Source organism: Anser cygnoides, chromosome 1 (genome assembly GCF_040182565.1).
Source record: "Anser cygnoides isolate HZ-2024a breed goose chromosome 1, Taihu_goose_T2T_genome, whole genome shotgun sequence".
NCBI classification, from domain to species: domain Eukaryota; kingdom Metazoa; phylum Chordata; class Aves; order Anseriformes; family Anatidae; genus Anser; species Anser cygnoides.
Genome location: NC_089873.1, coordinates 204,241,849 through 204,512,596, shown reverse-complemented (window position 1 = coordinate 204,512,596; position 270,748 = coordinate 204,241,849). Strand labels below are relative to the sequence as shown.

The window sequence follows — 270,748 nt, the reverse complement described above, 5'->3', positions numbered from 1 at the left end:
GGCAGAAGGTCCAGGGGAAGGGAGGCACAGCACGCCTCTCGGTACTGCAACAGTACCGTCGGAGAGCAGGCCAGCAAGTCCTCCATCAGCCCCTGCTTTTGAAGATGAGGGGAACAGAGCGCCTCCCCCCATTCCAGTGTCTCGAGACTCAAAGCCATCAGCCTGTCCCATCCCCAGTGAGCACAGCACTATGGCCAGCAACATCCCAGACACAAGCTCCGTCCCAGGGTCTGTTTGCCGGGCCTGTTCATCGCAGCGAGCAGCACCAAGAACTACGTTGGCAGCACCACGCGCCGGGGGGCTGGCTGGTCCTGGGCCACCCCTCCCTGGGAAAGGCCTTGGAGGGGGGAAAAGGCTTGCCCAGCACGCGCTCAGGCCCTAACCTACACCTCTCTGTCCCCCACAGGCATCCTTGACCTCGCACAAGCCCCAGCGCGCCAGCCACGGCCCTCCCGCCTCAGGAGGGCACTTCGGGCTCTGCGCAGGGCTTTCTGCTGCAGCTGCATCGCAGGACAGCGAGAGTAGCGGCGCCCGGCTGCCAGCACCAGGACGGCGCTCGGAGGTGGCAGCTGGCCCTCAGGAAGCTTTGCAGTGCCCACAGAAGCATCACTGGGAGGCACAGGACAGCGCCCCAGGAATTCAGATGCCCCACCACATCCTGCCCCCAGCCTCAGCTCAGCTGCGGCTGCTTTCTGCTGTGAATAAAAGCTCAGGCAGACTTTTGCCCCCAATGCTCCTCTCTGTGTCGTTGATCTCAGGAGAAAGAGTGATGCAGGCCATGCCAACCTGGCACCCTGGGCCTGTCACAGTCATGGAATTATAGGATCATGGAATCGCTTAGGCTGGAAAACACCTCGAAGACCATCATGTCCAACCGTTATCCTAGCACCGCCGAGTCTACCACTGAACCATGTCCCGAGGCACCAGATTCACATGGCTTTCGAATACCTCCAGGGATGGTGACTCATTTACTTCCCTGGGCAGCCTGTTCCAATTCTTCACAACCCTTCAATTCAAGACATTTTGCCTAGTATCCACCTAAACCTCCCCCGGTGCCACTTTTTCCTCTTCTCCTATTGCCTGTTGCTTGGGAGAAGAGACTGACCCGCATGGCACTACAACCTTCTCTGAGGTCCTTGTACAGAGCGATAAGGTCCCCCCCGAGCCTCCTTTTCTCTAGGCTACGTAACCCCAGCTCCCTCAACACTCCTCACACGACTTGCTCCCTAAACCCTTCACCGGCTTCCTTGCCCTTGTTTGGACACTCTCCAGCACCTCCCCGTCCTTCTTGCAGCTAGGGGCCCAAAACTGAACACGGTATTCATGGTGCGGCCTCACCAGAGCTGAGTACAGGGGGAGAATCACTTCCCTTGTCCTACTGTGGCCTCCCTGGCCACACTATTTCTGGTACAAGACAGGATGTACCAGATCCTGGTACGGCCTTCTTTGCCACCTCAGCACACCGCTGCCTCATACTCATCTGGCTATCGACCAGTACCCCCACAGTCCTTTCCGACAGGCAGCTTTGCAGCCACTCTTCCCTCAGCCTGTGGCGCTGCATGGGCTTGTTGTGCCCTGTGAGAAAAATCTTAATATTTTTTTCAGACAGTGTCTTCTGTGAAGCTATACAATACACAATTGCAACAGCAGGACTATGGTGAGCAGGAGCGCCCAGCAAAAGTATATCATAACCTTATATTCCCTAGTACCTGATGCTTGATTCCTCCCGTTTCCTCATTGACTGAGCACTACAGCTTCACAAACTACGTGATGCTTACTACTATACCATATATGTACAATTTTATTTGACCAACCTTTAATTTCTCCTGTTCCTTTTTTTTTTTTTTTCTTCATCTCTCATGACTAGAGGGCCTGTGATTTTTGCTTTTACTCATTTTCAACTGCTTGTCTTGTTTATCTTAGCTATCCTTATTTTGGGACAGCGGGACCTTCCCCTTATCTGCTTAACGTACAACCCACTGCTACGCTGTGCTGTAGCCATAAGCCTGGGAGCCAAGAGCAAAGCACAAACTGCTCCCTCGGCCACAGTGTTAGCGTTCATGAAGACACATAATCCACAAAGTGATTATATGAAGGTGCTTTATTAGGCGCCGGAAGTTAGGGGCATGCCTGCCCAAATCTAACTTCGTCTGATTTGTTTTCTTAGTTCTCTTTTATCTCCTAAGATACTACATATGCATTAGGTTTCACAACTCATCTATGCATGTTCATTTCCTAGCTCCACCTAGCCTCGCTTCGTATGCTAATTATCTTATCAGTCCTTCTGCGCTTGCGTATTACTCTCTGGTGGTCGTCCGGGTGGTCGTCGGGATGAAGTAAGATGTCTTCATCAGAGTTGAACTTTTTAACCTTTCCTTTTCACGCATGCTCTCTAAGCCCTTGGTCTCAGTCCAAACCGCAAGGTTGGTTTGACCCAGTTCCCAGAGTCCAAGAAGCCCCAGTTATCTAGATGTCTTGCAAATTGAGCATTCTTTTAATCCTCCTTACTCCTCATCATGAATTGGTGCATTCTCATGTTACCCTTGCACATATATTTTGTATCTTCCAAGCGCAGCCTCGTAACAGTACATCGCAAATGTAACATACTAAACAATATTGTATTATTTCTTCTTCTATTACTAACATTTCCCCCCTTTGAAAGCATTTCACTCCTTTCGAGGAGGGCAAATGCTCTCACTAACTAACTAAAATATTTTACACTCAGTGCTCACCAATAATATAATCACGGAAAATTACATCATTAAGAATCAAGGAAATTACAAAGATTAGGATTGTCACAACATTTCATAAGTCCACCACTTCTGCTTTATGTTAGGTTCACCCTTCTGGTTGGGTTCACTTGATCTGAAACTGATCTTGTCTATTCGGTTTTCATTCCATTTCACCTCCTGGGTTCCTCAGATTCTTTCTCTGAAGTCCAAAGTTGTTAGATGCCGGTGGAGGATATTGAGGATGTGGTTCCATTTGCCGAGCAATAGTTTGCATCACTGTCCGGTTCCAGGTTGTCTTCCTTAGGATCAGACTTTTCAGCATTATAAATGTTAACCAAATTAGTACCCCTACAATCACCAATATAATTATTGTCTCCAGTAAGGACTTAACCCAATTACTAATATTCCATCCACTAAAAATTTTATCCAACCAGCTTGTTGTCATATCTTTCTCTTCCTGTTCTGCATCTTGTTCCACTCGAGCCAGTTGTTCTATGTCATGTTCTACATCAATAGTCACATTTGGAATGTGGATGCAGCAATGATCAATACGATCTTTTAGAAATCCACATACTCCATGTTCCTTTAATAACAGTGTATCTAATGCTAATCGATTCTGTAGCACCATTTTAGTTGTAGCTTGTAGTTGGATATTAAGGTCTCTAAAGCCTTCTTTTGTGGCTCTCGCAAGCCTACTCACTTGTCCTGTAAGTTTATAAATCATTTCCCTATTTCGATAAGTAGCTACCTGTGCAAATAGAGATTCTAACGCCCAACTGAATTTTACTCCATCTGAGGGTTCATGCCATGTATCTTCATCTGCCCCTTCTTCTAAACTTCTTTTTGCCCTATTAATTTGTAGGGTTTCCAACTTTCCCTTGAAAGGAGACTTTTTCCATATTGGACACAATGTGGGGAGTCCTAGAGTTATTTCTTTTACTTCCCCATCTATCGGCAGGTGTGTAGTCCAAGTTCCATCACTGGCTGCCCATACAAATTGTCCTGGACTTTGTATGGTACTATAGCTACAATCCACTGCGACTTGACTAGCCTGGCTATTTCTTTCCGAATTGTACTTAATTCCTCGGCAAGCACATCCTGCCCTAAGAGCTATCAATACCGGAAGTAAGTGCTCAACATCTTCATTATTACTGTCACAAGTATATTTCTTCTCACAAGTCCACCAAGCTACCTTTGTTGACTCTTGTCTACCACTACTGTCAACCCGGCTTACTGTATAAAACTGATCAGTTCCATTCTGCTTTCCCTGCCATTTAATACACCATGATGTATTCCCTCCATACTGGAATTTCTGCAATAAACTTACTGTCCAATCACTATCCCACCCTTTCATTCCTTTTGGCTTATTTTTCTCTTGACATTCCCAAACAATCTTTTCTCTAACTCCTTCTACTACACGTAGTTCGTCGTAATAACACTGTCCCACATTCTTAAATCTGCCTATTGTTATGAAATGGTAGTTCTTCTTCTTTTCACATTCAGACCTTGATGTTGGGGGGCTCAGTTTCCTATAGTATTGTGTAACATTTATCCTCTCTAGAACTTTCACTTCTTTACATTGAATTGTTTCATTTCCTTTTACTTGGGGCAGTGGGGAGGTTATTATACCCCACTCAAGCGGGTCCCCCGTTGCTTTTGGGATGGGCAAACAAGCAGTAATTCTATCAGTTCCTTTCATTATGGCAAAATCTTTAATCAATCCTACCAGTAAATTCTCTGATGGTTGCCTAGGTGGGATCTGTACCACTTGTGTCCATGGTGCCTGGCCCTCTCTTCTTCTTCTAGATCCTTTTTGGTGGGCTACCAATATTCCTTTATCCAATTTTGGATATACCAATATCTCTCTCATCCCGTAATCTGTGCCATTTTCATGTGTTACCACGCACCGGTAATTTCCTTTGTTGACTTTAGTAACACTAAACAGGGTTAAGGTGGTAGCTCCTCTCAGTTGTTGGCCCAATTCTATGGTTATACTTACGTACGCCTTCCCCTTCCATCCAGCCTTCAATCCTGTATTGTCCCTGGTTGTGTCTACGTATATTTCCTGGCTCTGTCCAGAGTCACTTATTTTTTCCCAGACCACCTGTAGAGAGCTAATTGTTATTGGTTTATCGTTGTGCATTCCACATTCCAAAGTAACATTTTCTCCTCTGAATATTTCCTCTTTCTTATATTTTTCTGGTATTTCTAGGAACCCAATTACAAGGTATTTACACAAAACAATTACTGTTATCGTTACTGTTGTTAAGAACCCCAACATTGTATGGTTATACGCGCTTCATCTGTAGTTTTGTATCTCCGATTGCTCGCACTGACCAAAATTCGGGAACCTTTTTCACCCGAGTATAATGAATCCAAGCATCCACCCCTTCTACCTTTACAGCTGTAAAAGTAGTCAATAATACTTGATAAGGTCCGGCCGGCCCACCGTTCTCTCAGGGGTTCTTCATTCCAGTTTTTAATGTACACTTGGTCACCTGGCTGAATGTCGTGGACAGGATTTTCCAGTGCCAACGGTCGGTTCCACACCAGAACACTTCGAAGTTGAGCTAAAGTTTTACCAAGAGACAATACATAATTATAAACATCCTGGCTCCCTGTTATATGCATGTTAGGATTTGGTTCTGGGGATTCATAAGGCTTTCCATACGTAATCTCATACGGGCTTACTGACATTCCACTCCTTGGCTTTATCCTTATTCTCAGTAAAGCTATAGGCAAAGCTTGTGGCCATTGTATTTTGGCTTCCTGGCAGATTTTACTGATCTGTCCCTTTAGTGTTTGGTTCATCCTTTCTACCTGTCCACTAGATTGGGGTCTCCATGCAGTATGTAAATTCCAAGAAATTCCTAATAGCCGACTTACGTCTTTAACCACAGATGAAACAAAGTGCGGCCCCCTATCCGAGGATATTCCTAATGGTACCCCAAACCTCGGAATGATTTCCCGCAGTAACCATTTTACTGTCTCTTTAGCTTGATTGGTGCGACAGGGAAGGGCTTCTGGCCATCTGAAAAAGGTGTCAACCCCTACTAACAAATACCTACATCCCCTAGTCCTAGGTAACTCTACAAAATCAACTTGCCAGTAATCTCCTGGTTCTATTCCTACTCTAACTCTTCCCATTTCAGCATGTTTTCTTGCTACTGGATTATTTTTCAGACAAATCTCACACTTTGGCATTACTGATTTTGCCATTGTTAACATATGTGTAGAGATGATGCTACGTTTTAAAATGTTACCATTGCCTCTGCACCCCAGTGACACTCATTATGTCTTGTCTGAAGTATTTCTCGCATCACCAAGGGGGGTATTACTACCTGGCCCGTAGCAGTTACATACCATCCATCAGAGTTCTTTCGGGCCTTTAGGAGATGTGCTAATTTCTCATCCTCTGGTGAATATCTTGGTTCCTTGGGAAGATTAAGACAAGTGGGGCCTACCTTAAGTGGTACCAAAGCCATTACATTCCACACCTCCCGAGCAATTTGTCGAGCTGCTCGATCTGCCAGCCGATTCCCTTCTGATATTTTCAAGGTTCCTCCTTGATGAGCTTTACAGTGCATAATAGCCACTTGTTTTGGTTTTTGCACCGCATTTATCAAATTTAACACCTCCTCTTGATATCTTATATTGGCTCCTTGTGAGGACAACAGCCCTCTTTCTTTCCATAATGCTCCATGAACATGGACTACTCCAAAAGCATACTTTGAATCTGTCCAAATATTTACCATCTTTCCTTTACTCAGTTCCAGTGCTCGAGTTAGGGCTATCAGTTCCGCTCGCTGTGCTGATGTTCCAGGTGGTAAAGGTTTGGCTTCAATTACTGTCTTCAGGGTTGTTACTGCATACCCTGCATATCGTGTTCCATTCTCCACAAAACTACTACCATCAGTAAAAAGTTCCCAGTCATACCTTTCAAGGGGTACATCCTTCAAATCCTCACGGCTCGCATGGGTATGTTCAATTATTTCCACACAATTGTGTTCCAACGGTCCTTCTTCTGGAACAGTTCCTAGAAAGACTGCTGAATTTAACAGGTTAGTTGTTTTCAAGGTTACGTCATCTTGTTCAGTTAGTATTGCCTGATATTTCATCATTCGGCTGGGTGATAACCAGTGGCCCCCCTTTTGTTCTAAAACAGTTGTTACCATATGTGGTACAAAAACTTCAATACGTTTTCCCACGGTAAGTTTCCTTGCTTCCTGGATTAAGAGAACTGTTGCCGCTACTGCCCGCAAACATGAGGGCCATCCTGCACTTACAGCATCCAACTGCTTAGAAAAGTATCCCACAGGTCTTTTCCAGCTTCCCAGTCGCTGGGTTAGTACCCCTAGTGCTAGTCGTTGTCTTTCATATACAAATAACTGGAAATCTTTTGATAAATCCGGTAGGCCCAAAGCTGGTGACTTCATTAAGGCATCTGTAAGTTTCTTGAAAGCTTCTTTCTGTACTTTTCCCCAAATAAAATCCTGTGCCTTCTGAGCTTCATAAAGGGGCTTAGCTATTAGTCCATAATCCATTATCCATAATCTGCACCAGCCAGCCATTCCTAAGAAGGCCCTTAGCTCATGGAGATTTTGAGGTTCCGGGATGGTGCATATAGCTTTTATCCTATTGACACCCAGACTTCTTTGTCCCTGGGAAATCTCACACCCCAAATATGTTACAGTTGAGCAAACTATTTGTGCTTTTTCCTTTGAAACTTTATAACCACCCATTCCCAACTGATTTAAAATTTCGATGGTTATTTGGGTGCAGAGCGACTCATTCTCTGTAGCAATCAAAATATCATCTACATATTGTAACAGCAAATACTGACTTCTGGGTACCTGTATTTGTCCTTGCGTTGTCCAGATTTCCAGTTCCTTGGCCAGCTGGCTTCCAAAGAGGGTCGGGCTATTCTTGAAGCCTTGTGGGAGTCTTGTCCAAGTTAATTGTGTCTTTCGTCCACTCTGAGGATTTTCCCATTCGAAGGCAAATAATTTTCTACTATCTTTATCAAGAGGTATGCAAAAGAAGGCATCCTTTAAATCTATCACAGTAAACCATTTATATTTCTCTCTCACAGATGTTAACAATGTGTAAGGATTAGCCACTACCGGGTGAATGTCCTTTGTTATTTCATTTATTGCTCTAAGATCTTGTACCAATCTATACTCACCATTCGGCTTCCTTACTGGAAAAATTGGAGTATTGTATTCCGATTTACATTCTTCCGGAATCTGATGTTTGAGAAATTTGTCAATAATTTTCACTGTCCCCTGCCTAGCTTCTATCTTAAGTGGATATTGTTTGATTCGAACAGGTTTGGCTCCTTCCTTTAATTCCACCTTTACCGGTTGTGCCAGTTTCGACTTCCCTGGTACATCTGTTTCCCGTACTGTTGCTATAACTGCATTTTCTACTTCTCTTGGAATATTAACAAAGGGTTTATCTTTGATCATTAGGATTTGTCCTACTTTGGACTCAGGTACCTTCATTATTAATTCTCCATCCTCAAAGGTTATTGTTGCATCTAATTTAGCTAATAGATCCCGTCCCAAGAGTGGAATCGGGCATTCTGGTACATACAAAAATTCATGGGTTAGTTCCTTACCCCCAAAACGCAAATCAAGGGGTTGTAAGAATGGCCGTTCCTCCTCCTTCCCTGTGGCTCCAATTATTGTAGTTGTCTTAGTTCCCAATCGTCCTTTTAAACTATTTAACACTGAATATGTTGCTCCTGTATCTATCAAGAACTTTACTTCCTTATCCCCTAATTGAATCTTTACTAAAGGTTCTTTGACTGTTTTATGTTCTGTATCTAGTCAGCTACTAAAATCTCCCAGCACCATTGCCTTAATGGCCTCCTGATTCTGAAATGAACTTCCCGAGAATTGGTCTCTTCTAAACGGACACTCATTTTTCCAATGCCCTTCCTTTTTACACTAAGCACACTGATTCAATCCTAATCTTTCTCCCGGATTTCCACCAAAGTCTCCGCGACCCCTTCCGATACTAACTCCCCGTCCTCTAGCAAATCCTCTTCCTCTCCCTCTGAATCCTTGGTTTCCTCTGCCTTGAATTACTGCTAACAAATTCTGTTGCTGCCTCCTGGTGGATTCTTTTTCTCTATTGTTGTATACTTTCCAGGCTATTTCTAACAGTCTATCCATATTTCTCAGGTCTCCTCCCTCCAGTTTCTGTAATTTCTTCCGGATATCCTCCTGTGATTGCCCTAAAAAGATAAGAGCTAATTGTGCTTTAGCTTGTTCTGTTTCTATATCTAGGTCAGTATATTTCTTTGCAGTTTCCTTAAGCCTTTCCAAAAATGCAGAGGGAGATTCGGTTTTCTCCTGCCTAACATTATACAATTTAGACCAATTTATAGTTTTAGGCATGGCACTCTGCACCCCTATTTGGATCCAATCCTGGTATCTCTTCAATCTCCTCAGACCATCCCCTGTATTATAGTCCCATTGCGGGTCTTCCGTCGGGAAGTTCTGATCTACGCTTCCCGAGACTAATCCATTCCGAACATCCTCTTTTGCTCTTTCTCTAGCTGCCCTTAACACCGTATCTTTTTCTGTCGAGTCCATTAATGTATCTAATATTACTTGAAGATCATCCCAGTCCGGATTCTGGGTTTTAATTATCATTTTCATTACCCTGGCTACTTTATCCGGGTTTTCCCGATATGTCCCTGCTGCTTGTTTCCAAATTACTAGGTCTCCCGGAGTAAACGGTACTTTAACATATACTGGCCCTTCCGTCCCTACTCCTTGTCTGAGTGGAGCAATTATGTTTCCCTTTTGTCTTATTCCGCCTTTCTTTCTTATCATCCATTCACCCACAACTTTCTGCTCTCGTTGTCGGGTTCTATACGATACCGGGGTAGCCGAAGCTACCGCTCCGTTTTCTTCCTCCTCCCCCTCACTATCCCCGCTTCCTTCCCTGACAGTCTGCCCTTGTTCTAACGGGGCTGATGGTACTACTTCCAAATCTATATTTCCATCATCTCGTCTATAATACCTATCATTCTCTAACGCTTGATGTCCTATACAGCGTCTTTCTCCTCTGCATCCTTTACAATGCTCATCAACAGTTATTTTAGCCACCATTATCCCGCAAGCGCGTTGCCACTCAGGCTTATCTCGCAAATAGAAAAATAGTTCTACATAAGGAATCTCGTCCCACTTGCCTTTTCGCTTACAAAATAACATTAATTGTAAGATAGTATTGTACTGTAAGGTTCCGTTTTCTGGCCAACTTTCTTGATCTTCTAGTTCATACTGTGGCCACCAAACATTACAGTAATCAACCAGTTTACCCTTTCGTAACTCCTGCCCGAAACACCCCTCCTTCCAGTGTGCTAATAAACAGCCCAAAGGGGAGGATCGCGGTACCGAAGCATTACCGCCCAGAATACTTTTAAGTTTTTCCATTATCAGCTATAGCTTTTACCGAACCGAACCAGATGCTGAGCCTGCAGCAAAACCAGACCACTGATGCCGAACCTGCAGCGCTTTCGCGACTGTCTGACGGACGGCGCCTAGGCTTACCACGGGAATTCCTTAGCCCAACCGTGCGTGGCTTTCGCCGCGTCTGACCGGCAGGCTCCCAGACCAGTTCGGTACCGATTACCAGAAAGCACCTTTTTCTTACCCTTTCAGAGGTACGTTGAGAGCAGCGGGGGTCGGTCGCGGCCGATGGCTCCCCGAGAAACTCCAAGGTGCCGGCTGGAGCGTGATCAGTTCGCGAGACGCCTCAGCAGTGCCCGCAAGGTCCCATCTGGGTCGCCAAAATGTTAGCGTTCATGAAGACACATAATCCACAAAGTGATTATATGAAGGTGCTTTATTAGGCGCCGGAAGTTAGGGGCATGCCTGCCCAAATCTAACTTCGTCTGATTTGTTTTCTTAGTTCTCTTTTATCTCCTAAGATACTACATATGCATTAGGTTTCACAACTCATCTATGCATATTCGTTTCCTAGCTCCACCTAGCCTCGCTTCGTATGCTAATTATCTTATCAGTCCTTCTGCGCTTGCGTATTACTCTCTGGTGGTCGTCCGGGTGGTCGTCGGGATGAAGTAAGATGTCTTCATCAGAGTTGAACTTTTTAACCTTTCCTTTTCACGCATGCTCTCTAAGCCCTTGGTCTCAGTCCAAACCACAAGGTTGGTTTGACCCAGTTCCCAGAGTCCAAGAAGCCCCAGTTATCTAGATGTCTTGCAAATTGAGCATTCTTTTAATCCTCCTTACTCCTCATCATGAATTGGTGCATTCTCATGTTACCCTTGCACATATATTTTGTATCTTCCAAGCGCAGCCTCGGAACAGTACATCGCAAATGTAACATACTAAACAATATTGTATTATTTCTTCTTCTATTACTAACACCAATGCCGTGCTGCAGGCTGGCACGGCCCGCAGATCCCAGGCTGCCAAGCCCAACGTGCAGCCGCCAAGCAGGCGCCAGCTGCCAGAGGCTGCAGGAAGGTTCCAGAAGCAGCGGCAGCGCCCCGGGCAGGGGCAGCCACGAGTGCAGGAGCTGCTCGTGGGATGTGGGCTCAGGGGCAGACGCCTGCCCCTGCAGGGGACAAGGCCCACCCAGAGCCTGCCCACCGGCATGGGCCTGCCCAGACATCCTGGGGGGAAGCCCTGGCCACAGCCAGTGATCCGGGGGGATGCAGAAGCCCCTCACAAATGATGCGAAAAACGGGGCCCACAAGTGAGAGGCCATGTCACTTACAATGGAACCCTGCAGTACTTGGAGAAAAGAGGCACTGTCTCTCCAGACAGCAGGTTTCCTTCAGCACAAAGAAAAAGAAAGGCCTCTTGGGTCTAGATGCCGCCCGCCATCACTGACAGCCAGGCTGGGGACAGCCCAAGGCCTCAGCCAGCTTGTGGCACAGGGGAAACCAGAAGTGCAAAATGGCCGCCAGGGCTGTCAGAGGATGGGTCGGGAGCTGCCCAAGGTTAGTGGAATTAGTTGGGATCTTATCAATGTTTATAAATACCTGAAGCGTGGCAGACAGAGGGATTTGGCCAACCTCTTTTCAGTGGTTTGTGGGGACAGGACAAGGCGTAATGGCCACAAGATGGAGCCCAGGAAGTTCCACACCAACATGCAAAAGGACTTCTTCACGGTGAGGGTGACGGAGCACTGAAACAGGCTGCCCAGGGAGGTTGTGGAGTGTCCTTCTCTGGAGATATTCAAGGCCCGTCTGGACACCTACCTGGGCAGCCTGCTCTAAGGAACCTGCTTTGGCAGGGCGGTTGGACGCGATGATCTCTCGAGGTCCCTCCCAACCCCAACAATTCTGTGATTCTGTGAAATTTCCACTGCAAAAACACCTGCCACTGCAAAAACACAACTTTGGTTCTCACAATTCCCCCCTCTTCTTTTCTCACTCCTATTGTTGTTTCTGCACTTCTACACATCCTCCATCCTTGAGTTTTTCCAACATTAGGGCACAATATTTTTCTTCCCAAGTCAGGGGGATGACAGATATGCAATGCCTTTATCATTGTAATACCAACAATACCGCCCTGTGGGGGAGGCCAGCAAAGCCCCTCTCACTGCAGCAGCAGCACCAAAGGAAGAACGAAAAGAAGTGGCTTCTCCTTTGGCTGGAGGCCCTGCGTGCGAAGTCAGCAAAGACCCTCTCACTCCAGGAGCAACGGCACAAGAAGGAGAAGCGGCTTCTCCCTGGGCTGGACAACCTGTGGAGGAAGCCAGTGAAGCCCCTCTTGGTCCAGCAGCAACACCAGACGAAGAAGAAGTGGCTTCTCCTTTGAGTGCAGAGCCTCTCAGGGAGGACAGCACCGATCTTCTCAGCCCCGCAGCAGCTGAGGAAACAGGAGCAGTGGCTTCTCCCTTGGTTCCTGGGCGCCACGTAAGCACAGCGTGCGTGGTGGGCACGAGGCCCTCAGGGAGCTTTGCAGCACCCACAGAAGCATCACAGGGAGGCACAGGACAGCGTCCCTGTGTGAGAAAAATCTCAGTATTTTTTTCAGTCAGGGTCTTCCGTGAAGCGATTTTATTCACAATTGCAATGGCGGGCCTCCTGCGAGCAGGAGCGCGCACTAAAAGTATACCATAACCTTATATTCCCTATTACCCGACACCTGACTTCTCCCGCTTCCTCATGGGCTGAGTACTACAGGTTTACAAACTACTTACGCCTTTCTATACCATATATGTACAATTTTATTTGACCAACCTTTCATTTCTCCTTTTCCTTTCCTTTTCTTCATCTCTCGTGACTAGAGGACTCCTGATTTATTTTTTTTCTACTAATTTTGCGCAGCTCATCCTGTTTGTCTTAGCTATCCTCCTTATTTTGGGACAGCGGGACCTTCCCTTTATCTGCCTAATGTACTTCCCACTGCTTTGCTACTGCCATGCCTGCACAATCTCTTGTGAATATGCAAGGTTAGTAGAATTTTCCCATGCAAAAACACCTGCCGCTGCAAAAACACAACTTTGTTTCTCACAATGCCCCCCTCTTCTTTTCTTACTCCTCTTGCTGTTTCTGCACTTCTTCACATCCCCCACTCTTCTCTTTTTCGAACATTAGGGCCCAATATTTTTCTTCCGATGTCACGGGGGATGACAGATTCGCAGTGCCATTATCTTTAGAATTCCAACAAATAGCTGTTTGAGCCAATTCCATTCAGGTAACCGCAAAAGTCACTTCCTCCCAAATGTTTCTAAATCCCCAGGAAGTGTCATCTTGAGCCGCTCTGTGTAGGATTTGTTTCTTTCCCAAATATTTTTGAGATCAGTCCAATTTGCCCCTTTTGATCTACAGACATACAGCAACTAGCATTAATTACAGTACACGCTCTCCTGTGAGGCTAATAATAAATCAAATACCATTTAGTTCTGGAGTACTATTTTTGGCAAGCTTGTTACCTCCTCTTGTAGTGCCTGCACTGCATGCAGAGTGTTAGTTTCTAGCTCTACAATGAGTGAAATTCCCTGTTTCAGTTTACTAGAGGATTATCTGGAGTCCTCTTAATTCTGCGTGCGGTCTCAAGGGGGCTTTGGCATTGTGGGTCTTCAATAATAGGTACATTTGGAATTATTGCCCCCAGGGTGCAAGCTCCCTTCCAGCCAAGGGGCAACACCTTCCTGGATGTATTGCCGCATAGCCAGTACCACCCCTTGCCATTCGGGACAGGCCATCCGGTTACAGGATTCTCATGTTGTATCTGCTGTACAAAAACTTCTAAACTGTTACTTAGATAACGCTCCTGCCTTCCTCTTTGTCACACTCAAAATGGTTAAGAACAAAATAGGATTACAAGATACGCCACCGGGCCCACGTAGCGGGCACCACCAATCGACACTTGGATAAAACAGCACTTCCTTTTCGATCTGTCATGCGCTTCGTTCATCTCCGGCCGTTCCCCTCACGGAGAATACAGAACCACGGATCGGAACTCCGCGCTCGCTTCGCAGCGATGCTGCGTCTCACTCCCACAGCACAATCATGCGATCATGCAGAGAGGCCCCTTAAACTTCTCATTCATGCTACAAGGATATATCAGAAAAATAACCAGACTATTTTGTATCGTCTCTGGCCGAGTTCCTCGAGGAGTCACTCACTTCACAACAATACTTTGGCTCAAACACATACACATATACTTCCTTGCTGGTGCAGCTACTGCTGCCTCCGGTGCAATATTAGGATTAGAGGGAGCATAACTTGATTCCTCCTCCGAAAAAGGAGTCTTATTGTTTACATATAAACTTAAAGCCGGAATTTCCATCAGACCCGCATTGTGGCCAAAATAGTGAAGTTCCTTTTAATGGCTTTTCAGGCCAGACAATTAGACAATATCTAACCATTGCTTTTTTTTTTTTTTTCTTTTTCCCTAGTTTTTGGGTTGTTTTTCCAATTCCTTTTCTTTCTCCCCAAAGGACTGCCTTTACGCACAATTCCGAGGATTCTGCTTCTGAAGATCTCCAAGGATGGAGACTCCACAACCCCTCTGGGCAACCAGTTCCAGCAAATACAACCTGTTCCAGCAGCAGAGCGTACAGGAGCAGCGCCAGGTGAGGCTCAGGGAGCGAGACAGGGACAGCAGCGTAACGGGACGGCATGGAGAGCACCAGGATGAGGAGAACAGTTCTGGAGCAAGCCGGCCAGCTGGCCCTGAGCACCTCCGGCCTGGACGCAGTTATTCCCAAACCTGGGGTTTCTCCATGAAGAGCCGACCCCCAGGACAGCCAAAGCCCATGTGGCCCTGGCATTTCTGTGCCCAGAGGCACAAAGAGCAGCGTGGCCTAATTCAACCTGGCTGTCCGCAACCAGGAGCTGCCTCCATCGTCCCTCCATGCGGACAGGCTGCCAGTGCGGTCGTGCCCAGAGAGCGTGCGTCACACTGGCAGCTGCCACACGGAGTCGGGAGCCCCAGGAGGGTTCGGAAGAACATCTTTGGCAGCCCTGGCAGCCTCCGACGAGCAGGCAGCAATTCAGGCGGAGACAGGCAGGGCATTACCCTGGCAAGCCGAGCCCCACTGTGCGTGGTCCCCTGCCAGGGCATGAATGGGGCCACTGCAGGGCAGCTCACAGGAGCACCATTAGGGGGCCGTGGAGGGGAATGGCAGAAATGACCAAAGTAACCCGGCCTTTCTCCTCAGTTTCTCTTGCAGATGGAGAAGCTGCAAGTCACGAAGACACTGCCACACAGTGGGGTGCGGCAGGAAGAGAGAATCCGTCTGCCAGCCGTGCCGCCTTTCCCAAGGCAGGCAGCGACTCAGGCAGCAGCAGCCAAGCAAGTGCCTGCAGCACAGACATCGTCATCTGAAAGGGTCACTTGCAAGCTGCCCCCTCTACAAGCAACAGCCTCTTCATCTTCAGTTGGAGGAAGGGCAAAGGCGTTGGGCACAGAGGCCCACAGCCACCAAGAGCTTCTGCCACCTCTTCCGTGCATCTCTGGTGACAGGGACAAGGCAGTGAGGGCAGAGAGCCGGGAACGTGGCCCACACAGCCCTGTGGCCCCTGACGAGGACATGGAGTACACAGTACGGTCCTTCGTCTCCACAGTCATAAGAAACGCTCTAGCCTGCAACGAGGGAGCCAACAGCAAAGCAAGGCTTTCTCCCTCAGGCAGACGTCCCGGGACCAAAGGCTACAGAACACCATCTCTCACCACAGCAGTGCCCCAAAATGGGAAGAAGAAGAGTCAGCACTCGCCCAAAAGCAGCCCTGCAGCCCCTGCCGAAGAAATGGAAGACCCAGTAAAGGTCTTTGTCTCCACTGCCATTAGCAACGCCGTAGCCCGGAACCAGGGAGCCATGAGCGAGGCAAGGCTTTCTCCTTTGGACAGACGTCCCAGGAGCGAAGGCCGCATAACACCACCACTCCTCACAGCAGTGCCGCAGAATTGGAAGAAGAGTCAGCACCGTGCCAAAAACAGCCCTGCAGCCTCTGCCGAGGACATGGAACACCCAGTAAAGGCCTTCGTCTCCAGTGTCATTAGCAAGGCTATAGCCTGCAACGAGGGAGCCATGAGGGAGGCAGAGCTTCCTCCCTTGTGCAGAGGTCCCAGGAGCAAAGGCCACAGAACACCACCTCTCCTAACAGCAGTGCCCCAGGATTTGAAGGAGAGTCGGCAGGCTGCCCCACACTGCCCCACAGACTCTTTCACGGCACTGTGGGACACAGCACAGTCCCTTGTGTCTGAAGTCCTGGCAAAGACAATGGCTGAAAGCTGGGAACACGGCCAATGGCCTGCAGAACTGGAGGACCTGGCACACACGGGGTGCACAACGACATCAACAAGAGCAGTCCAGGTCCAGACAGACATGGACAGCAGGTGGACCACTGCTCTGCCAGGGCGCCATCACCAGGCACGTTCAGGAAAAGCGGCTGCTGGCAGAGCCCCTGCACCAGCAAGCCCAGACAGGGCTGAGAAGCAAGGGCAGCAGGGACAGATACACATCAAACCCAGGCAGTGGAGCGGCAAGGATGAGACAAGCCAGGGCCAGGGCAGGAAGGAAAGTGGTCCTGTGGGTTCGGATGAAGAGGAAGAGATTGTCATCTTCAAGTCCTGGATCAACCCCAGGTTCCCCAGCCTCTTCCAGGACCCACAGGCCTTTCCCCAGGAAGAGGGCAGCTCAGCCAGGAGCGCGGACAGGGAGGCTGCAGCACAAGAAGCAGAACCCCCAACAAGTGTCTCTCTTGGCTCATTGGACACTGAAACATCGCTTGCTTGCCTGGCAGAGAGGCACGGCACGCCTCTCACCGCAACACAACCGTCAGAGAGCAGGCCAGCAAGTTGTCCATCAGCCCCTGCTTTTGAAGACAAAGGCTACAGAGCGCCTCCCCAGACACGTGGGGCTCAAGAGTCAAAGCCATCAGCCTGTCCCACTCCCATCGAGCACAGCACTGCAGTGATGGTTGAGAGCCAGGGACGTGCCCAACATGCCTCCAGTGCCTGTGATGAAGATCTGCATGAAACAGCCCGGACCCTGGTTTCCGCAGTCCTAAGACAAGCTGTAGCCATGAGCCGGGGAGCCACGAGCAAGGCACCAACTGCTCCCTTGGCCACAGGACCCAGGGTGCCTCCTCCCACTGCAGAGCCTGCAGACTCTGCATCCTCAGCATCTGCCTTGGCTGGAGCACTGGGGGACCTGGCACACACGGGGTGCACAGTGACAGCAACAAGATCAGCCGGGGTCCAGACAGACGCGGAGAGCAGGTGGACCACTGCTCTGCCAGGGCCTGATCCCCGGCTATGTGCAGGAAGAATGGCTGCAAGCAGAGACCCTGCACCAGCTAGCCCAGACAGGAGTGAGAAGCAAGGGCAGCAGAGACAGATACACATCAAACCCAGGCAGGGGAGCGGCAAGGATGAGAAAAGCCAGGGCCGGGGCAGGAAGGAAAGTGGTCCTGTGGGTTCGGATGAAGAGGAAGAAATGGTCATCTTCACCTCCTGGATCAACCCCAGGCTCCCCAGCCTCTTCCAGGAACCACAGCCCTTTCCCCAGGAAGAGGGCAGCTCATCCAGCAGTGTGGACAGGGAGGCTGCAGCAGAAGTAGCAGAACAACCAACAAGCGCCTCTCTTGGCTCATTGGAGCCCACGGACACTGCACCACCAGCTGCTCCCCTGGCAGAAGGTCCAGGGGAAGGGAGGCACAGCACGCCTCTCGGTACTGCAACAGTACCGTCGGAGAGCAGGCCAGCAAGTCCTCCATCAGCCCCTGCTTTTGAAGATGAGGGGAACAGAGCGCCTCCCCCCATTCCAGTGTCTCGAGACTCAAAGCCATCAGCCTGTCCCATCCCCAGTGAGCACAGCACTATGGCGATGGTTGAGAGCCAGGGACATGGCCAAAATGCCTCCAGTGTCTCTGATGAATATCTGTATGAAACAGCCCAGATCATTGTCTCTGCAGTCCTACTCCATTCTGTAGCCATCATCCAGGGAGCCACGATCAAGGCACCAACTGCTCCCACGGCCACAGGGCACAGGGTGCTTCCTCCCACAGCGGAGCCTGTACACTCTTCATCCTTAGCCTCTGCTTTGGCTGGATGCCCTGTGGGGGAGGCCATCAGAGACCCTGTCACTCCAGCAGCAGCACCAGAGGAAGAACGAAAAGAAGTGGCTTCTGCCTGGGCTGGACAACCTGTGGAGGAAGCCAGTGAAGCCCCTCTTGGTCCAGCAGCAGCACCAGACGAAGAAGAAGTGGCTTCTCCTTTGAATGCAGAGCCTCTCTTTCAGGAGGCCATTCATCTTTTCCCCATTTTGGGGCACTACCCCCAGCTGAGGAAGTATCAATAGACCGTTTCATTCTGTTCAGGTCATCATATAATCTTATTCCTAAATGATTTCCTTGTGTTTGTGACAATAAAAAGAACAAGGGTCTTATGTACCCCACATAGCATATTCCCGACCAGTTTCCGGGTAGCCTCTTGTAAGCATGTTCGCCACACACTCAGTAATATCCCTTTAAGGCCCACATCCCGTTTGGAAAAGGACCATCCCATCCCTTTTCACCCCTTGGGGCGTGATAATACAGAGTGTCATTGTTACCGAGTGGTCCTGTTATAATGTCTGCCCCGTTTGTACTCATATGTGCGCACTTCCAAGCTCCCGCATTGGGTTTTCACTTACAGTCACAATTCAGTTCTCCTTGGTGGCCTGTCATATTACAAGCTGACCAGAAATGTTTAAAGAACACTCGCCTCCCATTCTCATTCTGCCATCTCCAGCGATAGACCTGCACCACATACTGTTCCTTAGTTGTGTTATCATGTTGACAGTCTAAGATTTGACTATCGAATTGTCCCCCCGCTTGGGCTCTTGCCACAGCTTTACATCTGGATCCAAAAAATGCCCTATATGAGCATTTCAGCCAAGTCCCATTTCTCAGCTGAACATGTGTGGCGTTCCATTTCCCACTACTTGTTGTACAGTTTATAGGCCTACATCCAGGATTGATACAATCATATCCAGGGGAGAGAGTCCAATTGCAAATACTTTTTCCTACCGCCAACTGTTCCTGTTCTGTTCAAGCAGTATACACCCCGAGCTGACAAGTGCAACTGCCATGGGCCTCCTTCTTCTTCCCAAAATTGCGTCCCATTATGAACATTGCTCAAATTACTGACCCACCACTTGGGTTCGACCGGGCCTGCTACCCAGGGCCAACTTTCAGTTCCCCCCGGTCCTCCACAAATCCAGCAGTTACTAAGGTTAAAGGCCTTGGCCGCTTCCTCCCCCCAAGTGAAAAAGTTATTCCTCCATTCTTGCCCATGGCCCGATTGCCCCTGTAAAAACAATACCAGGAAGTATAGCATTTCTTATCCTTTTTCGCCATCCAATCTTGAGAGTGTGGGAAATGCCTTCAATCATGGGGTTGGGCCCACTTTCAGAGCTTGTGTTACCATTCAGCCCTTCTGGGTGATCCAGCTCCTGGAAAAACTAATCACAATTTTATTATGGGTTTAAAAAGGTTCTCATGTTATCTTTCTCAGGACAACCTGATCTTAGCACGGGAGGAGTCCGGTCGAGGCACTCTCACTCGGCGGTCAATACCCATAGGGGTTGCCTCCCTTGGTAGACCATACACACCGCAGTGGAGGGTCCTACCCCGGTCTTGCCTTCTCCCTTTCCTCCCTTCAGCCTTGTCCTCTTTATCCAATGCCCTTAATTCATGCAGAACCTCATTGCTAGTGTTCCTCTTTAGTCTCAGTTTCAGTTCCCCAGGAGTGGACTCAACCCTCCAGGCTTCGTTAGTTATTGGTCCGTTTATTCTGGATGCGTGGGTCCAACCCCTTTCTGCTGTTCTCACAGCTGTTTCAGGAGTAAGTAAAACAAGGTACGGTCCTTCCCATCGGGGGTTCAATGATTCTTCTCTCCAGGTTTTTATTAGGACCTTGTCTCCTGGTTGTATTTTATGAATAGCAAATCCTAGAGGTGGTGTTTGAGTCATCATCCCAATTTCTCTTAGCTCCTGTAATCTCCTTCCAATGGTAATTGGAAGGAGAAATTAATATTTATTTTTTTTTAATTAATAATTTCTGGATACTACGATCCTCAACTACATTGTTCCCTAGGGGCATCCCTTGGGAATAAGGCATACCATATAACATTTCATATGATGATAATCCAGTCTCACTGTGTGGTTTAGTTCTTATGTTTAAAAGTGTCAATGGTAAACATTTCGTCCAGGGCAGCTGTGTCTCGATCATTAACTTAGCCAGTTGCTGTTTTATTGTTTGATTCACCCTTTCTACTTTCCCTGAGCTCTGTGGGTGCCATGGAGTGTGGTATTTCCACTGAATACCTAATGATTGACACAACAATTTTATTATTTTAGAAGTAAAGTGTGTGCCCTGATCAGAATCAATGTACTGGATTATCCCATACCTTGGTATTAAATGTTCCAATAAAATTTTTACCACCGTCTGTGCTGTAGCTTGTGCTACAGGATAAGCTTCTACCCATTGTGTTAAATGATCTAAAATTACCAACAGATATTTTATTCTCCCTACCTTGGGCAATCCAGTGAAATCGACTTGTACTTTCTCGAAAGGCCTATAAGCTGTTTTTCTCCCTCCTGTAGCTGCTTGTCAAAACACTTTCTTATTTATTTTCTGACAAGTTAAACAACCTTGTGTAATTTGTTTCGCTATTTCAAAAAGCCCAATGCAACCAAATTGTTTAAGGAAATGATCACTTAACGCCTTCATACCCCAAGGTGTTTGTGCATGCAAACGTTCCAGTATTTGCCTCGCATAGGCTTTTGGCAATATCTCTCGCCTGTCAGGCAGTGTCCATTCTCCTTGTTCTAACTTAGCCCCTATTTTCTCCAGTTTTGCTTGTTCCTCAGGGGTAAACTTCTTTTCTCCTCCTTCTTGCCTTTCTTCCTCTCGTATCATATTAATTTTAACAACCTGAGTCCTCAAGGCTGCTTCCTGGGCCTCCTTATCTGCTAGATTATTTCCTCTGATTGGATAATCTAATCCCTTTTGGTGTCCTCTTACATGCACCACTGCTATCTCCTTTGGTTCTCTTAATGCCCTTAAAATTTTTATTATTAACTCTTGATGTATAAGATTCCTCCCTTGAGTATTAATTAGACCTCTTTCTTCCCAAATTTTTCCAAAAGTATGGACCACCCCATATGCATATTTAGAATCTGTATATATCGTCCCACTTTTCCCTTTTAATAGTTCCAGGGCCCTACATAGGGCATACAGCTCACAAGCCTGAGCTGACCATGATGGGCTCAAAGGTCCGGATTCCACAGGTTCTAAGCTCTTATTAATTATTGCATATCCTGATTTCCTTTTCCCTTCCACTACTTGGGAGGAGCCATCTACAAACAGTGCCTCTCCTTTCTCCAACTCAGTATCCCTTAAATCTGGTCTTACTGTTGTCTGGGTCTCAATTACCTCTAAACAGTTATGTTGTACTTCCTCCTGTGGTTCTCCGAACAAAAATTGTGCTGGACTCTGAGCAGAGGTTACCCTCAGTTCTAGGTCAGGTGAGTCAATTAGTATTGCTTCATACTTTAGGATCCGACTATCCGTTAACCATTTTTCTGCTTTCTGCTGTAAGACACTTCTAACATTGTGTGAAGTATACACCTTTAAAGGAGCACTAAAGGTAATCTTCCTAACTTCTTCTATTAATAATGCTGTAGCAACCAAAGCTTGAAGACAAGCAGGCCACCCTCTACTTACTGGATCAAGAAACCTAGAGCAATACCCTACGGGTTTCTTAATCCCTGCCCAATCTTGAGTGAGAACTCCATATGCTGTTTGGTTCAATGTATTTACAAAGAGATAGAAAGGTTTTTCCAGATCTGGGAGGCTCAATACAGGTGCTTGTATTAAAGCCCTTTTTATTTCCTCAAATTTCTGATCATCTTCTGTGAACCACTTAAGTTGGTTATTAGTTAATTTCTCATATAAGAATTTGACCTTTTCACTGTAGCTCTCAAGCCACGGTCTACAATATCCTAATAATCCCAATACTTGCCAAATCTCCTTTTTATAAAGATAGAATCCCAGATACCCTGTCAGGATCTAACTTCTTTCTCCCCTTACTCAGCCAGTGCCCCAAGTATTTTACTTCCTGTTCCACAAACTGTAATTTCGATCAAGACACCTTTAATCTCCTTTCCCCTAAAAAGTTTAGCAATTTAATAGTAGCTTCTCGGGTTCCCTCTTCAGTTTCTCCCGCTACTAACAGATTGTCCACATATTGCAATAATTTGTCCTCCCTGGGTAACGTGAAATCTTGTAAAATTTTCTCTAAAGTTTGTCCAAATAGATTTGGTGACTCTGTAAACCCCTGTGGTAGCACAGTCCATCTTAATTGTTGATTTCGTCCTGTTTCGGGGTCCTCCCACTCAAAGGCAAAATAATCTCTGGATCTCTCATCCAGAGGGCAGGCCCAAAATGCATCTTTCAGATCTATTACACTATACCACGTATGTTTGGGAGATATACGACTCAATAAAGTATAAGGATTTGCCACCACAGGGAATTTAGTGAGTGTTCGCTGATTTACAGCTCTCAGGTCTTGCACCATCCTGTATGACCCATCCGATTTCTTTTCGGGAAGGATGGGTGTATTATGAGGCGACATGCACGGTTCTAAAGTTCCTTTTTCCAGAAGTCTGTCAACTACAGGTTTTAATCCTTTTCGACCCTCTATTGGTATAGGGTATTGTTTGATTCTAATTGGATGATGTGGATCCATTATTTGAATATTTATGGGGTACATTTCTATCTTTCCAGTCTCCCCCTCCTTATACCATACTAAAGGGTTAATGACTTCTTCATCTTTTTGTGTCAAAGTGTATAATTTAATCTGCAATTCGTCCCCTTGACTCTGAATGCTGAAGTTCAATCTTAAAATCAAATCCCTCCCTAGTAAATTGTACTCCGCTTCAGGGAGCAAAAGAAAATCATTAACATAAGTTTTCTTCTCAGTTTCTACTTCTACATTTTTCAAGACAGGCACTCTAAAAGGCTCTCCTTTTGCCCCTGTCACTGACATATAATTGCTCCCTTCCTCTACTCCTTTCGGAATTTTCTGAATAGTAGATTTTTCAGCCCGTGTCCACTAAAAATAAAACTTCCTCTTTATGGGGACCAATTAGTAGTTTTATCAAACGCTCCGTTGATGTTGAAGTCCCCAGAAGATATAGCCCCTGACACCCCTATTCTTCTCTGAGTATTTTCTCATCTTGTTCCCGCTTACGACAGTTCCTCTGAACACGTCCCTTCCTGTTGCAATAGTAACAAGCGGGAATAGTGGATTTCTCTCGACAAGACTGCCCCCTAGGGGCTTTCTCTCTTCCCTTCTCCCTCCTTTCTCCGGACAGGGTCTTATTTCTCTGACTTTCTCTTACTGCTGCTACAAAAATCTTGGCTTTTGCTTTTTGTTTTTCCTCATCTCTCCTAACATATACTTTCTGTGCTTCCCTAAGTAACTCTTCTAATCCCCTCTCTTGCCAGTCTTCCAGCTTCTCTAATTTCCTTCTTATGTTCCCCCAGGATTTAGCTACAAATTGTGGTCTAAGAAGTGCAGTTCCAGCCACTGTATTCGGGTCAATTCCAGAATACATTTGTAAACTTTTCCTTAATCTCTCCAACCATTCTGTTGGAGATTCATCTTTCCCTTATTGCTCATTAAATGCTTTATTAATGTTTTGCCCTCGGGGAACCACTTCCCTTATTCCCTGTATGATTAATGTTCTCAAATCCCTCATATTCTGTCTTCCTTGGGGTTGTTGATGATTCCAGTGGGGTTCCACGTTTGGCCATTTTTGATCTCCCGGGGGTCCTGCCTGATTCTGTCTCTCCCACATTCTCATTCCAGCTTGCCTAATCATTCCTTTTTCCTCGGCAGTAAATAAGATCCCTAAAATGGACTGTATTTCTTCCCAGGTATAAGTATTGGGACCTAGGAATTGGTTCAGTTTTTCAGCTACTCCGAGGGGGGTCATCCAATAAGGCCCCCATTTCTTTCTTGAAATTCCTTACATCTGTGGTATTTAAGAGGACTGCCACAAACCCAATGCCTCCCTGATTACCTCCAAGGGGTACCTCTCTTCAGGGATAAGCTCCCTCAGGTGTGGCAGTCCTACTTCTTGTACATGCAGCTGGAGGTCGGTCTAATTCCGGTGCTATCAGTGGTGGAGACAGGGGCAATGGTAATATTGCTGGAGATACCACAGCTGCTGGAGGTGGGGCCACCGCCGGAGGTGGGGCCACTGCTGGGGGTGGATTGTTAGAATATAAAGGTGGTAAATTAGCAAATGGCTCCCATTTATCATCTTCTTCTTTTTCCTGTTTTTCTTCTGCTTCTTCAAACTCCTCCTCTGTTTTTAGTGTAAATACTGAGGCTGGAAAAGGACGTGAAGTCCTGATCCATAATTCTGCATAATCACTTTCCTCCTGGCTAAAAGGTTCCTTTGAATTAACATGTAGATTTAAAGCCTGGCAAACCCAGTCTTCAAAGGATCCGAAAATGGGCCAAAAGACATGTGGTCTTAAAGGCTCCTTTGGCCATTCTATCGTGCAATGCTGAATCATTTTTAATTTACTTTATCCTTTTCTGGGGCCCCTATTGTTCCAATTTCTGATCATTATCCCTAATGGACTTTCTGGCGGTATGTCTGGTAATTTGCTGCCTTTTCTCGGGTCCTGGGTCTTCGATTTTTTCTGACCCATCTAGGAATTTTACTGTGGCAATTCCTACAGCCCTTGGTTGCCTTAGTGAGAGTGTCTTGCGGGGGGGTTAGGACCTATCACCCACCCACGAATCCGATAGGAATCGCTTCGGACCTTCACCAGCCAAGTCCTTCGCGGGAGATTGGAACCGCGGTTAGAAGACCTCTACAATCACATCGGAACTACGTTCCGTCTCAGTCACACTCTCTCACACACACAGGCAACGGAATCCCACCCAACCGAACGGTATACGTCTTAAATACTTATGACTCCATCGTCTTCGTTCAGATCTTCGCGCACAGACTTAAGGGCAAAATATAGTGCTGCAGCCGGCAAAGGGAGCTCATAAAAAATCTAAATCTTTGCTTGCCCTTATTCAGGTTCAAGACGGCATTAGCCCCGACCCGACTCGAACAGGAGCCACCAGACGGTGGGGGCGCCCCTCCTAGATCAAGTCAGAATTCAGAAACCAAGACCATCCCGGACAAACCCCCAGTTGTTATAAATGACTGAGTCCCAAATAGGATTGCAATCGAAGTTTACAATTTATTAAATGAATAGAGGCAAGCAAACAGCGCTGGGTGCGCCAGGAGTCTCTGCTCCACCAGGACGCACACCCATTACGTAAGACGGCTGATTTTTTATACTCCTAGGCTAATACTTATTTATTACTACTTCTAGAAGAGGCAGGGTTATTATAATTGGTTTCCAGAATCCGAAGTCATCCCAGGGGCGCCTGCGTATCACTTTCTGGTGGTCTCTCAGGGGCCGCTTGGGCGGAAGGCTCATATTCTTCCTCCTTATCTGCTAGTCTCTTGGCCGGATGACAGAAGCTACTGAACGTCCGTACAGAGTCAGCAGTTTTTCTCTAAAAATCCCTTTGTTCTCTTATCACCTAAACCCAGTCCTCAATGTTAACCCTTCAGATCCCTTAGTGGCACGAATTCCTGGACCATTCCTTACATTCTTGAACATTTTGAGTGTGACAAAGAGGAAGGCAGGAGCGTTATCTAAGTAACAGTTTAGAAGTTTTTGTACAGCAGATACAACATGAGAATCCTGTAACCGGATGGCCTGTCCCGAATGGCAAGGGGTGGTACTGGCTATGCGGCAATACATCCAGGAAGGTGTTGCCCCTTGGCTGGAAGGGAGCTTGCACCCTGGGGGCAATAATTCCAAATGTACCTATTATTGAAGACCCACAATGCCAAAGCCCCCTTGAGACCGCACGCAGAATTAAGAGGACTCCAGATAATCCTCTAGTAAACCGAAACAGGGAATTTCACTCATTGTAGAGCTAGAAACTAACACTCTGCATGCAGTGCAGGCACTACAAGAGGAGGTAACAAGCTTGCCAAAAATAGTACTCCAGAATCAAATGGTATTTGATTTATTATTAGCCTCACAGGAGAGCGTGTACTGTAATTAATGCTAGTTGCTGTATGTCTGTAGATCAAAAGGGGCAAATTGGACTGATCTCAAAAATATTTGGGAAAGAAACAAATCCTACACAGAGCGGCTCAAGATGACACTTCCTGGGGATTTAGAAACATTTGGGAGGAAATGACTTTTGCGGTTACCTGAATGGAATTGGCTCAAACAGCTATTTGTTGGAATTATAAAGATAATGGCACTGCGAATGTCATCCCCTGTGATATCGGAAGAAAAATATTGGGCCCTAATGTTGGAAAAAGAGAAGAGTGGGGGATGTGAAGAAGTGCAGAAACAGCAAGAGGAGTAAGAAAAGAAGAGGGGGGCATTGTGAGAAACAAAGTTGTGTTTTTGCAGTGGCAGGTGTTTTTGCAGTGGAAATTTCACAGAATCACAGAATTGTTGGGGTTGGAAGGGACCTCGAGAGATCATCGCGTCCAACCGCCCTGCCAAAGCAGGTTCCTTAGAGCAGGCTGCCCAGGTAGGTGTCCAGACGGGCCTTGAATATCTCCAGAGAAGGACACTCCACAACCTCCCTGGGCAGCCTGTTTCAGTGCTCCGTCACCCTCACCGTGAAGAAGTCCTTTTGCATGTTGGTGCGGAACTTCCTGGGCTCCATCTTGTGGCCATTACGCCTTGTCCTGTCCCCACAAACCACTGAAAAGAGGTTGGCCAAATCCCTCTGTCTGCCACGCTTCAGGTATTTATAAACATTGATAAGATCCCAACTAATTCCACTAACCTTGGGCAGCTCCCGACCCATCCTCTGACAGCCCTGGCGGCCATTTTGAAGTTCTGTTTTCCCCCCGAGCCACAAGCTGGCTGAGGCCTTGGGCTGTCCCCAGCCTGGCTGTCAGTGATGGCGGGCGGCATCTAGACCCAAGAGGCCTTTCTTTTTCTTTGTGCTGAAGGGAACCTGCTGTCTGGAGAGACAGTGCCTCTTTTCTCCAAGTACTGCAGGGTTCCATGGTAAGTGACATGGCCTCTCACTTTGTGGGCCCCGTTTTTCACATCATTTGTGAGGGGCTTCTGCACTCCCCCAATCACTGGCTGTGGCCAGGGCTTCCCCCCAGGATGTCTGGGCAGGCCCATGCCGGTGGGCAGGCTCTGGGTGGGCCTTGTCCCCTGCAGGGGCAGGCGTCTGCCCCTGAGCCCACATCCCACGAGCAGCTCCTGCACTCGTGGCTGCCCCTGCCCGGGGCGCTGCCGCTGCTTCTGGAACCTTCCTGCAGCCTCTGGCAGCTGGCGCCTGCTTAGCAGCCACGTGCTGGGCTTGGCAGCCTGGGATCTGCAGGCCGTGCCAGCCTGCAGCACGGCATTGGCGGCCTTGTTGCCGACCCCAGGGCACAGCTGAAGGGGGATTTGGGGGATTTGCTTTCCAGGGATTGGGAAAGTTGGGGATGCAGTATCCCACCACATGCACAGGCAGTTCGCACTGAACAAGGTGGGCTTTGCAGCCTCGTCCTTCCCTCATACCCTGCTCCTTCCAGGAGCTGCCACCCCACAGAACGCCTCCTCAAGCAGAACACCCCAGCGGTAGCCTGCAAACTGCAGATGTGCCAGGGGCCCGTTGCTGCTCTGGCATTATGCACAAAAAAGCCCAGCTCCAGCAGAAGGACGGGATCCGTACCTCCTGGCGCTTGTGCGTTGCCTATGGCCTGATTGGGCAGGCCAGCATGTAGTTGGAGCCGGTTCTCAAGGCTTTCCCTATTAGTTGGGAACCCCGTGGAGGGATTTTCCTGGGCTGAGGGTGTTGGCTCTGCTCTTACTAGCCCAGATCTTCTTTAGATGGCAACAAGAAGGGAGCTGGGAAACTCCCAGACATTGAGGCCATCTCCAGGGCTCTCCAGAGTGACGCCACCTGGCACCTTCCCATGAGCAGTGGCCAAAGCACAAGGGCCCATCTTCTTTATTGGAGAAGTCCCACACGGGATTTCCAGTCCCAGAAATGCTTAAATACTGTTCCTCCTTTCTTGCTTTTCAGCGTGTCTTAGTACCTGGGCTGGGTGCCTCCTTCCTTATTAAACTGGGGCTGCCCATGGGGGGCTTTGAGCTCCTCCATGGAAAAAAGCCCACCTTTCAGCTCTTGGAGAACTTTGCCTGTCTTCGCAGAATCCCACATAAGAAAGAAACTTTTCCTGTTTCTTTCTTATGTGAATTCTTGCCCTTAGATTCAAAGGCAAGGGCTGGAGCCTTTCATGCTGCCTTTCTAAGAGAAAGAAGGCTGCAGGGAAACTGCCCTGAGTGTCGGAAAACCCTGCTGGGAGGCCTGCCATGATGCCAAGTGACTGCTCCAGCTTTTGCTCTTCTATCTAAATACGATCCTTGTTTGTGCTTCCCCCCAGAGCAGAAGACGGAGATGGAAAAGCAGAGGCCACAGACAGACAGTCCTTCCTCTCTCTTGTGGATCTAAAAAGTACAGGTCTGCAGGAAGCACCAGTGGAGGTGAAGCAGCAGCATGTCCTCATTCCTTAGGCCGCAGAGAAGAAGGCTGAGGCCGCTTCTCTGGACAAGACATGCCCCCTGCTGACACGTGCCAGCTGTTCACACACCAGAATCTCTCTCCAGCCACACTCCAGGCCGATGGTTGAGGCAGAGCTGTTCCAGACTGCCAGGGGAAAGGAGCCTTCTCCCAAGTGAGGCTGCGGTGGAGCTGGAGGAGGCAACCCGGGCTCTTGTCCTCATCCCTCGCCCTTCAGTGAAGCGGCTGAGGCAGCTCCTCCGGATGAGTCAAGCTGAAGGCACAGGTGGAAAAGCAGAGACTGCACACAGACAGTGCTTCTTCCTCCATGGCACTTGTGAAACTGAATATGAAGTCTCTGCAGATGGTGCCAGTGAATACGAAGCATGTCCTCATCCCTCACCTCCCAAAGAAGGCTGAGGCAGCTTCTCTGAGCAAATCAAGTGCCAAGTAAGTGTGGGCCCGCTCCCACAAAGTCCTGGAAAAGATGAGCTGCAGCAGGCCAGCCGAGGGATCCAGCATGCGGGTTGCTCAGCCGTGGGCTTTGGCTCTCCATCCCCTGGCTGCTTTGGAGAGGGAATGACCGTGGAGAGGCCCTGCCACCAGCCGTCTCCCTGCAGACCCAAAGTCCTAAAGCTCCCCTGCAGCTGACAGTCACGTACCCACAGTGGAAGGGGGCTGTGCTCCCTGCTCCTGGGGCTGGGGGCAGGCAGAAGTGGGGACGTTCAGACCCTACATGAGAGTCTTGCTCCTTGATGCTGCAGCTGCCCTTCAGTGTGGAGTATGTGGGTGAGGAAAGTGCTGGAGAAGATAAAGGAGGCCCTGCAGGAAGACAGGAGAAAGAACAGAGGTGTGGACATCCCTGGTAAGATTGCATGGATACCCACTGTTGCCTGCATACCCGGATATTTACAGGTATAGTGATTCTTGAAAGGTACCTTCTTATCTATTTCACCATTAAATTATTTCATGTGCACCTACATTAGGAGACTCCACTGGTTGACATATTTTATAGTACACTGTTCACATGTACTTTTTCATGTTTAACAAGGGAGCCCTGTACCTGAGAATTGTCAGAACTACAAATATGACCATTGAGGCTTTTATGTACTAGAAAAAAGTCAATTGTGTTCTCAGCATACTACGATGGTCAGGTTGTTAGTGGAAATGATTTTCACTAGCACGTACCTAAAGCAAGTCACTTAATTCATCTGAATCACCCTGTTTTCCCAACAGAAACCAGAGCCCCAGTGAAGTTTTGACCGTTTGCAGTAAATCATTGGGGGTGCAGGATTCAAAGTAAGCCACTTGAGGGCAGTAGAGGACGTTTATCAATAACGTTTGACTTGCTGTCAGTGGTAGATCACATTTTGCCAGTTTTAAGCAGTGGCATTGAATATTTTTTTGACTAATCTAGTAAAAGAAAAACCTTCGGTTTAGTGACACTTCACTGAAACCTGAAATTGCTGTGTAACTGCCCTACAGGACACCTTAACTAGTAGAACAGATTAGATCAGTCTGGGAAAAACACAAGTAGAATATTGTAGGAATTTGAGCTTCTGGCTGTGTGTTCTGTGTTCTAATTTAAAATAAGGATATTAATAGTAGATCATCTTGGATTTCTTTGTTTACTCCCACTGTTTCTAACAGAAACAGATTAAGTCCTCTATTCCTAAGTTCTTCCTTTTTCCTTCCTTTGAAAAATTAATGAAGTGTCTTGAAACCAATAGTAAAACCAGCATAAATAAAAGATACCAATACATATAATCATAGAATAGACCCATAAGGATCATCAAGTCCAAGTCCTGGCACTGCACAGGTCCACCCAAAACTTTAGACCATGTGACTAAGTGCACAGTCCAATCGCTTCTTAAATTCAGACAGGCTTGGTGCAGTGACTACTTCACTGGGGAGCCTGTTCCTGTGTGCGACCACCCTCTTGGTGAAGAACCTCTTCCTGATGTCCAGCCTAAACTTCCCCTAATAATATGGCAGTGTTGATACCTATTTCAAGCCCAGAAATGATTGTTATGGCATCCTGACACAATGCTAAACCTAGCAATTGATTGATGTCTGAACTACCTCTGCCAGGAAAAGCCCTTCACTTCCCTTTGTTCCTTCACTCATGTCTCTCCTCCTGTTTAACAAAATTGCATCTTATTTGTAAATCTTACTGGTCTGGATTAGTCAATTAGAGTAATCCAGCTTGTCCCATAAATTAACATGCTCTTCTTTCCATGGCAGGGCCCATCTATCGGCAAAGCCAGTGCATTGCTCGAAGCAGGCTGCAGCTGGTCCTTAGCGTCCAAGAGCCAGCCTGTGACTTAGACAGCCAAAAGGTCTCCGTACAATACAGTAAAAATAAATTCTATGAGGGTCAGAACCATGTTTCTTTGGTGTTCCTTTTAATTCAGCCATTGTGCCTAGTGTTTCTGTCAGAATGAAATTCAGGCTATCTTGTCATCACATTAGTGCTTAGCGTAACAGGCATGTTCTTAAGCAGACATCCCAAATTAAACCTCTACCCTTCAAGTTGTTTTCTGAGGCTTCTTCGTCACAAGCCTTGGCTTCATGTGCAAATCAGATAGATTTGTTTTGCTAGAATTTCAAGGGTGTGCTGACCTTTCAGTCCTGAAAGGAAAATCTTGATAAAATCACTAATTAATGACTGACTTTGAATAACTCATCCCAGATATGTGGACAAACAAAGAAGCTGAAGGTCTGGCTATTAAACAGGAAATAAAGGTTATTCTTTGTAGAGCAAGCTTGGCTGTTAAAATACCTAAAATTGTGGTAATTTATTTATATTCAATTATTTGAGTGCACAGAAGCAATTATAGCTAATCCGTAAAGCCTAGTTCTACTGTGAAGCTTAACTACACTAGAAAAGATTCTGTATTTGTTACCCGCTGATGAAAAATGATTGTAGGAGGATGGAATTTCACTTTTATTTATAATTCACACTCAATTTTGTCTATCTGATCTTTGCTTTTTATATATTGAGAACAATCACAGAATCACAGAATCATCTAGGTTGAAAGAGACCTCCAAGATCACCCAGTCCAACCTCTGACCTAACACTAACAAGTCATTCACTAAACCATATCACTGAGCTCTACATCTAAACGTCTTTTAAAGACCTCCAGGGATGGTGACTCAACCACTTCCCTGAGCAGCCCATTCCAATGCCTAACAACCCTTTCAGTAAAGAAGGTCTTCCTAATATCCAACCTAAACCTCCCCTGGCGCAACTTTAGCCCATTCCCCCTCGTCCTGTCACCAGGCACGTGGGAGAACAGACCAACCCACACCTCGCTACAGCCTCCTTTAAGGTACCTATAGAGAGCGATAAGGTCGCCCCTGAGCCTCCTCTTCTCCAGGCTGAACAAGCCCAGCTCCCTCAGCCGCTCCTCGTAAGACTTGTTCTCCAGACCCCTCACCAGCTTCGTTGCCCTTCTCTGGACTCTCTCGAGCACCTCCATGTCCTTCCTGTAGCGAGGGGCCCAAAACTGAACACAGTACTCGAGGTGCAGCCTCACCAGAGCCGAGTACAGGGGGACAATCACTTCCCTAGACCTGCTGGCCACACTGTTTGTTATACAAGCCAGGATGCTGTTGGCCTTCTTGGCCACCTGGGCACACTGCTGGCTCATATTCAGCCGGCCATCAACCAAAACTCCCAGGTCCTTCTCTGCCAGGCAGCTTTCCAACCACTCATCTCCCAGCCTGTAGTGCTGCTTGGGGTTGTTTACTCCAGACCTAATGAATTTAGCTGACAAACCAATGACAGGGAAGAGTGCTAGAACTGGAAGAAGGAGGGGATTTGTTCACAGAATTGTAATATAGACTGGCAATAATCAAATAAAATTTGTCTGAGTCCAGCTTTACTCACAGTCACCCAGGCTGAATTCGTATAGCCGCAGTCATGACAATAAACTGTATTTTCATATGTAATTCCTTCGGATTGTTTTGAAAAAGCTGAGATTTCCAGAGATCACACTAACTCATCATTAATCACATTTTTAATTTTTTGAAGAAAAGAGCATCTATCAAGCACCAAAGAAGCATTCCAGATAGCTGAATACATTCCAGATAGTTGAACACATCAGAGACCTGGGAGAAGAAGGAAATATTATTATGGATGTCATACCAAGGGAGGTTCCAGAGCAACTCTCAAGGCCATCTTGAAGCGTTGTTTTGGCCACGCCGGAGACCTGAACACACTGAGCATAGGCTCAAGCTCTTCACCATCAAGTCTGGATGACTGCTTGCAGAAAGGGCCATTTCTGCTAAATGACAGTAATGCAGGGATCATGGAGATCAGTTCATACAAACTCATTCTTTACGTTTTAGTAACAACCCATATCACTGGTTGCAATTTAGAAAATTAGGAAGACAACAATATCTGGGTCACTGCCTCTTCTGTGCTGCCATCCCCGGTCCAGACAACTTCGGACAGGATTCTTTACCTTTGAACAACAAATTAAAAATTAGTCGTGGAGTTTTCACTACTGTGCAGGCACACAGAGGTTTAAGAAATGGGCCTGTACCTTTTATAAAGCTAAGCAAAATTATGCTCATCTGCTACTCAAGAAACAGCAGTATTCCCTATCTACAGCTTCTGGTAAAGTATTCTTATTGTTGTCCCATATCTTAGGTTTAACTCAATACCAGCCCACAAGCTGATTTGCTTAGCTGAGCTTTGGCCAAAACAGCTGAGCTGAACAACCCCCCAGTTCACTTCACACCCTCCATAAAGATGCACTCAGGCAAAGATCACAGGCTGGAATAACAGAGGCAGAGGTGCAGTTCCCTTCAGTGCAAACTGCCAAGGGATGGCACCTATAGTCGAGGTTGGCTGCCTCGGAGCTGGTGCAGCCGCAGCACCCGACCACAAGTTCAGGGGGATCTCGGGCCCTTGCTTCTCCAGGGTTGGCCTGGGGACAGCAGCACGACCAGGCAGCACCCACCGGCTCTCGCGAGAGAGGCTGAGAGGGAGTGGGCATTGCCAGGGCAGCAGTGACTGCACCCACGACCTCTGCCTAGAAAAAGCCTCCGGGAGGGCGGTGATGCATCGCTGCCCACCAGGCACCGGGAAGGGTGACCAGCAGACCAGCACATGAAAACCACCCTCAGTGTGCTGCAGTGGTGGGTGTGGGAGCTCATGCGGCAGGGCACAGGGAGTCTGTTCCTCCTCCCTTTTGAGTCCGTCCTATCTACTGGCAGTCTCTGTGACCACAGTTTTTGCAATGGTCTCCACCTGGCAGAGAGCTTGCCCCAAAAAGACTTTGGCGACACAAACAGAGGGCCTGTCCAGAACCATGGCTGTACAGGTCTCTGGTTGCAGGGAGTGCCAGAGCCTGCTGCTGCCAGGGGAAGGCAGAAGATATTCCACCAGTGTGAGGTGCGAACAGGTGGAAGATCTGGTCAGCGTGATGGCAGAGCTGAAAGAGCAGGTTGAGAGACTGAGGGCCATCAGAGACTGTGAGCAGGAGATCGACTGGTGGAGTAGCTCCCTGGCATGCCAGAGGGAAAGGCGCCAGAAAGATACCCCACAACTGGTGGTGGACCCCCTGCCCTGTCCATGTCAGGCAGAGGAGGGGGACCTGAGGGATGGGGAGGGTTGGGAGAGGGTCCCTGCTCGGCATTGTGGGCAATCCCCACTCTGCTACCCTTGCGTCCCCAGGTCCCTCTAAGCAATAGGTTTGTAGCATTGGACATTGAAGGGGCGGTAAGAGGGGAGGTGCGGAAAAGTTCCCCAAAGAGGTTACCAAGGACGAGGCAGTCAACTCCATGCATTCAGACTGCCTCTGCCAGGAAAGAAAGAAGGATGGTTGTGTTAGGTGACTCCCTTCTCAGAGGAACAGAGGACTCCATTTGCAGACCAGACCGGAGCCGTAGGGAAGTGTGCTGCCTACCTGGGGCCCGGATCAGGGACATAACTAGAAAACTCCTGGAGCTGGTTCACCCCACTGATTACTACCCATTACTCATAGTTCAGGTGGGCAGTGATGAAATCGCTCAGAGAAGCCTGCGAACTATGAAAAGGAATTTCAGGGGTTTAGGGCGAATAGTTGAAGGAGCGGGAGCACAAGTGGTGTTTTGTTCTATACCTTCTGGGGAGGTGAAGGACACAGAGCGGGCTAGGAAAACACAGGTAATGAATAATTGGGTGAGAGGCTGGTGTCAAGACAGGAACTTTGGGTTCTTTGACCATGGGGCAGTTTACTTGACCACTGGCCTACTGACAATGGATGAAACTCACTTGTCTCAAAGGGGAAATGGATCCTAGCTCAGAAGCTAGCAGGACTCATCGAGAGAGCTTTTAACTAGCTATGACAGGGGAGGGGCATAAAACAGGGCTCACCAGAGAAGTGCCTAGGGGAACTATGCTGAAGCTGGGGGTGAGACAGATGTCTCATCTGAAGTGCATCTACACCAATCCATGCAGCATGGGCAACAAACAGGAGGAGCTGGAAGCGATTATGTGACAGGCTAACTACGACCTAGTTGCTATAACTGAAACATGGTAGGATCACTCCCATGACTGGAGTACTGTGATGGATGGATACAAGCTCTTCAGAAGGTATAGACAAGGAAGGAAGGGTGGTAGTGTGGCTCTATATATTAAAGAGTGTTTTGATGTTGAAGAGCTTGAGGTTGGGAATGATAAATTTGAGTGTCTATGGATAAGGATCAGGGGGAAGGCCTGCAGGGGTGACATCTTGGTGGGGGTCTGTTATAAACTGCCTAGTCAGGATGACGAGATGGATGAGGTATTCTATGAGCAGCTCACAAAAGTTACACGATCACCAACACTCATTCTCATGGGAGACTTCAACTTCCCTGATATATGCTGGAAATATAATACTGTGCAGAAGAACCAGTCCAGGAGGTTTCTAGTGTGTGGAAGACAGCTTTCTGACACAGCTGGTTCAAGAGCCTACCAGGGGAGGTGCCCCACTAGACCTGCTCTTCACTAACAGAGAAGGACCGGTGGGAGATGTGGAAGTTGGGGACTATCTTGGGCAGAGTGATCGTGAAATCGTAGAGTTTTCTATTCTTGGTGACGTCAGAAGGGTAACTAGCAAAACTGCTATCTTGAACTTCCACAGGGCGGACTTTGATCTGTTCAGGACACTTGTTGCAGGGGTCCCTTGGGAGTCACTCCTGAAGGACAAAGGGGTCCAGGAAGCCTGGACACTCCTCAAGACAGAAATCTTAAAGGCAGAGGAGCAGGCTGTTCCTGTGTCCCGTAAGGCAAGCTGGAGGGGCAGAAGACTGGCATGGATGAACCAGGAAATTTTGTTGAGACTCTGGGAGAAAAAGAGAGTCTATGTCCTCTGGAAGAAAGGACAGACTACTTGGGGTGACTACAAAGAAGTTGCTAAGATATGCAGGGAGGAAGTTAGAAAGACAAAACCCCATCTCGAACTCAGATCGGCCACTGCAGTAAAAGAGAACAAGAAATCCTTTTACAAATATATTAACAGCAAGAGAAGAACCAATGAAAACTTTCATCCTTTACTTGATGCAGCAGGGAATGAGATCACCGAGGATAAGGAAAAGGCTGAGGTTCTCAATGCCTTCTTTACATCTGTCTTTAATAGTTGGATCAGTTATCCTCAGGGTACTTTACGCCCTGACCTGGAAGTCCCCTGTGATTCAAGTAGAGAATCACCCCCTGTGATCCAGGAAAAGACAGTTAGAGTCCTGCTCCCCCATCTGGAATGTCAAAAGTCCATGGGACCAGACGGGCTCCACCCTAGGGTGCTGAGGGAGCTGGCAGAGGTGATTGCCAAGATGCTTTCCATCATCTACCAGCGTTCCTGGTTATCTGGAGAGGTCCCAGAGAATTGGAGGCTTGCCGATGTGACTCCCATCTACAAGAAGGGCCTTAAGGAGGACCAAGGTAACTACAGGCCTGTCAGCCTGACCTTAGTTCCAGGGAAAATTAAGGAGCAAATCATCTTGGGTGCGTTGCATCCAGGGGATTAGGCCCAGCCAGCATGGGTTCACAAAAGGCAGGTTGTGCTTGTCCAACCTCATCTCCTTCTATGACCAAGTGACCAGACTGGTAGATGAGGGAAAGGCTGTTGATGTAGTCTACTTAGACTTCAGCAAAGCCTTTGACACAGTCTCCCACAGTGTTCTCCTGGGGAAACTGTCTGCCCATGTCTTTGACAGGTATACTCTTCTCTGGTAAAGAACTGGCTGTAGGGTCGTGCCCAGCATGTAGTGGTTAATGGAGTTAATTCCAGCTGGCATCCCGTTACAAGTGGTGTCCCCCCGGGGGTCAGTACTGGAACCTATCTTGTTTAATATCTTTTTTGATGACCTAGATGAGGGGATTGAGTGTACCCTCAGTAAGTTTGCAGATGACATGAAGTTGGGAGGTAGTGTCGATCTGCCTGAGGTTAGGGTTGGCCCTTCAGAGGAATCTGGATAGGCTGGACTGCTGGGCTGAGGTGAATGGGATGACGTTCAACAAGGCCAAGTGCCGGGTCCTGCACTTTGGCCACAATAACCCCATGCTACGCTATGGGCTTGGGGCAGATTGTCTAGAAGACTATGAAGAGGAAAAGGACCTGAGAGTGTTGATCGATGCTCGGCTGAACATGAGCCAGCAATGTGCCCAGGTGGCCAAGAAGGCCAATGGCATCCTAGCCTGTATTAGAAATAGCGTAGCCAGCAGGACCAGGGAGGTGATCATTCCCCGGTATTCAGCTTTGATGAGGCCACACCTTGAGTACTGTGTTCATTTTTGGGCCCCTCACTTCAAGAGAGACATCGAGGCCCTGGAGCGTGTCCAGAGAAGGGCAACAAAACTGGTGAGGGGTCTGGAGCACAAGTCTTATGAAGAGCAGCTGAGGGAGCTGGGATTGTTTAGTCTGGAGAAGAGGAGGTTCAGGGGAGACATCATTGTCCTGAAGGGAGGTTGTGATGGGGAGGGGGTTGGCCTCTTCTCCCAGATAACTAAAGATAGGACTCAAGGAAATGGCCATAAGTTGCACCTGGGGCGATTTAGATTAGATATCAGGAAAAACATTTTCTCTCAAAGATTGGTCAGGCACTGGAACGGCCTGCCCAGGGAGGTGGTGGAATCACTGTCCCTCGTGATGTTCAAGAATGCCTGGATGAGGTGCTATGAGACATGATTTAGTAACTTGGTGGGTATTATTGGTGATAGGAGGATGGTTGGAGTAGATGATCTTGTAGGTCCTTTCCAACCTTGTGTTTCTATGATTCTATGGCAAAGAGGTGGTGTAGCAAATGCTCTCAGTCATCTGCCACAGCAGCATTTGTAAGAATTTGTTCAGAGCCCACAGACTGATCAACAATTAGCTGCAAAGGCTAAAATGGCCTGAAATGGCCAACAGGAGACATCCTGACACACAAAACATGCACTAACAGGAACATCAGAGCACTTCAGAACAAAGATGGAATCCTGTCCTTCCCTCTCTTATTACAGTTCAATCCACATTTTCTTATGTCCCAGGGATAGCAGGACAGGAGGAGTGCACAGGGTAAAGTATTTAGTTGTAGCTGCCTTTGAAGAGAGCACAGGGTAAATTGTGTAGTTGTAGCTACCTTTGGGGGGATCACAGAGATTTCATAATCAGACATGATTTCCCCCATCTCAGAGAAGGACAAGCAAAAGGTCATTTAGGAGAAATGCTGCATATTCCTTAAGTCCTGCATTTGCCAATTCAAGCAATTAAAAATGCAATTTAAAAAGCAATTAAAAATGTTCTTAGTGATGAGTCCATGATATACAGACAGCCATGAGTCTGTGGGCTACAGCCAAAACAACCAAGAAAGATAAGGCTTTTACAATACATTTCCTTTTATATGGCGGAATCTAAAAAGCATAAAAGGCTAAAAGCCTACAGTCTAGTGGAATACTTCTCTGACAATGAAGGAGGGGAGTCACCAAGGATAATCAAAGCTACAGTGAGGTATTAAAAAACATAATAAAATTGGAAATAAAAGTTCTCTCCTGACCTTTTAGTAATCATCTGCCAGTGTTTACCCACACAGATTTTGGAAGGGATCACTGCTTATAACACACATCTTTTCTTTTTTTTTCTTTTTTTTTTTCTCTTACATAAATGCATTACAAATAACATTGGATTTTAAATAACCATTTACCAATCTTTAAAAAAAAATAGAGATGAGTTATTTGTAGAGAAGGTAGGTCGCAGTCTCTTGAGTAACCCTAAAGACATTCCAAACTCCTGTTTCAGATAGTCAGGCTTGTAGGCTTGAACAACTCATGTTGCCACCTTTGTTGCTTGCATGTCTGCAGAATTACCTTCAGTTTTTGCACTGTTGACAAAAGCAGTTTATTCACAAAGTCATAATGCAAACAAACTTTACAATAAACTTCTGTATCTTTTTTTACTAACATTGTTTGAACAACTGCATAAGCTCATCGAAGATGACTTCTTATCATCGGGGTCAGACTGTATTAGAGCAATCCCAAGCTCAGGTCCTTAGCAAGTTAGTAAGCCAGTTTTAAAAGTCCATCCAAGAAAATGAGAGAATCTTTCAGTTTTCTTGAAGGGGTCCAAACTGTTTAAGTCACAAAATAGTGAGATGCAGCAATAGCTATTCATTGTGAACCCTTTGCTATTTGTCAGTAAAACACCATTAAAGAAAGGTGAGATTCCCTCATTTTAAAAGAGAGCAAAGCGCTCTTTTTATTCCACTTTTATCATCTTGACTGCATAGGAAGTTATTAAGATGCATACATTTTCCCACCAAAAAAAAAAAAAAGTCCAGTAAAAGCAGGTAATATGTGTGAAATTCACCAGCAACAAAATTGTACTTAGAATATCTGAGAAAGTCAGTGAAAACTTTGTAGAATTAAATATTTTAATAGTCTGAACTTGATCTGACAAACCAGAACCCATTTCCATTCAAAGAACACGCTTCTTTTAAGACAAAAATAAATATGACAAGATTTAGTTCTTAGGGACAGACTCCTTGGAAAAGTGCACCAGATAAACCAAATTATCCTGCTCAATTACAAAAGGTTTTATTCTTACAGGTGCTTAAAAGAGACAGAAAGCTATTTCCCAAGGGCATTTACAAGTGAGACTCCCATGTGACATTTTCTGTGCCCGCACTATTCAAACTGGGGAAAAACACAACAAAAAAAAAGCTCCCACATGCACAAAAAGCTGCAGTTCCGCTAGATGGCAACCCTGGGTCTGGTAAGGGTTCCCCTGCCTCCTCAGCGGCACGGAGAGGAGCTCCAGCACTTCTCAGGAGTTGCACAGAAGTCCTTTGTTTGGCCTGTGCTGTGGGAAAAGCTGTGGGAGCAACCCAGCCATTGTGAGTTCCTTCCCAGAGCTTCCCACACCAGGTACTCCTCAAATACATCCTCTATCAGAAATGCAGCAGTACTGCAAGGTATACCGATGCTATTTTTTTATTATTATTATTTATTTATTTTATATTTTTCCAGTGTAAGCACCTATAAACTGAAAACCCCGTTTAATGAACTATTACGGGATACAGGCTAAGCTGAAGCAATATCTGCAGCTACTGCTCAGTCAGGTTGGCTCCTGGAGCTGCCCCAACTTCTGGCAAGTCCATCAGGAAGAACCGCTCTGATCTGGGCAGCGGATGGAGCAGGCTGCCATACAGGTTTTACACCAGCTCAGCTCCACTGACACCCACAGAGCTGCTTCTCCCTCTCGTCTGAGACAAAATCGAACCGGAGAAGACTGATGCTATGCTTCTGAGCATCCCAGGACACCATCTACAAGGGAGCAGAGCACCCAACAAGTGAGAAACACTGGCAGGTCAGATTTGTGGCACTTTACAGCTACCTAAAATAAAAGGGTGGGACTTGTGGGGAAACACACTATTCAGGTTTGCAATGTCTACATAGCACATCCCTGAGTCTATTCCTGAAGATCTATTTGAGACTTTTTTTCAAGCAAAGTCCCACTGAAGTCTGTGAAACAGCTGACAGACTTGGATGACTGTAAGGTCTTCAGGATTAGGTCCCTGATTGATACCTATTTGCACGCTGAGCTTGTGAAATGAATACATTGCTTGGTGAAACCCTAAATGAAAAAAGGCATTCTTTTTCCCTTGACAGAACATTGCATTATAAACCTCCCCTTCCTCTGCTTGGCCTGCTGCAAGCACAGATCTGAGGTGCACAGCTCAGGTGAGAAAGCTGGGCAGTAAGGTCTGTTAGCAAACACCATCAAGCTGCAATACTCCCAACAGCTGCTGCTAATATGTGCTACAAATTCTCACTCACAGCAGTGAGAAAAAAAAAAAAAAAAAAGAAAAAAAAAAACTCTCCAACCAAAGTACCCCCCCAGTAAGTCTTTCTAGACAATCGAAGATGTAGTTATACATAAGCTATGTTTGGACCTGGCAGCATGCTGATCACAGATGCAAACTCGCACTCTCTTCCCTGGGAGATCTGCCAAGGATGGAAGACAGCGGGATGGAATCCATGGGGTAGGACATTGTCCAGTCAACCAAACCAGCAGCGGGGCAGGATTAACCTAATTTGTAGCTACCTTGGCTGGACTGGCTGCCCATTGTTCCTCATACATGCTCTCATGAAGCTTAGTTAAATAAACTAATGCAGAATTATACTTGAAAAGTGTGTTTCCTTAAAAGCACACAGCTGGGCTCAGTCCAGCTAATGGATGCTGGAGTATTGTGGCTGTTCATCCATCATGGTTCCTTTCCATAAAGCTTGTATAGATCTTGGGCAACTTTTGGGGAGGAAAGAAATGGTGTAAGTTATACGTACATTACAGTTCTTGCTATTTAAAAGTAAAATTAAGGCAATTTCAGATACAAATTATCTCACGGTTTATTTCCAGATCTTGTTTCACTTCTCTGTATATCTCAACTTCTTGACACTAAGTCCCTTAAAAGTTAAATCTGGCTTGATGAATGAATAAAAAATAAATAATAATAATAATTAAAAAAAAAAAAAAAGCTTTACCTTTCACATCTTGTAAAGATAGGAGGCACACGGATTTATCACCACCAAGGGTAAAACTCAGGCTTATCCGTATGTGAATCCCGTTTCAAAAACAAACAATCAGCTTGGGACTGGCAGGGAGCCAAGCTGCAGGATTGCCTTTTAAGACTCGCATCTCAATAGGAAACCTCCAAGTATTTTGATCTGTTTTTATAACTGTAACAATTTTCATCCCCTGACTTTAGTAAGGTATTATCAGTCCCTTCTTTCTAGTAAACTAAAGAAACAGTCACTACAAATGAAGGCTAAGCAAGCACGGGTCGCTGTGGATAAAACACAGCATTTCAAAAGATTTAGGAAAGACAATAACCACTGCCTGTCTTAACTGCTGCCAAGAAACACTTAGAGAGGATGGAGACGCGGTGAAAAACACTGGAACACTGCATTTCAACAGCAGTAAGAACCACAGGTCTTAGATCTACTGCGTAGCTTTATTTTTATAGGACCTATCATAGACTCTTTTACATAACTTAAATGATTATCAAATAATCTCCTGTACACAATGAGACTGAGCCACATTGCTTTCTGAGCTTTGACACATTCCTGAAAGAAATCCAATGGTCTGTAGGAATCACATAGCTGGAGCAGCTACAGTACATTTTTGCCCAGAACTTATGCTGTCAGTTAACTTAAATTGCTGTTTGCAAGATCCTGCAAGACATTGTTAAATTTCAGGACACCTAGGATTTGGTAGCAGCATTTGTTTTCAAATTTTGCTTCACTGAATTGTTTTTACTCGCCTTTTGTGTCCTCAGCTGAAAATTCTCCAGCACTTGGGATGCACGCACGGCTGTGAAAGACATTAAACACACCGCAAGAGTTGACTGAGTTTTACTTCCAAACTGAAATCATTTACAAGTGGTCAGGGCTGCCTTCAAGGAGAGCAGCCCCCGTTGCAATGTCACACCGGACACATAAATCAAGTCGCGTCTGCCTACAGTAACACAAAACCTGACCCCTAATGAACGCTAATGCACCGTAGTCACTGTGCACTATAAAAACACCTGAAGGAATCGAGTATTTCACGTTTTTATTGGCACACCGCAGCATCTCCCAGGCTGCAAGAGGAGGAGGCGACTTGCCAGGCACTGAGACATCCCAGATCCCAGTGCTCTTCCAACGGGAGCTGTGGCTGGCTTTCGGGGGGCTGGCAGGGCGAGCGCAGCCCTCAGCCCCTCCAAGGTGGCCGAACCCAGCTCTTCCCTCACCACCGTGAGCATCCACTGGGTCCCATCCTGAGCCCTCATCCAGGACTTGGCCACCCCACAGGAGGTGGGCTCGCCCGCTCCCTCCTTCCCCCCGCGTTACGGTCCGTGTTCGAGGCCCAGGGGGCCGAGCCCACCAGCCTTGCCCTACAGGCCGGAGTAGGTGGCCCGGTGGTAGCCGGTGCTGTAGTCGTAGGGCACCTGTGGCGGGGCCAACGGGCACTCAGGGAAGAAGGAGCCAAAGGCCTCGCTGCCGGACTCCGCTCCGCCGGAGTAGAGCGTGCGTAGCGCCTCGGGAGGTGACTTTTTTGGGGGGCTGCAGGGCCCGGCCGGGCTCCAGGGCGGCTCGGGGTACAGCAGCCCACCCAACAGCGGGTGGTGGGCGGTGGGCAGCGGAGGCAGCGGAGCCTCGTAGAGGCCGTGCTCCAGCCCCAGCTCGGCGGGCAGGCGGGCGGCGGGGAAGGCGTCCTGCGGGGCGGCGTGCTCAGGCAGCAGCGCTCCGTAGTCGGGGCCCAGCAGCTCGAAAAACTCGGCTGCCTCCGCCCCACCGCCTTTCTCCGTCTCCTTGGAGGCCGGCGGAGGCCCGCGGGGCGGCAGAGCCGGCTCGGTGAAGAAGGAGGGCGGCAGGTTGCGGGCCCGCAGAGGCACCTTCCGAGGGCCACCCGCAGCCGCTGACCCTCCGCCGCTTCCTCCACCTCCTCCTCCCGCCGCCCCGCAGCCGCTCGCCGAGCCCCTTCCCGGCTGCAGGGAGCCGAAGAGGGCCGCCAGGCTCTTGCTCTGCAGGCTGCTGGCCGCCGTCGAGGTTTCCCGGCGAGGTGGCGGGGGCTGCTTGGCCGGGCAGGCGGCGGCGGCCGGGGAGGAGGAGGAGGGCGGCGGCGCGGCGGCGGCGATGATGCCGGTGCAACGCTTGATCTGCTTCTGCAGGTATTTCCTGTGGTTCACCTTCCTCTTCGACTTCACCGGCTTGTCCAGCGCCAGCTTGATGTTGCTGGAGGCCGAGTCGATGAAGCTCAGCAGGTCCCTGGTGGCTTCCTTAAAGTCCCCCGCCTCGCCTCCGCCGCCTCCTCCTCCTCCTCCTCCTCCTCCGCCCTCGTAGCCCTTCTCCAGGTCGGCATAGCCCAGCAGGCCGCCGGCGGGGAAGCAGAAGGAGAGGAGGTGGTGGTGGGGGCTGAGCAGGGCGGCTGGCACGGCCATGGCCGGCGGCGGGGCGCCGCCGCGCCGAGCTCCGCAGGGCAGCGCCGGGCTGCAGGCGGCGGCGGCGGGGAAAAGGCGGTGGCCGGGGGAGGAGGAGGAGGAGGAGGAGGAGGTGGAGGAGGTGGAGGAGGAGGGCTCAGGCGCGGGGCTGGCCCCGGACCCTCCCCGCCTCCCCACCGTGAGCACGGGGGCCGGGCCGGGCTGCGCGCCCCCGGCCGGGGACAGCGGCGGCGGGGTCGGGGGCACGGGCGTCAGCTCTTGGACAGGTGCATCGCTGCCACCCCCCGGGTACACAGATCACAAACACACCCCCAAGGTGGGTACACAGCACCCCCAGATCACAGACACCCCCCAAGGCAAGTACACAGCACCCCCAGGTCACACAGCACCCCCCAGGCCACCCCCTCCGGGCCAGCTCTGTGGAATGCCCATCACTAGCATGTCACCACCCCAAGCACCGTCCCCACTCCTGCCGCCACGGCCCCGCTGGCACAAAATGTGGGATCGAGCCTGGCATTGCCCGTCAGGGACTGGAGATGCACTCCTGCTGTGGCACCAGGCGGGACGAGGGCATGGCACCAGCCTAAATTAGTTTGCAGTGAGTTTTCTTCCAAGCGTAGTTATGTACATGGCTTGGGAAAGTCCGGCGCTGTGATTCAGAAGAGATTTTAACAGCTACTTACTTATGTATGCTTCAAGAAGCGTTTGGGCAATGCTCTCGGACGTATGCTTTGATTCTTAGGTAGTCCTGTGTGGAGCCAGGAGGTGGAGTCAATGACCCTTGTGGGTCCCTGACAACTCAGGAAATTCTGTCATTCTATGTGCTCAGTGAGGCAGCCCTATAAATCTTTCATATTCCAGGTATGTGGAAAAAAAAAAAAAAAAAAAACAGCTCCTGAGCTCCTGAAGGAACTATACCGCCTTTTCAGGGGGTACGAAGACACTTTTACCTTTAGAAAATTGTACGTGTATTTTTAATGATGCAGAATAGCACTTTTCTCAACCCTGTGAGGGTTGATTTATCTTTAGTGATTTTGTATGTCCAAATATGAACAAAGACACATATCTGATTTTGACTGAAATGAAGTGAGTTTTCTTGGGATGCACCAATTCATTAGAAACACAGCAGGAAGGACAAACCAGAAAGCAAAACTCTGTGGAAGGAAAGGGAAGCAGGCTGCTTCCTCAGAATGTACTTAGTGGTGAAAAGGAAAAATCAGCCAAATTCACCCCACTGTGATTTCAAACGCTGATTGAACGCAAAACAAACAAGCATTGGAATGAGAAAAGAGGGGGAAGCACATATTTCATGTGAGAAAAAAGGCTCAATATCCTCTACAAAACAAAAATGCTGATTTTCTCAGTCTCTCACACAGCGCCTCGCAGCAGCAGACCTTGCTCACAGCGAGTTTCAGAGCTGACTGAAAACACTCAGATTATTTCCAAGGGTCCGTTCCTAGCTTGGTGGTAATGTTTGGCTGGAACCGAAATCTTCTCATGGGAAGGATCCATCTCTGCTGCAGGGGAGGAGCAGCCCAGCATCAGCAGCAGCTCTTTCCCAAAGCATGGGCTCATACTGAGTTTCTGTCCATGCAAACACATCTGGGAGCTCTGTGTTGGGCATTGGCCACGTCTCAGCAGGTCTCAGCAGCAGCACATCTGGGCCAGGTCTCACAAAGCCGGCTCCATGTTCTGTGGGAGCCTCCCTGAGCCTCTTTTTGAGGGGAGTTGCCCTGAGTGCAACTGTGTAATTGAAGCAAAAAAAATATCAGATAGAGAGCTATGGGAAACCTATATATCTCTCCATATAAGAATGTCTATATAAGGGGTGGATTTAAACTGCTTAGCTGGAGTACAACCGACACGGATTAGCTGCCCTCGGGTCCTGTCAAGCCCTGTCAAGCTTTGCAGCCTGCTCTGAGCTCCCTTATTGATGGGGAAATGTAAAGAACAACATATACATCCCCTGCGTTCTCCACTGCATAGTTTTACATCCAGTTTGAGGCTGCTTCAAATTGCACAAGGGCATCACTATCTGCCCAGTTTGGGGCCATTTCTGGCCAACGTGAGCCAACACAGTAACAGTGGCAGTGGGGTTGTCCTCAAGTTTTTAGCTGCTTCGGCATTACAGCAGCGATATTTCATAGCAGCTCTAAAGGGGTTTGCTAATGAGGCTGGGTGGTATTATATGCAGAGTGGCTAAATATCCGGTGGCTTAGAGAAAGACGCTGAAAGCCCTGGCTTGTCTTCTGTAAGGCTGAATTCATTCAATTAAACAGCTTTGAGAGCTCAGATACGGTTTAGTGGGAGACTTTATTACCTCCTAAAAATTGGAGAGTATTAAAACAATTGTCAGGCATGCAAAGCAAACTTTGCTTTCATTCGTGCTAAGCAGACAAATTTACATATTCTAGACCAGATCTGGAGATTTAGAAAGCTTTCATAATTGCATTAAACATGCTTATTCTCTGTGTTCTCTCAAGCAGAGCTGATTACCCCAAGTTGGGCAATGCCTGAAGGGAAATTTGCTAAGCCACATGATGTCAACAACTTGCAAAGAAGCCTTGTTTTTTCCAAGGAAATAGCAGTTTGGTTATTCCTGCAAAACGTCTCTCTTGCCCTTCAGCCGTATGAGCCAATGCTTGTCTTCTGCCTGCGCTTGCTCAGGATTGCGCTGCTCAGCCTGAGCATGGTGGCAAGCACTGAAACTTCCTCTGTGGGCTGGGATCAGACATGGAAATGCTTGGACCAGATGTCCAGGTCCCTCCACTCACTCCTGGGGGAGTGAACTGGCAGCAGTCCCCCAGCCCACACCTCCATCCTACTGGGAAGCATTCAGTGCTCAGTAAGGGGCTCCAGGGGCTCCACTGCTATTTTCTTGCCCCTTTCACATAGGAGATGTATCTGTCTTGCTCTGATTTCTTTCTCTTCCTCACATAGGTAGCAGCAGCATCTCGAGAGGCTCTGAGAATTAAACCAAGGCTTTGCAGGCAGCAGACCTGGCTCCCATAGTGGCACATTCGCAGCCTGAACTGAAGGGAGTAGGGTCACACAATGCTCGCTGGCTCAGGCTTTGCACAGCCCACAAATCCAACTCTTAGCCACAAAATCAAGCCCTTAGTGAGGAGAACAAATTGTTATCCCTATGGGCTGAGTGGGCCAGAAAAGAGAGGTTGTCTTAGGCAGCAGAGGCGTTAGCAAGCAAGCAAGCCTTGCCCAGCGTTACAGTGTCAGCTCCACACTGGAGGCACTTGCAGAAGCAGAATCTGCCCTCCCGATGCTCATGACATCACCTCAGGGTCCAAACCCAGAGTAAATCCATCACAACACAGGGATGGGTGTGAGATCCAGCCTGAAGGAAACATCTCATGCCAAGAACATGGGCAAGGAACATCCCCTGCTTCACCCTGTCACCAGCCAAACCCTCCCTGGGGGAAGGCAAACCAAGCCCCTGATCGCCAGTGCTCCTTTTCCCTTCACTGCAACATTGGTAAGGCAGCATGAAAGCAGGAGCACCTCTGCAGCAGGGGAAGGAGGACTTTTTTTTCCTGCTTGGTTGTACAGGCCCGTATGGTTATGAAGTTATGGGAAAGTCTCACTTCCCAAACAGGTGTCACTGTCCGAAACCTACAGTCTCATTTCCTGATCGTGTCTTAATCTGCGAGTTGGTTGTGCAAGTTGATTTCTTGCACATTCTTATATCAGTGGGAATTTCTGCCCTTCCCTGACAAGTATTATAGGCAGCCTTTGACATACAGCCCTACAGGACCTAAATAGGCTGCTATTCTTTCCCTACACTGAAAGGGAGCTTTGTGCCAGGGATTCATTAAACTGCACTGCACAGCCCTTCATAAATGGGCTCAATAATGAACAGTCGATTTAACTGGAAAAGCTGCTGGAGCTGTTAAATTAAAGGGAAATAAAGTGCACTTCAGGCTCAGTCTGCCAGAAGAAAATGTTGACCTAAAAAAATCTTCATTTTACTGAATCTCTGCAAACAGGCTAAAATCCTCAAGAAGTTAATACTGACAACAGTTAGAGAAATTTTAAAACATACCGGTTTGCTTCCCTACTAATAAATAAAGAAAAACTAACAATAAAATATTCAGTAAAATCAGAAGTGGGAATGAAGGGGCATATTCCACATACACCAGGAAGAATGAATATATGTTCCTAAATTTATTATATGTGCATAGATATTAAGTGGAGTGGCTCACCCAGTCCTTACATGCCTTAAATAACTACAGACTGTAGAAAGTCTCAGCTTCATAAGATGCTATTTTATTCAAATTAGTTTATTAGCAGACACAGGAACACAGACTTGGCACCCTGCAAATGAAGCCCTTTTACCTCTTGAGGCCTCTGGACACCCCCTCTCAGTTTCACCTTCTCTCTCTTCACTTCATTGTGCATTTCATGCTCTCCTGGAATACATTCCTCCACAAAGAAAGGACAGGGAAGTTTCTGGTGGCTCTTCTGGCACTGGTGAGCAGGTACCATGAGTTTCTGTCACACTGGGAAGAGCTGTGCAAGGACAAAGGCCAAAACAGTGCTGTCCTTGTTGAGGGGATTGGCCCTGCATGGGCCGTCACCCATGGAGGCCCTCCATGGGCTCTCACCCAGGCCATGCTAACTTCTGAGATGCCACTGGAGACTTCAGGATCTCAGCAAAGTGCTTGCTGAGATAGATAAGGGTGTCTGAGTTGGGATGAGAGTATTTATATGCTTATCTTAAGCAAATAGAGGGGAAAAAAAAAGAAAAAGAAAAAAAAGAACATCCACATGTAAGGATGAGAGCTGGTAAAGAAATAGTTGATCACTTGGGCCATCACCCAATTGACTTTGTATATCCAAGGTTTCCACTGGAACCAAGTGTATAAATTCATCAGTGAGAGATTTATTTCCTGTTTGCCAATATTTTCTGAAATCTTTGGGATTTCTGAAATGTTTGGGTCCAGTCCCGCAGCAACCTGTTCTGGGATCAAGTTGTGTGCCAAACAGATTGGTAGTTTGCCCACGTGAGGAGTGAAGGACTCAGCTGAAACATGGGCCATGCACTGGGGGACAGCATTTAATCTCCTAGATGATTAGAAAAGCCCATCACTCAGCTCAACCTGAGTCACCTCCTGGTTTTATGAATGGAAATCTTTATTTCAGTGAGGTAACTCTCGCATAAAACTGGGGTGCCTTAGTGGTGCATTAGCTCTTCCATGGGAGCCATCTTGTCCTTCTTCACCTGAACAGTCCTAAATATGTTTCTGCAGCTGTGTTACACACTTTATATACAATTTCACTTGAAGGAAATGTGTCTATGAGAACATAGTCTGGAAGCTTAAGGACAAGAAGATGAGACGAAGCACACGATGGGGAAGAGAGCATGTCCAAATCCACTTTTTGGGGCACCTCTTCTGGAAAAAAAAAAAAAAAAAAAAAAAAAACCTCAGCACCAGATTCAAAAGTTTTGTCAGTTTTTTCTTGCTTTGACTGGTTCAGGTTATAGCTGTTTTTCCATTCTTTAAGGTTTCCATTTAGAGAAAAGTTATGGTTATATTCTTCATAGTGTGGTGACTTTTCTCCAAATCTGCATAATTTTAGAGGTGATGGCAGCAGGCTTTCAGTTCACCTCTGCAGTTGCCTTTAGTGGGTTGAATATTTTTTTTCATATTTTCTGAAAACATGAGGAAGAGTATGTGCTGTCATGTCTTCCACCTACATTTTGCATAATTATTCATGGGTTGATTACAAATGCCCCGGTATAGGTTAAAATCCCATAAAAGTTGTAAAGCCATTAACTTTATTATCTGCTGCAAAATATTACATTTGATAACTTTTGTGGGCTTATTTCTTGAATGCAGAACTTGAATGCATTGCCAGCAGCTTTATGCCACCTCTACAAGAGCCACACAAAAAAACTTTGCCTTTTTAGAAAAACATTCTAAGGGTTAAAATTGTAATTTCATTTCATTATCTCCTACTCACAGTTCTGCTTTTAGCTACAGGTAGAAATATGCATTAAGAAAACACAGGTATTAAAAAAAATAAGGAAGGAAATAACTTTCATATTATTGAGAAATATTTTTTTTCATATTATTTTTCTTCCCTGGCTCCTATGTTGCAGTGTTTTATCTCCACTCAGAAAAATTTCTGCAAGTAAATGCGTGGATTTTGTGATCAAATTAATTCCTTCATTTTTTATTGTTCATGCATGGTGCTGCTTGGAAATCCTTTGTTGTGTGGAAATAAGGTGTCAAATGCAAACAAACAACAACTAAGGTCCAGCACCATCTTATTTGCTGCACACTGTCCTTCCACTAAGCTCTGTTTGCTTGAGAGTAACCAGCTGAGGTGACTTCATGGCTCCCTGACAGTTTTATCTAGGAGATGCTACATGGTTTTGGGGAGGAGAGGAGCTCCTTGAATCTTACTAATGCAAACGGTGTGTATTTAGGAAATATTGCAAAAATAGTCTTTGTTTGGGTGCTGCTTGGTTGCCTGTACACAGCCTAGCGCCAGTGTCTTCTCATTCATTATTTACACCCTGAAATAAGGGCCTGGTCCAACTCCCAGTGAAGCCATTCCCATTGAATTTTGCTGAGTGAGTCACTGAGAGTCCCAATCTCTCTGCCTGCCATTTGGGAATAACCACTTTTCTTGAGCCTGGAAACCCCATGCCAAAATCTTCGTATGATGTATGGCATCTTCCCCCTGTGTAGCTACGAGCTAAGCACAGCTTCTTCTCCCAGCTCTCCCATGGCCTGGGCCCAGCCCTTTCTGCAGGTCCAGCTGTCTCTCAGATGATGCTTCAACCATGCCGGAGAGCCCCTGACTTGGAGGTGACTTCAGGTACCTGAGGCCACGGTAATGCTACTGTAAACCTTCTTTGTGTCTCTGACGCACACCTGGTGCAGTATCAGCTCATCCAATGCACCTGCCAAAATATGACCTCTGCCTCTGGAGCTGCTCTGTCACTGCCATGTATCCTGGGGCTCAGGGCTCAGGTACTGAAATGGTGGGAGCCATATGACCCAATGGCATAAAAAAACAGAGCCCAATTATTCACTATATATTAGTATTCACTAAAGAAAACCTTTATTTTCTGGTGTGTTATAATTGTTATATTTGCATTGCAGGATCATCTTTAGATGTTGGTCAGCACTGTGTCCCAGTGTTTAAATGGTTAAATTCTGTTTCTTTCAAAGATTTTTTTTTATTTTTTAAGAAAAAGACATTGTGGAATTTTTGATTGCCTTATTTTTAATAGAACACACTATCAAAACTGTTTCCAGTTATACCTATTGAAAACTGCCCCTTTGAAAGGTCATTTCCCTTAGCAAATGCCTTCATTTAAGACTTTTTTTACTTGCTTAACTAAATAGACTAATATGATTTTCTATTCACAGTCTCACCCGCCATCCACTGCAGGACTGGTCTACTCCAAAGAGGCCTGGAGCTGGCCCAGGATGATATGAAGATCTGTCAGCAGATGCGTCCCTTGGGAACAGGACAGACAACACAAGACTGCTGCGGGTAAATCCAGGTCTCATTAATCCCCTCCTGCACCCTCTCCCCCAGTATCTTCTCTAAGAGACAAACCCAGGTCTTATCTCAAATGAATTGCCTGATTTCCTGATAAGAACACCAATTTTGTTAACTCCCTTTATTTTTTTCACCATTTATTTTCTACCCCGCTGAGGTATGTCTGCAGTTAGTTTAATCATTTCAGGAGCAGGAACTGGGCCCAAGATTCCCTTTTTTTTTTCAGCAAAAATAACCTTCCCATTGACGCAGTGCAGTCTGCAGACATGGGGCACATTGCATCTCCAGCAAGTACGAGCTGAGATGGGTACCAGTCTGCAGCACTTACGGACAACAGCAGTCCCTGCTCCCAAACAGTGTTTATTTGAGTGACCCTGCACCCAAATATGATCTTGCCCAGAAAGTCCTACACCCTAAATCAGCAGAATGCAAGCCAGCACATAACGTCATCCACCCAGCTTAACCTCAATGGGATTACTCACAGGGCGAGATTTGGGCACATCTTTCTTGCTGGACGGAAGTCTTCGTACACAGCAGGAAGGGTTCAAAGTCATTTGGTGGTACAGAGAAGCCTTTTAAATGTTCATTAGGAGTTTAAGACAGAAATTCTAATAACTCACCTTTAATTTATCTAGATAAATACATAATAAATCATTATATACACAATAAATCATTATATACACATATATACCCAGAGTGGGAGCATTCTGCTATGTTTGCATACAGCAAATACACACAGGCTGAAAATACTGTAAAAAAAAGAATTCATTTGGAAAGCCGTAGCTGGTAATGTTCCATTTTGGTTACCAGAAATACTTTCTTAACCAGATGTTTTCAGTCTTTTCTTAGCAGAGCCACTCACAGATTGCCCCCTGAATTATTTCATGTTTAGAAATGGTGCCTTGTTAAAAGGGAGAGGGGGACGGAGAGAGAGTAGCACAAACTGCCATTATCATGCAAATAGCCCCAAAGGAAAAAGGACAGTGAAAATGATAGCACTGATCTAATTATCTGCAGGCCAATATAGCTAAGTCACTGAAAGAGGCCCACAGAAAAGGCTGCCACAGAAACACAAAAAACAGCCAGAAAACAATAAGGAACTTAGCAACAGTATAAAAACGGACTTCTTTCTGTGCACAAAGAGTAGTTTTATGAGCATTTTTCTTGCTTTCAGTTTGCAGAAAAGGTTAGAGCACATTTTAAATTCTGCGCCGGGTTTTTTTCCCCCTCAGCCCCTGCAGACCCTCTGGCATGCTGTCACATCCCCGAGCACCCAGCAGTGGGAACACGGCCGCTCCTGCTTAGCATGTCCAAACCACCACGCGTGTCGGGGCTGCCGGCACTGCCAGACTCATGGGGTCTCCACAAGGCACCGAGTAGATTTTGGCAGTGCCCTTCCTGGGGCTTGGGTTTCCATAAAGATTTACGAAGCTTTTCCCTTTTTGCTCTTCTTCTTAGTGCTCCCGAGGCGGTCCCAGCTGGAGGACGGGCTCCTCATCTTGTTGCTGGAGAGGAACTGGCAGTTCCAGTCCGTCTTTTCTGTCCCAATTTAGTGATCTGCTTTAGAGCTGAATCCTGCCTTGTGATTACTTGTTTTCCCACTGATCAGAAGGAGAATCGCCATGATCATCCTAATTAACTAAACCCACCCAGATACATAAGGTCAGGGCATCTGCCAACCCTGCTCACCTTCCTTTGGAGTTACAGACATCAAAATAGTGCAAGACAGTTGCCCAAAATGTCCTGAAAATGCTTCTTTGCTACTTGAAGATCACCACTCTCCTTTCTGACGGGGCAAACTCCCAGCTGGTAACTGTCTCTGTTCATTGCAAGTTTAGGCTGGGCTGGGACCAAAACTTGAAAGAGAAAATGCAAGGCATCACACTATGGATTCTCCATCTTGTCTAATCTCTCCCACTCCCATTTTTAAGCTTAACAAGCTTAAATAAGCTTAATAGGATCTCAAAATACCCATGATTAGCCTCATGCCAAGAACATGCAGGCACTAGAGCAACTATTTGCCTTGGAAAGCTGCAGATCTGGTAAGCCCCCTGTGTATGGCTGGGTGCTCTAGAAAAATTAAGGGCAATATATTATTCTCTTGGGAAGAAATTTAGTTATTTCCTCTGGGCCCATGAAAGGGAATTTATGTAGGGATTTGAATGGGAACACGGAGAACTCATGCAGCTTGGGTGAGAAGGTTCATCGATATGGGCAAAATTCGGTCTTGAGGTGGCAGCACATGGGGGAAAAAGAGAAACAACTGAGAAATCCCGAGGGATGAAGGGACACGGGATACAAAAGTGCCCTCAGGTAGGAGCAGGACTGGCACTTTTGCCAATGACTTGAACCAGTTCCGAGCCTGGCACCCTTTACAAAGAAAGTATGGAAATACCAGCGTTGTGCACTCAGGTTTGCCCTGAGGCGGTTTATTTAGTCCTGCTTGGAGGGCGGTGGTTATTCCCACAAGGGACCATCTTTAAGCCAACACTCCACAGTTCTGGGCCTTCAGCTCTGCTCTTCACATGAGAACCACTAGATCTGGACCACTGCAGAGTGAACACAGAGCTCAGACTCACTATTTTCCTTCGAAGAGGATTTCCTTAGTGGATTTTCCTTAGAAGCGTGGTGTGAGATCATGGGATGGTATGGGCTTCATGTAGGAAACATCAGAAGGAGAATGAAGGCAGAAGGATCCAAAGAAAAACAAAAAAACAGGCTTTTGGAAGGAATGGACATATCCACCAGATTAATTCAGTTCTTGAGAAAGACATGCTAACTGTTGAGTGCTTAAATAAATCACTGGATTAAAGGTTCCTGTATCAAGCCAGTGAGTGCTCCTTGCCCTCCTGCCCAGTCTATCCCACAAGAGCATGACTTGAATGGACTTCTGTGGAAGCACAGGTCAGTAAATGGTATTGATCTGGGCAGCATAGTCCTTTTAGCTTAGATATTTGGTAATGAATGGTCTAGGAGCCCAAGGCAAACCCATGTGCAACTGTCACAGTCTTTCTTCCTTCCCTGGTCTCAGTCCCAGATCTCATCACCTTGCCTGGGGCCAGGATCATGTGTGGCCCCATGGCAAACAGCCCCAGGAGGTGCTCAAAGATAAAACTCTCCTTTTTTGATCTTGCCAGGTTCATTTGAATGCAGATCAGTTCCCTGGTACCTTCACCGTATTGCCAGACAAACTCTTGCACCATCTTTTCCTAGGTTACAGACTTCTCAAATCATGTTAGAAAACAGCAGAGAAAGAAAGAGCAGGAGTCAAATCAGCATGAAGAGCATGGCAGGACACTCTGTCTCCAGCTTGGCCATCCAACTGCACAAACTCTTCTGTATGTGAAGACATAACATGCAATGGCAAAAAGAGACAAATCAGATAAAGGAAACCACCGCAAATAATACGATGGAGAAATAAAAGGTACTCAGCCCCTCCATCCAGCTCTCTGGAGCATTCTCTGCATCTTAGTTTGAATTTATAAAGTGTCCCCCAAACCCATCTATTTCCTAGAAAGGTTTGAGGACTTTGTTAGCATTATATCGTGTGTTGGGAGGGGCACTGTCATTTCTGTGAATAGTCAGTTAAGGTCAGAAAACAGATTTTTGGTAGCAAAATTGGCTGTGTCAGATAACTGTTAGTCATGGTGATTATCTGCCAGGGAATGCAAACAGGCTACAAAGCGATAAGAGGAGCTGCTGGCACCAAGGGATCCCGTTTAAATTTTTTTTTTGGTGTACACGGAATTTAATTTATGCAGGCTTTGCAAACAACATCTGATCACTGCGTCAGATGGTCCAGCACCAGATCAGTTGCTGCCAAACTTGAACCCAGACAGACTCACCTCCTCCTTTGCTGCACTGGGGAGAGACAGAAGGGATCTGAGCCTTCTTCCTCACAACTGTGCATTTTTTAGGTCTTCCATGTAGCAAGTTTCTTCCCATCTGATCTCTTTTGTGACATTATCTACCCTATGCACAACATTCTTCCCTTCCTGTCTTTTATATTTGCTGCTTCCCAGGCTACTCTGTTGGGGTAAATGATGTCATCAGAGAAATATCTGGCATTTTAACTGATCTAAATACAAAATACACTGAGTATTGAATAACGTGGCACAGAGCACAAAGACAACTGACAGGCACAGGCCATAGTGGATACCTTGGGGAGGAACTAGACTGGGCACTACTTTGGTTAGCAATGACCATGAAAATAAAATTTAACTGTAGATATCTAAAACACACCCTTATTTCAATATGTAATATATGTTTAATTCCCTTCTGCACTTCCCAACTGTAGAAGATGTGCTAACGAACTGCTGTGATGGAGGCATGGATACGAGCCTTGCATTCTGATGTCCACAGTCCATGATTTGCACCATGACACGAAGGGCCATGTCCAAAGGGTCAGCAATAACCCTGAGGGTAACGCTTCCTGAGGCCACTACATGATGGGGAGGAGGGAGCTGAGACAAGAGGTGAATTTGTGAGGACACCCTGGGCCAGGCACCATCAGCATGTCAGGGCTGTCTGTTGAAGCACCTCAGTTCTTTCCATCACCAAATTAAAATATGACTTTTTTAAAGTGGATGGGCTGCACAGATACTGAGGATGTGGAGGCTGCTATGCAAATCAGGATACCACCAAAAAATAATATAACAAAAGAATCTGTGGTCACTGTCAAAATTGTTTTGACAAATGTTGTCTTAGATCATTCTTGTGTTACAGTCCTACCGTTCATACAGGACCAGTAGACACTATCAGGGACATGGAGCCCAGACAGCTTCACAGTCAGAGGTCCCCAAGGCATGGATTGGAGGAGGATGTGGACATTTTGGGGGCGAATGTTGCCCTATGCTTGTCCCATTCTTCTAGTGTGTCCTCTGGCCTCTGCCAAGGAGAGAACATGAAGCTGCTATAGCAGAGATGTAGTTCAGAAGGGTCTCTAGAGCACCAGTTTCAACATGCCATTATGCACCATAGGCAATAAACACCAGCAAAAGACTGAATCAACAACAGCCACATGCCTCAGAAAGAGAGGAGGGGAGACCTGCAGTGCCAGTGTCTGGGCTTCTGCAATCGCAGGGAATTCATGAAGTAAAATCTCAGCTGATGCTATGAAGTGCCCCACCTCCACTGTCCAGCAGAAGGTAAATAAAATGTTAATTTAAGAATGTGGTGCAGAAGAAGTTGACTTGCATCCCCACACTGATGTCTGATAATTCAGGATCCACTGGGACAGACAGCGGTGTTCCTGCAGCCTCATGCCAAAGGCACCCATGTGGGAATGGTTCAGGTATCTGCTCCTGCACTGGCCTGGTATTTTACACAAAGGGCCACACTGCTGCCACCTCTCCCTTCTGTCCTCCCCTTGTCCTCCTCCATCAGCAATGACTGATGGATGTCCCTGATGTCCTCTTCAGCTCTGGCTGACACAGTGACGGCAGCATTCTACCTTGAGGATGAGCCCCAAAGAGAAGGGTATTTTATCCATTTGTTGTTTCATGCTGGGACAAACCTTGAGGATCGCCCCCATGAAGGTGCTGATTAGCATACCAGTTTCTGGTGTAACTAAGGGATTATTGCCTAAATTCAGGTGCGAGCCATGATGGTAATGGTATTCAGGGCTGTGATACTCAAAGGAGAACATGGCACACTTATTCGGGTACAATCCCTTCCAACTAAAGCAAATCAAAATGAGAAAATATAAATATATATATATATGCATTTAATGACACATCAAAATCCCCAAATACTTAAGGAACTTTTTACAATTTTATCCACATTTTCTAGTTTTCCATCCACCACACACATTAATATACTTTTGCTTTTAAAAAAGACAGAGAGAGTAAGTGAGAGTAAGAAAAACGAACAAGTGGGAAACGGTGAAACAAATAATTTCCTATCTTGTCAAGAAAATATCCCCCAGTTCCATTCTGAAATCTCCTTCACCCCCACCACACAGCTCCACAAAACGTCTCTGCGAGCTTAACAGGGGCAGCTCACTTGTCCCACTGCCACCTCCCTGCCCTGGCTTCCCCTGTGGCCTTCCAGTGTCACCCCTGGCCGTGCACGAATCCACGTGCCGACAGGGCAGCTGCATCGTGGCTTTCTCATCAGCGTGGTGGACCTCGACACCTGCAGCCGTCACCGTCCTCCATTCTTCGATGCAATAACTTGCCCAACAGCCGTGGTGTAAAGGTGTAATTAGTTTTAAAAAGGTAATTACTTGTCACTGGAATAACCTGTGAGGAGAAAGGCTAGAGGGTTGGGTGAGGTGGCATCCGTATTCCCCTTGAGGACATTACAATTCTGCCTATTTCATTGGCCCAAAGCTGCTGGCACATTTTTGGGAGGTCATCGCTACATGCTACATGCACCATGCTACATGCACCATGCACCATGCACAATGCATGTAGCAGCACCCCCCCAGGACACTGCCAATGTTCCCCCGCCAAGCTCGCGGGGCTGCTCCTCCAGCCACCATTTATTGTTATCTTTATTATCGCCTCGACCAAAACAACATCAGGCAGCATCCCTCTTCCCAGCTCGGTCCCCCCAGAGCAGGGAAAAGCACCGAATAATCCCCCTGCATTTGGTGTGTGGTCTGGTTTTCCGTGTCCTCCTGCAGACAGTACAGAGACGGGGGTCGCGCAGGTCATCAGAATGCTAATAAGAAATCTGATTGATGAGCCGGTGCCTCGGGGATGAATGGGATACTTAATTAATGACTTCTGCTCTGCTTAAGGAAAAAAAAGTTTCCCTCAACTCCCATCCCTCTTTTTCTTAAAAAAAAAAAAAAAAAGAAACTTCTATAATCCTAAGTTTTCCAAACAGCATAAAGAGAACTTCAAAGACAGACATGGCCAGTTTTTATGTGTCGGGTTGGTTCACTGATTCTTTCCTTTCTTTGTTTACAAGGGCAGCCAGGCTTGATTCCAAGGCTGAAAAATAAAAGGCCACATTGTTCAACCAGATTCTGGATTTTTACAAGAAATTTCCTCTTCCCCAGTAGGGCAATTAACTGCTTCATCTCTGGGTCCATGAACACCAAACCTCGCCACTGGCCCTGTGAAAAGCTGCAGCGGTCGGTTCCTGCCAAAACGCAGCTCTGCTTCGGAAACGAGACGTACTGTGGAGATGCTATTGTCTCACTAAAAGCTAACCGGGAGCCAGGATTGTGTTTTGCAGGGAAATAAAAGCCTGCGAGGGAAAATACCTGGTAGGCACTTAGCTTAGGAACATCAGGCTGTGCATTCAGAGCGATTCCAATGGGATTTCAGACCAGCAATTAGCAATGGGAAAACAGCAACAGTTTCAAACGATCTCTTCCGGATTGATTTGGAGGGTTATTTCATGCTAACTGAATAGCAGCAGGAAAGAAGATGAAAAGAAAAGGGAAAAAAAAAAAAGAAAAAAAAAAAAGGAAACCCACACAAATGAATTTTTTAACTCTGAGGTCTTTTTTTAGGACGCGGCTCAGCTGTGGCATTCAGCACAGAGCAGGCTGCTTGGCATCAGCACCGGGCTGCTGGAGAAGGGGATGAAGGTTGACACATCAGGTCCGGGTGGTTCCTAAGGTCCATCCTTCACCACGACCAGCTCGGGCCATCCCCAAGCCCCAAGCACAGAATGTCCCCAACACGCTTGGCGGAGCCGAGCAGGGAAGGAAGCAGCTTCCCCGTGCAGTGGGATGCGGCAGGCACTTCCCAGCCCTTCGCCAGGGTTTCACCCCACAATTGGCCCGACGCCATTTGGGGAACATTTTGGTAAACAGGAGTTGGCCACGTGCTTGCAGTTATGTGCCTTTATAAGAGCTCTGTTGGTGTGAAAGCTGTGGGAGGACGCGATGACACCGAGCTGGTGGCCGCGCATGATGGTGATACTCAGCACAGGCAGGAAGGATCTGCTGGGCTGCTGGAGTGGAGTTTGGATGCTGCAGCATCCAGTCTTGCGGTTGGTATCACCTGTAGGTCCCCTCAGCTATAGCTTTAAATACAATTCAAAATCATCTATCTAAAAAAAAAAAATGCTAAGCAGCATTAAGAATCTGTCTGAAATTTGGGCAGGTTAAGAAAATGTGCCAACTCCAGAAGAAACGGCAGGCAGGGTTTTAACCCGGCAGCCTAATTTACACACTGCTTGCACTTTTCAAGGAATAGTGCACAAATTTTCAAGGTGACCAGACATCAGATTTGGCTGCAGGGCTTGGAGCACCCGCTACTCTCTCTGGTCAGTGTTTAAAACCCCACTCAGGGGGCATTTAGGAGTCCCTCCTTTAGCTATTTTATTACCTGAGTAGCACTGCCCTACTTAAAGCCACAGACAAATTCAGAGCCACCTTCCTCCATCCAGACTTGGCTTGCAGCCCGCTGTCATCACCTCCTATTTGATTTGTCCAGGAGACGAACGCTGCAGAGCAGAGAGGCAGCAAAGCAACAACATAAATACCCAAATATTCTCAGCTGGGATTGGTGTGGCCCACTTGACCATTATTTTAGGAAATTCGAGTGATTGCTCATTTACTTTTAGCCCGTCAGCACTTTCTGCTGAAGGAGAAAACCTTGTAAAGGGTTAATAAGCAAAGGGGCTTTAACCAAGCTGCAGCAGCGGGAGGAGGAGGAGGCAGAGGTGTGGGAATGGAGCAGGTCTCTGACCCTCCTGCAGACACGAGGGTGAAGGGACCGGGAGGAAAACAAGTGAGCAAAGCCCCGCCAGCCGATGGGCAGCCAGGAAAAAAACAAACCAACATTTACACCCGGAGCTGATTTGCATTTGTATCGGGCACTTGGGGAATAAGGATAAAACATGCTTTATTTTTCAGTGGGATCCAGGGAATATCAGCAGCAACATCTGTGCATAAGCACAGAAGGCAAAATCAAGGTATTATGGTGATCTTGTTCTTAGGCTGTGATGGTGCAATCAGCAGGAAAACACGTGGCTTGCCCCTTCTTCCTGGGTGCCACCAGCAAGAAAAGCAGCCCGGGCACAGAACCACAGCAACTTCTGGAGGTGGCGCGTGCGTGGGATGTGAGGATACACGGGGGATGGATGTCACCAGCAATGTGTTGCTAAACTGTGAATAAGACAAAGAGCCTGGAGTGTGAGAGGAACATCAGAGTCCTCTGAACTGCCTCACTGCCTACTGGGCACTGGCAGGGTAAAAGCAAAGCCAAAAAACATCCTTGAAATAGAGCCCTGGCCAAATGTTGAAAAAGGCCACGAAAAGATGAGCCATTTGTGTCCACTGAAACATTTTGTATGGCCGAGCCTCTTCTCAGGCTGTGGCTGCTCTCCATGGGTGTAAGACACTGTCTGACCCTTGATAACCCCAGCTCCCAGACAGAGATCCCATCCACATGTGTTTTGGGACAGCCTATCCCTGTATGCCCTAAATACGTCCAGTGCCTTCCTTCTGGACTTCTGGGGCTCTCTGGTCTAGTGCCTTTGTGGCTTCTCCCCCTGGAGGATGAGCGGGCCCACCGGTGTGCCAGTCTGGGGCACTGCCTACTGGGCAGCTCCACATGGCCGGCTTCTTTCTGTTATGCTGCTATGTTGAGATTTCACAGAATCACAGAAAGAATGAGGTGGGAAGGCACCTCTGGGTCCATTGGCTCCAGCCCCTGCTCGAGCAGGGCCACCCAGAGCAGGCTGCCCAGGACCATGCAGCTGGCTCTATCGCTGTGCCATGGAACAGTGTTGAGGCAAAATCTACAATTTTAGATGGCCCATCTAATTATCCCATCTACAAGAAGGGCCGGAGGGTAGACCCGGAGAACTATAGGCCTGTTAGTTTGACCTCAGTGCCAGGGAAGCTCATGGAGCAGATTATCCTGATCGTCATCACGCGGCACTTGCAGGGCAAGCAGGCGATCAGGCCCAGTCAGCATGGGTTTATGAAAGGCAGGTCCTGCTTGACGAACCTGATCTCCTTCTATGACAAAGTGACATGCTCGCTTGGTGGATGAGGGAAAGGCTGTGGATGTGGTCTACCTTGATTTCAGTAAGGCTTTTGACGCTGTTTCCCACAACATTCTCCTCAAGAAACTGGCTTGGACTGGTCAAGGACATGGCTTGGACTGGTGTACACTTCGTTGGGTTAAAAACTGGCTGGATAGCCGGGCCCAAAGAGTCGTGGTGAATGGAGTCAAATCCAGTTGGAGGCCGGTCACTAGTGGAGTCTCCCAGGGCTCAGTACTGGGGCCAGTCCCCTTTAATATCTTTATCGATGATCTGGATGAGGGGATCGAGTGCACCCTCAGTAAGTTTGCAGATGACGCCAAGTTAGGTGCATGTGTCGATCTGCTCGAGGGTAGGAAGGCTCTGCAGGAGGATCTGGATAGGCTGGACCGATGGGCTGAGGCCAACTCTATGAAGTTCAACGAAGCCAAGTGCCGGGTCCTGCACCTGGGGCACAACAACCCCAAGCAGTGCTACAGGCGGGGAGATGAGTGGTTGGAAAGCTGCCTGGCCGAGAGGGACCTGGGAGTACTGGTTGATAGTCGGCTGAATATGAGCCAGCAGTGTGTTCAGGTGGCCAAGAAGGCCAACAGCATCCTGGCTTGTGTAAGAAGCAGTGTGGCCAGCAGGGCTAGGGAAGTGATTGTGCCCCTGTACTCGGCTCTGGTGGGGCCGCACCTCGAGTACTGTGTTCAGTTTTGGGCCCCTCGCTACAAGAAGGACATGGAGGTGCTTGAGAGAGTCCAGAGGAGGGCAACAAAGCTGGTGAGGGGTCTGGAGAACAAGTCTTACGAGGAGCGGCTGAGGGAGCTGGGCTTGTTCAGCCTGGAGAAGAGGAGGCTCAGGGGCGACCTTATCGCTCTCTATAGGTACCTTAAAGGAGGCTGTAGCGAGGTGGGGGTTGGTCTGTTCTCCTACGTGCCTGGTGACAGGACGAGGGGGAATGGGCTGAAGTTGCGCCAGGGGAGGTTTAGGTTGGATATTACAGATTCACAGATTTCTCTAGGTTGGAAGAGACCTCAAGATCATCGAGTCCAACCTCCGACCTAACACTAAGTACTCCACTAAACCATATCCCTAAGCTCTACATCTAAACGTCTTTTAAAGACCTCCAGGGATGGTGACTCAACCACTTCCTGGGCAGCCCGTTCCAATGCTTAATAACCCTTTCGGTAAAGAAGTACTTCCTAACATCCAACCTAAAACTCCCCTGTCGCAACTTTAGCCCATTCCCCCTCGTCCTGTCACCAGGCACGTGGGAGAATAGACCAACCCCCACCTCTCTACAGCCTCCTTTAAGGTAACTGTAGAGAGCGATGAGGTCGCCCCTGAGCCTCCTCTTCTCCAGGCTGAACAAGCCCAGCTCCCTCAGCCGCTCCTCGTAAGACTTGTTCTCCAGACCCCTCACAAGCTTGGTCGCCCTTCTCTGGACTCGCTCGAGCACGTCCATGTCCTTCCTGTAGCGAGGGGCCCAAAACTGAACACAGTACTCGAGGTGCAGCCTCACCAGAGCCGAGTACAGGGGCACAATCACTTCCCTCGACCTGCTGGCCACACTGCTTCTTATACAGGCCAGGATGCCGTTGGCCTTCTTGGCCACCTGAGCACACTGCTGGCTCATATTCAGCCGACTATCCACCAATACTCCCAGGTCCTTCTCGGCCAGGCAGCTTTCCAGCCACTCATCTCCCAGCCTGTAGCTCTGCTTGGGGTTGTTGCAGCCCAGGTGCAGGACCCGGCACTTGGCCTTGTTGAACTTCATGCAGTTGACCTCAGCCCATCGCTCCAGCCTATCCAGATCAAGATTAGGAAGAATTTATTTACTTAAAGGGTTGTTAGGCATTGGAATGGGCTGCCCAGGGAAGTGGTTGAGTCACCATCCCTGGAGGTCTTTAAAAGACGTTTAGATGTAGAGCTTAGTGATATGGTTTAGTGAAGGACTTGTTAGTGTTAGGTCAGAGGTTGGACTAGGTGATCTTGGAGGTCTCTTCCAACCTAGACGATCCTGTGATTCTGTGAAAATCTCCTCTGTCCCTGAGATAACAGCCAGGAGACTTTCGCTGATCTCTGATCCTTCAGATGCCCTCAGAAAACCTCATTATTTGCCCCCATGTTTAAACAAACTATGTGCTCCTCCGCATGAAGAAGAGTCGCCCAGGACTCTTTGCTTCCGTTCACAAAGACAAGTTCCCAAAGGGAATTTCTTGCTGTTTTGAGATGTTTTGAAGAACAGGGTAGGACAAGAAGGGAGGGATGGAGAAACAGCGGTTGAGCCCCTGACTTTCTGCGCCAATCAGGTCCCAGGTTGGGGCAGTACCTTCCTTTTCGGCTGACCCAGTTCAAGCGTTGTGATCACTTATTCCCACGCCACGTCAAAGAGAAGGTTGACATTGTTCACTAGATATTAATTTAAATTATTCTGGGGCGCTTGGAAACCACCTCCCCCCCGTCAGTCTCCATGGGGACTATCGCAGAGGCTGGGAGGTAGAAATGGAGGCGACCGACACACTGATCTTCCTCCCTTCTGCTGCAAACTGCCGGGAGCAATTTTCACTGTCAGAAGGGGAAACGCTTGGATTTAGTTGAACGACTTGCTAGGACAAGACAGATAGATAGAGGGATAGATTTTTCACTCGTTAGGGAGCGGTACAATATCCTATTGATACCAGTTTCCATTTGTTCCTTCGGTTCACGCGCTTGTGTTGTGTTTCTTTTCTTCGCACCAACATCCTGCTGCTTGTTGATGGTATTAATAATACAGCCAGCGGGAGGCTGTGCCCCCTGGGCTCCGGGCTGCCTGAATAATTAGTGAATGACACTTGGGTTGTTCTGTAAATTACTTTGTGACCTAGGAATTCAGCAGGTTACTGCTATAACTCAGGCTCTTGCACTTGATTGCACTCACCTCCCGCTGCCCCGACATTTATTAGTCTAGTTTGCGTAGCAAGTACTGACTTCGTCTGCTGGGAGGAAAGGTGGGAACCTCTGCTATCCTCCCGCCTGACCCAGGAGGGCCTGGCTTCTGTTAGTGGCCCTGTTCACGGTAAATGAGAACAGGGCACTGGTCTTTGCAAGGAAATAGCATCCTTCGCTTCCTTCCCCCACCTCCCCCCCTACTGCAAGTCCGCCCCAGGGCACACGGTGAAACGCTGAGGGGCAGCCAAAGAGCCCAGTCTGCAAGGCTGGACACATCAGCAGGCTGCTAGGAAAAAGGAGATACCTCCTCTCTTTTTGTAGGAGGTATCCTATTTTTTCGCATGCATGCTTGCACATACATACACCTTCCATGGAGCTGGGGACCACCCTTCTCCAGCTCTTCTTCCCCATCCCATTTTTTTCTGGGATGGTGCTTCACTGTCAAAGGGTCCACAGACCCTTGCAGAAATGACTGAGTTTGTTTTCATCACAGAACTGAGACTGTGCTGACTGAATGACGCTTCTAAAATCCATCACCATGACCTCTGAAAGCCCTGCTGCACTCAGGGCTCCGCGAGCAGAGTGGTGTGGGGCTTCCCCTTGTCCTGCCAGCTGGTCAGAGCTCTGCTGCGGAGCCTACAGCAGGACTGATGTAGGGATGCAGGCAGCAAGAAGCTGGTCAGAAAAGATGTCACTCTGCGTCCTTTCAATGTTGCAAATACTGCAGAGAACAAGAGCTTTTAGGAATTGTCCAAGCATACCCTCTATAACAGAGAGAGGAGGAAGAAAAAAAGAGAAAAAAAAAAAAAGAAAAAAAGAAAAAAAAATTGTTTTCAGGTTTAAAGTTCTTCAGCATTTCTTAGTCTTGCAGATGACACCAAGTTGGAGGGAACAGTCAAAATGCTCAAAGAAGGGCTGCCACTCAAACAGTCTGAAGGAAGGAGACAAGAAGAAGCTCATGATGTTCAAGCAGAATAAGCACAAAGTCCTGCCCCTGGGAAGGAAGAGCTCCTTGCAGAGGTGCAGGTGGGCTAAGGAGCAGCTCTGCAGAAGAGGCCTTAGGCCTTCTGGTGGAGAACCAGCTGTGCATGGGCCAGCTGTGTGTCCTGGCAGGAAATACACCTCCTGTGCTGAACAAACAGGAGCAGAGCCAGGAGATCCAGGGAGGTATCACCCCCCTCTAGTAGGCTCTTGGTGACCACAAATCAAGTACTGCATCTGCTTTGGGATCTCCCACTAGAAGAAAGGTGTTGATGAATTGGAGTGAGTTCAGGTGAGGCCACCAGGATGGTCAGGGCTGGAGCACTTGTCCTGTGAGAGGATGGGGGAGCTGGGCTTGCTCAGCCTGCAGAAGAGACAGCTCTGGGGGCACAAAACAGCAGCCCCCAGTGCCTACAGGGGTCATCAAGGAGACAGAGCCAGGCTCTGGTGCATGGCGGGGGGATAGAACACAAGACACATAAACTGAAACAAGAAATTCAGACTAGATGAAAAACTTTTCCAGCACGTGGGCAGTGCAGGAGGTTGCCCGTAGAGGCTGCAGAAGCTCCTTCCTTGGAGGCTTCCAGGAGCCAGCTGGAGACATCCCTGAGCAGCCTGGTCTGACCCCACAGCTGACCCTGCTACGAGCAGGACATTGGGCCAGAGACCTCCCAAGGTCCCAACAACCTGAACCTTCCTGCGACTGCTGACCGCGCAGCAGCCTGCTGGGGAGATGCCAAGGCCTCTGCTCTTCCCTCCTTGAGAAAATTCCCACTGTGATACAAGCTGGGACTGGTTTGTAGATTCTGCACTGAGCTCTTGCATGCCGTCTCTCTCCACAGCAGAGAACCCAGCACCACTCCACAGCCCAGAGTAGCCAGACAAGCATGTAGGGTTAGCTTGGTGCCCATCTCCACAAAGAGGCTACGCTAATTTTGAGGTGCCTCTTTTCTCTGTATTTCACTTAATCATAGAATCACAAAGTGGTTTGGGTTGGAAGGGACCTGAAAGCCAACCCAGTCCCAACCCCCTGCCATGGGCAGGGACACCTCCCACCAGCCCAGGTTGCCCAAAGCCCCATCCAGCCTGGACCTCCAGGGATGGGGCATCTACAGCTTCTCTGGGCAGCCTGTACCAGTGCTTCACCACTCTCTGCATGAAGAATTTCTTCCAAATATCTGACCTAAACCTACCCTCTTGTAGTTTAAAGAACTGTTTCTGCAGTGGGTGGCCAAAGGAGGCAGCTTGTTTCACTCCAGCAGAAAAGGGCAGCAGCTCAACATGCTTTTCCTCCTTATGTGCTGTTTTGAGGGTGTTTGGGTAACTAGTTACAAAACACAACCTGTTTGCCCCTGCTGTATGGCCAAATCCATGTACTGTAGAGCCCGAGAACCACCACTTGCTTTGGTAAATACTTCAGCAAGGTGAGGGGGGTTCTGTGTATCTTGCTAACCATTGCAGACAATTGGATTTCCTAACGTTTCACAGATCTGTGCACACAGATGGATGCAGGGAGATCACAGATCCACACGCACAGCCCTACGAACAGCAGAGCAGCTGAGTGATGCCAGGCTGGTGCCAGCTGAGAGCCTCCTGCATCCCGCAGCATCTCTCCTTGTGCGGGTACTAACTTTCCAAAGGGTTGATGTAGAGAACGTGCCCCTTGGAGAATTCCCCAAAAGCCAATGGGTCTGCATGGGAAGTGCTGCGTCGCTGGCACACAGACCCAGGCAGATTGCTGCAGTCTTAGCAGCCGCCCTCAGCTTCCCCAAGTGCTCTGTACAGAAAGGAGACGGTGCTTCTGCGTGTCGCATTGCAGGGACGTGGTTTTGCAGGACAGAAAAAGGAGACACCCCCCCCCCCCCCACTCACATCACAGTCAAAGGGAGTGGAGGGTGCTCAGCAGCCTGCAGGATGGGACCAGGGCCGGTTACACCCCCAGCTATTTGAGGAAAATCTTGGCCTCTCAAAGCTCCCTGCCTCTCTCCTGTGCCTTTGTGTTCTCTAGAAGGTGAAGCGTAAGGGTATAAAAAGCTGCAAACAGTTCCTACCTCTGGAGACCAGGCATTTACTCAAGAAAGAAAGACCAATTGCTTCCCAGAGCATTGTCCACCCACATTAGAGAAAGGATTAAGCAGATACATTCAGCTATTCTAACAGATTTTCTTTAAACCTTGAATACGCCTCTCACACTCGGTAAGATAATCACATTAGTTTTGTCATTAAAAGATCCCTTTTATAGAAAGTACCTAAACCGCTTAAACCACCCAGAGAGGTCGCATACATTAGAAAACAACAAGACAAACGGAAGGGATTTGCTATCCCCCCCTCTTAGTGTTTTGCTGCCCCTGCTTTCTAAACCGGGGGATTGAGCTAAAAGATTGTGCAGAACGTCAGCGGAGGGCCGGCCCCGTGCTCCCCACCGAGGGAACACCCCGGTACCGCACGGAGAGCCACGGCGAGCACGTTTCCCACTGCGGGGATACCCGCGCCTCACGACCGGAGCACCCCAACAGCCTGCTGATTTTCCTGGGCGCCCAAAAAAAAGATGTGACTGCCTTGGGGAGCACAAATAAGGACCAGGTTCCTGCTGTTCACTTCTGCGGGCATTTGTAGTCCCTGCATCATGCCCTGGGACAAGTGGGGGTACCCAGCACAAGGCTGCAGAGGCGACAGAGCAGGTCCCCACGTGGCCAGGCAAATTTGGGGAATTTGGGCTCCCTCAGACGAGCCCTACAGTCAGCTGATAGCAACAGAACTCATGTTACAACCGGCATATTCTTCACTAAGCTCATCCTACTGAAAGGAACGGCTCTAAAGCACAAGGAGCAAACAATTTCAGATTTGATGTTGAAAATGAGTTGGGCTGGGGAAAAAGGAAAGGCTGACTCGGGGCGTCTAGGCTCCTGTCTCAGCACCCAGAGGCAGTGAAATCAAGGAACCAGAATGACGCAGGAGCACAGGTCACTCGTTTCGGTGGAAGCTGCAAGCAGATCCTCAGCATCTTTAAAATGACAAAATAGTTGTCATTTTTTAAACAATAGAATGGAAATTTTGAAAAACACTTAAGTACTATAAATTTATCCCAGATATCATCCTGAGTTCTGACCTTTTGCTGTTGTGTCACCGCTCAGGTAACACAAGGTAACACAATTTCTGTGAACCTGCATTGCCAAAACAGGTTATTTTATTTCTTTAACATTGACAATCTCAAAGAAGCTGGATTTGTGAGCAGTTATTTTTGTAAAACCAAGGTTGTGATTTAAAAACACACAAGGAAAGAGGCTAGATTTTAAGAAATGTTAAAACAAACAGTAACACACTAAACAGATGACAGTTGCAGCAAATGAGAGATGGAAGTGCAATGGGATTCAAACAAATTCCTCCAATGACCATTTCTAAATAGTTCGTAGGCAGTAAAAATCACATACACAGTTTCAGCTCCAGAAAGATTTGTATTTTAAGGAGCAGCCGTTCGGCAGTGCATTTTAAGGAATATGACAAATGCATTGCTCGCTCAGCTCTGCAAGCACCTATTTTATTGTTCCAGCAGCAAAGATCTGCGCCCACTGCAGTCTTTTAGTACGGTTAATTCCTTCGGCTGGTCAAGACCGAGTGCAAATACCATCAGTCTGAGCAGTTTCGGACAGTATTTTTTTTAATATTTTTTATGTATTTTTTATGTTAGTTGGAGTTTTCTCCTACATGCATGGTGTCACAAACATGTGCCACCTGTTACAGTGGCTGAGGACAGCACTGCAGTGATGCTCTCCTGGCTTAACAGGGAAGAGAAAAAACTGGCACCCATTGCCTATCAAGAACAGCTACGGCACCTTAGTGGGTCCTTCCTTGAGGTAGGCTCGGAGTACGTGGTTCCTCATGCTCCCTCCCAACCCCGTGTTCATGGGATTGATGCCACCCTCCTCACTGTCAGACAGACAAGGATCCCACCACTAGTCCTGGAAGGTGCTAACGTATCTGTCAGCATGCAAGTCTGTGATGTACAGAAAGCTCTCTAGGTCATCGACGATTCCGTTTGATTCATTTAGAGGTTAGGTTCAAACCACAGAACACTCTTTTTAAAAGCAGAAGTAGAAAAAAATCCATTTAAGTAAAGCACATGGACATTTGTCTGTAACGTAGCTGATGCACAGCTAGCCTGGGAAGCAAAACTTGCCCTGCATTCCCACTTTGCGTACACTTCTCCTCCGATATAGAAATCGCGATCCAGATTCCCGAAGGGGCTTCCCTTTCTATAGCTTCCTTTGACGACACAATATTTGTCTTCAAAGCTGAAATTACCTACAAACACAACATGTAGTGGCCAAAAGGCACTTAGCTCCTCCCAAGACACTGCAGCCTCAGCCTCCCCGATGAACTCCGTGGACTGTGCAGCCCCGTCCAGCCCGGCAAGTGCTTCAGCCCCGCTGCCGGTCTGCACGACACTCATCATTGCTGGCACGTGGGAAGCACTTGCTTGGTTGGGACTGAAATAAGCTTCCAAAACCGAAACGGTTTCTTCTCTTTCACAACCAACGTCATGACTGCTGTGTGTGTAGCTTGGTGATTTCCTTAACTACTGCTTTCCTCCCGCCCCATCCCAGTCGAGCACAAACTCGAACGTGTAATTGCAGGGCTCCAAATCTGCCACAGGACAAAAGTGTATGTCCTTGCAAAATAAAAGCCAGTTCCAGAAACTCACATTTATTTTAATGTATTTTTATTTATACAAACTACAGCTTTACCAGCAAGATTCACACTTGGGATAACTCATTCATTCTTTTGCCTTTTTTATTTTCCTTAATCAGTAGGAAACATAAATTTTAAATTCAAAATGCTCAAAGCCAAGGGCCTGAAATGAAGTATACCAATAAGCCTGAGATGAAGTATGGCCCATCACCACATGCCTGGAAAAAGAAATCAGCAATTTCCCAAGGCCCATTTTGTTCTCACCTTCATTTCACAAGCAGGAAAGCTAACATTTAGATGAGGTAGTTAAACGTATACAGTCCCTCGCTAGCATACATAGAGGCATGCGTCGTTCTTCAGATGAGGTCTGAATGCTTGCGATAAATAACACCTTTAAGGTTTCAACTACTCAAGGAAAAAAAAAATGTAAAAATGAAGAATGATTAATAAAAGCAGAAAGCCAGTCACCTAATTCATAAGCTGGTCCAAGTAGTAAAAACCTAATCCAAAGTACGCTGGAATCAGACAGTCTCAGACCACAGCTGAGTGGATAGTAAGATTTAGGGGAAAAAAAATGGACAAAACTAAACAATTTTTGGTTTCAAATGTAACTTCCCACAATTCAAAATGGCAGGGCTTTTTTTGATATTTTTTTAAGAGAAGTTTCCCTGAAGGCACGTTTTTTCTGCTTATGAAAGGAGGAATGAAAGCTTAAATTACTTATTCTGATTGAAACTATGAAGTGTTTCCCAAACAACAAACAATAAATTGTTTCCTGAGACAATAAGTTGCTAGCAGGGGAAAGAGAGGAAGAGACACAAGCTGATTAAGACAGACAGTGGCTGTTAATTTGGCTGTTCACAGCCCACTGCATGAATATCCCCACATCCTTCTCCACTCAACATGGAAGAGTTTATCCCAGAACTGGCACTCGGAGCAGTCAGTGGGAGCAGTTGGACCAGGCTCTTGCTTGCCCAGTTTCAAACCATTTGTAATTCCCAAATTTACGTCTCCTCTTGTAAATTCCATTCCTTGCCTTTCAGTTAACTATTACTATGCATTAATTAACACATACAGGTACAATTGTGTTTCTAAAAACTCAACTGTAACTCAGTTTATGAAAAAACATTTGTCAAAATTAAATTGACAAAAAATTCAAGGCCACCATGTCATTACAAAGTACACAAGAGACTGGCATACATTTACATCACAGTACCAAAAAAATGGACTTATTAGAACAGAGATTACCAAATGCTTTCAAGCCAACAGGTTGCAAGCAAGTTCTTACATAGCTCTTCCTCTTCCCCCTGTTGTCCTTCTCTCATCTTGCTCTCCATATTCTCTAAAGTAATTACCTTGCTCAAGACAGAGTGTGAAAAGTTCAGATTCAGCAAATCTGAACGTAAACACTGCTTTTAACACATTAGAGCAAGATGAGGGAATGCCAGGAACTCTGTTGGGAAGAGAAGATGCACAGGAGTGTATGCAAACATAAAATTTTGGTGTTGGGTTTGGTTTGTTCCCAGAGGGTGGGAGGAGACTGGAAACAGAAAAGGCCACCTGGTGTCTTAGGAAAATACTCAACCATCAGGCATATCATCAAAGCTGAGAAAACTTTTCAACAGAGTTGGAATTTTAAGAGCCTGGGGACAACAAGACTTGCCTGAGTCTTTCTGAAATGGAGTTGTCCTTTAAACTGCAAAGAAGCCTTTCTGAAGAAGGGCTCCAGTGTGAATGAAGCCAAAGCTGGAAAACGAGGGGACTGCCCCAGCCATTTATTAATGTCAAATATGCTGTCTCATGAATCAGGGCAGTTTGTCTGTTTTGGAAGCCTTACAGAAAGCCCAGTGCACCTGGCTCGTTGAGCTCAGCATCATGCTTTAGGCTGCTCCAAGAGGACAGCCGAATTCTGTGTTTTGAATAGTTTGTCCCGCAAACTTTTTTTTTTTTTAAAAAAAAAAAGGCTTTTATTGAAGAGCCATCAGCAAACAGATCATGCAGAATTTGAACAATACATAGAATGGGGGGGGAGGGGGGAACCCACACAAGGCACAGCCCCAATTATTTGTCACTTCATAAGATCTGGCCAGCACAAGTGTCACATTTGCTCTTCAAGAGAATAGCTTCAAAAGCTTCCTGATTTGAAAGAAGCTAAATGTTTGTGGGGGACACACACATACACACACACACAAAATACACAGAGTTTATTCTTTGGCAACTGTCGTCGCAGTGGCAGATATTCCAGGATTCGGACGAACAGCAAAGGAAGAAATAAAACCCTGATACAGACTGTGCAAGCTCAGCCAGTTATCAGCAGAGGGAGTCCGGGCCCAGCCCTGACCATTCAGCACAGCACAGAATGGAAAAACCGCCAAAGGCAGCTTTGATTAGTAAGCTGCCAGAAAATTAAAATATTTCTTTTCCAACACTGATTCCAAAGGGCAGGGGCTGTTCAGTTTCCTTACAAACTGCACAGCCAGTTTTCGCCCATGCCTTCCCTACCTCTCCAGCAAACATCACAGCAAGATGTGACTTCTGTTCCCCCGTTTTCTCTGTGCCCCTGCCATGACAATTCACACCAGCAGAGGATGTCCAAAATTCAATACCACTGAATGCAGCGGGAGTTTGATCACCAACGTAAACAGCACTGCCATTTAATCCATTGTATATACCGGCAGTCAGGACAGTAACCTAGCGAGCAAGGAAGGCATCAAGCCTAAAAGAGGCACTCTACCCTAAGGTAGAGCATTTGGGAAGAGCAGAAGAGGAAAGCAAGGCACAGCAGGCAGCTCAATCCATGCGCTTTATCCACTAAAGGTTGTTCTCTGATAACACCCTCCCATCCGTCTACTGCCTGCTTCTCCCATGGGCACAAGCAATGGCCAGCGCTGCAGCACGGATGAGGAAGCGGGAGTGAAATGTTCAGAGCGTCTGCGATAAGGCCTGGCCCTGCTCCCAGCAAAGCCAGCAGAGGTATAAAGGCCACAGTTGTCACAGTACCACTTCAGTGCTCGCGCCTGGCCTTTTCAATCCACTGCTTCATGTAGTGGACTTCCAAGAGCCGAGCTTGCTGCACAGATTTGGGGTCACGAGGGTTGCGGCTGCGCAGGTCCAGGTGATGAGCTCCATCTGGGATCATGATGGCCACGAGGGAATCGCTGATGTTCTGGGTCACCCCACCTGCAGACCACGGATCCAGGCCACCGTTGCTGTAAGGAAACAATGCTTCGTTAGTATGTACGGTTGAAAGTCAGCCTAACAGAAACAGACCGCAGCCTTGCCTCCAAGCCCCGTGCCCACCTCTCTTCAGAGGGGCCCTCTTGCCAGTTACGCAGCTATGAGTAGCTTGAACAAGGCTATGCTGCCATCACCAGTCAGCTGCTGATTCCAGTAATAACCTATAATAGCGTCACAGCCTCTGGAGATAGATCTACAGCCACCCATCTTTGTCATAAAAAGGTCCAGGTCCCCTGTAGCAAGACATGCTCAGTTCCCAAATCAAAGCTTTTTGCTTTCCTTCTTCACAATCTGCTGTAAGCTGATAACCAACGCTTCAGAGCAGAATTTTCAGGAAGTTCTACCTTTTGTTCTCAGCTAGGTACCAAACTCTTTTCGTAGAGAAATGCTTGGACCTTTCGTTACTCACTTTATTGCAAATAACCAAATTACTATAAAACATTTATCCCACAAAATTCTGTCTCCAACAACTTTCTCTGTGACAGGAAGAACCTGATGCAATTTACTCCTCATCCCCAGGTCCATGAAAGCATTTCTTGCAGTGAAGATCTGGTTCCAGATAGTGCCTGGTCCATGGAGCAAGCCAATGGCTGAACTGGGAATAGATTTGCATCTTTTTTTTCCTACCTTTGGACTTATGAGGTGGTAGGGATTACTGGGTTATTTTCCTTTATTTCAATTTTCTTCCTCATGTGCAGTCCATCTTTCTGCACAAAGAAAGCAACTTCTGTATACTTACTACAGAAAAACTATACAAACCTAGATCAGTTCCTCGCATAACACACTGACCTGCTCACAAAAGGAAACATTACGTATAGGCTACTGTATGCCAGTTTCTAGAAGGATCTAAGAAATCAAAACACCCTGGGACACAGAGATACACAGCTAGAAAAACACTACAATGGTAGCACTGCAAATCACAGACAAAACAAGTGAAAAAGTGCTTGTAGAAATACTAAGTAAAAATCTGATTGAGTCTAATAGTTCATTTGTTTCTCCACTGAAGAAAACAAGGAGCTTGAATCTTCATAGTTCTTATTTTTCAATTGTTTTAAATATGGCTGCAAGTAAGAGAAACATTTTGTAACCGCAAAACAAAAAGCATACACAGCTGCCCAATAACTATAAAGCACTTGATTTAAAAGGTCGTCTGAATCAGCAGAGCACCTTGGCAACAGGGGGATGAGTTGCTGAGAGACCCAAGATGTGCATGGACTTGGATCTTTTGGTCCCAGTCATGTGGAAACTAAGCATGCTGCAAGAAAACAACAATCTCTGGCTTTTTTAGGAGCTGCTGGCTGCATCCTCTGTGGCTCCTGCCAAATGATGGCAACAGAGGCACTGACGCACTTTGAGAAGTAATACTCGCTACTTGCTGAGGGGAAGGGGAACACAGGGCTCACCCCAAAATCATCCTGAGGCTTAAAGTCTTACAGGACAAGGTAATTCAGTACCAACTGAAATTTATACGTTAAAGCTAAGCATGCAAACGAGTAATCAGTTGCCCATCTCGCAGGACAGAAGTTTCCTGATGTATTCAAAAATAGAAAAAGAACGCAGCATTTCCTTTCTAGCAGCGGTCAGGCAAGAATGGCTTCAGAACGATACATTTCAATGCAAAATATCAGCACACTGGTCCTGTTTTCAATTCATCATACTTCCCAGAGAGCATAAACAGGGTCCCACCTATGCCCCAGCAAGAAGTTTCCTTTCTGATCATCTCAGCCCTCCAGCCCTACCCACCACAAGAGAGGTTTTGCACAATCTTACCAGCACTGTTTGTGCTTTTTTTTTAATATGTACATCCTCCACGATTCTGTTTTCTGAACTTTTCTCACCTTTGTCTTCAGCCAGACATTGTTTTACCTTCTCTTCTTCTTCTGATTCTTTTCCCCTCAGAAAAGTGCTTCTTCTGCAAATAGCTCTAGCATCTCTCAAAACAGAGACCCCACTTTCTGCCTCTCCCTCTCCAGTACAGAACTGGATAGGTGGGTACCTCAATTTCAAAGCCTACAAGCCCAAGTACGATCCCCACAGATTGAAAAAATGAATTTTTAGACTGTACACAACACAGTTTGTACTGTCTGATAAAAGCTGTGGCGTTTCTGAATGCAAGGTACAAGAAACGCAAGCCCAGTTCATCTAAATACACTCAACCTGTCACCCTCCAAGGCTACAGCAAGGAAAACTTTCCTAAACCTCCCTAAATGAAAGTCTGTTTCTACTGGAGTTTGTAATCTCCAGTCAAATTCCCGTTCACACCTGGGCCAATTTTGACTACCACTGGATACTGACAAGACGCTACCAACTGCTCCAAGCTCTCTGCCACTACAAGCATAGAGGGCATTAAAGCGTCACTTCCCCAGCTCTGCAGCATTTCCACACCAAGCACGAAGCATGTGCCCGTAAGAGCATCAGGAGCGGAAGCTGCTGGAGGAGAAACGGCAGTTCTGAAAATCCCCATCCCCTCAAAACAGTGTTTTAATAAAAAATGCTCTGCCCATGATAGGCAAGCAGTATCTGTCTACAGCTTAAGTAAGCACTCCCATGCTAAGAAAAGCTCAATCAGGTGTCTCCAAGAAGGTACTGAAGAGGTGCAATACATACACCTCAGCGTGGGTCTGCAGAGAGATGCACTGCTCCTGGAGGGAGGAACAGCAACAAGGGCTGGAGTATCCTAGGCAAATCCCACTGCAGATAAATCCGCCCTAGAGTGGTTCTGTTGAGATGCAGTATTCTTCCCTTCCCGTGTGAAGTTGTTAAGCTGTGCAAGTTCCTCAACATTAATGCAGTGCTTTTTACCCCACAGGGAGGCACATCCTCTGGTAGACATAGGGGTAGTTTTTGTAAAGCACTCTCTGGTGTTTGGGGATAAAAGACTCTTATGTAAAATGTACAGTGTTGACAATGTGTTTGTTTGAAGAGAAACAACCCAGCTTGAGAGCCAAAGCTTTGTGTGTACAGCACTACTTTTTCATTCAGTTGGTTGCTTTCAAGCTTCTCTCATTTCAACCGCCTTTGGCTAGCATAAATTCTTAACCACTAGATTTGTTTGCTTGTCTATCACTTACAAAGCCAATTTCTGCTGTACAGATTTGTGAAGCCTTGGAAATAAACACTGCAATATAGTTTTGTTTGTTTGTTTTTTTTTTATTTTTAACTAAAGAGAAATTCTACCCTTTTTGGATCTTTTTTCCCCTCACTCTAGAGCATATATCCTGCTGGTACAGAAACAGCAAGAGACAAATGAGAGGAAAGCAACAGGCTTTTGAGCCAAACAGACCAATGTTAACAGATCCAGAGAATAACGCCTAATTCCACTGAGGACTTTTACTTTAAAATACACAGCTGTTTACCAAGCCCAACAGACTAATTCTGATTTTTGTTTTATGTGTTTTTCTCTGAAAAGGCCTTGCACAATGTGAGGCAGAGCACAGATGAATATATCCAGGAGCTGCCTGCCATGGACAATCAGTACAGAGTCAGAACTCCTGAGGGCACAGGCTTTCACCGCATTTATTAAAAGTCTCTCTACCACATAACAGTGTCACAAACAGCCAGTGTTAAGCTGTTCAAAATAAGCATCACCTCACAGCAGAAGTATATCTGTATAAACCTTCCTTTATAGAAAGCTGAGCAGAGTTTAACCTTAAAAATAAGAAAAGTAATGGTTTTGAGTAGACAGCAAACAGCATCCACTAGTTTTTGTATTAGACAAACCTTTATTTTACATTTTGTCCATATAAAAACATTTTCAGACTTTCCGACAAACTTGAAATCAAAGGGAAAGGGGAACATCACGCCAGCCTTCCACAAGGCTATCACCCACAGCAACAATTTCACTGACCAATATCCTGTGTTATAGCTAGAGCTTGTTTAGACTTTGCTTTTATGTGGAAGAGACAGTGCTTGGCTTCTTAAAAGCTAGACAGATTTACCAGCATGGGAAACCTGGACTTTGGCCACAAGATAAGAAGAAATCCACAGGGGAAGAAAATTGCATTTGGCAGAATCCCAGCCCAGACTCTTCTTTTAGAGTTCCCCAGGCAGTGGCAGAACAGTTGGCTTCTTTGGCCACTGTAGATTGACCATTTTACTTTCAAGAGCAACACAAAGCACTCCCATCATTTATTGAGCTGGGAGGCTGGAGACAGATCCTTTTGCTACTCAGTAAGTGGGGGGAGGAATGGGTTAAAAGTACCCAAACTTGGCAAATGCCAGAATAGCAGAAATGAAGCTTTGGCAGGTCCCCCAGAATTGCCACCACTGTACCCTCCTAAGGTGAGGGGGACTGACACCCCTACATTCCTTTAACTATAAAGCAGCAGTCTGGAGGGATTTTGTGTGCATTAGCTCTGGTGGATAGAGGAGCTGAAGTTCCTGTAGTACACAGTAATATGAGTTGTAAAGAAACCACGTCACAGATCTGTGGATTGGAAGAAATCCCACCCCCATCATCACAGCTAAGGTTAGTTTAACAATAGGAAATACCACCCTATTTGCCACAACAGTGTTAACAGATTTTGGTGTGGTACAACAGATTTGGGGTGTTAATGTGTTGGCAGGACAAACAGTTGAAACACTAAATGGTCATTTCTGCTTTGGGACGTTGCAAGTGGGATTTATTATTTCATCTATAATGGCTTTGCATGGATTCCCAAAATGGGATCTTCTTGTGCTGCCCGTGCCTGCCAAGGTGGTGACTGTAAAACAATATCACATTGGGGGTGGGGGGGGAAGGAAATTACTCAAACTATTCAGGCACAACAAGTGGGAATTGTTAAAGAAACCATGATTGCTTCTAATAATCCTATTTGGCCTGTTCAAAGATCAGCACTTGGGGGATGACTGTAGACTACAGAGAACTGAATAAAGTCACCCCCACCACTTGTAGTTACAGTCCCTAGACATGGTTACTCTCATAGACAAAATTAGTGAAAATTTACAGCCCTGGAAGGTGGTGATAGACCTTGCTAATGCTTACTTTTCAATAGCCATTGCTTCACAAAGTCAAGACCAGTTTACCCTTACCTGGTAACAAAAGCAATATACTTGTCAAATATTGCCTCAGGGATATAAACACTGTCCCTCTATTTGCCACCAAATGATAGCAGCTGAGGTAGAGCTACGGTAAGGTACCATTGTTACTTACCATTTTGTTAACGATCTATTGACTATTGCAGTGTAACTACAAGGAACTGAAGTCCTGCTGGCCACACTTTCGGGTGCAAACCAGGATGCTGTTGCACCTCAGCACGCTGCTGGCTCCAATTCAGCCAGCCACCAGGCACTACCCCCAGGGCCTTTCCTGCCAGGCAGCTTTCCAGCCACTCTTCCCCCAGCCTGTGGTGCTGCATGGGGTTGTTGTGCCCCAGGTGCAGGACCCGGCACTTGGCCTTCCTGAACCTCATACAGTTGGCCTCAGCCCATCGATCCAGCCTATCCAGATCCCTCTGCAGAGCCCTCCTACCCTCAAGTAGATCCACACTTGCACCTCTTCTGCTCCCTGTCAGTATCTATCAGCTCAGGAGGCTGAGTACCCAGAGAACAACTGGTCTTGCTGCTAAAGACTGAGGCAAAGAAGGCATTAAGTACCTCAGCTTTTTCCTCATCCCCTGTCACTATATTTTCCCCTCACATCCAATAAAGAATGCAGATTCTCCGTAGTCAGACATCTGGTAAGTTGAAGTCCTCCATGAGACCAAGGGCTAGCTATTGTGAGACTTCTCCCAGCTGCTTGTAGAATGTTTTGTCTGCCTCTTCGGCCTGGTTAGGTGGTCTGTAACAGACACCCACCAGGGTATCTGCCTGCCTCACTGGCCTTCCCCCTGATTCTTACCCATGAACATTCAACATTCATATTACTCTCAAGACAATCCAAACACTCCCTAACATCCAGTGCTACTGCACCAGGTAGCACAACGGCGTACAGTTCCTTCTGTTTGTTGCCCATGCTGCATGCATTGGTGTAGATGCACTCCAGCTGGTCTTACAATCCCCATCACCTCTTGGAGGGGGTGTGTGTGGAAGCCCGAATTCCTACAGAATCGTTCTCAGGCACTTCAGTGATTTCTAACCCATCAATATTCCTTGTCTTTGCTGTGACATGGCTCTCCATCTCCTACCTCCACTGGGAAAGGGGACCAAAGGACTTTGTTAGCACACTGTCCCACAAACTGTGTCACCCGCAGGTTTGTTTCTAGCAAGTCTGGTTTTATCCCATTTTCCCCCTTCAAATCTTGTTTAAAACTCTTCCAATGAGCTCTGCTAACTTTTGTGCAAAAGTCCTTTTTCCCTTTTTGAGATAGGTCTATCCCATCTGCTGTCAGCAGGCCTGGTGTCATGTAGAATGAGCCATGATCAAAAAACCCAAGTCCTGACCAGGTCTGGAACAAGGTATTGGTCTGCTGGCTCTTCCTGTTTCTCCTCATCACTCCCTACAACTGGAGGAATGGAGAAGAACACTACTTGTGCTCCTGATCCCTTAAACCAGTTGTCTGAGGGCCAGAGGGCCTTGGGACTTCCTGTTGGAACTTCATTGCTGCCTACCTGAACAATCAATAACAGGTGGGGCTGCATGAGGGTAGGAAGCTCTCTCTTCACACCTCTAACCCCAAGGAGGCAGCATAATTCCCTACGAAGTGGGTTCAACCTGCATATTGGGCCTTCTGTTCCCTTCAGAAGGGACTCTCCTATGACAATGACCTGTCTTTTTTAATTTTCTGAAGCTGTTTAACCTCAATGAGGCCTCCAAGCCCAGATGAACCGTCATCATCAATATTGTTTAGTCCCACTTGCAGAGTCTCATACCTATTGCACAAGGGCACCTGGGAAGGCAGGATAGTCACTGAGGAGACGTGCACGCTGCCCTGGGCAGGAACTTGTCACCATTGTCCCTTACCCTTTAGGTCCCTGTGGTCAGCCATCTATTTTCTTCAAGGTTTCCTTTTTTTTTTTCCCAGCTTTGGGACTACACTGTGTCTTTTGGGCCTGCCTCAGGGAGTGAAGGAAGTAATTCTAGTAGTCTCTCCCTCTCATGCTCCCTGATACTCCTCATCTTACCTCCTCCCAGAGCTGTCACTAAGCAGAGGAGTTTCTCAGTGCACCTTCCACTTTTGGAAAGGTAATAAAAATAAATTTACGCTTCACATTTTAGCCATAGGTCTGTGGTTGTTCCTGCTGCCTGCCTGTGCCAACCCACACAGTAGTACTGACAGCCCAAACTGGTGGAAGACAACTCTGAAACAAGGCTCACCTGAAAATGATGTTGCTGTGTGAGCTGATGTTCTTCCCTCCGTACATAGAAAGAACCCAAGAGGGGCGAGGTCTCACTCCCCATAACCTGAAGCATTCTTCTGAAAGTGCGTCAAAGTCCCATTTCTGAGGTTCAAACATGTCATTGACACCATCTGTACACATGGGCATCACCATCTCGGTGCAAACCTGGAAGAGAGCAGGGCAACAAGATGCATTCATGAGACTGTCCCATAACTGTGTGTGTAGCACTTAAAAAGCACAAACAAAACATGACTGGTAATTACCATCAAACTATCACAACACGGGTATCAAGCAAAAGCTTCATCTTCCATGCAAGAACCATTTCCTGACCTTAGTGATACTAGAGAGGAAGAACAAAAAGTTATAGCCTGGAAGCCACATAGATTAATCGCCATGGTGGGGGCTAACTCAGTCTATTCCTACTTGTGTCCTTCCCCCCAAGCCTTTAGAAGCAGGCAATCTGCAACAAGCTGCAGATTGGATGCATTTTTATGAGTCCAGCTGCCATATTCTTGTTACCCACATGGTGTCCCCCCCCTGCCTGTCTCAGAGAGTAACTTAAAAGCCTGCACCTCTCCTGGTGCTGTCAGGAGCACAGGAGAAATAGGAGAGAGTGGCCAAGAGCAGATGGTGACAGTCTGAACACTGATTTTTATACCTTGCTTCTGGCATCACTGGCTCTTCTCTTCAGCGGAGAGGCTGAACACTAAGTGCTACGTGTGCTCGCTTAGTAAATGAGACAGAAAGAGCAGAATGCCCTGGACACCTTTACAAAATTACAGATCCCTGTGGTATGTGAAGGGGAAGGTCGCGTCTCAGTGAGCTACACGATGAATAGCCTTAGTTGAAAGAAATCAGTATCAGCATATCCTGACATATTTGTACAGACAGTGGACTTGAGGGGTGCAGTTCGAGGGGAATCAAAGACTAAGATGCTGCTTCTGTACATCCCTTTATAGTCAACATGAAGAGCTGAAACTCAGCAATCAAAGACAACCTAAACCTCCTGGGAAAGTAGCTTCTCTTTCATGCCTTGCCCTCCTCACTACAATCATACTTGCCTCAAACTCTCTGTCATCAGGAAATAAGTTGCTTTACTATAGGAGTACTTATTTCCCTCCTCCCGCCCCCATGTTTTCTACAGAGCAAACATTAGTAGCTATATTTCAACCGGTTATCCTATTTTCCACAGTGATTGCTTGTTTATAAGACTAATGATAAAAGTCATGCATAAGAAAGAGTTAAAGTTCTAAGCCAGACAGAAAAAGAAATACAGCTTGTGATTTTGTTTAGAGAACATCTGAAAACATGACTTGTCCTTGATACTGTCTATGAAGTGTTATTGCAATCCCATTAATTTTCAGTTCTAAATCCAACTTTTTTTTTTTATTTTCGAAGACCTGAGTTCTGTTTAAAGCAGTATATAAACAGGCAGAGTCCTTACTGATGCTTGTGCAGCCCCATCAATTTATATCTGGTCCAACGTATTGACATGGCAATTCCCATCACCTGTAGTCCAAAAAACCTCACTGAGTTACAAATGAAAGGATAGAGTGCATACCTGATAGTACCAACCCAACTGACCAAGATTCTTTGTTGCAGTCTCAGACATGTCAAAGCATGAGGCTTCTCCTGAATAATTGTAGTAGACGTTCACTGCCTGGTAAACATTCTGCAGCAACAGTTTGTCAGAAAGACTGGGATCCTTCAAGAACTTGCAAACTTCCTACAATGAAGAGGAGAGATGGGGTCTCAGTCTGCAAGAAATACGGATAAATACACAACACCTGACAGGACATCCATTTCATCTTCAAAGTACATCCAAACCACCACCAGAAAGCATCTACGTGATGACATACCCTGAGCATTATCATTAAGCCATATTCCATTTGTGCAGTACATGTAATGCAAGCAACCAGAAATTTTACATTTCCTGATTAAAATTCTTGGCTCTTGATACAACCTGTGTCAGTCAACAAACCAGCTGATGCACAAGGAGGGACTTGACCCTGTTCCCCTTTTTTCAGTCACGTTGGCTATACAGATCCAAAAATACAGGAAAAGATACAGGCAAGGAGAGAATTAAACTAAGCGGAAGAGACTTCAATAGCCCAAGCTTTAATCAATCCTCCAAGACAGTCCTCAATTACCTGTACAGGCCAAGCTGGCAGAGGCTGTAAAAAGTCAGCTTTATAGGGATAGTCCACCATAGCCAAGTCTACCCATGTTTCACTCAGCCAACTTTTCAACATAGCAGCATCCTGAAGATTTTTTAATGGGCTGCACAAATGAAATGTGCTGGAAAGCCATTGTAAACCTGCATCTTTAATATAAAAATATAAAAAAAATTTACAGTTAATGTATTAACATAGGTCAGTTGTGCTACTATTAAGTATTTTCACTCAGCATAACTGATCTGGTGAAGTTACCCCACATGCATACAAGCAGAGCAGATCAAAATTTAATCAGCGTCTTTAAGCAAAGGGAAACACCTGAATGGATATGTTAGGATAACATTATCTAAAAGAAGGGATGTACAAGTCATTTGGCATCTTTTTGACAGGAAACGTCAAGGCTTACTTCTTCCAAGAAAAGAAAAGCTTCAAACAAGCTAGCTCAAAAAAATGCAATCTCAGATCTCTCAGGACTCTCCTTGCCTTTGCTTTCATTATATTATCTGGTCTAGAACTCCTCCAATGCAGCTTCTCTGACTTGAATTGGTTAACTCATCATACCAGAATCTCTTTAGGATGCTTAAGTGGCAAGATTTTTATTTAGATTTTTTTTTTTTTTTTTTTACTTTTTAATTCACAAGCCATGCAGAGACCTCATCTGATATATTCACCTTAGCACTAAAGCTAGTGCTATAAAGACTGTAGCAATTTCCTATACTTGATTGCCTCAGCTGGTAGTTAAGGTGTTTTTTGGTTTGTTTGTTCTTGTTTTTTTGTTTTTTTTTTGTTTTTTTTTTTTTTTTTAAGTAACAAAACATCTGTCCTACTTTGTCAGAAGGGAATACAAACATTGAGGTTCTAGTCTGGGAGTCAGCTCGTCTGACCTCAGGAATGTTTGGCCCTAGATTCCAAATCCTGCCACGTGTGAATACATGATCCAGCAAAACAGACATTCATTAAATAATACTGAACATAATTGACAGGTTTTACTACTGAGAATATGGTTTAAAAAACTCATCACCACCACAAATACATCTACACACTGAAGTTATGATGCAAGTTTACTGATTTTATGAAGTCGTAACATAATCCTGAACATTTTGACCCTTTAAATGCATATTGGTGAGGTCTTACCTGTTGAGGAAAGGTGGTTAACGGCACTCCAGGAATTCCGGATACTTTCTGAGCAGCCAGTCCCACTCTTTTTGAAATCGTTAGTTACTATAGTGAAGTAAGCACCACAGGGAACCAAATCACCAAACTGCCAGATTGGGGCAGAGGCTGCCAGAGCTCTACAAATGGATATAAAACATTTTTTTTAATTTTTTTTTTTTTTTTTTAGAAACACATGCATCCTGAACCCCTGCAAAGTGAATTTCTATCCTCTGGGCAACACTTGCCACTATTTAAGTAGCATTTATAATTCCATAAAGCACTCATCCCCTTCCTGAACTAATCACAATGTTGCAAAATTCTTCTGTAGGCCTGTATGCAAAGCCTGCTGAAGGTTACAAGTTTTGGACAGTAGCACAAAGAGGTCAGTAAATACATGAAGTATAAGTTCAGACAGACATAATTGCTACATGAAAAGGACAAATAATAAAGTAAGCTTTCTCACTAGGCACTGTACTAACTCAACTGAAGACAGAGCCCTTGCCCACAAAAAACTGCTCTCTAGCAGGCAAAGGTGAGAAAATTACTATTTGTGTTTGCTAGAGAATAACTAAGGCACTCAAGAGATTATACACCTGCCTCAAGTCACCACGAACTCTGGTGACCCTAGAGAAATTAGGGGAAGAGTTAGTGTTCAGAATTATTACTCTAAAATCTTAATACACATCTCTGAAAGTACACACCATCCAGTACCTGCTGGCCTACAGCTGTCTTTTTTTTGGTAGACAATATCTCTTCCCAAATTCAGAATGACTTACCTTGTCCTCCCAATAGTGAAAAATTCAAGCTGGCTTGAATTACAGTACTTATCCCACTACCGTAACATTTATAGCACTGAAGTAACAAATGCCTGCTCTGTGTTTGAACAGAACAAGTACACTCACCCAACCACCACGTGGGGGTACTTCATCCGAAACCAGGCTGCGAGCATCCCTCCATAAGATCCTCCAATAGCTATGACAGGACTGTAACGGGCTCCTGCAATGGTCTCCTTTAAGTATTCAATTAGTACTGCAAAGTCTGCCAGAGCTTGTTCCGATGTCAGGTAGTTCAGATGCTTGGAATCCTGAGACAAAGAACACAGGTTATATACAGCATTGGAGTGATATCCAGCAGCAGTCTTTCTCCCCCTGAGTAGATGTTGAGTTGTAAAGCTGCCTGAAACTAAACATTTGTTACAGGTGTCCTTTGAAGTGCTATAAAATTCTAGCTTGTTGTTTGTTAATTTAGAATTAGTAGTTATAAAAATAGGATAGTTGTGTGCTTCTAGCACATCTTACTCAGGCACACAGTATTTGCATTGACAAGTATAACAGTTATTTTTGTATAGAACACATGTAAAGAAGACACTTACACTGAAAGATTCATTTCCAAATGGCAATGATTCTCCATAATATCTATGTTCAGCAAATACTAACATGGCATTAAGTTCTTCAGCCACATCCCACATAAAACCCTGGTTGGGGAAAAACACACATTTAAACACATTGAGTTAATCACTTGCAAAGTCTTTACTTTCAATCTATTGTACCTCAAATCTTGTTCTTTGATTAGCAAAATATCACTACCAAAATACAACCAGAAAGGCAGATTGCAATTTGGTTTTAAAGCATCTTTGCAGAAAGAAAATATAGAAGGCAGACCCAGAGATAAGGCAAGTGTACCAAAAAACGCTGCAAAGTATTAAGCAACACTGTTTTGTGAGTATACTTGGGCAATCCTGCCAGAACTCCTACTGCAGGATTAACAAGCTTAATCCACAGGACATCAAAAAACACAACAGGAAAAAAGCATGCATTTGAGTTAGGACTGTATTACAGAAAGAAGTGTTTGGCAATAAACAATCTAGAGCACTGAAATGCTTATTTTCAACTAATAAATAATTAGGACAACTTGTTGACAGCAGCATGTTACCACCCACCAGCTATCACCTGCTGACAGAGCAGTGTGTAAGCAGCCCTCACTTTCTTCAGGCCCAGGACACCACCTTTGTTGTGGCAGTGGACTTTGCATTGAAGTGGCTAAAAAATGCCCACACACTGCATCCTGCATTTGTCAGGGAAGCAAAAAATTTCTATGGGTTTTGTGAGGGAACAGGCATCATCTATTCTTGATGTCTGGCCAGCTGAATCTCACTTCACATTTTTCTCAGATAAAAACAAAACAATAATCAAAACCTCTCATTTCACTCAGAAGCATTCTGAAGTAATGGGTTTGATGCAATGGGTCCAAACTTTTATATCCTTAGCCTGAGGCACCACAGAGCATTTCCCCTAGAAGTTTTCTTCACAGCTCAAGGAAGCGCTCCCCTTTGATTTCTGCGGACTTCAGATAGGACCCCCACATCCCCTAAAACTTCTCCTATACTTTTTTCAGCTTACTCTCTCCTGTAGCTGTCATAAAGCCATTGCAAACTTCTCTTCAAATAATGTTCTGATATTGTCTTCCTCCTTCTTCCTTATTTTTCCACTAGGCAACTGCTGGAAAGGACTATAATTCAAAAATCAAGGATCTGTTTCATACGTACTGTGTTGTTGCAGAACCATGTGATGTCTCCTTCATTGCCTGTATAGAACAGTATCGGTCCATTGTCTTTCTTCCAGTGCTGATCTGCTATCAGATACCGCTGCTGGAATGTAAGGTTTTCATCAAAGCCAAAGTGATCAATCTGTCAAAAACAAGGAATAACATCACACTCAGAGAGCTAAAAGAGATAAGAACATTTTTATAGTATCATTCTTAACACGATACCTAAATACATTCAGGAGAACAAACAAATCATAACAGATCAAAGTCTGATTTAATAAAAGTTAACAAGCAAAAACAGTCATTGTCATGCAGTGTTGAATGTCTTAGGAAAATTCGTTACTAACCTTACCATTTAAAAAAAACTCCCCCTTTCAGCCTAAGATTGAATTTTAAAAATATTCCTGTTAGAATATCCTTTTTATTCTTAGAATAACTAATCCTCTGCAGATCTTGTGTAATTGACAGATTTTTCAGATAGTTTTATCAAGTTCTTCTCCTCCTCTCCTTGCAATTTTCAGCAAATCACAGCTTCCACAACTCTCCTTCTTTCTACTGCCCTAGAAATATTGTAAGAATACATATATATATACACAACTTGAGACAATAAAACTAACACTGTGTTTTGACTGAGAAATTTATTCTCAACTCATAAAGTCAGTTTTTCAGTTTTATTCATATTGCTTCGTATGCACTGTCCCCCTTGACCCATCCCCAGACGTTCATCTGTACTGGAAAGTTTATTGAAATTGCTTTTACAAGTTAGCTCCCTGCACTAGCAGGATCTTACTCTGCAACCAAAATATCCACATAAGCTTTTAATATACAGACTAGCCCCCAAGAGCTATGCTGCCTAATTTCCATGTATTCACAAGTCATCGCTATTTTTACCCCATCAGCTAAAGATGACCTGTACTTCCCCAACTTTGACTTCCATCAGCACAAAGCAGCATCTTTTCCTTTCGTGCTGCTTCCTGCAGATGGCAACAGCCTGACATCTGCTGGCTTGAGCATCTCTGCTCACCCAACTGCTTTTACACCGACAACTCTGCCAAACCTTTCAGATGATCGATGAACCAGCCTGCCACATTCCGTTTTGAAAATACCTTCAAGTTAACATTAGGAAGCAGACCAGGAGCAAATCCAAGCACTTGCTGCTAACACAGTGAACTAACTGCTGGGCAGATTTCTCCTGGCAACTCAGGAAAGGCAGCCCAACTCCTGACCTGCAGGATCCAGATAATCCATACCACGTATGTATGCGTTCTTTGCAACAGAGAGAGCAGAAACTTAGGATACACACTGCTGCAAAGTCTTACCAAACTCTCTCAAAGCTCACTCATTCTTGGACCTAAGGATCAGACTTGACGCTGAAGCGAGAGGGCAGCTGTGCTGTAGCTCACTGAACAGCTGAAGGTCTGTGCATTGTAATCCTGACATGAGACAGGGTCTTCATGCTGAATAAGCTCACTCCAGTGTCTGGTGCCAGACCTAAATAAACCTAACCTATGTTCTACAGTTTTGCTTTGTGGGACAACTCACTACTTAAGCACGTGGTGGTGGCACCATCCACGTATTTAGTGGTTATTTCACTGAATTCAAGTAATGACAACACACGCCAGGCTTATTTCACACAAATAACTCACCTGCTGCTTCTACGTTTGCACGACTGTTTATTTTAAGTTCACTTTCTATATCAAGAGTGATTTGTAGCAAGGCAGAACAAATGAAAGTCCTTGGTCATAAGACCTTGGTACAATTAAAGACAGATTAGATAAGGCTGAGCTAAAAAATTACTGCAGTTATTAAACTCCAATACTATTAGAAAGTAAAATTCAAGCATCTTTTGTTCCAGGTCTGTCTGCAAGAGGGGAAAGCATCTTTTCTTATTTAAAATTTCTGGTTAGTCTGCTGGTCAGAAATATTTAAGAAAAACAACAAAAGACAGGCTTACGTGCCCCATCTGTCTCTTATGGAAAAAAAATAAACATCTAACCTTAAAATTTGATTCTTTTCCTGCAGAAAGCCAGAGTGCCAACTACAAGACTGCACAAAGCATTCAGTTTTCCCGACCTACGAAGTTACGTACCAAAATCTTCTCAGTGCAGACAGCTTAGTGCACCACAGACAGAAAACCAGTGGGGGGAAAAAAAAAATCACAATAGGTGAATGCATCAGCAACCTACGGTGAGGCAGGTTGAGGCTATCCAGTGGGATATTGTGCAGAACTAATTCAAAAGCCCTTCTCATCATTCCCATTCCACAGAAACTGGAAGATCTGGATAGTAATATTCAAATATGAATGTTTTCCTGAATGATGGATAATATTCTCTGTACATGCAGGATTTACAACAGTTTACTTCTGATGCGATCCGTTGGTCTGCTCCCACAAAACTGAAAAAAAAAATCCCAGTGCTCTAGTAAGTCTGCCTCTCAGTAATGAGAGAAGTACAGGAACTAAAGCTTCCCTTTGCCAGTTTTAGTGACCCCGGTGACAGCAGCAGTACGATTCTCCACCATGATTCTGAATTATGCTGCAGACTAACTCATTGCCAGTCACTTTTTCTCCTTCTTCCCTCCACCTGTCAAATTCGGATAGCCTCAGCAGCTAAACTGTCTTATGTTCATGAGAAATCAAACCACAGAAATATGCCAAATCCCAGACAGCGCAGACAAGTCCGGACTTCTTCGCAAAAATCACAAGTACCTATTACTCAACTGAACAGCAAACTCCTACTGCTAGATGATGGGGCTTCTTACCTTGTAAGAACTTGTCTTTGCAAGAGTAAGACACATAACATGAATAGCAAAGAAAACCTCATGTTTGTGAAGCAAACAGCTGTCACAGCTACCAGTTATTGCCAAGAAATTTAAAGAACTCAGAAGAATCCAGGACTGCAAAATGCAACTCCGGAACATCCCAAGCAGCGCCTCCTCCCAAGAGTAAGGGCTGTCTGAAGATGTATGAAGTTGGAGAGAAGAAGCACAAGAACCACTATGAAATTGTGAAATGGGAGGTTCAGGCACAAAGGGAAAGTTGTAGCCCAGAAACAGCAGATGGAGCTGTTGTGTAGCCAAAGCGTGCTGCAGGATCGCACATGGGAGCTGCCTGGTCTCATTCAGCAGGTGGCTTCTTCCCCCTGCCTTATTTAAAGGCAAGCATGTAAATAAAAAAAACTCCATGTAAAGTGCACCTCAACACATAGTAACTCTGATCGCCCATTCAGATTTTATTAACATGTTGAACCAGAAAAATTCTTTTCTACTCCTGAGCCCAAAAGGAACGGGTACGACAAAACCAATTTGGCTTTCACAATCACACTCAATTCGATACAACAGACCATACCAACAAAAGAAGAGTTTAATACATGAGTACAGTACCTTAATTGCTGGTTACCAGTAACATTAGTTAGGGTACATTATCATATGAGTTTTTTTATAATTAGTTTTCATCATTACGATTACTGCCAGCAGGTCAGCAGTAACTACAAGGCCCAGAGCAGCCAATTTGGCCCTGATTTGAGCAGGAGGCAGGGCCAGGCCAGGCTGCATTCAGAGCTCCCTTCCAAACTACTCCAGGATTTATCCAAAGCAGTTACACAGCCTAAAATTTTAAGCTTCTGTAACCGCTACCTGGCAGATTTGGTTAGAATTAAGAAAACGGCCTTCAGCAACAACACAACAGCAGCCTCTTACAAATGAGGCTACGATGTACATGCAACACCATCTCTGGCACAGAATCAGATGTTCTGATAAAAGGAAAGACTAAAATAGAAAAAGGAGGAGGAGTGGAAGCAAGAAGTTACAAGTTTAAGGCAAGGTTTTGCCACCTGAGGTAGGCAGAATGCGAAAACTTTGGAGAGCTACATCTCAGAGGCAAAGAAAGCAACAGCAATGTTTCAGTTCCACATACAAAAACCCTTGTCAGCCTTGCTTCAGTAAGAAGTGGAATCTCCCTGTATTTCCCCCCCAGCTTTGTCCTAGAGGCTGGTGAGAGCTTTAGACCGAAGCCTTGAGCCAGCAGCTTTCAACCTTCGGCACACAGACTTTCTACAGCGCAGCTCAGGATGAAGAGCTCTCTTCGCACTGGCGTCTGCCTCTCTGCCTTCCGCTCCAAATATGTGGCACAGTTTTGACCTTACCTTGTACATGCACGTGTCACGTGCTTATGTTGACCTCTCAAAGATGACTTATCTCCTTTATGCGATTTTTTTTTTGTCGTTGTTTTATTTTAAATGTACTTCCCAAAACAAGCTGCCCTGCTATACACATCTCCCTCAGGGAGGAGACAAAAAAGGCACAGCAGATGTTTGTTAGTTATTGTACAGCTGTTTGTCTGCTTAATGCTCTCCTGGAAATATTCTGAACCCATGGTACCAAGTGAAGTACAAAGACAAAACAGGACACGTGGAATAAAACCCACTTCCTTCTCAGCAGCACCTTAAGGTCATTAAGGACTACAGGGACAGGACAGCAACACAAAGCCTTTTCCAAAAGGGGCTAATTCATAGGGTAGCATCTAACAAAACGCATTTAATGTCATCCAGGGTGGTAAATCTAACCGATGGCTTTATGCTTTTGAGATTCTGCAAAGACAGAAAGCATCAAAGCCTCCATAGAGTCACAGAATGTTTTGGGGTGGAAGGGACCTTAAAGCCCATCTAGCTCGAACCCCCTGCCATGGGCAGGGACACCTCCCACCAGCCCAGGCTGCCCAAAGCCCCATCCAGCCTGGCCTTGAACACCTCCAGGGATGGGGCATCCACAGCTTCTCTGGGCAACCTGTGCTAGTCCCTCACCACCCTCTGAGTAAAGAATTTCTTTCTTGCATCTAAACTAAATCTCCCCTCTTTTAGTTTAAAGCCGTGACCCCTTGTCCTGTCATTATCTGCCTCAGCAAAGAGTCACTCTCCATCTTTTTTATAAGACCCCTTTAAGTACTGAAAGGTTGCAATGAGGTCTCCCCAGAGCCTTCTCTTCTCCAGGCTGAACATCCTCAACTCTCTCAGCCTTTCTTCATAGGAGAGGTGCTCCAGCCCTCTGATCATCTTTGTGGCCCTCCTCTGGACCCACTCTAATAGCCCCACATCCTTCTTGTGCTGGGGGCCCCAGACCTGGATGCAGCACTCCAAGTGGGGCCTCACAAGGGCAGAGCAGAGGGGGACAGTCACCTCCCTCCACCTGCTGGCCACTCCTCTGTTGATGCAGCCCAGGACGCAGTTGGCCTTCTGGGCTGCAAGCACGCACTGCTGGCTCGTGTCAAGCTTTTTGTCCACCAGAACCCCCAAGTCCTTCTCTGCAGGGCTGCTCTCAATGAGTCCTTCTCCCAGTCTGTGCTTGTGTCTGGGACTGCCGAACCCAGGTGCAGCACCCTGCACTTGTTGAACCTCATTAGATTCACATAGGCCCTGTCCAGGTCTCTCTGGATGGCATCCCTTCCTTCCGGGGAAACAACCGCACCACTCAGCTTGGTGTCACACCTCATTTTAACATTGTGTCATAGATTTCTTTTCCCAAACTTGGTTATCCCATTTGAGATTGAGTCAGTTGTTTTACTGGTGAAAAGCCAGAGGATTAAGGAGGCATGCTCCACCCTCCAAGAGTTCATGGAGTTGTTTTGAGTGCTCATCCTGTCTGAATTGTTTCCTGAGGACAGGAAGATGCAGGATGGTCTGAGGATATCCTCCTGCGTGAACGGCAGTATGGGCACCAGGCTCCCTGGGATTTCACTGGTGCATTTCTATTCACGGCTTTACTCCTGGCAGGCTGTGGGGCTCCTCTCCAGTTCACTGGCCCTATTAGCTTTGTTTCCTCTTCTAATCCTTGCTTCCTCCATCTAAGTTGGATGTTCACAAGGGCAGACTGCCTTGCCATCTTTGTAGAGCATCAGATGGAAAGAGGCCCCAAATTTTCTTACAAGTGCTGTTACATATACATAGTCAAGCTCAAAAACCATGGCAGCACGTGAGTACCACCAGAACTACGTACTCACACACTACTTACCTCTCCGTAGCAGTGGAGACATGGGAGCAGAACTAGAATCTAAATAAAACATGAGTTAAGAAGTACGTCTCCCCAACATTATTCCTATTGCTTTGCTTCCTCCTGTTGCGTATTTTCTGTATTACAGCCTTTGAGGCTTCATCTCATTCACTGCTGGGGAGATTCTCTTCTTAACTCCCAACAGGCTTATTGACTTAAGAAACACTACTAGCTTTATTTTCTTATCTTTTTCACCTTAAATACATGGAATGAGGTGTTCTGCAAAGTATTCAACAACTGAGTTTTGTATTCCTTGCTCAGCAGACTGATACTTGTGCAATGGACAGCTGAGACCAAAGACTAACAGTCCATCAAAATACTTAGTTTGATGCTTGGTGGAAGAGCATGCAGATGTGAACTGTGTCTTCTTGCATCAGGCTACACTGACCCTCTAACTTGAAAGTCCTAGAAATAAACTAACAAAATTGGAATTCAGAGACAGAATCTTGATGCCATTGTAATCTTTCATATTCCCCATAATTCAGAAGTTTCATAGCAATTCAGAGGTTTTGGTCAATGGCTTTAATTTTATTTCAATCATTTGTCACATTTAACATGACTGACATAACAATATGCAAGCTTTCTGCCTACTAGTTCCAACTTCCATTTTACTAGTGAAGGTCTAGAAAACCACTTTGTAATTTCTCCGTTGCTAGAGTTAGCTCTCAGTCCAAGAAACTCCTCAAAAGCAAATCCAGATTTAAGATCCTTGTAATGGAAGGATCTCCATTGTGATTATGTCCTTGTGAACAAATTACCCTTTGACTGTAATCATGATTTGTGTATTTTGCTGAAGCTTCTTTTACACTGCAGGAACTGTGTCATCTGCTCTAGGGAGGCTGCAACTGTTTAAGGAAGTCTGCTTTTGGCACTCATTTATCACTTCGGTGATTAAAAAGAAGTGACAAGCAGAGTCTCAGACAGGAACTGTACCCCCTGCCCTGTGTCACACAGCTTGGACGAAGCGCTTAGATGAAACAGACCAAAGAACATTTAAACAGCTACAGGATATGCTGTAGGGAAGCACCAGGCTACTCAGGTCAGCCCTCGTTAGAAATAAACAGTTCCCAAACGCTACATGATGAAGGGTTATTTTTATGTTAGAAACCAGAGCAACCGAAGAGAACACAAACAAATTGGTTTTGACTTCCACAAACCATTAGTAGCATCATACCACAACCCAAACTCCAGATCCCCCTAACCACGTAAAGAAGAACTCCACAGTCATGCTTAGGCTTAGACTGCTCGGGTGAGAAATCCTCCAGCAGTGAGTCAGGACATACTTTGTTCCCTTTTTCTGAGAGGTCCCAGGCCCCCCACAATTTTCTGCCCCAGACTCCAGGGTGGCAAAGCTCCAGCAGAAGGGAGAGGATGTGATAAGAACAGCTTGGATCAGCTTTCCTGCTGAAGTCTTAACCGTGCTCTCAATTGCACCCACACCTCATTCTTCCCAAAGCAGTGGGGGCTTGTGCTGCTGAAAATCAGTCAGCTACGTGAATTTAAACAAACTGGCAGTGACACACTGATGCTTCCAGTTAAGGCACAAATATCCTGGAGAAATTCTTCCACGGGACAAGGGATGGGGCAAGGAGTAGGGAGCAAACAGGTCAGGGCTGTATTACCCAAAGCACGTGATTTCATAAAGCACTAAGATGCACAACACCAGCACAAATGAAGTTACTCTGGTGAACGGTCTCTCAGACCCATAACAGGCAAAGGTCTGTCTTTTTTCCATCTGCCTGCCAGACGATTACAAATCCATCACAGCTGGAGGACTGACTTCAGAGGGAAATAAAAAGTTGCACGCAACCTCTCAATATGGCCCTGATTAAGCAGTACAAGACACTGGATATCCAGTTTTGCTGGGAGCACCTGACAGCTTTGAATACTGCTAATCATTTAAACAAAACCTTCCAAAAATAAATTCAAGACTATTTTGATGTGGTCAAACTAAAACACCTCTACACCTCCCCCAAGAGGGCTAGAACTTTCTAAATTGCCAAGTATTTTTTTTTAAAGTTCAACTCAAGTTGCAACTGTTTTACCTCCCAGACTTCCAGGGCAGCAAAGTGCCGCTCAGTCACCACTGTCTGTATCTTGAACAGGGGAGGAAGAAGCGTTTTGGAAAACAAAGCACGAAAGCCACAGTTAGTCATACAGCCCTTGTGCAATAGCAAAAAGGCCACAAGCAATTGCTCCTCTGGCAAGCTTGCAACACATCTGGACAGAAGAACTGCCTACCTGCTGGGCTCCAACACACGGGTAGAGGCCCAATGGGGAGATCAGTTGCAGTCAGGGAATTCACACCCTTGGCTCTCTGCAGGTCAACAGGTTTCCTACAAATTGCTCTACTTCCAAGCAGAAACACATGGGTCTCTTGTTCCAGCTGTTACAGAAGTGCTCCAGTGGCTGAGCAGCTCTACCAAACAGATGGACACTCACCAAGTCTCCACACCACAATTAACTCCCACAACTGACCTGGACTGATAATGCTTTTCTCGTGGCAAGCCCATGTTTTTCCCTTCTAAACAGAGGCCCTCAGATTTTAGCTGAAAAATATTTTTCTATTTCAATTTTTATTTCTCAAAAAGAGGCAAGAACATCTTTTTACAAACTACCCCATTCAGAACAGGCCCTGAAACAGAGACACTTGCAAAAAGCAATTTGCCATCAGCTTGTAGGACAGGAGCCTCTGCCTATGAGTTGAATTTTGAGTTGAATCTCTGCATTTTACCCCAGTAACTGTGACTTGAGGGATTCAAAAGTGTACATTTGTAGGGGAATGGGCTAAAGTTGCGCCAGGGGAGGTTTAGGTTGGATATTAGGAAGAACTTCTTTACTGAAAGGGTTGTTAGGCATTGGAATAGGCTGCCCAGGGACGTGGTTGAGTCACCATCCCTGGAGGTCTTTAAGAGACGTTTAGATGTAGAGCTTAGTGATATGGTTTAGTGGAGGACTAGTTAGTGTTAGGTCAGAGGTTGGACTAGATGATCTTGGAGGTCTCTTCCAACCTAGATGATTCAGTGATTCTAGGTGGTCAGCCACTTATCACCGTGCAGGGAAGAGTGTAGAAAAGCCAGCATCTCCAGAGCAGCACGTGGTTTTGAACAGCTTTTGTGGAAGACTCCACTTTCAGGGAGTCAGGCAGTAACAAAAAGCAAGCTGCTGGTTCGAGGCATAAATCAAACGTTTTGTTAATGCTAGTTTTGCTTTCACCCACTTCCTTTAATTCAGCCTGGCCTCAATCCAAGTCCAGCTGAAGTCAAAGAGTTCAATACCCACCACTTTCTGTTCCTGTTGTCTTGACGGGAAGTTCCTGCATGGAAACTACCATCTCAGCCTACCTCCTACATTCTCAGTTCCTTTGTCCACGCTTTTAGAAAGTTTTTGTTGGTTTTTTTTTTTTTGCTTCAAAATGCAAGACAAATTTACTCCCTTTAGAAGGGGAATAAATTAACCAGAAATGAAAGGAGATGCACCAAGTGAGTCCATATCAGCAGCCAGAGGTAGAAGCCATGGCAGGGTATCACAGCTCCCTGCGAACTTGCATCCCACGCAGGCTGGCCCTTCGCTGGCCACCCTCCTCTCCTCTGAAGAGATCTCTTGGATCTTGCTCCACCATCATCTTCTCCAGATGAGGTGATCTTCACCTAACCATTGTCAGCAAGGCTGACGCAAGGGAGAGCTTGTATATAAGGTTTATACTGTGACCGAGTAACTGAATAAAGGAAACATCTGTTAAGTCATTCTGACAATAGAAACAACAGCCCAAAAGCGTGCAAGGCTTTTTGCTCACTGTATGCATTTAGAGAGCTACCACCACAGTGCAGCACCACTTACAGTACCAATGCCACGTGGCAGTAGCACTGTAACAGCACTGAGTACCAGCTTTGCCACGTATTTTAGGGCTGAACCAAGCCCAGGGGTCAGTGCTGAAAAATTTAAATCAGCAAAAGAAAATTAACTCCTTACTCCACAGGCAAGGAAGATTGTCTACAAGCTGTTCTGAAAAGAAATACCATTCCCATTCTTCCATCCATGCTTAATTCTGACTTCAAGGGCCTACAAAACAAAAAAATAATAATCATTTTGCAAGTGTATGGAAGATCACTGACTGCAGCCTGGTTTTCCCATTAATTTCTCACCAACTTTCACTGCCTTAGCAGTACACCTAGCAATACACTACCTATGTATTCCGGAACATATGAAGTAAAGAAAATTAAGGTATTTCTTCAGTTTTTGAAGACTTAAAGAAATAATCTATTCTAGCGCAACCTCCAGTCTCTCAACAGTTTGGCATGTTACAAATTATCTATACTGTCTCTGACTATGCCTTTGGCTGTTTGATGGTCCTGATCTCTTCAAAGCACCCACGCAGAACACATGAGCAGTAAATTTTCCTTTGAACTTCATTTCCATCTCCCTCTCCCCCAAAAGCAAGAAACACAGCTGGCAGCTCAGGCAATGAGTGCAAGTTAAATAACTTCAACAGGATTTCTCTCAGCTGCTTACTACTTCAGCCACGTGCAGTTTTGTTTAGTCTTTAGTTCTTCAGATTTTCTTTAATAAAAAGCTTTACAGAAGCATTTCAGCCTCTTATTGTAGCTTTTTAATGGTTAAAGCTAGAGATAAAAGTGCTTATTTTCAGAGAGAGCAGTGGTTATGGATGCTTTTTGTAGCCTTCAGTATTAACTGCTCACTCAAAGGAAGAGACTGCAATTTGTGAGGAAATTAAGTGTTTCCTGCTTAATTTGAGAAGCTGATGCCTGCATTGTGACCCACAGATAAGTACTGCATAAAAATAAAAATGCACTGACGAGCTTTAACAAGTACTTCCCTGCTTTCCTGTCCACTGAATAAGAGCTATTGTTTTGCTTATAGAGCTGGTTTATAGCTTACAGCTCCTGTTTTAAATCACACTGTGATATCACAGAGTAAGAGCTGCCAAGTGCCCTTGTACTCCTTGATGAGTAAAACATATACGCCAAGCAATTCACCTCAAAGACAAACATCAGCATCACTTCTCTGACCACTGACATAGCTTCTAATGGGTACCAAGGGGCTATGTAAAAAGCACTTTGTTTTTTCCTTCACCAGAAGTTGAAGGTGCTCTTGCATTGTGTTGCCAGACTGGAAAAACAAACCCTTCTTAGCCATTCCTGCCATGCGTTACTATTCTGAGACACCACCCTGAGTCATCATAAGCTGCCGAAAAATTTACTAACCACAATTAAAGCTGCTGATTTCAATCCGCTTTAATAGCTTTATAAGGAAATTTGAGGCCTAGAGTTAAGAATTACTCCATCAGCATTACAACAACTTGTACAGCACCGGTGTATGTACATATGCATGTACTTTGTGCCACTCATTTGCACACAATAGTGGAAAAAACTTTAAAGACTGCATTAAACTGTGTTAAAAGATACCTTGTTCCTTAACTGTAAGTTTCCTTCCTGCGGGTACAGCAGATGCAACATTCAATGCAAAACTGCACCTCTTGTTTGGATTAAATCAAGGTAGCACTGTCAGAGAGGTGATCCAATCTCTTGACCTCACTTCCCTTACACTGCTCATTCATACAGTTACCTGAAGTTTTTTTTTTTTTTGCTGTAGCACTGATATTCAGTTAGAGCAGGAAAATTCTAGGATTCACAGGTTTCCTCTAAATTGGCCCTTCCCATATAACAGAACGAACCGCGTCTGGTCTTCTTCCTTCTCTGACAGGTGTTCTTTAGTCTGTTGCAGTCCTTCTCAGCTTTTATTTTCTTGCTTGAAATTTGCATTCAAGTTTTCACACACTTTCTAAATTTGCTTTCTGATTTTTGCACCTTCAACCAGAGCTTTCATTTTCTATGCCTCAAAACTTCAGTCTGTAACACAAAATAGGGCATTAAAGAAACATGATAGAGACGGAAGAGCTCAAATTGCATTACTTCGGAAGCTTCAGGAGCTTCCTTTTACATACACACAATGTGAAGCATAGATAAGTTTTAGAGCACAGACTTGCATACGAGTTTGCTAAGCTATGAAATAGTGACATGCGTATGACATCTAGAAAGTGATTAAAAGCAACCAAAACCCACCTGGAAATGGCCACATCACTGACATGTGTTAGTCCCAAAGATGGCTGAAGGACCAGTCTCAGGAACTCGCTCAACAGAAGTTTATTTGGACGTGGTACGCTGGTTCTTAGACCAATTCACAACTACTTACAGAGTGAGTGATGTGCGCACAAAGCGGGATTGTGCAGAAGAGCCCCCCACCACGTTAAGTCTTGCACAACCACCAATTACCACATGGAGTGAAGAGACATCACTCTGTTTTCTGAGAAGGCAGGCTATCACCAAGAAGCCTTTAAATATCAGGACATTTAGAGCACCATCCTCTGCAGTTCTGCATTTAGAGCAACACAAACTCTCAGTTTTGTTGTTGCTGTTTTGTTTTTTCCCCCCAACACTAGTGATTGAAGACAGGAATGATGCAGATGCAAGACAAGGCTCCCTGAAGGTCAGAAAAAGCTGCCTGACTCCAGACACTCCCCCCTGTGGGATTATTTCTACTTGGGTAAAGAGGAGACAGCCCTCAGGTGCCTCAAAGCCCTTTCTGTCAATTTTCATTGTGGTCACTGACACAGCTGCTTACAAAGAGGCCATTCAGAGCAGTCTTGTGCTTGCAGCTCCGTACATCCTACACATCTCCCTGTAAAGGTCAGTTTTACATGGATTGACTTGACACACAAGCCCCAAGTCTGAGCCAGACACGAAAGCAGAAGCAAGCACAGTCTTGCCTACAGAAGTCACACCAGTCTATCACGAGAGCTAAAAAGGAGACTAACTCCCCCGCGGCAGGTATGGTTTGCTGGTGTAAAGATGTGGGTGATGGCTGTTTCTCCTACAAGGGCTGTGTACCATCCCATGGCAGCATCAGGTACCTTTAGATCAGGGTAATGTCAGTCGTGCATTGGAGAAGTAGAGAGCTTAAAGGCAATATTTACTTACTGAGGCAAAAAAAGTCACACCCCCAAGCCAAAACAATACAGAACACTAAGGACAAACAGTTCAGAACATCTGACATGCAAGCTGAGGTCCCAGTCGCACTGACACAGGCATCGTGTGACTTATTTCTCCAGTTCTAGACTTTAGATCTGCTGTCAGGGGTGTCAGACACTTAAAACGGTAAACAGGAGGAAGTTCAACGTAAACTACTCTTAACCCTGTTACTCTCGACCCTGTTTCTCCCCTGTTTTTCTGGAAGCAGACACGTACCTGGCTCACCACAGACTCAGATGTCAGTAAATGCTGACGCTGAACCCTCGAGCAACGTACTAGGTCTCCAGGCCTCCATGCCAAGCAGCTCTGCTTAGAGACTGTAACTCCACAAGGGAATTTCCAGCTTCTGCAATTCTGTTCTTTAGTGTCCAACGTTAATGAACTGCTCACAGTGCTCAGGAGGTAACTTCCTAGGCAACGGGATTCATGCAAGCTATTTAGACTTCTCAAAATTGTCTTTCATGGAAGTACTGAATATTTAAAGACTATTCAAATAGTTTTGCTTTTTTAACAGAAGTGTAAATGTTTCCTTTGTGACAGCATAATAGTTTGCCATATTGTAAAAACATTTTTATATTGTGATTTTATATAAACCGATAACGGAAAAACTACAGTCAAAACAGCAATTTTAGCTATGGAAGAAGAGCAGCTGATGATTCAAGCCCTAAGCAACTTTTATGTAAACAAACATCATCAACCCTCAGAGGTGGCAAAGTATCACCACCCCTATTTAATATGGTAATCACAGTATTTAAGTTCCACTACAGAATCATAATGTAATTACAAATTCCCAGACAGCTGCACTCAGCGCACATTTCACAAAGGCTGGAGAGCTGCCTGTTAGTTCTGCATGCCATGCTACTGATAAAAAAAAGTTTTACGCCTCCATGTGATTAGACCTTTTATGCTAGCCCTACATCTTTCAGGTGACAGGCAACAACATCCTAATCTGATGATAGGAATACACCCAAAAACCCAAAACATGAATAGGCACACATCTCCCACCCTGTGCTGTGATATTTGTAAGCCTTTGGGCAGCAAAGGTGAGGATTTCTGAGCCTGTCAGCAGGATCCAATTGCTACAGCAGGTACTCACAGCCAACATGAATTTACTTGAGGTAAGGGAGGAAGAAAAGAAGGGTGAGGTTGAAGGGAGCGAGATCTGGCATCACCTTCACAACAGTGTCACTAGGATTTTTCCTTCCCTCCTCTCAAGATCTACCTACCTCCCAAAATCCACAGATCTCAGGCACATGGCAGCTCCAAAAGGAGACAACTCCAAAAGGGGATGAGGACAGAGGTGTGAGCGTGGTTCAGAGGGTGGTTCAGACCAGGTTCAGGCCATGGGATGACTACCACTGATACGATGGCAGCAATGTGTAACAGCCCGCGTGCTACAACTGGGTGTCACAGAGCAAGATACGCCACAGGGCTGATATCCTGGCCAACACCGACCACACACTGCAGAAGGCATCTGCAGTATGAGCTTAAGGACTAACGAAGAGCTAATGGAGGGACCCAAGCCTCCAATCACTTCCTGAGTGACTTGAAAGCATTCATAGGGTGGAGATGCTCTCAACCCTCAGGAATTCCACAGGTTTTGCAGGCAGACCCCTAGAAGAAGACCACTCACAAGCAGAAACAGACCACTGCAGTATAATCTCGGTGCATGGATTTCCCTTAACGGCTCCACACCCGCCTCTCAACTCTAACAAAGAGGACTTCGACTCTAAAATTATCTTGTAGCTAATTTAGGATAATCTTACACAGCTTGCCTGTTTTTTTCCATCTCTGTTCTCTCTGAAAGCATACCCCTCCCTTTTTTTTTTTTATCTTCCCATCCTGAGTTTACCTTCTTCAACACTGAGGTGTTCAATCCACACGCCACCGCCCAAAATGCCTGTACATTAAACATCTCCCTCCCACAGCTCTCCCACTTAGACCAGGGCATGAGGTTCAGAGCCAGGCTACACGCTGCCTCCAACCAGAGCCAGACAGTGCCAGAAGCATCCTCTCCTCTCGCTACACCTCCGAGCAAGAGGAACCGTTACCTCCCCTCCAAAGTCAGGGATATCAAAGGTCGAGATGCAAACCTTCCCTGACACATCAGGAGAAACTGGTGACTGCATTGGGAAAACTTAGAAGAAAAAAAAAAGGCAGGATTTTGAGCTTTCTGCAAGGGGACTGCACCAGCGCTTGTAGTCAAAATCATGGTCTGCGCACATGCTATGGATTTCACCAACACATTGAGAACTGTTAGAACCACCAGCAAAATAAAGCTGGGGTTAGTAACAAGAATCTGATTCCCATTTAAGAGAAGTTGGAATCATCCAGGGGGTGCACGCAGATATCGTTGGGGGTGCAGCTGACCAAGCCATAGCAGAGCAGGCGCCTTGTGGCTGCAGCCAGCTGCTTCACCTACAGCAGGAACACACAACAAGAACTTTACCTGAGGAATTCAGCACCGCAGCACCCAGGAAGCTACAAAAACACGCTAATTAGCTAAGTTAGGCACTGAAGAGCAGCAAACACCCCTCAATCCCCACAGAAACGACCCGCCTGAGGACCCAGCTCTCCGCTGAGCCCCGCCAGGCTTCCCCTCAGCCAGCCCCGCAGCCAGGCACGGAGGGAAGGGACGTTTTATTGCAAAACCCACAGCTCCTACCTGCTGCGAGAGGTAACGCGTCAGGTAAGGGCCGGGAGGCGGCGGCGGGGCTCCCCGGCGGCGGCGAGGAGCCAGTAAGGCACCGAGCTCGCCGAGAAGGAGAAGCAGCAGGAGGGGGAGGAGGAGCCGCGGCATGGCAAGGCCTTAGGGCGCTGCCCGCCGCCCCGCCGCTTTATGGCGGCCCCACCGCCCCCTCCCCGGCCGGTGCCGGCAGGAGCCGGCGAAGGGGCGTGACCACACCTGCGCCCCGCGCGGGACGCTCTGAGGGACGGTACCGGAAGGGGAGGGGTTTTCGCGTCGGTGGGCGGGCGCTGAGGGTTTAGAGGGTTGCGATTGGTTGCGCCGAGAGGGGACGACGCGCGCGCCCTCTCGCGGTTGGCCGGCCGAGGTGGCGGGCGCGAAGTGGGAGGGGCTCGGGGGCGAGGCAGGCAGGCACCCTCGCATCTCATTGGGTGGAGCTGGGGGAGGCCCTACCGCCGCGCTGCGTCGCCATTGGCTGAGCGCCTCCTCGTCCCCGCCCTTAGCAACGGCCCTTGGCAACCACCCGCACTTCCGCCTTCTCCTCAGGGGCCGCGCTGTCATGGCGCCGCGCCAGGCCCTAAGGCGGCCGGGACGGGGACGGGGCCCCCGCGGCGGGGCGTAGGGGGCCCGGCGGGGTGTGGGGAGCCCCGCGGCTCCCTCTGGCCCTCGGCGTCCTCGGGGAGCGGGAGGCGGCGGCTGCGCTGGGGTAAAAGCCGTGGTGCGAGCCCTGGGAGCCGCCAGAGGGCGGCGGGCGCCCGTGGAAAGCGTCGGTGAGGAGCGGCAGGGGAAGGGGCTGGGGGTCCGGGCGGTGCCTCGGGGCTCAGCGCCTTCGTCGGGGTCGCTGGGTTTAGTTTTGTGAGAAACTAAGTTGTGGTTTTGCGGTAGAGAACTCACCTTCCGTATTCCAAGGTAGCTGTGTAGTCGTAATAAGGAGAAATGCTAAGTAGATAAGTGGGCAGTAGAAGGCCTCGCTGTTCCAAAATAAGGTAGAAGCTTGAGAAAAACAGGATGAGCAGTGTGAGAATGGTAAAACAAAGATCACAGGTTCTCAAAACATAAGAAAGGAAAAAGGAGAAATTAAAGGGTTGATCAAAAAAATTGTGCATATATGGTATAGCGGAGCGTCGAGTAGCTTGTGAACCTGTAGTACTCAGCCAGTGAGGAAACAGGGGAGGTGATCAGGCGTTGGGTAATAGGGAATAAAAGGTTATGATTTTTTTACTAAAATGCGCTCCTAATTGGCAGGATGCCCGCCATTGCAATCATGAATAAAATAGCTTCACAGAAGGTCCTGTCTGGAGAAAATTATTGAGATTTTTCTCACAGTTTGAAAGCCAGCAGATCTTCTGTGTTTGGGCTGTGTTCGCTTCTGACCAGCTGGCAGATGTTATTTCTGCCATAGAAAGCATTACTGGGATTGAGCCCCTTGCTCTAAAAGGGTCTCTTAATTTAACCTGTGGAAAAATGCAAATTCTTCTATGCTTTAACTCCCAGTTTTCAATAGAATACTGAAAATATTTGCCATGTTTTCAGGAATCTCTTCATTAAAAAGTTCAGATAGGTGACGGTATGCTTTGTTTAGATAGTTCTGAGTTGAAAAGCAATTGGAACGTGGAGCACCTGCTGATTGCTCTAAGCCCATCTTTGGGGGTACTTTTATGACCTTTTTTTATACATTGCTGTGTTTTATTCATACTGCGTGGTGGTGTCTTGTACTACAAGTAAAACAAAAGAGTTCTAGTTTAGCACAAATTGAAGGTGGGCACCACTTAATGTCAAACGAATCCCTGCTCATGTATGTTCTGAAGAGAAATTTTTCATTTTGGTTGGCCGTCCAGTAAAGCTTTTGCCTTTTATTGTCTCTTTTTTTTTTTTCCCAGGCCTTTTTGCCATAGGGAATATTTGTTTATCTGATTTTGTTTTTCCTCTGAACTACTCAGAGTTATGACTTCAGTCACTCACATTTTTCTAGTACGCGTGTTACAGTTCTTGTTTTTACCAGAATGCTGAGAACAGTGCCCCTGAGGGCCAAGGGATTGGCCGAGACTCGAACGGTTTTGTAGCAAAGTATGAACAAAATGTCAGCGTTGATTATAAAACAGCTTTGAACATATAAAAGCCATATTCAAGTCTCCTTTATCTCCTTAGCCCTCTACTTCCCTGAGGGAGTTATGGGGTGAAGAAGTGGAATTCACTTCCTATTCTGGGTTTGTTCTGCAGTATACATTGAAAGGAGATTTATAATTAACTATTACTGTAATAAATGTGCTTTTTCAAAGAAGGATTTATAAAGCCTTGTTTACATCAGCTGTAGAGAACGTTTTGGTAGCGAAAGTTGGAACTCTCTGATTAACATTTCATAAAACCCGAACTCCTTAAACATTTTGACTTGCCTGTTTCAGGTGGTTCTGTGAGTACATGAACAAAGCGAGAGGACTCTTGGCTGCCTCTGTAGTTTCTGTCCAGAACTCCTGCTTCATTTATCCTGCTTGTCAGAGCTGCTTTTCTAGGCTGGTGCTGAACCCCAAGAGGTACGTGCTGTAAGCTGTTCCATCCCGCTGGCTGTTTGCTGTCAGAGGCCTTGCAGGTCTCTGAGAGCTGAGCACGAAGTTACCACTAACTAATCAGAGAAATAAATGATAACTTCCATAAATATCTGAAATTAGCACCATTTGGATTTCTTTAAAGTTCTGTAGCAGTTTGAAGATCACTAAGAATCAAGAGTTATATTGTGCCACGTGAAGTCAAAGGATAGTTCAGGAGAATGCAGATGTGTGTTAATATCTTCCAACTGCATCCCTTGCACTTCAATTCTTTGGTGCTGTTCTGAAGTTAGAAAGCATTAGTTAAAAGCCCCTGCAAATCAAACCATATATTTTCTTTATTTCTTCTTATTCTGTGTGTTCAGTGCATGATGTAATCCATTATGATTCTTCCACTTGCTGTGTGTCCAGGTAGAGATGAGCTTTCCTTTTTTTCCTCCCACTGTTAACGTCCAACTTATGACACATAAAAGAACAACAAATCGATGAGTATCAGCACAAAATGGAAGGAGCTGGCTTTGCAAAGGAAGGATATCTGTTGTTTCGCATGCTGAAGTCAAAGATGTAACAGTGCTATTTCCTGGTGTTTTTTTTAAATCTAGGTTTTATACTAAAGTTCCAGAAAGAAAAATCCCAGTAGACAGCAAAACACAAACAGACAGAGGTGCCAAGGAATTCAGAATCCCCCAAAGGTCATTCAAAGCCCACTGTATCTCTGCAGCTTGACAACAGACTAGCATTTAATCAATCTACCAAAGAAGCCAGAGGGATTCAGTAGTGATACAGGCCCCTTGCTGAGCTTACGTTAATATTAATGCCTCAAGGGATAAAGACTAAGAAGCAATCTTATAATTTGCAATGGAATATTTGATGCATTATTCTAGTGGCATTTAAACTGCGGATCAGATCTTAGCTCAGCAGTGAAGTTCATGTGTTCAATTTGTTTTTTATTCTTTTATTGTCCCTTATCAGATTTAACTGTCTAAAGTGTGGCTGCACAGGTGAAGCTAAAGATGTAGGGTACAGATACAGATTGTCCCTGAAGATTGCTGACACAAATGATTTGTTTGACATTAGTGTGTTTGGAAGTTGCTTAGATCCATTCTTCGGTGTCACTGCAGGAAATCTGCAAAGGTAAGGAATGGATTGCGTCTGCCTGTATAACTGCTGCTTTTCCTTCAACCTCAAAAGAAAGAAAAAATGAGATGGGCTTGGACGGTGGGGAGACAAATGGGAAAAAAGCTGTTAAAATGTTCCCTTCCAGCATTTCCCTAGTACCCGTCACCTTGAGAAAATGGTTAAGTTTGTTTTCTTCCTGAAATCTTGAAATTTTGATATGTATTACTCTTATGTAAGAGATCCTCTGCTTTTCTGTTGAAGATGCATTAGAGCGAGTCCAGAGGAAGCCACAAGGATGATCAGAGGGCTGGAGCACCGCTCCTGTGAAGACGGGCTGAGGGAGTTGGGGTTGTTCAGCCTGGGAAGAGTAGGCTCCAGGGAGGCCTCACAGCGGCCTGCCAGTACCTAAAGGGGGCTACAGGAAAGTTGGGGAGGGACTCTTTGTCAGGGGGTGCAGTGACAGGACAAGGGGGAATGGCTTTAAACTAAAAGAGGGTATGTTTAGATTAGATACAAGGAGGAAATTCTTCACTCAGAGGGTGGTGAGGCCCTGGCACAGGCTGCCCAGAGAAGCTGTGGATGCCCCATCCCTGGAGGTGTTCAAGGCCAGGCTGGATGGGGCTTTGAGCAACCTGGGGTGGTGGGAGGTGTCCCTGCCCATGGCAGGGGGGTGGAGCTGGGTGGGCTTTCAGGTCCCTTCCAGACCAAACCATTCTGTGATTTCTATGATTTCCATTCTAAGACGAGTACCAGCTGCTAAGTGAGTTTCACTGTTTAGTTGGGCCCTTGGGTGGATCCTTCCACCTAAATTTGAGATGATGTGATTTTCTTCATCTAATGGCAAATTATGAAGTAAGTTGACTTTTCCAGAGATGTAAACATAATTTTCCCTCAAGATTTGAAAATAAGTCTTAAGGTAAAAAGAGCCTGTCAGGTTTATGGTGTTTTTTTTGGTTGGTTGGTTGGTTTTGGTGTTTGGGTTGGGTTTTTTTGGTTGTTTTTTTTTGCTTGGTTGTTTTGGTTTTTTTTTTGTCATTTTTTTAATTTGGCTGGGTTGTTTGGTTTGGGGGGGATGGATTTTTAGTTGTTTTTCTGTTGTTGTTTAGTTGTTCTAATAGTTAGGATTAAGAAAAAAGTGTGCGTCTTACAGCTTTTTTTTAATGGGAGCAGGTTTTCCTTTAGCATTGAGGGATTTCTAAGAAAGGCTGTTAGTCCTCAGAGCCTGACCACCCACATAAAAAGCTTCAGACTTTCTGATATGTCAAACTGCTATAATAAGATATTCAGATACGTTCCCTTTTTTTTTCTCTCTGTTTTTATTTTCCACTGATTCGTGTTATCATCGGGTCAAAGATAACTCTTTTTAAATCCCATATTAACAGCATTAAAAATACTCTTATGGGGGTCATTCTACACTAGACCGCTGTACTACTGTGAACTGTGAAAAGCAAAACTATTTGCATGGCTTAATATGGGTGCTGCCATTGCTGTAAAGATGCAGGCAGAAAGGATGTGTAACTAACAGCAGCATATATGGCAGCATTATAACATGTAAATCATTGTGCTGATCCAAAAACTGGAGCCATGCAAGGGACACCCAAATGTTGTATGTATATTAAACCTATACAAAGTATTGTTTGCTCTTATTTCACTGTAACAAATTAAGTGAACGAAACAATTCAGTTTATAGGTTCACAATTTCCTGTGTTCATTGTTTAGTTTAAGCTACCACAGTGTCTTCTCTTAATTCTTCATTCTGTTTAATTTAAGCTACCGCAGTATCATCTACCTACACTACAGCTGAACTGCTATGTAAATCTTCCTGCGTCGATGCATTATTTCTGTATGTTTTTACTCAAGGTGTATTGAAGACTTTAATCAGCTGTCAGGAGAAACAAACAGAGATGCATCTCCGGGAGTGTTAGTTGAAGCAGTTGAAACCTGTTTCATTGGAAAAAGATTTATATTTGGAGTGAAGGTAATTTTTAATCCATATTACACTCTTATAATGAGTTTTTTCATTAGCTTGTAGCCAGCTGGGGGCATAGACTTATCAAGACATTTTTTCAGAATGTCAGTATCCTGAGGATAAAATTTAGGGCTAGAATATGGGAATGATTCTGCTCCTCTTCCTCAGACTTCTGTGTTATTTTAAATGAGTCACATTCAAAAGCCATCTTGAATGGCAGTAGTCAGCTTGACAGCTTGTCAGGGCTGCTTTTCAGAGAGGCTGAGCAATGCCAGCTCCTGTGGATGTCAGTAACAGCTTGGAATCTGTATTTAAAAAAAATAAAAGCATATACAGTTCGAGCATGAAACAGACTGCCTTTGCAAGCCTTGCCTTACCTTTCCCGTGCTGCATAGTCTTCTGGTTTCTGAAATGTAGGGAGATGCACACATCCCCTTGCAGCATTTTGACATTTCTGGATTTAAGAGTGTTTAAAAATGGTTATAAAGTACAGCTGTTCAACATATGCATCTGTGGTTTGCCTGTGTGCTTAACAGACTCTGAAATATTAGCTGTTTGTAATATTTCCACGGGAACTGTCTTTTAAGTTCACTTAAAATGGTGCTTTTGAGGGTCTTTCATATTTTAAAGTCTGTGGACTAAATCTTACCTGGCTCAGGTGTTTCTCCTCACCCACAGGTACCACAAAACTTGTGTCTGAGCTGACATTTTCCTTGTGTTGTGTCTTAAGCAATGGAAATTGGAGAACCTTGTGGATTAACTTTATTTAGCTAGAACCATTCACCAGCTCTCTAGGTTTAATACCTTTACAAATATGAGTAATCCTTCTGTATGTCAACAGCCTTGTTGCTGCTTATGCACACACAATGCCTGAACATGTATGCAAAGACCATTTGCTCAGCCTGTGGCTACGGACGTTTCTATATCACTTTGTTCAGCTATGCATACAGTTGCACTCTCCCAGATAAAATTTAGAATCAACACAATATACTTTCTAAAAAAATAGAGAGAGATGTATAAACATACATATATATTTTAAGACTTACCTAGAAAGGCATTGTCCTTGGCTAACAGTCTTCAGTTTCAATCTTTGCACCCAGCAGGGACTCAGGGAATAGAAGGGTGGATGAATTTGAAGACAGCTATATATGCTTTTGTCTTCTCTGGCATTGTCAGACCTTCACGGGGAGATAAAAGAAGGTTTATCCACTTCTCAAAACATTAGATCCTCCCTCTGCTTTTAATATCACTTCATACCTGCTGTTTCTTTGGAGAGTGGAGCAGGTGTTACAAGGAATTGCAGCTGAAACTCCTTTGAAATACTACTCTCTAAATATATCTGAGAAGATAAAGTTTGTAAATTATTTCCATTTCATGGAGGTATCGCATAGAAAATAACATGCTGGCTTTGGTAGCTCAGCTGCCAACTCAGGTATCTGGTACCAGAGTGCTTCGCTTCAAGTACTGCCCAGTGCCTCCTAGACAAAAGAAAAGCACTGGCATTAGGCAGCTCGCCAGTTGCACAGAACTGTACTGGAGGAAGCTGTGGAGCACCCAGTGCCCTAATGGGAGGAAGAAAATTTCTGTGAAGTTCTTTCTTAGAATTCTTGGTTGTTTTTCCAGCTCCAAAACTCTGCATAATTGCAGCAAGCAAAGTGCCTCTCGCTGTGATGCCCTTTATAGCCCTTGCCAGTTCTTATTTCCCAGGGAGTGCTGCTTTGTGTGACAGACTGTTTTGTCTTCTCTTTGCTGCAGATTCTGACCTAAAAGAGATACCTAAATTTAAGCCTGACTTAAAAGGCATGCCTTAATTATTTTTTTTCTGTCTTAAACCAAAGCATTATACTAATTTTTCCTTTCCCCCCTCAGGGTTGTGCAAGTGAGGATGGAGGGTGTTCTTTTGCCAGCAGCATCTTGCAAAACTGTTCCAGAATTAACAGAGGTACAAAAACCCTTACAGCTTGCCAGATCTTCCTGCCAAATGCTGCTGTTACTGGCTTTACTGTTATCAGCTACTTTCATCGGCTCCTGCAGTCCAGGAAATTCGGGAACCATAATAACAGCTCACACTTACCTGATTCATTGTCACCTCCAATAGATGATCCTGTCAGCGAGCTCAGCAGCTTGTCTAGCTGGAACAGAAACTCCTGTTTTGTTCAGTCTAGTGGCGGAGAAAGTTTTTTAGGGTGCTGGCAGCAGTCCTTCAGCCTGACTTCATCTGTTGCTTGGGTAACAGCGGAAGACTTTCCCACTCTGGAAGTGGGAAAGCTGGTGAGTGAACAGCATGAAGAAGAGGGGAGGCCTGTCTCTGCAGAATCGTGCAGTGTAAGCCTTAACAATCAAACTCTTTGGGAGTCACAGTTTTGCAGCTCTTCAGTGAGGGAAGAGAATAAAGAGGAGGAGGATGAATTAAATTCACAGCCTAGTCAAACTGACAGAATCTCTGAGACTGATAAATTAGAGAGAATTTCCTCTTCAGAGACAAAGTGTTCACTTCCAAACAGTTCCAGGTTGTTAAAAAATCCCTCAGAGTCTGGAGTAAAAAGCATTTACCCAAAGACTAATATTGGAAACGATTCTTACAAAGAAAAATCCCCAAGCTCCCTTTTTTACGACCGATGTACCTCAACTTCTAATCATGTAAGTGTAACTGGAGTGTCTCAGACAGACTCCGTGTTTTGGGAGGAGCTCCCGTTCTCAGAAAGCCTAAATGAATTTTTAGCCAGAATAGAAAGTGAGAGTTTTGTAACGTCACCCCGTCTTGCTGCAGGCCAACATACCGCCCTTGAAAGCAGCAAATTGAGTGTAGGTCTTAACAAATCGTATCCCAGGCAAGCCCCAGGAGGTGGTGGTTTACCTGAAGAGAGCATATCGGGGAGGTTCTTGCAACCAGCAGGGAAAGATAGTTGGGAGAGCATATCATTTGCTTGGCATCAATCAAATTCAAATCCTGTGAGTGATGAGGTGTCACAACATGAGTCTTTCTGTAGCATTTTATCTTCAGCTGACAAGGAATGTGGAGCATCTTGCATTATACCGAACCCCCATCTACTTACTCCATCACAGTCCTTACCAGTTACATCAGAGTATTCTGCTTCCAAAAGAAACAGACAGCCCAAGGAAGCAAATACTGAAGTTTCAAAGTCAGCTTGTCCTTTTATCAATCTGCAGTGTGCTGCTGAACGTGAAACCTTCTGTTTACAAAGGAGCAAGAGAGCTACCTGCGTGCAGTCTGTGCGTGATAGCTGTTTAGCTGGTAGTGGAAATAAAGAAAATTCTTCTTATGTAGCAAACCAAAGAAAAGATCTTGTATTCACAGGGACGTGGGACTCTGATCCAGCAACTCCAAACAACACAAGGAGGATGTATGAAAGAGAATTAAAAACATTGACAGAACTGCAAGAAAATACTTTCAAAAGCATAAATAAGAGAGAGATGATATGGAACAGTAGCTGCCCTGAAGGCAGCTACAATGCTTCTGCTGATCTCTTTGATACAAGTGAGGTAGCAAAAACTGTAGAGTTCTTAAATAAGTCATGTAACTCTCTGATACAGGAAGAGACTTTGACAGGAAAGGTCACAACTCCTGAACTGGGGCTTTTTCCTGTGGATGTTCCCTGTAACAGTTTAAAACAGACCCCTTCCCTACATAGGTCCCCTCTTGCTTTTCGTAAACACAGTACACCAGTAGCTTACCCCTGTTATGATTCAGAATGCAATTCAGTTAGTGCTCAAGACTTTGTTCCTTATTCAGAGTCAACTCCTGTGGCAAAACCTATCCAAAAACTGTGGTCTTTGGGGGAACAAAGCTCTTTTGTCACTATATTCACCCCTAAAAATCCTGCTAAAATCCATTCCAAATGCAAGCGATCTAGGGCTTCCTTTCAAAACACTCAGTTACAGCAGCTTACTGGCAGGTTAGTGAAACGTGAAAAGCTGAGTAACAGGGAAGAGAAAGAAAGTAATAGCTCTGTTTCACAGCTGTTCCAAAACAGCCAGTTGTCTGCTGACTTTGAGGAGTGGATCCCTCCATCTGCAAACAAAAGACAGAAACTTACCGCATCCTTAGGCTTAAAAACAGCTAGCTGGGCTACTGGCTCGCAAGTGACCTGTGAGCACGGGGACAGGAACCCGATTTCTGGAAGCAAAGAGAAGAGTGAAAAAGATGCATGCTTCAGAAGTGAGGGGTTAAACTCTGGGAATACAGCTGGGATTCTAGCAACTCCTGTGTCTGCAGGTACCACCAAGGCCTTGTTTTTAAATGATTCAGTCCTGGAAACTTGTTCCTCTTCAGGAGGAAAGAATCGCCTCTCACGTGCAAATTATTCAGGGGTTATATTGGAAGGGGCAACAGGCTGGTCTCCTGAGTTGTTCTTCCAAACACAGAGCCCCTTTTTCCATAAGCCAAAACAGTAAAAAATGATTATTTTATGCTGTGTTATTTTAAATTATTTTTAAGACTTTTTTTTAGAATGACTCATATGAAGAAAAGAGCTGTTTAAAAACAATTTTTATATACTTTTTGGCGTATGTCTTCCTAAGATTATCTGCTTGTTTGCAGGGCTTTGTACAATAGAGATGGGGAAGAAAGAATTCTGCTGTTACTTTATCTTACTGTAAATTAAAACATGCAATAAACACTTATGTAAATGTGTGAGCGTTTAATAATCTCACTTTTTCAAGTACAAATAGGTGAAGTATTTTATGGTTCACTATTGTCTCTTCCTCACAAGAATTGCCCCTGGAGTCCGTGTCCCTTCCAGGTTCTTACTGGATGACTCTGGGGATCGATCTGAGATCGAACACGCTGCTTCTGCAGTCGAGCAGGATATTGGTGAGCTATGCCCCAAGAGCACAGGTGTGCTGAGACTGCAGCACTTCTGCAGGCTGTGAGAAGAGAACAGTTTCTCATGACTACAGCGAGTCTGCATAGGTAAATAGACTACAAAAAAGTTCTTCCATAGCTGGTGGTGGTGGTTTTGTTGTTGTTGTCGTCCCTGTATATCCTTTCCCTCCTCCTTACAGTTCAGGAAATTGAGGTGCAGGTTCAGATTTGTCCAATAGTAAGAGAGCCTGAAGCCTAGTTCTGGATATAACTGAAAGACCCTAGGCAGCAAACCATTTTTTCTCCTTGCTGTTCAAGATACTTGAGCGCAGCCCAGAATTTCTTCCTGCTGTTTGAGGCTGCTGCAACAGTAGGTGGCAGTGCAAGAGGCTGGGCTGGGTAGGGTCTTAAATGCCAAAGCCCAGATCTCTGTAGTGCCTTGGTCCTAAACATAAATGGAAGAAAATAAACATCCAGTTACTGATGGGAAAAAAAAAAAAAAAAGAAAAAAAAAAGGGGGGGGCAGAATTAAAGGTAATTAGATGAGAGGACTAAAGTCATGACGAACATCATACCTGTGAGTGGGGTCACTTGCTAAGTGCTGTGCCAGTGATGCCAGCCTAAACCACGAGGGCAGAGCGCAGCAGTGATGTGCTCTGACACACAGACCCCTGCGCAGGACTGCCTGACACAGCTGAAGGGGCACGCCAGTACCAGAAGAGGCTGTATAGTTGTTATGTGCTGTTGGTGAGTTGCCCAGCTGAGCTGCAGGCCTGCAGCAAGTCAGAGCCCCAGAACTGCACTGTGGTTGCTCCGGTCAGGACAGTGCAGGGCTGTAGGGTGAGCCTGTGTGAGCCAGTCTGGATTTGTGTGTGTGCCTGCATTTACTGATGTTACACCTGTTCAAATAAAATCCTACTCGATGAGTCTGTTAAGGGGAAGTGGAAAGGGAGTAAGAAATGTAGCCTATCTGGAAATGGTGAATCTGAATAGGGGGGAATGGGCTAAAGTTGCGCCAGGGGAGGTTTAGGTTGGATATTAGGAAGAACTTCTTTACTGAAAGGGTTGTTAGGCATTGGAATGAGCTGCCCAGGGACGTGGTTGAGTCACCATCCCTGGAGGTCTTTAAGAGACGTTTAGATGTAGAGCTTAGTGATATGGTTTAGTGTAGGACTTGTTAGTGTTAGGTCAGAGGTTGGACTAGGTGATCTTGGAGGTCTCTTCCAACCTAGACGATTCTGTGATTCTGTGAATTTATATCTTATGTAGAAGAAATAAAGGGAAAGACAGCATTACCCACATCGACACCACTGAGCACAGGGAAGGATCTGTTGAAGGGTTGTTAAGAGATTGGTGCCCTAGCCAATAAAGCACATGCTCAAAACCAGTCTCCCACATAAGATGAGACTGGTGCCACTGGCTCTTAAAGCACTCCCTTGTGAAGAGCTGGAGAAACACCCAGCTGGACAAAAACCCTATCATGGGGGGTTTGATCCGATCTGAGTGATATGCCAGACCTGATGCATCTAGCACTAAAACACTGCCAGAACTTCTACATTGTATACCTGACCATGCCTTGACATGAAACGTTTCATCCAAAGTGCTTTTATTCAGTGGCAAATTTATCCCTGTACTACACTTAGAAGTAGTTTCGTACAAGCTGATATGATGCAATTATATGGGGGGGGGGGGATAATAAATTAAAAAAAAAAATAAAACACAGCATGTTTAACACTGAAAGTAATTAATAGAACACCTGAAAAAACACAAAGTTTGTGGTTGATTCCTTAACCTTAGAAAGACAAAAATTGAGATTAGATTTTAAATTAGATGGGACTGTCTGTACGATAGCATTGACATTCATGCAGGGCAGTCAGAGCCCTCTGTTTTATGCAAGAGGATTGCACCAGTAACACCAAAAAGTACTGTCGTGTGACAGATGCCGGTCAGTGAACTGGCATCTGGGCAGAGTGCCCCAGGTGCTCTAGAGGAAGGATTTGTACACGAGAGGATGGAGGCAGGCAGCTGTGGTGTTCTCACTCTTGCAGCCTGTGGGGCTTGCATTTCTCCCCCTGTGCAGGTTGTTCCCTTTTTGTCGGAAGCCTTTGTGCTCCTACGGTGTTTCCAGCCCCATCTACACGCAGCAAAGCCTGGCACAAGCTTCCTTCTGTAGAATGACCTTGCTTCTACACCTTTCAATCTAATCTTTTCTATTCTTTTCTGTTCTGTTCTACTGAACAAGAAGAAGGTTGCACAGCCCAGAGGTTACGTGGTTCTTGCAAGGAAGAGCAGCCCCTCCAGCCCAGGGAGCAGCGCGTATGGCCCTGCAGTGCCGGGCTGGGCCAGCTGCGCATCCTGCACAGGCAGCCTCGCTCCACACCCCAGCTCGTCTCTTACCCTCCCCAGGCAGAAGCTGGCTGGGCTTCTCCAGCCATCACCCCCACAGGGAGCACACTCCAGCCCTCACCTCGTTCAGCAAACGCTCAGTTCCCAAACTGCCTGAGCTTCAAGGATGTTTTCTTCCCCTCCCTTTGCCCAGTTCCTGCTTAGAAGCACGCACGGACCTTTCCCTCTGCAAATACCTTTTCCTGTTTTAGTGCTGACTCAGATTGCCAGCTTCCTGGGGAAACGCAGAACAGATGGTCCAGCCCTCATGGCAGACATTTACCGAGGAAAGACTTTCAAGGTCGGTGGAAGAGGCAATAAAAGACAAATGGTGTCTTCAAGCTTCACAGCTCATTTCTCACTGTAAGTGTTAGCAGAAGGGAGGAAATCTGATCTCCAGGATGTCAGAGCGCAAACTTTATGTATGGACCAAAAGGCTTAAAACAGGAGAAAGTCTCCTTTTTGGATCTCAACCCCACAGAAAGGCAGATCATTGGGGAAGTCCAGCAGAAGAAGCTGTCTTCTGTGGGCATGAAGAGCATGTTGAAGGCTGAAGAGAACTAGAATTAGAAAAAAAAAAAAAGGCAGTGGGACAAAGAATATGAACCAACTCAAGCATTCAAACATCACCTTCATCCACACAACCCCAGCATCCTGCTAGGACAAGAGTTTAACCAGCTACAGGTTTCAATACCCTGGAGTGAGGATGCTCCCTCTGTCAAATACCACCCTCTGGTGACTGCAATTCGCATTTCTTTGGCATTTCCAACATGGCTATGAAGTCTCTGGTTGCCAATATTATTTTTTTTTCTTTTGCTCTAGTGCAAAGGGACAGTGCTCCCATGGACAACAGCTCTGCCTCTGCTCTTGCTACGCTGAACCCAAGCAGAAAGTCCTCAGCAGCCATTCGGCTGTAGGTCCGAATTAAATCACGTCCTCCTAAAGGAATCAGCTTGTCTCATGTTAAAGGCAACTTTGCTTTGCAGATCAAATTGAAACAAAACCCGAACATCACCATCAAGCAAATCAGACACTTTAAACGCCAGCTGGAAAGGATTAAACATTTATTTACATACAGATACATATGTAAGCAATTTCTAAGTATAAAAAGGACATTACAAATAAACATGAAGCATCATACATTCATCATCCTGGTCATCCAAAATACATTCCTTCCTCAACCCCACTGTACCACACTTGACAACAGGAACTTAGAAAAAAAAAAAAAAAACAAACAGACAGGTCCAATGGTTCTGACCGTCTGTGGTTCACAGTTTGGCGACTTGCTAACACCTAAACCCTTTCCAAAGACAGCGCTCTCCCAGCAACTCGAGATAAATGGTCTGACCAAATGTAGGGCATTTTTTCCACTGAAGCGGTTGTGCTTGATCATCACGAGACGTGTCCGCTCCTCATCCTTTTGGCCACATGTTTAGGACGTTTAAGCAACCAGGGTTCTCGCTAGAATTCTGTACATTGTGCTAAATTCACAGTTGTTGGGGAAAATACAGCAGGTCTTTGCAAAACAGCTGAATGTGTGGGAAAAACTCCAGTCCCAGGAAATTCCTTTAATGCTGTGACTTCACTGGCATGGAAGTTGCAAACAAAATGCTGCTTTTAGTGCCTAAGCAGGCTTCTAAACTACAATTAAAGCTACAGATCATGGTATAAAATGTACTTTGTTCCTGGTGTAAAAAGAATTACGTGCTTCAGTATTGATTTGTTAGTAATCAAAGCTGAGAGTAATTCAGATTCTCTTCTGTGGAGATGAAAACACCTTTATAACTTCTCTAAAAATTGTCATAGCTTTTCAGGAAAGAGGAAACATTTTAGACTTGAAAAAAACCTAAATGTAAGGCAGAGTACGGAGAACTTGTCAGTTAGATAACATTACAAAGGGAAACAAGCCAGTAAACATAAAATTAAAATGCCTACTCGATGTATTAATGAATTCAAATGGGATCTGGGTGAGTCTTTCTGTATAGATCAAAGGCAGTTGGGCAAAAAAAACTCATAATCTGAAAATCCACAGAAGAGCCAAATATGTGCAGCAGAACAGAGTGAAGTGGAAATAAAAGAGGAACAGAAAGAGGCTTGTCCCATATTGACAGCTGAGTGACTGCAGCTGCTCCAGTCCCAGGGGGGTTATTTATTTATTTTTCTTTTGTAAACAGCTGTGGGGAGTGAAATGGCTGTGACATATCTGCAGTGCATCTTGTCGTGCTAAAAAACATGGCACGTTTTAAACTATTCCTCTAAAATCCAGCGAGAGACTTGTCGCTCAAAGCCAGCATAGCACCAAGCAGTGGGTTTCCCCGCTCCCCTCATTAGATGGCCTTTTCTCCCCCAAAACATTGGCTTAAGAAGTTTTTTTCTTTTTTTCTCCTTCAGCGCTATGTGGAGGCCCATGCTAAGGCTTTCTTCCAAACAGCTTGCAAGAGCAGAGGCAACAGCAGTGCCTGAAATCACCGCCGCCCTCCCCGTCATAAACCAAACATTTCATCCTCACTCCATTAAAACATCAAAACAATGGTCCCTGCTCCTTCACTCCCCTCTCCATAAAGGCTCGGCTGCTGGGGATGCTGTGGCCGCTGCATTTACTACAGCTCGCGCCCGCAGTGTAACCCAGCGCCTGGGTGATAGCAGAGTGCTCCCCAAGCGGAGCATCCCAATCCCAGAGCACCTCCCCAGGCAGAGAGCAGCGTCCGCCTGCGTGTTCGCGATGTACTCGCCTGCACCATCCGCCACTGATTCTTCTCTCCCGTTGGTCCCACAAAAAGGGAAACTCCTAACAGGCTGCCCTGGCTGAGAATAGGCTTGTTGAACTTGTTAGGTTTATGCTTTCCCAGTTAGAAAGTCAGGGTGGCCCAGAAGACAAGCCATGGATGCTGACGTGAACTGCATCTTCTTAGAATCATGGGATCACAGAATATCCCAAGCTGGAAGGGACCCTCAAGGGTCATCGAGTCCGACCCCTGGCTCCACACAGCACCACCGAAAAATCAGACCCTATGTCTGAGAGCATCGTCCAAATGCTTTTTGAACTCGGGCAGGCTTGGTGCCATAACTGGGGAGCCTGTCCCAGTGCCCAACCACCCTCACCCTACTTCTAACAACCCATCTTCCCTGGAGAACCATTTAGCACAGCTAAAAGTGTGACTCACACAGACCATGTCATGTCCCTAGGCACCAAGGCTGGACTCCAGAAGATGCTCAGCAGGGACAACTCCGTGGTGCGCTCACAAGCACGCGTGTCCTTGGGAGCGGTGTCCCAAGATAAGCAGTGGAAAAAGCATTGGCAAAGGTGGCATCTGCTGCTTCAGCTTGAGACTCGGTTATTTAATTATAGCACTAACCAGAGCTAAAATTATCTTCTGAACTTGCTGGAAAAGGAGAACGGCTTCAAAGAATGTGATCACATCCAGGAAGTGCTAATAGCTAGATATTAATGTGAAAACAGCATCAGAGAACAGCACGGCCAGCTCCTGTTTATCCACAGCCAGGAGAACTGAGCTCTTAACCCTGGCTATACTCTTAGAACCAGAACAACCTTTCCCTGACAGCATTTACTCATTGTTGTCTCGGTTTCAGCTATATCTGTGTTTTCTTTCCCCAGTTACCCGGTTGACTGTGCTCAGAGGAGCATGTAGAGGAGATGGCATTCCCTCTGGATCTGTGGCTCCCAACTCGTAGGGGGAAAAAAGAAAAAAAAAAAAACAAAAAAACCACAACTGCACCCTTAACTCCCATAGCATAGTTTTCACTTCTGCCTTAAGATACAGCTCATTCACATGAGGGGAAAGGGTGCGATTGCATCCACAGGTGATGACAGCCGGCCACCTATCTGGGCTAGATATAGCGCAAAGGCGGCTTTGGGTCAGTTGAGCTCGGCGGTGAGCGAGGCGAGTCAGAGCAAGGCAGCAGGCTGTTGTGGGAGTCTGGCATCTCAGCCAGCGCGATTACCCTGTCATCTGTTTTTCTAGCCAAGATAAATCCTAAACAGAGGCAGATGGGAGATCTGTAACCTTTATGGGACATTTAGGTACAATTCAAGGGGGTGATCGCATTTCAAAGACACAATGGGTTCCAGTTTGGGCTGCTTTCCTTATGATGCACTTGCCACTTGTGGGAAATCAAGTAAGTGGCTCCCCACCACTCATTGTCACCAGAAAACAGGACTGTCCTTCAAAATGATGATCCTTTGTGAACGGTAACTAGAGCAATTACTACCCACAGCAACAAGAGGACAGACTCAGTTGATACGAGCAAAGAGAAGGTGGCTTCAAGAGCCACGTTCATTCAAACAAATAAAGCTGATAAAAGATCTGAGGAAGAAAATATTTTGATATAACAGCTTTCACTGGCCTGTCACTACTAGAAGTAACGAGAGCATTTCCTTTAGCTCCAATGGGTTTTCTTGTGAGCCCTAACGTACATCAGTATTAGGGAGAGTTCCCATGCTTGCTCACCGGGAATACAAAGTGTCCTCTAGAAACACATTTTCTAACTGAATAAACTCAAAAAGGTCTTCTTGGTAGATGTTGGTAGGAGCAGCACGTGTAAGGGAATGGGGTACTTTGATACTGCCAGTGACACAATAGGAGAGTCTCGGGTAAGACCCAAATTCACAATTATTAAAATCCAGAGCAATCAAAAGCTAAGTCATAGATGCATTTTGTGAGAGGATAGGATTGAGGAAATCCCGAGAGAACATAACCATCTCTTTATGTTGCATCTTCAGCTCCACACAGCCATCTTCCCCCGGCACAAAGGGCTGTACACGGTACACACTGCTGGGAGAGGCTTTCTGGGACTGCGTCTCCAGTCCCATCTGACCACGATGGCACCACGGCCCCCCAAACGGCAGCACATCCCATAGGTTTGCTTGGCATATTTTAATTGGTGGAGAATTTCACCTGTTTTCCAAGTGAATTCAGTCTCTGTTTACAGAAATTATGTAAGCTCAACATCTCAGCATGATTTACGGACAGTTCTTCATGCTGGAAAGGGAGGACAAGCAGAAAAGCAGCTGATACAAAACCCCGTGGGTTTGACCATAAGTAATTGCATCCCTTGTCAGCAAAAGCTCGGCCAAGCCTGTTGTCCCACGTGTGTGCACCCACAATGCTTCTGCATCACGAATTCCGACTTTCCCTCTTTTCAAATCACTGTCTGCTGCGTCAATCTCAGTCTGCTGCTATTATTACTGATGCTGAAGGAATTCAATAGCCATTAACCGCTAAATGTAGACTAGCAGGAGCCCACTGTTACCGATACAGCTATTTCCAAAAAGACGAACAGCACCAGCAGGCTCACAGATTGTAACGGCTGTTTCACACGTTCTACAGCAAAGAACAAAGTGTCTTGTCTGACAATTCATGACATGTGGTTTTCATTAAATAATGATCACAAAGCCACTTAGCATTCAGCTCAAACACGTATCCAACTGCATACTCCAACGACTTACCTGTAGACCGAATTGAGATTTCAGTATTAGAGGTAGGAAGAGGCATCCAGTGTCCCCTTCTTCTATAGAGTTCATAATTTCACATTTTCCATCATAACTCTCTCTCTTGAAGGAAAGTTTGGACTTCTTTTTTTTTTTTTTCTTCTCAGTGCTTGCTCTCTGATGGGGAACTCAAGTAAGAACAGAAGGGAGTCACAGCTTGTGCCAGCAGACTTGCGTTGCAAACATCTAACACAAAATACTCATGAAAGTACCTCACAAATAGTGAGCAGAAGCAGAGAACATTTAGTGTTTTACCCAAGATCATCTCAATCTGGAGAGTAGGAGCTTTGACAAATTAAATATGAGTAATATTGATTTTTAACTCCAGTGTTACCCTATGTGCAACGCCCCGAGTCTTGCCCTAAACAACCTCAAAGCTGTGCAGAACCAGCTGTGTCAGGGTCTCGTGGTCTTCACAAGCTCACATCAGGCTTCATTTGGCAATTTGGGGAATGCTCAAGGAAGACAACGCTCTCCAGCACAGGCTGTACCACACAACCCAGAACAGCAGAAGCCACCAAATCCCACACCTTTCTAAATCCTCTAGGTTACATCATGAGCAGAGACCAAAAAGGACCAGGGCAGGCCAGTGCATCAGATGACATTTCCCCAACATCTAACGCTTACAGCAGCACTTTGCAAAGTGTTACCTAAATGACGAGCAAGATTTGTACCACAATTTCTACATCTTCATTTTTAGCACTAGTCACAAAAGAAGTGATCTAAAAATAGCAAGAAAATATTAAAAAATGACATATGATACACCAGTCCTTCCTCTCTCAAAGACATGTAGAGTCAGCTCACCATTACAGATCAAAGGCACACCATGATACAGCCCAAGGAAGTCTTTTCAGGAAAATGTGAAAAAGCATTTTAAAATGCTACTTTTTTATTATTATTGTTTTCAGGATGAACTTATTGGCAACTTTTATGTCAATACAAAAGTTCTGTTATAATCTTCAGTAAATACCAAATGATATTAAGGTGATTAACTTTAAATTACATCATATCACAGCCACGTAACTGCCAGGAGAGATTTATCCAGATCAGCTAAACTGAACTCAAACTTCTAAAAATCATTTTCCATGAATGCATTCACTATCTTTCAATTTTGCTTTAATGTCAGTGTGTAAATTTACAATGCATTGTTCGCATATGGCACTAGAGGTGTAATAATAAATTCCATAATGCTTCCACTTCAGGGGTTTTGTAGAAACACATTGCCTATCAGTTACACATACACTGGAGTCTGAGATGAAGAGTACAAAGCATCAGGTAAATTAAATGACTCTACAGCCCTGAATGTGAAAGCTACTCGAGCAGAGAGGAGAGAGGCCAAGACGATACCTTCAAGAGCTCCTCAGAGAACAGTTCCATAAGGTGATCGCTGGATGGGTCAGACACAAAATGATGCCAGCTGCAACCTGCTGCTATTTCCACTTCACATTAGAAAAAAGAAAAACAAAAGAAAAAAAAAAGAAAAAAAAAAGAAAAAAAAAAGAAAAACCTCTACAAAATTGTATGCCTGCCTTTCAACAGGAACTGTATCTACAAGCTTTATTTTTATCCCAGACATATTGCAGGCTCCCACTTAAAACTGTGCTCTCTTTGAACCCTTATGAACAACCAGTGCACACAAAAGATTTTGGTCGTGCCTGGTGCATTTTTTCAATTCCACCAATAACATTTCCCAAGGCTAATTTTTCACTTTAGGACAATACTAATTAGAGGAGGGACAGTTCATTTTCTTATTTATTTATTTATTTTATTTCTGGGAAGTCCTTTCATCCTGTGTTGGATATCAAAGAAGCACAGTCCTTTCTCACTATGTTCAAGCCTAGAAAAAGAGGTAATGGGATTTTAATGAACAGTGCTTATTAGCGTTCTTTTCCTAATCAGTCTAAGTTACACATTCAGAGGACAGCAATGTAGTAAGACTACGCTTGGTCTATGGAATATTTGCTGAACTGCTAGCACCAAAGGAAGCAATGGAGCTGTAGCCATGTCTTCTCGAATCCTTGTCTGAAAATGTTGAGATATAACTTCTCTTTTTTTTTTTTTTAATTTCATGTTCATGAAAGTGCCTATAGATGAGAGACGTAACATTATTTTAAACACCAGTCCTCCATGAAGACACGTGGGCAGACACTATGTACACATCCTAAGAATTCACTTGGCTGGCAGTCTAGATGATTGCCAATGTAGTCCAAGTTCAGTACTTTTGTGTTGTGTTGTTTTTTCTCTTTTACAAAGGACCAAACACATTGTTCTGTAAGAGAGATCTTGAACTCTTCAGTGTCTTCTCCAAGAGAGGTTGATCTCATCACCTGCAGAAGGAAACGCTCATGTTCTGCATTACACGAACCACTTGTCCAACTCTCCTTTCTCCTTTCCCACTCCAGAAACTGCAAGAAAAAATTAAATTTAAACCATGTTATATTCTGCTACGTTGCCATGCAGCTGGAGCTGTCAGCCTGCCATGCTTCTTCTAGGTCTGCAACCTGACTCAGGGGAAGTCAGGTGGGTCAAAGTGGCAGGAATTCCCTCCGAGGAGATAAATCCCGGCAAAAAATCCTGTGGGCCCATGGCGGATGGAGAATCACATGCCAGCTCTTTAATTAAAATTACAGCAAGTCAAATAGCTGATACTTTTCCCCTCTCCTGGTAAGGGGGATGAGACATTGTTCACAAGGGTGTTCTGCCGTGCTTCACTGATCAGCCGGCAGGCTAAGTCCAGGAAGAGTTTTTCCACATTATCCGATTCTTTCGCTGAGGTTTCCAGATAGTACATGTCCTGTGCTTCGGAGAACTCTGCGGCTCTTTGCTGGGAGACTTCCCTCTTATCGGCTAAATCAATCTTATTACCTGCATTGAGGGAAGATTGTAGAGAGGGAATTAATTTGACTTCCAAAACAAAAGAAACAGAAGTTGATATGGGATGAAGAAGAGTTCGGTGCTGTACGTATGCAATAGATAGGGCTTTCGACATGAAACGCTTAGTGCTTGCTCTCCCCTCCAAATAATGGATTCCCTGATACACAGGCCAGGTTCATTTAATATCAGCTCACTTAATGGAACACGCCCTGTGAACATCCAAGTCCGTCAGCTTTAATTTAGTACTAGTGCATCTGTTTGCTGCTATCAACTGACATTAAAGAATTTCCATTTTAATATCTATTGAAAATTCTCCTGCTCTGGCTCTGAGGAGCACTTAAAACGTCAATTATAGCACGTGAGACACTAAGTGTGATATTTCTCATGTCGTTACAAGCTTTAAAGGCAGTCTGGTGCAGAAGGCTGCTTTCCTATCTTAATTAAATATCCCTGCGACTGATTTGGCTGCTGAGGCTGGAGCACAGACAGGCTCGGGGGCGCTCACAGAGCGAGGTGGGGCAAGGAACCAGCCCCCTGCTTCGGAGAGCTCATTTTAGCAGGGAGTTGATTAATGCCTCCAGCAACCATCTGATATGATTACAGCCTATTACAGACCACTTCACTTCAAACATGATGTCTTTGCCATAAATTAATCTTACAAAGAAGGTAACAGAGCGGGGCCTGTGATAACAGGGGGCTGTGTCCAGGTTCTCGTCAGGTTCGGGAGGAAACCTCTCCTGGCCTTGTGTCTGGAGCTGGTGTGAGAACCAGCAGAAGACTGCGCTAGCAAGCCATCTCCCATTGCCCTTCTTTCATCCAATACTCCCCTTCTTTTCTGATGAAGCAATTTCTTGGACAGACTGTATACACTGCAGTTACTCTTTCTAAACAAATTCTCACGCAACGTAAGCACTTTATGGGTGTTACCATGTTTAAAGCGTGTGCTGTTGAAGTTATTTATATTTTATGCTGTAGATGCCGATAATTAACTCAATGTTCCCTAAAAAATCATATGTGCATTTGTTAGTCATTTATTATTTCTGAGCCATTTGTACATGTGCCATACTCTTCTTCTGGAGTGTAGTGAGTTTCTTGTATGGCAGCTCCTTAAATCCCAAGACTCACTTGCAATACCATTGGGGCATGTAAAGCTCAATAGACCTTTAAAGACACCTTAAACATATTTTATCATCCTCTAGATTCTTCTTTTAAACAGCAAACTATTAAAGGAAATGATGACACTGCAATATGAAACTTTCCAGCTTTCCCCAAGTTATTTTTCTGTTATTCTTTGTATATTCTTGGGCCTTTAAAAGCCAAGTTCTGACTATCAGATACTGAAAGCAGAGCACGCAGAAGCATGGGTAAGCGAAATAACCTTCACCTTGCAAATAGCAGACAGATGGCCTGGGGTCTGTTTTAGCTTGAGTTGAAGCTGCTAGATTAACATGGCATTCAGTATTTATTTTTAGGTTTCCTAAAATCCAGGCAAAAATAACCAGTTTTCCAGCTCTGTCTTACCCATGAATGCTAAGATCCACAGAGCCATTGCATCCTGGTCTGGTTCCCACATCTTGTCCCACTTAAGCCAAGACTCCATCTGTCCTCAGCTATGGGGTGCATCAACACACAAGCATCACCAGCTTGAGCAGATCCTCATATATTTGTGGAGATCTGAGCTGGGAGTCACAAGGGATAAGCCTGCATTCTTAGCTCTGCCATAATCAGTGCTTCAGACCCCCATGGGACCGACCCGAGGGAAGTATCCACCTCTGCACGCAAAAGCCTTAAGGCTTGAGACGAGACCAGACTTTGAGAAGCAGCTAAGGTGTCCTGAACATCTCCACCATCATGTTGGGGAAGTCTGCAGGAGGAATGGTCCAAGTAGGTGGGTTTAAGGCACCAGCTGCGACCTGCACCCCACACACGGTTACAGCTGTTTTATTTGCACCGATTTGAGCCTCCTGCACCTCCACGTCACGCAGATAGTGCTTCTTCCTCCCCCCAACACCTCCATCTGCCACCAAGTGCCCTCCATTGCAGCACCACCCCGCTAGGGAGGCCCCTGACTTACCCACTAACACGGTGATGACCTTATTGCTGGCGTACTGCTCGATTTCTCGCAGCCACTCGGGGAGGCATCGGAAGGACTCTTCACAGGTGATGTCGTAGGTGAGTATCAAGGCGTTGGCACTGCGGTAGTAACTCTGCGTTATGGACCGGAACCGCTCCTGTCCTGCCGTGTCCCAGATCTGCAGCTTTTGGCACAACAAGGGAAGCAGGGAGAGGAGAAAAAAATAATCACTTTTAGTTTTTTTTACTTGGTAGAAGTACTGTTTTGACCTAAATGCCTCCAGGGTACAACCACTGCTGTGAAAGCACTTAGCTCTTCTCCCCTTTGGCTTTCCATCCCCCAAGCTTTTTTGCTTGTTTGTTTCCATTTCTGCCTTTGCAGATTGAAATGCACGGCACAAAGTCAGCTGGCATTGCTGCTGACTTCCCTGGCAAGCTGCAGGTCCGTCAGTGTTCATGGGCCTTGCAGCATCTCCCTCGGCCGGAGCTGCTGGCCCGGAATTACAGCGCAGGCACCGGAGGCAGGTCTCCTCTCTCCTCCTTGCGCTGCAGTCCAACCCACAGCAAGTTCTGTCCCAGAAGGAATAAGGAAGCCACTCCTTTAGCTCCCGAAGTTAGTTATTTATCCCGAGATGGTGCACTGAAGGGTGGAAACCACGGGAGTGGACACAGCTTGGGTTTGCAGCTGAAGGCTCATCCAAGGACTCCGACATGTTTCCTCTACAAAACTTCAGACATCCCACCCAGCTGCTCGCCGCCTTCCTTCCTGATGTGTAGAAGTGACCGGCATGTCCCTAACTATAGCTAAGAGGTCATGAGCTTAACCGCTGTTTGGCAAACTCCCTGGGTCCAGAAAAAACAACATTCATTTCCCAATATGAAACAAACCCGCACCGTTTTTGTAACAACCATCTGACAGCTTTTGGTGGCTCATCAAAACCACAACTTTTCAAAAAGCAGGCAAAGAAAAGCATCCAAAATGAAAACATTTCAGCAAAAAAGAGCATTTCTCTGCTTCAGATTTTATTTTTTAAGCACCCCTCCCTGGAACTTAGTATGCGAAAGGCTGATTTCTAGCCAGAATCCTGTGTACTTTGGGAAGAAAAAGTTAAAAGTATTTGAGATTTTTTCCATACATACAGCAGCCCATAATAGAGCAAGCCTTGTACTTGCCCAGTTCCAATGTCAAACTATGTCAGCTACTCATCATAAATATGTGAGCTTGGAACAAGAGCCCCCATTAGCAGCCTTCGGATGTGGGGTATGATTCTGAAAAGGTACATTTTTGCAGAGAAAGGAATTTGCTGCTGGCTCACAGCCCCTGGCACCTTTGAGTTTAATCTCTCAGCATAGCTGTGTTTAAATAGCTGAATATGGCACCTGCAGTTAGGGGCCACACAAAACCAGGGGTGACATTACTTGCACTCAAAATTCAGATAACAAACGAGTTCTGTTTAAAACAAACCAGCCTACAAACTCCAGCAGATGGAAAAAACACAGATAATTTTGTTGCTGTTGTTGTGCAGCTATTTCCCAGGAAAAATATCTACCGGTTGGTCTAGCGGTTAACTCTAGTTAATAAACGCATTGCATTTATTGAAAAGATCTCTGACAGATTAAGACTTGATGTGACCATGCTTTTCACTGCTTGAATGTAACGGACTTTAAAATCAAAAGGGGGAGAGGGTTTGTAGCTGGCCAGGCCTGTGACTCTCCCTGCAAAAAACAAGTCACCTGGATGCTAATTTTCTGGGAGCCATGCTTTCCTCTCCCCCGCCACCTGCATGCACGTTTAGCTCTGAGCATATGGACACTTCCACCGAGTGCAGTAAGATCACAGGTGCGTGCAGCGGAGCCTTGTGTTTGTAGCAGTGAAGATGCTTATCTGTGACTGGCACTGTAATTACTATCAAATTTGTGTAGCCTCTCAGTACACACATTGCACAGATTTTTGGTTTTGCTAGAAATGATCAGACATATTTAAAAAAATGCAAAAGGCTGTCTCAGTTTATCTGTCAGCGAGCCTTAGTAGCCACTCACATCTGAAATAGCTTGCACACAACTCTCATGCTAGCAAGGCTCTCTCCTCTGACTTTCAAATGCAATTCTAAAGCTGGAAAGTATTTTTCCCAGAAATTCACACACACACACACACACGCACATATATATATATATATTTTTTTTTAAGTCTTAAAACCTTCTTGGTGAATGGCTCTGCTCTGACCCTGGATCCCAATGCCATGCAGGACATGCTGCCCGGCACTGAAGCAGTCACAGCTTGGCTCTGCTCCATGAGCTGGTGCCTCGTTTGACTGAGATGTCATTTTTTCCCCTCTCAGCTCTGAGTCATCCCTGCTTTTCCCGCTTATTAAATGTTTACTCTCACTGGCGCTGCTTGCTCAGAAAGTTTCAGCTACAAGCTCAGTCCCTGCCTGCACTGATGCGAGAGGCAGAAAGGAATCATTTTGCCTTTCAGACTCTGTACGATGTGTTCAAACACCAAAATGTGTCCTACTAAGCTTCTTCCCACACTGCTGTCATTGTGGCTGAGCTCTGGTGACTCCAACTTACTCCTCTGGTGGGTGGTGGGAGTGGGCTTTGAACACCCCAAATGGTGCTCACAACCTTCTCTTAAGGAGTCTGCATCCTCAGTCCAAGCTGGTGATAAACAGGATCGAGTCATGGGAGCAAGGAAAGGACAGGTGTCTGAAGAGGATGGGAAAACCTTCCTCCAAGATTGCCTTTTTCCCTCTAAGAGAGTCTCAGTACAGTGGGATTACACCAGGTATGTAACAGAAAAATGATCTCCACCTTCAGTGGAGTTCCACCAAACTATGCACTGACAGCACGGGAGCCATGTGTGATGCTCAGCACTTTCCTGCCTGCTGCTCTGTCCCACAGCAGCATGTCAAAGGTTAACTCAGCCTGTATCTGATGAAGGTATCTACATCTCCTGTCCTCCACCTGCTCAGGCTGCAAGGCCTTTTGGTCAAGGACCATCACTTGCCATAGCAAATGTACAGCTCCTCGTGCAGCAGAGTGGCAGCCTCTTGATATGCTTTTAAAGTCTGATTTCCATCCAATTTTCTACTCCAAAAGCCTCTGCACTGAAACATGGGTGGAAAAAAATACAGAGCTGAAAATCTGCACAAGTCCACTGTTTCCATCCCATCACTTGCACGTGCTTAAAAATGAGTCTCAATCCACCCAGCCACTGTCACACTGCTGCCACTCTCCCACCTGCTCGTCACTAGATAAGATAAAGGCATCAAGGAAAAAAATGTTGTTTTTCACTTCAATACCCACGGGCTTAATGCAGGAAAAGTAATTCCAGGTGTCAGGGACCCTGAACACCTTGACATCGGAGGTTCATTCTCTTCTCCCAACTTCCAAATGCCACAATAGCTCTGGTGAAAGCTCTGCTAATGACTTAAGCGGTGCCAGCCAACGTCTCTGAGCACTGGAACTGAACCATGGATCCCATTAAAACATTAACCTGGGCCCTGGTGTGTTTTGGCCCAGACAAACTAGCTCCCTGCCAAGCAATACCCAAGCCAGGTTCAGGAGGTAGCATGGGACAAGGAGTTTCCCGGTGATGATTTGGTTGCAACCACCCTATCTTGGAAGCTGAAAGAGTCGATAGTGAGACACTGCCCTTCTTAGTTCAACCTTTTGACCAAAGCACCAATATCGTAAACATCTCCACTTCTCTCAGGTCTGTAACTCAACAGAAGTGGGAAACAAGCCTTCGTTCTTCAGAACCGCACCAGCCCAGGAGCCAGACATCTCAGGAGCTCACAAGAGAAAACCTTTATCAGGCACATCCCAGTGGGAACTCAACAGATTTCATCCTACCAGCAGTGCAGTAAATGGAGGCTGCATTGAAATGCTTCTTTGTGCTTCCTCAGCCCCAGCCAGGCACCATCTCAGTGCCTTCTGAGCAAGAACAGAGCTTTGCAAGATCTCAGAATCATAGAATGGTTTGGGTTGGAAGGGACTTTAAAGATCATCTAATTCCAACCCCCTGGCATGGGCAGGGACACCTCCCACCACACCAGGTTGCTCAAAGCCACATCCAACCTGGCCTTGAACACCTCCAGGCATGGGGCATCTCCCCTTTCCATGCTCCTGATGGTGCATTTTCGAAGACATGACAGGCAGCCCTGGACCTTCCAGCAGCAGGCACGCTGCAGCAAGAAACCCAAAATACGGTGCCACCCTATGAGTTTATATTGAAAACCATCAGGTTCCTACCTTTACTTTTTCACCGTTTATCTCCACGGTTTTAATCATAAAGTCAACTCCAATCGTGGCACCTTGGCCTGGTGGGAAAAGCCCCTGAAAGAAAACACAGTTTTGTTGAACAAGTTGTGTAGCAAGGAAAACTTCCTTCTGAGTGCCCATCCTTACTCTTTCCCATCCCTACTCCGCCCTTGCTCAATTAATCTGGACACTTAGAAGAATACTGAAAGGAATTACACTGAAAGATGTGCCTGCTTCCTCCACCGCTCAAAGCAGGGGGGACAGACCCCAGGGCAGGCTCTGCACACTGATCCATCTCCACAGCATCCATCAGAAGAAGGCACAAAATCCACTGCCACCTCCTTGTTATGGGGAGCTAAACAAAAGACCACATTTCTCCAGTGCAAAGGTAACTGTAATTCAACCCCTAATGCTGTTGCAAGCAGCTGACTTGAAAGGTGGGAAAACAAACAGGAGGAGAAAAGGAGGATGTATAAAGGGAAAAAGGAGAGGGGAGAAACTCTCCTGCTTCTGTGCACTCAGAAAAGGCAGGGGAAGGGCAGGCTGGGTTCCTCTGACCCAATTCTCCATCGCCTTGAAAGAGATGAGGAAAGGTCCTGCCACAGTGAGGAAAGGGATCCCCAGGGCACCCCCAGCAGCTCCTGAGTGGCCAGATCCTGCTCCCAGAGCACAGCCCGTGACTAGCAGTGCTCGATTTCGAGAAAGGAGCAACAGCCAACTGAACGAAAACAAGCAGAGCTTTCTGATTTCTGGTGTCCCAGCCTGCAAAGCCGTGTTGTTTTTGGGGCACATCAATCCCCTATAGCAGCAGCAGCGCTGCCAAAGTGCAGGCAGCAGTGGCGGCTGCAGACGTCGTGGTTAACCCTTTGGGACTAACCAGCTTCATTGCCAGCAGCTGGTACAGGCAGAGAGCATGTTTAACATCACTACAGTTTTAAAACTTAAACTGACGATTCCCAGTAGGGACTGCAACAACAGCAACAAAAGAAACATAACTTGCATTTTAGAGTACACCATGCAAACTCTTCTCTGAGCCCAAATCACAGACGCCTAGTCCTCTTCCTGCTGTTCTGTTACACAGAAGAAGGGAAAACAGTCCTCAAACCTTTGCATTTGATTCATTTTCCCTAATCAGGCAGACAGGGGCTCAGCTGGCCCCCACTGTTACCGCAAGCTTTTCAGGAGCCGGTGTACGTAAAGCCACAAATGCAGGGAGCACAGATTTTTCCCAGGCAATGCAACATCTCCTTTTGCTGCCAGAATCACACTCCACTGCTTCAAACCATTATTAAATGCCCCTGGTAACTCTTCAGGTGCAATCCCTGGTCTGATGTTTAACAGAAGACCCTGGGCTGACAGCCCAGGACCCAGATTATTTAATCATCTACTAATGGACAACATGAGAGGGAGCTTAGTACAGCAGCAGGCTGGTCCACCCTGGAGGGATGGGATGAGAAGGTCCATAGGAAATGCAACAGGAGGTCCTTATAAACCAGAACCCCAGCAAAGGCACACACTGCACTAGTTACTGATGCAGTGCTCATGCTGGTACATCACCACAGGTGATATGGACGCTGCAAGCATGGATAATAAAAGCCTGTGGAGTGGGGGTGCTGGTGGAGAGCTCCATGCTCCCACGCGATGCCCCACATCTGGCAGGTGCCCGACCTTACCTGCGTGAAGCGTCGGACCAAGCAGGTCTTCCCCACACCGGCGTTGCCGATTAAAACAATTTTGAAGAGGAAATCATAATCTTCCATACTCATTTACGCAGCTGCAAGAGAGAGAGGACGTGAGACAGTGTGAACCAAGGCGGTGGCCAAAGCTGCGTCCCCCACGCTGAACGTCCAACTCTGCCGCAGGTTGGCTCTGATTTTTGACTCCCTCCCGCTGGGGAAATGCCCTTTCATTCCCATTGAACTTTATTCCTCCAACTATCAGCACAAAGGTCTCCCTAGCATGCGTGTGGCTCCCCAGATAAGGGACAAGAGCCCTTCCCACCCCGCCCCAGTGGCAACACGCAGGCAGAGTCCACCTGGGCCAGCAACGTCAGCCGCTGCACGGCCGCGGCCAGTTTTTGGCTTTCGTGCCGTCCCGCGAGTCATCGATGCTGCTTTTCAGCAGAGCAGGGACTGGGGAGGGCACAGGGGCAGAACAAACAGGGCAACTGGTTAAAAATAAAAGCAGCGGTGTCGGCTGTAAAGAAAAGTTCATTTGCTACAATATTAGTAGGGAGTGGGGGGTAACAGTTTGGCTGAAGTATATTAACAGAGGACTTAAAAAAGAAGAAGAAATAATACATACTACTAATAATATTGCAATTATGATGATGATTTTTTTTTATATAGCTTGGTATAAAAGTATCAAACAGGAAGAGAAAACAGAGGAGGCTCAGGGGAACCCAGCTCACACACATCCCTGTGCAACCCCCTTGCCAGGATGCACAGACTGGCTTTTTGGCAATGTGTCAGGACACAGGCAGCATTGCCTATACGGAGGAAGACCCACCAGGCTTCCTTCAGTCCCATAAAGCACGGGAAGGACCAAGCAGACCCATGCAGCTTGCTGCAGCTGGGCAAGGAGCGAGGGATGCACCTCCGCCTCCAGAGCACCCAAGGGTGCTGCAGGCACTGTGGCCAGAGGAGGGGGTTGTAACCATTGAGACAGGCAGAAGAGATTCGGTTGGAGATTTGGGGCAGCCAGAAAAGCCCATGGTACTAAGGGATGTATGTGGTTTTGTGATGGGACTCGGTAGGTCAGGTGGACGGTTGGACTTGATGATCTTGAAGGTCGTTTGCAACTGAGATGATTCCACAATTCTGATTATATGACAGGGGAGCAGAAGGGCAGTGTCCCAGCTGCGTCAAAGAAAATACAGATATTATAGCTGGTGTCAAAGACCTGTCCTCAGGACTGGTCTGGAGTAATGGCATAGGAGAGTAAAGAGACAGATCCACAAGCCATCAGTTGGGATATCTGAGTACGGTACCTAACCTACCTGCACATACAGATTATGGATGAGGAGACAGAGCCAAAGCTGGGAAGCACAGAAGATGGAGGGTGGTAAGGAAAAGGCAAAAACAGGGGGAAAAAAAGTATTAGGGAATTGCCATCCTCAGTCAAGTCCCAGATTGCTCACAGAGTTGGGTCAACCCAACAGAGCACACCAAAACAGCTCTCCAAGCACCGCCTGATGGACCTGAAGGCAACAGAGGCGTAACACTGATGCAGCTGCTTGGCGTCTATGTGACCCCTGACCTCTCCAGGAGCCTTAAAAAAGGCTAACCTCACCAATCAGTGACTAATGACCTGCACCACGTTAGCAGGAGGTCAGGAGGGACGCAGCTGAGTCACTACAGGGACGCCTCACCGCTGAGCTGGAGCTACGGTCACCTGCACGCTGCCACCACACAGCAGCAGCTGGAGCAGCCCTGAGGATGCTCCAACCTCGCAGGACCTTAAAAGAGCAGGCTTTAAAAATGCTTAAAAATGTTTTCTGGGACTGTTATGCTGTGTAATAGCTTTGTACTTCCATGCCTGGCTTTCCCTGGACGATAAAGACAGTCTTAAGAACATGCTGATGGTACTCATAATCAAGGCTAAATGTCAATGCACGGCTTCAAGCTTTCAGACAAGCCAACATGAAGAAAAATGTGATCATCTACTAAAAGCTATTTCAAGACTAACGAGACTTGCTCAGCACTAGATAATTATCCCTGGGATTCTTCAAATCCCGGAGGGCATTGCTTCCCTGGAGCAATTTCATTTATATTACTTGTACCCTAAACAATCCAACATTCAAATTTATCTTCTCGGGAAGCTTAAAAATAAACTTCCTCTGAAGATCTCTGAGCTCAGAAACACTAAATGGCTCAGACATACCCTAGAGTTATGTCTGATCCCCTTCATTAGGCTCCAAGACTAATCATATGTGATAATGACCCCAAACTGGCACTGAAAGAGAAGCCAGGGACATAAAGCACACGGTGCAACGATGAGATTAAATGCCAGAGCTAAAGCGACATAAAAAGGGTACGGTGGAAGTGGGGACACGGGAGGGGATGGGGGAAAGTAAAGGAGGGGTAATTTTGGGGGGGAGCGGGCAGCTGAAGCTGACCATCGCTGCCCTATCACCCCCATCCACAAAAACTGCTGTTCCTCCCTCGTGTGTGCCCACACCCGCAGGCACCAGGCAGGCAGCGCCGAACAGAAAGGCATTGCATCAGTTACCGTTACGAAATCGCCTCCTTCGCAACTCAGCCTTTTGGCCAAGTGACCTTTCCTGCTGACTCAGCCTCCCGCAGCCCTCCCGCTCCCCGGGGAAGATGTGTCTCAACCTCTGCCCGCTCTCCGCTCTCCTGCCGGGAACGCGGGTCTCGGCAATACATCATACATCACTTCTTTTTTTTTTAAAAAAGGATATTCTTTTCTTCCTTTTATTTTTTCTCCCTTTTTTCTTCTCTGTTTTTTTGTGCTTCTAGGCACAGGGCTCTGCCTTGCATCAGGACATTGCTTTAGGGCGCTGGGGCCGCAGCTGCCTGTCCCACCCTTTGGCACAGACAAAACCCTGCAGCAAGGGCAAGGAACAGGATGCCCACCCATGCCTCAGCAACCCTTCACCACCAAAACATTTGTTTAAACCACCACTCTCATCAGAAACTGGGCCAGCTATGGCACAGAGACATGCCCTAGCTTGCGGCAGGACAGAAAACCAAGTTTCACGGCTGTTTTTCCCGGGGGCAGTTTGTACATTTCGCACCCCAGCCAAGCCCCAGCTGCTTGTGCCTGCCATGTGCTGCTCCCACCACTCGCAGGTCAGGCACGGATCTCAAAATGAAGGAGTTTGGCAGGGTTTTATTTAACCGGGGTCACTGCTCTGCTCTGTTTCAGGTCTCAGCCCCTCACGTGGATTTTGTGGGGCAGGAACAAGTGGCCAAGATGGGTGACTCGAAGCTGGGGGACCACCAGGCGAGGTGGTCCGCCCACGGCTCTGCAGCCTGGGAATGGCAGGACACATTCCAGCCTCAGCTGATTGTACTGGGCAAGACGATGCTCCTGGTAAATATTTTTCAATATTTAATCCTAATTCAACCAGAAGGCTGTTGAGATCTATCCGTAACGAAAGCACACAGAAGGGATGGGTGCTTTCACCCCTTCTTCCCCCTCTGCAAGCTCCCACAAGCAAGCTCACAGGGAGACACACAGAAAAGGACGTGCAGAAGCCATGGGCTGCCTACCCTGTGCAGTGAGCACTGGCGGGATCCAGCAGTCCTTCCCCCTTCACCCAGAGCCTCAGTTATAGAAACTCTCCTGTAAGTGTGGTCAGCAGGACCTGGCCCTCTGCTTTACCTTGCTATGGGCTCTTCACTGCCTCTAAATGTGAAAGCACAGCTGATGGAGGAGGGAGATACACCCCCGTCTGCTTCTGATCACCATGTGCCACAAGGCAAGGAGCTTATCTGCAGTGAAGACATGCTTTACAGAATACGATTTTCACGCATAGTTTAGCTTATTCCCCAACATGATGTCCTCTCCCTGCATTTGTTCCATTCACCTATTAGTTCTCCCTGATCCACTTCAGTTTACTTCACAGTGTTCACCATTGCCCTCTCTACCATCTGAACCATTTATCTTCTTTTTGCAGTGATTTTTCACCCATTACCTTGGACGGGCACAGGGGGTTCCTCATCTCTGACTGGCTTTGACCATGCCATGCTCAATCTCTTTGAGGAACAAATAAGCAGCAAAAACATGAGGCAGAGGTTTAAAAACCATCTGGGAGATGCTAATGGCTTTAGAGTGATCGGGTTCTCCTTCAAATGGATGAAACTCCTACCCTGCCTGTCCCTCACCAGCTTTTTACTGGCGAGTCTTTGTAGTCCCTGCACAAAACACAAGTACGAATGAGGTTTTCAGTTAGTGAAGAAATCCCTGGCAATTTTCTCTCAACTCCTTTGCTTAAGGAAGAATTTCCACCTCTAGGCTTGACAAGAGCAGACTCTAGGACGATGGTTTTGCCTCAGCTGTTTTGGCTCGTGGAGCCAAAGGTGAAGTGGGAGACTTCAAAAGAGCAAGCCTGTCTTGGTCAGCCACAAGGTGTGCCAACCCCTGCCTGCAACCTCTCCCTGAAGATCACCAGATAATGCGTGCTCAGGAAACACGAACAGCCTTCATCTGAAGTCAAAAATCTTTCATGTCTTAGAGAATGCTTCAACACCTTTGTTTTAGAAAAGCAAAACAGAAATAACTTCTTGTTTCTTTATCCCCACAACATTTTAGTCCCTTCTGAGGTGCAGAGGCTGGTGAGTCCGCGGAGCCGCGGTTCCAGCTCTGTGGGGCCAGGTGACAACCAGAGCAGGGAGCACATTGCAGAGCATGGCATCGTCATCTCTCCCTACCAGTTCCACTCATGGGTTTTCAGTTCCTGTAGCCTCAAGGAGTGTCAGAGACATGGGTATGTTCAGCAGTGGTCAGGGGACCACTGTCTCCAAATCCGAGCCGGCTTAGCGCAGCCAGCTGATGCAGATCCACGCACGGTGTTTGGTCATGCACGGCTATCCACAGCCTAGGGCTCAATCCACACTGCAAGGGCTTCTCCCCGTTTAGGGATAAAGAGTGAAACTGAGGCACTAAATTAAGCCAGGCACCGCACTAATATGCACCCCAGCCTTATCCCACCTCACATCCTCACAACACACATTTACCAGCTACTTCGATTAGACACAGAGGAGGATCTGCAGCCTCTTCCACCTGCTGTATCTATCTGGTAGGTCAGGGTGGGTTTTGATGTATTTACACAACTCAAAGAAGAAAGATTTTCTGCTCTTCATCATCCAACAGCTATAAACAAAAATAAATTTACCTAAACAACTGAAGTTCAAACGGTAGCTGTTTTGTATACAGATATTACGTTGAAGGCACATGCCGTATGACCCAGAAAATTCATCGCTAAGGCTAAGATTTCAAGCAGAAAATTATTGCTTGCAGGCCAGAAAATTGCAGGGGACTCAGCTCTGGACATGCTACTGCATTACGTAAGGCAGGATAAAGTATTTTCTTTTCCAGAGCACCTGCCAACCCAAGCCGCATGTGCCTGCCAAGCATGAGCCCAGCTCATGCCCCTCTGAGAAGCAGCAGCCTGGATTTCCTCCCGCCCCCCTGCCCAACTTCCTCACTCCTCCTTTCCACAAGGTTTAATTTTTTTCCACCCAAACAGGAAGAATTAAGAGGGACTTCATCCCCATTAAAACCTGGATCAGCACAGCCCTACTCCGTGCTCTCTCTGCAGAGGCAAAGCCACTTGCAGGTGGGATCCATGCTCTCATTTAGGTAGGATATTAAAACTCCAGGGCTGTTTTTCCAAATTCTACAGAAAAAGATTTATCGCTTACACATAGGGCTGCACGGTCTGGCATTTCTCATCTCCTCCCATCACACTTTCTGTTCCAGGGGAGCAGCATGCAGCTGCCTGCACACTGGCAACCCTAAAGGTGTCTCCTCATCGAGGCCAGTCCCTCGCAGGAAGGGAGGAGGTTTCAAATGCAGAAATGCCGTACTTTTAAGTGCGATTTCCCATGCAGAAACACAGATGAATTTAGTCCATGAGCCACCTACTACACCCAACACCTCCAGGGTGCGTGGGGCTTACAGTGCACTCACACCACCACTGACAAATTCAGGGTCAATAAGTCCATCTCACCCTTACAGGAGGCGCTGAGCTACCATAAAAGCAGTGCAGGGACATGGGGGGGCTGCCCCACATGCTGCACCCTCATCAGCATTGGCTGACATCTGCTAGTCATCCAGAAGTCTAGACAAATATTGGGGGAAAAAAAAAAAAATCGGCAAATTGCATCCAAGGTTTCCAGCTGGAAAAAGCAGTGTATTGTGAAAACCTCAGCCCTACCCATAAAAAATTATTTGGAGAGATTCCTGCCCTTAAGCCTTTGCTCAGGATATTTCTTTTGCAGCAAAAAAAGTGAGCTAAGTGGCCAGTTCTTGCATCTCACAGAGACGTTTCTATACATAATAGAAAAGCTAAAGCTGAGGGGCTTGCATCAATGACTGCACAGAGCACACAGGCTTTCCCCTTACCTCTTTTGCCACTGGGTAAAACTTGCAGCTCAGTGAACTACTTCAATCAGGTCATGGCTTATATGTTCCTTCTCCATAAGCTTCTCCATAAGCCAGCAGGTAAATCCAGCACCAATATCATTCATTCCCACAAACCCATTTCTAATGCTCTTCGGCACTGGGAATGGCCACGGAGGTGCAAGATACCACACACTGACAATAAGCTACATGCCATCAAATATATTTGAGGACTGAACTGTTAATCAATGATGATGTTACTCACATAGATAGATGAACTATCTAATTTCTGCATTACACAGGAAAAATCTCACACGCACATTACCTGAAAATTAACAAATATAAAATCCATTTCTTTAGGACTGAAAAAAAACGCTGACGTGCACATCCACCATTCCAAATACCAAGCTGTATACTGCACAGCAACACATTTTTGCATGGAAGAGGTTAAAGAATCAACCAGCACAGCAGACAGGCTGACTTCCAAGTGTGGAAAACTGCACTGCCAGAAATACAGCCAAAAATGCTGCTTTATCCACTCAAAAACAACAGCCTTTTCCCAAAGGAAAAAAAAATACAAAATGATTTTTTTTTTTTAAACTACAGCCAAGCATTAACTGGAATGTGCCTTGCATGGAAAAGCCAGAAAAGTTTTGTATGTCCAGCTCGCTGCAACTGGGAGCTGTATTTTAAGCAGATGCCCCCCACCACAGGTGAACCAAAGGGAGAAGCAGCAACACCAGCTACATGTGGCAACGCCAAAGGAGGAATGATTCATCTTTGATGCAGAAGAAAAGTTTGTGTGTGTCAACTGGGTAAAATGCAAAGAAGTCTCATGATGTCTTAGTTCGTGGGGTTGGCATGGTTTCAGTGGTGTCGCGGTTGTATGTGGAGATATCTTGGCGCTGGGTGACAGGGTTCTGATAAACATTTGCTAGATTAGACTGTTTGACACCACCATTTTTGATAAGATAAGGGAAAAGCTATCATAAATATAGGATTTGGATATTTACCAGAACATCATGACTCAACCGAGGTTACAAATGCGGAAGTAGCATAACTGTATGTCATGAACCAATGACATAAGTCCCATAAATGTACCGTGAAATATGAATGTGTACAATAGATGTTTTGTGTTATAAAGGCTTGTCCAAGAAAACTTTCTTGAGTTTTAGCTATAATGATGTATCTTACTGCTGTTGATCACTGGGTTTTGTTTGTGTCAGAGACCATGGTATGATTTTTATTTTTCAAAAAAAATGCTAATAAGGTTTTGTTTTGTAAGAATGTTTTTTAGTTAAAAAAGGGGAGTTATTTCCACCTCTTGCTTTCTGCTCAAGTCAACTTGCGATTTACTGGCATTTACATCACTTCATCAAACCTAGCACAAGTAACAAGGAATTAAGCCTCATCTAATCTTGCTTTCACGTGGCTGAGATCAGTGTCCGCAGCGCTGTGCACCCTGTGGCACCCAGGCACCCTGTGGCCTGGGCTGTGGGGTCCACGCGGCACTGAGCTCCTGTGCAGTGCTGTTCCATGCTGTGCTATGTCATGCCATGTTACTGGTGAGGACATGCTGGACCAGCACAATGGCAACCCACAGTTTCAGGTCTTCCATAGACCTACTGGCAATGCTTTGCCTAATGTAGCCCATTTCCCCAGCCTGTCAAGGTCCCTCTGGGAGGCAGCACGACCCTCTGTAAGCCACTCATCCCAGTTTTGTGTCATTTGCAAACTTTTTGAGGGCACACTTTTCCCCATCACCCAAATCATTAATGAGGATGTTGAACAGAACTAGATCCAGTACGGACCCCTTAGATACTCCACTTGTCACAGGCCTCAAACTAGACTTTGCTCCACTGATGCTACCCTCTAGGCTTGGCCATCCAGCCAGTTTTCAATCCCCCAAGCTGTCTGCCCATCCAGCCCATACATCAACAGCTTGTCTATGAGGATCTTATGGGGCATAATTTCAAAGACCCTACTGAAGTCTATGCAGACAATATCCACTGCTCCCCCATCACCAGGCCAGTTATTTCATCACAGAAACTTATCAAGTTGATCAAGCATGACTTCCACCTGGTGAATCCATGCTGACTACTACTGATGATTTTCTTGTCCTACATGTGCTACATGTGCTTGGAAATGGTTTCTAGTATTAGTGCTCCATCACCTTCCCAAGGATCAAGGTGAGGCTGACCAGCCTGTAGTTTCTTGGCTCCTCATTCTTGCCTTTCCTGAAGGTAGAAATGATGTTTGTATTTCTCCTGTCCTCAGGCACTTCTCCAAGTCACCACAATCAACCAAAGACTATTGAGTAGCCTTGCAATGACATCTGCCAGCTCCTTGAGCACTCTTGGGTGCATCCCATCAGGATCCATGGACTTCTGTATGTCCACTTTGCTTATTATATTCCCTGCCCTGATCCTCGTCCACTAAGGGTACATAGTCCTTACTCCAGACTTTCTCCTGGTCTTCCTGAAGGTGGTCCTGCTAGTAAAGACTGAGGCAAAAACGGAAAAAAGGCATTCAGAAGCTCGACTCACATTTGGTTTTGTCATTAGTAGAAAAAAGAAAAAAAAAAAAAGGCTTTGTATACAGAGGAGGTGAAACTACTTTGGAAATAAGTACTGAACATACAATCACAGAATCATAGAATATCCTGAGTTGGAAGGGACCCACAAGGATCGTCGAGTCCAACCCCTGGCTCCACACTGGATCACTCAAAAATAAAGCCATATGTCCCAGAGCATTGTCCAAACACTTCTTGAACTCCATCAGGCTTGGTGCCACGACCACTGCCCTGGGGAGCCTGTCCCAGTGCCCGACCACCCTCTCAGTGCAGAACCTTTCCCTAACACCCAGCCTGACCCTCCCCTGTCCCAGCTCCATGCCGTCCCCTTGGGTCCTGTCGCTGTCCCCAGAGAGCAGAGCTCAGCGCCTGCCCCTCCGCTCCCCTCGTGAGGGAGCTGCAGGCCGCCATGAGGCCTCCCCTCGGCCTGCTCTGCTCTGGGCTGAACAAACCAAGGGACCTCAGCCGCTCCTCATAAGTCTTCCCCATCTTTGTAGCCCTCCTTTGGACACTCTCTAACAGTTTTATGTCCTTTTTATACTGTGGCACTGAAAACTGCACACAGTACTTGAGGTGAAGACACAACAGCACAGCCTCAAGGAGGACAATCCCTCCCTTGACCACCTAGCAATGCTGTGCCTGATGCACCCCACGGTACAGCTGGCCCTTTTGGCTGTCAGGGCACACTGCTGGCTCACGTTCAACTTGCTGGCAACCAGAACCCCCAGCTCCCTTTCTGTGGGGCTGCTCTCCAGCCTCTCATACCCTACTCCGTACGTACAGCCAGCGTTGCCCCTTCCCAGGTGCAGAATCCAGCACTTGCTCTTGTTAAACTTCATGCAGCTAGTGATTGCCCAGCCCTCTAGACTGTCAAGATCTCTCTGCAAGGACTCTCCACCCATGTTTGAGGGCTTCACAACTTGAGCTCAAGTTAACGGCACAGACAGCAAATCACGTATTTATGGCAAACAAGGGTCTTCCAACAGTACAAGCACCTATGGTGAGAAACGGAGATGACAGGGTGGTCAGACATAGGGGCTGCAGGCCCAGGATGATGTTGTGAGAACACTCCTCACCTGCTTCAGCACCAAGTCACTGCTCACACAAAATAATTGCTGAGCAATGAGGAACACAAGGTGCTGCAAAACTTTCAGGCATGTCACCACAACCAAAAATGGGTAGAAATAAAGTATTTACACTGCTTACACAGTGACTAGGCCCCAAGGCGATGTGTCTGTGGACCAGACTGACAACTACGTGCCACAGAGATGTCCACCTCAGGGTGGCAACAGGACCTTGATCTCTACTGAGAGTGAGCTCCACCAAACCTCTGCTAATGGGAATGAAGCAACAGTTCAGCAACACTCACAGCAAGATCATAAAATCACAGAATGGTTTGGGTTGGAAGGGACCTTAAAGCCCACCCAGTTCCAGCCCCTGCCATGGGCAGGGACACCTCCCACTAGACCAGGCTGCTCAAAGCCCCATCCAGCCTGGCCTTGAACACCTCCAGGGATGGAGCATCCACAGCTTCTCTGGGTGCCTCACCACCCATTTTGGTGATGTGGCATCACTAAAAGGCTTTGGTAACAAAAAGAGAAATTCAGACTTATGATGAGGCAATAATTAATGTGGGTGAATGGTAAAGGATCTTTGCCTATTTGAAGCAACCAAAAAGCTAACTGATATATTAAGATGAAAGTTTGCTGCTTGTTCAAAATGGACAACAGTATCCACAAATATATATATATACAGGCTTCTGGATTGGTGGCTTGGGGCAGATATATCAGACTTACAAGCAACATTTCCAAAATATAACAATAAATCAGCAATACCAGCAGTAAAGGGAAGAATTGATAAGCAAGATGAAAATCATTCTTGACATCATACTTCATCCATTAAGTTGATCTTATTAATATTCAGTCAGATACACCTCCTGAGGAACAGACACAGTACCTGTTAATCATCCCTGCCAGGTTCAGTCTGCCTCCTGTTTCACCAAATTTCGAAAGAGAAGATGCATGCCCTTCCACTACAGTTACATGCACTTGTGCTAGTTCTCTTAAAACAGTAAGAATCAAAGCCAAGACTGCAAAAAACAAGACGCTGCAGCTGTAAGGTGCATGCACTGTAGAAACTGATGGAAGGAAGGAAGGAAAGGAAGGAAGGAAGGAAGGAAGGAAGGAAGGAAGGAAGGAAGGAAGGAAGGAAGGAAGGAAGGAAGGAAGGAAGGAAGGAAGGAAGGAAGGAAGGAAGGAAGGAAGGAAGGAAGGAAGGAAGGAAGGAAGGAAGGAAGGAAGGAAGGAAGGAAGGAAGGAAGGAAGGAAGGAAGGAAGGAAGGAAGGAAGGAAGGAAGGAAGGAAGGAAGGAAGGAAGGAAGGAAGGAAGGAAGGAAGGAAGGAAGGAAGGAAGGAAGGAAGGAAGGAAGGAAGGAAGGAAGGAAGGAAGGAAGGAAGGAAGGAAGGAAGGAAGGAAGGAAGGAAGGAAGGAAGGAAGGAAGGAAGGAAGGAATCACATCCTTCTTATTTGAACAGATAACGTTTCAATGAGGATCTCAACCCCTAAATAGCACCTCTCATATGTTTTAAATCACAGTCTGAAACACAGTAACGAAGTCTTCCCAAGACAATTGAAGAAGTTTTTTCCAGAAAGAAGCACAAAATTATTAGGGCAATTATTAGCAGCGTGCAGGTAAGTTGCTTTAAGTGGGTCATCTGCATATGGATTTTATGAGGCAGCATCTCCTTGAGAACAAAGGGAGAGGCTAGCATCCCCAGAGCTATGTGCTGCTCTGCTGCTGCTTTGGCACATGGCCTCAGGCAGGCCATTTAGCTGCCCAGCACTTCCATGTACCCAGAGGTAGGAGAGAACAAGGCAATTACAAAAGGGATTTCAGAAAGCAGTAGCATTTGCCACTTTGCAGTGCTTTACCTTGAAGATGCAAGAGTCTCAGATGAGGTGTAAGAGCAGACAAGTCAAAAGGCACTTAAAAATAAACCCGGCTGTGCTCGTTTCTGTCTCGTTTGTCCCAGCCCTCAGCATCTGTACAGTGCTAAGAGAAACCTCCTGAGTGCCATTGCCCGGCAAAGAGCAATTCGAGAGTACAGCCTATTACTGCAGAGCAGGGTTGTTAAAGAAGTTTTATTTTGTTTTGTGTTTAACAAACACCTGCATGAGGATACGAAGCAGTGATGTTGTTTCAAGCAGAGGCTTCTTTCTCAGCCACACGCTCATCACAAGCTAGCCACTCTGTGCGTTACGCATCTGTGCAACCATAATGGGAAAGGTGGCAACTTGCAGCAGTGAGTTTGTCTTTAAGGAATTCTGCCTTTGTTATGCATTTTAAAGGAAGAATTCTCTTCCAAAAATTAATACTTTTTGAAAATGAAGTGATGAAGGAGTACCATAAAACAGAGTTAAGAGCTACAGACCCCTGTGAAGATGGCAGAGGAAATGCCATAGCATCAGCTAACAGAGACAATTCATAAAATCCTATTATTTCCATACAGAAAGTACCTTTTACCTGTAGCATCATATACGCTTATGCGTTGGAAGATGCAGAAGGACACACACATACATTTCTGCCTCATAACAAAACCACGCCACCAGTACAAGTGTTTTCCCCTCTAAAAAATGTTGTCATTTGACAGCAAACCTTCAGCTGAGCTGACAGGGAACATGCAGGCAGCTGCACTTCTGCAAGGAAAGGCTCCAGAACATTTTTAACTGCAGGAATCTGCCAGAGCAGCAGATGTTTCATGAAAACAAATTGTTCAGAGGGGGAAGAAAGGGGAAATAACAGAGAGACTTGGGTGTAGCTTCATGACTGGTTTAAGTTGATCTAAGCCCTGCTGCCTCCTAGGGAAGGTCCCCAGCTATTCCCAGCCCTGCCAGCTGGGACCCACTCCAGATGGGAAAGAATTTGGGGATGGGAGAGCAGAATTAGATTTTAGTTGGCTCAGATCTCAGATGTAGACGACTGCAGGGCCCCAGATGCAGGGGAAGCAGCAGGAGCCTGGGACAAAGGACAAGCAGCAGTTCCTGCTAGCCCAAATAGCCTGAAGCAAAGTGCAAAACTGCACCTTTTGTGAAAACCCAAAAAGCTCGGCTAGAAGAAGTGCAATGCTGCATGTGTATGCATAGCAATGCGGGTAAAACATGCTTCCCACATGGGAAGTCATAGAATCAGAGTCATTTAGGTTGGAAAAAACCTTCAGGATCATCAAGTCCAACCATCAACCTGCCATATTGAGTCCCATCACTAAACTATGTCCCTTAGCACCATGTCCACACGTCTTCTTAAATACCTCCAGAGATGGGGACTCCACCACTTCTCTGGGCAGCCTGTTCCGATGCCTGAAGTAACGGCAGGTTATGAACTATTGCATCTATTCATCATTTCATGGTTTGTTGCAGATTAACAACAAAGCCTGCTTCAAATTTACTTGCAGGAATACAGTTTTGTTTTTAGTGGAGCAGCTCCCTGCTGAAACAGGGGGAACAAAACAGGACTGATGCCACAAAACCATCCCAACTCTGCAGGTGCTGGCCATACAGGCACCTCCCACAATTTCATTTCTATAGAAAAGTATTTTTATCATCACTAATATGTCTGTAATGGCAATTTCTCATCATGATGGCTCCTGGGTAAGGCCTTTATTAGGATACCATAGGTCTCTCCACAGAGTAAGGCATGGACTTTATCACGTTGAAGGTCTTTTCCAGCCTAGACTACAATTCTGTACTCATGTTCTGGCAAAATTTTAGCTCACATGCTAACACGTGGCCAACTTTCAATTCCCCTTATAGTTGGTTAAAGTACTTTTCACATGTCCTAAACCACTGCCAAAGTACAGTTTTCCATCTAGGGTGGTTGGCTACAATTCAGGAGTCTGTGTGGGTTAAAATTGACACTAAAAGAAATCCCCAAAAGCAAAAAAAACAGCTCTTCGTGGAAGCTTTCTGCTCAAGGTCTCCTACCTCTGCAGAGACATTACTCAAATAGCTTACCTAAAGGCCTGAAATCTGTGGGGGGATGACAGGGGGGGAGCGTTCCAGAGGCACGGTCCTTTGGATTTATAATTTAGAGCTGGTGCAGCAAGTGGTACCTTGAGGCCCACAAAAAAAAAGCTTCGCATACGCATGATGTGCATGCACACATTAAACTACAGCGCTGGTCACAGCGGTCTCTAGCCCGCATAAATCACGTCTTCACCTCTGCTCACCTCTGTTCCCAGCTCAGCTTCTCCATGTCTCCAGCCACCCAGGTTAATAAATTATTGCAGAGATTTGCTGATAGAGATTTGCATTTGTAGAGAACAAGAAGGAGCAACTGCAGCTTCTGCAGCACCGATATTCACCCTTCTGATGCTGTCCACATACAACAGCCCTATGACACAGCCCAAGATCTTCCAAAGAACGGCACACGCACACCCTTTGCTCAGAAATATATTCCTATCACACACCTAATCTCTCAGGGCTTTTCCAATATAGACATTGCTGGGCTACACATAAAAATTCAGAACTTGTCCTTTACTAATCCTGATCTGGCAGCGGCTGACTTGAGTTTTGACCTCTTCAGGGCTAATATTAGGAAGCAGGAAATTATTTCCTTTTGTTTACCTAGAGCAAACAGTAGCCAGCCCTCCTTAGGCACCGATGCCCACACAACGCGTGCAGCCTGGGAAGTGCTTGCTGTCACCCAGCTACAGAAGTCGCACACATACAGCTTCATGGTCGTGGAGAAGCTGGATGGCATGTCAGCTCTGTATTTGTGACCACTTATTTTTATTCCTTAGCAACAGAGCTGCTCTCAGTTTTCTTTTTTCTTTTCTTTTTTTTTTTTTTTAGTGTTGAATCTATATTTGGCACCCTAGGGAAAGTCCTGAGCAGAAGATAGCAATTTTTAAAAGAGAGGATAAATGCTGGCACTCGAGCTTGCTGACAGTAACAGCAGCCCTAGGCTTTAGGTTCACGTAAAGTGCTCAGAACTGGAGCCAGTGGATCCAAGGTCCAAACCTTGCATGGATTTCAGTGGCAGCAGGACTAGGCACCGAATGCTGTGCGTGTCCATTCACTTTTTATATTTTCAAAAACCTTTCCCCGGCATAAGAATGGGAAGAGATTTATTGGGTCATGAATTCTCTCTCCGATCTGTTTGTAACACACATAAACCAGCATCCCCGAGGCTTAGGTCTCTGAACCTCACCATTGTTCATCAGCATTCTTAGGTCCCACGCTGGTTTTTGTCCTGCAGCAGCCAGGACACCGTTAAGAATACCAGAGTGTCAGGAAAGAGCAAAAAAAATGATGCTTCAGTACAAAATGGTAATTCTGAACTAAGACACTGTTCTTAACATGAATCATAGAAATATCAATATCCCCCGGCTCACTCAGGCTCCCAAGCAAACGTGCAAATTAAATCCTGCCTAATCTACATGAGAAAAACAAATAACACCTGATGTTTCCCAACTCTGCTGGCAACATGGCCCTTAAAAAAAAAAAAGAAAGATTTAATCATAGGAAGGATAGAGAAATCACATGGCTCTGCAGTTTCATTGGTTGTCATGGCAAAAGAAAATCCCCGACTCTCCAACTTGTGTGTTTTGGAGGAGAGGAGACAACAGAAATGCCTTTTTTCATGGCTCGAAGGGAATGTTTTCCTAATAATTGCTCGCGAACTCGAGACATTCAGTGAACCCTCCACCACCGGCAATGCACACATTTCATCAGAGCAGATTTGCTGAATAGAGGCAGGAGCTAATTTGGCTGTAACTTCAGGAGCAGGCCCCCAGAGAGCCGGCTCCTACCAGCCGTGCTCGCTGCCTTTTGTTCTTGGGCTGCACGCTACAAGCCTGGGAAGCGCAGGATGCCCACACAGGAGCTTTACGTCACCGATTTCACCACCACGGCTTCTTCTGCTGGTTTTATTTGCAGCCCTTCCCCTCCTGCAAGCCTTCCTCTGCACTCCCAGGCTCCGGCTCTTTTGTCTGGAAGGAACAACAGGACCCTAAGGAATCATGTTTGTTATAAGCTGCTGGAAGCGATGCTCCTCTGCGGGTTAGGCTTTTTTCTGCCACATTTCCCACCCCCATCCGCCGGGATTGCAAAAGTTGCACAACCGCGCACTGGAAAGCAGCCCCTTCTCTAATGAAAACCTCAATCGCCTGCGCTTAAACTCTCCGAAAAGCAGCTGGGGTACAAAACTGCAGCATCGCACCCAAACTCACTGCGTACATACACTGAGGGCCACATGCAAGCAAAGCGATGGGCATCGGGGGGTTGTTTGCCCTGTGGATCCTTCACCGCTACAACAAACCACACCGGGCTGTGCGTCAGCTCACAGATGAGCTGTGATCAGGGGTGCCCTAGCAAATTAGCTCAAGACAACAGGGTCTATAAGGGTAACTAGTTTGGATCCTTCATCTTTTATATATGTGGCAACAGGAAGGAGTTTCCTCATTTTCCTTCTCCCCGACCAAGGACAGGCTGTGCTTGCAGGGCTACAGATCAAACCCTGCAGCATGAACATTCAAAAAAAAAAGCTCACTTTGCATCCAGGATGGGATAAACAGATTTCCACAATAACTTTTCAGCTCAGAAACACTGAATTGTGTCACAAAAGACTCACACATTAACCCTTACCCACACCACAGTGCTGCAATTTTGAGGTTGCTGGGGTTATTGGAATTGCAGCCACAACACACAAGGAGACTCAGCTCTTTCAGCCAGAAAATAAGCCAAAAGCACAGACAACAGGGCTTTCCAGGCCAGGGAGCTGCAGCCCGTGGAGAGGAGCCCACGCAGGAGCAGGGGGTCTGGGGGGAGCTGCCGCCCGTGGGGGACCCGTGCTGGAGCAGTTTGCTCCTGGGGGATGGACCCCGTGGTACGGAGCCGTGCGGGAGCAGTTCCTGAAGAGCTGCAGCCTGTGGGCAGCCCCCCAGGCTCAGTTCGGGAAGGACGGCATCCCGTGGGAGGGACCCCACGGGGAGCAGGGGCAGAGAGGGACCGTGAAGGAGCGGCGGAGACGAAGCGTCAGGGACTGACCGCAGCCCCCATTCCCTGTTCCCCTGCACCACGCAGGGGGAGGAGGTGGAAGAGGGTGGATGGGGGGAAGGTGTTTTTAGTTTGCTTTTAGTTCTCACTGCCCTAGTCTGTCAGTAATAGGCACTAAATTTTATTAATCTACCTTACGCTGAGTTTGTTTTGCCTGTGACAGTAACTGGTGAGCAATCTCCCTGTCCTCATCTCAGCCATGGAGCCCTTTTCTATCGTATTTTCTCCCCCTCTTCCTTTGGGGATGTGGAGTGGGAGAGCGGTGTGCTGGTGCTCAGCTGCCCTGTGGTGTGAAACCACCCCAGAGGGCTGCTGCCCTCCGGCCATTTGGGGTGCGGGAGCTTTCCTGAACTGCTGTGTGAGGGGGTGGATGCTGGGAGGGACGGGCAAGGAACAAAACACAGGCCAAAGGGGAATAAAAGGTAGGCTGAGAATCAAAAAGGAAAACAAAGAAAACCAAAAGCAAGTGAAAAGAGTTGTCTGTACGTTGCTGCGTTGGCGGGGGCTGACACTGAGACATCACAGAATTTTAGTCCTTTAAGGATGTTGCAGAGCAAATGTTTTTAATCCTGGCTAGGAGACTTTGTCCTGAGGCTAATGCCAACTAGTTACAGTCAGGAGCTCAAGATCTTGACACGCAATCCTGAAAGAAAAGCGTGTTTAAGTAAGTCACAGAAAAAAGGCTGCCATTATCAGCTTCTTAAATACATATATACTTTGACATTTTTCTTTAGGATATGGCTTGTCAGAGGAAATGGCATGAGATAGACAGACTGTGCTTGTGCCTTTGTATGGGTATGTAACATCTCACATTGATTCCTTCTTTGCAGTTCCCTAACTTGATACGAAATTATTTGGACTGCCACCATTTGTTCCTTAACAGAACGGGCTGTCTACCCAATAACAATATTTGTAACTCAAAGCTGAACATAAGGCATTTTCATTTAACAAAACACAGCTTTCCCTCTTAACGTTTCAATTTGCCATTTAATTCCGCGAAACAGAAGGGCAGCCTTGCTGTCCCCAGCCCGCTCCCACGCAGTGTCAGGCCATGCACAAGTGCCAGCTCGTGCTGCAGAGCAAGCTGCCACGAGCTGTGGACAGCTTTCACGTCTGATACAGCATCCCTGAAACGAGAGAAAGAACTGCTCCGGAAGCATTGCCCTGAAGTGGCACTGTAAGACCAAATTCACCTGCTCCGCAAAGCTCTGTGTAAGGGACTTTTCCAGAAGTATCACCTTAAAACTTAACTTGGAAAGCAGATTTACAAAGTCAGTGTTATTTTCCCCAACTTCTCTCTCTCAGTTATCAGCCAGTTTGCAAAGATTGCACAAATTTATTGTGGTGAAACAATTCTAAAAAAACAATCAAATTCCAGCTTTGACACACCTTTTCAAACTCCTCTGCTTTTCCTTTTTCTAGCTTCTCTCCAAGGGATGACCCTAAATGCCAACTATTTTAATGACTGACGTCTTTACCACGAATGTGCACTGTAGCTCCCTTTTTGCACAAACACTTCAGAGTCTCTGCAAGTCACCTGCAGAACAACTGAAATGTAGTCAGCTTGAAGAACTGGATACAGGCATGATAAAAAGCAAAAGTAAGCACTAACAGAGCTTGAAAATTGTGTTCATCAAGACTGGGGTATTTGCTTAGCTGGCAGTACCCAGAATTGCTAGAGATTATGGTTAAAAGAAATATGTTTTAACTCTAAGTTTACAAGGGGAAAAAAAAAAAGTGGTGGAAAGAAACTGTAAGGCAGTTTTGGTTATAGTTATAAAAAAGAAAAGTTTCAGGGTGTAAAGACAGGATCTTGGATAAAGATGCCTCACAGAGGCTGTTGGAGCACCGCAAGCTCGGCTGGCACCTCTATGGAGAGGAGCATCAGCACCTGGTGCAGCATGGCCAGAGCAGGAGAAATGCCGCCAGGAGGGGACAGTGGCAAGGATAAAGTGGCAAAACGTGTCCCTAATCCCCAACAGACACAGCCAGATACCTGCAGAGACAAGGTCAAGAGCCTTAGGGTCACCTCTGCCAAAAGTCAGAAAACACTCCATTTTTAAAATTACAAAGGCCATGTGTATTCTGGTGAAACTGTGCATCAGATGCAGGAATCTGAATTCAACTGAGCATAAAACAGGTTAGAGTAGAAATCTCGATGCCAATCCGAACAGGAGTCGCCACTTCCCACAGCTGAGCCGTGCATCTGTAATAAACCACGCTCTTGTAAATTCCAAACAGGCTTTCGGTTTGCTGTCAAAAGCACAAAACAGCCCAAGGCAATTGTGGAAATTTAGGCATTAAGTGTCAAGTATCCCGTTTGTGGTGCAACACAAGCAGACAGGTTTAAGCACCATTTTGGCATCAAGATGTAGGCTGGCTTGTGGCAAAAACAAATGCTCCACATCAAAAAAAAAAAAGAGAAAAAAAGAAAAAAAAAGTCTTTTTGTAGCCTTTGGAGTGAAGAACTTCATCTCCAGCGAAGAAATCCGGGTTTTCACTGCATGCTCACTAATCCACTGCCTTGGTTGCTGGCTCTGTTTCTGCTGCTCTGCAGTGGCCTCAAGCCCTGCATGGGGTGAAGGCTGGCAGCTCCAGGTTCTCACTTAAATTGGTTCGAGTTTCTTCTCTTGGCAACCAACAGCTTCTCTTCCCCCTCCATGAAATTGGGTAAGCACAGAGGGAGGCTTCCCAGGTAGGACTACAGGAGTTGCAGATAATGAAGATCACAGAAAGCACTGTTTGTATATTTATTAAACAGTCAGTGAAGACAGCTCATGCTCTTTGGAGTAGGTCTGTGTCATCTTGTGTTTGCCCCAAAGGCAGCAAAATAAAGCCCAAGCACAGCTATGAACATCTTCTTCACTCTTAGCATTAATGCTTTTTTAGGACAATCCAGATCTGCCCTAAGTGAGTGTTGTACGCTGTAATGAATGTGTATGAAGCCACGATTAAAAATATAATATTGCACTGAGGTTAAATTATTCATTCATCGTGTATTTCAACAACCAGCAAGTCAAACATGAAAGTCACTCAAACATCAGCTTCGCTGTTTAAGAAAACGAGAGCAGTGCTACAGATCCCACATGTGTGGCTCCCCTACCTCACGCACTCAGCTTCTCCTTCTTGCTCCTGGTGTTTGCTGCTTGGCTCTATTTTGGTGTGCACGATACGAGCTTTATATATACCAGGCTCTACAGAAGGTTGTACAGATTCCAACAACATAAAAATGAGTTCTGCTTTGAAATAATATATTATAATTTGGTGGGGGCTACCATGTTGAAAGAGGAAAGTCTGGAAAGTCTGAGTTACGACTCAAAAAATTCACTCAACATTTAACTCCTGTGAGGAGCGTACAAGCACGCTTTCCACCACGCATACGTGCCCACACGTACATCCTTTGGACTTCAAAGAAAGAACAAGTTGTGCACAAACAGTATGTGCATTTTTCCCATTTCTTCATCCTTAAGAGTAACTTCTAAACTGTGTGGCGATAACACTCAAGCCAGGCTGATGACCTCACTGTACTCCCTACTAGGCAAAAATGTCTCAGTAAGCATTATTTTCCACCTCAGGGCCATCACTACACACAGGCAAGACGAGAAAAAAGTAACAGATGAAGTGATGTCAGGAGAGCAGGAAGTTAGGAGGGATTTGAAGAAGCATCAAAACATGCATTTTTGATATTTACAGGGATTTCTGTAACTGTTCGGAGCGAGTCCCTCCCACGTGAAAGCAGGAGAGTGGTGGGGAGTACCGTGGCTTTGCCAGCTATGGTCAAAACGACCATTAGGAGTTTATCCCTTTTAAAAAGAAAAATGACCCCAGCCACACACTAAGGTATGCAACACTGGGAACCATTTCAAGCTTAGGATAAAATACAAGATGTTCCTTTTTAAAATCGTAAGTTTGAGGGTAAAACATCTTAGACAAAGCCCTCAAAGCCAAACTAACTTCACAAGATAGCCTGTACATCGGCACTTCACTGCTGTTACTGAGAATAACCCACATTTCCAGCAACACGCATAACTTACACATGAGACATCCAGCTAGTGTATAACATTTGTATAGTGTATAACATTTTCCAATACATCCCTCTGTGGCACATCACATATTAAGACCCAATTAATACATCCTCACTTTCCAAAGGGCATGCAAATTACGAGCTCTTCCTTCCTAGGAGGAGATAGATGTTGATTATGTGAAGGTGTTCTCCGTAATAATTCTCTTCCTAAATCACGCCAGTTGCCTTGTCTATTATAAAGGTGCATTTGAAATATCAAAAGAAAAAGGCCCTAATTATTAGCAATATCTGAACTACTAGCCATCAAAGTCGATTCCATACCGGACACGTTATCTTTTTCTGCACAGCACTGCTTGAATCCCCATAACACCTTTCCAGACAAAGTGCCATTAACATGCAAATGAAAAGTTCACGCTCCTCCTTCATTCCTAGCACAAACAGCAGGTCCTACTCGAGATGATACACAATTAAAGTCATAAGCAGAGGTAATGAAAGGATCAAAATAAGACAGGTTGGTTATACATGTCACAGTAATGCTTGCAAATCAGCCTCTCCTCTAATTACCACAGTATTTCTAGGAGGGATCAATTGCAGCAATATGGATGAATGAGATCCTAAAGCTGAAAAATGTACTGGATTAAACATTAATGCAGTCATTGACTGCCATCACTACATATATTCAATGGGGTGTGGGGTTTAGCAAAATATAGAATTTATTGGGTTTTAAATATCTAGAAAGACCAGAATCCATGACTCAGAGGCTTTCAGAGTCCCAGCAACACAATATACCAAAAATATAAACTCAGCCAACAGGCTATAATTATTGTGTTTTGTTTTTATTGTAAAGATCAGTGTAAGCATATAACTGGCAGGCACAGGCAGGAAGCCAAGCCTCAAGCTCTGCTCTATCGACTAATGTGGTCTCCATTAGCCCAGGGGTAATGGTACTCCAAACAGAAATACTGCTTTGCCCGGACCAAGCCTAAAGATACAATGCAAGCTCTTCTCCATAACAAGGTGAGTTTTGGATGAACATTGCCAAACAAGCACCTGAATTCAACAAGCTCCCCTTTCCTTCGAAGTGTTATGCACATTTAACTCCATGTTGTAAGGAAAGCAGGCTTTAGCAATCACCTGGCCTGGCTGGCCAGCAGGCTCAGAATTCTCTGAAGGAAAGACTGTTTCAGCAAAAATTATAAAAAGAATCCAATTTCCTTAGGTTTTTTGACCAACGGGCAGCTAGGATGAGGCCAAACTAGCGTCTGCACTGTAGCGAAGGTGCACAGCCCCTTACCCTTGCCATTTCTGTTTGGCTGCAGCTGCCTGGTTGCTCAGGACACTCAGCCCTGTCCAACAAGAGCACACACAGCAGCCACACATTTCTTCCCCACGTATTCCCGTCGTAGCTTCTTCTGGACATCACTACTGATTTGCATCAGCTACTTTCTGAACCTCTCTGGCTTGGTTTTTAGTGGTTCTGAGCCCTTGAAGCTTCAGCACTTTGTGAAGTGCTCAAAACCTCTCTGAAAAGTGTTCTCACACAGCATCCACAAAAGCTGATGAATCTCTTGTTAATAAATCATTTGACAGCTTGAACCTTGCGTCAAGTCTTTAAAAGCAGTAACATGTGATACCAGCCTGGAAGATTACACCGTGGCACTGTTTCTTCTTACCTACCTTTGAGGAGCTTACTGAAATATCCACATTAGTCTTACAAAAGGTCTGGACTCCTTATCTAATCTGTGAATAAGACAAGCGTCTCAGAGCACTTCCAAATCTCTTTCCAGTGACAGTGTTTGGCACCTACAACAACAACATTTAACTTCAGACAACCCATCCGAGGTGTCTCCAACTCAGGGGAGAAGGCAAAGCTCAGGGAACAGACGCAACTGAACTTAACGCGCCCTTAGCCAACATCTTTGCAAAGGGACTCACACTTTGTAAAAGGATTTAGGGTTACTGGGAACTTCAGCTGGAGTGTAAATTACTTGGGTTTGGCTTTCAGCTCTTTCAGATGAACAAACAGCAAGCGACTATGCCTTCTGCCTCCATAAGAGGACATGATATGTGCAGTCATCCAGGCTGAGGAATCCCTGAAATCACACTGTTGTACCGCAGTATTTGAATGAAGATCTCCAGAAAAGCACGTGCTCTGCAAGAAGGAGCCCCCTGAGAGCAAACAGTGCTCTTTCTGCTTGAATGGGACGGAACCCAAATCACAGCACAGTGGGACTGCAACAAAAATGCCTCGTTTTGCATGACAGTCACTTGAGCTCTAGGAATCACGGATCACCTCAAAGCTACAATTCACAATTCGGGTAGTACTAGTTTGTCTCCTTATTTGCCTGTCTGTGCCACCCCCCTAGCATGCAGCATTATTCCTCTTTTGCTCTCCTCTCACACACGGCTTCCAACTGCATTACAATACCCATCACGCAGCACCTCGCCGAGAGCTGGTGGCTGCAAAGGCAATAGTTACACCATGGCTTGCATGACAGCTTATAAAATTCTTTGGAGTTCTTCCAAAGGAAAAGCCTTGCATAAATCGGAGTTATTATTGTCATCTACAGACTGAGTCCAGCTAAGAATTCGCTAGTGCTCAGCGTGGAGACTGCGGATGTCTGAAATACTGATCAATGCGCAGCAGAGAGGCTGAGCTATAAACTTCATTAACATTGCCTGTAACACTTTTCATCAGCAGCAAACAATAAATCACTGATGAATATTCAAGGCATCCCTCTGAGGTTATCTCCATTTTACAGATGGAGGCAACCAAGAGACAGAAAGTTTGGGAGTGCCTTGCCTCTAACCGTAAAGCAGTTAGATGCAGAATTCAACCGTCTTGCCTTCAAAGTCCTTCTAGAGAAAGATGCAAATTATATACAGATTTCCTCGCAGTGAAACTAAAGAGACTGCGTTCCCTAAATCACTAATGCTATTCCCCATGCACACCCAGGTGCAGCACTGGTTACCTTTACTACTGTAGCACCCACAAGATGCAGGTAATTCCATATTCTCACAGTATGAAATGGGGACTAACAGAAAAAAAAAAAAAAAAAAAGCTCTATTTCAAAGACTTTACCACTGGTAATAAAATCTGAGCAATAAATAAAACACAGGAACAGCCAAAAAGAAATGAATGACTCAAACCCTGCATCAGAGGCAGAACCAGGCATGGACAATCCCTCCAGACTACCAGACACAGACATAAGTACGTTCATTAACGAAGCATCACCCAGCACCGCACAGGAGGTATTTACGGCATTCTGGCATCTCCGAGAACTGATGTCATCAAGCAAAAATAAGGAATATTGTGAAAGATGTGTTAACGCGACGGAAAGAATTTTGTATGCAGTTTCACACATTTTTCAGCAAGGCGTTTGACATTGAAGCGGGATGCCCTGGTTACTGACGGCTACTCTGCGAACTGATGCAGCACGCTCACCGCCGCGATGACTGACAGCTGAAGTAAACAAACAATAATTCACGCCAGGTTTTTCCTCCCCGTGGCGACAGCTTTTGTAAAGCTGCACAACTTAATGAGACACGTTATTTAATATTTATTTCACAATCAGCCTCCTTTACCCTAACAGAATTAGCCTCAGCCCACAGTGAACGTATTCCTTGGTTGTTTACTTGAACAAGTCAATACTCAATTAATTTTGAATTTCTTCAGTTCTGAGTTTCTAACTAGAGGGGATTTGTTGTAAAAACTTTTTTTTTTTTTTGAAAATTTCTTTTTTCTTTTCTTTTTGAAATTAAATACCAGCGAAGCATCTGTATGGCTGCAAAGTGAATCAGTTTGGGGGCACTGTCCCAAGAAAATTAACCTGGAAAAAGAAAATCACAGAATCATAGGGGTTGGAAGGGACCTCGAGAGATCATCGAGTCCAATCCCAAATCATAATACTAACATTAAGATTAGCTTTAAGCAGGTAGTTTCTTGATCTAGAGGCACAACAGGTTAGAGACAACGCCGATATAAATGGGATGGCCACTGACAAAAGACTGTAGGCTTATGATGCATATGGCAAAATGATTAATGGTGGAAGCACAAATGTCCCTGGCAGTGCAGCAACTCAGTGAGGAGCTTTAAAAACTCCCCAGGCTTTATTCATGGCTGCAGCAGAAAGTTCAGGCATGGCTACAATGCAACAGGGCAGGGGGAAGCAAAAACATCCCAGCAGACACTTGTCAGAGGCTGTGCATTCAAAGACAGTTTTGTCTCTGCTTTCTGGTGCCACGTGGGGACTGACTACCTGTGCAGCCAAGTGCAAATGCACCAAGACACCGTTTTTCTGCAGGACTGTGATAACAGAATTGCTACTTAAAACATATATATATGTGTATATATATATACACACATAAAGAGAAGAAATATGAAACATAAAATGAGAAGAAAAAGATTTCCTAATATAGGACAACTCTATACATTAACAAAATTAGTCTCTGAGGTTTACAAACCTAATGGAAACATCAAGAATTACCTAAAGATCACCGTATTGATATACCTGCATTTGTTTTCCAGTTTTGGGGGGAAATAGAAGAGATCAGACGTGGGGTTACTGACTGTAAAAAGGCACAGCTCGATCCTGCACCAGATACATGCTATATCCATACAAGGGATGGTCAGCACGTGGCAGCACCCAAGAGCTCGAGAAGAAACCTCATTCCTACAGATACCACGGAGCAGTTTCCAACCAAGCCACGCACTCACGGTTCTCCCTCGTAAGTAGGTCGAGCACAAATCCGTTAGCCTGAATAGTAAGACCTCAATTCCAGAGTTCCCATTCGGCTGCTGAAATTAAAGAGTTAACAGAAATCTGGCTTTATTTGGGGGTTTCAACGTGTGCACACACACACGTCCATCTCTCTGAGTAAAATGCTACTACGATATTTTTGAAACACGAGTACTGCTGGCTGGAAGAAAATGGGCACAGTTCCCTTTTTAGAAGGAACAAATTGTTCAGAACAAGGACAAATGCAATAGAGAAATCAGGCATCAGCTTCACTTCTGATGTTTCAGGCTTCTGGTACATGCAACACGGACACAGCCTCTGCAGGATTTATCTTTCCTTATACACATATATACCCAATGTTGTGCAAGAATTGCCCCATAACTACATAATGGTCTCAAGAGCGAGAATTTCCAGTGGGATTTGTGTATTATCAGATGCATATGTAAGAAATTAGAGGATGCCATGATCTTGTTGGCTACAGTACGGGGAGAATCTGGAGGCTGCTGTTGCCGCAGGGCTGGTGGAACTGAGGATGGCACAGACATTGGCTTCACTCGAGCAGATTTTAGATAGAGGACATGGAATTAGCTACAAGCTGTGTTAAAATGACCCCTTTCTAGTGAAATCTCTTTTCTGTAGTTGTGCCACAGAACCAGAGGGATTTCAGGGAAGAGGAACGGAGCCCAAAGCCATCATCACACAGGTTGAACTTTCAGCCTACAAAACTCAGCAGTACCATGGGCTGACCAGTCCTACGTGAAACCAAACGCTGGGAACAGCCTTCCCCCAGCGTCCTTGGGAGCCCAGAGATGTTTGTAAATCCCAGGCCTACCCCTGCTCCCTTGCGAAAGCTACAGATCACTTCAGTCTTTGCTGGGGTTTTAATTAAACTCATTACCGCAGGTTTATCGAAGCTAATACCTTTTCTCCACAGGACACGATGCACCACAGACGTCAGAGAAGATGCAAGAATAAAATGCCTGTTGTTTCTCTTAATCTCCTTCTCGATGCACAAAAAATAACCAATATCCCCACAGCAATTTCAGGATGAAGGACAGAGGCTACCTGATTCTCACATCCAAATATTTTATTCATCTCCGAATGGAATAATCTGATTTCTCTCGAGATTCTAAATAAGCCAGGAAAGCTTTTTCAACCCCCCATTTATTTTTCAGGTATTTGAATTAATAGCTATAGAGCAAGAACAAACAAAAGGATTATTTTCTTCAAGTGGTAGTCTCTTCTTCTCTCTGTCAATCAGCTCCAGCAGCCATTGTAATAAATCCTGAAGCTCCTGAGTTAGAGAAGGTAAAGACTCCCTTTGTCATCAGAAAGCAACAGGAAAATAAGCAAACAAAGAGCACTGTTTCCAGCGTGGAGACCCCTTACTGGATATCTTGAGGCTACTAACAGGAAATCAGGTTGTCCAAGAAATAAGTTTATACACAAGTTTGTCTTACTGTGTTTTTAAGAAAGGATGTTATTTGAAATAAATATCCTCAGTGCTGCATCCACAAGGGTCACGAGTACACCATGCATTAGACCCTGGAAGCACAGAAGATGGCCCCACAGAGAACTTCTCACTAATTAGAAATGAAGCTGGCTCCCTTTATAAACTTGTTAGATAAAAAGCTTTGACTGATCTATTTTCCATTACTCTGAGTTCAGGCAATGAAATTTAAATCACAGAGAAGTGCTAATGATTATTTTTCAAGTCAGCTTTTTATTACTGAAAGCATTCTCTGCAACGCAGCAAAACCAAGATCTGGGCATCTAGAAACATGACTTCTCTTCTGATCTCAGCAAACCCTTCCACTTGCTCTTTGACTGTAAATCTGAACACCAGCATTCACCTCCAAAATGAAGGCATTGGCCTAAATCCTTAACACGGATGAATCTCAGCTTCTACTGCAGTTCCCATCACTTTTGTATCTACGGGTGAATAGTTATTTGGAGCAGAAGAGCGATTGCTAGAAAGACAGGAGGGCTCGAAATGTTCCTGTGCCTTGCAATTCACCCACCACAGGGCAGAGCGCAGGGGGACCGGTTTGCTAATCACACATCCTTCTTTCCACCCAACATCTTTAGCAACCCGTTCCCTATTGGTGTCACGTCTTCTGCAGCTGAGAGTCTCTGCTTCTGCCCATTCACAGCATTCCCCAGGTTCGTTTGTAGTCGGGGAGTATCCAAGCTCCTCGGGGCTATTGCTGAGCATCACTACATAGAAATGCAGCAGGAGGGTGGCTGCGCCGGAGCGGGTGGCAAGGGGAGGCTCAGGCAGAGGAAAATCCTCCACTGGAGAAAGCAGATGGGCACAAGCATGTCAACAGTCCCCTTTGAGGCAGTGCTATCTCAGTAGGGCCTGCCCATTGGAGACAGCACTTACAACCAGCTGGCTGCTCCGGGAAGGGGCTGCATCCTTCCGCAGCCAGACAGGGGGGACAATCCCACCTACTCCTTCCATGGGTGCACGGGGATCAGCCAAAAATACCCAAAAGCACACGGACCGATCACGTACAGGCTCTCACATCCCAACAAACCAGTGCCAAAGCTCAGCACCATCCCGCAGGACCGGGGTCCACGATGATTCTCTCGTGAGAATAACAGGATGGATTTGTACCAGGAAATACTCCCACTTTAAATGCACACACGCTGCCCTTCGAGTAACTGACTTTTCGCTGAATGCACAATCAAAAAGCACAATTTCGGTTTCTGTGACTTTGCTGCAGATGAGGAGCAGCCCAGGGCAGCCGTGGGTCAGGCTGCTGGGGCCCTGCATCGTGTTCCTCTCTTCGTGGAAAGCATCTCTAGCAGGCCTGAGTTACCCAGGCACTGTTTGGCTTCTCTACACTTTGGCATCTCTAACATCTTTCTTTTTTTCCTTCCTTTTCTAAACTCACCCTGTAGGATACAGTCTTTTGGGAAACCATGTGCAAGCTCATCTTTTTTCATGCCAGCACAGCTTTCCCTCTCCTTCCTGTCCTCTCTTTTCAAGGTCTAAAAGAAAACGCCATTCAGATACTTAAAGGTTACAGTTAATTTTACTTCAGCAGTGCCTTAAAAAGGAAGTATTTCTTCTAAAGGGAAAGAAAGTAAGCAGGATATTCACAGATCTCGAATAGGACAGTAGCAAATTTCAGTGAAATTCCATACAGCTTGAGCAATATAAAAATCTTACTGAAGGTTTCTTCCTCTGTTTGTACAACTATTCCCTAATTATCTCTGGAAAGTAATAGCTAGGTTAGTTTAAACAGGTGGTTTAAATTTTGCCTGAAGTACATCAGGGAACGGTGCACCTCTGCACAGAGAGAAGTGGGAGAGCAGTAACTCCGGGCGAGGCAGGACAAACAGCAATTAACTCTCGAGCTGTTTGCAGCCTCTGTATCTATCTAGAGCTCAATGCAACAAAGCTCTCCAATGGTTTTTGTCTATGCAGGGTGAAGTCAAATAACACTACAACACACATCTCACTAATACCTTGCTTTCGCCCTATATTCAGGACCAACATTAAATAGCACAGATGAGTTATGAAACTACTATAACAGTGACATACTTTCACGGGGTCTTCATTCTGTTTAAATATTGACAAGGGACGTGTTCATCCCTGTTCTGCCCTAATTAATTCAACGTATTAGCACCTGAGAAATGTTTGACCCAACTCCCTCAATTGAAATTCGTGATTTAAGCAGAAGCTGACCAAAAGGTATCAGGACTGCATCGCAAACAGGACAGGACAGTTGTCTCACACTGTAAGAGAGCCATTAAAAATAAAATGAGGATTTAGTCAGTTATTGACAGAATCAATGGGGGGGGCAGGAAGCTAAATGACTTGCTGCAAAATGAAATCACAGGAACTGAAGAGTAAATCAAAGCACTGCCTCAGGCCACGTAATCTGTCCTCCAGCCAGAGCTGGGCTGGTGCTGAGCATCTCTGCCCCAAGCTCTGTCCAAACGGGCGGATGTTTTTAGCATTGGAAACCCACCTGTAATACAAAAGGTGATTTTATTGCCTACTAAGTCTCCTGCCCTGAAGTTCTGCAAGCATCCATGCAAGCCTTCTGGTTTAAACAGCCTCGTCACTGCTAGGTACGCCCACCCGGCGTGCTTCTGCCACGCTGGTCCCACTATTATGATGAATCACAAACTTTCCTATTGCCTGGGCGGTTGTTTGGCAAAATGCACGAACTAGCCCGTACCACACATTTTCTCACTCCCGTCTTTGTACTTGCTGACAGCAAGGCTTGCACTCACACTGTTGGTCCTGCCCTAAAAAAAAAAAGACTTTTTTTTTTTTAATTAGAAAATGAATTTATCTAAGCTATAACAATTTCTTGCTCGGCTATATTTTGTGTAAAAATAAGAAAAGGAGGAAAAAAAAAGTTGCTGGTGAAGCAACTGCTCAGCCCCTGCACAGGGCCCTCCTCACCCATCCGCTGCTTCTCCAGGAACTCCAACTTCCTCACCAGGCCCCGACTCCAGGCTAGAAAATCCACAGCCTCCCATTGTTCTGTAGCAAAGACTTAAAAAAAAAGACTTAAAAGACAGCAAATCTGCTGCAGCTCTGACTCTTCCCAAGTTCCTCGCTTCTCCCCAGCCTTTGACTCCTCCATACATAAGGCTGGGAGACACCACAGCTTCCAGGGAGGCTTGCACCTCTTTCTGTAGCGGCTCTGGGCTGTGGATGATGTTAATGATAAAGCCAATTCTGCCTTTTACCAACACACCAGCCAATGACACCAAACGCGGTTTGATCCAGAAATGAACTAAAACCAAACAAATAAAAGCTGCATAGTGTATGGCCAAGAGAACATCTAGCCCTGAACCCCTTTCCAGATGCTGGACACAAATAAGAAATTAAGGGGGAAAAAGAAAATAGAGGAAATTTTTAGAGCTGCCTTGCTGGGAGAGTCCCTCTGCTTCCAGCAATCGGCATCTTAGGGGCTTCTTGAATCACGGTGAATGCAAACATTGCATTTAGCTCCTTGCAGGATCAGGACACAAATTACTCAGGAGGAAGGGCCACTTCGTTCGTCTTCGTGCTGTCACTGGAATCACTCATCTCCTGAGCGATTTGCAGCTTTGGTCCATCTTTTTTTCCCCTCAATTTCTGTTGCTGCAAAGCAAATTTTCATCTTCTTAATAGTGTAGATTTCTGGAGTACATCTTTAAACCACTTATTGCTGTAGTACCATATAGCTTGAAAATGCTAGCACACAAAACAACGCTGCTAGAAGTCGTTCTAAATTCAAGAGACCTAATAATTGGAGTAGCGATGAGACAAGCATAAATAGCAATACGCACACGTAATAACACACAGGTATATAAAGATGAAAGCAGAATGAAATGGCGACATCACAAAAATGTCATTGCTTTTAAACTACAAAAAACCCTGGCCACAGACATCCTGTTCCTTCTCCACACCGTCTGCATCACTATTTCCCAGCACAATTCCCAGGCAAATTATCACTTCATTTCCAGTGCCTTCACTTCACAGCTACCAAAATCGCTGCTATAAAACTTCTCCTTTTACAGCCAGGAAGGGGAACCCTGGATTAGATTGCCGGTTCCCTTCCTTACAAAATAAAGGGGAAAATGCAATTCCAGGAAATAAATACATTTTTTTAAAAAAAAAAAATGGCTAAACAAAGGCACGTCCTGCACGCACTGGTGTTCTTCCCCTTTGAGTCGGTACCAGAGAGGAAGGAAAATAAAGCGATGAAAGGGATGCCAGGAGGAGGTGGGGATGCTGCGTGCGTCCCTCGGGAGCTCGCTGCAAGAAGGGAGGCTACGAAGCGCTGCACATGGGCACCCCAAGCCCAGAGTGTTTACAAGCGGGTGCTGGACCCAAACAGGGAGGCTCATTGTCCCCGCTGCACTCTTGTCACCGGTCCCCAGCGCTGCGACTCGGGGACAGCCTGCCAGAGGACGCCCAGTGCCAGCTACACGAGGGAAGGGCAGAATCAAATACGCAGGAGAAAGAAGGAAAAAAAATAAAATATTAAATACCCGCTCAGCTGTACGCTCTCTTCCTGCCCTCGGGACAGGCTCCAAGGAGGGCTTTGGGGCGGATTAAGTTTAAAGGGCACGCAAAGATGCCGAGGGATCTGCGAGGAGCAGCACCCTTCTGCCCTCGCCCCTTTTCCAGCCAGCAGCACGAAGGCAGAGGTCTGTGCTCCGCAAGGGGCTGCAGAAATACGAGAGGGGGAAAGCACCCTGATGTCATGCTAGGGGAAATGCCTCGGATCTTGCACCAATATCGCAGCAGCGGTCACGCAAAGATCCCGCAGAGAGCAAGGAGCGAGCAAAGTCGCACCGCGACAGAGATCTGCTGGGGCACAAAGTTTTTCAGGAGTTTAAAACGCCTGCCCTTACCGCGTTTCTAAACGGAGGGGGGGGGAAAAAAATCCCTCATTCGACAGTTTGGGAGTCGAAATAAAACATCAGGCTGTCCAACTGACAGCTTTGAAAATCCGCACTCCCGACACGGCTCGGAGAAAAAAGAAAAAGCTGCTCGCAGACGGGTGCGCGGCTCGACCAGACCCCCCCTCACGGGCAAGGTCTTGGGAATGAGGGGGGCAAACAGGAGAAACCCCAAGGCACCGCACACCAGCGACCACAAACCCCATCCTTAACAATAATAATAATAATAATAATAATAATAATAATAATAATAATAATAATAATAATAATAAACCTCATGCGACTTTTTGAAAGGCTTTTATTTTTTCCCCGTCTCAGCAGCACGGAAGGACAGCGAATAGAAGCCCACCCCATTTATTTTTCGCCGCTGCACCGCATGGGATGCGAACAGGGCAGGGTCCCCCCAGCACCCCGGTACCCGGCACGCACCATCCCGCATCGCCCCCAAAGGGCCGGGGAGAGGCCCGCTAATCAGTGCTCTCATTAGGCTCATTTTTCCCCAAAAAAAAATCGGATTTTTTTTAATAGCAGTAACCCGGGAGAGCCCGCACAGCACAGCCCCACGTTGGGAAACGCGCCGTGCGGGTAAACGTATTGGGGTGGGAATAAAAAAGGGCAAATGAAATAAAATAGAAGGGAATGATTGAAATAGAGTAATTAAAACGGAAGAGAATAATTAAAATAAAATAGAAGAGAATAAAATAGAATAGAACAGAAGATAATAGAATAGTAGAGAATAAAATAGAATAGTAGAGAATAAAATAGAACAGAAGAGAATAGAAGAGAATAGTAGAGAATAAAATAGAATAGTAGAGAATAAAATAGAATAGAAGAGAATAAAATAGAACAGAAGAGAATAAAATAGAATAAAACAAGCGCAGAACTCACCTGGTTCGGGATTTTTCCTCCCCCTCCACGACCACAAAACCAGGCGGGAGCCGGGCGCTGCTCCCCGGCGGTGGGTTTTGGGGAGGGGGGGGACGAGGTGCAGCCCCCCGGGGGTCGGTGCCGGGCACCCCCCGGCGCTGTGCTCCCCCCCCCGGGGCTGGGGGCCGGGCTGCGAGCACCCCACAGGGCGCTGAGCCCCCCCCCGGGACCCCCCCTCCGGTGCCCCGCGGCTCCCTGGGCTGGGCACGCAGCCACCCCCGGGGCAGACCCCCCCTCTTTTTTCTTTTTTTTTTTTTTTTTTTTTTTTCTCCCCGTTATGCACGCAGCGAGGCAATCCCCCCCTCAAGGGCTCGGTGCGGGAGGACCCCCCCGAGGGGCTCGGAACGAGGCCGCCCCCGGTGCCGGGGCTGCAGGAGCGGGACGCCCCCCCCCTCAGGCCCCCCCCTCCCGGCAGGGGGAGGCGGTGCCAGCGGAGCACAATACCCGGGCGATGACATCACCCCTCTCCCCCATTGGCCGACGCCAGCCCGCAGCGGAGGCTTCTGGGAGTTGTAGTCACCCTCCCCTTCCGCTCCTATAGGGAGACGAGGAGAGAGGGACTCGCTTTCCCGGCAGGCCCCGCGCCGCGCAGCCGCATGGAGGAGGAGGAGGGGGGCGGTGGCGGGCGCCATGTTGGTGGCGCGGGGTGATGGAGGAGGTGCGGGAGGGGAGCCGGACTAAGATGTCGGAAAGGGGGCGTTTGGTGCCTCCTGAGCAGGGGGAGGCTCCGCGAGCCCTCGGCGGCGGGGCCCTGAGGAGCGACGCCCGCTGAGGTGGGTGTGAGGGGGGAGCCTGGGAGCTGGAGGTAGCTTGGTGAGGTGAGGTGAGGTGGGGTGGGTTTTTTTTGGGGGGGTGCTGGGGGGGGGGAGGCCGCCTGTGGTTGTGCAGGAGGGCGGTGCGGCTCTGGGATAAGGGCTCTGTGCTGGGCACAAAGTCACGGCACCTGGCTGGGGGCGAAGCGCGCGGGCTGGTTTTAAAAGTGTGCAGGGGAGGGAGCAGGGGACGTGGCCTTGTCACGCAGCTGGCGATGGCCTGTGCTGCTGCCGCCGTTGGGCTCTTCCAGGGGTCGTGCTGGTGGTAGCCGTGCTGATGGTTTGGGTGGCGTAAATATGCGGCAGCAGTGTGCCCAGCAGGAGGAGCTGTGCTGCCTCCGAAGGGCGGCTGTCCTCACTGCCTATAGAGCCACACACACGGAATGGGTAAGGTGGTGTTAAGACCTCTCAGCGTAGTCTGGAAGTAGCCAAACTAATTTGCTTCCCTGTCTTCTTATCAGGGCTTAACCAGCTGACCAGTTCCAGGTGCTGTCTTGGGTTCAGCATACCCGCTGCCTGGCTTGGAGGAGGTCAGCTAGATTTTGAGAAATGGCTGTAGAATTTCGCTTGTGTTGTTCTGTGTCAGAGAATGGGAAGTTAACCATTTGTCAAATGAGAGGTTCATCTCTGGTAAGGGGACTGGAGTTCTCTTGTTATTGCTGAAATAATTTTTTCTCAAAACTGGGAGGAAAGGCGATGATGTATTGCATGGTTTGTGAAATAATATGGTTTTTAATTACAGCTGATTCCTGTGAAATAAAGTACTTTATTACTTCAAGAGGACACTCCATTGAAAGGAGTTGAAGAATTTTGTAGGCTCCCTGCAAGTGTCGGCCTAAGTCCAATAATGGTGTAGGTCAGGAAAAAGGATTTACAAGGTTTTATTTCTAAAATACTTTGGCTCCTCCTGGAGGTAAGTACAATGCATTTGCTCAGGGTAATACCTCACAGTAACTACAGAAGTATGGAAGTTGTTTGCCCTAGGGTACATCCAGATGGTGGAGGAAGGGTGTCATGAGATGTTAATTCCTAACCACATCATTAAACCTAAAAGTTGGAATCTTTCAAGATTTGTTGATACTACAGCAATGCGTGCCATTCTTCCATCTCTTTAAATCCAGGTCCATCTAGATAAAGAATCTGAACTAATTCCTGGCTTTTCCCATCCTCCTGCAAAAGACCAGGTGTCTTCGGAGGTATGCCTTACATAGGTTCTCCCTACCCCAGCTTATCCATTTTGCTGTCTTCATCACTGAAGGAAAGGAGAATATAATGCTCTGTTGGCGCTATAACTTTCAGCAGTAGTTGTATACATCTGAAGAATCCTGAATTACAAGCATACCCCCCCTTTCTCTTCCTTCTCTGTGCAGATATGGCAGTTGTGCCATGGAAAAAAAAAAAACAGGCAGTGGCATGATGACATGTCATAACAGTTGCTGTCTTTAAACTTTAAGCCTATGCTTTTATCTGTGCAGCTGATACCAAGTAATGATGGTAAGTATTGCGATGGGATAACTGTCTTCTCTATAACTGGCAGAAAACATGGGTGTGAAATCCTCATCCAAGGTTCAAACATATACTTTTAAACTGGTTTAGAAACAATACCACTGGCACTGATGCTTCTCTTTCTGTCCTTCCCCCTTGATGCAATGCTGCTGCTCAGGGTAGAAGGCAAGGATGCATCCTGCTTTACAAATAAAATTACTTCACTGCTTTACTGTGCTTCTTTATCTGAAGGTGCTGCAGATGTCTCAGCTAAGAGTTGCTTTAGGAGATTGAAATGTAGAAATAAAGAATTAATGTAAGAAAGTATCCAAATGAATACCTAATGCAGCAGACAAGTAAAATACTCCCCTGTGTTGTATGGTTCACTTTCATGACTGGGATTGACTGATTCTTGTCACTGGATTTTACTGATCGCAACTTGCAAGAGTTTTTAATTGTAAAACCTTTGTTGTCTCAAACTTAGATACTCTTCTTACAGTGTTTGCTTGAAAATGCTAATGTCGGCTTACTCAACAATTCTTCTGACTCAACAGGTCCTAATTGCAAGATCTGCAACAAGCTTATAGCCCTTATAGCCGTGTTGTGGAAATAAGTGTTGTCTCTGTTGTCTTAGTGTTTTGTATGAGAAGACTTAAGGTGACAATAGAATCGAAGGCTGGCCTTTGCCTTTTCTTAAATACATGGGTATGCTCTGGTTTAATGGTTTATGAAAGCTTGTTCAAGTCTCTGCAAGGTGCTGAGCCTGCTAAGCTGCCATGATTGTTTATACTTCAGCTGTTGCGTCAAAATCCTACACGGTAGGAACTACAACTCCCTTGTTACAAAAATGCTTTTGGTCACAGTGAACTCAGGTAAGCAACTACTCGGTGCCCTGAAAATACGGAAAAGCAGTTGGAAGTTCTGGAGGAGGGGTAGAGAAGGCAAGGATAAGTAGGAATGTGAGACGCCTGTTTGCTGTTTTGCTTAAAGAAGAAATTAATGCATTTTCGTACATAGAAACTTCATATCTCAGCTTTCATTCTGAAAAGTTCTCTTTATTAAAACCTAACAGATTTGCATTCTATAAATGCAACTTTCCCTGAATAGTATGAAAAAAAATAAAAGGTCTACAGTCTTATGAGAAATACACACATTTACAAGATGAAGTTTGAAAATGTTGCAGGATAACTTTCAAGGTGTCAACATCCAGGTCAGCATGGCAGGGAGAAATGTTAAGAAGTGGGGCTTTTCTCAGTTCTTGTGTTGGTCCTATATAACTTCCAGCCATCAAACCTGCTGGGTGGAAACATTTTCAAGTGCACTCAAACAGGAAATGGAGGATGGTTTCTAAAGGTAACTGATAAAATCTGTACTAGTCTTGGCACGTAAATTAGTGTGTTTTTTTTTTTTTTTAAATCCATTTTCTTACTATCCCAGCTACAAAACTTAGTTGTCCACAGTTCACCTGGGGGAAGGGGATAAGCTGAAGAGTCACAGCCAGACTACTTGCTTTAGAGCTTATGAAGAAAGGGGGTAAAGACTTTCACATTAAAATTACTGCTCTGATTTTGGGGTTTAAGAAGTTGCTGTGAGTTTTCTTGTTTGTAATGGTCTCTAACAGAGCTGCTGCCTGAAGAGTTAACAGCTGCAGGGTGAGAGAGTGAATTGAGCTGGGCATAGCAGGTAAAAACTGCTATATGGTGTTACTGTTTCCAAGAATCTTAATGGTAATTCAGCAAAATGATCTTAAATACATTATTTATTCTACTTCGTTCTTAAACAGAACTTGGAAAGGCACAGGTAGGAGCAGAAGGGTTCTGTACCTTAAGTGTTCATAAATTATGGGGACATAGTTAAATGTCTGGGAGACCCTAGAATTCCTGCATTAACTTTCTTTTATTTTTCAGTGCAAGAAGAGTGCTTTGAGAGCAGTTGAGAACCTCTTCAGGTATCATGAACATGTTCTCCAACTGAAACGTGGCAGCAGTTCAATAGCAGTTACACAACCGGAGGGGGTTTGCAGAGTACTGCAAGTCCCGGGATTCATAGGAACTTGTTTTAATAGAGAGAAGACTCAGGTTCCTCCAGAACTACTAACTCCCATGAATGTAAATGAGGTCTCATCTGCAGTACTGAAGAGGAAATTTACTCCTATTGTTGACACTGGACAGGAGGATTAGAATAGGGGACTTAATAGGTGCTAGGCAGAGCACTGCCTTTGAAAAACTGCAGGCAGTCCAAGTACAGGAGATTCCAGTTGTGGGAAAATCCCCTTTGGGAAGGCACACTAACAAGAGAACTTGGTAAACAAAGGAAACACCAGTTGAGTGTGCTGCTTCTCAGCTACGTGCAGGCATTTCTCTTCAGGTGGAATGGCTTAAGGTGTCGCTTGAAGACCACAGAATTATTGCCAGACCATATTCCCATTTCTCTTGAGATCATAAATGCGCTTGTATGGTCCAGAGCCACCCAACTAGCTTTAGTCTCGGTCAAGTGAGAGAATATTTATTGATTTAAAAATAAGAGTACTTCTTGGTCCCCTTAAGTCCTGCAGAGCTATTGGAGCAGTGCGCTGAAGGTAAGCTTTCCCCACCCACGTGTTGCGAGAGACTGGCACACCGAGATCGCTCAGGTGGGGTCCTGGGCTGAACATAAAGCCTTCGGTTGGCTGTGATCTAGCCGTCACGTACCCAACAAGCACGCCTCAGCAGTTCCACGTGGAACAAGAAAGTTAACTCGGGGGCTGCGCTGGTTCAGATGTGCTCTGTGTGTGCACTGTGCTCGTTGGCACAACGCTTGATTACACACTGTATTTCATAAAGCACGCAGGGTATCATGCTGAGGTTACACTGAGTACAGACTCTGCTCTCTTGCCAGTAATCCTGGGCAGGTCTATTTTTGTTGTGTGGTGGTAAACCTGGGTTTGTAAATGATACTGGCTCACTCAGGAGCCAGTGTGACTGTCCGTGCCAGAGAAGCAGTCCATGAGCTGACAAATCCTTAAAGCATGGTACTAGTTTTCAGTCATTTAAAAAAAAATGGAAGGCAGGTATGAGGGGGGTATGGAGGGATTTTTTTCTGATGGGTGACAAATTACCAAATTTAAAAGCTGACTAAAAATATCTCTTTGGGAAAGTACATTTTGGGAAAATATGAATGGTATGATTAAGGCAACGTGACCCATCAGTTATGGTCATTTTCCAGCCCAGTTCCTCGCCCTTGGTTGTGTGTAGTTTTTTCTTCTGTGGTTTGCAGGAAAAAGCACGTTGGACATAGGGAGACCGTGAAAGCTATAACCATAGGTAAAAATGTCACAGCTGCTTTTTTGTTAAATCATACACCATTTATTTCCTAAGAAAGTCCTGCAACTGAATTGACAGTGCTGGAGTCCCAGGTTATGTGTGTGTTCCCACTTCTTTGGCTACTTAGGTGCAGCGGCACAAAATTACACCATGCTTTCTACATGGTTCAGTTTAAAATACAAGCTTTTGCAGTGTGAGTACATATGCAGCAGTACCGTCGGAGCATTCCTTAACGTGCACAAGCTGTTTCCATGTCGGTAAGTAACACTGCACTCTGAAAAAACACCCAGCTGCAGGGAGGGTGCCATTTGATAGTGTCTCCTGTGCTGGAATTCCCTGGTTTTACTCCCCTTGCCTTGGACTCTGGTGTTTTCCTGAACTTTTTCTGTACGTTCATGCTCTGTCATGTACCTGATTATTTTTTTGTTTGTTTTTGCCATTTCTCTGCAAATACCTCTTCCTGGAAAACAGGGAACAACAGTATGTACCTCGGGTTCCTGGCCAAGTTTCCATTTGCATGGTTTCATTTGCTCCATTCTGTCAAGTTATATGTCCTAAGGATATAATTTAGCGGACTGCTGGTAAGAAGCTAACCTTTACATCTTGGCCCCAGCCCACGTACGTCAGGTTTATACAAGCCTGCTTCCTTACGATGAATCCAGTGGATACTCGTTTACAGCCTTTGGTTTCCTGTTGCACTGCTTTGTGACAAATACCGTTATGCTGCTCTTGCAGACCCTTAAAAAGGGGTAATGATAGGGGTGATTGCTTTATACCTGCAGAGTTGCACAGCCCAGAATCTTCTGAACCTTGTTCTTCTATTTACACAAGACCTGAGGCTCTCAAGTGTTGTAACTGGTCAGATTCTGGGTTCATCTGTACCGGGGTGGTTTTCTATCCAGCGAAGCTTTTTGGGGCATGCATTCCCAGCAGGTGCATAACCCGAGCTTTGCATTCTCAGAAAATGTAGCTGTGTGATGTGGGCTTGGTGGCACGGCTCATTTAAGGAGCTTGCTGTTATCTTTCGCCCCTTGCACTCCTGTGCCACGGTACACAGTTCCCTGGCATGCCAACGCTGCCATCTGCAGTGGCACAGAGATTAGTCATGGTGTTACGTGCCCTGCCCTGTGTGCTTTTCTTTGGCCTGGGGTGGAAGCAGGAGGGGTTTGTAGTTGTGTGGCTTTTTTTTTTTTAAAAAAAAAAACCTGGATCCGGTCAGTGAGGTGGTTGAGAACACTTGAAACAGGGCAGTAAAAATCAGCAATCAGGTGCACAGCAGAAGTCGGCCTTTGGGCTGGTTGCTGAAGCTTCTGTCTCATTAAACCGTGCACCGAAGGATGCAGTTCGTTTTGTAGGGGAGGAGCAGCAGCATGTCCCTTGTGTATGATTGCTATTGTTAACTGTGTTTTTTCTGCTTTAGGTCCCTGATACAGGACGCAGCCAAATGCTTTGCTGCATGTAGCCTTCTGACTAGGGAGTGGCAGCTTGAGAAACCCCGATGCCTGTAAGCAGCAAAATCATAAGGGAAGAGATTTAGAGTTGTGGAGGAGTTTTCCTAAAGTGTTGTCTTTTATAACTGCTCCGGAGAGTACTAACTTGTTACCTTATAATGTAAGTAATCTCTCACAGTTAAGGAGTTCTGTCACCCCTGCACACCTGTCCAAATACACCTTTTATATTTAATGACCGAGTAGAGCTACACAAAGAATTAAGTACTGAAATGATTCACATGATAGATGTTTTTCATGTCAGTATTTTCCAGTGGCCCTGATAAAAGGGAATCAGTTTCATTGCGGTGGACTTCCTTACTATGTAAATATGATTTACTGCCTCTGCTTTGATAATGGTGAATCTTGTCCTCTGGTGAGCTTGTCTCTCAAAGAATGAGCCTGGTGAGGATGATGCAGTGGCAGCCATTTCAGAATAAAATGCGCAGTGGTTTCACTGTTACGGTTCTGCTTTAGTCAATGTCAGCTAAAATAGTAATTGCATCCCCAAAGAGATTATTGCTGCTGTTAAACTTTCTGGAAAAACAAATAGGTAGAGGCAGATGCAGTCCTCATGTGAATTGGCAGGAGGGTGTTGCACAGCCAAGTGGGTACTGCATCTCACGTGAGATGAAGGACAGCGTGTGCTTTACGAGTCCATGGCAGTGAAGTCCATTGACCGTCCTGCGAATTCCTGCCTGCTGAAAAGCTCCTCTTGCCTCTTGGGTTTGTGAGTGAACCAACTACTGGCCTAATGCTACCTGCTGGAAACAAGTGGGTGAGGAAAGGGAGTTGATTTAGTAGGTACTCTGGTCCCGTGAAAATAAATTATTTTGTTTACTCAGTTCATAAATATTATTTATAAAATCAATACATCATATTGCAAATATTCATAAATGTGGACATAATATATGTGTATGTATTTGTATAATATATATCACCCATATTTATAGGTATATAAGATTGCAGTTTATATGTATATAAATCAATAAGCCAGGGGAATCAAGGAAAAATAGAGAAGCGTGTTGCTGATGGGATCCTGGGGTGGAGCTGCTGTTCCTTGTTGAGAACGAGTCAAAGGTGACAGTCTGGTCCCAGGTAAGTATGGTTTGTGCATATTATCTTGTTTTGTTAATTTTTCTAATTATTTCTGTCTTTCCAGCTCTCATCCTTGAGCAGGTTCTTTGGCTGTGGGTTAACCCTGTCAGGAATATCAAGGCATGTGACATGCTTGGCCACAGAAGTTGGTACGTGTGGGGTCTCTCACAAGTTCCTGTCAACACTTCAGCATTGCAGCTCTCCGGAATGGATAACGTTGCTGCCATTCATTCTGAGTGGCATCGTGGCCTCATTTACATGGGTTTTACGCTATCTCAGTTATCTCAACCTTTTGCTACAGTCAGTTCTTCATTATCTGAAGGTAAATTTAGGTACAAGTCATGACAGGCAAGGTCCTTGGCTTGGAATATGCCTGCCTTCCTGTAGCACTCAGTCACACTCTGGTACGGGTGGATTTTCCTCTTAGGTACAGTCAATTTGCCAGTCTTATTCCTCCCAAAGCCATCGTGCAGTTGAATTTTCCATCTTTTCCAGTTCTTTACCTGCACAACCTCCAGGTAATGTGTACCTCTGGGGCACGATGGGATGGCTACCCCAGGCTTCCCCAAAATTACTGCTCAGAAGTCAGGCAGTGATATAAATACACGGTGTTATTTTGCTCGTGCCCACCAACCATGAATGGCTTTTTCATTTGTCACCACTTTCTTTCTAAATAACACCCAGGTTATCCAAACTTTGTTCTCCCTGCCATACGCAGCACCACACACTCTGTATTCGCTCTGTAGGTTATGCCCTGATGGGCCTGACAAGCCCTCACATAATTCCACATTTGTTCAGCCATGTGGAGCTGGCAACACTGGTGGCTACAGAATTTCAGCTATTGCATCACATCATTAGAAGAAAGGAGGGGAAAAAAATTGAAGAAATGACCCCTCCTCTTCCTCTTGTCTCTTGGGATGCCCTGAACGGCTCCAGAGCTGGTGCAGGAGGTTGTGAGCAGCTGCTGCCCTCTGTCCTGTTGTCTCCTGCCCTGGGTGGTGGGACAGCAGCACCCTATGGTGAGGGGGCACCACTCTCACAAGCTGCTGCCTTCTCTGTCTGAGCAGGCATGGTGCTTCTGTCCCTTTCTGTTTCTAGGTCTTCTGTGTCCCCCTTCCTGAAGCTCATTTCCTTTCTTGTTTGAAAACAGCTCTTCTAATGAATATGACCCTTTTTAGCAGAAGCTGTCCTTAGGTACAGGAGGGCCTGGTTGTGTCTTGGCATGCCACCAGATGACTTTATTCATGGCTGACTGAAGAAATCTGCTCTTCCATATATAGTTTGTAACAGAGGGGACACGAATGTGGACAAAATCTACGGAAGACTGATTAGCTTGCAACATGAAGATGGACCTACCCTTTTTCAAAGGGTACTTCAGAGAAAGTGTTAGGTGGGGGGGAGAGAAACTTTTGACTTATTTATACTTTCTAGTAAATGTTTGAGCTAAATAATATGCAGGGCTGCTCTAGCTGTTATGTGCAGTAATCAATTACAGCAAGGGCTGGATGCAGCTGCAATGGGAGGGAATCGGAGGTGTTTTGAAGTTGAAGAGGCTGTTCTACTTGTGGGCCTCCAGCAGAGGGGGGCTCTTAAGAGTGCTTAGGCATTGCTTTAGTGTTTGCTTTTACAGAATCACAGAATGGCTTGGGCTGGAAGGGACATAAAGGATCGCCTTGTTCCAATCCCCCTGCTATAGGCAGGGACGCCACTCACTAGATCAGGTTGCCCCAGGCCATGTCCAGCCTGGCCTTGAACACCTCCAGGGATGGGGCATCCACAACCTCTCTGGGCAACCTGTGCCAGTGCCTCACCACCCTCTGAGAGTTTCCTCATTGTCTCCTTTGCTTTTCCATTGTTATCGAAGAATCATCTAAGTTGGAGAAGACCTTCAAGATCACCAAGTCTAACCATCAGCCTGACCTACCGAGTCCCATCACTAAACCACGTCCCTTACTGCCACATCCACACATTTCTTAAATACCTACAGGCAGGTGCATTCTACTGCTTCCCTGGGCATTCCAATGCTCAACCACCCTCTCTGTGAAGAAATCCTCCCTAATGTCCAATCTAAGCCTCACCTTGAAACCTTTTAATTGCATCCTATCACTTGACACCTAAGGAAAGAGACCAACACCCTCTCTGGAGCCTCCTTGCAAGTAGTTGTAGGGAATGATGAGGTCTCCCATCAGCATCTTCTCCAGATTAAACAGCCCCAGTTTCCCCAGCTGCTCCTCATAACTCTTATTTTCCAGTCCCTTCACCAGTTTCATTGCTCTCTCTGCACATGCTTAAGCCGCTCCACATCCTTGTAGTGCAGGCCCAAATCTGAGCACAAAATTCAAGGTGCAGTCTCATCAGGGCAGCATGCAAGGGGATGATCACCTCCCTGGTCCTACTGACCACACTAGTTCTAATCCAGGCCAGAATGCTATTGGCCTTCTTGGTTACCTGGGCATGCTGCTGGCTTATGTTCATAGAAGTTCTTCCAGACAAGAATAGCCAAATGTCATAATTTAGGAAGAAAGGTTTGAGATGTTGTTGTCATTGATTAGTAATTTTCAGTTCAGGGCCAAAATACATGAAAGAAGTAACTGTGAATAAGTTGCCAGTGTTCTAGCATTTATTACGGATTGAAACTAAGACTGTTACTAGGTTTTGTGTGTAGAGTGAATAGGATTCATCTCACCAGAATTCAGGCATGCAACAGATGCACAGCCCTTGCCTAGCCTTTGCGTACAATCCATGGAGGGGACTGCATGCATCCCAAGAGTTATCCATCCAATCCCTCTTTCCTGATTTGGGAAGCTAAGTTTGCAGAACACAGGCTAGCCAGAGCCTGATCCCAAATATTATTTGTGCATATATAATTATTCTCATGTGTAGTCCCCCTATTTTTGACAGTTAATGACTAGACAGTTAATTATGTGAGTAACTATTATGCAGGAATGGGCTCAATTCTCATTGCTTGTGTTACAGGGAGACTAATTTGTCTCTTGAGATGTCTGTTCCTCCTACAGAGAAACTGAGCGGGAGCAGAGGCTAGAACAGCTCATAGGTAGACTTCTAACCTACACACACAGCTTAGGTAAATCTCACCCATCATATCTACCGCTAATGTTACTAATATTAGGTAATACCTGCTTTATCTCTAAAGGTCTGTAGGTACTTATCAGATTTTATGGAATCTGATTTCACAGCTGATGGCATAAGGTGTAACAGTTACTTATGTAATTAGTAGATAGTCATTAGCTTTTTTGAAATCAGTGGAATTCCACATGGGAGCAATTGCACGTGTGTAGGTAGGTTAGGCTGTTGTTGACTGGAGATCTGTTAGGAAGCACTACATAACAAACAGTCACAGTAAGCGATGATGGAAAATTTATCATGTTCTAATATGTAGTGATTCTTACTCTGCATTAGATGTTCTGTTGGGAACTCTCCTACATAATAACTGTTTTTAACAAAAACTGAAAAAAGTGTTAAAAAAAAAATCAAAAATTCCTGTCCTTGATTTCAGGACAGTCGTTTACTACTCAAGACCTTCATTTTCAAAACTGAATTCCCATCTAAAGTGCTTCAACTCAAAAAAGTTGAACGCCAGCAGTTTGCATTTTGAACAGTTTCAGAAGTATAGCACGGATGAGGCACTAGCATCTACTACAGTAGATAACACTCCTATCAGTTTGCAGAAACAGAGCAAACTAGTGACCAACTCAAGCCAAAGATTGAAAATTTCCATGAAATCTACCATAAATGGCTACAAAAAGCAGATAATTTCTGTCTCTCCTTTCCACAAAACCCAGGCAATACCAAATACACAAGTAGGATTTACATCCTCCTCTTCTGCAGGAATAAACCCTTTTGAACCACTTTCCAAAACTGTGTCCACAGTGCAAGAAGAGTGATTTATTTGAAGGCAGAGAAACACCACAAGAATAACTAAAGGATCAGAGGAACAGGGTTGGGAAGATAAGACAAGGTTATTACAGACATGGGGATATATTCATGACATCAGCATGTGCTGCGGCTCTGCCAGAACAGTTTCCAGTCTACACAAGACTGTATAGAGCTATCTGCATGGTTTTAAGTGTGATCAGCACTTCAGCTCTGTTTTGAGTTAATAATATGGAAAACCTGCTGTGTGATTCCTTGCCGTAATGACCTGTTAGTATACACATGGGCTTTCAGGCTATGAAAATGACCCATGATTTATAAAATATCCTCTTCCTGTTTGCAATGATGCAGTGAAATACTGAGTCATCTCTAACCCTTTAGCTTTCCCTGCACAGGGTCCTTGTTTGCTTTGTCTCCTACTGTTTGGATTGATGATAACGCACAGCAGTTTTCACTTGAACTAGTTCCAGTTGTACCACTTCTGGATGAATTATTACCCTTTCTTAGGGAAAACTTTTGAGTTTCATCACTGTTGATTTGAATTACAATAAAATACAAAACAATGAGCAGTCTGTGTAATTTTGATGAAATTATTGAACTTTGATTTGGGGGATTAATTACCTGCATGCACTCCAAGCTCTATTTTTTGATTCCCTAAAGCGAGGTTAAATTATGTCAGTATTATAGTCCTAATCTTTTCCACAGAGGAGGCAAACTCTGATTTGCTTTTGTTTTTCCCTATGATGACCAATCCATGTATACAGATAGATAAGTACAGGAAGGTCAAGGTCTAGTCTCATCTTGATGAGAATGTTCCTTGCTTTGTTTAAACAAAGCCAAGCTGTAAAGAAAGTATGCTCTAGATCTCTATTTCAGATCTACTGTTATCAAGGCTCATATCAAGAATTCATTCCATTCTGAAATTATATCCCTTGATCTTACAATCTAGTTCAACTACTAGCATGGTTTGGGTTCTATCTACTAAAATAGGTTGTTTTGTTTTATTTTTTTTGTCTAGTAACAAAGCCCTGTCATCCAAAATTCTATTTGTCTATGAATTTGTCTATCACCTCACAGATCATGGTCCCTTATGAAGATCTTTTCAGCCATCTACACAAACGCCTCTGATTTTCTAGGACTTACAGTGATTTGTTTGTATGTCCTAACTCCATGCCTTAAGCATGTCTTGGCAGCAACCACTCCTGTCCTTTTCCAGCATAATATGGGCAACTTCCCATTTTGCATATCGACTTGAAGTGGTTTCTTGCCCAATAGATTGCTTTGTGTGGCATGCCAAGGCACCTAATTCTCTTCCTACAGTGTAATGAGCCCAGGGGCCCAAGTTCTGGCTTTAGCTAGAAGGTGGCTATGCAAGGCTCCACCAGACTGTATTTCTCTGACATCTGGAGCGAGCCCCTAACGCCACTGAAATCTCAGCAGTATGCCATCTGACCTGAAATGGAGTAGGTGTGTGAAAACAGAACATAAATCCTTTCATCAGCCTTGCACAGTTGGGAGTTGTATCCCTTGTCTACAGGTTATAGCGCAAGTTTAAGTAGAGCATGATGGTAGCTCCCATTTCTCGTTCAGAGCTTAGTTTAGTTTAGCTTCGTCTGAAAATATTTGCAGTGGCTGTGCTGTCTGATGAGCGTGCTGACAAAAAGCTGGAGACCGCAGATGTACATTGTTGTTGATTCCTTTCTGCCACTGAGACATTCCTGCTCATCTCTTGCCCGGTGTCACAAGTGACTTATTGGTCTTGCCTATCACTGGATTCAGCTGCTTCAGAATGAGTTCATGTATGAGCTGTGCCACTGTAAAGTCATCACGCCTTCCTAAAACCAAGTCTCTTTCAGATATTTTTCCCAGAGAAAGAGGAAAAAATATGGAACAACCAAAATGACATTCATGAGGAAAAAGAGCCAGCAATTTTCCAGATTTGAAAGGCAGTGCCTCTGGATCCCGATAATTTGCAATTGCTTTGTCAAGACACAGAATTTTTCAAAATCTTTGGCAGGGAAAACATGCATGTGACATGTTGTTTCTCCTTGTGGAACATTTTAATGGCTATGTTCAGCTCTCCCAGTGGGATCTTACTTTCTTAGAGCAGGAATTTGTCACCACTTACTTGATTTGGATGAACTTGCTGCCAAAATCAACAAGGAAGGAATTGGCGAGACGGACGTTAGCAATAGGGAAATTGTGACATGTTTGAAGAGAACGCATGCTCGGAGGAGGAGCTACTTCTGTTTCAAAATGCAACTTCTTATCTGCAAAGCAAGCTTTACTCTTTCCTGCAGATGTCTCGCCTCTGCCTTGCAGCAATGCTAAGATGTTTCATCTTGTGAGAAGCCAAGGGAAAGAGATCTTACTCCAGCGAAAATACCTATTCACATGCTATTTAAACACCAGTCATTCTATTCAGCTGAACTAAAACAAGCATTACAACCAGGTGGGACTGTAATGATTAGAAGTCTCAGCAGTTATTACAGGGTTTGTTTTTCTACTGAATCAACACATGCTGCAGACTCTAAGCTGAAGGGAGGAAGGACATACTTGTACAACAGCAGACAAAAATATCACTCATTACCCTTCTGCTTACTGGCCAGGGGTGACTTGGGACAGACAAGTCTGTCTTCCAGGAGAAATCAGCAGTGCAAAACCTGAGTGGATGAAAAATCCCAGTTTTTAACACACAAAGTTCAAACTTAAAGCAGTAGAGATGCTAAGCAGTATGCAGAGCACTTGTATTTCTCAGAAATTTAACTGAAGACAAGTGCCCAAGAGCCCAAGAACTGACTTCAGGTGGTGGTGAAGCTGGAGGGCAAGCAATCTTCTTCTCCTCAGCTGTCCCTGAAACAACCCAACCAAAATTAATAGTGTTCCACGTCTCTCCAAGGCTGAATAGTCACTCACACACAAAGAGGAATATGTAGGGGGCTTTTAAAAAAGCTGATAACTAGGACAAGAAAACTTGAATTGTTGAGCTATGAGTGGAATGTCCTCTTCTAAAATGCCAAACAGCCGTGTGTTTTTTAGGTCAAAAGCTAACCAGATGAGCTATGAGCTCTTGTTACTTCTTCTGTTCCTTCACAGTAAAAATCCAGAGTGCTTTTAAAATGCTGAGAACACAGCAGTAATTGAAAAGAATGGGTGTGAGGAAAGGCTGTACTGAGTAAATGTTAAATATTTTTATAAAGCAAAATGGGTGCTGATGGTGGTCTTGCATTTGCAATCTCAGCCAGAAGCCAGTGGTAAGTTTTCTCAACCAAGACCTTTATACACTCTGCCTTTCAGACTGGTGGAAGAAAACCTGGCCTGGTAAAATCCAAGAGTGGCTTTAAGGAGAGAGAGAGGAATAAATTAAACAGCTGTTTAAATGTCTTATTTTCAGCTTTGTTGCAGTGAAAACATGTCTTACTGCCAGCGTGTGTGCAGTGCACGTGTACATGCGAGGCTGTTCCCACCATCGCTGTTACTGGATCTGTGCACTAGGGGATCACCAGGCACACGGGTTTTGTTCCAGCTAGGTGTGGAAACACGACTGCATTTCCCCTGAATTACTCTACATCTCTGGTTTGGAGTTCACAGGAGTTTTGCCACAGCTGGTAGCTGGTACCTGATCTGACATAAAGTGACAGTGGCACGGAGAGTTGCTGTAATTTTATTAAGTGTGTCAGTACAAAATTAAATGTAAAAACTTTTGAAATTTTAACTGCACGAATAAGGGCTGGGTCTGCACCTTGGGTGGCGGAGTTATGTGGTGTGGATTGTAGCATATCTGGTCTGGTAGAAGGGACCCCCAATGTCACGCTTATTGTGTCACCTAGCCACAGGCAGAGAGGAGGAGGGCGAGCCTTGTCTTTTATAGCTGCTGAGAGTGGAAAGCCATCCCTGGTAGTGAAAAAGCCAGCGCTATTTGAAAACTGCTGTTGGAGATGATTCAACCATCATTTGCATGTTAAATCTCTGTAAAGATCCTGCATTATTGTATAAAGTAATGACAAAGAGCAACATCAAACTGCTACCCTGTATTAACAGTGAGATTTAAACAAGATGTGGCACAGGCATTTGTATAACTGTACACTGCTGAGCTGAGCCAGGGTACAGCTATTGTCTGCTCGGATCTTTTAACTGGCCTGAGACCAAAATATATACTTAATATCCAACAGCCCCGATGCCCAGTAATGACAGAGTCCTCCAGTGAAATGTTAACCATGTCAGTAAACGATTAGCTAAATAGGTGCTGGGTTTTTCTAGTTAAAAGAAAACTAGACCTTCATTAAATTGTAAGATAAGGGTAGAAAAATCTTTCTTTATGTAATCTGGTTATCTGCTGTATTAACTTGTGGACTGGACAGCTTGGACCTGTTAATTTATTGACATAACTGAAATTGCAGTCTATATTATATAAAATACAGGTCATTGCTCTGTTTTTGTTTTGATCAGTTTGGTGAAATTAAAAGTAAGTTGGGTAAGCAATGCACTTTGTGAGATCTCTGTTTGTGCACTCTCCCTTTGCGTGCAGTCCAAACAAGGAACACAAGATCTGTTTTACTTCATCGTGTCGCAACCTCGGTCATGGTCTCGGAAAGCAGACAGCAGCTCTGGTGTGAAATCATGAGCCTCTTCTTGCGTCTGCCTCCAGAGCGACTACCCACGTCCCTCACACTGCACAGGCTGCAACATCCCCGAAACCAAAGACCAGCAGAGTTATCCATCTCGCAGTACTCAGAATGTAGCTCGTTATCAATTATAAATATGCATATGTGGATGTGCTTGAACACCTTTATTCACCTGCATAAATCAACACAAGACACACAATTGCCAAATGTATTCACCTATAATGAACACCTACCTGGATACACGGCTGGTTTGAAACAAGACCAAGCAGGCGATTATGCAGAGCAATAACCAGCCTCTGCAAAGCAGAACAGCTACAACCATTTGGCCTACTTTTTCAGCCTGCAGAGGTGGTACCTGTTCTGTTCATGTCTATACGTTTCCTCTATATATTTTTCTTCATTTCTATGTATTGTGTTCCTTTGAAGATTTAATTAGAAACTTCGAGTTTCTGTTCTACCTCACTGGAAGGACTCTCTATTTAAAATAAAAGTATTTTTATGTTCTAATAAAAATCTACTTTCTGGAGTTAAAAGAGCTTTGTGCTCTAGGACATTTGTTTCAAGGGGAAACTGGAGGTAGGTCCACCTCAGATATCTGCTGATTCTACCGTGGTGCTAATATCATTATATATGTTTATTACCTCCAAAATGAACTTGCCTGCCTTTAGATGTCTTGCAGCATTATAACGTGAATTCATTACTTAAAAGCTGGAAACAGTGTTGTGCTGCCCAGTGCTTAGTGTATTGATTTGCACATTTATAAAGCAAGAGTAAATTGCACAATGTAGTGATTTGAATTTAAACCCATTGCTAAACTTTGGCCTGAAAGCATCAAATTGCACTTATGATCATTCATATTTACACAAGCTGAGTGCAGAGGTAAAGAGTACTATAAGGGCAAGGCAGAGGAGAAAGACTCAAAAAGCACTTCCCTAGTGCTGAGTTGAATTGGTTTGCATTAATCAGTCTGATTTTTGCACTTGTAAACACTTGGGTTTTTGCAAAGTTTGTAGCATGGGGCCCTTCACAACAGGTGCAGGGGTTGAGCACAGCATATTTGCTTCCCCTATATCTATTAATGTGCTACTGTGTAATTTTTGCAGCGTTTCACATAGCGTGGGTTAAACAAATAGGAACACGTGCTTCCCTATCCCTTCTGCAGAAGCAAGGGGGGAGAAAGGGCAAAAGGAGAAGCGAGTATTTCTGCTGGCAGAAATTAAAAACAGCTACAGAACATCCAAAGAGCTTTTCTTTGAACAACATACTGATGTGTCTGTTTACTGCTGAGTCCCGCTGCACTATAGCAACTCATGCATGTATACACAAAATTACACACATACATTTATATGGAATATCTAGGCTAGGTCTTCTTATGAAGATAGTTTCTGTCTCCTTACACAGCACTGAAATAGTTAATGACAGAATATATGGCTTTCACCCTTTGTCTACATGTATATACACAGCTATGCCAAACTCCCCAAACACTATAAACCTTACTCAAGGCATGAACTGACTGCGACCGGGCGAGGAACCCGGCCTGATTCTTGCCTCCCTGGGCACACCTCCACCCAGTGATCCTCATGGTATATCCCAACTTATCAGGTGCTCCCAATGCAAAGAGAACACCTCCTTAATTTGTTACGGATTGTTTATGATTGGCGAGTTGAATAACGCTTACTGGAAGCATTTTATTGAACAAGCACAGTGCTGCAGACAGACGGGGATATTAGGCAGCTCTATGTTCCTTTCCTTCTATAGCACGTAGATAAACTGTTGTCGGAATTTTTTCCTTGCTAGCAGCTCAGTCAAATGGATTGTAAAAGCACTTGGGAATTAGCCCAGGATTTTTATGATGGTCTTGAAGGAGAACACTGTGAGTACTTCTTTAAACATCCCAGCTCAGATCAGTGAGTGAATTGCTTTTCTTAGTGCCTATGGAGTCCTTAAAAAGATCACACTTCGGTTTGGCATTACTGGGGACTGGCTGGAGAGGCGCAGGTGTTGGGCACCACTGGCGTGTGAAGAAGACACTGTGCCTTTATTTGCCTTGTGGCCTTGGAGACCAGGCTGTCAGGCACAGATCTGCTGCAAGGCCCCTCTTTCAGGGCCGTACGCCCTGTCCTCTCCATGTCCCACACCAACGTGCCACTATGGCACTGGGGTGGTGCATGGGGTCAGCAGTGAAGGTGCTGGTTCACCTCCCTGTGCAGGAGCCCTCAGGCAGGTAAGCTGGGCCTTGCCTTCACCTGCCCCATCCCTCCCACCCCCCAGGCACTTTGCACCTCCTCAAAACCTTTGCAGCACAGCCAGGGTGGCTCCTCTTCGTATATAACTACTCTCTCTACCACAGCCAAACCAGGATTTTCATTTTTTCTTTTTTTTTTTTTTCCCCAAGAACTGTGGATGGTGGCATGTGAATGCAACCACAAAGCTTTGGAGATCCTCTGAAGGTGGATGCGGACTGGGCATTGCACCTTGTAAGTCCTCACGAGCAGCACAACAGGTGTGTAAGGATGTCCTCCTGCTTATTCTGGCCTTTTGTAAGATGAAGCTATGTGTCATACGCTTAATATTAAATGGACTAAACAGGTCACTTGGTTCCTCTTTAATTCTTTTAATCTTCTTATGAGATACAAAATAGGATTAGGGCAGAAACTGTTTTTTAATGTAAAGGGTTGGCAGGGGGTTGCTTGCTTTGCCGTTTTGGGATGACGAAAGCAGTCCCTTAGGAAGACTATTCTCCCTAGCAGGTTTATGCATCCTTACTCAATATCCGTGAAGATTCCTGGGAGTCAATTACAATCATAGCAGCAGGAAGAGTCAGACTGCAGTTAAACCTTCCAGCCACCACACAGTAACAGGAAAATCCTGTTTGAAGAATAAGGGAAGAGCTTATTCTAGACCACAATAGATAATGTGCTGATAAAGCTGCCATCCCTCCACCCTCTATACGGCTACCAGGCTGTAAATGACCGCAGAGTCCGACCCAATGGGTGTTTTTACATTTTTTTATATTCTTTTATAAGGAGAGCTGCCCAAGGTGGGATTAGGAGAGATGGGCTTGTTGAAAGCTTTTATCCATTTGAGCTAGCAATAGTTTTGCTTAATGACCATACAACCTCAAGTCACTGCAAAAATAATTGTTTTATAGCCCATGCTTTTTTTATTTTTTTGTCCAGACTGAAAACCAGGGAGGGACAAGACTGTTGGTGGGGAGATGAACAGCAGCACGAGCCACCTAGCATGGGAGTGGGAAAAGAGAGGGTGTCTGTTATGGCTCTACTCAGGGTCCCGTGAGTGTCGATGCTGCTGGCACATAGCTGTGTTGAGTAAGTAAATCTACCACATCCTGAGGGCAGATTTTCCCAGGAGAGGTGCTGGAAACTTTTGCAACACAGTGAGTGGTCTCGAGTTGCACCAGGGGAGGTTTAGACTGGATATCAGGAAGAATTTCTTCACAGAGAGGGTGGTCAAGCGTTGGGCTGCCCAGGGAAGCTGTGGAGTTTCCATCCCTGGAGGTATTTTAAGAGACGTGTGGACATGGCACTGAGGGACACAGCTTAGGGATGGGACTTGGTAGGTCAGGTTGACAGTTGGACTTGGTGATCTTGAAGGTCTTTTCCAACCTGAATGTTTCTGTGGTTCCATACACCCACAAAGATTTTTGAGCACAATATAAAGCTAATGTTGGTCTAGCAGTGTAAAAAGGATCCCCAAAATTGACACTTCCCAGCATATAGGCAAACGAGAAGGGGTTTTTAGCCAAGAGTCACAACTTTTCTTCCCAGGAAAACACCCTGAGGTGCAACATCAAATTCACAGAGCTTCCTTCTAATCTAACTGAGGAGCCAGAAAGAACAAACACCACCCATCTTATCTGCTGACTTCAGGGAAAACTGCTTTGCATCTCACTGCCAAACCATGCATTTTCTGGTAGATAGTGTTCTTCTGTTAAATTAAATGGAATCTTAAACTTTGTTTTTACTTAAGAGAAACACACATACATACACATTTAAATACTTTCCAAATCTTTGCGGACATTTCAATTTCTTTATCTTTTTTTTTTTTTCCTACAGTAGCGTCAAGTGGCAACAAAAATTTATCTGAAAAAAAAAGTCTTATCAAAACAATCAAAAGCCTTGTTTGGGTAAGAAAATACTTGGAGAGGAAAAAAAGCACTAAAGATGGCCAGTTCAGTAGGGCTTTTCTCTCACATAACATTCCCATAAGCAAAGCAGTTGAAATTTCTATAAGGTTGGTGCTAGACTGTTGTATAACTGTACTCAGAAGATATTTATCAGTGATTCACTGGCAGACCAGAGTTATCTACCTGCAGGGGGTCTTTCTCAGGTCTGCTTCTGCCTTCTATACACACATAAAGGAACTGCTCTTTGTTTTCAGGTCTTTATTTTATTTTTTTTTTTCCAATGGAATTTAAAGCGTTAGGCAAAGATCAGATGCTTCTCTGCTAGTCAGATGCTCCTTCACGGAGAGCACGTGGTTGTGCTGGCTGTATGTTCATTATGTAAATCACTTCCAGTTTTTCTACTGGGTTAACGTAAGGCAAGTGTCTTTAATACCATCAATGAGGAGTGGGATCTGATGGATTTGGTCCTGGCAAGTAACAAATTAAAGGCCAGTCATCTTTAGTTCGGAGTGTATAAAAAGTTATTTTTGAGCATTTGGAAAATAACAAGAAGAGGAATAGCAGCTACTACGTATTCATTGGGATGAAATTGCATCAGCTAAAAATAACAATCAAAATTCTTTTTATGAATGGCTTAGAAGATTCATAAATAAGCAAAAAGTAGTAGACACCAGATATCTGGACTTGAGTAAAATTTTTGTCTCATGATGCATTCTCATAAACAATCTAGCTGAAATTCCTACAGGGTCAGTACAATGTGGCTTCATTCCTTGTCAAGACAGAAAGGTGGCTATAGGGGTCTACCCTACCTATGGGTTTGTTTAAAGTTTTCACTAAAAGTACAGATGATGGAATAGAAAATGCATGTATGAAAATTGCTGATAGTGCAAAACTGCAAAGACTGCAAGTATCGTGGAAGATGGTTTGAATTCACTATACTCTCAACACTTGGAGCAATGCTTTGAAGAATGAAACTCAGTAGGAACCAGTTCAAAGTCGGACACTCAGGCATGAACGATCAGTGGCACTACTAAGCGATAAGAAGGAGATGGGTAGGCAGTTGTTTTTTTCCCAAAGGATCCAGAAAATAAAATGGATCACAGCAAGCATCCATCATTCCTCATACCCTGCTTCTACCCTACTTCTGCTTTTGGTACCAGAAATAGCACACGCATTGATCCCAGTGGCTGGAACAGGTCTTTCCACTGAGGTGGATCCATAGGCTGCTGATGTTTGGAGGGGAGACCAGACAGAGAACTCCAGAGCATTTCAAGCTCTGTATAGTTTGCTTCACAGAGTTGGCAGGTTAAAAATATTTTGCAAAGGGGACCTAGGAAAAGCAGATACACTCCCCCCAAAACAAAGAAACAACAACAAAAAAATACTTCACAACATTTAGAAAGCTGATGCAATGCACAGAAATGCCAAAAAAAAAAAAAATCCCACAGCCAGATGCAGGTGTGATTAGCAAGGGGAAGGCAGGAGGGGCTGCACATTTGGGTGGCAGCCCCCAGCACCCGCAACCTCCAACAGACGCAGCTGACTACAAAAGATGACAAATGATATCTAACAGCTAACGGACTTTTTTTTATTATTATTTTTATAGAGATTACATATTACATACCATAGATTGTGATTATTATCAGACGGCACTGAAACATAACAGAAAGGTTGGTCCATGATTTTAGCAGAGGCCAAGCTAGCCGCAGTCACATTAAACACAAATACAACCTAAATACTATTTCACTACATGAATTTTACTCACAAGGTTCTCAGGTGATTGAATTGCAAAAGGTGGATGAGAACTTGGATTGCCCAAACACTGCTGCAGACTCTCCCATGCTCATTGGCATCTATCCCAAATTCATTGAAACCAGCTGTAAAAGTGGAGGTTGTTGCTGCAGGAGGAAGAGCTGAACTCCCAGATCAGAAGAGCAGAAGCTGAGCTGGGAGGGGGAAGGATGAAATACTGGCCTGATCGTCTGCACGTGACTGTGCTTTATCAGTCAGGAAACCAGCTGCCTCCTTGGCTGTGGTACTGCAGCGAAGGGTAACTGGAAGCATGTGATGCGATGCGATAGGGACAGTTCTGGTTAAAAGAAGAGCTTCTCCCGTTATCTTTCAGAAAAACTGTTGATTATCTTGCTCCTCTCCTAAAATAAAAAAAAAAAGGCTCTGAGTCAAAATGTTTTGAAAATACATTTTAGTAAATACACCTTTAATTCTGAGCTCTGTGTTCCAGCTAATCAGAGCTGCTTTCCTTGGAGCCATTAGTCTGCGTGCAGGGAAGGCAAGGAGAGCAGGCCAGCAAAAATGTGAATTATTTATGTTCCTGCTGAAAGCACGAGTCTTGTCACTAGAGCCTTGCTTGATTGAATGGATCTGTAGAGACAGTTTCTGTAGCAACCCAGAACCTCACCCAGCAAAATGTCACCCAGGCAGCCACAGGTAGTGCAGAACAGTAATAAATACATGCCTGGGTAGCTGCAGATGACACAGAAGTGCCAAAGTAAAATATATCTGGGTTTTGAGTCCTTCATTCTCCCAAGACCCAAGAAGATGCCATTTCAGACTAACTCGGGTACTGGTAACAACCCAGCTGTGACAACACAGGGTTTCGAAAGGTTACACAAACCTTTGTGGGAACTCAGAAAGTCTTTAGCATCTGCTCAAGCGGTTGCTTACCATGCAAGCTGCTGTGGTCAGGCTCTTACAGGTAGCCCAGCTAGCTGGAGTTGGCAGAAAGACAGACGTGGTTATCCAGCACAATGCCAGGTGTTACGTATGCATACCAGGCACTGGGTTTGATAATATTGTCCAAAATGTTTCAGAGGTTGGGTTTTTATGCCACTTCATTTAGTGTAGATCGACAAAGGCAGGGATATGTGGATTCAACAGTTTTTTCCCCTATCGTTAGCCTTTGATCTTGTCTTGTTGCTGTTTGCAGCCTGCCTGCCCTCCTATAAAGTCAAACCCATCACAATTAAAAGGTTACAAATTACAAGCTGACTGTCTTGCAAAGCTTGGCTACAGGTTAGAATAGACATACAGGTCTAGACATACTAAACATATTTTCAGTCAGTATTTGAATTTTTCCTAATTATCAACATATCAAATTGTCTGGTACTGAATATATTCATGTTGTCTTCATTTTTGAGGCTGTGAAATACAAACCACTGTAGAAAAATTCCAATACACAGAATTTCATGTGTATTGAAATGTTAGCAGATGGTTCCTTCACCATGCATCTCCAGTCAAGTCCTGTCCACCACCAGACGCTATAAGAGCAAGCCAAAAATTTGTTGTGCTTTCCAGAGTCTGCATTTCCAGCATTTTTTACCGTTTGACCTTACAAACAAAACTGGACTCTCTGCATCCAGAGCAACTGGAGCGCTTAGCTCTAAAGAGGAGATAATCCAGTTATAAAAAGCGTATGGTTAGTTGGTCAGAGGTCACCAAGGTACAACTCTAAACGTGAATAAAAGCGTGAGAAGCTGCATGAGTCCTGCGTGACCTGGACAAGGAGTGATCTGACTGCCAGGGGCTGGAGGCATGGTTCATATTTAAAGGTTTTGCTGACTTGGCAACACCAGGATTATAACAACATTCAACAATCAATACGTTTGCTGGCAAAAACCTGTAGATGTAGTTTCAAGAAAAAACACCCATTGCTGTTTTGATATAAGCAATATATAGCAATGTATCATAGTGATCTAAATTTGATCCTGTCTAGGAGGCTTTACGAGCTCTTCCACTGTAGCTGTGCTGGCAAACTTTCCAGTCGAGACTGCTGTGCGAGTGAAGCACTGAAGAGCGTGATGCTCATGACAGCTGAGCTGCTTCTGAGGCTTGAGGAGAGAGTAAAGCTTTTCACCCTTCGGGAGGAACCACAAAGAAACACTGTCTGCTTCCTTAAGTGAATCTCGGCTGGAGAACAAAGGACTTCAGCTGTGTACAGTGAGGTAATTTACATCTCATTAAAACGATCTTTAAAAATCTACACTGTGTTTGTTTCTTTTGTACCCGTGTTTTTCTTTCCTAAACATGTGAAAAACGTTGCTTTTTTTTTTTTTTTTTTTTTTTTTACTAGAATAAAAGCAGGAAGAACATTTCTAGGTGCCTAGAGATTTTTTTTTTTTCTCTATACTTGCCTAGCTCTAAAACAGTTCAAAGGAATTTTATTAAACTTCCCAGGAAAATTCAGCTCAAGCATAACCACAAGGAGAAGCATTTTGAAGCACAACTATAGATGTTTGGGAATGTAATAAATTCTTGAAGGCTACTTACGCTGATATGTTTTTTGATGTAGTGCTATACCATCACAACTATCCTGTAAGATTAATTATCAGTTGCTGGTGATTCTCAAGTCAGGTGTGCTACAACTAGGTTTATTCTAAAGGCTTTTTGGTGAGTGTATACCAGCAAAAAACTCTTGCTGCATCTGTACAGAAAGACTTTAACCAACATCTATGCCAACTGGGATAGGAAGAGGTGGAACGTATTTGTCCCAGAAGCATTTTTGAATGATTTCAGCAAAGCTATGCTGTGATGGGATATGCTTTTAGAAGGTGGTTTCAAAAACGCAGGTAACGAAGCACGCTTTTGCAGCCAAGGATAAATCCACGCTCTGGCCTTAGTGTTGGCATGGCAATTTCTGTAGCGATGAGCAACTTTTCATTAGGCAGCCCAACGACAGACTCAACATGGGTTTCTGTGCCGCTCCTAATGAGCTGTTCCACGAATCTCTTGCAGGATGGAGTGTTCCCACAACTCATTAGCATGGGGGCCTCACGGGCTAACAGCCGGCAGACCTCGCGGAGGTACCACTGGCTGCGTCCTACGACCAGTAAAGACAAACTAATAACACGCTGAAATACTGGATGCGCTCAGGCATGCAGGGTGTGCGTGGATTCAGGGATCCTGGGGGTGTGCTCCGGAGGGCTGATAACTGCTTCGCCTCACACCAGCCTCCGTTGGTTGCTGACTTATAAACAGCAAATCTGCTTTTGAGGGTGGCCTTGGTCTACATGACACCCTCATCAAAGCAGTTTTGCTTGTTTTATCGGTTTTACTCCGGTAATTATTATGAGGGAGCATTCTAACTTACAAATATAGTACTTTTGGGAGGAGCTCGATTTCCCCACCCCCACATTTTTCCCCTAGGAGCTGAACACTATATACTGTTTTTGCCAAATAAACTGAGTTTACATTATGGCTTGACTCCTGGTACATGATTAATATTTGTCACAGGCAGCGTGTCTTCAAATAGCTGGCTAACATTTACACCGAGAAAAAGCCTTGAAGTCCTAGCTTCAGTTGGACGGAAACAAAAACTTGAGTTTCATTTTCTGATCTTACGATGGCACACTGCAAAGGAGAAGTGGTGTGTGCAACGTACAGCATTTCGAGGTGTACCGGAACAAACATGAACATCCAATTAAACAGGCAGATTAAAGACGCCGGTGCGTTTCCTGCCCCCTCTTCCCCATTTTGAAGGTCTCATTTTTCAGAAAAGGATGCGAACGCTGAGATAGAAACTAAAATACGTTTTTTTTTATGAGATAAAAGGGCAAACAGCTGTTTTTACCACAGATCTGCCAAGTCTCAATTTTTGCTTTCTACTGCACATGCAGACATCCTATAAAAACGATTTTGTGACAGGAGCGTTTTGCAAGTGTACTTTAATTTGCAAGTGTATTTTAACAAAGCATTTGCCCATGGCCTCCTTCGCCCTGCTGACGGCTCCTCACAGTTAATAAGTAACATGTGAAGAGGGGGCAAGGAAGAGCTGGACCTTAAGAACCGAGCGTTATCAACTTTGGGCAAGTACCATAACAAAAGAGCAGGTTTTGCTACCTCCAAACCTTGGAGTTTGCAAGCCCCAAATGCTGCTCGTTGACCCCTTGAGAGGGACAACTGAACTAAGAAGTGTCTTCTAATTTCTGACCTAAACGCTGTCTGGTTTTTAGGTGTGACTGGCACAAGGACCTAAACCCCTGTTTTTTTGGAGTGACTGGCACAAGGACCTAAACCCCTGTTTTTTGGGGGTAAAAAGGCACAGGGCAGACTGGGAGCAGAGCAGGGGGCGCTGCCTCCCTCCCGATGAGGGAATTCTGTGGCTGCACACATCCGCCGGGCTCCATCGCCACAAGCTCCCCGTTAGGGGACAAGGCGGGTGCGGAGCGGGGCCCTGAGGGGCCACCAGGCCGCGGCCTCTCCCCCGGGCCTAGGCCGCAGGGGCGGCGGCGGGTAGGCCGCGTTGCTATGGCAACCATGAGCCAATAGTGAGCGCGGCGCGGGTGGGGCCTCGCCGGGGGCGCAAATCAGCACCGAGGGTCGGGAGGAAAAGGCGGGACTGAGCGCGGGGCCCCAATCGGAGCTCGAGGGCGGAAAGGGAAGGCGGGAGGACAAGGCCTAGCGAGTGAGGAGCGAAGGGGGTAGGGAAACGCGGCCAATCGCGAGCCGTCCTTCAGGGGCGAGCGCGGGCCTTGAGCGCAGAAACCAATCAGCGGGGAGAAGAGGCGTTCCCAACCGCCCGAAGGCGGGCGCGCTGCCGGGCACGCCAATCGGCGCTCGAGCAGGGGATCCGCCAGCCAATCGGGAGGCGGCGAGGGAACAAAAGGGGCTTTCCAAGCCGCCGGCCCCTTTCCCCTCAGCGCAATTTCACATGACGCAACGGTTGGAGGCAGAGGTCCGCGGGCCGTAGCCGCCGCCGCCATTTTGTGAGCGCCCGGACTGAGCCGGCGGCCGGCCGACCGACCGGAGGCGCGGCGGCACCCGCGGCACCGGCACGAGCACCTCAAGCAGCGCCGGCGGCTGGAGGGAGCCGCGGCCCGAAGGATGCGGTAGAGGAAGCCCAGCGGCAGCGGCGGGGGGGGCGGCATCGCTCGGCGGCGGAGGCGGCGGCAGCATAAAAAAAAAAAAAAAAAAGGAAAAGAAAGGGGGGAGATCGCGGGGAGGGGGCTGTCGGTCGGTGGGGGTCGGGGCGCCCCGGTCGGAGGAACATGTCGGCCCCGGAGGGCAGCGCTGGTAGCAGCGAGGCCCGGGAGGACGCGTGTCGCGATTACCAGTCGTCGCTGGAAGACCTGACGTTCAACAGCAAGCCGCACATCAACATGCTGACCATCCTGGCTGAGGAGAACGTGCCCTTCGCCAAGGACATCGTCTCCCTGATCGAGGCGCAAATCGCCAAGGTTTTTATATTCCACCGACTCCTACTCCTACCTATACTGCTGGGGGGATAAGCCGGCCCGGGGCTGCGGGTTAGGGGCGGCCTCGGGGAGGGTGGAGGGGGAGGGGAAAGGAAAAGGGCGTGGGGGAGACGGCCCGAGGAGGGGTGGTGGGGTGAAGCTGACCCAGAGGAGGCGAAAAGGGGGGAGATGAGGGCCTGAAGGAGGGGAATTAGGGCAGGAGAAAGGGGGGGCGGAGGAGGGGCTGAGGAAGGCTGGTGGTGGGGTGGGGGCGGTTGGGCTGGGGGCTCGCAGGCAAACAGGGAGAGGGGTGGGCTAGCCAGGGGTGAGCAGAGAGGGCACGGCTTTCCCCGAAAACAGGAAGCCCAGAGGTTTTCATTTATTTACTTATTATTGGGGAGAGGGTCAGGAGTTTGGGGTCGCTGCCGGGAGAGCAGGGGGCGGAGGGGAGCGGGGCTCAGGCGGGGTCAGGGAGCACGGGAGCTCGTCCTAAACACCGCGGGGCTTCGATAAGGCTGCTGCTTCCCCCAACCCCTCCCCAACCCCACCTCCCCCCCCCCCCCCCTTCCCAATGAAAAACCATAGGGAGCAGGGGACTCGAGGGAGGGGAAGGGCTCCCCCAGCACCCAGCCGCAGAGGAGGGGTGTCGGTAGCAGGGGGGAGGGTTTGGGACTCGCCCCCACCAAAAGCCGCTGGGGGGGGGGAAAGGGGGGGAGAGAATAAAAAAAAAAAGGGCAAAGCGTGGCTGGCGAGTGGAGGAGCCCCGTGGAAATAAATAGCAGGCAGCACAACATGGCGGCCCGGCAGTGACTGGGCAGCAGCACCTCGCCCTCCTCGCTGGGTTTTCCCCCTTCCCCGGAGCCAGTGTTGAGCGTCTCGAAGCTGGTGTTGTAGTCCCCAAGCGTTGCATTTAAGCGATTTTCTACCCTTAGATGAGTACCGCGATCTATAGGGAGGGCCTGGCCGGGGGGATATGGTGGAGTTGTTTTTTTTTTTTTTTATTTTCTGGGTAGTTCGAAGGAACGGAAATAAGATGGAGTTTGCAGCACGGCAGTTGTCCGCTTTAGAAGGACTAAATTTAACGATTAAGTAATACTTTAAGCATCATTTTAAGTATAAAATACATTTAAATATATTATAGTTCAGAAGATAAGGTTATTTTCCCAGTGTGGTCCCTGTGGGATATTAATTGGCGGGGGGCGGGGGAGACCCGACACTAATCTGTCAGAAAAGTTTGTGGGTGAAAGGTGATCATCTGCTCTGGGTAGAGAAGTCTGCGTGTGGTGGTGATGGGGGTTGTTTTGCTCTACCTGCTTAGAGAAAATTACGTGGGCTTGGGGATAACCTGTTTGGATTTCAGGTGATCTGTGCCTTGAGTAAAAGCTAGTGTTGTGTGTGGATCTAATTCATCTTGGCTAGAGAAGTTTATCGGTCGAGGATAGGGAAGAAGTAATTCTCCCTAACTGTAGAAACTGCAGCAGCCTGTAGGATCCTAACATGGCGTCTGAAAGGCACATGATATAAAAAGAAGGGAAAGAGGAGGCTCCCTCTGAGCCCAACCCAGGCAGTTGCTGACATCAGTCAGCCACAGCACATGGATGGGGGTTTGCCGCACCTTTTTACCAGGACCTTTTTATAAGAAAAGCGATCTTCTTTCAGTCCCGTCCCGATTCCTGCCAGTCACCCCTCCCCCGTTGTTTCCCTTGCTCCCTCTGATATCAGTTGTTCATAGGCTTTTTTTCCTTTTGGCTTTAAATCATGGTTTATAATGGTGAGAATTGTACTATCTAACGATGGGGAGGGAAGGATCTCTTAAGTTATTTAATCTGTCTTTCTATCAATGCAGGATGGCTCTTTAGTGTTCCACAGACCTCTTCCAGTCTAGTTTTAAATGCTGCCAGTGGCCAAGTTTTGCCATTCCTTGGGGAGGTGACCTCAATCTAATAGATCTCACCATTATATCTCCTAAAGGGCAGTGGATGTATATAACGTAACTTGTGATAATATCAATGCTGTCAAATTTCTTCATTTCTGGGTGATTTAGAGTCTGCCCTGAAGTGTGTTTTTTAAAGATGTCTTAAATCCTGTATCAATGGTTAGTTTTGCCTAGTTACTGTTTGTGACTGTGGTTTATTCAAGGCAAGTTCTTAGTTGTTTTTGGGAAAGTGATCTCCTTTACTAAGCCACTTTTAAAAAGTGTTGCCTGGAGACAGTTTGTTTAGTGTAAAACTTGAGTGGTCTGCTTTACAATTTAATAAATGGTTCTGAAATGTGTGACTGGTATTATAAAATTTGTAAATAAAAAGTGTGAAATATGTATTTGTCTTTTTATTTACCATTGTATAGTGCAGAATTTGTTTCCAAGACCCATTTTGTATACAAGGTTGTTTTTTAAACAATTTTTTTCACAAGTTTGTGACTCGGGGTTCAATTACCAGATATGATTTTTTTTAAGGTTGAAACTTTTGAGGAAACTAATAAAAAAAGCCACACATTTCCAACAATAGCTTTCATACATTTTTTGAAAGAACAGTGGGAATTATGTGATGCAGTTTTTAATATTAAGCTGAGAAACACAGAGTTAGCATTCTTCTGTGTTCCGGTGGTTATGTGGAGCCTCCCTGCCTTTTGGTTAGCGTCATGTGGGTCTCTTTCTTGCTAGGGGATGCTGTGTAGATCGCCTGAAAACAAAATACATTCAAATCTGGGACTCCCTTGTGTGGTTATTGGAATGTGTGCTAGATAGCTTGACATAATAAACATTTCCAGAAGTGAAGGCTTAAGTATTCCAAGCATATTTAAGTCCTGGTTCTTAAAATGTAACACCCGAATAGCTTATCTTTGAAGCAGGATACGCTGCTGAACTTGTGATTCTGTGTCATATTTTGAAGTAGGCGTCCTTACTAGATTACAGTCTTTCCCTGTATGATTGCTTTTAAACAGTCTGATGCGTAATGAAGGTGACAGTTAAACTTGCCACAGTGCCTTTGCTGCTAAATGGATGCCCCGGCGTTTCAAACTTTAAACTTAGCGGAGGGTAGTGAGCTACTTCCAAACGCTGGTGAAATGGAAGAATATGGTGTACTATGCCAGTAGCTCTTGGGCATTGGTGCTGCTGAGACAGCTCTTTGTTTCCCTAAAAGCTGACTTTGAAAGTCAGAAACTGTGCACTGTCATTTTTTTTAATAAAGGAAGGCATTCAGAACTTAGTGTTTTTAATGTGCCATTGTGTAGGCTGAATTAAAGAAGAAACCAGTATTTCCCGGACATTTTAATATTAAGTAGTTTTACATCCAGGGTTGGAGCGTTGAGACTAGAGAGATGCCCTTATTCTAACCACTTGCATATTAGCTTGTTTACGGCTCAGTATTAAGTCAGTGTGCTCAGCTCTCAGGTAATACAAGTGCTGTAAAATATTTTAATGTACCACAATTAGTTTTAGGTAGCTTAACTGCACTTTTCGTTTGTTCCATATCCAAAAAATATCACCTGCCTATTACGGTTTTCGGTATGCTCAGAGGCAGTGATCCCCTCCCCCCCAGTTAACAAGAAACCGACCTTTCCGATGTAAGTTTCAGGCCATGGTGAATTAATACACACTTAAGGGTGAGGAAACAATGTGATTTACCCATATAAAAGTACTATTGCCCTTCTGTGAACCACCTTAATGGGGAAGGAAGAATTGTAAAGCAAGAGCACTTCCACACACTTGTCTGGACAATGGGGCTGTGAAGTAAGGCGTTAACAGGGTAGCCCGTCCTGTTTAAAATGAGCGGTGAAGTTATTCTGGTTTTATCCTGAGTTTACCGGATGGTGAATGGGACTTAAAAGTTATTATGAGTGGATGCTCCTCTAAGGGGATCGCGGTCGACGTGCAGCTTGTGGTGTTGTCTTTCACATTGTCCTCTTCAACAAGTCTGTGTACTTGCTGGTGCTTTCTGGAACTTTGCTGTGCCTTCTGCTTGTGAAAGCCCGTGGTGGGCATTAAAAACACCTTGATTTGGGCCAGTGGTGCTTGGTGTACATTAGAAGTTGCTGTAGCAGTCCAGCGTCACCACACTTCTAACGCACAAACTTGCTACAAGGCTTGAATGTGGATTTAAAAACAAACAAACAAACCAAAACAAACAAACAAACAAAAAAAAAACAAGCTGCCTCTTGTAGCAAAGATGTGTCCAGAATATGAAGACTCCCATCTGTGAAAATTGTGGTTGCAGTTCCTGAGCTTCTCTGTGTCTTTGCCGGGTCGACTTGATGATTGAGTTTTGTCTGGATTTAGAACTTTGTTCTAACTGCACATCTAACTGAAAACCTGACTGTCACTATCTACAAGTGCCAAGAGAAAATGGGACTCCTTGCTCCGTTCGTTTGGATTACAATGCAATAGTTGCGACCTATTCTGCGTGTAGTATATAAAAAGACTGTGATACTCTACATATAATCTACGGCTGCAGAAGTTCACTAATTTGGGCTGTTTGCCAGAAGTCTGATTTGTGTTCTGTGAAATCCCGAAAAACAAGCATTCAGGAGGTCTGAATTATAAACGATTTTTAGAAGTTCCTTGAAGTGCTAATGATGGTTTCCTGCTAACTTACTTTCTCAAGTGGGTTTTGAAAGGTTACACTCGGTACGCTAGCAGTAATGCTGTCTTGTGGGCTTCTTTTTTTTTTTTCTTTTTTTTTTTTTCCCCAAAGCTTTGAGACACAAACAGAATAACCTAAGGTGTTCCTTTTTTTCTGTGATAGACCCACTGCATTGTACTATGAACTGAGTATTGATTTTCCAAATTAAGTTTTTGTATAAACAAAAAATCCCAAGCAAATCCCTTGGTGTTTATAGTGGCAACCAAAATGAGAGGTCTGTATTTCTGGGATTGGTAATCCCTTTATTTAAATAGCTTAAAGTATGTTTTGTTGTACTAAACTTCTCAGTTTCTTCTTATTACTCCAGGCTCCTGCATCAGAGAAGCTCCCTGTTATGTACCTTATGGATTCCATTGTCAAGAATGTGGGAAGAGAGTATCTTACTGCATTTACTAAAAACCTAGTTGCAACATTTATTTGTGTATTTGAAAAGGTATATACACTTTCAGAAAAGTTCTGTATTCTAAGCAAAATTGTTCCTGGTAAAATAAACACATGCTTTCAGTTTTGGGTTTTCTTGGGTGGTAAACCATAAGAATTAATTGGTTTTTATAAATCTCAGTATGTATCTATAATGTGGATGGGTATTCCTGTTGTTGTCAAGTGTGTAAGTTAAGTTAGCCAAAAATATAAAGTCTTACTTAATTTGGTTCCTAAACTTCTGTAATTTTTCTATCCAGGCAAGGTATTACTAATTTTTTTGGTTACTGTTACCTGGATGGACTTTTTGTAATATACAGACCAATTAATTGTGAATTGTTGATTTTTTTTTAAGATAGTAAATAGCCTTTATGTCAGGAGTATACTGAGAATCAGTTTTGTAGAGATTTCTCAGAGCTTTCTTCCCTCTCCTGTAGTTAGATTTGTCTGATGCACATAATTTTTGATGTACAAAACGAGTGCTTAAACTATGAAGAATATCACTAACACCTGATACTCTCTTGGTGGTCTGTGATTTAAATATATGTATGTGGGGGAGAAGGTCATAAGAGTGTATTGCTGTTACATTACAAATATGTTTTAATTTCATTCAACTGCCACATTTTTTTTCTCTCAGTTTTTAACCACAGAAAAGTAAATTGTGCTTATTCTTCAGTGAGAAAGGCAAATCCAAGTCCATTTTTTGAAAGATTGGACTTGAACGGCTTTATGTTGGATCTGAAATGAAGGGTTAACTTCTGTGGTATCCTGTATACTCTGAGAAAGTAGCGTCTCATATGAATGAGATGAGTGGAGCTTTGCATATTTATCTTTACATACCAGTGAGGATCTGTGATCCTAGTATGTTTTCTATATGGTTTTCACATGTATAGTGCATGGCTAAATAAGGAACAGATTGTAATAATGACCACAGAAAATTTAAACTCCTGTGTGTAGAGTAGATAGGTAGACATTCACTTGTTTTTCCAGTATTAGATTGTGTTCTTCACTGAGTTGCATTTAAACTTCTGGCAGCTGAAGCTCTGGATAATAACTGATAATAACTGATTTTCCAGAGTTTGGTAGCGTAACTGTCTACTAAGCTAACTAGAACTATTGAATTTGTATTAATTGTGTAAAGTAGCAGTCACTTCAGATAACTTAATTGATGGTATTGCAAGATGGAATTCTAGTCACTGACATTGTTAAAAGCATTTGTTTACCAGTAAATGGTCACTGAGGTATCTTTAAACACGTAACAAAGTCAGAAACTTGCTCAGTCACTACAGCACCTTTCATGGTCAGCTTCGTACCCACTCATTGAAAATTGCATAGATGCACCATCCCACTCCCCAGTAGCTAATTATGAATTATTTTTGTTGGAGTTCCTGCCACCCTCCCTCTTCAAAGAACCTCTGAACTTTCTGAACTTCTGGACAGTATGTCTTGCTGTAACATCTTAACATAAAACTGTAGCAAAAAAGGGTTTCCAGGGTCAATGCTTCATGATTGAGTTAGATTATTCACAGTAGGACAGCTTTTGTCCTCAAATGTTTTAAATTTATTTAAATTAACTACTTGAGTTATGAGATGAACAGAATTTTGCTTTAATGTGAGTTTCTGACTTGCCTGTCATGAGATGATTCAATCTAATTGTAAAGAGAGAAAAAATGGGAGGCAGTACTGCAAATATGCTTAATTTGTGGCTCACAGATAGTTCAACTGCAAAATTAGACCTGAAATATGGTTGAATTCATTTTAGCTAACATACATTTTGTTGGATTTGTTAGGAAAAAAAAAAACCCTTCAGTGATTAAACAGCTGAACAAAACACCTTTTCTGTTCAGAAAATTCATTGTTCTCTGACTTGTTTGCCATTGCTCTATGCCATTCAGCACAAACACTTGAATAATGTATCGTCTCAGAGGCTGCTGCCTTTCGATATTTTTGTTACTGTATTTTCTTTTTCACAGAAATTGGCCAAGTAAAGTGAGAATTTTGGTAATGGAAAAGTTGAAAGAAAATTCTCAGAGAATGGTAATACACAATAAAACCTTCAAATGGCCTTGAAATGACAATTCCACATCTGAGTTTCTGTTACTGATTCTGTTGGTGTAGATGTAAAAGTCTGCTTTGCTTATAAGTTCTGTATAGCCAGTTCATGGTGTTAAAACGATAAAATTGATAAGAATATTAAACAAATGAAGCTTTAAGTTCTACAGAAAAGTTTTAGAAGTTGTTTTATATTAACTTAACAAGCCATAGAATTGTTTTATTGTTTTAGGTGGATGAAAATACTAGGAAAAGTTTATTTAAATTACGCTCCACATGGGATGATATTTTTCCTTTGAAGAAACTATATGCCCTTGATGTCAGAGTCAACTCATTAGATCCTGCTTGGCCAATTAAACCTCTGCCCCCAAATGTGAATACTTCTAGCATCCATGTGAATCCTAAGTTTTTAAATAAATCGGTAAGTTTTTATTCCTACTGTATGAACACGTGGTAACATATGTAGTTTTCATTGTTTGTGTGCTGTTTTTTGACAATTTAGTATATTAAGAATGAAGCATCTGATCTTTGTAGACAGGTAAGAGCAATTTCCTAACTAAGAATATTTGATGGGTTTGTTTTTTGTATTTCAAAACTGAATCCTAGATTTCTGAACATTGATATATTAAATAGCATATTAATCCTGTCACAGTGGGCAAATTCTAATGGAGCAAAAGTTTTAAAATGTTTTATATTTTGCATTAGAAATGCAATTTGTAACTGTTAAACAAAGTCCCAGTGTTGGGTCACCATAACAGTTAGAGGAGATAGTTAGCTGATTCCATTAAGATTTTATGTGTAACTTTGTTCTTATCTTTGTTTTTAGCCAGAGGAATCTACTGCACCTACCTCTGCTGTCACTTCTGGTGCCTCTACTCCTCCAGCTGTTCCTGAAATACAAAAGAATTTGACACAGGAGCAACTGATAAGGCAGCAATTGCTTGCAAAGCAAAAACAGTTGTTAGAACTTCAGCAAAAAAAATTAGAGCTGGAGCTGGAACAGACTAAAGCACAGCTGGTGAGTAGGGTAGTTGATGAAATGTCCATAGTTGGGTCTCACTTTTGGATAGTACCTTAGCTATACAGGTAACTGCAGTAAATTATGTCAGAGAAGTGTCGCTCTTTTAGGACTAGAGCAGTGCAACTTGTTCTGGTGTTCTAGACCAATATTTGCTACCTACAAATTGCAAGAATTGCACTCAAAACAGGTTTAAAAGAAGCTTTTGTGTTTTGTTACTAACTTCTCTCCAAAATAATGTGTGCCTATGATCCTAGTTTTGCACCCCTTCCTGTGGTTCACCACAAGACAGGCTTTTTCAAATATATTTGCTTTGAAAAAGAGTAGCATTTCTTTATAGAACAAGGAATCCTGATTGTTAGCAATACAAAGGCAGTTTCCTCACAGGGTCAGTTTGGTTTAATGCCAACATCTGAAGGTGGCGGTTAAGTCGTATTGTTTTACATTCATAATAGAAAGTCTTCCAGTTTTAACTGTTGATGATAGAAAATAAACATCTTAGAAGTGTAGGGGATAAAAATCAGATATTTGTCAGTTTAGTTGTCATGAATATGTCGAATATATAGAAAAAATAATGCTGTAATGAGAACGTGTTTAGGTTACGTATTTTGCAGCATTGATGTTGCATTGATTTTGCGTTATCACTTGATCTTTTCTGAAGGTGCTGCATTATTTTAATGTCTGTGATTAGCAATTAATTGGTCATTTTCAGTTAAATGGCTGAACCTTATATAACTACAAGTGTTTTCTATTTATAGTTTTGTTTTCAAGTCAGAACATGAGTATCTCTGGGTAGGAGTTGTATCATGCAGGTTAATGCTGTTTTTTTCCCCCTATTTCAGGCTGTTTCTCTTAGTGTTCAGCAAGGATCATCTACTATAGCTTCAGTTCCAGCACCTTCCAAGCCACATGTGTCTCAGGCACCTCATATGACAGTTAAACCACCTCATCAGACTTCTGTGCAATCTGAAAAAATCAAACCATCCCCAAGTCCTCCACTTCATGATGTCAAAATAGTAAATAGGGATCCTCGACTTAATAGGATGGCTCAACATTCTTCTCATGCTAAAGATCAATCTCATAGGAAAGAATTTCCACCAAACACAACCAGTCAGTCTGATACCAAGGCAAGCAAAACATCACAGGCTGAAAAACAAAACTCCACAAAACAAGAGAAATTGAAAGCAGGTGAAAAAATGCAGAAGAAAGATCTTGATCAGTCAGAAGCAAAATCTAAATCACCATCTCCTTTGAAAAACAAGTTACCCAATACTAAAGATACTAAAAACCAGGAAAGTGAAAGCACAAAAGTATCTGAAATCAGTAAACGGGATCCAAGACTGAAAAGACATCTTCAAGAAAAGCCAGAGGGCGATGAGGTGAAAGAGAAGAGGAGAAATATAGAGAAAAAAGAAAAAGAGGAACATAAGACGTGTGAACATAGACCAGTAGGCAGCAGAAATAAAGTAATTAATGGTGTTGTTCAAAAACAAGACACACCTACAGAAGAATCAGAAAAACAGGGTGGAAAACAAGGGAGATCAAGTAACAGAAAACGGTCACGATCACGCTCTCCTAAGTCACGGTCACCATCTACACATTCTCCAAAAAGAAGAGAGAGGAGATCACCCAAAAGAAGACTCAGAAGCTTATCTCCCACTTCGTCAACTCCTAAAATTGGAAAGATGCGTCAGATAGGTCCTAAGCAGTCTCACGTTGAAGAAGCCACACAGGCAGCAAGAGATGAAAGGAATTCTAATAAGCGGAATGTGAAACAAGAGGTGCGAGATCCACGGAGAGTGAAAAAAGCCCAAGAAGACAGGCCTCAAGAAACAGCAAGTCAGCATTCTGCAAAAGCTTCTCCCGATCCAAAGGAGAATGCAGAAAACTGGCAGGGATCCAAAGCAGGCAAGAGGTGGAAATCTGGTTGGGAAGAAAATAAAAAGTAAGTTACCATCTTTTAAACAGGTTATATCTGAAGTCAGTGGAAATTCTACTGCTGACTTCAGTGTAGTCAGATTCCGTGAGATGTTCAAATTGTCAAAAATTGTTGATGAAGTTTCTTACCTTATTTGTAGTTAAATAGAGAAATTATGCCTACTTAGATTCTAAGATGATTGTGTTTTGCCATGAGCAGTTCTAATAAGGGTGTAACAGGTATGTCCTGAATAAAGAAATAATTTATATTTTAAATACGTTCTGTTTTCAGCTCGCAGCAGAGTGAAGAACACCAAGCACTTGGTAAATCTCCTCACCAAAGACACCGGGAAAACTGGCCTGCTGCTAAAGGAATTTTATCACCCCGAGCACCAAAGCAGCAGCACAGGTTAAGTGTGGATGCCAATTTACAAATTCCCAAAGAATTGACATCTGCAAGCAAGAGAGAATTACTTAAAAAGGTAATACTGATTAGCTTGTCTTTGTAGTAGTGTCCTGGATGTAGGTGTGCTTTTCTTTTCTTTTTAGAAATCTAAACTTCAACTTTATGTTCCAGGCCAATGATCGCTTAGCATCTGGTGAAATAACTCAAGATGAATTCCTCATGGTAGCTCATCAGATTCGACAGCTGTTCCAGTACCAGGAAGGGAAGCACAGATGTAATGTGTGGGATAGCCCTACAGAGGAGAAATGTGTTTTGAAAAAGAAACCTCTTCTATCTGATGCAGAATTAACATACTACGAACACAAAGCTAAATTAAAAAGAACCCAAGTCCAGCATTCATTATCAAGGCTTGATCTGTTGGATCCCGACGATATTTTGGATTATCATCTACCCGATGCGTTGCTTTCTGGAATAGAATGTGAGCAAGCAAAAGCGAAGCGTGGAGTACAGTTTGACAGAAAAGAGCCATTTGGAGAAAGATCTAGGAGGCATTCTCCTGTAAGTGGCACTAAGAGACCTTTTCCTGATAACCTTTCACCGCTTGAGAGTCGACGGAGACTGGAGGAACAAAATGCTACCAAAGGAGCAAGAGGTTCTAAAACCTTCGATCCTTATGACAGCTGGGGAGAATCAGAGGAATTTAGAGATGCTCTCAGGCAACAGGGAAAAGGCACACCGGAGTTCCAGAAAATAGATGGTGATGCAATCTGCAGATTTGATAATCGTGAAGAAAGACAGCTTCTCGGGCAAGCTGGTACATTTTTTTTGCCTTATTTTACAGATGTTAAATAATCGCAACGCTTTGGTGGGTGGTTATATGTTGCTTTTATTTTTTTTTCAGGTGTTCGAGAGGAACCAAGATCACCATTCAGTGAGCGTTTCAAAAGAGCTAGGTATGAGGATCCGGAGAAAGCACCATTTCCAGAAAGTCCAGGATCGAGATTTGGAGGCATTGAAGCCAAGCAGAGAATAAGTGCACTAATGGAAGACAGACCTCTATTTGATGGCTCACCTAGACAACCTGCTGCAAGGGTTGGAGTAGATGGACCAGGAAGTCCTTTTGTTGATGGTCCTGCTGCTGGTTCAAATTCTCGAATCGATGGGCCACCTGGACAGGCTGCTCTGAGATTTGAGGGGCCGTTGGTCGGAGCGGGTGCATCACAGTTCGATGGACCACTGGCGGGGGCAGGGGGAGCGGGAGCCCTAAGATTTGAAGGGCCGCCAGGGCAGCTGGCAGGGGCTCTCAGATTTGAAGGACCCCCAGGACAGGTTGGAGGAGGAGGTCCACTGAGGTTTGAGGGACCTCTTGGGCCTTTGCGCTTTGAGGGGCCTGCAGGCCAGCCTGTAGGTGGTCCTAGATTTGAAGGACCTGGAGTTGGTCTCAGGTTTGACGGACCCCGTGGTCAGCCTTCAGGTGGTCTCAGGTTTGAGGGGCCTCATGGTCAACCTCTGGGGCCTCGAGGTCAACCTGGGGGTGGTCTCAGGTTTGAGGGACCCCACGGTCAGCCCTTGGGGCCTCATGGTCAACCAGGGGGTGGTCTCAGGTTTGAGGGGCCACATTTACAGCCATTGGGGCCCCATGGTCAACCTGGAGGTGGCCTCAGATTTGAGGGGCCACATGGGCAGCCTATGGGGCCACATGGACCATCAGGGGGCGGGCTCAGATTTGAGGGGCCACATGGACCACCAGGTGTAGGTCCTAGGTTGATTGACGGACCAGTACACCAGGGAGCTGGTGGACTTAGATTTGATGGTCCTCTGGGACGGACGGGTCCAAGATTCGATGGCTGTCATGCTGGATTCGATGGTCAGCCCGGACAGCTATCTCTTTTGCAAAGATTTGATGGAATTCACGGACAGCCTGGCCCAAGATTTGAAAGGGCACCTGGCCAGCAGGGACAGCCACGATTTGATACAGCCATACCTCAAAGATTTGATGGTCCTCACCAGCCAGCCTCAAGGTTTGACCTGCCCCTTGGCCTTCAAGGTGCAAGGTTCGAAAATGTAGCTAACCATCCTGCCTCAAGATTAGAAATGTCGCCATACGGACAAGGTGGTCCGTTTGTTGATCATCCCAGCCAGGGCTACAATGGACCATCTCATGGGATGCAATTCCAGAGGCCTGACATATTTGATGGCTCGCCAGGACCAAATTTCAATGGGCCAGCTGGCCCAGGAGCACAGAATTTTTCATTGAGAGCATCTGGACATTATTTTGATGAAAAAAATCTTCAGGGTCCTCAATATGGAAACTTCAATAGTATGGCAGTGGGAAGTAATCAGGTAAGAATTATTGCTGTAAATAGTTTGCTTGCAGAAGTATTTTTGTGTAGACAATTAGCAGTTTTACTTTCTCTAAAAACATAATTTTTTTGAAGAGCTGGTGCACTGGGAGACGGTTTCAGACTTAAAATGTCATCCGTATCACGTAGCGTCTGGATGATTCAAGAAGGGCATGCACTGTTATTTTAAGATTTTTTAAAAAAGAAATTAATAGATCTAATCATTTTGTAGGTGAGAGTATAACTGAAATTAGCATTTTTAGTTTGAAAACAAATTAGGTAATTGAAAGCCTGGCATTTTCACTAAACTTGAATAGGGCCAGCTCTATAAATCATGACTGAAGATATAAGTGAATATAAATGATTAATTTTTCTAAAGAGATATAGAATTAGGATGGACCAGAAATAATCTTATTGTCTTTTTGGAGATTTTAGTACAGGTGACAAGACAGTAGTAACAGACACACATAATTTGGGGGAACTGAGAAAGATGCAGACATTGTTAAATACAGTTTTTGGAAAATTATCTTGGCATCGGCGTGCTTTGAGTTTAGTTGTCTTTGCTATTGCCAGTTGGTAATGCTTTCTTCAAAAGGAGAAAATAACTATACATCAATCAAAATGATAATATTTCTTCCAGTAGATTGCAGATTTTAGAGAGCGTTTTTCATTTGGGGTATAACTGAACATGAAGAGTTAACTGATTGAGCAAAAGCAGGTGATGTGTCCTGCTAACCTCAAACAGGATCAAATTTTAATCAATGTAAACCTTTTTTTAGTAAATCCAGAAAGCAATTTGAGAAAAAAAAAAATTACAATCTCACTCTAAAAATATTTTCATGTATGTAGTTTGCTGCAGCTGGGTTGCTGCAATCTTCAGAATGCATTTCATACAGTGGATACTATTTCAATTATAGAAAAAATAGTAGTGCCCTTTGTTGATAGATGTTTACCAGTTTAACTTTTCTGATGAGCTCTGTTTTGGTGAAAAGGATCAACTTGAATTACTGGGCTTGGAAAACATGTTTAAAGGCTGGATAAGCAGAAAGAAGAGAAGGTGTTTTTTTCTTTCATTTAAATATTAGGAAAAATGAATAAATTTTCTGATTTTTATTTTTCTGATGGGACATGAAAACAATGGAAAGGTTACTTAGCCATTTGTGGACCCTTCAATACCAAATTAACATAGTTCACTAATGGGAGGATTTTAATATTTATAATGTTATCGAGAAATTTGTAGAAATTATCATTGCTTTAAAAAAAAATAAATTACAATGCAAAGAATGCTTAAATGTTTACTTTTACAGGTTTCGCTCATGTCTGCTCAGCCAGGACCTTATGGACAAGGTCAACAGTATTTGCCAAATCCTGGAAGCTTTGTTCAGAACCCTGCAGGTACCAAACAGTTAACTTCCTTTTGTTTCTTTCAGACTGTTCTGTTTGCTAGTGGACACACAAAATTAGCTTTCTGTATTGTGGTGGTGTACTAGGCCTGTGTGGACTAAAGGAAACCCCAGTGAGGTGGCAGTAGATGTTGTTTTTGGAGTAATCTTGTTAGGGGTTTCCCTCAAACAGTGAAGGCTTTCATTAGTTTTTCATTAACCACATGGCTTTGGTATGTAGTTGTGCTAAAACAAAGCAGAACAAGATTTTGGTCTGCTTTTTTGATGGCAGAAAGGTACCAGTTTGTAGGTCTGGCTTGCATTTGCCAGGCTGTATAAACATTCTGAGTGTATGAATTGGTTAGTAAAAATCTTGCAACAAGTCATAAATAATTGAAGTATGTTGGTCCTGGTGAAATATTTAAGGATAAAATGAGAAAATACTGTGTTTCAACAAGCAGTATCCAGTAGAAGTCTCTTTACAAGGCTGAGAGCATAGAGAGCACTTCAAAAAACTTACGTTACAAAGGAAGTTGTTGAAAGGGAAGAAGTAAGTCAAAAAACTAGATATAAAGCAAACAGTGGATAAATAGTTTGAAATAAAAAAACGGAAGTAACAGGAGACAGAAGGAATAGTGTGCTGTCAAATGTGCTGATAGAAGTTGAAGTAAATTCTTGATCGTTATCATTGAATGTTGATGTTTTTCTCTAGGAGGCCTTCCACATTCATATCCTGATAACCACCTTGGCCAGCTTGATGTCAATGAATTGTTTGCTAAGCTGTTGTCAACAGGAATTCTCAAACTGTCAAAAACGGATTCCACTTCAGCACGTATGTAGATCCATTATGTTCTAACTACGTGGGTTATACATAGCTGAATTGTAAAGCTAAGTGTGAGAACTTCCTGTGAGTTCTTGCATCCTCTTTTTTTTTTTTCTTGAACTGAGCTTTGTGGGAAAGGATTTGGTGCATGCGAAAGTGAATTACTAACTTTTTAAAATGTATATTACTTGTATTACTTGATGTGTATGCTTAAGCTATTTAGAGCAGCCAGTTGTGGTTTTGGTGCCCTGCCTCAGTAACTTGTTCTTGATTATAATCAGATTCTTGTCAGTTTCTGAAATACTTTCATCTGAATATTGAAATTTAATGTTGAAAGCTTAGCTGAAATACTGTTTTCCTAAATGGAAATGAGTAGTAGTGTACTGTGTTCTGTGCTTTTTTAATGATGTTACAATATGAGACTGACTCAGCTATTATTATGCACTTCCAACTTAGCATACTCAGATCGTATTTATTAATATTCAGATAAAACAAAAAGAAGGTTCATCAGCACCTTACTTCTTTCTTAAAATGTACTGAAATTTTGATGAACTTGCCTTTATTCTTTTTAGAAGTGAACGAAACATCAGCCCAGCCAGCTGCTGAAGAGGAGGAGGATGACCAGAGTGATCAAGATGTCCCAGACCTCACGAACTTTACAGTTGAAGAACTCAGACAGTGCGTATAGTAGCATGAGCTTACACTGCAGTAAGAATAATGGCATGGAAGTATATAAATAGTGGAATCCAAGACAGTTGAGAGCTTTTAAAAGCTGTTATGCCACTTTTTGACTAAGAGGACCTGCAATTTTTGATTGTTACTTCATGACTGAGGATGTGCAGTTCTTGATTGTTGTTAGTCTTGGAGAACTTCAGGAAGGAAAAAGAGGGAAAATGAATGACAGAAAACTTCCCTTTATCCACATTGGGATGTTGTCATTTAAGCAGCAAGGCTGTGATACAAAATGAAGTCAGTGTTACTTTGTTACTCCTAAGTTTGCTACCTTTGTGGTAGTTTGCAAAGCTGAGCCAAATGCTAGTGTTACCATTTTGTGTGCTATTAGGTGATGAAGTTAGTAGGTATGACACTACTAACAGTACCGAGTTTCTTATGGATAGTTCATATGAGCCTATTCAGATGTTTTCAAATGACTGTTATGAAAATCAGGAATAATTAACTATGTTGCATGCCTTAACCTTACAGTAGATTCATGCTTTTCTTCTGCTTGTGCAGTTCTGCAAATCAACTTCCTGATAAACTTCCTGTTTCTTTTCATAAAGATGTTAACTTTTTTTCCCCTTTTTGTAGGCGTTATGATAGTGTTATTAATCGACTATACACTGGAATTCAGTGTTACTCGTGTGGAATGAGATTTACTACTTCACAGACAGATGTTTATGCCGATCATTTAGATTGGCATTATCGCCAGAACCGCACAGAAAAAGACGTTAGCAGAAAAATTACGCACAGAAGGTGGTACTACAGTTTAACGGTAAGTTATGCAGCATGTGTCTTTAATACATTAAAGGCTGGATTCAGTGTTATATTTTATGTATGTACTTTAGGATTGCAGTTGAAATTACATTCTCACAGGATTTTTCCTATGGTAAACAATGTTGTATTTGGTATTTCAAGCAGTTTTTAAAAATGCCTGTCAGAACACAAAAGGCAATTATATGATGAACAATAAGCAGCTGGAAGCTGTTGGTACTGCTTTGGTTGCACTGAGAATGGAATAGAAATAGAAGGAAAAGGTTTTCTGAGTAGTGTAGCATTATTGGAAAACATGCACTCTGCTGCATGCGAGAAACATTTCAGTTTCAATGAAGTAATATGTTCTAAATAAGGTACTTCTGGGATGTCATTTTTCTTTTCTTTCCCTTAATTCTGTTTTAAATATTTCTGACTATTCTTAAGTGTCTGAGTGTGAATGAAAACTTTTCCTTAGGATTGGATCGAATTTGAAGAAATAGCTGATCTAGAGGAACGTGCAAAAAGCCAATTTTTTGAAAAAGCCCATGAAGAAGTTGTGCTCAAGACACAAGAAGCTGCAAAAGAGAAAGAGTTTCAGAGTGTCCCTGCTGGACCAGCTGGAGCAGTTGAAGTAAGTTTCAGCTTGTCTGTATTACCCTATGGGCAATAAAGTAGGCTGAAGTCTTGGTTTTGGATCAGTGTGCAGTCACTTCATAGGTGTTGCATTTGTGTGTGTGGCAGATAGCATTAATAACCAGTAGTACAAAAACTTACATGCCTATTGGCATGCAGTCTTTTTAGTGAAATCGAAATGGGGAAAGCATGTCAATTTACTGAATGCTTCCATAGGGGGGAGTAATTTGAGTGAGTTGGAAACGATCCCTTGTGATTCAAACAATGTTTTTTACTGGATTTTTGCTATATTTACACATTTTTTTCATTAGAAGGTAGGCATTAGGACATTAGGTGTTAGGACAAAGAACTATCTGAATCTTCTGACTTAAACAACCAGCAGGTTTGTATTTAGGTAGACAAGATAGTTAAGTAATTAAATGTTTTTATATGGTAAACCTATAAGAAACTAGCTAGTGAGTCATATAGGCCTTTGCTTTAATTTTTAAAAGGCCTTTGTTTTAAAAGGTACTTGTGCTTGTTCTCGGAGTTGACTTATGTATTTTACACAGAAGTATTAAAGGTGTTAATACTTCATGTAAGAGTTCTCCCTCTTAACTTGAAACTCAAAAGTTGAGTTATGGGGAAAAGTGAAGATGATGCCATAAAAAAAAAATCTCCATACTGGATTGTTTTACCTAAATCCCTGTAGTGGATTGTGTTACCTGGGAGTAACACAGCATTAGATTGTTAAAGTGTTTTGTAGAGAGTTTCTAGTTGAATGGGCAAAGCTTGCCTTTCTCAAATGACAACAACATTCAAGGTCAGATGATTGTTGCTAAATTTACAAACTGTACTCAGTTTTTATCGATATTTTCTAAACTTTTGAAATGTAGAGGAAAAACCATCTTTTAGTCTACTATAGTTATCTTAATTTAAAAGAGCATTATTTAGCTGTTAAATGTGAAGTTCCTGAAATTCATGTGTTTTATTTCAATAACATCATATATCTGTTACTTGAAAAACTTTTCAGAGCTGTGAAATTTGCCAAGAGCAATTTGAACAATATTGGGACGAGGAAGAGGAAGAGTGGCACCTAAAGAATGCTATACGAGTAGATGAAAAGGTAATCTGATTTTATTACATGTGATACTTGTTGATATTTTAAACAAAAACCAACCTGTGCTCCCCACATCCTAGTTAAAAGCAACAACAAAACTCAGCTGAAGATTTATAGCTAGAAAGTGAGACAGCATTGTGATCTGTCTCTCCTGAAGGATTCCCCTGATAGTTTTCCTGACTTTCAAGTACATAAATACCTCAACCTTTGGAAATGCTTGAAGTCCTGGTACTGTTAGTATAGGCTCGCTATGCTTCCTTCATATACTGCTCTGCTAAAAGAAAAATGAAGGTGATCCTTCCCCTCTGCCAGAGGGGTTGGACCAGATGGACCCAGAGGTCCCTTCCAACCTCAACCATTCTGTGATTGTGCAAATGTTTATATATATGGTGTAGATATTCGTTCAGTTCTTTCTATATATAGCTATCCACATATGATTTCCTATACTTACCAGGCTTTTTGTCTGATAACTTTTCCTAAAGATAGTTGCCTAGTTACATTTGACACCATACTTTGCCTACTTTGTAACGTTGTTGTTCTAGAGGAATTGTAGGATACATAATTTACTGTTCTGTTCATGACCTGTGCACCTACTATAGTCTTATGTATTTAAGTGTATAATTCTTCTTTTCCAGATTTACCATCCATCTTGTTATGAAGACTACCAAAACGTAAGTGAATCCTTCTTATTTTTGAAGCATTTTGCTTTCAGTTTGTTCATTGACTTTACAGGGAGCAGATGTCTTCAAAATCCATCTTTCTATTGCATTTGACCAGACAAAGATTCAAAGGCCCTGGGCACGGCAAGTTTGTAATACAGAAGTTGCTAAGATACATTTTTCATAGTGATGTATCATAACAGGTTGTGTGTCGTACATGACTAAAGCAAAAACATTATTTGAAAACACATCATGAATTTATTGAGTAACATGCATAGTCTTAGGAATTTGCAAAAAAGAAGTGGGTGTTATAGTGTGTGTTAAATTTTTAATGATTTGGGAGTACAGTTCATTTGTGGAGAGATAGGAATATTTTATGGTAATGTGTTAAGCATTTCATTGCTACGTGGATGACACATTTTCAAAGTAATTGTGAAAAAGTAACGCTATTAAATAGTAAACTTGCTTTATACGAATCTTGATAAAGTAAAATTTTGGATTTTGAGTGCTTTACTGTCAACATGTTTGCATTTCAGGAAAGACTAAAAGGGAAAAGGATTTAAAAGTGGCTATTTTAATGATGTGGTAATGCTATGTTAACGTTTGTTTTGCAGACATCATCATTTGATTGCACACCATCTCCCAGCAAGACTCCTGTAGAAAATCCTCTAAATATTATGTTGAACATTGTTAAACAAGAAACACAAGAGTCCTGTGACTCGCCTAAAGTCAAAGAAGAACCTGATGACACCCCTACTGCCTGTGCAGAAGAGAGCACACCTGCATCTACAGATATTAAAACAGAACCTGATGAGTCTATTTAAATAAACTAAGGTATGTTTTTTTACAGAAAAGCTGCTGTGTTATCTCTGGAAGGCAAATACTTTTTATATGAAATAAAAACATTCAGCTGAGGCAGGGCCTTAGCTACTGTTTGGTTAATAAATACATTTTTGTATTTGAATTTCTTACTGCCTGCACAGTTTCAGGTGTCATTGTGTGAAAGTTCTGTAGATGCGTGAAAATTTAATGGAATGAAATTGTATATGTAAAAATGTACAATTTTCACTTGTGGAAATGTAAATTATAAATAAAAGATATTTTTGCTATATATGGAGTGTAATGTTTATGCACACCATCAAATGAAGACAGTGTTTCTGTACTTTTTTCAGTTTAAATGGAATTAAAAAGACCTTTGTTTTAGACCTCTTGCTGAATAAGATTCAGAAAAATGAAAGCAAGTAACTTCCTTCAATTATCTCATAGGTGGGTTATCAAGGGAAGCGATGCAGGAACTTCTCAAGACACAACCCTATATTTTTCTTTTTAAACTTACCTGAACAAACTTACATATCCAGATATTAAAAATAAAATTAAAAAATAACCAAAAAGACAGTTCTGGGTAGAAGGGGAAAATTTAACAAAGGAACCAGAGTGCTTGATTGTGAACACAAGTGCCAACAAACAATTAACAAACCAGGATGCCTGGTAGCTGAGACATTTTAATGATTTTTTTTTTCCGTTAGTCACACATAAGAATTTAATACAGCTGAACAAACTTTTCTTTACATTACAGGGGGAAACGAATGTAAGAATGCTCATTTGAAAAATGGTTTAACATTTTTTTTTGTTGCTTATGACTGGACTTAGATGGTAAACCAGATATCCTGAGATGTTAATATTTCTTAAATGTAATAAATAAAATTAAGCATATATTTGTGTAAATCTCTTCCTTTCAGTAATGGGTTTGTGTGGCTGGCATGGTTGTGGGATTGCAAATAAAGATTCATACGTTTGTCTTGGGATAGTATGTTATCTGCATTTAAGGTTTTATTCACTCTCTCGTGTGCGGAGTGCATATTTTTAAAGCTGCTGAGAGCAAGACACACACAGTCAAAGAGTAGTTCTAGTGTATTGCTTTTGTGGTATGGATACTCAGAAGATCAGAAGTCAGCCTTAGTCTGTGGTGTAAGTAGAAATAATCAGCTGTGATTGTGCTGTTGGTTGCAATGTTCCCAATCTTCTCACTCAGGTTTCAAGGGGTAGGCTGAGACATCCTTGTGTAGGTGCAGCAAGAGGATTTACAGCAACTTTCTAACAAGGATAATTAAGTTCGAAATGGGTTTTATTTGGATGTAATCATCAGTGCACACCTGTAAATCTGATTTGGGAATGGGCCTTGAAATGCAGAGTGCTTTTTTGGCCCCATCAAAGGAACCCAGTTTCCCTCCAGGGTATCGGATTCTTCTGGCTAATGGGGCTGAAGAGCAGGACTTCTGAACTGCAGGAAGAAAACTACCCTGAGACATCTCAGTGCAGAGAGGTTACAAGCACAAGAATTGTGGTTAGAGTCAGATTATCCCACAGATAGAGCACACGTGGGTTAAATAGTTCTTGGTTGATATATGGCTGACAGCTTGAGAGATGATGATAGTGATTGGTATGATTGGTTTATGCCTCTCCCTGGGGAATGCTACAAAGATAGTAAGCCAGAGCATTGGAAACAAAAAACAAATAGCTTGTGATACCCTTTTTCTGCTAACCTACTGCCCAGGGATTCCCAGGCAGCTTTATCCCAGCTTTCACAGAGGAACCATCCTTTACAGACGGAACATACACCTACAGCCCAGCATCATTTACTCCACGCAGCTGGCACCTCAGGCAGTCCCACACCTCCCCCTTCAGCTGCAGCCCCATCACAGCGCCCCAGCCCCGAGGCTTCGTCCCACGGTGCCCAAAACTCCTCGGGGCCGCCGCCGCCTCCCCGGGCCCGACGCCCTCCCCTGGGCCGCTGAGGTGCCATGGCCGCCGCTCCCGGCCCGCCATTTTCCCGCGGCCCGTCGGGAAGGCGAGCCCTGTGCCCATGGCAACACCGCTGCGGCGGCGGGCAGGAGGGGGAGGAAGAAGAGAAGGAGAAAAAGGAGGAGGAGGAGGAAGAGGAGAAGGAGGAGGGTGCGACGAGTGAGGCAGGTTTCCGGCTGCTTGTGCTGTGAGGGGCTGCTATGCCAACAGCAGCTGCTGCGCTGCCTCCTACTCCAAATGGTGAGGTTGCTTTGCCCGCAGCTTCCCTTCCCTTCCCTTCCCTTCCCTTCCCTTCCCTTCCCTTCCCTTCCCTTCCCTTCCCTTCCCTTCCCTTCCCTTCCCTTCCCTTCCCTTCCCTTCCCTTCCCTTCCCTTCCCTTCCCTTCCCTTCCCTTCCCTTCCCTTCCCTTCCCTTCCCTTCCCTTCCCTTCCCTTCCCTTCCCTTCCCTTCCCTTCCCTTCCCTTCCCTTCCCTTCCCTTCCCTTCCATTTTGCTCGAGGTCCCCCATCTGTTAACATATCCATTTCATGTGAGGCTCATATAAAATATCAGGGTTGATCAATATTTGCCAAACATTTGGTAAAAGGTGGCACAACCCTGGGGTCACCCCCAAGCTGGTATTTTTAACTCCCCAGTCCAGTAACTTTGCCTTTGCCTACTGGGGGGCTTGGTTCCTTGTTGCCTTGAGCTACTGCTTAAGAAGTGTAGCACTGGATTCTTTTTGTGTTAGAGAAATATAGGAAAACCTAAAACTGACCCTTTCCCCCATGCTGAGTAAACGCTTTAATGAATTTTGGTCAGGTACTGTTGCCACAATGTTTACCTAATTCTTTCTACAGGGGAATTTTGTCTTAGTGAATAAGCATTTGATAACAGTTTCAATTAAAAAAAAATGCACTAAAATTATGAAAGATGTCATCCACTGTCTAACCAAATATATTTTGTACAAAATTCTTGTTAACAGCTGTTTACTAAATTTCAGTCCCAGCCTCCGGCTTGCTCTTCGTGGCCTGAGGCAAGAAGCTGTGCAGCAGCATTTGGCATCAATCTCCGTGGATCTGTAGGTCATTGATCCTTCCTGAGGGAGAAAGGAGGCAAAATTCCCTCTGCTGGGGGCTGGGAGTGTGCGTTGCTATTTGTATTTCTTCTGGGTTAAAAAAAAATAAATAAATAGCTTGAACTTGTTGCACTGGAACATCGTGTTAAACACATTAGTGCTTTGGCAAGTAGTGTAATTGGCCAGATCTTCCTCTGATGTAAGGCTGCCTAATTGTGCTGAAGTCTGTAACCCTCACTTGACATAATGAGAAATGACTCCCTTGTGGGAAAATTATGTCCTGGTGATATTCTCTGTTTAAAAACAAACAAACAAGCAAACAACAACAAAACAAACAACCCCAAATGCAAAATGTAATTAAGTATTATTTAAAAGCATGAACTAGATGACTTTCTGAGGTCCCTTCCAACCGGAATTATTCTCTGTTTCTGTGCTGCTGCTGTTTGTTCATACAGTATTTTGCATAATAAGAGTCCCAGTTCCTAAGTGAAGCTGCTTCGTGCAGGGCAATGATACAGCCTGTCTCTGGGGGAGGTGGGAGTGAAGTGATGATACACAGCCACAAGATCAAGGGGTGTGTGTTAATCTCAGTCTGGATTACAGAAGCAGTTTAACCCCTCTTTTCTTTTCTGTGGCAACCCCAAATCTACCAGAGCACTATAATCCTGCTACAGATTACATGAAATTAGGCACTGGTAAACAGTAAAGGCTGCTTTTCATTATATTAGTTCTTTTTTTTACATGTGTCAGGAGCCTTTTCACAGAGCATCTCATTGATGTCTAATATTTTTGATCTGAAAATGCTTAACAATTTGAACTATTACCACCATTTCTTCTCCACAGGCAGGGAAACTGAGGCGCTTATACCTTAAGACCAACCTTTTCCTACGTGCTTGACTTGCCGAACAGTAGCCCACTTCTTCGAGACTTCTCCTTAGAGTGTGAAATCTAATCTAAGAGCGTTAGTGCGTTTTGCTGCTGGAATGATGACTACTCTAGAAGGTGATTAATAATTGTTTTGAGTTACTCATACGCTTAGCTATCTGTTGTTCAGCCATTAGATCTACTTACATCACTTATTTCTGTTGACAAATTTAGGCAAAGTGCCAAGATGTTGCAAGAGAGTTCAGATATCTGACTGCCAGTGCTCCAATTATGCTGTTAATCAGTGAAAAGGCCTGAAAGAGAATACAGTTTATCTGCATGATAGATATTTTTGTACCACACTGCCCCTACCTAAGTTTAGAATTTGATTCTGTGCTACTGAAATCAATGAAAATGCTACTGACTTTGATGGGGGCAAAAATTTAGGCTAACAAGGTAACCTGTGCCAGAGCAATGCTATACTTACAGCAAGGGAACAACACAGGATGACTAACACATTGTATAAAGAACTGTTTTTTTTTTTTGTTGTAGCAGCTTTAATTTTGACATGAGCTTGTCATGAAGCTGACTCGTGCAGCTCAGTCAAGAGCAATTACAAGCCATGCTTAATTGGTGAAGGCTCTGGTGCCCTCACCACGGTATGCCACGGTAAGCCGAGTCCTCAGGCAGCAGTGGGAGCATGGCCACGTGGAGCAGCTGGAAAGTGATGGCTGAGAGCTTGTTCGCCCAAGTGAGAAGCCCCCCTGGTGATGCGCTTGAAGATGTGATAGATGAAAGAGTTTGTGATGCCCACAGTTTTGGAAGAGAGACAGTGTTGGGGTGGAACTGCTCCAGCATTTGCATATGTAGATGGAGTAGCTTTGCTTTCCTGCTCTTGCCATGCTTCTTGATATCTTTCTTCTGGGTCTTATTCATGGCTTCTTTTGGTCCATTTTCTGAGGCTGGAGGGGACACGGCTGTTTCACGTTTTTGAGTATTTCTTTGTTTCTGACAAACAGAGGCTAAGGATTCCTGCTGATACAAGGCTCACTCTCAGAAGTTACTCTGAACACGTTGGGTTGGTTCCGTTAAAGCTGTCACCCTGATGATTCTTTGACTCATCACTAATTTACTCTCTCTGAAATGTTACTGAACTGGCTAATGCCCTTTTATTATTCCTCACTAGCTGTCAAGAAGCAGCAAAATTACACTAGTGTACATGAGGCAGTGAAAGCCGGTGATGTAGAACAACTTGCGTCAATGATAAAAAGTGGAGCTGGTATTAACGAGGTGGATTTAGTCCACAAGTTCACACCTTTGCACTGTGCTGCACACTCTGGAAGTCTGGAGGTAAAATATGATGTTGATGTTCAGACACAGCAATGTTTTTGTGGGTTAATGTTTTCCTTCTTTGGTAGAGGCTGGACACAAAATCATTGGCTTTGATCAAGCTAAATTAATAATCTCTGTCTGATTTTCTCAGTAAATATATTCACCAAGAAGAGAAGTACATTTTTTTAGTATCTCATTTTGCCTTTCTGAAGTCCCATCCACAGTTTACGTAGTTAACATTGACAAATTTTACAAAATCAGTGATTTTCTTACTCCAAGAAAAGTGTGACTTATGGCTTCCCTTCCAGATTTATGACTTTCGTTTGTTTCTGTTGCATTTTTCCTTCTCTCAGGACACCTAGAAAATCCGCTAGGTTGTGTACACATCCTCTAGAATGTGTTCAGTCATGAAGGTGATTGAACCAAGTGAGAAGTGACATGAGAGCATGTTCATTCTGTTTACCAGTGTTCTGTCCCATGCCTCATTCTCTAGAAATAGTGCTAATACATTGTATTTTAATAAATAAAAACATTGAATATTGATGCAGAAATCCCAGGTACTTGGTACATGAACATTTTGAATTTCCAGAAGGACTGAGCTGCTGTATTCAGCACAACATTTACCTCCTTGTTGCAGCCTTCTTGCACAATATTTCAGCAATCTAACTTTGAAACAACAAGGGCATGTATAACCATATAAAAAATAACGTCTCAAAGGAAAAAAATGTAAAATTCTTGCTAAACTCGAGAAATAATACATGCAGTGCTGTTACTGGAATGTACAGAAACTGTCAAAAAATGCTGATGATCATGCTATCAACCCTAAAAATAGATTGCTTGCCCACCCTTTTCTACATGTATAAATTCTGGCACTTTTCATTTGACTCTTCTACTTTGCAGTCAGTGTATAAGACTTTATTGGATTATCCATCATCTAGTTGTTACTAAGCTCCTCAGTGGAAACAATGAAGGAACCAGGGGTGGAGCCTGGCCTAAAAGAAGATAGTAAATAATGATAATATATAACAAAAAGTTTTAACTAGTTCTCTTGTCTTTTTTTTTTGATAGTCCTTAAAGCTTTCCATGGAAAGCAATAACTTGTGGTGGAAAAAGGTGAATAAAGCTAAGCTAAGCTGTGAAAGGATGAGAAGAGAGGTGGGATTACATGCACCCCAAGGAGCCTAATAACTGAAATGAGGCATTACATTTGGTTCATGGTGTTTTTCCTGCTGGTAATTTTAGCTGGAATTCAAGTGAGCATGTTTGCACCATTTTTCCAATGCTTTTACCTCATGCCATGTGTATGTTCTCACAGATTACATTTTAAATCTGGAAGAGTAAAATTAAGAAGCCATTCTGTAAAATCAGTGCTAGGGTCTGAGTTAGTAGTTATTTGTGCTTTTGTAGCCTCGCATGAGGCCTTGAAACTGTCCAACTCACCTGCTAGTGCATGCTCTGAGGTGTCATGTTTCCACAAAGAAGTCTTCTGATGCAGTTTTGACATATAACGTCTACTGTTAACTTACAGCTAAAATGTGCCTCAGACACATGGTAAGAATAGTTAAATAACAAGAGTTTGGTTTTGGTTGAGCAGTGTCTTCACTGGTTGCTCTGGCACGGAGCTGACATAACCCAGGTAACTGTCAGAGGCTGGACTGCAGCTCACCTTGCGGCTATCCGAGGACAGGATGCTTGCATGCAGGTATGTGTAAATATTTACTCTCAAGCAAAAGTAAGGCAGGCTTCAGTTTGGACACAGTCATTACGAAGATCAGCTGAGAGAGCTCCTAATGGAGCTGTGAGTACCTCATCTTCACGACATTACAGCTGGAACCGAGTTGCTGTTAAAACCTGTGCACTCATTTGTTCCGTCTGCGCAGAGAGATTTATTTTGTGTAGTGACAGTGCCTTGAAGTTACTCCAGAGGTACCCAGCTGATCATTTCAAGTCATCCTGCTAGGCTATGTTTGCTTTTTCAGCTTGCTTTCTGAACTTAGGCTTTGTGTTTCTTTTAGGCTTTGTTAATAAATGGAGCAAACCTAGAAGCTCGAGACGACCGCGGGTGCACTCCGTCACACTTAGCTGCAGCCCATGGGCAGTCGTACACTTTACAAACCATGCTGCGAAGTGGAGCGGTGAGACTTTTACCTGCAGATCCCTAGTGCAGAGCCAAAGTCTGCTATCCTTTTCCAACAAAACTCTCATTAGTTTAACTGAGATTTGTCACTGTAGGTTAATCTTTGTTGGTATGTTCTTGTTGGCAAGTGTGGGAATTTATTTTTTTGGGTAAGTTTCAATTTTTTTTTTGATTGTAAGACATGTTAGAGAAATGTTCCAAAAATCTAAAGAGAATCGATAATGTGGAACCCCGTTTGACAGGGGATGTCACCAAATGAAGATCAGGCACTGAGGCTGTGATTTTGTGTGATTGTACAAATCCTATACAGTAAAAGACATAGACTGAAAACAATCCAGATGTATATTTAAGAATAATCATCAACACATCGATAGAACTATGTCTGAAAATATACCTTTTTCACGTATATTATTTCAATACAACTAAGAAATGGTGAAAAATACCCATCTTGGAATGGGAACTATTTATATGACATGAACTTTGAAAAACATTATTTGATTTGACGGAAATTGTTTAACACAATGAACAGCTGGTTCCTATTTATAAAATTTGTTTTGTGTCAAAAATTTGTAAATGAATGAATTAACCTGCTGTTCTCATTTCAGAATGCAAATGTTTCAGACAGGAACGACTGGAAGCCTGTTCATTATGCTGCTTTTCATGGTCGCTTGGGGTGTTTGCAGCTTCTTGTTAGATGGGGAGCATGTATAGATGATGTGGATAACAATGGAAACCTTCCAGGTACGTCAGGATAAATCATATGCTTTTTAATCTTCGGATTACAGTTGTTGTGGTATGTGATAATCTTAGCACACCTTAAGTAAAGCACACCTATCAGCACTGGTTGGACAAGAGATACTGGTTTGATAGGACAAGCGTAACAGTTTTAAACTAAAAGAGAGTAGGTTTGGATTAGATATAACAAAGAAATTCTTTACTCAGAGGGCGGTGAGGCCCTGGCACAGGCTGCCCAGAGAAGCTGTGGATGCCCCATCCCTGGAGGTGCTCAGGACCAGGCTGGATGGGGCTTTGGGCAACCTGGGCTGGCGGGAGGTGTCCCTGCCCATGGCAGGGGGTTGGGACTGGATGGACTTTAAGGTCCCTTCCAACCCAAACCATTCTGTAATTCTGTGATTTGCTAGTTGGTTCCATGCAATAAACATAGTTGCTCTGTTTTTATAATGATGAGGGAGTTCATAAAATCCCAAGTAGCTGTCAGTTGGCATCAGCATCCTATTCAGCTCCTGCTGCTCCTGGCAAGGCTCAGAGCTCATGGGTGCTGGAATAGCTCACGTTGGGAGCAGGCTCGTTCTGAGAGGGCAGCATCCCCTCGGCATGTGGTGGAGCACGTGTGCCGATGGAGGTCACAGGCGGGGAAGGGTAGGTGGGGCAGCAGGCAGGTCCAGCTGCTACCTGCTCTTTTTTGAATGTGTGCCAGGCTTGAATGGCTGTGCCAGTGTGAGCAGATTCTGGCGTGTTCATATGCAGGTTTTGGTATCCAAACGTTTCTTAACTGGGTTGGTAAAACCATTGTTCTCATTTACCTCTGATTTCCTCATCTTGATTTCCGGAATACCAGAATTTCTATATTATCTGCAGTCTGTACTCTTTTCATAATCATGTGCACAGTCACCTTAGCGCAAAAAAAAAGGGCACTCTCTTCATAGTCTGTCTCTCCGCCATCCCCCTTCCTAGCACACCACTGCCTCAGTCCTCTGAAAGTTGAATGCTGTTCTCATACCCTTTGTTTTTGTTGCATCCTTTCCCTTTTAACATGTCTCCTTATGGTCAGTCATATTATTTGTTCCAAATAGCATATTTTTTCCCCCCAATAACTTGTTTAGAGGTTTGGAGTTATCCTTTTAAATCCATTTTCAAAATCTTTTATCCTCTGTTAAGCACTGTTTATCCAGTAAACCGATATCTATGTTTTGTTTTTCAAACCTGGGTTTTGTTAAAGGATGTGAGGCTCTTACATCCCGGTAGGACATCCGGTGTATTGGCTCAAGCGATAAAGGTTCATGATGTTAGGAACCCTGGTGGCAGCATAGAAGGTAGTTTTGTTTGCGTTTGGGAACACTTCCCTGATATCACAACCTATTTTGGAGATATGGTGAATACCAGCACTTAAATGCTCTGTATATATGTGTTAGTAGAACATTGCTTTTCTCACTCTTCTGACATCTGCAGATGCTGGTTTGTCCAGCCTTTGTTCTGTTTCATTTGATCCTCTTACCATCCAGAGGAAAGAAAATGCTTTGTAATACTCCTAATAAATGATTAATAGAAGTGTTATGTTATACAGATTAGAGTATTTTCCTCAGCTTCTGAAACAGTAAAGTAAATTTAAATCATTTTTACATAATTCAGCTTCAGGATTAGCTGGCCAGTGCTGTCATTTTACCTGAGTATACTGAAAGAAGTTTACTGAGGTTGCAATTCCATACTCCTAAAACTTAAGAAATGTAAGACTGCATCTTTTCATAGAATCATAGAATCATGTTTATGTTATGGCAGAGGTTTTAATTATCTAAAAAACTATTCTTTTTTTGAAGAACACTGGCTCATTCAGTGCCCTGAATAGTCTGCGTTCATTAATTCAACATTTTGTTTTCTATCTGTATTCAGGTTTTGGCCATGCTTCACTTATTTCTTACCAGTTAAGCCTGTTCTAAATGTAATATTAATTTAATCATAGTGTGACACCTGAATTTTTCACAGACACGGCTCTTTCACTCACTGCTTGGAGAAGAGTGAATAGTGTTAGCCTGATTTTATAACAGGTGAGATGAAACACCCAGAAGTAGGGATCCCAACACCAGCTACCCACTGCCTATTTGTGACGCCTGAGGCAAAGTTTCTCAAAGTTCTCAGCACTAAGCAGCATATTTTATGTTAACATCACAAAACACTTTGGCTTTGGTCTGAAGTGCAAGTTACATGTTGGGCACTAGCTACTAAGCAACACACAGGTTAAAAGCTGTCCATGAAAAATTCCTTTATGTGTCTTCCATAGCATCCCACTGGAACTCTGCAGAAAGACACGGACAGAATACAACTCTTTAATGTATTTTTCCTCTTCTGTTTTTGCAGAAAGCCTTGAGCTTTTTTGACTGCTTTCTGCATAGGGCAGACATTAAATACAGTTTCATTCCAAAAGGTGAAGTTTCATCCCTGAGATTCTTGCATGTCTGGAAGAGGATTTGTAAGAGTTGAGTCAGTTTTGCACCAGCTGACTAGTAACCAGAAGTTAACTTTAAGAAGATACCTTTTCTTTTCACTTTGTCCTAACTAACTCACTGAAAAAAGTTAAGATAATGTGAAAAACTGTCCTGATTTCACTGAAGCTCGGATTTTGGGTCCTCTGTAATGAGTCCACCTAGGAGAATGAAGTCAGATCAGAGCTGCTGAGCAGTGAGATTTCAGTTCATGGGGAACAGGAGACCCCAGCAGCGCGCTCTCCTAGCTAGAGCTCAAAGGTTTCTCGGCAGTGTTGTGTTGTCTCCCGCCATCAGCTCTGCTAGGGAATTTTCTTTGCAGATCCCACCCTTGACGGCTTTCTTCTACCTCCTTTGCATACAGCTGGACTCTGTCCTGGATAGGAGCCGAGCATCCCCTGCCCAGCTGAAGCTGCACCCTCTTGTTGTGCAGTGTTGGATGGCTCAGGTGCTGGTGGAGGAGCTAAATCTAACTGGTAGTGAGAGCACTGCTTTCTTGGTGGTCAGCAGTGCTTTGCTCTAACCTACTTTGTTTTACCTTGGGCTACAGCGCATCTGGCAGCAATGGAAGGACACCTGCATTGCTTTAAGTTCTTGGTCAGTAAAATGGCCAGCGTCGGGCACACGCTGAAAGCCAGGAATGACCATGGAGAGACTCCAAGGGACTTGGCTGAGCGCTTCTATAAAGATAATATTCTGCAATATATTAACGGTGTGGAAAAAGAGGGGGAGCATCCAGAGACACAGGAAGGTGAGCATGGATCAAACACTACAATTTTATTAAAATTTATACTGTTAAAATAGGTGTAGTTTTGTAAAACACTTGATTCTGAAAACTTATATGAGAATTACAACCTTCATATCACCAATGTAGGGAACAGCTACTGCTTTCAATAGTTATTGCACTTACTGATAGCTAAAGTCTGGGATACTCAATGTGATTTTATAAATACCTTTGATTTATAATAATTGAAATATAACTTGTCACACTGTTGCACTGTGAATACCAAGTTATGCGTGTTCTTCTTAGACTCCAGCAGAAATTCAGAATAGCTGTATAATTTTCATGAGTTTTCAGATTTGCCTGCTCAGAATTCTTTACTTACACTGAGTAACAATTCAGCCTGGAAATGTTCTACTAAAATTAAGGTTACTTGTTAACCAGCAATACTACTGTAGTCAGAACAGCCAAAAGATGCAAGTGTGGAAAGCTTCCTAAAGACAACATTCCACAGAGCAAAGATATAAGAATTACTCCTTCACCTTTCTACTTTTTCCAGGCACTTACTTCCTTATCTGCTAGTCTTTTGTCATTATACTTATGTGTATATGTCAATACTCTCTCTCTCTCTCTCTCTCTCTCTCTCTCTCTCTCTATATATATATATATATATATAAATGTAACTGGAAAAATCAAATTTTCCCGATGAGTAGTTTTTTACCAAGAAGTAAACTAGTTTATATATTTGGTTAGGCTGTGGAATTCAAAATAGGCAAATGACTCTAGTTACCACCACTGATAGAACATTAACTATGAAACAAAGGTATTCCAGATCTTTGAAATTCATCTCCAAGCTGTATAAGATGCCTTTAGCCATAACCGAGACATGTTTAGTCAAGTCTGTGATGAACAGTGCTAGTTATGCAGCTGTGTTTTAACTGATTAAAGATGCATTAACCTGGCTAGCTACAGCTATGAAATTTCCATGAATAAGTTGTTATGAGAGAAGCAAGCTGTATGAGACAAATATGAACATGTTTAGAGGAATTACTGGTATCTGTTTGGAAATGTGTGTTTCGTTTTCAGTTTTAGCTTTCCCAGCCCATAGCGCTGCTTTCAAAGGGGACTTGTTGGTACTTAGAAGATTAGTGAAAAGTGGAGTAATCAATATTAATGAGCGGGATGATAAGGGATCCACTCTCATGCACAAAGGTCAGTAATTATGATTTGTGTTTCAGCTTGTTACCGTTTGTTGCTGGCTTGTTTACTTAGTTTTTCAAGTGGCTGCTCATCAGATAAACTTAATGAAAAACAGTGTCTCATTTCCTGAGGGCTTGAAAGGGCAACCCTGAAAAACATATTTTGTGATGTGTGTGTGTGTAGGTGTCACTTTAAAAACAAAATAACCAAGCTGAAGTAAATACAGAAAGTTTATATGAAAAAGAAAGCAACATCTAAACTGAAATTTATTATTTTTTTAATCAGGTGAGATGTCAGTTTTAGAAACATGGGCTAGTTAGTCATAACAGTGATCTGTGTTATGGTCTGGGTCTTTATTTACTGAACATATTGCTACCGTGGAGATGTGTTATAAAAACCACAACAAGGTAATTTGTTATACGCTGTGGAGGAAGCTTAACTTCTTGTATCTGACACCTTGATTTGCAGTGGAGTGCTAGCATTACAGAAGAATGGTCCTCTTGTGTCTGCGGTTTTCTTATTAATGTCTGAAAGATGAATCACAGAATTGAAGGGGTTGAAAGGGACCTCCAGAGATCATCGGGTCCTACCCCCCTGCCAAAGCAGGTTCCTTAGAGCAGGCTGCCCAGGTAGGCATCCAGACGGGCCTTGAATATCTCCAGAGAAGGAGACTCCACAACCTCCCTGGGCAGCCTGTTTCAGTGCTCCGTCACCCTCACCGTGAAGAAGTCCTTTTGCATGTTGGTGCGGAACTTCCTGGGTTCCATCTTGTGGCCATTGCCCCTTGTCCTGTTACCACAAACCACTGAGAAGAGGTTGGCCAAATCCCTCTGTCTGCCACACTTAAGATATTTATAAACATTGATAAGATCCCCTCTCAGTCATCTTTTCTCAAGGCTGAACAGACCCAGGTCTCTCAGCCTTTCCTCATAGGAAGCTCCAGGCCCTGTATCATCTTTTTTGCCCTCTGCTGGACTCTTCCCAGCAGATCCGTGTCTTTTTTGTACCGGGGAGCCCAGAACTGGACACAGTACTCCAGGTGAGGCCTGACCAGGGCAGAGTAGAGGGGGAGGATCACCTCCCTTGACCTGCTGGCCACGCTCCTTTTAATGCACAGGATCCCATTGGCCCTCTTGGCCACCAGGGCACACTGCTGGCTCATGGTCAACCTGTCCTGTGAAATGGGAGAGAAAAGAAATAAAGTATTCTTGTAATATGCTTTTAACACTACTTCCTACAATTCTTTTTGATTAGATAAAAATAGAATTTTTAAAAAGATAACTGAAGTTCTCATTATAAAAAAATTATATGAAGGGATTTGAAAAGTGTTTTCTGCATTCCTTCCTACCCCCTTTTCTTGGAATGTTGCTACTTGTTCCATCCCGTCTTTACGTGCGGTGTTGATGAAATGTTGAGGGAAATTTTATGGTTGATTGTCTTTGCATTTCCTTATTTTTTGTATATGAAAACAAACATGACACTTATCCAAATGGGTTTCTGTGAGAGACAGAATTATTCTTCCCTGAGAAAAAGGGCTGGCTGTTTTCAGCCAGACAAGCCAAGTACCATCCTCCATATGTGAGACATCGTTCCTGGGGACCACGAGGCATGGGCAGTAGCCACGCTAGATCACACGATTAGGCAAAGCTGTTGCGTTGGGCTGCAGATGAGAAGCATTGCCTTGAGGGTGTGGCCCAAGAAGTGATGTACCTGTAGCTCCAGCACAAAGCTCCCGCTTCTCTCCTTCTCTGTGAGCCAGCACTGTATGCCGTGGATTGGTCCAACCAACCCCGTGTGAGGTGTGGGAGCCCAGAGCCAGGGAAAGGTGACAGTACTTTGCTGCAAGTGGGTGACATGCAGACCTCAAAGCAAGAGCGTGCGAGGCAGCAGGTATTTGTGTGCCTTGTGCGCAGTGCTTGAGACTGAGCAAGTTTAGCTCCTCTCCAGCAAGAGTTGCAAGTAAATTTCCAGGACTAGAAAGAGGCACAAAAACACATTGCAGGATCTTCCCTAAAAATGGGCACGCCCATACGGTTTGAGCATCTTGAAACGCAGGCTTCTCTGAAATAGCATCTCACCTGTGGGGTCTTAATGAACCCACCCTCTGGCACATAGAACTGTGTCAAGAGGGGGACGTGTGAGGTTTGAAACACTTCGGTTGAATACATCTGACTTGCATTCACCTTCCTGTCCCCAGCTGCTGCACAGGGGCACGTCCATTGCTTACAGTGGTTGCTTGGAATGGGAGCTGACTGTGACATTACAGATGATGCTGGAGAGACTCCAAAGGATGTAGCCAAGAGGTAACAACACATATCATGTAGCTCAGTCGTTTATTTGCTTACTATTTATATGTCAATATCAAGTCAGCTTTGTTGTTAATTACTTCTGATTTTCAGTGATGGAGGGAGGAAAAGGTCAAGTCCATGAATTCCGGTTCTGAGTAACAAGCAAAGCAGTACTGCAGCTGTGAAAGGTTTTTTGTTTACCTTGTTTTTTTCTGAACATGGTGAGACATAAAAGGTGAAAAGTAACTGATCTGCAAAAGGAAGGTCGTAAGCCTATATGCTCCAACTGCACAAAGTAAATGAGAACTAAAGAAAGCCGACTGATTTTTGCCTTAATAAAAATAATGCAGTTGCTGATGAGATTCAGTAAAGAAATCCTGCAAAGGAAAAGATGTCTCTGATGTGGCAGTCATCACATTAAGATTTCAATGAGGCAGAACTCATGCTGGGAGAATACTGCAGAAAGTAGATCAGTTGCTCATAGTTTGTGTACCAATGCTTCCTTTAATCCTGAACCCCCCTCCTATATATGGGGACATGAAGAGTTTCAGAGAGTTTCTGTCACATGCGGGCAGCATGGCAATGCTTTCACAGATTATGGGGATATATCAGTGTAGGTTAACTGTTCTCTCGGCAGATTTGCCCAACTGGCAGCTGTGGAACTTTTGACACAAAGAACTGGAGACAGTAACTCCAGTGATGAAGAACTAGATGCAAACAATGCACGATTTTTTGAAAGACATGGTGTGGAAGGGAGTACGGATAGCAAAGAAGATTTAATCCTGGATAAAGCAGAGAAAAGGAACGCACGCAGTAAGCATTTTCATCACTCCTTATTTGAAAAGATAGTCTCGAGGCATTCTGTTCCTACTTGCACATTTTCTGCTAACTGCTGCGATTTTTTTTTTTTGTTTTGGATGAGTTTGTTGACAGGGTATCTGTACTGATGAGTATTCAGACAAATTGTAGAAAATTAGGAAGCGTAGTGCAGGACAGTCAGAACATACCTGTTACACTGTCTTAATCTGTGTTGGTGAAACCACATTGGATTGCTCTTTGTTTCTGAGAGCTGTCTGTTGTGTGGGTGTCAGATACATTCTCAGTATCTGCTGAGAAGTGTGATTTCTGTGTTTGTGAGACTCTTTTCCAGGCTATTGGATTTCAGCATGACTGTCTTCAGTTCTCTCTGTGCATTTTCCCTACCTGGAGATCCCTGTCTTACAGTAAGGGCCTATCGCAAGATTCAAGAACTTCAGCATCTTCTAGAAATTGCCTACAGCAACTACAGACAACTGGGAGGAATAACGGAGGAGGAGAAGAAGATGAAAAAAGAACAAAGGGAGGTTGAGAAGTAAGGTTAACTTGCTCTGGTAATGTTTAACTCAGTGAGGCCCATTTTAAAGCCTTCTTTAAGGCTACCTTACACTCAGATTGCTTTGGCCATTCTGTCTTTTCCACTTACCAACTTTAGCCAGGCCAAAAAGAAAAGGACTTCAGTGATTTGCCTGGCCAGTTCTAGACTTCTACGACCAGGATTAGCCTTACAGCACAACACAAATTTTTGATGAGCCTGTACTTCTTGTGCTTGTGCAGGACTACCTGTTCTGCCTTCAGGTTTTCCTGCAGTGTATGTGCAGTAGGCTGCACATAAGTCCTCACTATGCTTTTTTTTTTTTTTTCTCCATTGAGGATGCTGAATACATGTATGCACTTTAATAAGTCTGAATAGAAGCATTAGTCTTAGCATGGCTTGCATGGAAGTGCATATACAGGCGGAATTATTCAATGACCCGTTATATTTCTTTGTCAAGGGCAGTATATTTCTGTGCTCATGAAGACATTAGATCATATCCAGACCACAAAAATAAAATCTCAGCGAACCTCCCCTTGCATGTGAAGCACTTTCCATAGTTTCTGCCTAATTCTCAGGGTCTCCATTAAATAAAAGGTTTCAGTTAGATGGGTTAGGTGTTTAGATGGGCAAACTGTCTAAGTTTTAAAGAAATGCCTCTATTTCTCTTAAAGATTTAGACTGTAAACAGTAAAGCAACATCCTGTCCCTACCTCTATCTGTCAAACATTTGGCTACATATTGTTCTTAATTCTTGTAGATAAGCGTGTCCATGTCCATTATGTGTTTGGGCCACTGCAAACCAAACATGTTACTAGAGTAATATGTTTGCAGCGCTGGAAAAGTCACTGTTGACTAACGACAAAAATTAGAGCTCGTTTTGGATGCAGCAGCTACTGAAAAGCTGCCAGTGCCTGTTAGAGAGCTCTGGTAAGGCTCATTAAGAGATTTTGCTTTCTGTGGTGTGTGGGGCTAAACTAGTAAAACAGTAATTGTGAGGGTCTCTGAGGGATGTCATCTGCGGAGGCCAGAGAGCATCCCTAGGTCCAGTCTGGCCTTTTGAGACTGAAGTACTGCTCCTCAGGACACTGAGAGAGACCTATGTATAAACCCCAAGATACTTGTACCGTATTCTAGAAAACCTCATTATTTAAAAATACTTATCAACAACAACATTTTACTAGATGAAAAGCAGGAATTGCCACTTGGGAAGGTTACTCTAGCAGATTTTGAAAACGTCTGCTTTAGCTCAGATTTTCTGGCTGTAAGAGGCCTGGTGGGAGCAGGGCCAGGCTGCATGGCATGGAAACAAATGCCACCGCGTGTGTGCCACACACTGCTGGAGCTGTGCCTCACGAATCCAGAGTGTGCAAGAAGTCATCCTGTTCCCCCAGGCACTGAGTTACCTGCAAAAGCACAGGTCGTTCTTACGGTGTCAGTAAGACTGATAGAGCCTGGTCGCTTTGGACAGTGAGTCAGGAATCTTTTGGTCTGGGAAACGCAGTAGCTCTTCTGTCAGCTTTTTTTCCTGCCACGCTATTTGAATCCACAGGGCAGACGTCTCCCTTTTCCTTTTACCAGTATTCCGTCTTTGTAGCTGGGCTAACTCGTTGTGCTACAGAGGAGAGCCAGCTCAACTCCAGATGACTCAGCTGTTGAGGTCAATTGTTGTTAGAAGAATATATCTGAATTATGTGTCAGCTAACCAGTTCCAGGAATCTCAGTTAATTTAGTAGCCACTGTGGGGATGACTGATGAGAACTTGTGCAACTGTTTATCAGCCAGTGCTTCTGCTTTCCTTTAGTCGGTGCCAGGCAGGCTGTCATTTGATCATTCCTCATCTGCGGTGAACCCAATCACTTTAGGAAGGATGTGGAGGAACCAGCCATAAATGAAGAAGCTGCCCCTGGCTTGTCTAGAATGCCAGTTTTATGCCTATTCCCTGTTTCCTGCCAACTCTTCTGCCTCTTGGGCGCTTCTCCCTATTCTGCAGCTGGAGATGGACCTGGGTTACCGCCTACTCAAAACCCTGGGGCTGGCTCAATGTGTGGGAAGATGTCGCCATCTCGTGGTAGAGGTGGGCGGGGAAGGACAAAGAGCAGATGCTGAAGCTTTTGCAAATGGTCTTGAGCCAGGAGCAGCCTGTAACTGCAGTTTTCTGCTGTGACTAACCTGCTCCTGAAAAAAAAAAAAAAAAAAAAAACAACACGTGGAGTAGCCAGGACATGCTTGGATGTGCTTTATGCTCTGGTTGTCTCCTTTGCTTTTGGCAGGGCTGTGCAGGAGCTGGAGGCTCAGCTGGAATACGAGCGAGTCAGGCGGGAGAAGCTGGAGAGCCAGCTGGACGACTACCGTGCTGAGATAGGCCACCTGAGAGAGAGCCTGGAGAAAACCCACACCCCGCCTGCTCTCCCCCTGGTGCGTGCCACCTGAACGCCCCCTTTCCTGGAGCGTGGGACAGAGGCTTGTCCCGCTGCTTGTGCACATTCATTCCTGCTAAGATTCCCCAGCATGGTGCTAGGAAATACCGGAGTAAACGTGTCAGCAGCTTTCAGCTGGGGACACTGAAGCGAGCAGCAGCCTTTGCTGCATCCCGACAGCGTCTCTGCTCTGAAAAGATAGCAGTTTCTCCTTGTGCCTTGGCAGAGAAGCATCTGTATTCTTGCAGGATAGCTCTTCTCCTTGTCATTAGGTTTGTTTTCCTCCCTTTTACTCCAGACTGGGAAGTGAATGGGTGGAGTGCTGTACTGCTGTGTGCAATGACTGATTTCAGCGAGTGGTCTTGTGTCGTCGTAATTATCAAGTCCACTGACAGCAAAGCAGATACTGGTATGAACGATTGGTTGACTTAGCAGGCAAAGATAGATAGAAAACTTAGAGACACATTTTTAATCAAATCTGACAAAAGATCAGAAGTTCACATGCTAAGTTTGGGGACAGGAGAGCTGCCTTTTCAGGTCTTCCCCTGCCACATATAATCTCCCACGAGACAATGTGAAAAGTCACTGTCCCATTTCTCAGATCTTTGCCATCCAGTCCAGCCTTTGGTGAGGCTCCTGGGTTCCTCCTGCTACGGCTGGTGGGAAGCGGTGCGCAGCGACACTGCTGGGTCATCCAAAGATAGAGCCAGCGTGAAAGGCGCATGGCCTGGCCGTTCCTGGCTGTTCACTGCTGTTCTCGGACCTTTGGTGACCAGCTGTTTTGGCCATTACGCTGCCTTGGCTATGCGACTGGTTGTAGGTCCTGCTATAACCAGTCTAAAAGTCAGCTGAGGAGTCACTGACAATGTGGGGCACTTGATTTAGAGCCTTCCTCTGCCAAAGAGGGGCCTGAAGACGCGTCCCCAGGGGATGCTTTGGCCAGCACAGTGTCAGCTCTACTGAGCTGGTGCCATATTCACTCCCCTGCTTATGGTTGTGTGGCCACTGTAACTCCGTATTCACAGATCCAGAGCGAGTGAAGGAGGGCAAACAGCTGCACAGGCTGTTGGGGCAGTCATATGGGATGGGGAAGCTGGTCTGTGCTTCACATGGAACATTTACTTATTTCCTGGAGGAGAAACTGGGTTTGTGGATAAGGGATAACAGTACTGCCTCCTCAGCCAGGTTTGAATGACACCCTGGTATTCAGTGCATCCCTACTGGACAAGGGTCCTTTGCCAAGCGTGATGGGAAAAAAATGCTTAGTGTGTGCTTTGGGCAGGAAACAAGCAGCTAGAGCTCAGTTTTGCTACTGTTTAAGCCATGTGTGGGTTTAGCCTTCGCTTGAGTAGTTAAATATGGACTGTGGGACCCTTTGGCTGTACCAAGTCCCCTACTGGATGGCCAGTACGAATGGTACTTTTGCAGACAGATACCATCTTTCCAGCATGTCCTACTGATCACCTGCTGAGGCAAATGGCTTTAAAGGCCACTGAAACATTTCTAAGAAATTTATGAAGAGCTCCCAAAAATACTGGCTTTTGCTTAGGGGGCTACTGAGCCACACAGCAGTCAGGGAATTGCTGTTGTTTTCTTGCAGCTTTCCCTTGTTTAGCCCTAAAGGGAACTTGCATTACACAGCTCATTCCATCTCCATCTACCCCCTCCCCCGGTTTCTTCCTCCTGCCCTCTCTTACAGGACTGTTTCTGCACCCCTCCTGTGTACAGTTTGCCCTTTCTGTTACCTGTCCCTGCTTTCCTTGCCACCACATACATGCCGTGAAGCTCCTACAGCTGTTTGCTTCCCGTTATGTCCTCGGAGCTGAGCTCTTCCATGCTGCTGCCGCCCTCTGGCTGGCCAAGTGCTTTCTCCTTTTGAAAAAAAAGCCACTTTCTGCTTCCACAGCACACTTTTAAGACATTACCCATTCTACTCACCTGGCAGGTTTAAAAATCTGGGACAACTACGACATAGTGCCCCATTCCTACGGTGGAGGAGTGGCTGTAGGGGGTTTGCTACCAGTAGCGGTCTGGGAAAGCCCCCCTGGCCATTAGGTTAATGGTGATCAATCACATTGACACGTGATTACATGTCGATAGCTGGGACAGGAGGCAACTTTTATTGAGGCAGATTTTCAAAAACTGCTGTGACTGCTGTAACCAAGGGACCTTCTCATTTTACCCTGCTGTGACTGCCATCTCATGCCCTGCCACTATGTTCTACCCCAGCTTCAGCACAAACACTATGTTCTGTGGTTATTAAAGCCATGGATTTCTAAAACCTGTCTTGGGAGGTAGCAGGTTTAAGCGATGGCTGTTCAATGGCTGTAACATCCTTTGTTTCAGGAAGCTGGAACTATCTCCAATTCTTGCAAAGAGAAAAAGAAAGTAAAGAAGAAACCAGCCTGCAACTCTGGCGGAGTGTTTGTGAGACTGCGCTGAGGACCGAACCTCAGACGAGGGGCTGGCAGACTTGAGGAGGTAGAGTGGCAATATTCTACGCAAAGTGTTTGCATAGCCCAGTTCCACAGATGAGCTCTGGTTCACTGAATTTCATTGAACTATTCTCCTAGTTTTCTGGCCTAGAATATACTTTTATATCACTGCAACGGCATAAAAACAAAAACAACAAAAAACCCCACTGTTGGACTTCTCTTCCTGTCCAGGTAGTAATTAACAGCTTTACAAACCGTAGCATTTGAGAGACAACTGCAGCAATGTCATGGGACCTAGGGTTTGAGGAAAGTATCCCATCTACTAGTCTTTGTACTACTACCTTAGAGAAATAAAAGAAAATAAAGCACCTTACCTCAGACAGAACCAGCAACGTGGACCTGAAGCAGTGGCTGGAACAAGTAGTACTGCACGGACAGGTGCCAGACCCCTCACTTTCCACCTTCAAGTCATTCCTAAATAAGCCCTGAAGCTACTCTTCGTGAGGTGCCAGATGAACTGCAGCGGTGGGCCCCTGAGTCTAAATCAAGGCTGAGGATGTCACTAGGTTACAGGGCATGTTGTGGTTAGAAACAGCAATCCTGACATCCCTGCCTAAAAAAAACATTTCATGGCTTTACATATAATAAAAATTGTTCTCTTATCTGCACGCCATTATGAAGTTATTTTGCTCTGGAAAATCATGCATTAATATTTTGGCTGTCTTGCTTCCAATAAATTTTTATAGATGGTAATTTGCTAGTGCTTGAATCCTCATCTGTCTTCTCCTTAGCTACCTAAGGAAACAATCTCTGTAAGTTTTGAAATTACTGAAAAAAATCAAATTGTATTTGTGTGCATACACAAGAGACTGGGGGAGAGGCTTGCTACAGAACAGCATAAGCCTCGTTACAGAGACAAAGAGGAAAAAAGAGAGCTCTCCTCAAGGTGTAGGGGGGTGATGGTAAGAAGCTGTAGTAGATAAAATTTCATACATCACTGCCGGAGCTATTCTCATGTAGGAACAGTTCAAAAGATGAACACAGATCTTTCAGAGAACTTCAGAAATGGTTATAACTCATAATAGGATGGATTTGAATATGCTGCAGTTACATGAGACGAGTCACTGCCTGAAGTCCTTGCTGCTGGTACCTGTGCCTATGTCACTAACACACACAACAGAAAAAGCAGCCTCATTTCTCAACACAACAGCACTGTGCTCATTATAGACCCCGCATTTTTACAATCTGGTAATCTGTATTCAAGTCTCTCAGACAGCAAATACAAGAAATTAATTTTATTTTCATAAATGTAGATGTTAAATACATAATGTCATGCACAGAATACAAGAATTTGCAGGATACCACCAAGTTCAACTGCAAACAGAACCGCAATACAAAAGTTGCCACTATACAGTACTATAAACTCTGTACCCCATAAAGGGCTTATTCTGATAAAGTTTAGTCCAGGAAGGGCTTTTTTTATTATTAAAAGAAATCTACCTAAGCATAGACATTTGTACTCAAGACGTGACTGCTTCAGTTTGGGAAGGCACCCAACCTTTACATCCCACCTCTGCAACTAGAGCTGCGAAGGCCTTGCAGAAAGCAGAGGAGGGATCATCACCACCTGAAGGTCGAGCCTGCCTCACAGCATTACGGACCACTCCAGAGGAGCATGGAGATGGGAGCAGGACAACCGGAGCCACAGCAACACTATCCGAGGTGTTGAGTTTCTGTGTCACAAGCCAGATTTTATACCCACAAAACACACAAAGGTTTATTGGAAATACTCAGTACTCCTTGAATGGAGGAGTTAAGAGCACTTGTCGGTCCCAGGGCTGTATGCAGTTGGTGAGAACAGAGGCATTTCCCCTCAGAAAGAGGGAGACAAATTTTCCCATTGGAGAACTGGCCTCTAGGGTTACAGAAATTGGAAGAGATATTAAAAATAACTAGATCTGTAGAGACATTTTGGTTTCACATGAGATTTTAACTGTATGTAAACCATTCTTCAAGAAGAACAAGGATTCTTTAGTAAAGGCCTTGGAGTGCGTTTTTTATATATATGTATATATATTCCTATTTATTTATGAAAATATAAAACCAAAGGACCAAGCTTCAACCCATCAGAAAAGAGAGGAACAGACTACAGGCAAACATCCAGCTCCGACATTTCAGATTACTTTGCTTGGTCAGGGTAGATCTGCTGGAATTCCCCCGTGATGGTAATACTAATTCGGAAACAGTAGTCCCGTATTTTCATGGGCATGTCAAGTGTTTAGTATCTCCAGTTTGAGTGGAGCTGAGAGCACTGGAAGTGTTCTAAAAGACAACAGACTTGATTTGAAAACCCATTAGGAAACACTTTCTGATTTTATATAGAAGTATTTTGAAATAAATACATTATTCAATAGGGGACAATGAAATATTACTATTATTTGCCTACTCCCCACTCAATTATTTTGATCTTTAGTGTTACAAAGTCAGAAAACACTTTAGTGCACAGTAAGAATATCAAAACAAAAAGGTACCAAAGTTATCTAAGCTCAAACGTGATTGTCTAGTTGATGTTGCTCGGGTGGCCTTTTCTCCATCTGTATTTGATGCTCTCATTCCATTTAGATCTACTTCCAGAACCTGTAAAATCCCAGTGCTATTGCTAAGCAAGTGAATACCGAAGCTGTTAAAAAAAAAAAAAAGTAGTAATTAGATGAATGCTAAATTGTATCACCTTTTAAATACAGGAAATTAAGTGCAAACATATGGAAGGATAACTCTAGAGTACTGCTTCCTAAACTTCGATTGTTACAGCTGTGAAAATTCTGGAAAACAATGACTTGTCTTAGGTGCAAAATCCTGCACGGTAGCACTGCCTAGACAGTGAGACGAGATCAAACTCGGCAGCCTGCAGAACCATTTTTTCAGGAACAGTCACAGTGGATAACAGAGCACAACAGACTATAGTGATTTTTACTATCATTGCCCATCTATCCGGAACTCTATAACAGGATAGATGGCTGTATCAGGTCTTTCATTAAACATAATTAAAAAGATCTTCCACTGAGCAAAATGACAACACACATTTGACATGACACTAGGATATCATCTCTGAAGTCTGATGAGTTGTCTTCCAGATTTGTTGAACCAGTGTTTCGGTTAGTGTTAGAATAAAGTTAATTACATTTCCCTCTGAACTTCTTCTTATTTCCAAACATGTGTAACTGTCTTCTTATCCAGCTCCAATGAAATACAGATTTCATTGGTTATATATTGAAAACTCCATCTCAAATCAGACTTAAATTTGTTCTGCTCTGTAGAGGAAAGTACCCGTACTGCCACAGCGAAACTGTTTCTGTGGAAGTCAGAATGGGAGACAGAACTGGTCACTCTCAGGCTAATCCTCAAAGCTTGCTAGCATTCCTAAGCAACCTCTGGAAAACTTTTGAAGCAACCCTGCCACATGAACTGTCAGACTATTTTGATTTCTTCCCCCCCCCCCCCCTTTTTTTTTTTTTTAATGTCCATGTTCCTCCTAATCCCAGTTTGGGGCACAATCATACTCCTGCTGCAGTGTTTGTTGTGTTCTCACCTCTTCCGTGCTCTGTGTTCCATTTCTTTCAGTCACTGGGGGGGGGAGCCCCGACCCAATTCCAGTTATCAGCTGCTACGCAGCTGACTTCTTGAATTCACTTGTCATGTCATCTTGAGCAAGTCTTGAATAAAATTTTACACATATACTCACTGGCACTCACCTCCTCGTCTATCACATACCTGCCAAGTAACGTATCGTATCAAGTTTATTCGATTCCATCAGTGTTTTTAAGGAAGCTATTTCAGTGTCAATTTTATTGCTGATTTCTGAAATAACGCTGTTGGTACTTGAATCCTGAAACATTAAAAGAGGGCATATATCTGACGATGATCTCAGACCCTGTCAGCTTTGCAAAAACAAACAGGAATACCATGCTACCAGCAACAAGAAAGAAAAATTTCCAACCTATCAGTGAAGTAAAATAGTTAATTGCTAAGTGATCTTCGAAAACACAGAACAGCATTTAATACAATACAGGAAGGATATTAAGGATGGAGACAGAAAAAGAGAAACAAATCCGTATGATCTGAGTTTTATCTCTGATTTGCCAACTGCCTCCTAAAGGAGGCATTCTACAATGTGCAGATAGTGCCCCTGAATTTTTGCTGAACAAAGGTTTAAGAATTCACAAGCCATATCTGGGAAATGGGTAAGATGCTGAAGGCAGGAAACATCCATCATCAGCCTCTTAGACTTCAGTGCTTTCAAAGAGGCTTTACCAGCTCTTGAAACTTGCTTGGCTGTAGGTATCTGAACCATCCCGCTGGCAGGGCTGACCAGCTCATCCCGTAGCGCTGGGGAAGGCAGCATGCTGGTGCACGCCACCTGTAACAGCCTACATAAAGGCACTCTGGAAGCGAGGGACAAGTCTTGTACGCCTTCTGCTTGGGTGATGTTCAGCACAAATCCCCCATGCTGAAGCAATAAACACGTACAACATGCGTATGTGATACATGCTGACATTTTGTTTTACTACTTTCAAGTATCTATTAAGCTTCACAAAAGTTGTGTGTTCATGCAACGTGCAATGTGTAACTACCCTGCTCAATATAAAATGGCCTTTATTCACTACTTACTTTTTTATGAAACTCTGTAGTTGCTTCCATCAGTTTCCTCTCTTGATCTGTAAACTGTGGATAAAAGATAAATTACAATTGTAGCAAGAGAAAATGGCATAAAACTGGGCAGAGTATCTTCACAGACCAGCTTACCATATCTGTCACTCTGCTCCTCTCCAGGTTTATATCTAGCTTACTGTCAGCTCGGATTTTACCGGTTTCATTCTGTAAAACAAAAAAAGATAATGAAAATAACTATTTACTTCCCCCAGCATGGGTGTATAGCTACTTGCTGATTACTCACCATTAACTGCTGTTTAACTTGATCTAATTCAATTTTCATTTTCTAGATGAAGAGGAAAAAAAGTTTTTAATAAAGTCAGAAAAATGCTGGCCAAGCCAATCAGTTCTGCGTTACTACTGCATATAAGTGATTACTCTTCCACGATCTTTCTCCCAACAGAGCAATTTGTTCCTAGTTACAGTAGTTAGGCTATTTAATCTACATCCTATAGATTATCTGTATTCTATGTAGTGTGTATCTATACAGCCAGATATAATCTGCTGGAAATTTTTCCCAAAACGAAGGAATCATTTTGTGAAAACATACAATGAAGATCTTGTGATTCTCAAACTAAAGAGAGCAGAAAAACACTAAAATGCTGTCAGGCAAAACTAAAACATGTCTAAATCACCAGTTTAATTAAATTGTTGCAAGGAAATGGCTGACTGCTCTCCCTGGATTGTACTGTTAATGGTGACAAGGCTACTAGAATCACCCAATACAAAAGATGATCCTAAGATGTGAACATTTTTTTTTTCTTTCCAGAAGAATTAAGCAAGTTGTATGAAGTGAAATATACATTTATATGATCCCAGAAGTTGCAACATACAAACATTTCAACTCTGGTAAAAAGCATCCATAATTAATCCTATGTAAATATTTTGCAAACAGAAATATAAAACAGATATAATCCAATTTAATTACACTAAATGAACTACAATTTAACTGCTTAATTAAAAGTATTTATTAGTACCTCATTCTCAGCTCTCAAGTTTGCAAATTCACTTTTTTCCAGAATAACCATATCTTTTCGAATGGAGTCCAAATGTGCCATTATCTGCTGTAAAGTTATTTCCTTAGAAACAAAAAAAAAATAAATATGTCAATGATTAAGTTTCACACTTTCCAATAAGATTTTTTTGTTTAAACTTATAAAATTAGCTACAGCAAAGCACAAAAATGTGAAGGGTCTCCAACAGGAAAGTGACAGAATAATAGAATTTCATAGCTGCAACTGTTTTTTTGACAGACTCAAGAAAAGCAGTTGGTGTTTTTTCCAGTTGCTTTTATGTTAACTCTGAATTTAAGCAAAAAAGCCAGGGGTATCTAGTCTAAGTGTTTACGAAGTGAAACAAAAAATTCAGATTTGTCCTTCCATTTTCAATGAACGTTCAGTAGCCTATAAAACAAGTTGGAAGTTTGAATCCAGTTCCTAAATAAGCACTTAGGGGCAACCACAGCTTCTCTGTCTGGGCAGCCTGTTCCACTGCCTTGCCACCCTCTGAGTGAAGAATTTCCTCCTCATACCTGATGTAAACCTACCCTCTTGTAGTTTAAAGCCATTCCCCCTTGTCCTGTCACTGCACCCCCTGACAAAGAGTCCCTCCCCAGCTTTCCTGTAGCCCGCTTCAGGTACTGGCAGGCCGCTGTAAGGTCTCCCCGGAGCCTTCTCTTCTCCAGGCTGAACAACCCCAACTCCCTCAACCTGTCTTCACAGGAGAGGTGCTCCAGACCCTTGATCATCCTCATGACCCTCCTCTGGACTTGTTCTAATACTACCTTGTCCTTCTTGGGCCCCAGAGCTGAAAGCAGGGCTCCAGGGGAGGTCTCACGAGAGCAGAGCAGAGGGGACAATCCCCTCCCTCGCTCTGATGGCCACGCTGCTTTAGATGCAGCCCAGGATACAGCTGGCTTTCTGGGCTGCAAGCACACATTGCCGGCTCATGTCGAGCTTCTCATCCACCAGCACCCCCAGGTCCTTCTCCTCAGGGCTGCTCTCAATCCATTCCCTGCCCAGCCTGTATTTGTGCTTGGGATTGCCCCGGCCCACGTGCAGGACCTTGCACTTGGCCTTGTTGAACATCTTGAGGTTCACATAGCCCAACCTCTCAGGCCTGTCCAGGTCCCTCTGGATGGCATCCCTTCCCTCCGGTGTTTCGACCACACTGCACAGCTTGGTGTCATCGGCAAACCTGCTGAGGGTGCACTCCATCCCACTGTCCGTGTCACCAACAAAGATTAAACAGTGCCAGTTTCCTCATCTCATGTTAAAACACTCAACCTGGACACTGACCACACTTTAAAAAACTGTTTCTACCTACACAATTCCATAGAAGTTGTATTTGTGATACTGACTTTTTTTAAAACGTGTATTATGAACTCCAAACAGAAATGTTTCCCTTTTGACGGAAAAACAGAGACAAGTTCTTGTCTTATCTTTGAGACTTATAGGAAGAAGTTAAGTAACTGTTGTTAAGCACAAATGCCAGTAAGATAAAAATCTGTGCAAGTAAGGCTCAGCAGTTTAAATAAAATAGCAATGTATGCTTAATTGCATTAACTCATTGAAGAAGAATGGCACATAATTTTAGCTTGCACAGCCTTCCTGACTGATTATTAAAAACATTACTGTGCATCAGATCTTTATTATACTGGCCCAGATGTTTAGCCTACAGGAAAAAGCTAAAGTTCTTTTTATTTCGGCAATTTGTTAAAATGAAACTTGTCACCACCTCTATTATCAACAGAAGGAACAGTCATGTTACTTAACTGATTTGCTGCCTCGAGACACGTTCATAAACGTGAGCCTGAATGTCTGAGCAAAGGAGATAACTCGTCGCTGTGCTCAAATACAGGCGGAGGTGTCGGCTGGTCCAGCACAAACAGCTAGGTGTATGCAAAAAACTAAGGCAGTCTGAGCCTACTTGCTGTCCCTGAGGGCAACTGACACGCCACAGATAACATCTCGATGGCCAAAATCTCTTCCTTCTAAGACGTGGTGCCCCTGCCAACCCTACCTTGTGGGAACAGTTGCTGGCCCTATACTTTCTGTTACGGTGTGCCCAGGTCAGGAGACTGATAGCTGCCAAGGGGCTGCACTAAGTGTTTACGTCTCTGGATAACCATGTGGTGGTGTCTGGGAACCACGTCCCAGCCATGTTCTGTGTTTACAGCAGATGTAGCCTAGAGACTGAAATGCAGGAGTAAAATTACACTTTTAATAATAGTTTTCATTTGATGAACAAGAAGACAGGAAAATACAGGATATCTGCGAACAGAAACAGCATCTTTACTAATGTTCAGTAAAAACACTGACAATTTTCTGCTGTTTTAAGTGCTTTTGTTATCTCTCAAGAACTCCCTGCGTTTCTCTTCTGCCCTGACCTGTTGCAAAGTAGTTAAAATCTTGGATTTACCTCAGAGCTTCTCGGCAGCTAAAGCAGCAAGCTTTGTATTAAACCAATACATTGTGGCTGCACTTGGAAAGCACTTCTGTGAGATGAAAGGTGTAAGGTATTAAAATTCTTAACATCACCTTGAAACCTAGCTCGAATACCTAGCTCGAATACCTAGTATATATATATATAATACCTCAAATACCTAGCTTGAATACCTAGTAAGGTATTTATAATACTACAGAGCTGCTCACTTGTCCTTTAAATATGGACACGCGCCATTATACTTACACAGTGTTGAATATTTATACACACCGTAAATAAGTTCTTACCTGCTGAGCCTGGGTGACCATATCCTTATAGACCGTGTCTAAACTGACATTCGACAGGGTGATTAACGCCGATACAATGGTCTCTGCTTGTTCTTTTGCAAAGCCTGAAAAACAGTTGAAGGATGACAAATTAAGGTAACATTAGAAAGCTGGACGATGAGTAGAGCAAGAGGTACACAATAAATTGGGACACTCAAGTGCTGTACCTAACTACAGTGGCAAATGGGAAATCACACAATTACGGAAAACTGATGGTGGAACTTGGTCACTGTGACATCTCACTACATAAAATAAACAGACAATGCTGCAAAAACCTGAAGAGCATTAACTTTTAACACACTGAAACAGTCTTTGCAAGCAGCTGATGGGACTACCGAATTTCTGTACCGTGTTTAACCGCTCATGCATTATAAAAATAATTGAGCAAAATTTTACTTTATTATAAACTTCTGCAAAAAAAAAAAAAAAAAGCTGCCACGTTAGTCAAATCTGATTCAGTACTGAGGGCTTTGACCCTAACAATCTATTTCCAGCAATCTCTCTGATGTGTTGTATTTCAGTTGCTCCGTTTCCCAGCTTGGGATCAATTAACTTTTCATTGAAATATGCTTTCAAGGCAAATTATTGAGAAAAACGTCACTGAACTCTTCTAAGTACTGGAATCAAACTGCACCACTGGTTTGTATTACTAAAAAAGCTCTCATGCTTTATGACATTTTCCTTCCACTAAGAGGTGTGGTTGCATCACTTCAGTTTCTCTGAATTTTCAGGGTTGCCTAGGTTCTTGCTAATTCATTATTTTGTTTTTCCTCTATTCTTCCTTGCTGCTTGGAAGTTTAGAAAATGTGAAGAAATTCATACATGCAAGAGTTAAGACACTGGAGCCTGAAAACTGCCTGCAGCAAGTCTGACAAACATTAAAAGCATCTCTTAGCTCTGGGATTTCTTCAACTTTTACCTTTACAGCCCTGTCACTGTGATACTGAAGGGTTGCAGTAGTTATGGAACAAACTAATAAACTGATTAACAACAGCGGACCAGCATCAGACAGACTTCACCTTGTGTTCTAAAGGAACTAGGAAAAGAAATAGCTGAATTAGTACTCAGGACAAGTAACATCTAACAAGCTATCCTGACTCCTCAAGTACTGGAAAGCGACAAACACAACATCAGTTCTAACAATAATTCCAGAAGAGATGTAACGAACTAGGGGCTGACAAGTCTGACGCACATGCAACAAACAAACAAAAACAACAACAAAAAATATTAGCGTACTCTTAAGAGTCTTCTAAGTACTAAGACACATTATTAGTAGATCTTAAGAGTGGAAAAAATCCTAACTCAATTGGATAAAGTTGCAGCTGTCACTTAGGAGAAAGATTTAGGAATCGTAACAGAGAGTTGATAGCCCGACAAAGACATCAGCTCAATGCTTAGAAGGATCAACAGAGCAAACCAAACTTTAGGAATTGCTTGGAAAAAAAAAAAAGAGTAGAGAACGAAATAGATGAAATGTCAGTTTTCAAATCCATGGGACATCCAGTTGTCAGGTAATGCCAGAAGCTCTGTTCCTTCCCCTGTGAGGCAGCTACTGCTTGGGAAAATCCAATGAACTAAGAATCTTCTGTTTGGAAAAAAAAAAAAAAGATGGAAGAACACGACATACGTTTACATAATCTTAAGTGATGTGAGAGATCAAATGTTCGTTCCTCCTTCCTTCAAAAGGACCGAGGGGCATCAGATTAACACAGTGGAAGCCAGGTTCTACATAAACAAAAGGAAGTATTTTTCCACAAAATGAGTGGACTTCTGAAACTGCATGAGAAAGGATGTTGTGGGTACTAACCAACCCATAGTAGCTCAGGGGCTTAATAAACTTATGAAAGGAATTCCCTTGGAGGTCACCAAAACTCATACCCAGCACAAAATACCTCCAAGGTGAGAGCAGCTGGAGGCCTAGAAGGTACAAGGGGATGTGCCACTCATCTGCCCCATTTTTACACTCTTCTGCAGACAAAGACTCACAGTCCTGCTAAGGGACAGAACCCTGGGCTAGACAGACCTTTCAGCTGCCAAAAGACAGCCACATTCACTAAATAAAAGAACAGGCATTAAGGATGTATTACAGCACAATGCTGCTGGAAATATTTACAATTAGGAAAAAAAAAGTTACTATTAGCAGCCAGTAGAAAGTTCTTCAAATAAAGCTGCATTTTTTTTTACCAGAAAACAGTTCTTCAACCACCACCACCGCTCTCCATTTGTCAAATATATTATGCTCCTCAGCTGGAAGATGCTATGTAAACTTACCTATAGCTACAAAAAAGGTAAATTTAATGTAAGAGTTTATTTGTATGGTTACAGAAGCATCAAAGAGTATCAGATGCCTCTCCTGCACCAGACTCAGCTAGAGGCTTCCAAAACTTTTAAACATAAAGTACCCGTAATTTGGGAAAACCGATAGCGCTCAAAGTTATAGTACTTAAATTCAAAGATTTTCTGTGAATTATTTAACAGACATCACTTACCATGGGCTTCCAGATCCTGCACTAAGGCATGAGTATCAAAAGTCACTCTCCTCTGCTCCAGTGGAGTGATTTCAACTCTTCTAACATCGTATGAATTCCTAAGGAGTGTGGCAGCAAAACCTGGAAGTGACAAACATGTATTTTAAACTTCACCCGATTGGTTTATCATGCAATATGGTAATTTTCTTTCATCGTAGCAAAGCCACATGGAAGTTGCAACAAAAAGCTGGGTCCTTTTGATTCCCTGGTTATAGCACATATCAGAAGCCACCAGTCCCTTTTTGTTCGGAAATTTATACCACACAGGACTTGCACATCAATTTTAAGTGCGTTAATTTTAATTTTAACTGGAGAGCCATGCAGGACAAGCATCCTGATACACAAGAAATAAAACTACCACAAGTAACAACAATAGTAGAAACCTGATTTAAGTGATGTTTCTCATCTTTTAAAACATTAGCTTTCCAACACACTGGCAGTTTCTGCTGGTTATAGTTAACATTCGTTTGGTTCTTCACAGAATCCCTCAACTATATTCTCTTTACACATTCTTCTACTGCTACCCAGCAGAGAGTGCCACGCGTACAGATAAAGGTACACGCACCTTACACAGATCTAACATTCAGAATTAATTTGTTGGTTCACCAGCAACTGGGTGAAAAAGCGATGCTTGTACCTAACACATCCTAGATCTCCTTAGCTCAAGACCCACCCTGCTTATTACGTAAGTACTTTCCCACATGATGTTTTTAGCTTCTCCGCCTTTATTTCAAGGATACTTTTCAGTTCATCTCATCATCATGACGTCATCTCATCATACATGTCGCTGATTTCACTCTGACAGAATCTTTGCTATCTAAAACGCTCTGTTACTTCTAAATGCACGCTTACTTAAAACCTCACTGGCTCTTTCCCTTAATGGAACTGTTTTCTCTCTTATTTAGATATTTACTTGAATGCTTTTTATCATTTAAACAAAAAGGAAGTTATGCTATGTCACTGTTAAATAAATTAAGGTATGTGCTGCCTTTTATCTACTCTAAAGAGGTGACTTAAACTAAGACAGCTGTAATATCCAAATCAAAGTCCATGTTACATTTAAAATGAGAGAAAGGAAAAAAAGTGTGTTTACATACATGAACTACATACAATTAATTACAAGTAACTCCAAAACTTAACACACCCCCCAATTGAGTCATAACAGCTTTCAATTATGGATCTCTTTGCTAAACGTGCCAATTTATTTTCACTGGGTTTACCAGGGCCTGCAGCAACAGGACAAGGGGCAATGGTTTTATTGAAAGAGGGTACGTTTTGATCGGACATAAGATAGATTTTTTTTTTTTTAAAACAGTGAGGGTGGTGAAGCACTGACACAGGTTGCCCAGAGAAGCTGTGGATGCCCCATCCCTGGAGGTGCTCAAGGCCAGGCTGGATGGGGCTTTGGGCAACCTGGGCTGGTGGGAGGTGTAGGGAGGCTTGGAACTTGGTCTTCCAACACAAACTGTGATTCTGTGTTATACATGTCTGACACGGTCTCTCTCAAAAACAGCTAATATTACAGCATAAATCTTCTGACAGCCTAAGCAAGCTGTTTTTTTCCCCTTTGGCTCCACTCCTGTATTCTTGCCTTGTGGCACAACTCTCAACCCAAGGCTGTCTTCAGGAGCCCGTGATGTTTCCACACACCATTATCTGCAGCACCTCCACATCACACTGCTAGCTCCCTTTTCCCAAGCCGCCACCATGAGCTTTTCAACAACAGCCTCTAGTGGCACTGACACCTCTCTCCTTGCTTGCAGCCTCTCCAAGCCACACAGCTGGCACAACCTGCCGGCACTCTGAACACACCTTTCCGTGCCCCTCTGCTGACTTCTACTGCTCCTTCTGCACCAGAGAGCTGCTACCAGCCCCCCCAGCTCCTGAGGGCACCTCCTCCCCCGGCAGCCATTCTGTGCTCCCCCCAGAGAGGCCCCCACGACCCCCTCCAGGGGGGTGGCCCCCGCTGAGGGCCCAGCTCCCCCCACCACAACCCCCAGCCCGAGGCCCCCTCCTGCCGCCTCAGCCCCGTGTCACCAGGCGGCTCCCGGGGCTCGGCCATCGGGTCGGCGGCTCCCAGCGGGCCGCGAACCAAACCAGGGCCCCTCGGCCGCCTCTCACCTCTCCGAGGAACCGGAGGGAGCGCGGCCCGAGGCGGCTGAGGGGGGAGCGGGGCCGGCCGGGAGGCGGCCCCGGAGACGAGGAGGGCAACGCGGCGCCCGCCGCCCCTCATCGCCGCGGCCCCGCACCAGGCACCGCCCGCCGCACCGCCCTCCTCCGGTCGGGCCCGCGGGCAGCGCTGGGAAGTGCAGTCCTCGGAGGGACGGCGAGCAGGGGAGGAGCCATAGCGCACAGAGCAGGAAGGGCTCCCGCCGCCATTTTGGCCTGGCGGCCGGCTCCCGCCCGGCGCCATGTTGCGGTCGTCCCCGTTTAGCAGCTCTGGTTATCGCCAGCAACTTTGGTTGTATGCAGTAAGGAGTTACATATGCGTGAAGTTTCCCAATACGCCTATACGTATGCATAACCTATCCCCGCTTTGGGATTAAGCAAACCCCCATTCTTCTGTCCCTGGCTTCAGTCCCCCCTTTTCTAGAAGATTAGTAAATTCTTTTACTCATGGCAAAGATTCCCAACTTCTTCGGTACTGATCACTCAGTGCCATACCATGGACGCATGACAAAGAAGTCAGCGTGGCTATCCAGTATAACATTCTCCAGTTCCAGATTAGTATACAAGACTTATACCAACTAAGATCAATATGACTCTGATTGGGTGACACAACGTATTGAGAATGCCATTTGCTGTTGGTGACCGCCCGAAAAGTGTATCCCACCAGTGATGACTAGCGTCTTGTTTCACGCTTTGTAGAACCTTACTTACTTCCTTGGTGTTGAGATGGACAGTAATTAATGCCTTTTCTACATTTTCCTGAATGCCTATTAAAACGTTGATCAGGTCTTGGTGTTTAACTAATTTCCTCACTAACGTGAGGCTCATCCCAATAGGTGTAGGTAGTAACTTGTGACACATTGTGTTGTTAGACTTGATCAACTGGTGGGATACCACTGGTGCCAAATATAAATATCACACCCGACAGTTCCAACAAAGTTACAAATACAAAAGTTAGAATGATTTTTGCTAGGGAGAGTTATATTCTCAAATATACAAAAAGCACAAAGCAGTTCTTAAACACACACAGCCTTGACCAATATATAAGCACAGTCTTTTGACTAGTATTTGGATGAATTTCAAAGTGGCAAACACCTTCCTCAGTGTCAAGACATACGTCCTGAGCGTCAATTGTGTTGCTTTCACAGATAAATCCTTGTTGTTCCTGGGTAACACATGATTCCAGATTTACAGTCTGCCTTTTCCCACTCCCCATCTGTGGCCATATTCTATGCTTTGAAGGATAGAGCACTGTCTCCTCATGGTTTAATCCTAGTGCAATGATGGGGTGGATAACATAAACTGTGGCATTACGTATAGTAAGCACAAAGGCAGTAGCCATGTTAACAATGGGATCATAGGTAAAATTTACCAGAGTCCACCAAGATTGGAACTTCCTCTCAAAATCACTGGCATTGTCCCAAACAGCCTTTCAGACTTCAACAGAGAAAATGCCTTTAATTCCTTCCCTAATGATCTTAATTGCGGTAAAGGTAGTAAGGAGCACCTGGTATGGTCCTTCCTACTGTGGTTTCAAAGTTTTCTCTGCAAGAGACTTGACATATACATAATCTCCAGGCTGTATGTCAGGCACCGGTCCATCCAGCTCTCTACTCTGAGTTCCAGCTACATGTTTTTCTGTTTCTCTAAGTTGCTTACTCAAAGCCACCATATAGGTAGTCAGCGTCTCTTCCCCAACCTGGGTAGATATTCCCTTCTGGACCCTGTATGGTTTCCCATAAAGCATTTCAAAAGGACTTATTTTTACTTTAGTTCGGGGCTTAGTCCAAATCCGCAGCAATGCTAGCAGGAGAGGTTGGGGCTAGGGCAAGGTAGCTTCTTGCCCTAACCTTACAATCTGTTGTTTGATCAAATGGTTCATTTTCTCCACTTGACCACTCGATTGAGGTTGGTATGGAATGTGGAGTTCCCAATCTGTGCCCAAATGCCGACTAATTTGTTGTACTATTTTCGAGGTAAAATGAGGCCCCCTGTCTGAGGACATGGTGGCTGGAACTCCGAAGCATGGTATTATTTCTTGTAACAATACCTTAGTTATCTCTCGGGCTTTGGCAGTTCTAGTGGGTACTGCCTCTGGCCAACCTAAAAAAGTATCCGTAAATACCAACAAATATCAATACCCCCTTTTCTTGGAAGTTCAGAAAAGTCAATCTGCCATTGTTGTCCAGGCCCATGGCCTTTCCCGATTTGGCCCGATTTTGGTTTGGGGATGTTTTTGGGGTTGGTCTGGAGGCAGAGGTCACATTGTCAGGTTACTGGTGTGACAGTAGCATACAAATTCCTAGCCGTAATTTTCCCAATCACATAGTTAAATAGGGAATCTATTCCCCAATGATTTTTCCGGTGTTTTTCCCTTACCATAGCAAATTAGAGGGGATGACTAATTTCCCTTTCCCTTCTTCGGTAATAGCCCATCCCTCTTGGTTATACTCTCCCTCTTGACTTTTGATTAATTTTCTGTCCTTTTTGTTATATACTGGCTTACCATAAAGGGGGATCTGCCCGTCTGGGATTAGGGCTCCCTCAGTTGCTATCTCACCTTTTGCTGCTTCTTTTGCCTCTCTGTCCGCCAGATCGTTTCCTTCCTCCAATTCTGAGCTCACCTTCTGGTGTGCCTTAATACACATGACTGCTACCTTTTCAGGTAGCTGGACCGCTTCCAGTAAGCGCATTATCTCTTTCTCATGTTTGATATTTTTCCCTTGCGAATTTAGCAGTCCTCTTTCTTTCCAGATGGCTCCGCGTGTGTGCACGACTCCAAATGCAGACCTTGAGTCCGTATAGATGTTTATTTTCTTTCCTCTTGCTATTTGTAAGGCACGGGTCAGAGCAATTATCTTGGCCTTTTGTGCAGAGGTATCTGTCAGCAAAGGTCCAGATTCTATTACTTTTTTTCAAATGGTAACTGCATACCCAGCATGTCATTTTCCACTGATGACGTAGCTGCTCCCATCAGTGGAATCAAATCATCAGTGGAGCTGATGGGAGGATCATCCACATCATCAAAAGGAGTTTATGGCTGGAGTACGGAGCTTCGATGGTCTTCAGGTAGGCATGGTGTACTGGCTCCCCTTGGTTTAACCTTTGTGGGGAAAGCCAGTGACCGCCCTTCACTTCCAGCACTAAGGACACTGTGTGAGGCACTAGCACAGTTATTTTCTGGCCCAAGGTGAACTTGTGTGCTTCCTGGATATTTAGCACCACTGCTGCAACGGCTCTGAGGCATCCCCACCATCCCTTGGCGGCAGCATCCAGCTGCTTAGAAAAATAAGCAACTGCCCTTCGATATGGGCCCAGGTCCTGTGCTAGTATTCCCAGGGCAATTTCTCGTGGGAGAAGAGGAAGAATGGTTTATTCACATCTGGGAGTCCCAGAGCTGGAGCTGACATGAGAGCCTTCTTTAGCTGGTCAAAGGCTCGCGTGGCCTCCTTTGTCCATTGGAGGTTTCTGTTCCCATTTGCAGTGAGCGCATACAGGGGTTTTACAAGCAATCCATAATTATAGATCCACAGTCTGCACCACCCAGTCATTCCCAAAAAGGTTTGCAGTTCCTTTATTGTCTCAGGTTTTGGGGTTTGACATATCGCTTCTTTGCGGTCCTGCCCTGAGGCCCGTTGTCTGGCACTAACCTCATAACCCAGGTAAATCACCTTCTGCTTTACCACCTGAGCCTTCTTCAATACCCGGTACCCCTGGAGTCCCAGAAAGTTTAAAAGGCTTACCATCCAGGCCACACAGGCTTCTTTTGTCTCGGTGGCTACACCTAAGGGAAAAGAAGCAAGGAGCTTCTGAGTAACTAAGACTGGCCGGCAGAGGAGGGCAGTCACATCTGGGCATCTGTTGGGCCCTCCAGCACTGCGACAGAGCTGGCTGGCTGATTGCTCCTGTGGAAAGAAGGAAATGCCTAAAAGACAGAGCTCCAAGAGCCTGGTGCAGCACAATGACGGTGTGTCACTGATGCCACAGCATCTGATGCCCTGCTGCCGGCCTACACCTGCAGCTGTGCCAGCTGCCAAGAGCAGAAGGCTATCACTAACACACTTTTTTGCAATCTGCAAGCACACAAGGGGAGGATTTGCTGGCAAAAGCTGTTGCTCACTAACCACACGCCCAGCAAGGAAGAAGGCGTGAGATGGACATGTGTCAGAACCCCTATGGAATTCGCCCAGACTCTATGTCCAAAGAAGCTGCTCACTGAATCAAGGACAAGAGCCCAGGAGCTGCCTCACCTGGGAGAAGGCTCTTTACTCTGCCTGCCCCCAGTCCCAGGAGCAGGGAGCACAGCCCCCTTCCGATGTGGGTGCGTGACTGTCAGCTGCAGGGGAGCTTTAGGGCTTTGGGTCTGCAGGGGGACGGCTGGAGGCAGGGCCTCTCCACAGTCATTCCCTCCCTGAGGCAGCCAGGGGATGGAGAGCCCAAGCCCAGAGCCGAGCAACCCGCATGCTGAATTCCTTGGGTGCCTGCTGCAGCTCAGCTTTTCCTGGCCTTTGTTGGAGCTGGCCCACACTTACTTGGTGCTTGATTTGCTCAGAGGAGCTGTCTCAGCTTTCTTCTCTGGGGGGTGAGGGATGAGGACGTGCTGCTGTTTCATATCCCCTGGTACCATCTGCAGAGACGTTTTCAGTTCCACAAGTGCCGTGCAGGAAGCACTCTCTGTCTGCAGCCTCGGCATTTCTGTCTGCGTCTTCTGCTACAGGGGAAGCAGAAACAAGGAATGGTTTTAGATGCAGGTGCTAATGTGGGAGCTGTCACATGGCAGTGGGGCAGTCGTCCCCGCAGGGTTTCCCCAGGCTCAGGGCACTTTCCCTGCAGCCTTCTTTCTCTCAGAAAGGCAGCGTGAAAGGCCTCAGCCCTCGGCCTCTGAAGCTAAGGGCAAGAACACTTTCACTGCAGTAGGCTTTGGAGGAGCCCTTGTCCTTCACAAAGGAAAACAAGGCTCAGAAAGGGCAGGTTTTTCTCTTTGAGAGAAGCTTCCTGGCAGAGCTAAGAGGGGAAAAGTGTGCACGTGGCCCCCTGAGAGAAGAGAAAGATTCCTTCTGGAGTGCTTGAAAACAGTTGCCATACCCAGATATTCTCTCCCCCGTTCCTTTCGCCACGAGCCTTGCACTTTTCCCACACGTGCTGTCTCTCCCATTCTTTCTTCAGCTGCTCCTCAGCCAGCGATGCCTGCAGAGTTCTTTCATCTTGCAGACATCACAGGCAGCATATTTCCTACAGGGGAGATGGACGTGCAATGGTTTGAGGAAAAGGCAACAAGAAGGCTACTCAGAGCAGCTCCTCGGTGGCATGTTGGCAATGACTGCCAGGAGACTGCTGTCATATTACCTGTTCTGTAAGACTCCTCCTCCATCCTTGCCTCTCCTTTCTTCTTTTCCTTACCTGTTTTCAGGTGTTGGGAGGAGATTTTCCCCTGCAGCTCCTCCACGTGATATGTGGAGCCCAATCCTGGAAGCAAAACTAAGGCAGTGTGACTCCAGGGCACCGCTTTCAATGCTGTAGGGCGCTGGTCTTGGTGCCAGCCTCAGAGAGGGGCTTGCTGTGGGCTGGGAAGGGAAGCGCCATTCCCCCAGCCCATGGTTTTCCTAGGCTGTGGAAATCTGCATTTGTACTCTGCTCTTGCACAGGAGCACACAGGAAATGTCCTTCAGGATGAAGTCAACACCCTGCTTCTTGGCTAGGGTGTAGGAAAGAAAGAGCAGGGCCTCTTGAATGCAGCGCTGCACCGGGTCCTGAGGAACGCTCTTCTGGAAAGAAGAGAATCCCTCAAATGACGGACCTCCAAGGGATTGGTGGCCTACAATCATGGTGTGTCGCTGAGGCCACAGCATCTGATGCCCTGCTGCCGGCCTGCACCTGCACCTGTGCCCGCTGCCAGGATAAGAAATGAACCGCCAATGCAGCCATCAGGGTGCCAACAGCATGGGGAGGGATGTCTCCAGGAGTTCGTGTCTGGAGGGACGTGCAAGGTGTTGGTGGGCCTTGGCTTGTGAGGAGCTCAGGCCTTTCTCAGGACCTCCTGGAGGAGCTGTGTAACCCCTCCACTGCCCTCCCAGCAGCAGCTGAGCATGCAGCCCAAAGTCCCCGCACGTGGGAGCCCTGACATTCATCTCTCTTCTTACCAGGAAAAGTTTCTTTCTTATACGGCAGTCCATGAATACTGGCAAAGTGCTCGAAACCTGGAAGATGGGCTTCTTTACAAGGAGGAGCTCAAAGCCTGCCATGGGCCGCTCCTCCGATAGTGAAGAAGGCACTGAAGAAGGCAGAATAATTGTCAATATGTAACATCTCCAGAAGCATTTCTCTTCTAACAGCCCAGGTAGGCGGACCACAGGGGCTACCTGTCCTGCTCTCCATTGACCCTCACCGTCAGGGTCTTGAGTTTGGGGCCTGGCTGCAGCAGAGCGCTTGCCCTTCCCCTGTTCTCCCATCCTTGTGGAGCTCTCCTGAAGCATTGTCTGCAGCCTGCAAACACAACAGAGGAGGATTTGCGGCAAGAGATTTTGCTCACCAACCGGGTGCCCAGGCAGGAAACTGCCGTCAGTGGGACGTGTCAGGACCATTGTGGAGTTCACCGAGACCTGGTGTCCAAGGAAAGCTGTTCGCTGACTCAAGGACAAGAGCTCAGGGGCTGCCTCCTCTGGCTTTCCCCCAGCCTCACGTGGGTGAAGGCTCTTTTTCCCCAGCAGCCTGGCCCAGCTTTGCCTCCCCTTTCGCCCTGGAGAGTCTGGTTAGAGAAGGACTCTGGTGTGTGAGCAGCTGGCTCTTAATAGCAGGAGGCACCCCTGTAAGGAGGAAAAGAGAAGGCTAGTCAGAGCTGCTCCTTGGTGGCCACAAAAATTCTTCACACAGAGGGTGGTGAGGCACTGGGACAGGTTGCCCAGAGAAGCTGTGGATGCCCCATCCCTGGAGGTGTTCAAGACCTGGTTGGATGAGGCGCTGGGCAACTTGCTCTAGTGGCTGGCATCCCTGCCCATGGCGGGGGGTGGTGGGAATAGAAGATCTTTAACATCAATTGCAACCCAAGACACTCTATGATTCTCTGGAAAGGTTCAAGTTACCGCTCCAGTGAGGACAGCAGATGTGACACTCCCTGCTCCCTGCGGGGAGAAGTGTGCCAGTGAGAGCCCAGAGGCCTCATTGCCCAAGGGGCTGTTGCTAGTAGAAAGAAGGCTGTTGCAGCAGAGGATTACCAGAGCGGGAGCTCTTCCGCAGTCTTCCCAGAGATGTCCACAGCTCTGCTCTTGGTCTTGTCTTCCTGCAGGGCCTCCTTTCTCTTCTCCAGCTGTTTCCTAACACGCCGCACACTCCACACTGAAGGGCAGCTGTAGTAACAAAGAGCAAGAATCTCACATGGCCTTTGAACGTCCCCAGCTCCGCCTGCCCCCAGTCCCAGGAGAAGGGAGCACAGCCCCCTTCCGATGTGGGTGCGTGGCTGTCAGCGGCAGGGGAGCTTTAGGGCTTTGGGTCTGCAGGGGGACGGCTGGAGGCAGGGCCTCTCCATGGTTATTGCCTCTCCAAAGCAGCTGGTGGATGGAGAGCCCAAGCCCAGAGCCGAGCAACCCGCATGCTGGATCCCTCCGGTGGCCTGCTGCAGCTCATCTTTTCACAGCCTTTGTGGGAGCGGGCCCACACTTATTTGGTGCTTGATTTGCTCAGAGGAGCTGCCCCAACTTTCTTCTCTGGGGGGTGAGGGATGAGGACGTGCTGCTGCTTCATATCCGCTGGTACCATCTGCAGAGACTTCTTTTTCAGGTCGACAAGTGCCGTGCAGGAAGCACTCTCTGTCTGCAGCCTCGGCATTTCTGTCTGCGTCTTCTGCTACAGGGGAAGCAGAAACAAGGAACGGTTTTAGATGCAGGTGCTAATGTGGGAGCTGTCACATGGCAGTGGGGCAGTCGTCCCCGCAGGGTTTCCCCAGGCTCAGGGCACTTTCCCTGCAGCCTTCTTTCTCTCAGAAAGGCAGCGTGAAAGGCCTCAGCCCTTGGCCTGGCAGAGCTAAGAGGGGAAAAGTGTGCACACGGCCCCCTGAGAGAAGAGAAAGATTCCTTCTGGAGTGCTTGAAAGCACTTGTCATACCATGGCCGTCTCTCTCCCATTCCTTTCGCCACGAGCCTTGCACTTTTCCCACATGTGCTGTTTCTCCCACTCTTTTTTCAGCTGCTCCTCAGCCAGTGATGCCTGCAGAGTTCTTTCATCTTCTTGCTGGCACAGGCAGCATATTTCCTACAGGGCGTGTAGGGCGTGCAATGGTTTGAGAAATGTCAAATCTCCAGAAGCACTGCCCTTGTAACTACCCTTCCCCTGTTCTGCCATCCTTGTGGAGCTCACCTGATGCACTGCCAGCATCTTGCAAGCACACAAGAGGAGGATTTGCTGCTATAGCTTTTGCTCAACAACTGGGTGCCCAGCTGTTGGGCAGTCGGTGGGACATGTGTCGGGACCCCTGTGGAGTTCACCAAGTCCCTGTGTCCAAGGGAAGCTGCTCGATGACTCAAGGAGAAGGGCCCAGGAGTTGCCTCCCCCGGCTCCCCCCCAGCCTCACCTGGGAGAAGGCTCTTTTTCCCCAGCAGCCTGGCCCAGCTTTGCCTCCCCTGTCGCCCTGGAGAGTCTGGACAGAGAGGGCCTCTGGCGTGTGAGCATCTGGCTCTTAATAGCAGGAGGCACCCCTGTAAGGAGGAAAAGAGAAGGCTAGTCAGAGCTGCTCCTTGGTGGCCACGCAAATAGGCAGGGAATGAGCCTCCCTGCCTGATCCGGTGCTACTTCTAAAAGGCAGAGCAAGCTGGCAGGTGGGTTGACCTAGAAGGGGGTCTCCTTGGCCACCAGCATTTCACAGGTGGGGAAGGGAGTCCTGGGACTCTATGCCACCTCTTTGTGACATGGAGGGGCTCAAATCCCCCTATGGACAGCTCCTGTTTGATAAGGGAGAAGGCGCCCAGCCCAGGTGCTCTGATACCCTGAAAAGCAAGAAAGGAGAAACAGAATTTCCGTATTTCTGGGGCGGGAAATCCAGCGCAGGACTTCTCCAAACAAGATGATGGGTACTTGTGCCTTGGCCACTGCTCGTGGAAGGTGCCAGATATTGTCACTCTGGAGAGCCCTGGAGACGGCCTTGGTGTCTGGGAGTTTTCCAGCTCCGTCCTTTTTGTCCTCTAAAGAAGAGCTGGGCTAGTGAGAGCAGAGCCAAAGCACTCACACAAAGCTCAGCAAATTCCCCGGGGGTTCCCAACACCTAGGGAAAGCCTTAAGAACTGGCTCAGGCTACATACTGGCTTGCATTCCAAACTTTCCCAATCCCTGGAAAGCAAGGGAAAGAGAGGTCATGCTGCCAGAGAGCCCACTGCTCCAGCACAGCCCTGGCAGCTGAGGGGACCAGTGCCTGTGTCATGGGACCCCCTGTCCCCTTCCCTCCTGTCCCCTGTTCCTCGGGCACCTCTTGATGGGCTCACCGTCGTCTGGGAAGTGCATGAGTGTTGGGAACATGAGGCGGCTGCAGCACCGGATGGGAGCACACCTGGCCTCCATCTCTCTCCGGCCCTCCTCCACTTGTAGGCAGGATTTGTCCCACGCAGGGACGCTGCTTCCCAGTTTCTCCGCTGCTTGAGGGGGGGTTCTGTGGGGTGGCAGCTCCGGGAAAGAGTAGAGTAAGAGGGGAGGACAAGTCTGCAAAGCCCACCTTATTCAGTGCAAACTGACGTCGGATGGAGTGGGATACTGCATCCCAAACTTTCCCAGCCCCTCGAAAGCAGTGGTGAGGGAGATTAAGCTGCAAGCCAGCCCACACCTCCAGTATAGCCAGGTGACCAAGGGAGCCGGTGCCCGTGTCCTGAGACCCCTGGTCCCTGTCCCCAGAAGGAAATGCAGCTTAAGAGGTATTCACGGGTGCCTATTCCTCAGGCGCCTCCTGACAGGCTCACCATTGTCTGTGAGGTGCACGTGTGTTGGGAGGTGCATGAGTGTTGGGAAAATCAGGCAGCCGCTGCGCAGGATGGGAGCACTCCTGGCCTCCATCTCTCTCCGACTCTCCTCCACTCGTCAGGCTGCTCAGCAGCAGCAACTGGGCATGCAGCCCGAAGTCCCCGCACGTGGGAACCCTGACGTTCATCTCTCTTCTTACATGGAAAGTTTCTTTCTTGTAAGGGAGTCCATGAATACTGGCAAAGTTCTCTGCAACCTGGTAGACGGGCTTCTTTACATGGAGGAGCTGAAAGCCTCCCATGGGCAGCTCCTTTTTAATAGTGCGGAAGGCGCCCAGCCCAGATGCTCTGATACCCTGAAAAGCAAGAAAGCAGGAAGAGTATTTCAGTATTTCTGGGGCAGGAAATCCAGCGCGGTGCTTCTCCAAGCGAGAAGATGGACCCTGGTGCCTTGGCCACTGCTTGTGGGAAGGTGCCAGATGTCATCATTCTGGAGAGGCCGGGAGATGGCCTCCATGTCTGGGAGGCCTTTCTCAGGAGCTCCTGGAGGAGCTGTGTAACCCCTCCACTGCCCTCCCAGCAGCAGCTGAGCATGCAGCCCGCATGTGGGAGCCCTGACATTCATCTCTTTTCTTACCAGGAAAAGTTTCTTTCTTATACGGCAGTCCATGAACATTGGCAAAGTGCTCCGAAACCTGGAAGACGGGCTTCTTTACATAGAGGAGCTTAAAGCCTGCCATGGGCCACTCCTGTTTAACAGCAAAGAAGGCACCCAGCCCAGGTATTGTGACACCTTGAAAAGCAAGAAATCAGGAACACGGATCAGTATTTCTGGGGCTTCTCCAAGCAAGAAGATGGGCCCTCATGCCTTGGCCACTGCTCATGGGAAGGTGCCAGACAGTGTCATTCTGGAGAGCCCTGGAGATGGCCTCGATGGCTGGGATTTTCCCAGCACCCTGCTTTTTGCCATCTAAAGTGGAGCTGGGCTAGTAAGAGCAGAGCCAACACCCTCAGCTCAGTAAAATCCCCCCAAGGAGTTCCCAACAAGTAGGGGAAGCCTTGAGTACCGGCACCAGCTACATGCTGGCCTGCCCACTCTGGCCACAGGCAACACACAAGCACCAGGCAGAATGGATCCCGTCCTTCTGCTGGAGCTGGGCTCTTCTTTTGTGCATAGTGCCAGAGCAGCAAGTGGCCCCTGGCACAACTGCAGTTTGCAGGCTGCCGCTGAGGTGTTTCTTCTGCTTGAGGAGGCGTTCTGTGGGGTGGCAGCTCTGGGAAGGAGCAGAGTAAGAGGGCAGGATGAGGCTGCAAATCCCACCTTGTTCAGTGCGAACTGCCTGCGGATGAAGTGGGATACTGCGTCCCAAATTCTCCCAGTCCTTGGAAATCAAATCCACAATATCCCCCTTCAGCCGTGCCCTGGGGACGGCAACAAGGCTGCCATTGCCATGCTGCTGGCTAGCACGGCCCGCTGATCCCACGCTGACAAGCCCAACAAACTGCCGCCCAGCAGGCGCTGCCAGAGGCTGCAGGAAGGTTTCAGAAGCAGCGGCAGGGCCCCGAGCAGGGGGGAAGCCCTGGCCACAGCCAGTGATCGGGGGGGATGCAGAAGCCCCTCACAAATGATGACGAAAAACAGGGCCCACAAAGTGAGAGGCCATGTCACTTACCATGGAACCCCCAGAACTTGGAGAAAAGTGGCACTGCTATCTCCAGAGAGCGCGTTTCCTTCAGCAAGTTTCTTTTAGAAGGAAAAGAAAGGCCTCTTGGGTCTAAAAGCCGCACACCATCACTGACAGCCGTGCTGGGGACAGCCCAAGGCCTCCCCCCACGGGGGGAAACCAGAAGTGCAAAATGGCCGCCAGGGCTGTCAGAGGATGGGTCGGGAGCCGCCCTGTCAGGGAGCAGCTTGTCTCTCTCTCTCTGTACACTCAGGCAGCGTCTTTCCTGTAGGGCCACCACCGAGCCGAGCAACCCAGCACTGAGAAATAGACTTTCTCATTTCAGTCCCATACAAACCTCGAGAGTGCCCCAGGGGGCGTGCAAGGCGATCCATTTGGGTGTGGGAAGAAAATGCTAGAAATGCCATTTATTTATTTATTAAATCTTGAAAGGAAATAAGAAAGAAGATATGCTTCATTAGTATTTATTATAGAGCTTGCGCCTGGCACTCCCTCAGTGTCTCCATGTGTTTGATGGCCACGTCGCACGTTTTCTGTGAGGTGTCCTGAGGGACGAGTGTGAGCCCCATGTTATTAATTAGTTTTGGTAGAAATCATTCCCGACACATCGTGGGTAAGGTAGATCGAATTTCTATTTATTTGAGCAATTCAGCAAGCAGCGATAAGTAAAACAGCGCTGGGCGGCCGGGGAGTCTCCTGCTCCGCCAACGGCGTGCACCTAAGCCCGCCAGAGTCTCGATTTATAGCCTAGGAGTTCCGGGTTTAGTGGCACCTCCTGGTGTCTTCTTACGACTGCGAGGCCCGTTGCTCGGGGGTCTTCGTCGGTCCTCTGGTGGTCGTGGGGATGAAGATCGTCGTCTTCCTCTGCGTTGGGGTCGTGACTTTGCTGCTGATATGTGTGTTCTCATGCGAGGGGGAATGCCATTTTGCCCTGTTTTGGAGCTGGTTTCTACTGCAATTGTTAACTTAACGGGAAATTCCTATACTTGTTTTTTTCCTTCAACAGGATATTGGGGGTATAAGCAGTTAACCGTTGAAAACCTTCCCATCAGCAATATTTAATGAACAAACAAGGCTTTACCCATTACACCCCACAACACGGAGGGCATCTCCGTGGCACCCTCACTCGTTCGCATGCTTTCAGCACTAGGTGACGTAGCAGATTACATGGGCCTGGTCCAGTAGACTTCAGGATGGTGTGGTTTAGGTTTTGTCAAAGTAACCCTCAAGATACGGACACGGGTCTAAAAAGACTCCTGCAGAGCACCTGCAGAGTGAAGACGGTGCTAATAATGTGAGCACAAGTGACCAACAAGCAGATGAGAGAGCTGAACCCTCCTGCTCCCATCTACTCCTGTAGATCTCCATGTCCATTGGGATCTCTAAGCCAAGAGCAGCAAGAGTTCAGCAAGAGGACCCAAGTAGAATTTACAGCAACTTGCATCAAGGCTGCCTGATGAGTGATCGAAGTCCCCGAGAGTTTTAGGAGGAGAGAATGAAAACTGTGAGAGCGTGGGAGAGAAAGAGAGCTCTTCACTTTCTTGTACGAAAAATTCGACCTGTCCTTCAGTTTTGCGGTGTGCTGAGTTAAAGTCCCTGGGATAGGGTTTGGCCCTGCTGGCTTCCCTTCTTTTCTTCTTTTCTCCAAAGTTTCAAACTCTCTCTCTCTTTCTCTCTCTGCTTTTTTTTGGCTATGTGCAGACCCAAGAGGTCGTGGAAAACTCTTTTTCCAAAAAGGGGCTCTTAACTTCAAAGCTCCATTGGGAGCAGTACCAACAGGGAAGGAAGACTTGCTGCTAATCCTGGGCTGAGTGAGGGCAGGTGCTTGATGGCTTTTTCTGGGAACAAACAGAAGTTTCCAGAGAGCTGTTACCTTGGAAGTCCCACCCTGGAAGGATCAAGAGCTCCCAGCTCTTCCCAGCTCTCCAGGCACAGGCAGGTGCTGATGCTGGATACTAAGAGCACCCGGCTTTCAGCAAGGGTGAAGCAGCAGCCTCAGCTAGGAGGCATTTGTGGCTGTCCTGGGAGGCCACAAGCGTTTCTTCTTTAACTGCTTAACAGTCCCACAAAAATCATGAGGTGGGTAATTGAGGGAACAGAGCATCTCTCTTATGAAGAGAGGCTGGGAGAGCTGGGACTGTTTAGCCTGGAGAAGAGAAAGCTCAGGGGGGATCTTATCAGTGGATGTCAACATGCCTGGAGGCTGGGTGCAAAGGGAATGGAGCCGGGCTCATTTCAGTGGAGCCCAAGGACAGGACAAGAGGCGATGGGCACAGAAAGAAACACAGCGGCTTCCATCTGTACCTCAGGAAACACTCCTGTAGCGTGTGGGTGACCGAGTCCTGGCACAAGTTCCCTGAGAGGCTGTGGAGTCTCCCTCCCCAAGGGGAGATACTTGAAAGGCATCTGCACAGGACATGGTCCTTGGACACTGGTGCTGGGTGGCTCTGTTTGAGCAGGGGGTCGGCCAAGCTGACCTCTTCAGGTACCTCCCAACCTCAACATTTCCGTGTTTGTGTGAAAGCAGAACACTACAAAGCCCGTGCTGGCCCCTCCAGCAGGAAGCAACAGTCTTTATTGGGCTGACAGCTGCTCACAGCTGCGAGGGGTCCGCGCTGGTTTCCTTGATGCTCGTGTCATCTTCGGCATCGGAAGCACAGGGACTTTCTCACCAACGCTAGGGAGAGAAAAAGAAAGGGCTCAAGTTTCATTTCCAGTGAGGGCAGCTGAGTGACGCTCCCTGCTCCCTTCAGCCCCAGTCCTGGGGAGCGTGCATATGCAGGAGTCCCAAGGGTCTGTGTGGCCCTGCAGAGGCCCCTCGTGTCCCAGCCAGTGAGAGGGAATCTACGCAGCGCCAGGCTGAGGCGCTGTGTGAGGCCGGGCTGGAGACCTTTGGCCAAGCAGCTACGGAAGGCCAGGGCAAGGGTGCTTCTGAGCCCAGGAAAGAAGGCTGTTGCAGGAGAGGTTTACCAGATCAGAAGATCCTCTGCAGAATTCCCGGGGATGTTCAGAGGTCTGCTCTTGGTCTTGTCTTGCAGGGCCTCCTTGCTCTTCTCCAGCTGTTTCCTCACCCGCACACTCCGCACCGAAAGGCAGCTGCAGCAACAGAGAAGAAAAAAACTCTCAGGTGGGCTCTGAAGGTCCCCACGTGTGCCTGCCCAAAAGCAGGGAGCACAGCCTCCTTCCACTGTGGGTGCATGGCTGTCAGCGGCAGGGGAGCTTTAGGACTCTGGCTCTGCAGGGGGACGGCTGGAGGCAGGGCCTCTCCATGGTTATTGCCTCTCCAAAGCAGCTGGTGGATGGAGAGCCCAAGCCCAGAGCCGAGCAACCCGCATGCTGGATTCCTTGGGCTGCCTGCTGCAGCTCAGCTTTTCCTGGCCTTTGTTGGAGCTGGCCCACACTTACTTGGTGCTTGATTTGCTCAGAGGAGCTGTCTCAGCCTTCTTCTCTGGGGGGTGAGGGATGAGGACATGCTGCTGTTTCATATCCCCTGGTACCATCTGCAGAGACGTTTTCAGTTCCACAAGTGCCGTGCAGGAAGCACTCTCTGCCTGCAGCCTCGGCATTTCTGTCTGCGTCTTCTGCTACAGGGGAAGCAGAAACAAGGAATGGTTTTAGATGCAGGTGCTAATGTGGGAGCTGTCACATGGCAGTGGGGCAGTCGTCCCCGCAGGGTTTCCCCAGGCTCAGGGCACTTTCCCTGCAGCCTTCTTTCTCTCAGAAAGGCAGCGTGAAAGGCCTCAGCCCTCGGCCTCTGAAGCTAAGGGCAAGAACACTTTCACTGCAGTAGGCTTTGGAGGAGCCCTCGTCCTTCACAATGGAAAACAAGGCTCAGGAAGGGCAGGTTTTTCTCTTTGAGAGAAGCTTCCTGGCAGAGCTAAGAGGGGAAAAGTGTGCACGTGGCCCCCTGAGAGAAGAGAAAGGTTCCTTCTGGAGTGCTTGAAAACAGTTGCCATACCCAGATACTCTCTCCCCTGTTCCTTTCGCCACGAGCCTTGCACTTTTCCCACACGTGCTGTCTCTCCCATTCTTTCTTCAGCTGCTCCTCAGCCAGCAATGCCTGCAGAGTTCTTTCAACTTCTTGACCGTACAGGCAGCATATTTCCTATGGGGGAGAAGGGCACGCAATGATCAGAGAAACATCAAATCTCCATGAAGGCAACCCGTGAAACAACCCGGCAATGGGTACACAGATCCAGTGGCTACCTGTCCTGCTCTCCGTTGACCCTCACAGGCAGGGGCTTCAATTTCGGGCCAGGCCGCAGCAGAGCGCTTGTCCTTCCCCTCTTCTGCCATCTTTGAGGAGCTCTCCTGGCGTGTTGTACGCAGCCTGCAAGCACACAAGAGGAGGATTTGCTGCTGTAGCTTTTGCTTACCAACTGGGTGCCAGCAAGGAAAGGGCAGTCAGCAGGACATGTGTCGGGACCCCTGTGGAGTTCACCAAGTCCCTGTGTCCAAGGGAAGCTGCTCGATGACCCAAGGAGAAGGGCCCAGGAGTTGCCTCCCCCGGCTCCCCCCCAGCCTCACCTGGGAGAAGGCTCTTTTTCCCCAGCAGCCTGGCCCAGCTTTGCCTCCCCTGTCGCCCTGGAGAGTCTGCTTAGAGAGGGACTCTGGTGTGTGAGCAGCTGGCTCTTAATAGCAGGAGGCACCCCTGTAAGGAGGAAAAGAGAAGGCTAGTCAGAGCTGCTCCTTGGTGGCCATGCAAATAGGCAGGGAATGAGCCTCCCTGCCTGATCCGGTGCTACTTCTAAAAGGCAGAGCAAGCTGGCAGGTGGGTTGACCTAGAAGGGAGTCTCCTTGGCCACCAGCATTTCACAGGCGGGGAAGGGAGTCCTGGGACTCTCTGCTGCCATCGTAGCCCCACATTCTCCCTTTGGGCACATCCAACCCTCAGCGGGGCTTTCGGTGGACGGGAGCTCAAGGAGGCCAGTGCGGAAGAGGCCTAAGCAGTGTCGAATGCTACGGGAAGCTCTGGGCTGCCCTGCCATCGTGGTCCCTCCCAAGGCCCAGCAGAATTACTGCCGCAGGGAACTGGGGTCAGAGGAGGGGCCTCATCCTGTGCAAAGCGCAGCCTTCCAGCCTTGCCTCCGTACACGTTGCCCTCGGGAGGACCTTCAGAAGGGAAGGGCAGAGAGGTCTCCCAGGGGCTGTCACTCCCAAGAGCCCGCTCTCACGTTACCTGTTCTGTTAGACTCTCCCTCCAGCCTTGCGTCTCCGTTCTTTTCCAACGCAGAACCCTTGGGTGCTTGAAGAGGCCCCTCCCCTGCGGCTCTTCCACGAGGTATGTAGAGCCCAATCCTGGAAGCAAGACCAAGGCAGTGTGACTCCAGGGCACCATATCCTAGGGCTGTAGGGCGCTGGTCTTGGTGCCAGCATCTGAGAGGGGCTTGCTGTGGGCCGGGCAGGGAATAGACATTCCCCCAGGCCGTGGTACATGAAGAGAACGGCCCCTCTTCCAAAACAAGCGCGAATCGGTGTGGAGAGAAGGAGGAAACAGCGCTTGGGAAAGTCTCCCTCCAGCTCCTCCCTGAGCAAGGAGCAAGCCCTGGCACTGCTGCCCTTCCTGAGAGGGGCTGAAAAGCTGCTGAAACGCTCAGCCAAGGGCCGCAGAAGCAACGCGCCCACCTGGGAAAGACGATGACACCTCCAGACGCTGGATGTGGGACGATGCTTTTTCTCTCCGATGTGGCCAAATCCGTTGTCCCTGTCCTCTGCAGGAGAGACAGTCCTGGGTGAGACCATGGCCAGGAAAGGATGCCCTTGCCAATGAAGGCATCGGTGCTGCTCAGGCAGAAAGCTGCCCACGGGCAGAGCTCGCAGTGCTTAGCGTTCACCCCTCCTTACAAGCAGCACAAGCTGCCCAGCGAGTGCCTGCACCTGGTAAATCACTGCCTGCCTTTGTGCAAGGGCAAGACTCGTGTGCCTCATCAGGAGACGAGTCTGACCCAGAAGGAGAAGTCCCTCCCAACGGCCTCTCGGGGGATTTCCCAGGAACCCTGGGCTGTGCTGGTGCAGTGAGAAACTTACACTGAGGCGAGATTTCAGCAGCTGGCCGTTGCTATTCAGGTTGTGAACGAAGTCGGAGGAAAACTGCATTTGGACTCCGCCCTTGCGGAAGACCAGACAGCCAATGTCCTTGAAGATGAAATCAACGCCCTGCTTCTTTGCAAGGGTGTAGGAGAGAAAGAGCAGGGTCTCTTGAATGCAGCGCTGCACGGTGTCCCGAGGAATGCCGGTGTCCAAGGACAGCCAGGCATAATTCAGGAAAACAAATGGAGGTACACCTGAGGGAAAAGAAGCAAGGAGCCAAGTAAGTAAGACAGGCCTGCAGAGGAGGGCAGTCCCGTTTGGGCATCTGCTGGGCCCTCCAGCACTGCTACAGAGCTGTCTTGCTGACTGCTCGTCTGGAGGAAGAGAATCCCTGAAACACAGAGCTCCAAGAGCCTGGTGCAGCACAATCGTGGTGCATCGCTGATGCCATAGAAGCTGATGCCCAGTGTCGGGCCTGCACCTGCAGCTGTGCGAACTGCTAAGAGCAGAAGTCAACCACCAATGCAGCCAGCATGGTGCCAAAAGCATGGGGAGGGACATTTCTGGGAGCTGGTGTGTGGAGGGATGTGCAAGGCGTTGGTGGGCCTTGGCTTGTGAGGAGCTCAGGCCTTTCTCAGGACCTCCTGGAGGAGCTGTGTAACCCCTCCACCGCCCTCCCAGCAGCAGCTGAGCATGCAGCCCAAAGTCCCCGCACGTGGAACCCTGACATTCATCTCTCTTCTTACCAGGAAAAGTTTCTTTCTTGTATGGCAGTCCATGAACATTGGCAAAGTACTCCGAAACCTGGAAGACGGGCTTCTTTACATCAAGGAGCTTAAAGCCTGCCACGGGCCGCTCCTGTTTAACAGCAAAGAAGGCACCCAGCCCAGGTATTCTGACGCCCTGAAAAGCAAGAAATCAGGAACACGGATCAGTATTTCTGGGGCTTCTCCAAGCAAGAAGATGGGCCCTCATGCCTTGGCCACTGCTCATGGGAAGGTGCCAGACAGTGTCATTCTGGAGAGCCCTGGAGATGGCCTCGATGGCTGGGATTTTCCCAGCTCCCTGCTTTTTGCCATCTAAAGTGGAGCTGGGCTAGTAAGAGCAGAGCCAAAACCCTCAGCTCAGTAAAATCCCCCCAAGGAGTTCCCAAAAAGTAGGGGAAGCCTTGAGTACCGGCACTAGCTACATGCTGGCCTGCCCACTCTGGCCACAGGCAACGCACAAGCACCAGGCAGTACGGATCCTGTCCTTCTGCTGGAGCTGGGCTCTTCTTTTGTGCATAGTGCCAGAGCAGCAAGGGCCCCTGGCACATCTGCAGTTTGCAGGCTAGCGCTGGGGTGTTTCTTCTGCTTGAGGAGGCGTTCTGTGGGGTGGCAGCTCTGGGAAGGAGCAGGGTATGAGGGGAGCACGAGGCTGCAAAGCCCACCTTCACAGAATCACAGAATCCTGGAATCGTCTAGGTTGGAAGAGACCTCCAAGATCACCCAGTCCACCTCTTACCTAACACTAACAAGTCCTTCACTAAACCATATCACTAAGCTCAGCATCTGAACGTCTCTTAAAGACCTCCAGGGATGGTGACTCAACCACTTCCCTGGGCAGCCTACCTTGTTCAACGCGAACTGCCTGCGGATGAAGTGGGATACTGCATCCCAAACTTTCACAATCCCTGAAAAGCAAGGGAAAGAGAGGTCATGCTGCAAGCCAGCCTTCTCCTCCAGCACAGTCCTCGTGGCCAGTGGGGCCAGTGTCTATGTCCCGAGACCCTCCGTCTCTCTCCCCACAAGAAACCGCAGCTCCAGAGGGCTGCGCTGCTGCCTGTTCCTCAGGCACCTCCTGTTGGGCTCACCATCGTCCGGGAGGTGCATGAGTGTTGGACACATGAGGCGGCCGTTGCACAGGATGGGAGCACTCCTGGCCTCCATCTCGCTCCGGCCCTCCTCCACTCGTCACCACGAGCTGTCCCACTCGGGGACGCTGCTTCCCAGTGCCTTTGGCTCCTTCCTGCAAGGCAGCTCCTCAAGAGCACAGCGGCAGCCCCAGCAGAGCAGCACCAGCCACTGCCTCCTGAAGGCCTCGCAGCCAAGTGAGGGCAGCTTGCGGCGCGCAGGGCTTTTGGGCAGGACGTGGTGTGATGTCACAGACGGCCCCGCTGTCACCCTATCGCGTGTCACAATAGGGGCTGCAGCCTGCCCTGTCAGGGAGCTGCCTCCCCTGGGAGACTCCTGCACCCTGGAGATTCGGGCAGAGCAGTCCCCAGGCTGTGAGGGTCACTGCAGGGTGCTGGCCCCGGGGCTTGCCCCAGGAGCAGGAAAGCTGGCTGCAACTTCTCTTAGCGCTGTCCAAGACTTTTACTTGGGCTGAAGCTTCCCACATCATCCAGCCATAGGTGCAGGGAGCACCGTCCCCTTCCACTTTCTGTGCATGAGCATCAGCTCTGGGGAGTTTTTAGCCCACGACCACGGGCAGCAGAGTGACCACTGGAGTTAGAGCCTCTTCGTTTTCATTCCCTCTCTTAAGCAGCCGGTGGGTGGATGGCCAAAGACTGCAGGAGAGTGTTGGGGAATACTGTGACTCCAAAGGTGTAATAACACAAGTACATTTTAAAAGAGGTCAGTCAGAAGCTTTACTAACACTGACCGCAGTGCAAACAGCATTTGGGCAGCATTTCTCGCTCCTCTTCCGCTTTTTCTTCCAAGTGGTTGCAGCTACCCCGCTGTAGACCCCTCTAGAGACTGTTCCAAATAAAGGAAAGTGGTGAGGAAAATGTAACGTTACCGCAGCCAGGTGTGCGTTCTTGCGAAGAATGGGCTCCAGACAGTTCTTTGTATGTTAATAAGGCCAAGTACCCATGCCAGGGAGGCTCAGACTCTTTAGGGAGCTTGTCAACTGCCACAGACCACAACATGGAGTGATGGCACTTGGTGGAGCCTGCGGAACTGGCACACCCGGTACGGTCTTAACAGAAGCTGTACATACCTGCCTGAGCACTTCTGCAGGATATACTAGGAGCAACAAGCAGATTCTGTGACAAAACTCCAAAAATCCTCTTTTGAGAAAGCTTAACTCTGGAGAAGAGCAAGGTCTCAGGGAGACATAAATGAAGGACTGGTATCTACCTGAGGCCTCGGTCCAAAGCCCCGCTTGGCATGGAAATGAGGAAGACGATTGACAGAGTCAGGACTGGTGTAACAATGTCATTGTATATGTTGCCATAGCATTTTGCTGCAAAGTTTGTATGAACTGCTGAATATTTTAATGGTGACCTCCCATTTCCCTAATGGCAGAGGGGTCTCACGATCGTGAAACAAACTTCAGTAAAACCTTTGTAAATCTGCTCTTGGGTCCGTGTTTCCTCTTCTGTCACACAACGCCCCGAGTCACTGTTGTGACACTGCCTCTCCATATTGCGCAGGCTCCTAATCCATACAGAATGTAGCCTAAAAATAGTTTGGTTAGAATTTGGAACCTCATTGCAAACGTTATTAATGGATGAACGACCTTCAGCTTAGAAGAAAGTAAAAGTATACAAATTATTTATAAAGTATCTCTGAATAGTTCTAAAAGTAAATCCAGAGATTAAAAGAACAGTTCAAGATGTATCCAGTTTGTGTGCTTGGAGATTGTATCACCATGTGGCCTTGTGGCCACAGTCCGGGGATGAAGTCAGGTCTGGAGAAGAGAGTTCAAGATCCAGGGTCTCGTGGGGGCACCTTTCTCCGCGTGGTGTTGATAGATGGTGGTGTCTTCTTACAGTGAGCTGCGTGTCTGCAAGGGGGAAGTCCGTCCCTTGTATTTGATGGCAGTGTGGGTAGTTACGAGAATCTGATGTGGTCCCTTCTGGCTGGGCTTTTTCTGGCATACCTTGACAAAAACAGTCTTCTGGTTCTAGAGTGTGGAAAACCTTGTAGGAAGGCTCTGCAAGAGCTTCCTTTACATGCGAACAGACATAGCGTGCATGTTTCACTGGGGCCCTGAAATAAGTTAATATTGAATTGTCAGTCAACTACATACCAGATTTATGAGGTTCTTCAGGAAGGCGCATATGCCATCATGAGGAAGGTGCGCATGCCATCCCATAAGGATATCGTGAGGAGAAAGGCCATGCTTCCTATTCGCTGTGCTCCACATATACATCGGTATAAAGATTTGGGGTGTAACTGGCAAGCCAGTGCCCACTAGAGCCCTATCCTCCTGTGGCTCTGATATGTCAGGCCAGGCTCTCGGATCTGATATACAGCAAAAGACAGAACATGGCATGGATCATATAAAACATTATCACAGAACAATATGAAGAGCAAAGCAGTCAACATTTCAACATGTTTCCTCACGCGCACACTCCGCACTGAAAGGCAGCTACAGCAACACAGAAGAAAACTCTCAGGTGGGCTTTATACGTCCCCACGTGTGCCTGCCCAAAAGCAGGGAGCACAGCCTCCTTCCACTGTGGGTGCATGACTGTCAGCTGCAGGGGAGCTTCAGGACTTCGGGTCTGCAGGGGTCGGCTGGAGTCAGGGCCTCTCCATTGTCATTGCCTCTCCAAAGCACTCTCTGTCTGCAGCCTCTGCATTTCCATCTACGTCCTATGCTACAGGGGAAGCAGAAACAAGGAATGTTTTTAGGTGGAGGTGCTAACGGCCCTATTTGAGCAGGGGGTTGGCCAAGCTGACCTCTTCAGGTACCTCCCAACCTCAACCACGCTCTCTTTGTGTGAAATCAGAACACTACAAAGCCCGTGCTGGCCCCTCCAGCAGGAAGCAACAGTCTTTATTGGGCTGACAGCTGCTCACAGCTGCGAGGGGTCCGCGCTGGTTTCCTTGATGCTCGTGTCATCTTCGGCATCGGAAGCACAGGGACTTTCTCACCAACGCTAGGGAGAGAAAAAGAAAGGGCTCAAGTTTCATTTCCAGTGAGGGCAGCTGAGTGACGCTCCCTGCTCCCTTCAGCCCCAGTCCTGGGGAGCGTGCATATGCAGGAGTCCCAAGGGTCTGTGTGGCCCTGCAGAGGCCCCTCGTGTCCCAGCCAGTGAGAGGGAATCTACGCAGCGCCAGGCTGAGGCGCTGTGTGAGGCCGGGCTGGAGACCTTTGGCCAAGCAGCTACGGAAGGCCAGGGCAAGGGTGCTTCTGAGCCCAGGGGCCTCATTGCCCAAGGAAGGGGCTGTGGCTAGTGGAAAGAAGCCTGTTCCAGGAGAGGTTTACCGGATCAGAAGATCCTCTGCAGAATTCCCAGGGATGTCCAGAGCTCTGCTCTTGGTCCTGTCTTCCTGCAGGGCCTCCTTTCTCTTCTCCAGCTGTCTCCTCACCCATACACTCCGCACTGAAAGGCAAAAAGTTGTTGATCCCAGCTGCACAGCTGCAAAGCTTTGACAGCAGAGAGGGCACGTGCCTTTCCCCAGTGTTATCTGCAACTGGGTAAGCCGAAAGCACTCTTGTGAGCAGTGGAAGGCCTCAGTTTAATCCACATCCAGATGAATCCCTATCTCACATTTCCTATGGGTGAAATCGGTCCTCTCCCCAAAGGGGAGAAATTAAAGAGCCCAAATTTCAAGGAAACCCTTTCAAAGCTGTTAATGCTGGTCTTTTAACGCTTGGTCCAATGAAGTAATGAAGCTCTTTGGCAGCAGCCAAATTGCAAACAAACCCCATCTTCATGATTTTCAGCAGCAGATTGGGCACATCCCCAGTCAGCATGCTAGCTGCGGTGAATACCGTGGTGAATGTTTATAAAATAAGGTAATGCTGAGTTTCCCAGCACTGAACAGTTTCTGTGCTTCCAGTCCAAACAAATTAAGATTAGACTTGCAAAATAGTTAAAGCACCCATTATACATGCTTGCCCTTTTCTTACTCTTCCCTGAGAATCTGCTCCTGGCCCCTGCTACATGGGCAATATAATTGTTCACTTGGCTTAAGCCAATGTTGTTTTTTTTATTACTGCGGCTTGAAATGAGTCAGTTTAAAAGTGGCTGAGATCCTCAGAGCTCTGGAGGCACATAACCTTCATAGTGCCAGCTCTCCACAGCCATCTTCTCAAGGTAGCTACCTGGCATTTGGATGTTTCCTAAAGGAGCTTGTCTGGAGCGTACCAGTCAGCTCAATGCCTAAGCACTGTCAGCATCCACAGACTATGTGTTCCTGGCATACTTTCACAACCCGCTCAATTAGGTGATCTCAGAACACACTTTGCCGTGTGCCACCAACCCTTGTGCTGAATGTGGCATATGTTGGTACTAGCATTCCCTTAAACACAGGTTGAGAGGAATGAAAATAGTTATTTTTGATTCTTGAT

General features: G+C 45.6%; 9 protein-coding genes and 5 long non-coding RNA genes across 32 annotated transcripts; 6 read left to right on the top strand and 8 right to left on the bottom strand.

Moving 5' to 3' along the window:
* Window positions 1-2,083: 2,083 nt before the first annotated feature.
* LOC136789628 (uncharacterized) lies at window positions 2,084-10,388 on the bottom strand. The gene is made up of 2 exons (XR_010828442.1): window positions 6,197-10,388; window positions 2,084-5,302 (listed from the first exon to the last, which is right to left on the bottom strand). It is a non-coding gene; the product is annotated as an uncharacterized lncRNA (long non-coding RNA).
* A 4,015-nt stretch (window positions 10,389-14,403) lies between these two features.
* On the top strand, window positions 14,404-18,536 carry LOC136789844 (uncharacterized). Its single transcript, XM_066990987.1, has 2 exons — window positions 14,404-14,804; window positions 15,393-18,536. Exons 1-2 carry the CDS (start codon window positions 14,721-14,723, stop codon window positions 18,534-18,536), a joined length of 3,228 nt encoding a protein of 1,075 aa, XP_066847088.1. The 5' UTR covers window positions 14,404-14,720.
* A 24,147-nt stretch (window positions 18,537-42,683) lies between these two features.
* On the bottom strand, window positions 42,684-44,404 carry FAM181B (family with sequence similarity 181 member B). The gene has a single exon (XM_048055237.2). It carries the CDS (start codon window positions 44,265-44,267, stop codon window positions 43,221-43,223), a length of 1,047 nt encoding a protein of 348 aa, XP_047911194.2. The 5' UTR covers window positions 44,268-44,404; the 3' UTR covers window positions 42,684-43,220.
* Window positions 44,405-72,301: 27,897 nt separating this feature from the next.
* PRCP (prolylcarboxypeptidase) lies at window positions 72,302-102,761 on the bottom strand. Its single transcript, XM_048055230.2, has 9 exons — window positions 102,491-102,761; window positions 86,736-86,876; window positions 85,563-85,664; window positions 85,093-85,274; window positions 84,170-84,327; window positions 83,012-83,184; window positions 82,423-82,587; window positions 80,839-81,026; window positions 72,302-73,555 (listed from the first exon to the last, which is right to left on the bottom strand). Exons 1-9 carry the CDS (start codon window positions 102,623-102,625, stop codon window positions 73,351-73,353), a joined length of 1,449 nt encoding a protein of 482 aa, XP_047911187.1. The 5' UTR covers window positions 102,626-102,761; the 3' UTR covers window positions 72,302-73,350.
* Window positions 98,014-102,268, bottom strand: LOC136789626 (uncharacterized). The gene is made up of 3 exons (XR_010828437.1): window positions 101,052-102,268; window positions 100,042-100,235; window positions 98,014-98,646 (listed from the first exon to the last, which is right to left on the bottom strand). It is a non-coding gene; the product is annotated as an uncharacterized lncRNA (long non-coding RNA).
* Window positions 102,762-103,033: 272 nt separating the features above from the next.
* On the top strand, window positions 103,034-112,796 carry DDIAS (DNA damage induced apoptosis suppressor). Its single transcript, XM_048055229.2, has 5 exons — window positions 103,034-103,281; window positions 104,914-105,042; window positions 106,027-106,188; window positions 108,034-108,151; window positions 110,012-112,796. Exons 2-5 carry the CDS (start codon window positions 104,930-104,932, stop codon window positions 112,556-112,558), a joined length of 2,940 nt encoding a protein of 979 aa, XP_047911186.1. The 5' UTR covers window positions 103,034-103,281; window positions 104,914-104,929; the 3' UTR covers window positions 112,559-112,796.
* A 4,740-nt stretch (window positions 112,797-117,536) lies between these two features.
* Window positions 117,537-165,273, bottom strand: RAB30 (RAB30, member RAS oncogene family). 2 transcript variants are annotated; one of them, XM_066989931.1, is made up of 5 exons: window positions 164,861-165,273; window positions 131,745-131,845; window positions 130,063-130,146; window positions 125,810-125,993; window positions 117,537-123,726 (listed from the first exon to the last, which is right to left on the bottom strand). In XM_066989931.1, exons 2-5 carry the CDS (start codon window positions 131,835-131,837, stop codon window positions 123,476-123,478), a joined length of 612 nt encoding a protein of 203 aa, XP_066846032.1. In that variant the 5' UTR covers window positions 131,838-131,845; window positions 164,861-165,273; the 3' UTR covers window positions 117,537-123,475. The 2 variants fall into 2 exon arrangements, with proteins under 2 accessions (XP_066846032.1, XP_047911191.1); XM_048055234.2 differs by lacking the exon at window positions 164,861-165,273 and adding an exon at window positions 163,559-163,914.
* Window positions 165,274-165,477: 204 nt separating this feature from the next.
* On the top strand, window positions 165,478-181,459 carry LOC106048039 (uncharacterized). Of its 8 annotated transcripts, XR_010828432.1 has the most exons (4): window positions 165,478-165,672; window positions 166,173-166,624; window positions 167,082-167,205; window positions 169,104-181,459. It is a non-coding gene; the product is annotated as an uncharacterized lncRNA (long non-coding RNA). The 8 variants fall into 8 exon arrangements; XR_010828433.1 differs by lacking the exon at window positions 167,082-167,205 and having other exon boundaries at window positions 165,483-165,672; XR_010828430.1 differs by having other exon boundaries at window positions 165,485-165,672; window positions 166,173-167,205.
* A 1,692-nt stretch (window positions 181,460-183,151) lies between these two features.
* On the top strand, window positions 183,152-189,832 carry LOC136789627 (uncharacterized). Its single transcript, XR_010828441.1, has 3 exons — window positions 183,152-183,475; window positions 183,998-184,105; window positions 189,483-189,832. It is a non-coding gene; the product is annotated as an uncharacterized lncRNA (long non-coding RNA).
* LOC125181174 (uncharacterized) lies at window positions 187,317-189,484 on the bottom strand. The gene is made up of 2 exons (XR_007160236.2): window positions 188,435-189,484; window positions 187,317-187,902 (listed from the first exon to the last, which is right to left on the bottom strand). It is a non-coding gene; the product is annotated as an uncharacterized lncRNA (long non-coding RNA).
* Window positions 189,833-192,411: 2,579 nt separating the features above from the next.
* Window positions 192,412-212,917, top strand: PCF11 (PCF11 cleavage and polyadenylation factor subunit). 2 transcript variants are annotated; one of them, XM_066989921.1, is made up of 16 exons: window positions 192,412-192,942; window positions 197,890-198,015; window positions 200,287-200,475; window positions 200,881-201,072; window positions 201,915-203,017; window positions 203,282-203,471; window positions 203,567-204,209; window positions 204,297-205,738; window positions 207,045-207,132; window positions 207,832-207,951; window positions 208,518-208,620; window positions 209,251-209,434; window positions 209,891-210,046; window positions 211,061-211,153; window positions 211,783-211,818; window positions 212,421-212,917. In XM_066989921.1, exons 1-16 carry the CDS (start codon window positions 192,754-192,756, stop codon window positions 212,628-212,630), a joined length of 5,064 nt encoding a protein of 1,687 aa, XP_066846022.1. In that variant the 5' UTR covers window positions 192,412-192,753; the 3' UTR covers window positions 212,631-212,917. The 2 variants fall into 2 exon arrangements, with proteins under 2 accessions (XP_066846022.1, XP_066846021.1); XM_066989920.1 differs by having other exon boundaries at window positions 192,413-192,942; window positions 208,515-208,620.
* A 727-nt stretch (window positions 212,918-213,644) lies between these two features.
* On the top strand, window positions 213,645-234,574 carry ANKRD42 (ankyrin repeat domain 42). 9 transcript variants are annotated; one of them, XM_013199831.3, is made up of 13 exons: window positions 213,645-214,848; window positions 216,508-216,666; window positions 217,715-217,878; window positions 219,455-219,562; window positions 219,876-219,995; window positions 220,603-220,738; window positions 223,766-223,966; window positions 225,023-225,148; window positions 227,334-227,439; window positions 228,062-228,237; window positions 228,634-228,775; window positions 231,049-231,193; window positions 233,542-234,566. In XM_013199831.3, exons 2-13 carry the CDS (start codon window positions 216,648-216,650, stop codon window positions 233,635-233,637), a joined length of 1,539 nt encoding a protein of 512 aa, XP_013055285.3. In that variant the 5' UTR covers window positions 213,645-214,848; window positions 216,508-216,647; the 3' UTR covers window positions 233,638-234,566. The 9 variants fall into 9 exon arrangements, 8 of the variants coding, with proteins under 8 accessions (XP_013055285.3, XP_013055286.3, XP_066846029.1 ...); XM_013199832.3 differs by having other exon boundaries at window positions 228,649-228,775; window positions 233,542-234,557; XM_066989928.1 differs by lacking the exon at window positions 216,508-216,666 and having other exon boundaries at window positions 233,542-234,568.
* A 336-nt stretch (window positions 234,575-234,910) lies between these two features.
* CCDC90B (coiled-coil domain containing 90B) lies at window positions 234,911-249,515 on the bottom strand. 2 transcript variants are annotated; one of them, XM_013199817.3, is made up of 9 exons: window positions 249,368-249,515; window positions 244,600-244,719; window positions 242,072-242,175; window positions 239,318-239,419; window positions 238,585-238,626; window positions 238,434-238,505; window positions 238,299-238,352; window positions 237,402-237,516; window positions 234,911-236,310 (listed from the first exon to the last, which is right to left on the bottom strand). In XM_013199817.3, exons 1-9 carry the CDS (start codon window positions 249,498-249,500, stop codon window positions 236,255-236,257), a joined length of 798 nt encoding a protein of 265 aa, XP_013055271.3. In that variant the 5' UTR covers window positions 249,501-249,515; the 3' UTR covers window positions 234,911-236,254. The 2 variants fall into 2 exon arrangements, with proteins under 2 accessions (XP_013055271.3, XP_047911183.2); XM_048055226.2 differs by lacking the exon at window positions 249,368-249,515 and adding an exon at window positions 246,760-247,066.
* Window positions 249,516-260,599: 11,084 nt separating this feature from the next.
* LOC125181809 (coiled-coil domain-containing protein 81-like) lies at window positions 260,600-267,199 on the bottom strand. Its single transcript, XM_066989924.1, has 12 exons — window positions 266,310-267,199; window positions 266,068-266,129; window positions 265,204-265,360; window positions 264,455-264,711; window positions 264,053-264,138; window positions 263,607-263,725; window positions 262,955-263,078; window positions 262,634-262,757; window positions 262,386-262,532; window positions 261,833-262,011; window positions 261,398-261,523; window positions 260,600-261,104 (listed from the first exon to the last, which is right to left on the bottom strand). The coding sequence occupies exons 1-12, from the start codon at window positions 266,383-266,385 to the stop codon at window positions 261,002-261,004; spliced, it is 1,560 nt and encodes a 519-aa protein (XP_066846025.1). The 5' UTR covers window positions 266,386-267,199; the 3' UTR covers window positions 260,600-261,001.
* Between the last annotated feature and the right edge of the window lie 3,549 nt (window positions 267,200-270,748).

Bases quoted from the DNA above. Each gene is read 5' to 3' on its own strand.
- LOC136789844 (XM_066990987.1), top strand. From the start codon at position 14,721: ATGGAGACTCCACAACCCCTCTGGGCAACCAGTTCCAGCAAATACAAC. The intron at 14,805-15,392 runs GTGAGGCTCAGG...CTTTCTCCTCAG, and splicing joins GCGTACAGGAGCAGCGCCAG to TTTCTCTTGCAGATGGAGAA.
- FAM181B (XM_048055237.2), bottom strand. From the start codon at position 44,267: ATGGCCGTGCCAGCCGCCCTGCTCAGCCCCCACCACCACCTCCTCTCC.
- PRCP (XM_048055230.2), bottom strand. From the start codon at position 102,625: ATGCCGCGGCTCCTCCTCCCCCTCCTGCTGCTTCTCCTTCTCGGCGAG. The intron at 82,588-83,011 runs GTAATTGAGGAC...TCTTCATTGTAG, and splicing joins TGCCAGCTTGGCCTGTACAG to GAAGTTTGCAAGTTCTTGAA. The intron at 81,027-82,422 runs GTATGCACTCTA...GCTCTCTTCCAG, and splicing joins AGTTGGGTTGGTACTATCAG to GTTTGCACCGAGATGGTGAT.
- DDIAS (XM_048055229.2), top strand. From the start codon at position 104,930: ATGAACAAAGCGAGAGGACTCTTGGCTGCCTCTGTAGTTTCTGTCCAG. The intron at 105,043-106,026 runs GTACGTGCTGTA...GTCCCTTATCAG, and splicing joins CTGGTGCTGAACCCCAAGAG to ATTTAACTGTCTAAAGTGTG. The intron at 108,152-110,011 runs GTAATTTTTAAT...TTCCCCCCTCAG, and splicing joins GATTTATATTTGGAGTGAAG to GGTTGTGCAAGTGAGGATGG.
- RAB30 (XM_066989931.1), bottom strand. From the start codon at position 131,837: ATGAGTATGGAAGATTATGATTTCCTCTTCAAAATTGTTTTAATCGGC. The intron at 130,147-131,744 runs GTAAGGTCGGGC...GTTTTCTTTCAG, and splicing joins TGGTCCGACGCTTCACGCAG to GGGCTTTTCCCACCAGGCCA. The intron at 123,727-125,809 runs GTAAGTCAGGGG...CCCTCAATGCAG, and splicing joins GGTCATCACCGTGTTAGTGG to GTAATAAGATTGATTTAGCC.
- PCF11 (XM_066989920.1), top strand. From the start codon at position 192,754: ATGTCGGCCCCGGAGGGCAGCGCTGGTAGCAGCGAGGCCCGGGAGGAC. The intron at 203,472-203,566 runs GTAATACTGATT...TTTATGTTCCAG, and splicing joins AGAGAGAATTACTTAAAAAG to GCCAATGATCGCTTAGCATC. The intron at 204,210-204,296 runs GTACATTTTTTT...TTTTTTTTTCAG, and splicing joins ACAGCTTCTCGGGCAAGCTG to GTGTTCGAGAGGAACCAAGA.
- ANKRD42 (XM_066989925.1), top strand. From the start codon at position 217,229: ATGGCCACGTGGAGCAGCTGGAAAGTGATGGCTGAGAGCTTGTTCGCC. The intron at 220,739-223,765 runs GTACGTCAGGAT...CTTGGGCTACAG, and splicing joins TAACAATGGAAACCTTCCAG to CGCATCTGGCAGCAATGGAA. The intron at 225,149-227,333 runs GTCAGTAATTAT...TCCTGTCCCCAG, and splicing joins ATCCACTCTCATGCACAAAG to CTGCTGCACAGGGGCACGTC.
- CCDC90B (XM_048055226.2), bottom strand. From the start codon at position 247,051: ATGGCGCCGGGCGGGAGCCGGCCGCCAGGCCAAAATGGCGGCGGGAGC. The intron at 242,176-244,599 runs GTAAGTGATGTC...ACTGTTTTTCAG, and splicing joins GCAGGATCTGGAAGCCCATG to GCTTTGCAAAAGAACAAGCA. The intron at 237,517-238,298 runs GTAAGTAGTGAA...TTAATGTTTCAG, and splicing joins CTACAGAGTTTCATAAAAAA to GATTCAAGTACCAACAGCGT.
- LOC125181809 (XM_066989924.1), bottom strand. From the start codon at position 266,385: ATGGAGGCCAGGAGTGCTCCCATCCTGTGCAACGGCCGCCTCATGTGT. The intron at 264,712-265,203 runs GTAAGAAGAGAG...CTTTTCCCTCAG, and splicing joins CAAGAAAGAAACTTTTCCTG to GTGTACCTCCATTTGTTTTC. The intron at 263,726-264,052 runs GTGGGCGCGTTG...TCTTGCTTCCAG, and splicing joins GGTGTCATCGTCTTTCCCAG to GATTGGGCTCTACATACCTC.